This window comes from Lissotriton vulgaris, chromosome 3_1, assembly GCF_964263255.1.
Source record: "Lissotriton vulgaris chromosome 3_1, aLisVul1.2, whole genome shotgun sequence".
NCBI lineage: Eukaryota > Metazoa > Chordata > Amphibia > Caudata > Salamandridae > Lissotriton > Lissotriton vulgaris.
Window position 1 is genome coordinate 1,958,668,582 of NC_141689.1, and position 288,358 is coordinate 1,958,956,939.

Below are 288,358 nucleotides of genomic sequence, written 5' to 3' on the forward strand. Positions count from 1 at the left end.
CAAACAGACAGTGCAGCGCATTTTATCTGGAATGCAACTGTAGCTCTCACCGCAGCCAGTAACACGTGTGTTCGTAAGTATACCAAACAACAGGCATTCATTCACTCCATCCAGACGTTCAGTGCTCTGACTGAATATGCACTAATTTCCCGTTGCGCTTTGCACAAAGCAAGACTACGCCGAGCTGATAGACACAGTTTCACCTTGCACAACTAATGCCTTACTAATGTGGCACCCCAGCTGACAAACTGTGCTACTTTGGGGGAGAACTTCTAGACAGTTACATAACCTTCACTTTACACTTTTACAAACAGGCGGGAAAAATAAATGTTTTGAAAGGAAGGAGAATAGTAAAAGTTCTTTATTCCGTTCACATGCCTGAATAGTTCTTTATCACCCTAGAAAATAGGTGCAGGCGGATTTCATGTACCTGGTGCAAGAGAGGAAGGTTTATGCGTGGGCCACTCGTGAACAATATGTGTAGGCATACCTGTGTGGCTGTGTGTGAATACGGCTCCACTAGACGGTATCTTCAAGCACCTTCATGCAGTGAGCATCACGACATGCGTGTGCGCCTGTGGCGCACTGGACATGTCTGCACGCACCTTCATGCAAATTACACAATGAACACACAGAACTTTGCTTCAGCCTAAAGTTGCGTACATTGCTATTTGCACCATCTCAGTCCCTTAGCCTTCTAAAGTTGATATATTGAAAACACCACACATTTTACTAAAACATTACGTTCTTTGTATTGTTTTCATCCACACTTACAAGATCTCCAATCGTTGGATGCATCAAATTCTCTCTTTTCTTCTTAAGCACTGGTTGGGTCACAAAGCTTAAAAACAAGCCAAAAGCTCTGGCTAAGCGATTTTAAGGCAAGACATATTGGCTATGCCAATGCTTGTTTTAATTGTTGGCAGGAGGGGTGGCAGGCAGGGCAGGCATGGGGCAACACCAACAATAGAGGGTGGCAGGGAAATAAGTGCTATGATGCAGTCAGCACTGGCTGTACAGTGCTTTTCTTTGTTTATTGTCGGGTGTAAGGTAACAGTCGGAGCAGGTGAATGGCAACACAGAGGGAGGAAAGCAGGTGGGAGGAAAACACAAACAGCAGAGGGTGGGAAGAAATGGCTGGGAGCAAGCACACGGACAAGGGGTGGTCGGAAGTACGGGCAAGAGCAAGCAACAATGGAAGAAGGGGCGGGAGGAACACAGAGGGGAGAGAAGTACACAAGGGTGCCAGCCGCAAAAAACAAACTCTGGTAGAGTGCTTGAACACAAAGACAAAAGTTGTGCCTACAAAACATGAGCAGCGGAAGGACACAAGTAATGCATCTATGCTCCAGAGAGGAACAAACACACAAAGAGGAATGAAGCCTACGGTCACTAAGAAGCAGGCAAATTAGAGTGATTATTAAGCCAACCAATGGTAAGAAATAGGCGCCCTCTAAACTCACTGTTAAAAGACAAAGGGGCAGATTTATGAGGCCGTTGCGCCTCTTTGCGCCGCAATTGCGTCACTTTATTTGACGCAACTGCGGCGCAAACAATGTGCCCTATTTACAACGTGACGCATCTAGGAGATGCGTCACGTTGTAAAGCACTGCGCCATAAGGAGGCGTTCCTGCGCAGGGGGGTAAGGAGGCGTTCCTGCGCAGGGGGGGGCGTTCCTGCGCAGGAACGCCTCCTGAAAGTGGCTGAGTGAAATCCATGAGATTTCACTCAGTCACTTTCAGGGCAATGCTGTGTCAAAACCCTGCGTCTGCTTGAAGCAGGCGTAGGTCTTGACGCAGCATTGTGCACATGGTGTACCCCCGAACCTTGCTGGAGCTGCGTCGCGCTTGCGACGCAACTCCAGCAATGCGCCACATTTCCGACACAGATGCGTCACGCATCTGTGCCGTTTTTGCACCATGGTGCGCCACATTATAAATGCGGCGCAGCATGGGTGGCGGAGCTGTGGCGCATGTTAACTGGCGCATCCCTGGGGATGCGCCAGTTAACATAAATCGGCCCCAAAAGGTTTTTGAAGACGCAACATATGTCTTTTATGACAGAAGTCTCAACGCAAATAGGATGTTAATAAAGTGTTATTAACAAAACCACTAAAAAGCCCACTCGCAGTTGCTGGCAAAACAAGCAGTTGTTTTGTTCCCAACAACTCATCCACCTCGAAGTTCCATGACATCACATAAATACCTTAAGAACATTCTAACATATTACACCATAGTGCTAGCAAGTTTTAATAACTTAAAAAATGGTGCTTGCAAACTTGTCACGGGGTGCATTGCATTAAAAAGAACTAAGAACAAACTACATACATACTTACACATATACAACAATACCCTATCTAGGAGAGACCATAAATGGACTACCTCCTAAACAAGCATTGGAAATGCAATAGGTCTCGCATTAGAAAAGTTGTAGCTATTGGTCTTGTAAATGAAAAATATTTTATTTATTTGTTGGTTTTTAAAATAGCTAAATTGATAGCTTTGTCATTTACAATGCCAATAGTTATAACTTTCGCGAATGTGACACCTATATCATTTGGAATGCAACATGTTTTGTATCTACGTGACTTACATGGCAGCTCTGGTCGTTAGGCCACATCTCTAGAGAGCAGGAGAGTGCAGCAGGGGAGAGAAGCACAGCAATGCAATAGTTCTCGCATTAGGAAAGTTTGAGCTATTGGTATTGAAAAGGACACTTTTTTATTTATGTGCTTGTTTTGAAAATAGCGAAATTAATAGCTTTGTTATTTACAATGCCAATAGTTTTATCTTTCGCAAATGTGACACCTATTGTAACACAATATGTGTTGTAGCACTGAGTGGGGTGAGGGGTGTGAGGGTGTGAGGGTGAGGAGGTGTGAGGGTGAGTGGGTGTGTGAGTGTGTGAGGGTGAGTGAGGGGGTGTGAGGTTGAGGGTGTGTGAGGGTGTGAGGCTGAGTGAGGGTGAGAGGGTTGTGAGGGGGGTGAGGGTGTGAGGGTGAGTGAGGGTGTGTGAGGATGAGGGGGTGAGGATGAGTGAGGGTGTGAGGATGAGGGTGTGTGAGTGTGGGTGAGGGTGTGAGGGTTGGTGAGAGTGAGGGTTTGTGAGGGTGAGAGGATGTGAGGGTGTGTGATGGTGAGGAAGTGTGAGTGTGAGGGTGACTGAGGGTGTGTGAGGGTGAGGGGTGAGGGTAAGGGTGTGTGAGGGTGAGTGGGTCCTATGGGTCCTATGTGTGATCCTATGAATATATTGCATTTCATCAAGCCTTCTTTTTCAATTAATCACGAAACCACCTTCAAATACATGAGTTTAGGACGTACGGTAAAACCCTCTTCTGTTTCTTGCAACAGATTATAATGGTGCTCCATCTATAGTAAGAATCTAGCCCACATATAGTATACACATGACAACTGACATGCTTATTTGTTCACTGGTGGCATTTTCGTCATGACAGGGAGCAGTAACATTTCTTACTCCGTGTTTAAAAAGTGAGACTTTTAATAAACGCCCCTCAATCCAGTGAGATCATCTAAAGCACTAAAGAGAAAAGGTTTTGCGCGATAAATAACTACAGATATCTAAACATCAGAGCTTACTATGGTCTCCAGAGATTCTACTAGCTGCATGCCTCCCTCCTTTTCTCTTTCCCTCGACACCCTTAAAGCCACTACCTGAGCGCTGGACCGCGAGGCTGAGAAGCAACAGCTGAGCCACATGCCCGCCAGACATTGGCGCCATTTCCTCACAGAACCGTTGACAGCTATCGACACAACATGCGAAAATCCCACCTCAAGATGGATCACATTGCGCGTGACCTCACGAGCCCGCCCACTTCTGTGACAGTCAGAATGCGCGTGCGCCTCGACGCGTGGGGAAGTTCAGAGGGAGTCTCAAGCGACGTAAGTTGAGCCGTAGGGCGTTTCATTCCGCTTAGGGGTTATCTTTCTTAGTGGGTTACTGCTGCACGATTTAGCGTTTAAAAACGTTTTCTTTTACGGCGTGAAAGACGATAGAATAGTATGCCAACACAAGTTTCTTGAACAGAGCCATTCGGAAGGGAAGGGTAACTCGGATAACTCGTTGTTTACTGCCTTTGCTACAGTGGGTTGTTTATGTAGAGATTGTTCTCTGAAACGAATTTGGAGTTTCCACATTTCAGCTCTGCGTACAGCTTGCAATAGTTTTCATTTGATTAAGGCCGCTGCGTTTTTTTATTTTAATCTAGCATGAAACTGCCAGTCACAGCTTTCACTTCCACCAATTCAGGTATGCTGGGTTTGTACTATGCCCTCCAGGGTTCACACCCAAGAGACTTCTCCAATCAGACCTTGTGTAAGAGCGATTCTGTTGTGCAGCAGTGCAGGTGCTTCGTATTTCCCAGGAGCGGTGAGCCCTGAAGGAGAAAATATATGAACACCAGCTGCCGGAAACAAGCAGTGCCGTAAAATATATTTTTTAAAACAGTACCTTGTTCATAGAGGTGAAGAGTCCTCTGGTCAGTGACTCCGGGGAAAAGGGAGGGGGCGGAGCGGGTAAAAAAAAAAAAAACAAGACGGAGGGAAGGCAGATTCGAAATGCGACACGGCAGGCAGGGGAGGGGGCGGAGCGGGGGTGTGGGAGGAGTGCGCCTGAGGGAAAAAAATGCAAGGCAGGCGGCTGGGGGCATGTGCACGCGCTTTTAAGCTCAATGCGCATGCGCATTGAGCTTGAATTTCACGGGTACTGCAAGGAATCGCCACGATTCCTTGCAAGTTGGTTAAAGACTGTTTAAGCCCCCATAGTCTCGCAAGCTCGATGCGCATGCGCATCGACAGGCGAGACCTAAAAAAGCAAACACTGCAGTAAAAATTATATATATATTTTATAAAACCTTTCCTCTTCCTGAAATCTGAGAAGATAGCACAGCAAACCTTTCGTTGATGCATTTTCTGAAAAAAAAATATGCTTTCTTGCACAGTACTTTAATATATATATATATATATATATATATATATATATATATATATATATATATATATATATATATATATATATACCCTCTCCCCCCCAAACAAAATACATTTTGGTTATTTTTTCCAGTTCCCACAAGGAGAATTCTAGAGCGACACCGCTGAGAGAGTGGACGTTGTTACACTTAAAGTCAGTAAAGAAGCGCAGAATGTACTTCATACATGAGAGATTATGTATCCTTAAGGCTACATCTAGCAGGGGAACCGGGCTCCATCCTCGGCATCGGCTCGGCATCCTGTGATTCTGGGCAAAACCACTCAATCTACCCACGCCTACCAAAAAATGAATGTATCCTTGTGTAAAGTAACTGGTGCTCGTGTAAGGCACTCCAATACCTTCGACTATAAATCTACAAAATACATACATAAATCACAAGTTCTGCGCAGGCCGAAACACATGCGCAGTTAAAATTGCTTGGGTACCTTCGCTTCAGCCTGCTCACACTGTGTGTGCGGCCATTTTGATGAGGTAGCTTTGCTGAAATGGGAATCGCGCTAGACTCCCACCTGCACTACATGTGCCACAGCTGGTTAATAGAATGGTGTCACAGCTGGTTAGTATACGGATGAGCTCAGTGACATGCCGAATGGCTACACCCTGTTATTTACTCTTGGTGTTCGTCCACGAGAGCGATGGATTGAAGGCTGTAGATCAGAGCCCGCTGCTAAGGTTCATACAATCATAACTGAAGAATCGTGTTATCAAAACGAATATGCGCCGTTCAATTTCATTTTTAGATCTGTTGGTCGAGCACCCCCCCTGACAGCTTCCATTGACACTTTTTTTACTTTAGATTAAACAGACGGCGAGTCGCACTCTCGCCTCCTTTCTAACATGGCTGGTCTCCGCCGGCTCGAAACCACAAAATAACAACGCCAGGTTATGGTATACGTTTAACGGCCATCATGCAGTGGTAAATGTTGAACCCTGGACAGCGCTATCTCAAAGATATCTAAAACTATATTGCATAAAGGCATAGAATTGGTATACCTTTACAGAAGACGTAAAAAATATGACAACATGTAGCAATGAATCATTTTTTCCTACTTTAACTGGAACGTTTATAGGGGTCAATATTGTCTTTTGTAAAAGAAACTGAATAAAAACGTACTTGCGGGTTTTCCGAAAAGCGCTTAATCCTTCAATTTCCGTCTACTGTCTTCGGCCACAAACAGCACTTTGAAGCAAGTAATGTTGGAACTGTTAGTCCCTCTTCAGTGTCTATGTCTGGCTGGCCCGCTGCTTCCTGGTTCTCACGCTGCATTTCTATGGACACCAGTGTCTCTGTAGACGCAGTGACGTTGCTCCGAACTGAATTGTAAGCAATCTTCTCGAAAACAGAACTGCAGTGCAGCGAGAGAAGGCTGCTACGCTGCAGAACCGTTGTGCAGGCTGGCATCCCAGTCACCGCTTTCGTATGCGACTGAGTTCTGTGCTCAGCTCAGTTTGCAGATGCGCATCGGGCCGAATCAAGTTGAAATATGAATGGATTTCCTGCTTCCTTGGCTGAGGATGGCAGCGACGAGACGGAGGTGCTTGCTGCGGGTCCCGAACTACCCGCCCCTGGTCCCGGAGCGGGGCAGATTTGTTGTCTGCGGGAGGAGGGAGGAGAACGCTGCTGTCGTGTTGCAGGGAACGCAAGTTTTAGCAAGAGGATCCAGAAGAGCATGGCACAGAAGAAGGTCAAGATAGAGCTGGACAAGAGCGTGAGTGCACAGATTTACACTGCAGCTAATTGCGCAAAATCAGAGCGCTGCCACCAGACACTGACAGTGAACGTACTGGTTGTCTCGCAGTCGCCCAACACACTTCACAAGTACTACCAATGTCCACTGCAGTCTAGCCTCCTTCTTCTAAAGCCCATCTCACAAACGGTACTCTGACTACCCCAGCAACACCAACAGCGTCACTTCCATTTCTAATTCTGCAACCAAAAAGTGTTGTTCATCATACACTCTGTGCCCAAGTAACTAATACTTCCCGACTTACATACAAATGCTGGCAAACTGCATTGGTTTCTATCCCAAAGCCACCAAGTGTCGTTAACCGCACCAGCCTGTTCACAGTGCCTTTCATCCAGTTACTGACAATTTACAAGTGCCCAAGTCAGAACCAACATCTATTACCCTACCTAAAATACAAGCCTACATCTGCTAACGCTCAACCCTAAACACGCCACAACTATCAAATACTTGCCCAGCCCACAACCAACAGTATTGGGGTGACAGCAATTACAACAATCTTTGTTCCCCATCCGACAGCTGACGATCGTGCAGCAAGTAGCAAGTACTGCCCTATCGAAATCCGCCGTCAGTTCTTCAGACAAGAGTTGACCAACCTGCAAACGGCAAGTGCTGCACAACTTAAAACCATTACGTAAACACACTGCCCAAACCAAGAATATCCTACAAAACAAGCATTGGGTAACCTTCAGTCAATGCACAAACCGTAAATAGCTATTTGCCATGCTATTTGTTCTACCCAAACTCGGCACACCTCTCTGCCTGTCACTCAGTGCCTATTCCAAATGTATACTGATTAACCCACCCACTCACTACCAAGAACTGCCTAGCCCAGGGGCCAACATGGGCTGGTCGGTCACCACAGGCCTCAGAGGTTTATTTATTCGTGTGCAATAACCCTTTTATACCTTGAAATGTTTAAAAGGAAGGTGCTTCTGCCTTAAAATGTCAGCAATTCACATTATACGTTAACTCTTTTTCTCTCTGCCCTCACTCGAGGAATTTAAATTGGCCCACCCAGGCGCAGGAACAGACCCACTTTTGCATTGGCAAGTTCTAACCCAACAAGGGGGAATGGATCAATCTATCAACCCTGTGAATGTTTTAGGATACAGACAACCAAACATTACCCCTTTTTGCTCAAAAATGTACATTCTAACAGTCTATATTACAATTAACACCCAGCTAGAGCAAAGAACACTATGCCCACACAACTATACTTCTGATTTACTAGTGAAATAAAGCAAGCCACAAATTATTCAACGTGAAATTGGTATTGTACTGAACATGTATTGGTGCATATCACACTTATGGGATAGGACTCCCACACTTATGAGGAATAACTTGATTTTCATCAACAGAATTATCTCTAAAACTTTGCAGTAGTTCTTGGTAGCCCAATTACTTCATTTTGTTAGTGTGCACGCTGCGATTGGGGTTAAAAGCATTTTTTTAAACACAGGTTTCTTTATTTCAGACTTTGAATAGCAGAACAGTGTAGCCCTTTTATGCCTGAGCTCAGTGGCAGATGTATGTGTTTAGTTGTTTATATTGATTCGCTTAATTTTTTACGTATCAATGTTCGTAAGTGTTATAGTTTTGTTTTACATTTTACAAGGCGCCACATAAGGAGATGGTGAGCTCTTTCTGCCCAGGGCAGTAACAACCATCGCCTTATGCTGGAACCATATCAGGGAAACTAGTTAATTGTATGTGATACAAATATAAATACTTCAAAATAGCTATGTTTTCCTCACACGTTTTTTTCAAGTTGTGGGTCCTCTGTTAAAGGTTTTTAAAAAAAGCCCCACTCTTGTAGTAAAAAACTTCTGTACTTCTTTGCATTAATATTAGCAAAATACTCCTACTTTTTCCATATTGTTCTATACAAATCGTTTCCCGTCCTTTTGAAAGCATTGAGGAGTTCCATAGTCTTAATTCAGTGCCAGCGTAGAGTTGATTTAAACAGTTATTTCTGGCATTAGTCACCTCTTACGATAAAACCCACAATGCTTTAGCTTTTGTAGAATGTTGGCACGATCTGTTGTGAATAAAATAATTCGAAAACCACAGTTTTAAAACAGTATCTAGAGTCTAACAAACTCTCATTGAACCCTCTGTGCTTATTTTAGTGAATGTGTGTTCTCAGCTGTGCTCTGAGTATAGGGCACCCAGTGGCCAGCTCACTTCGGCACTTAAATTTTGAGCAGCCCCAAAGATCAAGACCCTGTGTTCTCTGCTCAGTTGTAAAGTATACGAAAAAGTGATGGATGGAATGCTTGAATTAATCTCAGCCACTGGTAAACTCGAGAAACATCCTCAGCCGTCATTATTTTGTACACCATGCCACCTCACTTTGGCCTAAGCCATGTGCAAATCAGCCCTGACCCTGCTCTAGTGTGAACAGTCTAGCCAGAAGTGACAGGTCCTCCCCGAACACAAGCAACCTAGTATAATGCAGACTGTTACTGGAACCAAGCTAAACCTGGCTGATGGGCCCTAACTATGGTGAAACCGGTCCTGGGTTTATTGTGTTCTGGTTCAGGAGGACTTGCCCTGGCAGTTCTGACTGGACTGTGCCCATTGGAGCTGAGTCAAAACTGATTTACATAAGGCTGCATCCAAACTGAGGTGGCATGGTGTGCAAAATAGCAATGGACTGGGATGCACCCTGAGTAATTATCGGTGTTTGATAATTCAAGCATTTCATCCATCATTCTTTTATGTACATTACATTTCCTTCTTGTTGGCAACTTTACTGTATTAAAACAAGGGTCACCAATGATGCTTTTGCCTCACAAAGCATCTCTTTCCTAGGATCTCAGACCATTGTAATATTATTCTGCTTATTCATCACCCATGTGTTCCCATGAGAAAACCTTGTAAATAATGCATTCTTGATAACATTAAGAGCTACATCTCTGATAGGCCCGATCCATTGTGGAGCAAGCTGAATTTCATGCAGTTTCTTCAAAGTTTTCACCTTTCCATCCTGGAACTTCAAATAGTTTCACCTAGACTATCATCCCATGAAAGCAGTGCAACCTGGCGAGATGTTCCAGCTTTGTCTCTGGTTCATTTTGTTACTTCCACAATAGCTATTTCGAAACCTAAGCATTTACGACCTATAAAATATCTGCATTATTAATACAGATTCATTAGTTGTAATTATCTGCTACTTAAAACGTAAGGTAGCTTTGCATCCATTCCTCCATAGATGCATGATGTTAGAAATTGGGTTACTGGTTGACTGGGGTGAAGCCCTGGTCAAGCAGCAACCACAATCCTAGTCAGGGTAAGGTACAGGCAAACCGCAAATGAACCTGTGCTCACCCTCTGGTAGCTTGGAACAGAGTAGTCAGGCTTAACCTAGAGGCAATGCCTAAAGTATCTGTGCAACACTTCAAACAGTAAATCAGTGAAAACCACACAAAAGGATCCCACACCAGGTTAAAAGAATAGAGCTTAGTTTAAAAATGATAATAATAAAAAAAAAACACCAAGACCAAAATGACAAAAATCCAATGAGTAGAACCGAAGTTATTGAATTTTATAGTTTCTATGGTGAGAAATGGTGCCAAAAAGCACAAAGCTCGCTAGGTAATATTTAGTCATCCCAGACTGGGATAAAGTCACAAGTTCAGGCAGACCGTAATGGATCGTGGGCCTGCTACAGCGGCCAAGTTAGGCCCACTGAACAGAGTGCTGTAAAATCCTGGTTCCGGAGTGTTGCGTGAATCCACTTCCATGATGTGTCAAGCAGCCGAGGCAATGCGTCAGTCTTGGTGCGTTGAGGATTCTGTTGATAGGGCTTGTGATGTGAAGTCCGATGTCAGCTATGCGTTAATACTGATGAGTGGTGAAGCTGCAATGCATGCGGAGTTTCATCGTTAAGGCTGCAGTTGACGAGAGATGCCAGTACGTGTTTTGTGAAAAGCATTGCGCTGTGCAGTTCCAAAGGCGATGCGTCGGACCCAAGATGCGGGTTGTGGCGGCGATGCAAGTCTTTTTCGACAGGTCCAATCAACTCAACGGTGGTGATAAGTCGGTTCTGCTCAGGGATGCCCCGCTCTGCTGAGGAGATATGTCTGTTCTTCTCTGGGTTGCATTGCTCAGCAGAGAAGATGTTGGTTCCACTAGAAAGCACCTCAGTCCCACTACTAAAGGTCGAGGACTAAGGTGGAACCACTTGACAGGATAGACTCACAGATGGCAGAGTCTAGGTGCAGGGTTTGGAAGTCTGTTCTGTCTCTGAGACTTCATATCAGGAGGCCATCTAACTATCCCTTGGAGACAGTCTGGGTTCAGGGATCAAGAGATGCAGGTACCAGTCCTTCTCACCCAGGCAAGAGGGCAGCAGGCAGTAGATCAGCAAAGCATTAGTCCAGCAGCACAGCAGTCCTTCCTGGTAGAGTATCCACAGGTTCAGAAGTGTACTAAAGTAGTGGTGTCTGAAGTCCAGTATTTATGCCCAGTGGTGCCTTTGAAGTGGAGGAGACTTCATAGTCATGCCTTGGAAGTGCACAGATGTCCTACCTTCCCTGTCCTGGCTCCATCCTAACTAATGAGGGTATGTAACCCTTTGTGTGGGGACGGGGCATAGCCTATTCAAGTGTGAGTGAGGCTGTGTCCAGCTTCTTCCTCCTATCCTGCTAGAGATGGCCCATTGAGTTGCACCTAACCTCCCATTGTGTATGGCTGTCAAGAAGGAATACACAAAGCTCAACTGCCCACTACATCAGTAGGTGACCTCAAACAGGTTGCAGACACCAATTGTTATCCTATAGAAGATATAGGCCTTTCAGTAGTGAAAAACAAATGTGAGAGTTTTTCATTACCATTACATGCAAAACGTAGAAGTACATGTCCTACTTTTTAAATACACTATACTCTGCCATCTGAGCTGTCCAGGCCTACCCTATATGTATTAAAAAAGAAGGTCTAAACCTGGCAAAAGGTTTCTTTTACCAAGTTGAAATGACTGTTTAAACTGCATACACAGGCTTTGCAATGGCAGGCCAGAGCTACTTAATTGGGTCGCACAAACAGTGCTGCAGGGCCATTAGTAGCATTTAATTTTCAGGCCCTGGGCATATGTAGTGCATTTTATTAGAGACGTATAAGTAACTTAAATATGCCAGTTGTGTATGAGCCAGTATTATCATGTTTACAGGAGAGAGCAAAAGCACTTTAGCACTGCTTAACAGCGGTAAAGTGCTTAGAGTCCTAAGGCAAACAAAGAAGATATCTGCAAAAGTAAGAGGTGGAATGCAAAAAGTTTGGGCATGACCCTGCAAAAAGGGCCATTTCCAACGCATTATTTTGCCTATATAACAAAAAAAAGTGGCCAACTCACAGGCTCCGACAAACTGGTAATCACTTGCACCTTCTTTCGCCAGCAGCGTCCATTCCACAAGCTAATAAAGCACCTTAGAAGCAATGTTCATTCTAAATCGAAATATTGTCTCACTAACTACCAAAAGCTATTGCACTGCTTTTCTCAAAGTTAGCAACTAATTCCTATTTTTAGGTCTTGCCTATTATATCCTGCAGGGATGAATCGGCGAGATTTATAGTAAGCGGTTAAAAAAGTCTATCAAACTGCGGATCTTGTACAGTTCATGTGAGCTATGCGCGTGCACAGAGCCAGCCACGAGACACACCACCATTTGTCTGTGCCTCGGCATCAGACTTCAAAGGCTGCTGCTCCCCCGCGTGCACATCGCACACCACCATTTGTCTGAGCCTTGGCATCAGACTTCAAAGGAATGATCTGCCGCTCCCCCGCCCCCCCGCCACAGCAATGCCGAGAGCTTGTTTTTTTTTGCATCCATTTCGCAGGGAAGCCGTGTTTTGTTCCGCGTTCTCTGCACCTTTCTCGTTTTTTTTTCTGGACGAAAATGAAAGCCTACCATGCTTGTTTACAGTAGCCTTGATCCTCAAATGCTGTTGCTGTGTTGCCATCTCTCTAGGGACACTCAGCTTGAGAAAACTCGACTTGCAAGCTGCAATGCTACATCCGCTATGCTTTGCCTCTAGACACATTGATCCCTCGCAGACTGTGCTGACTCTGCCCCTCCCGATTCTGAAACTGACCAACGCAGTCACCACGCAGTCTCTTCTCTCTGTCTTATGATGTCTGCCCTGCCACCATTTACTTCGGACCCTCATCCTCACACCTCCTAACCCTCGCACACCATCTCACTCTCACACACCCTCCCTCACACCCTCACCCCCACAACCCTCTCACCCTCACTCACTCACACCCCCACACACCCTCACACACCCCTCACCTCCTCACACACCTCCTCACCCCCTCACACACCTCCTCACCTTCACACACCCTCACTCACCCTCACAACCCTCTCACCCTCACTCACCCTCCCACACATCCTCACCCTCAGACCCCTTCACCCCCTCACCCACCTCCTCACCCTCATACTCTCAGACCCCCTCACTCAGACCCCCTCACTCTCAGACCCCATCACCCTCACACCCCATCCCCATCACCCTCACACCCCATCACCCTCACACCCCATCACCCTAACATCCCATCACCCTCACACCCACTCACCCTCACTCACCCTCTCACCCTCACTCACCCTCTCACCCTCACTCACCCTCTCACCCTCACTCGCCCTCTCACCCTCACACGCCCTCTCACCCTCACACGCCCTCTCACCCTCACACGCCCTCTCACCCTCACACGCCCTCACACACCTTCTCGCCCTCACACACCCTCTCGCCCTCACATCCGCTCACCCACCCTCTCACCCTCACCCACACTCTCACCCCCCACCCTCACACACACCCTCACCCTCACACCCCCTCACTCGCACCGTCACACCCCCTCACTCGCACCCTTTTACACCCTCACTCACCCTCACCCTCACACACCCTCTCACCCTCACACACCCTCTCGCCCCATCACCCTCACACCACCTCACCCCCCCTCACCCTCACACCACCTCCCCCTCACCCCATCCCACACACCCTCTCACCCTCACACACCCCTTCATCCTCACACGCCGTCACCCTCACCCTCACACCCACACCCTCAACCTCACAACCCCACACCCTCCCTCTTACCCCCCTCACCTCCACACCCTCGCACCCCTCACCCACCCCTCACTCACCCTCACCCCCTCACGTTCACACACCCTCAACCTCACACCCCCTCACCCTCACACCCCCTCACCCTCACACCCCCTCACCCCCCCTCAACCTCACACACAAACCCTTTCACACCTCCTCTCACACCCTCGCACCCCTTCACCCTCATACCCCCTCACCCTCACACACCCTCACTCACACACCCTCACTCACCATCACACCCCCTCACCCTATCACCCTCACACACCCTCACCCCCCCTCATCCTCACACCGCCTCACTCCACACCCTCACACCCCCTCACCCTCACACCCCCTCACCCTCACACCCTCATCCTCACCCCCTCACCCTAATCCACCCCCTCGCCCTCACCCCCCTCACACCCACTCACCCTCACACCCCCTCACCCTCACTCACCCTCACACACCCTCACACACACACTCACACCCCCCCACCAGCATAGCATAACAAAACATAGCTTAACATAACATAACAAAACAAAACATAGCCTAGCATAACAAAACAAAGCATAGCATAACAAAACACAACAAAACATAGCATAGCATAACAAAACAGCATAGCACAACAAAACATAGCACAACAAAACATAGCATAACAAAACACAACACAACATAGCATAACAAAACAAAGCTTAGCATAGCATAACAAAGCATACCATAACAAAGCATAGCATAACAAAACATAGCATAACAAAACATACCATAGCAAAGCATAGCATAATAAAACACAAAAAATAGCATAGCATAACAAAACATGGCATAGCATAACAAAGCATAGCATAGCAAAACACAACAAAACATAGCATAGCATAGCATAACAAAACACAACAAAACATAGCATAGCATAACACAACAAAACATAGTATAACAAAACAAAGCATAGGATAGCAAAACTAAACATAGCATAGCATAACAAAACATCATGAAATAACAAAACATAGCATAACATAACAAAACACATAGCCTAGCCTCTTGGGTGCTGCGCCTATTCCAACGGCCGACAGCACCACTACCTCAGGAGTGCTGCCGTCGGCCGTTGGACGTTCGAACCTCACCTGCGCAATGGAACGTTCAGCACTGGAGCTGGACGCTCCATAGCTGCTAAGAGGATAACAAAACATAGCAAAACACAACAAAACATAGCATAGCTTAACAAAACACAACAAAACATAGCGTAGCAAAACAAAACATAATAGCATAGTAAAACATAGCATACCAAACACAACAAAACATAGCATAGCATAACAAAGCATAGCAAAACAAAGCATAGCATAATAATACACAACAAAACATAGCATAACAAAACATAGCATAGCATAACAAAGCATAGCATAACAAAAGATAGCATAGTATAACAAAACACAGCACAGCATAGCATAAATAATCAAAGCATAGGATAGCAAAACATAGCATAGCAAAACAAAACAAAACATAGGATAGCAAAACATAGCATAGCATACATCATCATTCAGCACCACCACAGCATCACTTAGGGGCACCACAACATCACTATGCGCTACCACAGCATCACTGAACGCCACAGCATCACTCGTTAGTCATCACAACATACCTCAGCGCCACCACAGCACCAATCTGTGCAACCATTCAACAACACCCGGTTCAAATATGTTCTCTCAATGTTTCAAGCTTTATTACAAATGTAACAAAAAGAAGTTAATATTTCACTTCTGTTCTTGGATTTTCATCACAATAAAATACACTGAACATAATCTTCACAAAAGTTATTTACAAATCTTTAAGCTATTGCCATTATAAATTACAATAACTTTTATTTGAGTATTAATTATTGGAAAAAAATTAAAAGCCATTGTTATTTGTAATTTCAATACATATAAGTCACGTAAATACAACACATATTGCATTACAAATGCTGTTGGTGTCACATTTGCGAAAGTTATAACTATTGGCATTGTAAATGACTAAGATATTAATTTCGCTATTTTCAAAAACAAAACATAAATAAAAAATGTGTCATTTACAATACCAATAGCTCAAACTTTCCAAATGCGAGACCTATTGCATTGCAAATGCTTGTTTTATATGAAATGAAATGAGTAATGAAATGAAGGCCTGATTTTTAGGTCTCGCCTAAGCAGCGCGCATGCGCTGAATAGGATACCGTTAGCCGTCGTTCTGCGCTTTTTCGAAGCACATACTCGTGATTGTGGCGGCATCCACCTTGCGGGAGCGAGCAGGAGTGCGCCACAAGCACAAGTCTGTGCTTCGAAAAAGAGCAGACTGCGCGCGCACACACGCACGCACCACTCTCGGGCCAGCAAACACACGATTACTGTGACAAGCACGCATACAAGCACTGTAGTCAAATGCAAACATAACTTGTAATCTACAGAGTTGCTAATGGCGTTTTTCTTTATACATCGGGAGGCGGGGCTGCATACAAAATCAGTCATTTAAATTTACAGACACTGCATTTGAGTTCAATACCTACAAAACACGTTCACATTGATACATAGTCACGAGACAGTGACGTACAAAGACTTTCCAGAATCTGCTAAGTACCGGATGGGTCTGGATCTAAAAATCCATCCACCACTGTAGATGCACAACTGCTCAATGAAGCTCAACTCGCACGTAACTAGCAGTGCCTATTTGAATCATTTGGTATTTCCTAAGAATCGTGTTTTATTTATTTATCTCCTGCCTTTCGGCTGTTTTCAGAAAATAAAGCTCCGCAGGTAACCCCTGTGATAACACATTTTTCCTGTGATACCGGATATTACACAACAATCGTTACTCTTATACGCCAACCTTGAAAACAGCACATCTCAGCTGAGCGCTCACTTGTATCGGCACTTGTCCCTTGCAAAGAGTGCACTCTTCAAAAACACTGCGCATACTCCTCTCAAATTTCATTAGAGGGTGTGAGAAGTTGGCCTGGTATATAATGCTCACTAATTCTAGTGATCACTTTGTACCATGCCAAGCAACCCTTATGATGATGGTTGTAATTCAACCTTGTAGACCAGTTATCCTAGTGGTAACGTGGACAAAGCAGTCTTAGGCTAAACTCTGAAAGGCATGTGAAGCCAGCTGTTATACCATACACAACCCCCTTGAATACCAAATGAAAGGGACACCACACAGATATATATTGAAAATATATATTGATTTATTAACTATTAAAATCCCCTGGACTCTTTATGAGCACAGAAGCACAACCGTTAAATCACAAGACAGTTTAAAATACACAAAAGTTGCACAATATGGATGAGCCCTAGGGGCCACCTAAACCATATACTATGAAAGTGGTATAAGAGATACCAGGAGGAAAGTGAAGAGGCCTAGGGCCTTGGGAATCGCTGGAGCTATTCGAGACTGGCAATGACTAAGTCGGGAAAGGCCCACGGGACTCGGGTGCAGTGTTCAAAGTGCACGCACTTCTCAATACAAAGTCTATGGTGCGTAAAAAGCACAAAGTTAGAAAGTTAGGAACCTTCCGAGTGACCTACGGAGCTGAAACTTAAAACACAGGCCCTTGGGATGTGTACCAGTGCAGGAGCACCGGCGGAGCTGAGTTACCTCACCCACAGGAAGCGGGTGCACAGGGTCGAAGTTGTGTCGGGTTTCGTCACGCTGGTCGATGGTGCTTGGAGCTGAAGATGCTGCAGGCGGCTCGATGAGAAGAGTTCCGGTGGATCCAAGGGTGGATCTGAAGATGTGAAGACCTGAAAGCAGAGGGGACAGTGTTCAAAGTCACTAGCCAGTGACTACCGTGGAACCAGATTGGAACCAGGCGATGTCGGGTGCAAACAGGCGTTGTCGGGTAGCTTCTTTCTGCAGCCACGTGGATACCCGGGGTCGAGGACGTCCAGGAGTCGGTCACGAGCTGTCCCACGTAGGCTTCTCGCTGTTGGCGGTGTCGGCGACCTGATCGGAGCAAACAGGCCTTGGCAAATGCAAGCCACGCAGAAGTTGAAAGATGCTGTTCACTCGGACCAGCAAGGTCAGAGCGGGTGCTCCTTTTTACAGGAGCTTGGGTAGGTCTGGAGCAACCAGACCTGCTGTGTAAATCTTCGGGTTCGTCGCCAAGATGGCCGCTGGCCGCGTGGCTAGTGGCCGGGATGGCGCGTCGAGTGGCACAATGCAAAAGGGACCCACGCAGATCGTGGAGATGCTGGAGGGCTGATCTTCGGTGCAAGGGCTGCTCGGTGGTGGGGGTTCTCAATCCCCAAAGCACAACGTCGAGGATGCCTCAGAAGCTGCGCAGTCAGCTTTTCGAGTGTCTTTCAAGAGGTCCGGTCCCACGTCACTCGGTGCCTCCACGGGTCCCTTCTTCGCAGGGACTGTGGATCGGGCTCTGAGAGGTCTGGGAGTCTGGTTCTTGTCGGGCTCTGGGCTCGGTCTCCGGCGGGAGGCGGCGGCAAAGCAGACGTCAAGTTGCTGGTTGGTACCTGTGTTCACAGGGTGGCCACTCCTAGGCCACAAGGGAGATTCTCTTCAGTCTTCTGTGCAGCAGAATGTCGAAGTCCAGTCTTCTTCTTGTTTAAAGTTGATTTCGGGATGATCTGCTGTGCAATGGCACTGCTCCCCCTCTTATTCCCAAACTGGGGGTGGATCACCTACTAGGTCCCTCCTCTGGGAGGAACCAGGAAGGGGGGCGGTTACACCCCCTTTCCTTTGTCCAGCTCCGCGCCAGGACTGGGGCTGGAAGGCCCCAGAACCGGTTTGGACTGGCCTATGCACGGGGACACCTTGTGTGCCCCGGGCATGTCTGATTCTATTCAGCCCTGTCCTACCCAATACACAAAATCCTGTCTGGGGTGGTGCTCGCACCTCCCAAGGCAGGAAACCCTTTGTCCAGGCCACCATCTGCCGAGTTTCGGTCAGCAGCAGGAGGCCAGACTTGTGTCTGTGGTGGCAGCGTCCATTTTGTGAAGCTGAGGCTCTGTTTAACTTTAACCGGGGTTAAGGCTACACACATGTCGTGTCCCTCTAGAAGGGTGGAATGCTATCCCCGTCGCCAGAATTGGCGAGGGGATAGTATTCCAATTCGTATGACACCTTACTCGACATGTTTTGATAAAGCCAAACCAAAGATAGCATTTAACCGCGAGGTTTATAATGCACTTAAGAGTATATGGTATGGCAATATCCCGGAACAGCTTAGGGAGTTGTTCCCGACAGCTGCAGACAGGCTCAGCTCATGCTAGAGCACCATCTCACATATTTCCAAGCACTCTGCCTCCAGGATTGATGAGGCCTTCCATAGGAGTGGCTGATAGGAACATATGTGTCCAGTTTAGGGTTAGGCACAGACATACTGTACCTAAGTAAGAGGTGGTTACACCGACTTACCCCAGCTGAGTGATCAGCCAGTTGTGTCAAATATGGAGGCCAGGCCAGGGGTGGCACAATGCGTGCTGCAGCCCCTGGTAGGCCTTGGATACACCTATGCCCTGGGCACCTAGGGTGCACTATTACAGGGGCTCATAAGGTGAACCAGTTCCAATTCGTAATGCACCTAGAGTGCATTGGCAGTAATTTAGAGAGAGAACAGCAGGCTGTGGGTCTGATTAGCAGGCCCACAGCCACATTAAGTCAGAAACCAGTGAAGCAAAAAGCAAAAATTTGGGGTGACCATAGGATAGCAGACCCTACTCTCCTACATAACCCCCCCCCCCCCCCCCCAAACGCAGGGACATTAGACTAACCTTGACCAGTTGTGTCTTCATGTTCTAAGTGGAAGTACCTGGAGAGACCATCTGCGTTGCCATGGTCAGTCCCTGGGCGGTGCTCCACTGTAAAGTCCATCCCCTGTAGGGAAATGGACCACCTGAGTAGTTTGGGGTTTTCACCCTTCATCTGATTAAGCCATAGGAGGGGCTTATGGTCGGTCTGAATCTTGAAGTGAGTGCCAAATAAGTATGGTCTCAACTTCTTCAGGGCCCACACCACAGCAAAGGCCTCCCTCTCTATAGCTGACCAACGTTTCTCTCTGGGGGTCAGCCTTCTGCTAATGAAAGCAATGGGCTGGTCCTGGCCATCTACATTAAGCTGTGAAAGCACTGCTCCCACTCCCAACTCAGAAGCATCTGTTTGGACAATGAACTCTCTTGAGTAGTCAGGACTCTTCAGGATAGGTGCAGAGCACATGGCCTTCTTCAGGTCATCAAATGCCTTTTGACAGATTTCTGTCCACTGAACCTTTTTGGGCATCTTCTTGGATGTCAGATCATTAAGAGGGGTCACAATGGACCCATAGTTCTTAACAAACTTCCTGTAGTACCCAGTCAGGCCCAAGAAAGCTCTGACCTGAGTCTGGGTAGTTGGAGGGGACCAGTCCTTGATGGTCTGGATCTTACTCTCCAGTGGTTGAACTTGGCCTCCACCTACAAGGTGGCCCAGGTATACAACCTTACTCTGCCCTATCTGGAACTTTGTTGCCTTGATAGTGAGGCCTGCCTTCTGCAGAGCCTCAAGCACTTCCTTCAGGTGGACCAGGTGATCCTCCCAGGTGGAGCTAAAGACAGCAATATCGTCCAGATAAGCTGCACAAAAGTCATCCAACCCAGTGAGGACTTGATTCACCAACCTTTGGAAGGTGGCAGGTGCATTTTTCAAACCAAAGGGCATCACCACAAACTGATAATGCCCACTAGGGGTAGAAAATGCTGTCTTGGCTTTAGACTCCTCAGCTAACCTGATTTGCCAGTAGCCAGCTGTTAAGTCAAATGTGCTCAAATATTTGGCAGAAGCCAACTTGTCAATGAGCTCATCTGCCCTTGGAATAGGGTGTGCATCTGTCCTGGTGACAGCATTGAGTCCTCTGTAATCCACACAGAACCTCATCTCTCTCTTGCCATCTTTGGTGTGAGGTTTGGGGACCAGAACCACTGGGCTAGCCCAGGGGCTCTCTGAAGGCTCAATGACACCTAATTCCAGCATCTTTTGCACCTCAGTCTTTATACAGTCCCTGACGTGGTCAGGTTGCCTGTAAATTTTGCTCTTTACAGGAAGACTGTCACCAGTGTCCACCACATGTGTACACCAGTTAGTCTGACTGGGTGTCAATGAGAACATATGCCTGTATGCCTGTAGAACTTGTCTGCAGTCATGTTGCTGATGTTCAGTGAGGCTGCCACCTAAGGCCACACCATCAACTGAGCCATCCTCAGGGTTCTGAGTGAGCAGGTCTGGGAGAGGGTCACTCTCTTCCTCCTGTCCCTCATCTGTAGCCATGAGCAAGCCCATGTCTGCCCTGCTGACATATGCCTTCAATCTGTTCACATGGAGCACCCTGTGGGGGCTCCTGGGAGTTCCTAGGTCCACCAAGTAGGTAACCTCTCCCTTCTTTTCCAGAATTGTATGGGGTCCAGACCATTTGTCTTGGAGTGCTGCTGGGGCCACTGGCTCCAACACCCATACCTTCTGTCCAGGCTGAAATTCAACAAGGACAGCCTTTTGGTCATGCCAAGCTTTTTGTAATTCTTGGCTAGCCTCAAGGTTTTTGGATGCCTTTTCCATGTACTCTGCCATCCTGGAGCGGAGACCAAGTACATAGTCCACTATGTCCTGTTTAGGCTTTTTGAGAGGTAACTCCCATCCTTCCTTCACAAGACACAGAGGTCCTCTTACAGGGTGCCCAAACAACAATTCAAAGGGGCTGAAGCCAACCCCCTTTTGAGGGACCTCTCTGTAAGCGAACAAAAGGCAGGGCAGAAGGATGTCCCATCTTCGCCTGAGCTTTTCAGGTAATCCTTTAATCATGCCCTTTAGGGTCTTGTTAAATCTCTCAACAAGCCCATTGCATTGTGGGTGATAAGGAGTGGTGAACTTGTAGTTTACACCACATTCCTTCCACATAGCTGTCAAATATCCAGACATGAAGTTGGTACCTCTATCTGATATTACCTCCTTAGGAAACCCCACTCTGGAGAAAACTCCAAGTAAGGCCCTGGCCACAACAGGAGCTGTTGTGGTCCTAAGGGGAATTGCCTCTGGGTACCTGGTGGCATGATCCACTACCACCAGTATGAATCTGTGCCCAGATGCTGTAGGGGGATCCATTGGACCAACAATATCAATCCCCACTCTCTCAAAGGGAACCCCCACCACAGGTAGTGGTATCAGGGGGGCCTTTGTTGTTCCACCTGCTTTACCACTGGCTTGGCAGGTTTCACAGGAGCGACAAAACTCCTTGGTGTCTTCAGACATTTGAGGCCAGTGAAAGTGAGGGACAAGCCTGTCCCAAGTCTTGTTCTGGCCTAGGTGTCCTGCTAAAGGAATATCATGGGCCAAGGTGAGTAGGAAGCCCCTAAATTGCAGAGGTATAACCAACCTCCTGGTAGCACCAGGCTTGGGGTCTCTAGCCTCTGAATAAAGGAGTCCATCGTCCCAATATACTTTATGGGCACCTTGAGCATTCCCAGCAGCCTCAGCAGCAGCCTGCTGTCTGAGGGGTTCAAGAGAAGGACAGGTTAACTGAGCCTGCCCCAAGTCTGCCCTAGAAGGTCCCCCTGTCCCCAGAAACTCAACCTGATCAGGTTCAAGTTCTTCAGGGACAGTTCCTTCAGGGGTCTCAAGATCAGTTTCCTGTGAAGCCTGATCCTCACTTGTAGGCAGTTGGGAAGGCGCAGCCTTAACCCTCCTGTTCTTCTTCTTGGGAGGTACTTGGTCCATTGTTCCAGGATCCAAGACCTGAGGTTCAGAGAGGCACTTTTTGGCCTGTGACCTGGTCACAGCAAGGACATGTGATGATATCCCTAACATCTCTGCATGAGTCCTGTACTCAACTTCTGACCATAGAGAGTTCTCCAGGTCATTGCCCAACAAACATTCTACTGGGAGATCAGCACTAACCACAACTTTCTTTAGGCCAGTTACCCCTCCCCAGGAAAAGTTAACAAGTGCCACACTATGTGTAGTAGTGACATTGCTGGCATTGGTCACCAGGTAATCATCGCCTGGCATGTATTGTCCAGGGTCCACAAAGTTAGGTGTCACCATAGTGACACTGGCACATGTGTCCCTGTAAGCTTGAGCCACTTTGTTGTTAATCAAAGGTGTCTGTCTGTATTTGCCCAGGTTACTGGGACTTATGTCAGGGGTCAAATCTATGTCCCCTTCACAAACCAGAACAGCCTGTGTAAGAGTTCTGACTAGGTCAGAATCTCCTTCAGTTCCCAAAGTGATTCCCACTAATCCCTTGGCTTGAGGACCAGCACTGCTAACTGTACTAGTGGGTGCAGGTGCCTTAGGGGCTGCAGTGCTGGGGGCTCCACCCTTTTTACACTCACTTGTCCAGTGAGAGGTGTTCTTACAAGTTTTACACCAGGGTTTCTTCTGACCTTCTTTCTTCTTCTTCTTGGAAGTTTGGGACCCACCCTCTGTCTCAGTTTGGGGCCCTGTTGAAGACTTCTGGTCTTTAGCTTTCTGCTCCCCACCCTTCTGGTCTGTTTTCTTCTGGTCACCACCCTGGTTCTGGTTCTGGTTCTTTTGCTTAACTCGGGTTCTTACCCATTTATCTGCCCTCTTTCCCAATTCTTGGGGAGAGGTCAAATATGAGTCAACCAAATGTTGATGCAACTGCTGGTTCTGACAATTATTTAAAATTTGTTCTCTCATCAGCAAATTATACAATCCTTCATAGTCTGTAACCTTGCTTCCCAGCAACCATCCCTCCAGAGCCTTAGTGGCACACTCAACAAATTCAGACCAGTCCTGAGTCTGTGTCTTCTGGGTATCTCTGAACATTAACCTGTACTGTTCAGTGGTTAAGCCTAACCCATCAATCAGAGCACTCTTCAGGACCAGGTAGTTTCTAGAATCCCCATCACTAACTGTGAGGAGTCTGTCTCGGCCTCTACCTTCAAAGGAGAGCCACAAGATTGCTGCCCACTGCTCCTGAGGGATCTGCTGTACTCTGCAGGCTCTCTCCATTGCAGTAATCCATTTATGGATATCATCCCCAGCTTTGTAGGGGGGCACAATCTTACTCAGGTTTCTATTATCAAAAGACCTGTCTTTATCCTTGTGGATATTGCTGCCACCAGTGGGTTCTATTACCCCACTCTCTCTAGGCTGTCTTGCTCTAGCAAGTTTCTCCTTAGCCAGGGCAACCTCTAACTCTTGCCTCTGGATCCTAAGCTCAGCCTCTCTCATCTTGGCCTCATGTTCCCTTCTCTGAGGGCTAGTCATCTCCTTTCTGGAGTGACCATGAGAGCCTCTAGAGACATGGGAGGTATTGGATTCACCTGAGTGATGCCTCCTCCTCCTATGGCCCTGGTTAAGTCCACCTGGGGGTCTGAATGGGTTGTTACCTGATTCATTCCCAAGTTGACTTAAGTTAGCCTGGTTCAGTCTACTGACCAGCACCTGACTATCTCTGTCATCATCTGACTCACTGCTTTCCACCTCCTCCTCCTCTTCTTCTTCCTCTACATCTACCTGAGGAGCTCCAGTGGTGGAGGCTTCCTCATCTACCAGGATGATAGGGGCAGGGGTGTCTACAGTGTCATCCTCTGAAGGATGGCCTCCTTCAGCATCCCCTGTGGGGTTTGCTTTAGAGGTCTTTAGAGCCTCAGACTGATCCAAGAGCTCTCTTAGGTGGTCTGTAGTAGGGGAAGGCCCTGTCTTCAGACCCCTTAAGACACAAAGCTGTCTTAATTCCTTAAAGGGAAAAATAGCAAACTGGGATGGTGCCCTTGGAGGGTCACTCTCAACAGGAGTAAGTCCACTGGACCCCTCGGTTCCAGACATTGCTCTAGTGTGGGTGGATGTGTTGCAATCTACCTACACTGGTGTTTACCTACTAAACCTATCTAGTAGTTGTAGCTAGGGTGTGCTACTCCCTTTACTCTACAACAACTAAGTTCAGTAGAACTTAAGTATACTAGTCTTGTTTTATATGTACCTAGCAGGTACCTGTATGATCTTTCAAATGATAATCTCAAAGATTGTAATGGTAAAACAACAGCAAGCTCAGATCCCACCGCTGCCACCAATGTGAGAAGTTGGCCTGGTATATAATGCTCACTAATTCTAGTGATCACTTTGTACCATGCCAAGCAACCCTTATGATGATGGTTGTAATTCAACCTTGTAGACCAGTTATCCTAGTGGTAACGTGGACAAAGCAGTCTTAGGCTAAACTCTGAAAGGCATGTGAAGCCAGCTGTTATACCATACACAACCCCCTTGAATACCAAATGAAAGGGACACCACACAGATATATATTGAAAATATATATTGATTTATTAACTATTAAAATCCCCTGGACTCTTTATGAGCACAGAAGCACAAGCGTTAAATCACAAGACAGTTTAAAATACACAAAAGTTGCACAATATGGATGAGCCCTAGGGGCCACCTAAACCATATACTAAGAAAGTGGTATAAGAGATACCAGGAGGAAAGTGAAGAGGCCTAGGGCCTTGGGAATCGCTGGAGCTATTCGAGACTGGCAATGACTAAGTCGGGAAAGGCCCACGGGACTCGGGTGCAGTGTTCAAAGTGCACGCACTTCTCAATACAAAGTCTATGGTGCGTAAAAAGCACAAAGTTAGAAAGTTAGGAACCTTCCGAGTGACCTACGGAGCTGAAACTTAAAACACAGGCCCTTGGGATGTGTACCAGTGCAGGAGCACCGGCGGAGCTGAGTTACCTCACCCACAGGAAGCGGGTGCACAGGGTCGAAGTTGTGTCGGGTTTCGTCACGCTGGTCGATGGTGCTTGGAGCTGAAGATGCTGCAGGCGGCTCGATGAGAAGAGTTCCGGTGGATCCAAGGGTGGATCTGAAGATGTGAAGACCTGAAAGCAGAGGGGACAGTGTTCAAAGTCACTAGCCAGTGACTACCGTGGAACCAGATTGGAACCTGGCGATGTCGGGTGCAAACAGGCGTTGTCGGGTAGCTTCTTTCTGCAGCCACGTGGATACCCGGGGTCGAGGACGTCCAGGAGTCGGTCACGAGCTGTCCCACGTAGGCTTCTCGCTGTTGGCGGTGTCGGCGACCTGATCGGAGCAAACAGGCCTTGGCAAATGCAAGCCACGCAGAAGTTGAAAGATGCTGTTCACTCGGACCAGCAAGGTCAGAGCGGGTGCTCCTTTTTACAGGAGCTTGGGTAGGTCTGGAGCAACCAGACCTGCTGTGTAAATCTTCGGGTTCGTCGCCAAGATGGCCGCTGGCCGCGTGGCTAGTGGCCGGGATGGCGCGTCGAGTGGCACAATGCAAAAGGGACCCACGCAGATCGTGGAGATGCTGGAGGGCTGATCTTCGGTGCAAGGGCTGCTCGGTGGTGGGGGTTCTCAATCCCCAAAGCACAACGTCGAGGATGCCTCAGAAGCTGCGCAGTCAGCTTTTCGAGTGTCTTTCAAGAGGTCCGGTCCCACGTCACTCGGTGCCTCCACGGGTCCCTTCTTCGCAGGGACTGTGGATCGGGCTCTGAGAGGTCTGGGAGTCTGGTTCTTGTCGGGCTCTGGGCTCGGTCTCCGGCGGGAGGCGGCGGCAAAGCAGACGTCGAGTTGCTGGTTGGTACCTGTGTTCACAGGGTGGCCACTCCTAGGCCACAAGGGAGATTCTCTTCAGTCTTCTGTGCAGCAGAATGTCGAAGTCCAGTCTTCTTCTTGTTTAAAGTTGATTTCGGGATGATCTGCTGTGCAATGGCACTGCTCCCCCTCTTATTCCCAAACTGGGGGTGGATCACCTACTAGGTCCCTCCTCTGGGAGGAACCAGGAAGGGGGGCGGTTACACCCCCTTTCCTTTGTCCAGCTCCGCGCCAGGACTGGGGCTGGAAGGCCCCAGAACCGGTTTGGACTGGTCTATGCACGGGGACACCTTGTGTGCCCCGGGCATGTCTGATTCTATTCAGCCCTGTCCTACCCAATACACAAAATCCTGTCTGGGGTGGTGCTCGCACCTCCCAAGGCAGGAAACCCTTTGTCCAGGCCACCATCTGCCGAGTTTCGGTCAGCAGCAGGAGGCCAGACTTGTGTCTGTGGTGGCAGCGTCCATTTTGTGAAGCTGAGGCTCTGTTTAACTTTAACCGGGGTTAAGGCTACACACATGTCGTGTCCCTCTAGAAGGGTGGAATGCTATCCCCGTCGCCAGAATTGGCGAGGGGATAGTATTCCAATTCGTATGACACCTTACTCGACATGTTTTGATAAAGCCAAACCAAAGATAGCATTTAACCGCGAGGTTTATAATGCACTTAAGAGTATATGGTATGGCAATATCCCGGAACAGCTTAGGGAGTTGTTCCCGACAGCTGCAGACAGGCTCAGCTCATGCTAGAGCACCATCTCACATATTTCCAAGCACTCTGCCTCCAGGATTGATGAGGCCTTCCATAGGAGTGGCTGATAGGAACATATGTGTCCAGTTTAGGGTTAGGCACAGACATACTGTACCTAAGTAAGAGGTGGTTACACCGACTTACCCCAGCTGAGTGATCAGCCAGTTGTGTCAAATATGGAGGCCAGGCCAGGGGTGGCACAATGCGTGCTGCAGCCCCTGGTAGGCCTTGGATACACCTATGCCCTGGGCACCTAGGGTGCACTATTACAGGGGCTCATAAGGTGAACCAGTTCCAATTCGTAATGCACCTAGAGTGCATTGGCAGTAATTTAGAGAGAGAACAGCAGGCTGTGGGTCTGATTAGCAGGCCCACAGCCACATTAAGTCAGAAACCAGTGAAGCAAAAAGCAAAAATTTGGGGTGACCATAGGATAGCAGACCCTACTCTCCTACAGAGGGTACGCACATCTGTCTACCAACTGCTCCTGGGTGAAGAATGATCCAATTGAACCGATGATGGATTGGAAACCACCAGTATAGAGAATACAGGGACTTAATTTAAACCTGCGTTACTTTGGAATAAATTATGCTACAAGACCAGGAATAATAAATCACGTTGGCACTAGGTACGATCTTAGTTACAACTTACTATTTCATTCTGGAAGTCTCCAATATAGGCACGATCAAAACAAAAAACCACACAACGCGATTTCACGCAATTAAACAAGAAACACCTAAAATTGCAAGTAGTCATGCAACCCCATAATTTTGGGCCCATGCGCAAGCGCAGCGGACACAACTGAACCCGGTGGCAGAGGGCGGTTGTATGCTGTGTGTGCAGTGCGGCTGCTTTCATGCAAAACTGCATTTTTAAAATATTACTGTTTTTACCTTTCACTTGTCTTGTCTGTTCACTCCCCTAGCCTCGTTCCGACACAGCTGTGTGCCGCTTGTTTCGGAGGGCTGACGGGGTTGCGGGCACCATCTTAGGCAGTTCATTTCTGGACAGCATAGGTCAGCTCCAAGACCTACATAATTTTGGGCCCATGAGCAAGCGCAGCGGACACAACTGAACCCGGTGGCAGAGGGCGGTTATATGCTGTGCGTGCAGTGCGGCTGCTTTCATGCAAAACTGCATTTTTGTAAATATTACTGTTTTTACCTTGCACTTGTCTTGTTCGTTCGCTTCCCTAGCCTCGTTCCGACACGGCTGTGTGCCGCTTGTTTCGGAGGGCTGACGGGGTTGCGGGCACCATCTTAGGCAGCTCATTTCCAGACAGCATAGGTTAGCGCTCTAGTCTTCGCGCTCCAAGACCTACATCATTTTGGGCCCATGCGCAAGCGCAGCGGACGCGCCGGGGGTGCGCCAAAGGCAAGCCCGTCTGCGCCCGTCCGCGGCCGGCTGGGGCAAGGGGCACCCCATTATGCTTTTAAAAAAAAAAATATACCCCTGAGCAGCTCCGCTCGCTTAGTGCTTCCATCGTCACTCACACTGGCAACTTAGCCTACCCTACCACCACCCTCCCTCAAAAGGTTGCTCCTTGGGTCCGCCCCTCAACCCCTATTTCCCTTGCGTTCTCTCCTATGCCCCTCTCGTCCCCCTGCTCTGCCTCCCCTATAGCCGCTTTTCTCCTTAATACCCGGTCAGCGGTCAAACCCTCTCTCTCTCTCTCTCTCTCTCTAGCTTTTTACTTTCCTAGAAACAGTAAATCCTGATTCCCTACCTGACATTTTAGCATCTCTTCCCGGCTCGTACTATGCTGTGCGCTCCGACCGGCCTTTGGGGAAAGTCGGAGGTGGTGTTGCCTTGATTGTTCGTTCCAATCTCCATTTTCAACCCCTTTCATTCCCTCCCATCAAGGGGGTGGACTTTTTGGTTGTTCGATCCGCCTCATTTAAGGTCCCCCTCACCTATGCACCCTTTTACCGACCGCCGCAGCCAATGCCTCACTTCATTCCTGCAGTACAGGAATTGTTGGCCACCATGATAGTTAACAACTCTTCTGTTTTGGTCTTGGGTGACTTTAACTTCTGGCCTACTGACCACCACGAAGACCTCATGTCCAAGAACTTTACAGAGCTGCTCCTCAACCTTAACTTTACTTCCCACTGTCATACCCCCCCGACCACATTTTCGATCACACACTATACACATCTTTACTACAAGCGCCATCTTTCGCTATTATCTGTTGGGGGACTATAGCATCACATCTGAGAAGAGTAAATTAATAGCCTTGAAAAAGCCCTGCGGGCGAAACACGCGTCGGCTGCTGTGTTTTCTCATATGAACTTTAGATATTAAATACCAGATCTCAACCTAAAAAGATTTGTGTGGATACTCTTTTGAGAAGCTTTGGGTTTTAGAAACTTACTGGATGCTGAGACTTCATGGACTGTTCTAGAAAAACATTGACATTACTTGATTTGTTATAACTATATGGTGTGCTTGGGTGTTATGCATATATACATTTTCGATCAGGTTTGGGCAGCCAACACCCTTATTTCCCCCCCTTTAGTCTCTCCTTGTCCTTGGTCTGATCACTCATTTATCTCCTTCACCCTCGACGAGGGCCTGGCGGCGAAGTCCCCCCTTCCCAGCAACATTTGGGCTCGCAATTGGAGCCAGGTGGATTTAGCCACTCTTTGCTCCTCCCTATCAGCACTGCCGCCCGATCTTGATGGTCTTTCCCCTCATTCCCAGATTACCACTATAAACAGTTGGCTCTCTGCAGCATGCGACCAAGTTGCTCCTCTCAAACGCGTCAGAACCCGGCGCGCTCACAATGCCAATAGATGGTTTAACTTGGAGTTAAAAACAAAAAAACTTGCACTAAGGCAGGCGGAGCGCCATTGGAGGCGCAACTACTGCCCTGCACTAAAATTACAGTATTCCACCTTATTTCAGGAATATAAAAAAGCCATTCTTCACGCAAACTCTGAACACTTCTCCTCCAAGATTCTTCTGGCCGAGAACAAACCAAAGGAAATATTTACCATAGTCCATGAATTAGCTTCCTCTGACAGAGTCACCCTCAAACCAGTCCCTTCACAATTCCTCTGTAACTCTCTCAATGACTATTTCATTGAGAAAATCGCAACCATCAAGGCCAACATTTCACCTCCATCCCTTTCCTTTCAAACCCCCAATCCCTGCTCAACCCTTCTCATTTGGATCAATTTCCTCTGGTCTCTAAGGAAGCTTTTCTTACTTGCTGACAAAGATCAAATCTGGCTCCCCGGTGGACAGTTGCCCGGCTTACATAATAAAAGAAATCTTTACTGGCTGTCCACAGCCTCCCTTAACCTTTCTTAACAACTCCCTCACGCAGGGAATTGTTCCTGACCGACACAAATCAGCCAAAATAATCCCCATCCTTAAGAAGCCAGGCGCCGATCCCTCTTCCCCTTCTAATTATCGTCCCATTTCCCTTCTTCCATTCCTGGGAAAAATCTTAGAATGCCATGTTACTAAAGCCCTCAGTAACTTTATTGAAGAAAGTCGCTATCTAGCGCCCCACCAGGCTCGCTTCTGCCCGTCTCATTCCTCTGAGTCGGTCGTCCTCTCTGTTTTGGACGAGCTTAGAGGAGGCGCGGATGTCAACTCTCCCCAGGCGCTGGTCCTTCTTGATTTGTCCGCGGCCTTTGACACGGTCGACCATTCCATTCTTCTCGACCGTGTCAGAGGCGCCGGCATCGGGGGACCTGGCCTGGTGTGGATTACTTCCTTGTTAGGAAACCGCACCCAGGCGGTGGAGCTTGCAGACTTCTCAGCCCCTACACGCACGGTTCCCTGTGGAGTCCCACAGGGTTCTTCCCTTTCCCCCCTTCTTTTTAACCTTTACATCTGCCCTCTTATATCTGCCCTTCAACAGATGGATGTCTCAGTATTCAATTATGCCGACGACCTCCAGCTGATCTTTACCCTCTCTCCACTGCCCCCTTCTATACACAATTTCCAAACCATCATGACTTTCATCAGCGACTGGATGAATTGCAATCACCTCAAATTAAATCCTGACAAGACCGAACGGTTCTTACGGGTGGCAGCTCCAGTCCCTTGACCCCCACTTTTTGGCCCCCCTCTTTGGGTCCTTCACCGTCACCCTCCTCCTCAGTAAAAACCCTGGGTATTAAAGTCAATTCTGAGCTCACAATGCGCTCGCAGATCAGCTCTGTAGTCTCTGCATGCTTCTTGACACTTCGTACCATCCGCAAGATTTCTCGCTTTTTCTCTTTTGCTGCCCTTAAACTTATTCTCATGGCCATGGTCATTTCACGCCTAGACTACGGCAATGTTCTGTACTCAGGTAACCCTGCCTACGATCTTTGGCGTCTTCAGCTTATTCAAAATCAAGCTGCCCGATTGATCCACAAACTTCCCAAATTTCATCACGTCGACCCTCTGTTAAAAGCATTACACTGGCTTCCAATTGTTGAGCGCTCACATTTCAAGATGGGCTGTCTGACTTTCCAGGCCTTGGCCGGCTTTGCACCAGCCTTTATCAACTCAAAAATCAAACCATATGTCCCCTGCAGAGAGCTACGCTCTTCCTCCCAAACCTTATTGTGTGTGCCCCGCTTTAGGAAGAAGAAAACTGGGGGACTAAAGTTCTCCTTCTTGGCACCGTCTTTATGGAATGCCCTCCCCATCACTGTTAGGTCCATTCCAGTCTACTCCGACTTCCGTAAAGCTCTCAAGACTTTCCTGTTCGCCCGAGCCTTCCCATTTTAGTCTTCTTATCTGCTCATTTGGTTCATCTGTCCTCAGCGTCAAGAAACCGCATGGTGATCGAGCGCTTTGTAAATCTTTTTAACTTCAACTTCAACTTCCTGTCAGTCTGACCCTCTTCCTCCTCTCTCATCTTTTCTGCCATATATATATCTCTCCCTCTCTCACGTCTCCTTCTTTCTTGCTATCTGCCCTCTCCCATCCCTCTTTATCGCTCTCCATCTCACTCGCTCCGTTTCTATATATCCATCTCCTTACTCCATCCATTTCTAGCTTATTCTCATTTTTTCGTTCTTCCTCTTTTTCTTTCTCTCAATCTCACACTGTTTTCCGCTCGACTTTTTCTATTTCTCATCTTCCTCTGTTTCTCTCTCCATTGTCTCCTCTCCCCATCCCATTTTCTCCATCTCTGTTTATCTATCTCTCTCACTCACATCCTCTATTGGATTCTCTCCTCTGTCTGTATGTCTCTCTCACTCTCTCTCTGTCCCCCTCTCAATCTTTGTTCCTAAACTGTAAGTAAATAGGTGGCTAGCGATCTCCGGTTATGGCACATTTTGTCACACTTAGCATGACAGAAACCACTCCCATTCGGTCTATATTTTGCAGATATTTATTCCGATATAAATACATTTATGATTCAAGAGCATTTCGACATGAAGATATGCTAAATTTACACAGAGTATTAGCAATCAGTACAATGTTTTGATCTGCACAAATTTAAATAAACAGGGGAGAGGAGTTGGCCTAACGGCTAGGGCGGTTGGCATCAAATCTGGGGAACAAGGTTCGAGTCTCAACATCCTGTGATTCTGGGCAAATCACTCAATCTCCAAGTGCCTAACAAAAACAAACATTGGCATAGCAAATATGTCTCGCCTGTGGGACCATATAAGTGTTTAGCCATGCAACAGTTAATGTTGTTGCAGTAAGGATATTGTGTTGCATAACTAGATACTTTATAAGGCCCTAAAGGCGAGACCTATTGGCTATGCTAATGCTTGTTTTTAGGTTTCGACTTTTGGCGAGGGGCGAAGCCCCTCCCAGTCGAAATCTTTTGTCTTCAGTAGTGAGGTTAGAACCGCCTCTGTTTCCAATTGGCTAGCTCCATAAATGGAGGCTAGCCATTGGAAGACAGAGGCTGTCTATCACACTTTCTCAGAGAAAACGCGAGTCGGGGGCGTTTCTCGGGCTTTTTTTAAGCCCCGCCCCTTTGTCCCGGGCCGCGCTGCGATTGGCTGCCGGCCCGGGACACCCCCGTGACGTCATTCCCCGGGCCGCGCTGTGATTGGCTGCCGGCCCGGGACCTGACCTGTTTCTTCGGCAAGCCATCCACCAATTCAACATGTCCGACCTTTTCCGTTCACTTTCATTACCTCCTGTCCTCATAAGTACGACACACTACAAACTATTGGGATACGAGTATGTAAAAACCGTAATCGTTACTAGGTCATACTTATAAAAATTTGCCGCCCTCATAAAATAAAATAAAATAGCTTCCAGTATACCAAAGCAAATTTAATTGCTAATTAACTGAATAATGTCCCGTTGCAAGAAGGGCACAGCATTTGGGCTCAAAAAGCAGGCCACTCTTGTCACCTATTGACGGTCACTTGCGCGCTCTATCATTTGACGTGAATTCAGTTTTTAGCCTGCTATTGGGCACGCTCCCAGCCTCCTGCGTGCGTCTTATTTCCCTCCTAAGCACTCAGGATTGTTTTCTTAATCCTCCCCTCGCGTTGAATACGTCATACGTTCCCGGCGTGCGTGGAGGAGAGGATGGTGAGTTCTGTCGGTTGGTGCCGCGCCAGGGGTACTGCCGGGGAGGGTAGGGGGTTGCGATGGGCAGTTCAAGTCACTGGCTCGGGATACGTGGCATCACGTACATGTGCTCGGGGCTGGGGCAGGTTTGAGGGCCACCGCACAACATCCTACTGTGTTACTTTGCCGGTTACGTTATGGATAACATGGGGCGGGATTCAGGGATGCAAAGGGCTGTCATGTTGGCTAGCACGCTGTGGGTTTTGGACCGTTTAAGAGCCTCTTAGCAAGTTACAAAGGCCGTCATCGAAATACATTAGCTGTTGATTTTTTAAAAATAGGCTGAAGTAACCAATGGCATGTAGAGTATGGTATATTTGTTAGACTTTGCCACTTCAGAAACCAACCTGGGTGTCGTTGGTATTGTTTTGCTCTCTATTTACTACAGTGCTCTTTTGTACTTCCCGGAGTCTTTCATGTTTTTCAGAACTGGCAGGGAATATTAGGAACCAGAGATTTAGATTTAGTGGGCATGACGAGGTAATGGTGTGTTTCTATGCCATTAATATTTTTTCCTTTCATTCATGGAGTAATTTCTTCTCCGACATTACTCCGCTGTGTCGCTATATGGGACAATACACAGAAGTGGCCTGTCCTTTGTAGAGCGATCAGACAACCATTTTCAGAAATAGAAAGGTGCAAAATATCTACGGAGACTTCTGGATGGCTACATATTGTGCTTAATGCAGTCGGATTGGCTGTCTCCAGTCCTGCCTGTCTCCTGCTCTCTCAGTGTTTGCAGATAAGGGGTTTGGGACCCTCGGGATAAAGTGATTTTGTCCAAGATCACACACTTTCTACAAGTGCGAAAGCTTGAATTAGAACCGGTCCCATGATTGGCGGTTTAAACATTTGCTCCATAGCTGTGGTGAATCGAGCTCCTCTGGTTGAAAGAATCTTTGTGTGGTTTGAACAGGGAGTGCCATTTGTTTACCACGCGCACACATACATTTTTAATGCGACTTCCGATACGTCAACTTAACACGTGTCGTGGTTAACCGGCTGCTTCAGCCTCCAACCCCAGGCAAAGCCAGCTGGAGTAACTGTCACCGAGATGCTTCGCTTTCTCTTTCGGAAAACAGAGGGGCAACAGATGCAGAATCCTATAGTGCTTAGAGGTCGTCATAGAAGCTCTTTCGGGCTTGGGCTAGCTGCACTAGAACACAACAGTTTTTCAGGACGGCACTCTTTCCAGATGAGCGGATTGAAAAAGTGAGGTCAGATTTGGACACAGATTAATTTACAGAGACCACTTAGTGCCTCGCTGAACTTGCACGGCTGGCTTTAGCTCTACATAAAATATGCGCACATAGGCGCCCCATTAAGCCCAGTTCACTTTCTTACATTCTGATACTTGCATTTTTTCCATTATAAATACAGGAAAGAGTGACCGAAAGGGAAGGGAAAGACTGGGCGACCTCCTCGCATTTACAGGGGACAGCTCCATAGATCTGCACAGGACACAATAAGCCCCCCTCTTTATCTCCACCCATGCCCAGTGGTGTCGTCCACGGACCATTCTGCTGGCATCTGCTTAATTTAATAAACCTAATATAATAATTAAAACGCTGGGGAGATGTTCCGTTTCACAATCCCAGACCATTCTGTAGAAATAGGAACATGTAATCATTATATGCGCAGATTTGAATTTAAAAATGTAAACACAAGATTTGATGGGGGAGATGTGAGAAAGTTAAAATAGGAAAACGTTTATGTTACGTAATCAAGTCCCGCAAATTTGGCGTGTGGAGATTGTGTTCAGTGACACTAAATTGTTCCACGTTTGTGGATACATTTGTTTCCAACCAAAGGGAAACAGATAGCTGTATTAAAATCCACTTTGTTTAATAAAAAAAATGTAAAAGTTGAATCCAAATAGTCTGGTCCAATAACGTAGCGAGGCAGGGTTTGGTGATGTCAATACACCACTCGACCTGGGGGTTATAGCGCTGCTTGGCTGATCATTAGCTAGGATGCTACACGTGTAAACCTCTCCCCTGCCAGTGAAACCTGCCCGCGGCACACTGACCACACCAAAGCAAACTCAGCCTTTGATCTTTCAGAGACTCGGAACAAGGAGACATTTTGATGAAACAAGGCTTCTTCTTTGCTGAGCAGTCAGAGCACTAACCTCTTTTAGCAGGCGCTATATGAAAGCGTTGGTGTTATTACATGGCTAAGAAAATAAATACTCCTATAGTTTCATTGAGCTGTTCGGGTAATTAAACATTTATATAATTGCCCGAGTCACATCAATGAACGTGGGGCGCACACTCCCTCTCGGCATATCTGTGTATGCACTGCTTATATCTAATAATGTCTCAAATGTTGTGAAACAGTAGATATCACGTTTATCACACTTGCAACCTTCTTTGTGCCTCAGTGGTGTGTCCTCCTCATTATGGAAGCGGAGAGCCCGTGCGTTTGAGGCGATAGTCCAGAGTTTAATGGGCACACACTGTTCATCCAATGTGTTTAGCGCCAAGCATATCAGCTTGCACCGCCAGGGCGCTTCTTGACATACAGAATTGTTTGCGCTGACGCAATGATTCAGGGAGGGAACCACAGAGATGCGCGGAACACGGCCTGAAGGGGTTAAAGGGAAAGGAGTTTGGAACAGGGACCGGCAGCCTGTGGATGACAGGTTCTGTCTGCAGCTCCCGCCTCCGGCCCCAGCAACGCTCAGCAGCCTCGCCAGAGGCCCGGCCTCTGCTCGCGCCCGTCAGCAGGCCTCGGGCAAAGGTGGAGAGAACAGAGGGTCAGGGGGTGCCCCCCCCAGCAAACACACATGCACGTTCGCGTGCTGTCTATTCCCAATGCACCCCTGATGCAAGGTTTAGTGGGCTGGGACTCTGGAGTCCGGGATGCGTGGATTTAAAATTGAAATGCAAACGATTTGTTTGAAAAAGCAGGCCACGTCCTTTGATTTTCCCAATGAAAATGTTTGCATTTCAAAATGTACATGTATTGCAATTAATACCGTTCAGCTGAACACGTGTGCGTTCTCGGTCCAGGAAAGGTCAAGACAGGGGAGTGCCCCAAGGCCATGTAGAAGAGTGCTGCAGGTGCACGGTCTCTGCCAGGAGAGTTACTGCCTCTCTCTCTCTTTCTCAAAATCTCTCTGTCTCTCTCGCTATCTCTCTGAGACAATGTTGAAATGGCTAACCCTTGTGTTGAGTTTTACACAGACCGCACCACCACCGCCCCCCACCATGGCACCAAAACCAGGCTTTACCACTGGACCCAATCATAGGGGGTCCCAAACTGCGACCTGTTTAGCTGATATTTATTAGAACGGTAGTTTTGCACCCCCTGTAAATGGACATTTGACGATGCAACCTCCTGCTGCATAGGCACTCATTCTGCTGACACGATGCTCAGTCCATTCAGTGCACTGGATGGAGCCTTCCTAGTTAAGTTTCATGTAGGTTACACAAACCCACAGAATACTCTCGCTTAAAGGATGTTTGTTTCTTAAACTGTTCATTCCCGTTGGGAATGTGAATATCTCCTTCAAATTCTGCGCCTTGACCCTTCAGTCTGCACATATTTACATGTTCAGCCGCCTCATCCTCTAAAGCAGGCATCATCATGCCACACCTTGTATGGACCATTTCCAATCTGTCTTTATTTGTCTGGAGATGAGGCGTCCAAAACCAGCTATATACATAATAAGGTCTCACTAGGGTTTTCTTTAGTTTCTCAGCCCTTATTGGGTTAGACGTTCTAAAATCACCATTAATTAAAAAAGATAAATGAAAGAACACACTTGAAAAAATGTGCAGGTACCAAGTGAATGTATGCATGAATGACATGGTAAAGAATCACATTTGCGAGAGATTAAGCTAATGGCAATGTAAATGACAATGCCATTTATTTATCTGTTTTCAAAACCAACACATAAATAAAAATGTTGTCATTTACAATGCCAATGGCTCTAACTTTTCCAAAGGCGAAACCATTGCATTGTAAATGCTTGTTTCTTTTCCTCACTACATGTAAGATATAATATTTACAGTGCCTAACTATCATGGTAAGGTCGAGCCTAACAGACAACACAAAGCAGTCTGGTTGCAAAAGGTTTATTGCCAGCTTACCAAAACCCTACACTCGGTATAAAGCCCATCCATCGCGTTTCATTAGTTGGCTTTATTGTCACTCTTATTTTATTTGCTTGCTTCTTATTCAGTAGCTTGCTTTGTCAATATTGTGTTTGTCTCTCCCAAGAGCATAGCCTCATTACTTATGTCCTTCCGTTGCACTTTTCACTTTTAGAGAGTATTTTTTTATTTTTGCCTAAACACTCTGCAAGAGTCCATCAGAGTTCTGGTTGTCTCCTTCGTGTGCTTATCACCCCCGCTCGTTTCATGTTGCTTTCTGTCTCTAATATGTTTTTTATTGCTGCTCTCTTTTCTTTTTGCTTAAGCTCTCCATGAATGCATGTATTTTCCAACTGTCTCCCTTGTATGCTTCTCTTATTCCTCCCGCTTTGTGTTGCTCTTTTTCGTCCCGGTTTTCGTTTCTCTTCCTGCACTGCTCTTTACTATCAGAGTGCTTCTCCCACCCCACCCCAAGCTCTGATTTGCTCTCACTTGCTCATGTGCTTTTGTGGTAGTCTCTCCCTCTTGTGCTTTTCCACAATACTCCATCTTCCATGTTCTGCTTCTCCCTCCCACCCCGTTTTTTCGATACCCCCTTGACACCCATGGTCTGTTTTAAGGCAAGCCTACCAGACAGCACAAGCTGTCTTGTTGCAAAATATCTATTGCCATCTTACCAAGATCTTACAGCAGATTTAAAGCCTGCCCATTGCTTACCACATGCTGGCTTTAGTGTCACTTGTCTGCTTGCTTCTTATTCGATGGCTTGCCTTGCTCAGTCTGTGTTTCTCTCTCACTTGGAGGATAGCCTCTTTATTTGTGTCCACCCGCTGCCCAGGTTTACCCAAAAACGTTTTATGATTCACTTAGAGCAGCGATTCCGCTGTCTCTTCGAGACATGCAGCATTCAGTATATGTGCATTAACGCCTTAACCGCGGCGGTTTTTCTGCCGTGGTGCTGGCGTTCTGAAGAGTGGGCGGGCACCAGGGAGGTAGTGCTGCCGACGGCAGTATGCCAGGGGTTAAGCTACGCCCATGTTCTGCCGATCTTTACAAATGGCTTTTCTTCCTGTCCTTTGTAAATTATGGCTTTTGATTCATCAATAGGCTTAATTGTCCCTTCTTAGTACTTCTTTGTCTCTCTTTGTAACCTCCCATGAGGACTGGCCCTCTTACTGTGGTGTTAGGCAGTATGTTTTATTTACTATCTTTGGACTCTATTTTCTTAAAAGGCTTTCTCTCAAAGGCATGACATGCTTTCCTGCAATCTGCCACTGCTTGTTTACAATTTACTACTGACAGACGCTCCTTCCCTCTCCCCGGCTCTCTCCTCCTCCCTCCTGCTTCTTTAATCCATGTTGTCTGCTGCAAGTTTTACATTGATACCCCCACCAAGCTTTAATTAGCACCAACACCCCTCCCTCCTGTTGCTTGTTTAAATTGCCCTGCAAAAATTTGAGTTGTAAACGGAGGGTTTAGTAATGCATGATGGCAGAGAAAGATTAAACTTGGAAATAACACTTTCTTGGCAAATACATGTAGTTTCCCCCACAGTCACCCATTCTTTCTCAAAAAGGAGAGTTATGCAGCCATTCAGATGTTAAAAACAATTTCCACAAAGATGAAGGGTGACAGTTTTCAAAAAACCATATTATTTATGAAGTGCCCTCTCTCCTCCTATGTATGCAGAGACAGTTTAGCAATGCATTAAAGACAAATTGTGTCCATAACGCTCTGTCTCTGCGGGCATAGGTGAGAGGGAGGAAACGTTATAAATAATCTTGTTATGCTTATTATATGTGCAGTAACAGCCCCTTGCATCTTTCATTTACTGTCACTTAATGCAGTTTTCTGCCTTTAATGCAAAGGAAGAGTTTTTCTTTAGCACACATTTCAGTTGCTAGAACACAAAGCTTTAGAAAATGCAAATGTCACTGCTTTGTGAAAGCCAGCCTTTTGTTATTCTTGAAGTAGAGTTTATTGCTAAGTGTTCACCCTTCTAGCAAGCTTTTTAGGTTTTGCCTCGCCAAAAAGATGCGCTCTGCGCATCTTTTTCGGCGCAGGCGAAAACCTGATGAGAACTGTAGTGTGCTTTAGCTCGGCCCTCGTCATTGATTGGCTGGCTCCGTAAACGGAGCCTTGCCATTGGACGAGGGGCCTGTCCGTCAATGCCGGACCAGACACGGGGGCGTTCCCGACATTCTTTGGCTTTTGGCGACGTCACGCTACGTCAGCCAAAAGCCCTCGGGAACGCCCCCGAATCTGGTAAGGCACTAATGGCACCCCGAGCGCTCTGCCGCCTCCTACTACGGCGGCCCCCCTGATTGACGCCGCTGCCCGGGGCCGTGAATAACTTTAGGACCTCGCCGGGGCACAGGAGAGCAATAACGAAGGAGCTGCCCTCCCATTGGCTGAGGCGGTCGAGCCCCCTCAGTGCCGCCGCGCTAGGAGTGGTTCTCGAGCCGCCCACGTCATCGCTGGAGCCGCGCATCCATTGGCTACAGCCATTAGTGTAATAAAAAACACCCCGAGCGCTCTGCCGCCTCCTACTACGGCGGCCCCCCTGATTGACGCCGCTGCCCGGGGCCGTGAATAACTTTAGGACCTCGCCGGGGCACAGGAGAGCAATAACGAAGGAGCTGCCCTCCCATTGGCTGAGGCGGTCGAGCCCCCTCAGTGCCGCCGCGCTAGGAGTGGTTCTCGAGCCGCCCACGTCATCGCTGGAGCCGCGCATCCATTGGCTACAGCCATTAGTGTAATAAAAAACAGGCTGAGAATAATGAATGCGGTTCGTCCTCGGTGCTCCTGACACGACGTTGCCATCTCTGAGGTCAGGGGTCGCAGTGGCAGTACCAGGGTTTGCAGGGAGCAAGCCAGGGATCAAATCTGCGACCCCTAAATGACTTCATGGATCGAACTCTTCCCTACTCTTGCTTCTCGCTTCTCTCTCCCACCTAAGAAATGTATACTTCGCTCTTGCCTTAACCTGTCTGTCGTTCTTTCTTTCCCGAGCGCTCTGCCGCCTCCTACTACGGCGGCCCCCCTGATTGACGCCGCTGCCCGGGGCCGTGAATAACTTTAGGACCTCGCCGGGGCACAGGAGAGCAATAACGAAGGAGCTGCCCTCCCATTGGCTGAGGCGGTCGAGCCCCCTCAGTGCCGCCGCGCTAGGAGTGGTTCTCGAGCCGCCCACGTCATCGCTGGAGCCGCGCATCCATTGGCTACAGCCATTAGTGTAATAAAAAACAGGCTGAGAATAATGAATGCGGTTCGTCCTCGGTGCTCCTGACACGACGTTGCCATCTCTGAGGTCAGGGGTCGCAGTGGCAGTACCAGGGTTTGCAGGGAGCAAGCCAGGGATCAAATCTGCGACCCCTAAATGACTTCATGGATCGAACTCTTCCCTACTCTTGCTTCTCGCTTCTCTCTCCCACCCAAGAAATGTATACTTCGCTCTTGCCTTAACCTGTCTGTCGTTCTTTCTTTCTTTCGACCGCTGTTCCTGTTAGATCTACCTTCCAAGCCTTGCAGCGCCTCCTTCCCTCTTCCTTTACGCTCTCAGCCCCGCCTTGGGCTTTCTATCCCAGACCCCGGCTCCCTCTCTTCCAAGCACGATGTGTGCCGGGGGTTGTTCTCTCTTGCAAAGTTCTGTTCCCCCAGTGCCCCTCGTCTCCATTTACCAGTTACAGACCCTCTCCCGTCTCCCTCTCATCTGATTCTCTTGTCCCTTCCCTCTCTTTCCGCGTTGAACACAGCAGACCCACCTGATTGGACAAGAGATAGCCCAGCTCCACCTTTAACAGGTAGACGCTAGAACTACCGCACTACAACTCCCGGCATGCCCGCCTAATCGCTTTATAGCATGATCTGTAGTACAGGCCTTCTGGGAGATGATGTTCAGAAACGAGATACCTTTCCCTCAAGCAATTTTCAGAACAGGGGCATTGGATTACAGTCTCCCAGACAGACCTCAGTGGAAACGGTGCTATCTGAGCTTCACTCCGTTTGACGTCAAAGAGGATCTCATTGGGGACAGGGGAAACGTTCACAGGTAAGGGGGTAATGTGAGAAGAGGGTGGTCATATAGGCGAGGGGTTTTATTTTCATCCCTGCACAGTGCACGCCCTATGCTCGTGCTGTGCAAGGAAGCGATCCACCCCTTAGTCCGTTTCACAGACCTCTTTGTGTTTTAGTGTACAGTACAGGTGTGTTTATTTAAAACTAACCAGTGCTGGGAGCCGGAGCACGCGGCGCCTGGTGCTCTTGCCTAGGGTATTAATCTTCACTATCATCCAGTTGTGGTTTTTTAGCAATTACACTGTATCACGTGCAAAAAAAGTGTCTTTTGAATTACTTGTCTTTAGAAGTGCAGGAGAAAACCAGGTGGAGTATATTTTCACTTAAGTAATAGGTGCAAGCTTTCTGAAACAAACTTTTTAAAGTATGCTTTGAATTAGTTGCTAAAGGTTCCTATGTTATCTTTGTCCAAAGGAGTCATTCTTCTATTTTATCACAAGCACTTTGAAAACTGGAGCTGTTTTTGTGCTTTCTTACAATGTTAAAAGCGAAACTACAGGTCCCAGCATTCTACCAACCTTTGGCTAAAACGATCGGACTGAATGAAGGCGTCACACATGACAGATATTGGTATAGGGCAAACGTGGCATTTATGCTTTTAATAGCATATTTCAAAACAATATGTTAAAAGCTCATTCCTGATGGCACACATGAGCTGGGAAAGTTGCTGTAAAGTATTCAAGTGCCTAGAAACCCTTGTTGCACTCCATCACGCAACCTGTTCACTGTGTGCGCTGGATGGGCCACCAGGAGACATTCACGGGTGCTTTGTGTAGGGTGACCTTATTAATCTTAAAATTATTATTAGGCGCTCAAAGAACATACTTTTTCACCAGTTTCTTTTTTATTTCTGTTGTGCATTTTGATAATTACGGTAAATTCTAAAGCGTTTCTGTGTATTCGTTTTTCGGTAGGCACTGAGTGAGCCCGAGGTATAATCACTGATTCCCCGATGCCCACGCTGTGTGATCCTGGGCAAATAAATTTCCCCCATCCGTCCCCGCTTTCATCAGGGTGGCGAATGGAGTATAAAAAAAGGTGGCACTTTGGGTGCACAAGTTTTGTTTCCGTAATTCACCTGCGCTGCCGCTGCGAGGGAGGCGGGTTGGGAGCGGTCACCCCCGTGCCTGGAGTGTTGGAATGTGCGCCAAGTGCGGTTGCGTCAGCTGGGGTTCGAGCAGGAGATGAAAGCAATGCATGACTAGGGAAGGGAATGCCACGACATGATTCCAGACGGTACACTTCGTTTTTTTTCCCCACCAACAATTATTCGCAGCGAACTCCCAGCCAGCCCCCACGCTCGCTGCCTCCTTTCATCTCCTCGTTAGGTTTTGCCTCGCCAAAAAGATGCGCTCTGCGCATCTTTTTTGCGCAGCAAAAACCTAATGAGAACTGTAGTGTGGCTTTGGCTCGGCCCTCGTCATTCATTGGCTGGCTCCGTAAATGGAGCCTTGCCATTGGACGAGGGGCCTGTCCGTCAATGCCGGACCAGACACGGGGGCGTTCCCGACATTCTTTGGCTTTTGGCGACGTCACGCTACGTCAGCCAAAAGCCCTCGGGAACGCCCCCGAATCTGGTAAGGCACTAATGGCACCCCGAGCGCTCTGCCGCCTCCTACTACGGCGGCCCCCCTGATTGACGCCGCTGCCCGGGGCTGTGAATAACTTTAGGACCTCGCCGGGGCACAGGAGAGCAATAACGAAGGAGCTGCCCTCCCATTGGCTGAGGCGGTCGAGCCCCCTCAGTGCCGCCGCGCTAGGAGTGGTTCTCGAGCCGCCCACGTCATCGCTGGAGCCGCGCATCCATTGGCTACAGCCTCGAAGAAGGACCAACAGCGATCACCTTTACAGAAGGAGCGCTCCGACATCACAGTCGACCCTAGTTTCTTCTTGCTGCAATCCATAGGAGTGGATTTTTTTCTTTTTGAGGATTTCCATGAAGGAAGCATTATTTGGTAAGGAAGGGTTCACCCCTTACACAGGCGATCATCAATCACAGACCTGTTTTGCCCCGTTGGGCGAACCTCCGGATGATGTTAGTAGCAGGCTCGCCTTTAGAATGACACCTACTATGCTGACACTACATAAAATCAACCTGATGAGAAATGCCTCCAGATCCCTCATGTGAGGATTGTGCTGGAGTCAGGAAATCCCGGGTCACTGGCGCGCGACATTCGCCCCTCTGTACTCCAGCAGACAACAGCCACTGTTGCATGTGTGACCGTGTGCTGTGGTGGAGTCGAGCGTCGCAGCGAGGCTGTGGCAGGCGGCGTGTGTGACGGGGGTGTTCCTTGCCCTCAGAGTGAGCTGGCAACACAAGTGCCCCTTGTTTCCAGGCGCCATTTTGTGCTCCTGTGTCCTGGGCAGAGTGTGAGAGGTGTTATTGAAGAGGAGCCGGGCTGCTGGCGGGCCGGGGCAGCGAGGCTGCACCCACCGTGCGTGCAGCGAGGAGGGGGGCTCTGGGAACCCACCCCGGCCCACGCACACCGGCTTTTTGTGGCATTGCAGATACTTGCGGAATTCCTGGAGCAGCAGTAAACCCCGTCCCCTGCACTTCCCTTGTGCAGTTATCACTGGTCCTTTCAAAGACACTTAGGACTTCAAGGGAACGGTAACGCTTTGTCCTAATGTTCTGCTCGCCTCCCTCTGGGTGGGGCCCGGGGGCCACCAGGCCAATTAAGGAACCAATAAAATTTGAGCTCTAAAGCTGTTCTCCGTCAGGTGTGAGTGACTTACTGCAGATGTGTTTCTTTTTATATTTTTCCAGTTTTTTTGTTGTTCAGCTTGCACTGCAAAAACGTGTTGGTTTCTTAGCGCTTCATCAGTGAGGTCTGCTTGGCAGAGTGACGTAGGGGCTAGATTGTAGGCACACCGCCCCACCTTACGAGAGGTAAGTGAACAAGCATCATCAACACTGAGCGGCAATGATGAAAACGTCACAGTGTAAATAAAACCGCCTGAGTGTTTGATTCAGATGCTCTGTCCATCACGACCACCTTTTGTACCGCGTTCTGCATTTGAGGCATTTTTTTTTCTTTTTTGGGGCATTTTTCTATAGCCCAAACTCGACCCACCTGAACGTATTGGAGAGTTTTGTAATTTCAATACGCTTTACTGTTTTATTACACACAGGAGATTTAGTAATGTTACCATAATCCCAAAATGTTGAGCCGAGGCTTGAACCGGGATCCCCTACTCCAAAGTCTGCAACTTGAAGCACTGTCTTAATGAAGCCCGTATTTGACCACCTGTAGAACTAAAACGAAAGACTGGATTCAAACATTGAGCGACCAGAGGAACTTTTAACTAAGAAAGTTTAGTACACTGCACTTCGGGTTAGATAGAACTACTTCAGCATTCTGAATTAGTATGCATTTTGTTAGGATGTTCATTTTTTTTTTTTAGAATGAAGAAAACGCTGTTTAGGTATGGCCATCTGTGTAACAACCAATACTCTATCACAACATTCAGAAAAGCACTCAAGATCTGGCTCTATGACCTCCGCAGGGTCCTAGCGCCTGGCTACCCTCACGTGTGATTGGTCGCGCTCTACAAATCCTGATTGATTGGACTAATACAAGTGGGTAAAATGAAAATGTAATTTGTCTTAGTGGAGGTCGACACCTTAAGGTGTAAATCCAGATGTTCTTTTTTTTTTTAACCAATATTTTGAGAACCAGAACAAAAAAGCTGGGTTTTATATGTCTGGTCGTGGTGGCAGGAAACCGCAGCGTACTTGTCGCCTAGGCAGTGAAGTCTGGATTTATCTCGGTTGCTGAACGCTCAAATGTGGAAGAGGCTCAGTCTGCAGAGAAGAGCAGAAACCCCGTGTGAAATTGCCCCGGCGCAACGCCGTGTCATTTCTGCTGAAAACTCGTGAAAGCCGTCAAGAGTCCCCAGATAAACCCTACGTGTGCAGTAATGGGCTGGCTTCAAGTCCATATCAGATCTAACAGCCTCACAGTTATGTCCCTTAATTCCAAAAGAGTATACTTTACGTCGAGGCAAGCCAGTAGGTCGCAACGATGTGAGAACTATTGGTTTTGATCCATGTTGCACAGCAACATGACTGAAAACAAAGAAAAGAACTGCACCTTGGTTCGGCCATTGTTGACTGCTTCATAGCTTTTTAAAAACATGTATACTATTCAGCCAAGTTGGGTTGTTGTACTACATGGTTAAAAAAAAAACATGTGAGACATTTTTGCTTTGCCAATGTTTGTTTTCACATGCTGCACTAATCAGCGTAGTTAGTTGAGGCGTGTGAGTAATCGGGTTCTGACAGGTTCAGGGGCTCGGGGCCATGTCCACCCTCCTGAGTTTTGCTTCTATCTTCGTTTTCTTGAATACACGTTAAGTTACAAATTATAACTTTATAGCTAGTGCCTATTATCGCACTGAGCTACCTCACTCTGCCGCCCCTCATGCCCACACCTCGCTGCCCTTTCCATCAACCTGCACCTCTTTTGCTCAAAGAATGAGCAAGCCACGTGGCAGTGCCTGCAAAGAGGCCACGGGATCGCATGGGCTCGGCCTTGGGGGTAGATTGCTGTAAATCTTTTTGCATATCTTTGTAGGGCGGTGTCGGGTGCATCACGTCTTGTTTTCCTGCATCGAAGCCTCTGTTATTCAGTCCTTTGCCAGCGGTGCCTCGGCACCAGCTAATCAGAAGTGATCTTGTGATGTAAAGTTGTAAGTAGGCCCTCCTTCGAGGGGTGTGTCGAAAGTACTCGCCCCAGACAACAATGGGCTTATTTGACAGTGAGGGAAGGACCCCTCCCCTGTGCCGGTTGTTAGGTTAATCTGCCCCTGCCCAAGATGGCTGCACACAATGGCGGCGGCTGGGCTGTTGGTAAATGCAGATGGTGCCCGGTGGGGTGGTGCTGCTGCGCACCGGGCCAGTAGGACTGTGAACTGGAGGGGTGCTCCGGAGCGAATTGCTGCCTGGTAGGTACGTAGTGTTTAAAATTTGACCGTGAACGTTTGCGGAGGGGCATTCCTTGTGTACGGCGGCCGTCGGCTCCTGTCTGGAGGCCTGGTGTGCACAGTGAGGGAGGGTCGCCGTGTCCTTGACCCTCCCTGTGCCTGGCTACCGTTTGCCCCTCCCTCGGCTGATGTGCCCCGAAGCCGCTCCATCTGCTGCCGGAGCCCCCAGTGTCTGATGCGCTTATCCGTCTGGTACTCTTCCCCCCCCCCCTCCCTCCCAGCCTAGTCTGTTATCGTTTCCCCCATGCGTGTGGTAGCTCGGCCTGTCCCTCATGGGGTTTCCTCCATTCCCTGGTGGTTCGGACCCTCTCTCTCTTCTCTGTTTCCTCCATGCCCATGGTGGCTGGAGCTTCCCTCTCCTGTGGTTTCCTCCATGCTTGTGGGGTCTTGGACTCCCCTCTCTCCTGTGGTTTTATCAATGTGAGTGATGGCTGGGACTGTTCCTCCTCCCCCCACATCTCCTGTGGTTTCCTCTATGTAATGGCTCGAGCTACCCTCCTTCCTTTGGTTTCTTGTGGTTGCCGGTGCTCCCCTTGGGTTTCCTCAATCGGTGAGGTGGCTGGGACTCCCTCTCTTGTTGCTTCCTCTATGCGTGTGGTGGTTGGGACTCCCGTCAGTTCTAGTGTTTACTCCAGACGTGTGGTACCTCACACCCTAGATCTAGCCGGTGTTAGAGTTTTTGGCTTCGCAGTACAAAATGCAGGTTGTGTGGCTACCATTCTGAGAATCTGAGATGCAGTGAGTACAGACATCGGTCAGGTGGAGAGAGTGTAATGTGCAATGAGTGAACCCTCCAAGGTTGCATTGCTTGCATGCATTTGTCTAATGTGTGAACCTGAGGTGAAGTGAGTGTCACTCTTGGGAGCAGTGAGTGTGAATCTGAGGGGTGGTGAGTGTGACTCTGAGGTCCAGTGAGTGTGACTCTTAATCGCACTGAATGTGAATTTGATGGGCAGTGAGTGTGACCCTGAGGTGGAGTGAGTGTCACTCTTAGGAGCAGTGAGTGTAAATCTGAGGGACGGTGAGTGTGAATCTGATGGGCAGTGAATGTGAATTTTTGGGGCAATGAGAGTAAATCAGAGGGACAGTGAGTGTGACTCTGAAGAGTGTGATTCTGAGGTAGAGTGAGTGTAAATATGAGGAGCAGTGAGTGTGACTCTGTTCATGTTTTATTTGTTCATGTTTTATGATTGCCAACCCTTTAAGCTTGGTAATCACTCTTGTTTGACACCGAGCTGCCCTGAAAAGTGTGATGCACACATTTGTAATATTGCTGCACTTCTTGAGAGAATGTTTTTGCAAAAGTAAACCTTCTTTTCTACCTACGGCGTTTATCCTATTGGGATTTCTGCAGAGAGGTGGGTTTGATCCCAAATGCAGCTACATTTCAAGTATTGAAGACTCGTTACTTATTTTTCACTGAGGCACTCATTTCTTTTTAGTTGGAAGGGGAATGCTTAGCCAATATGTCTTGGTCTGAGGATGACGACAAATGTGGTATTTTGTGCAGTCAAATGCAGGGACTGGGCAAGTATTGCGGTCTATCCGGGGTGCTTGTGACTGCTATAATTTTACAATAAGTAAGAATCTTTCTGTGGGCTTGGACATAACTAACATTATGCCCGAAGAGGGGCTGATTTTGTTACCCATTTTTTTGTTGGACTTTTTTTTATAGCCCCATGCATTAAAATCAAGTAGATGAACTTGTGTGTCTTCTGTTGATGCAGCTAAAAGTGGACAAAATTCTCAGCTATATTTTTGGTATATAGCGCGGATGCTACCCGAAGGTGTCGGAGCGCGTCACAATAGGAAGAGTAATGATACATGAGGAGAAAATTACAAGAGAAAAAATACGAAAGAAAACGATAAGTTACATGAGGCAAAAGTGACAATTGTGAGCACACAAAATACAAGAGGTAGCAAACGGTACATTACAGGAGGAAAAAGTGACGTGTTCAAGTTACAAAGGCGTACAAAGTACAAGTAGAGGTATAATACTGCAATAAATGGCAGACACTCAAGCACAAGAAGAAACGTAACGTAGGCAATGGTGGCACTTTGGCAAGTATCTAAAGCAAACAAAATGAGGTCTCGGGAACGCTCCTACCCCCAGGGAAAGGAGAAGGAGGGCGTTGGATGAGGCCGGGGGAGGAGGGGGGGGGACATTCCAACACCCCCCCCCCCCCGAAAAAAGGAGTGTAGTTCCAGGACGGTGATACTCGCCACATCTAATGCAGACAGGAACCAAAAATAAACTGCGGGCACTTATAATGTCCCTAGCATCTTCAGGGATGACGGCAGACTATATAATACAATATATCCAATGCCGAATATGTTCATACTGCAGAGGGCCACGGAGGTGCTTCGGTACAAGCGATTCCTATTCCCAGTCACGTTTTACACATAATTCAAAGAAGTTAGAAAAGACCATTTGTCAAAAGCAATACCAAAAGCTCAAACTTTAACAAAGGCAAAACCATTGCATTGTAAATGCTTGTTTATGGGTGCTCCAGGAAGAAGACCGCTCTGATAAGATAAGGATCAGCAACCAAAGGCTATGTCTGTTTTCAAGAAACATATGCTGCTTTCCTAATACTATAATATGATACAGTGTGGATATTTTGTCAAATCATCCATTTCTTTATATATTTTTTAACAAATATTGACGAGATAATTCCAACACTAATTCCAACACTACTAGCCTATCATAAAAAATATTTGTGCTATCTTCCAAGGGTTTTTAGGTTTTGCCTGGCGTTCACTGCGCAAGCAGTGTCGCGCAGGCGAATTTCTTTGTTCTTCAATACGGGGCTTTAACCCGCCTCTCTCTTCCATTGGCTAGATCCATAAATGGAGGCTAGCCATTGGAAGAGAGATATGTCAATAAATCTCGAAGCAGATTCGTGGGCGTTCCGCTGTTATTTTTAAGCATTCCTTGCATGTCTGTGCTGGGATGGACGTGTCCGCTCTTCCCCGCAGCCCCGCAACCCCCCCTGACGGTTCTTTAATGACAAGAAAGGCTGTGGAGAGATCTGTAAAAGAAACAATTAGCCGAAGAGTAGGGGAGTGAGGCGCAGAGGGAACCTCTCTCTTCTAGCTCCCACAGTTAGCTCCCCACCTCGCATGGCCTGTGCTGCTTCTTCTGTGACGTCTGTTCCAGGGCCATGCAAGGACCTCAAGACGGAATTATTTATTTATTTTGAGCTAGGAACTGCCAGATCCCCCTCTCTCCGCTGCGCCCGTTGGTTTGGCCAGAGTCCCTGGCTCATTGTGCTGTAGCCTCCCTCACGCCTGTTCCAAGATGGCGTCGGGGAGCCGCCGAGTGTGATAGGCGTTTAGGGGAGGGAGGAGGACAGCGAGTAGGAGGAGTGTGAGGTAGGGAAGTCTCCCCGCCCCAGTGTAGGAGAGCGCGCAGGCCGCCCCCTCCCCCCGTGTAAGTTGTGATACGGAATACGCTCTGGTAATATTTGATGTTTACGGGGAAGCAGTCATCGGCTGGGCAAACAGCAGACGCCTCTGGCATCATCTCGGTGACACGACTCAGTGAGTTCAGAGACGGATGTCTGATGACCAGTCCTGGCGTCCAAACTTCGGAGCCTCTGAGGTACCTTACACTGGGTAATATTATTAACACCTATGATTTTCAATGCGCATGCGCAGAGAAGGCCGCGGCGCGGTTTTAAACACTTATGAAAAACAAATTCTTGCTATTTGACCGTGGTTGTCATCCGTAAATGTCTGGCGCTGCTGTCATCTCTTAGCCACAGCAATACAATGCTGCCGTCTGGCTCCTGTCGGACGGTGAGTGCTGCTCATCCTAGCCATGCCGAGAGCACAGCCTCCAGGTCTGTCTCTTCTGCCCCCCCACCCACGCACACACACACCGAAGTCTGCACCATAAACTTTACCATCTTTACAGCCCTCCCTCGCCCACTGTGGGCGAGATCTCGCGCCCCCAGGTCATGAAATAACACACCCAGGGTTATTAAGGCGCCACCTTACCCCACAACTCCTATTTAGGATTTACAGGACGACTGACGCGCCGCCTTGTTTCCATTTATGGCTGTTGCCATCAGGACCAATCTCGTCAATCCGCCCCCATCACTGGTCTCTGGCTACGGTCAGCCCACTTCACCTGCGGTCCGGAAACCGCCTCTTGGGGTTCAGTCCCGGACCCGCTGTACACGTCTCAATGCTGCTGCGTCTCCCGGTACCTGAGCCACCGAGGGCAGTCCGTCACGTGCGCAGGTCTCCCCGAACCCTACCTTAACAGTCTCTGTCTTTAGCATACCTTGTCCAGACCTCCGGTCCCTAGACGAGCCCAGGATCGTGAATATTTCTTAGCTATGTTCAGTCATTTTGGCATGCACGTTAATTCACTTTTGCCGTAATCCGATTTTAATCTCGTTTAATGACATACACATCTCCTTAAATGTGTGCCAAAAATATGAGAACACTCGAGGTTCATTCCCTACCAAGAATTAATTGCCGAAATAATAACGTGAATCAACATAGTTATTGCAACAGGGGTTTTCCATTCTGTAGCAGCATAAAAGCAATCATTATTATTGCACAGCCACAAACGCTCAGTTTATGGCCATCGGGAGAAGTGACTGCCGGTTACTCTGGCTTTCGTGAGTAGCGCAGGACACCAGGGCAGCCCTAGAAAAGAACGGACGTGAACAACAGTGATGGTTGGGACACTTCAGTTCATCCTAGCCACTGTTAATTACCTGGGGTCGCACCACAGTCCTTCGCTTTTTTAGGGCAAAGGCTGGCGTTCACTCCCCCCCCCCCCCCATACATTTCCTCACCCTCTGAGCAGGGGTCATCCAATGATTGAGAAGAGGTATCGTGGGGAAGCCATACTTATAAAAATGTCTCTTGCTGCCTCACTCCACATTGTGAAGTATTAATGATATCCACCCTCAAAAATATAAAAATGATACATCACATCCTACTGCAACCCCCCCACTCCCATCCTCCATCAGCATTCTTCCACTCATAAAATAAGAAATACTATCTATTGGCCTAACAGCCACCCCAACTCTCCAGGCCTCACTAAGAAAGGTCTCCTGCCTTCCCACTTTAACTTTTCTCCTCCTCGCTATGACTTCCATAGACTTCCCAGGGGTATTCCTGCAAATCTTTGGGCCTTTTACTCCAAATTTGACAGAAAAGCTACAGGAGCAGATTTTGACTTCCAGAGCTTTGGCAATGTGAATTCAATTCCGAGAGAGTAGGAACATCATCACCTACATTCACAAGCACTTCCATCAGGCTGGGCAAGGGAAGGGAAGGATTTAGGAGACACTGCTGCATGCCTCTGTTGCCTGCTTGTGATCGGGTTTTGTGTGCCTCTGTTGCCTGCTTGTGATCGGGTTTTGTGTGCCTCTGTTGCCTGCTTGTGGTGCGGTTTTGTGTGCCTCTGTTGCCTGCTTGTGATCCGGTTTTGTAAGCCTCTGTTGCCTGCTTGTGATCCGGTTTTGTGTGCCTCTGTTGCCTGCTTGTGACCCGGTTTTGTGTGCCTCTGTTGCCTGCTTGTGACCCGGTTTTGTGTGCCTCGGTTGCCTGCTTGTGCCTCTGTTGCCTGCCTGTGATCCGGTTTTGTGTGGCTGTGTGTGTGTGTGTGTGTGTGTGTGTGTGCAAATGCAATAGGTGTTGCATTTGCGAGAGATTAGGCTATTGGCTTTGTAAATGACAATGCCATTTATTTATCTGTTTTCAAAGCCAACACATAAATAAAAATGTTGTCATTTACAATGCCAATAGCTCTAACTTTTGCAAAGGCGAGACCGTTGCATTGTAAATGCTTGTTTTCTGTAATATGGGGTAGTGTACTGCTTTTGTAAAAATGTTCCTTTTTTTTCTAAAGTGTCTACAATATAATTGAGAATTCAAGGGAACTCAAGACCTGTAAACAGGGCATAGTAGATGTAACCAATACATCTGGTCTATTTTATAAAAGGACTCCTTTACTGGAATTAAAAAAAAAAAAAAAAAACAATTCTGCCAGGAACTATAAACAGTGCAGCTTTCTTTCTAGAAGTTGTACAAATGTTAACACTGTTTTCCTGAAGCTTTTGCGTGATGTTTTAGACATTTATAAAGGAAAGGCTTTTTTTTATGTACTCAGTCAGCACTGCTGTAGATAGACAAGCATTCAGTGCCAGTTACATCAAAGCAATGCTACACAATTCCACAACACACAATTCAAAGCCACACAATTCCACACAACATAATTACAGTCCACATAATACCACTCCACCTAATTGCATGCTATTCAATACCACATAAATACACTCCACATACATCCACTCTGACACATAACATTCCACATAAATACACTCCAAACCATGCCACATAATTTCATTCAACATATTTTCCCTCAACACCACACTGTTCCATGCCACACTCTTCAACTCCACACAAATCCATTCAACACTACATAATTCAACTCCAAACCACATTATTCCACTCCACAGCACAATTCCACTACACATCACATATATTACATTTAGAACACAGAATTCAACATCAGACTACAAAATTGAACAGCACACCCCATAATTAAACTCCACTACATAACAATCCACAACACAAAATGCCATTTCAATACAGTCAAAAATACCAAATTACTATTCACATAATACAACTGCACACCATGCCACATAATTCCACTACACCAATTCACGCCACACAACAATGCCATAGCTAACAATTCCAATTCAACTCACATATGTCCACTTCACACCACATACATCCACTCTAGTCCATAACACATACGTAAGATATTTACATTTACAACACCATTACCTCTAACTTTCTTTTTTTAACACCCAAACACACAGATCTGAAGCTTAGCTATTAACTATTTATTCTTTTTCGTCACAAAAACGCGACGCTATCCACACAGTTCCACGCCACACAATTCAACTCCACACATTTCCATTGCACACCACATAATTTAACACCAGACCACATTATTCCACTCCTAAACACCATTCCACTACAATTCAACACAATTGCACAACAAACCACATGTATACAGTCTACATCACACAATTTCACATCATGCCACAAAATTCAACAGCCCACCACATAAATAAACTCCCCTGCATACCACCCCACAACACAAAATACCATTCCAAATAATCACACTCCATAACACAGAATTCCACTCCACATGAATCCAGTACACTAAATACCACATAATTACTATCCACTTAATTCCACAGTACACCATGCCCCATAATTCTACTACACAAATCCTAGCCACACCACACAATTAATCCAATACAACCCATATAATTCCTCTACACACCACATACATACACTCCATAACACATAGGTAAAAGACATTGCCATTTACAATGCCAATAGCTCTAACTCAAACTAATGCAAACCTGATTGATTGCTTTTTTTGTTAAAATAGATCCCAGCCGTAGCATAAGTAAGGGTGCAGTACCATATATAGCTAACAAAGTTCCTTTACAACTCCATAAAGACACCTAGTAACAGCCTGTGTTGTTGTACCCTTTTCTTGCTTCGTGGATTTTCTTTTATTACTTATGCTACTGCTGAGATATTTTTTAACAAAATAAAAACTAACAAACATTACCTCCTCGTCCTGTCTTCCTCGCCACAGTAATTACCCATGAGCCTCCGGCTCCACACAGAACTCCAAGTACAAAAACAGCGCTCTAGTCTCCCTCTCCCTCCTCCAAGATGGCCCCCAGTGGCTCCAGCCAATCCCATAAAGGGACACAGAAGCACCAACACAACCTGTTCTTTTTTTCTGCACTTCTCCGAGTGCTGTGTTCCCTGCTGGTCAGGTGAGTGTTTGTTGTTGTTTCTTGAAGGCTGGGGTCTTGCTTGAGCAGCCCCTTTTTGGCCTTGGGTATTTCGGTGGGGAATGTGATATCGTTTTTATTGTTTCTGAATCGCTATGTTTCATTTTGTGAATTTTACATGCTTTTATTCCCCATTCGTTTGCCTCCGCGCTCCGTGTCCTGCTGTAGCGGACCTTGGGGGCGTTTGTTTGTTTGTGCTCGGTCGCTTTGGACCTCGCGCTTTGTAGGGGCTCCTGTGGTCCTGCTGAGCGGGACCGTTTTCGGGACTGCTCTTTCCCGGCGCGTCATGCTGAGCTAACTTGGCGCGGCCTGGTGCGGTGACGGTTCCTCTTCCCCTCCGCTTTCTTTATGACACGTCTGTGTGTTGTTGCTTGTCGATGGGCGAGATGTGCTCAGACGTGTGTTTTGGCTAAAAACAATTAATTAGGCGGAGCGCGCCGGTTTGCATGCGCTCTTATTCTATTGGGGGCGTGTGTTATGGTGATTGGGACGGTTGCCTAGCGACCTAGGGTCCTTTTTAGGTCTCGCCTGTCGATGCGCATGCGCATCGAGCAAGCGAGACTATAGCGAGTTATCCACTCTTTATCCACACTGCAAGGAATCGTGGCGATTCCTTGCAGTGCACGATAAATTTAAGGTCAATGCGCATGCGCATTAAGCTTATGCGCATGCGCATTGACCTTAAAAGTCACATGCGCGTGCACGTCCGTCGTGTTTTACCCCCTCCGCCCCCTCCCGCCGTGTCGCATTTCTCCTCCCCCTCCCCTCTCTTCCTTCCGTCTTCCTGCCGTGTCACCTCTCCCCTCTCCGCCCCCTCCCCTGCCCGCCCCCTCCCGCCGTGTCGCATTTCTCCTCCCCCTCCCCTCTCTTCCTTCCGTCTTCCTGCCGTGTCGCACCTCGCCTGCACGTTTTCGGCAAGGAACTTTGCCAGCGCTTGTTTTTAACGATACTGAGGTACGTCACTAATAGGTATGGCTTTTTGACTGATTCATAAAAAGCCTTCTCACGTCACTGCTGCACATTCAGCTTCGCCTCTAAGCAGATATGACAAAGGCATAGATTAATGCCGTCTGGTCTGTCAGGGGATTATACTGGAATCAAACGGAGGGGCCCCTCTGCACTACTGAATTCAGCTCCACACTGCACAGCAAACGGCACACAATGTTCAGAGCTAGAGAAGAGAGCGCTAAACTGTAGAATGAATAAAGGAAAACTAACCTAGGCATGCACGGGCTCTCACCAACCGTTTAACGAGAGATCAAATATGCAGAAATAGCTTCTCGGATCCGCAATGATTTCCTAGGCGCCCCCTGGCACGGCATCCGTAAACTCAGTAATTCTCTCTTCCCATTAACGGCAGTAATGGAGTCCCTCCTGAGGGCAGTGTGCACCTGGTCCCACACATTTTAGAATTCGTATTTTAATATTGTAGTCCGACTCCCCAACAAGGGGCACACGAGCACAACGAGCGCACATTAACACTGTAAAACTGGAGGAACACCGAGAGGGCTAGTAAACATTTGAAACATTACACATTCTCACCCTCTCCTGATATGTGCGCAGACAGGCATACCCAACCCTTTGCATCAAGCCGCACTAATCTGACAACAACTGCTGTGAAGGTTGCAAAGCTGTGCCCTTCTCCAGTAACATGCCATTTTCAGTCCGGTTCTGAGAATTAGTTGTGTTAGTCCTCCAGAAGTAAGCCTTTAGCAGAAGGTGGGAACAGTGATACCTCAGAACAGGAACGTGCCCTGCCATCCTCCAATAGTAACCAATATACAAAATGTCCCCCACTCTCCATGTTACTCCTCATCTCAATGAAAATCTACACGTGTCTCTCTGAGCACCTACACACAATCAACATCATGGTTCACTTGCTAAGAAGATTATAATTCAATACATAAAAAATGTACAATACCATATGAATTTTACGTAGGCTTGATAAATCAGAAGTGATCTAACTGACCGAGTGTTTCGTGACAGATACTTCTGCAACACCCCCTCACCTGCTCCCTCTCCATTTTTCACCAGCTCTGCCACTTCTCCTGCCAAAAATGCAACATTAAATCACAAAGCCCTTCTTGGTATAGCACACCCTGCTCTTTGATTTATTATGCACTGTAAATCAGATTGGTTTAGGTACTGTCTGCAATCAGTAGGAGCCATGTAGAACTAACTACAGAACATAAAACACTGGCACACCATTCTGAATCAGCGACATAGAAAGATAAGTAGGAAACCACAATGTTGAGCCGGAAGCCGTGTCGCACCTCGCCTGCACGTTTTCGGCAAGGAACTTTGCCAGCGCTTGTTTTTAACGATACTGAGGTACGTCACTAATAGGTATGGCTTTTTGACTGATTCATAAAAAGCCTTCTCACGTCACTGCTGCACATTCAGCTTCGCCTCTAAGCAGATATGACAAAGGCATAGATTAATGCCGTCTGGTCTGTCAGGGGATTATACTGGAATCAAACGGAGGGGCCCCTCTGCACTACTGAATTCAGCTCCACACTGCACAGCAAACGGCACACAATGTTCAGAGCTAGAGAAGAGAGCGCTAAACTGTAGAATGAATAAAGGAAAACTAACCTAGGCATGCACGGGCTCTCACCAACCGTTTAACGAGAGATCAAATATGCAGAAATAGCTTCTCGGATCCGCAATGATTTCCTAGGCGCCCCCTGGCACGGCATCCGTAAACTCAGTAATTCTCTCTTCCCATTAACGGCAGTAATGGAGTCCCTCCTGAGGGCAGTGTGCACCTGGTCCCACACATTTTAGAATTCGTATTTTAATATTGTAGTCCGACTCCCCAACAAGGGGCACACGAGCACAACGAGCGCACATTAACACTGTAAAACTGGAGGAACACCGAGAGGGCTAGTAAACATTTGAAACATTACACATTCTCACCCTCTCCTGATATGTGCGCAGACAGGCATACCCAACCCTTTGCATCAAGCCGCACTAATCTGACAACAACTGCTGTGAAGGTTGCAAAGCTGTGCCCTTCTCCAGTAACATGCCATTTTCAGTCCGGTTCTGAGAATTAGTTGTGTTAGTCCTCCAGAAGTAAGCCTTTAGCAGAAGGTGGGAACAGTGATACCTCAGAACAGGAACGTGCCCTGCCATCCTCCAATAGTAACCAATATACAAAATGTCCCCCACTCTCCATGTTACTCCTCATCTCAATGAAAATCTACACGTGTCTCTCTGAGCACCTACACACAATCAACATCATGGTTCACTTGCTAAGAAGATTATAATTCAATACATAAAAAATGTACAATACCATATGAATTTTACGTAGGCTTGATAAATCAGAAGTGATCTAACTGACCGAGTGTTTCGTGACAGATACTTCTGCAACACCCCCTCACCTGCTCCCTCTCCATTTTTCACCAGCTCTGCCACTTCTCCTGCCAAAAATGCAACATTAAATCACAAAGCCCTTCTTGGTATAGCACACCCTGCTCTTTGATTTATTATGCACTGTAAATCAGATTGGTTTAGGTACTGTCTGCAATCAGTAGGAGCCATGTAGAACTAACTACAGAACATAAAACACTGGCACACCATTCTGAATCAGCGACATAGAAAGATAAGTAGGAAACCACAATGTTGAGCCGGAAATACAGCACGGCCAATAAGTTACCAACCCAAGTCCTCAAAAGTCTACTCTCCTAGCTAACAACAGTTTTCATCAAAATCACCCAGTTCTGCTGCCAACACATCCATCTACTGACTACTGTTCCACCCTCCAATGATCAGTTTAGAATTTGTTTTATTAGCTTTACCCTTTCCCATGATTTTTCCGCTCCTAATTTCTGAACCTAAAAAAAAAACAAAGCATGTATAAAACTCTTGACAAAAAATAAAAACATTCAGCACAGAAAGATTGGGGGAGGCTTCAACAAATATATTTGTTAAGAGTATGGGTTCCTCTTTGAAGCACGTATCTATTTCTCCCTGTTAAACTACAGTTACATTCTTATAAAATAAAAACAGATGTGAAATATTTTAAGATTTGGACAGGGAATCTCCTCAGTGTTTTCAGAGGTCACGTCCTTTGCAAAGAACCTCTGCAAGAGCTCAAGATACAAAATGGAGCATCATTAGGTTATACAGGCTGTGTTTGTCCAAGTGAAAAAGATTCACAGCCAAAGCATGTTCTTTTTTCAAATGCAGATTTCTGCTTTATTCCTCAAAACGCGGAGAGAAATTTACTATAAAGAAAATTCGATCCTCAGCAGAAAATAAATTATGACTAGGTTTGTAAAGCTCTTATTCAACATCTTTAGCCGTGCCCTCATTCATCCCCCACGCTGCATGCCCGTGCACCATCACCGTTTATTTACCCTGGCAGCCTCACTAATGCAGGTAAGTCTGCATTACATGGAACCTCAGCTGGTTCAACAAAAGAATGGCTTTCTAGTTTTGTGTACACATAAAAAAGCACAACAAATTGGTCCCTGTGTCAATGTCGGCTTACTCATAGCTTCACTCTGTACCACACAGCAGTAGGGGACTTGTCACAGCTTCCTATCCACTATTTAAGACTGAATTACTGTAGAAAAGGTATGTGTTATTATGATGTCGTGGTTCACTATAGAAAAAGGGCATGTTTCTGCAATATATTTTAGGCACTGGCAGAATTGCTGATGAGCCCCTTATGATTCGCATACTGCTTGCTCTAGCCCCCCTCCCCCCCCCCCCACTTCCTTTATGCAGCTCAGCACTTCACGTGAGCTAACATGGGCACACATGAAACACAGAAATGCAGTGTTATTGTAAGAGAAAGTGTGAGTGTGTGTTTGTTGTAAAGACTATGTCCCCACATGGATAAACCTATGCCGGACAGACCATCCAATCAGTGGTTATCTGTGCCAGATGTGTATTGCAGGACAAAGGCTTCTTCGGGCTGTGCAGTTTTCCCTGGACCTCTAACGCGCAAAGCGATCCGAGGAGTCTGGTAGAACCAGTACTTTAGTTGAGCAGCTGCTCGCATGTACTGAAAGGGAGAGTACCTGCACTTCTCAGCAGGGATGCAATACTTTTAGTATGAGAGTACCAGTGCTTCTCAGTAGCAAACAGGTACTCTGGGACAGTGAGCACCTACACTTTTAGATTTCCATTTCAAGCATTTGGTAGAACAATTAAGCCTAAAATGACCAGAAGGCTCCATTTTACCAAGCCATCACTTACTCATGCTTAGGTTCAGTGATATTTGTAACAACGATGACAACACCAAGGTGGGGGCATCATGTATTTGGTCAGGTTACATTCTACATTTCCACCAATCTTCGGACACAAGCCACGCCTTGCTAGTGGCAGGTGGGCTGGGTGATGCCTCAAAGATGGACGTCTTGCCTGACAAAGGCATCACTTATGTTGCATTTGTCACAATTGGAGGTCCTGGCTAAGTCCCTGGTGCTCCTCAGAAGCCGAACTCTAAACCGCGAACACAAAGGTCACTCATACGCACTGCCGCCAATGCTCTCGATATGAGTGCTGCTGTGAAAGATTATCAGCTGTATCCAGGAGACATGGGATAGTTTGGCGTGGGTGGTACTCTGTTGCCTGTAGTACAGCATGCAGGCAAAATACTAGTTAGCGGGCCACTCAAAGATGGCCGCTCCTTCAAACCTAGGGTACGGAGTCACCCTTGATATGAGGTGGACTTCCGGTCTCTATTCTTTGTTCTAAAGATGACAACAAGTCCATCTTCACTGTTGAAGGCAATGGGCTCAATTTGCACAACAATAGCAAATTTACTCATATAGCCTTGCAACCAATTTAGTAGTATATTTAAAGTTTATTTGGAATTCTCAAACAAATCCAGGAGTACGCTTTGGAAGCTGTGACAGTTGCAGCTTTCCTAGAGTACTCGTATTATTTGTGTACATTCATGCATGTGCCAGTATTTAACAAAATGTACTTTCTGTGCTGACTTTTTATTTTAATGTTTAAAGAGTGGATAAGCCCCCATAGCCTCACCCTCACTCACCCTCACTCACCCTCAACCCCTCACACTCACTCACCCTCGCCCTCACTCACCCTCAACTCCTCACCCTCACTCACCCTCAAACTCTCACCCTCACCCTCACTCATCCTCACACTTACTCACCATCACTCACCCTCACCCTCACTCACCCTAACTCACCCTCAACACATCACCCTCACTCACCCTCACCCACCCTCAACACCTCACACGCAACTACTCACTCACCCTCACTCATCCTCACTCAACAACACTCAACTTCACTCACTCTCAACGCCTCACCCAACACCTCACCTTCAATCACCATCGACATCTCACCCTCACTCACCCACAAAAAATCAGCCACAACACCTCACCCTCAATCACTCACCCTCAAACATTCACCCACACTCACCCTCCCTCACCCTCAATTCCTCACCCACACCCTCAACACTTCACCCTAAACACATCACTCATCCTCAACGCCTCCCCCTCCCCCTCACTCACACTCACCCTCACTCACACTCAACACCTCACCATCACTAACACTCAACACCTCACCCTCACTAACTCTCAATACCACAATCACACTTCCCCTCACTCACACTCAATACCTCACCCTCACTAACACTAAAACACTCAATCACCCTCACTCTTACTCTCACTCACACTCTACACCTCAGCCTCACGCTCAACAACACACCCTCAACACCTCACCCTCACACCCTCAACACCTCACCCCCTCAACTTCACTCGCCCTCACCCTCAAACACTCACCCTCAACACCTCACACCCTCACCCTCAAATCCTCACCCTCAACACCTGAACCTCACTCACTCTCCACACCTCACCCTCACTCACTCACCCTCAACACCTCACCCTCACTCACTCACACTCAATCACCCTCAACACCCTACCCTCAACACCCTACCCTCAACACCCTACCCTCAACACCTCACCCTCAACACCTCACCCTCAACACCTCACCCTCAACACCTCACCCTCAACACCTCACCCTCAACGCCTCACCCTCAACACCTCACCCTCACTCACTCTGACTCACCCTCACTCACTCACACTCAGTCACCCTCACTCACCCTCGACCCCTCACTCACCCTCACTCATCCTCACTCATCCTCAACACCTCACCCTCACCCTCATCCACCCTCATCCACCCTCAACCCCTCACCCTAACTCACAATAACACTCTCTCACCCTCACCCTCAACTCCTCACTCACCCCCACCCTCACTCACCCTCAACACCTCACCCTCACACAGTGCAATAGGTCTCGCAGGATTTTTAGTTAAAGCTTTTACATTTGCTTATTGCTTTTTTGATTTGTAATTCTTTTGCATTGCCTACAAAAAAATAAAATGCAAAAGATTTACAACAAAAAACCTATAAACAATTCTAAAAGCACTAACTCTAATGCTGCGAGACCTATTGCATTTCTAATGCTTGTTTACCGAGCGTGTAGTTTTCACTTTTGCCTGTGTTTGTTCGAGTGGACATGGGGCGTGATGCTTCTGCCGTGCCTGTTCCTGGCTCCTTCTCAGTGGGTTCTCCTTCTGGGCTGGCGTTTCCCTTTATGGGGTTGTTGCAGCGCATGTTTACATTTGCTGTGGCTGCTGCTTTACGGTATCAGGGGCCGGTTCCTGCGGTGCAGTGGGCCTGTGTTGATGACGCTTTGTGCATGGGGCCGTTCTTGCGTTGGTCCTTGGGCACTTTCACGAGCATTTGGTGTTTTCCTGTATCTATGTCACCTCTTGCTGATGTTTATTCTTTCCGTGTCAGCGCCCTGAGCCTGGCTCATTGCCCCTACATTCTTCAGTTTTGAGGGTTCTGGAGTTTGTGTGGTTGGTTGTGTACTTGGTTCCTTTCCGTGTTTTTTGTGTGAAGGAAACCCCTGCAGGATTTGCTGTGTACTGCCCCTCCTCGTTGGGGGTTGATTCCTTGATGGTCAGCATGTCTTCTCAAGGGACTGTTGTTTCAGTGGTTTCTTCTGCTGTCCCGGTTACCCGTAAAGTGGATAGTGCAGTGATGCGCACTTTTGAGGCTATGAATTTTTCTGTCACGGCTGCTGCCTGTTCGTCTTGCACGATCCAGTCTTTGCTAATGGATTTTCAATCTTTGGCTGTATGTTGGGTCAGGGGGAGGATGCTTCTTCTGATCTGGAAATGCTGGAGCGGCATGTACGCCTGATGTCTGATGTTCCCTTTGATTCATTGGGGGCGGGCGGTTTCGGCAGCTGGGCCATCTGTCGCTACCAGGCGTCAGTTGTAGACTCGTTCCTGGAAGGCTGACGCTGCGCAGTGGTGTCTCCTGGTGATGATCCCTTTTTTGGGTGTTCTTTTGCTTGGTCCTCCTTTGAATGACATGGTGATTACTACTGTGTTGGGCCGTAAGCTCATTGCTCCTGAGCGTACTGGTTACTTCCGTGCCTTTGTTTCCCGGCATGCTTTTGGTCGTTCTAGGAGGGGACATGCTGGGCTTACAAGTCATGTCTGGTTCGATCCTGGTATTGGTCCAGTTGGGGGTCGCCTCACTTGATTCGTGGGCTCTTGGCATTTGCTGTGTCGGTCCTATGGGTTCTTCAAGTGGTTTCAGAGGGTGTACTTCTTGGGTTTACCCGGACTCCCCCAGGCTGTTTCAGGTCTGCGCCTTGTCCCTGGGCCCCTCTAAGGTGGTTGATGCTTTGGAAGGCATTTGTTTTCCTGATGACCAGTCGTGCGGTGATTCCTGTGCCCTGCGATCTGTTCAGGTTGGGCGTGTATTCCTTACTATTTTTTTGTGTACAAACGCACCGGGTATCTTCATCCTGTGATGGGCCTGTTGTAGGTCGGGGCTTTCGTCCCGCGCCAGTATTTAGTTATGGTTTCACTCCAGTTGATCCTTCCTCTGGTGTCTCAGGGTGTTTCCTGCAGTCTTTGGTCTTGAGAGATGCTTGTATACATGTGCCTGTTTCTTCCCGTCTCTCAGCGGTTTCTCCGGTTTGCGTCCTGGGTCGTCATTACCGGTTCCTGGTATTGCCTTTTGGTTTCTGCTCTTCTCCCGGGTCCTTTACTATGGGTCTGGCTCCTCTTGTTGGACTCTTGCAGGGGGGGGGGGGGGGGGGCATTTGTGTGTATTCCTTCTCTGGACGACACTTTCATTTCTGCTTCTTCCTTTCTGTGGCAGAGTTTCATGTCCGGGGTGTGTTCCATGTCCTGGGGCATCACAGTTTCCTCGTGAATGTGTCGGAGTCCTTCCTGGTTCCTACACGGGGATTGGCTTTCGTTGGGGTTCTGTTCAAGACTCATTTGGGGTTGGTGTCCCAAATCCCTCCCCGGGTTCTGTCCCTGATGTCTGATGTTAATCCCCTGTTGTTGGGGGCATTCTCGTCCTGTACACCTGTGGTTTGGGATTCAAGGTGTGATATCGGCCTCTTTATTAACGATGCCTTGGGCTCGCCTCCACGTGTACCCGGTGGTGTTGCCACATTTTGTCGCGTCAGGTCCCCTGTTCCCTCGTTATGGGTGTTTTGGTTCATATGTCGGTGGTTGTTCGGGTGGTCCTGAGTTGGTGGTTGGCCGAGGCTCATCTGTCCGGGGGCCACCCCTTTCTGGTTATTCCCACCCGCGTGGTCACTACCGATGCCCGCCTGCTGGGTTGGGGTGCTGATCTGGGGGATTCAGCGACTCTGGGGGTTTGGCCTCTGTCGGTGTTGTCGTGTTCCTCCATATGCGTGGTGCTGAGGGCCGTCCTTTTTGGTCTGCTGGATTCTCGGATCTTCTTCGGGGTATCCATGTGCTTGTCCGGACGGACAGTCCGGTGGTGAGGTCTTATGCGGACCGTCGAGGGGGATGCAGGGTTCATTCCCTCAGTTGCCTCAGCCGTCTGTTTTGTTGTTGGGCGGAGGTGAACCTGGCGTCCCTGTCTGCCGTTTACCCGCCGGATCCAGCGACCACTGTGACAGATGTTCTGTACCTGGTGTTACCTTCCATGGAGTCTTTGTCCCTCACACATTTGATGTTCATGGGGTGGCGGAGGTTGTTTGGGTCTCCGATTGTGGACCTCTTTGCTTCCCGGGCTGTTGCCTGAATCCGCTGCTTTTGCATGATTATGCCTTGCGTGGATGCTTGGTTGGAGGACGCTCTGTCGTTCCTTCGGCCACGGGCCTGTTGTATGCCTTTCCCCCTGTTCCCCCTGTTTCCGGCGGTCTTGCAATAGATCTAGAGGAAGGGATCCTTTATACTTCTGATTGCTCCGGATTGGATCCGTCGCACTTGATATCCCCTACTGTTGGGATTGGCTGTGTCTCCGGGGTGGGTCTTCCCATTCGTGCCTTACCCTCTGTTGGGTCCTCTTCGTCCTCTGCCTATGTTACGTTCCATGGGTCTGCGGGCCTGGCTCTTGTGTGGGATTCTCTGCGGCATGGTGGTTGTTCTAGGTCTGTGGCTGGCGTCATTCAGCAATATCGGAGGCCTTCTACTCTGAAGTCCTACGCTAAGCATTGGGATTTCTTTGCCTCTCGAGGTGTGTGTCGCTGGCTGTCGTTGGCTTCCTTGGAACCTGGTCGGATTCTGTGAATTTAATTCATGGTTTCCTTTTGGGATTGGCCGTTTCCACTCTCAGGGCTCATTGGGCCGCCGTTCGGGCATTTCATGTCCTGCCTTTGGTTCGAGTTTATCCTTTGCTGGCTCGGCTTTTTTAGTCGTTTTCGTTGCCACGTCCCCGTCCTTTCTTGTGTTCTCATCCTTGGGACCTTACTCTGGTATTGCGTTCCTGGCTGTCGGCTCCTTCGAGCCTTTGGTGTCGGTGGGCCTGATGTTCTTGGCAGTCGTTGTGGTGTTTATTGTGGCTATTACTTCTGCCAGGCGTATTGGTGTGCTGGGTGCCTTCCTACGGTCTGCTCCAGTTTGGGCATTTTGTCTGATCGTGCAGTCTTGCGCCCTCATCCTACGTTTATTCCTGGGGTGGATTCTTCTTTTCACCGTTCGGCTGCAGTGGTTCTTCCATTTTTTCGTCCTGACCCTTCCTCGGCTGCGGATTACCTTCTCCGCCTGTTGGATGTGCGTCATGCATTGTTGGTTTATTCTCATGCACTCATTACTTTTGTAAGGTTGACTTTTTGTTTGTCAATTTTTGGTTTGTCTCGTCAGGGCCTGCAGCCCTCACTGTCCACTGTCAGGCATTGGATTGTGGAGACCATACGGTTGGCTTCGGTTCTGTTGCTGTTCTTCCCCCTCTTACTGTTCAGGGTCGGTCCACAGGATCTGTTTCTGTGTCGTGGGCCGCTTTTGGGGGGTGTCCATGGAGGTTGTTTGCTGGGCGGCTGGTTGGTCGTCCCCGCATACTTTCGGGTCCCATTTTCGACTTCGGCTTGGGGTGGGGTTTCTGTTTCCTTTGCCTCCTCTGTCCTGTCGGCTGGGATTCCTTGAGGTGTATATTTCTGTGGAATATTTGTACCTCTTGCGTTTGGATATGTTCTCTACATGGTTTCTGTAGGGTGTTTTCCTTGCATGAAGCTGATTGCTTTGGTATCGGCTCATGTGTAATTACTGTGGCGAGGAAGACAGGACGAGGAGGTAATGCCCCGGTTACTTACCGGTAATCTTCATTACTCCGAGTCCATGTCTTCCTCGCCACAGTATAGTTTCCCTTCCTTCCCGGCCCTGGTGGTGGCTTCATGTCTGCGGCTTGGTTCTTCAGGTCGTGTTGGTGCTTCTGTGTCCCTTTATGGGATTGGCTGGAGCCACTGGGGGCCATCTTGGAGGAGGGCGAGGGAGACTAGAGCGCTGTTTTTGTACTTGGAGTTCTGTGTGGAGCCGGAGGCTCATGGGTAATTACTGTGGCGAGGAAGACATGGACTCGGAGTAATGAAGATTACCGGTAAGTAACCGGGGCATTATCATTTGCAACTCGAATAGCTGAAAACTTTCAGTGAGGCGAGACCTATTGCGTTGCAAATGCTTGTTTCTTTTTGCTTCAACATTCCTTAAGAATATATATGTTTTGCATCTGTCGCCCTCATGTGCTTGCCTTCCTCCACTTCTGGCTCCCTGATGCTCCAAGCCGGCCTCTAGGTGGTGTTACCCGTATCTGAAGAGGCAGTTCAATGCGTGCGGTTTTTTATTTTCTTTCTTTTTTCGATTTTTTTTATTGTCATTGCCAGTTCAAAATGAGTACCTCTTTGGCCCCACACATGAAGGGGGCTTGTTAATTCAGTCAGCATACTTTCATTGTATGCAGTGTCTACATTCATTATCTTATTTTACATTCCTTTTTTGTGCCTGGTTAACAGTAAATACCTCTTCAATGCAACCCTGCTTGGTGAAGCTGATGTTAATAGTGCAGCTTGGCCGTCCCTCCACCCAGGCGCTTGAAGAGAGCCCCATGACTCTCGAGTAGGATAAAGAGCCACTTGCCCACCTTTACATTTTTCTTTTGGTATCTGCAAGGAACCACCTCATTTGCTGTTTGTCATATGTGCACATTTTAAAGCTGAGTGAAAACGGGCTACAGTTGGCAAGCTTTCATAAAAATGAAATTCATGATGACTGAATACACACTTTGGAGTCTATTCACAATGACAATTTTATACTTGAGTACATCTTAATGTGTAAATGTACTCTTATACTTTTTAGTAAAAGTACAACTTTTGCATATTCACTGTTTCCAAGTGTAAATTAACTACCGAACGCGATCCGACCGTAAAAAGTATACGTGTTTTCTGACCGACTCGTACAGCTGTACGAGCGAGCAAGTACGATGCGAGAAATGCAAAATCGCCGACCGAATCGTTTCTGGGTCCGAACCGCTCTGTACGTCCCATCCATAAGCAAACCGTGCTGTGCAATGGAGACGATTTTTGACCGAGCCAGTACGATGCACGATTCGGACAGCCGGATCAAGTCGGAGACTCCAACACGTAAACTCTCAGGCAAGCGGACTTCGGGGGTCTGCACCGGACCCCCCTCCCCTTCACCCGTAGTCATACGAGTCGATCGCAGGGGGCCTACACATGCCTGTATGGTGCGGGTGTCACAGACGCGGCTCCACTACAGGGGGGCACCCTTGTGGCAACGTACCTTTTTCGTGAATGGGAGCCTATGGACATGTCGTACAACAGGATCCCCTTGAGTCAGTGGGGCTCAGAGCGTCCCTTGTCCGTCAGCCCTTGTTCGCATCGTACTCGGGCGCTCGGAGCCCTGGAGCACGAGTTGATCGGAAAGCCCTCCGGATCCGAGTCGGACTGAGCCTTCTCCTGCGAGATCGGGATTGGCTCCTAAGTGTAGACTTGCATGTCTCCAACTCCTGAACCAGGGGGGTGGAGTTACATTTACTAGTGTAAACAGGGCCCAGGAGTAACTCCAGCACCACACATGCCAACCTCTGGTACTACAAAACCCCTCAATAGAAAACATTTGAGTCCCAGACCTAAACTATAACCCTATAAGAAATAAGTAAAAACAAATTAATTAATTTCCACTTTTTAAAAATAAATATATGTTTAGATTAATATAAAAAAAATTATAAATCCAATTTTTGGGGGACTGAAACATTATATCATGACTCCAGTGATTCAGTACTTACATTCATTTCGCAGTAAGACATTGTTTAGTAACCATTCCCCAACCCCCCCCCCCTCCCAAACGCTACTCCTATTTACCTGGATCCTCATTTCAATTGTGGCCGATCATCATACCTTGAAGCAATGGTCCAGATATTACCTCCAAATCCCAGGTCAACAATAGCCCCTTTGATCTGCCCGCCCATGACTGCGATCCTAACCTGTTTCCCCCTGGTGTCCTCCCTACCCCTATTTGTTGTGGATTGAAGCTGAACTGGGATTCTGGGATGGTCACCCCCCCTCTCTGTCCTCCCTACGGCCCTCTACCATGCAACTGGTCATTTATAAATAAAAAAAAATTATAATAAAATATTTTGCAAGCTTTTTAAATTGAAAAATACGGGTAACAATTTTTAAATAATTAAATTTACATTAATTCAGTTTCTTGCTTCTTTGTCGTTTTTCGTGCATAATAGGTAAAATGATTGCATTTACTTAAGTGGGATTTTAAAAAATAAATCTTTAAAATAATTTCAACTAAATGTAAAATATTAAATTATATATATATATATATATATATATATATATATATATATATATATATATATATATATATATATATATATATATATATAATATATATTTCTAAATTCATTTTATAGCATAGAGTCCTACTACTAACTTTTCACATTTAGGCTGAGAATTCCACCACTTAGAGGAGATCTTTCTGTGGTAATATATATATAAAATATTAAAGTTTATTAAATGTGAAAAATAGTAAAAAATATGTTTCTGCTAAATATCATTTTACATTTGATATATTATTTCAAGGTAAAGAATGAAATTAGTAATTCCATTTTGCATTAAATATTTAATTAATTTACATGTTTTTAATTCAATTTCTTAAGCGACTTACTAAAACAAATCCCACCTAAACTAAATTGTTTATATATATTCTTATGTATTAAAAATGACAAGTTATGTATAGAAGAATCACTCATAGGTTTGTGAATTGCATGTTGTAGAAAGTAAATAATTCTGCTGTAATACTACTTTTACGTACTAGGCAATGCAGGTTGTGGATCGTGTCCATTAGTTTCACAAGCATGCTCTAAAGTGGTTCATAAGGCGATGGGGAATGGACTAACTCTACTGTACCTGGTCTTGTATTTTTTTACAAAATTACTTATTACACCTTTTATTGTTTAGAAATCTATAAGACACTAGAATTTTTTTTAACTCAAAACTGTATAGTGGGAATTTGATAGGGACAATAATTGGTTTCCTATTTTTCATTACAGTGCAGCAAAAAAAAAGGTGTAACACCTCTGTCAGCTGGGCAATGCCACCCATAATGCTGTGAAACGTAACTCTGTTACAAACTACCACTAGTTTCTAAGAGCATGAAGATTGCAGCCTGCATGCTCCAGCAACAAGTAGCTACATTTTAATATTTAAATTTTAGTTCGAAGTGCGCAAAAAGAGGCATCAAGAAAGTTTGTTTTCCCTACCCTACTATAAACTACCTGGCTTCAAAAGCATTTTAATGCATGGTTAAATTCTAGTTCCTTGATGCTTGTGATCCCTTTGTGAATGTGAAGGATTTAGATTGAAAAGTCAGAGAAATCATACCACATCTCTGGGACGGGAAACTGCCACTACACTGCGGCCGTTTCCACGCATAACCATAAGCACGCATGCATTACAAAGCATGCATGGTTACAACGAAAAACCTTTACCACGCATCAGGGGTGTGGAATTTATTAAAATATCTGCTTGTCCATGGGGCAGGTTGCTTCATAAATCAACTTGTCCTGTAATAAAATCCACTTGTCCCTTTGATGCCAAATTATGGCAGCAATCTCATAAGAGCTCTTATATAGCCTCTCTGCCAGGGCATATCTCATAGTAGTGTTTGAATACTAATAATCATTTTATGTTGCCACTTTTCCGCAGCTCCACATACTGGGACTGAAGATAGTGGTAAGCAGTAGTTCCAGGCTTGGAATGCCCAATTGAGTCTGTGCAAACCTACTAACTTGCATGTTTTAGGGTTTTCAACAAATCTTCTCTAATCTTTCCCATACTGAGAAATGTTGGAAAATGACTCCTGAGAGTGGCATACGTAAACCTTCTTTCAGAATTGGGGAAAAAGTAGTTGGCGGGAAAATGAACTATCAAACATCCAGGTTTTCACATGAGCAAATGTACACATGCATGTTTGCTCATGCTAAAATGCAGTTCACAAATATTTTGTAGGAGTACAATTTCTTGCCCTGCTAATGTAAATTCTTGTGAATTCATGAAAGCCATATACCAAAGGTGCTCTTTTGAGACTTTCTTTAATAATCGGGCCCCTAATTTGGTCTGGTGTTAACCATGACCTTTTGTTTTTATTAAGATACTCTCTCTGAATCGGCTGGCTTCACTGTGAGTGACCGTATTCTGCTCTTTCACAAGGAGCATATCGGTACACAAAGTAGTTTTGTTCAGTACCAGAAACTAATGTGGCAGTGTGTGCTCTTGGAGACCCAAAACATTTTTTGCATTTGCCAATGTTTGTTATAATGGTGAGGGCCCAGCAGCTCTCACATCAATAAGGTTTTACAAAAGTCATGCCAAAACAAGTCACCATTACCAAAACTAAAAAGCTGACCACCAATGTCAGACCTACTGGCTTTGCCAAGGCCTGTTTATTTTTGTTCCCCATAATCTTATCGAAACGGATTACACAAATTTTCCAATATCAATATTTTTGGGAAATACTCCCATGCATCAATACATTTTACTAAATGATGCTGCAAAGAAATGGTACCTGAAATTTTACAGTAGTTTAGCAAAATGTTATTTCCCTACTTTAATTTTTTTGAAATATTTTATATTGAAAGCAAAGAAACATTAATCTTGATTTAAAGCTTCTGCAAATATATGCATCTAATCAGAGAACATTTTTTTCTTATTTGTTTAATACATTTTATTGAAATTGTAAAGGTAAATGTCATACATGAAAGCAACAAACAGTACATATCCACAGATATAGCGTGACGTAAAACATGTTAAGTTGCACGTGTTGTTCCCATTTACAAACCAATTCCAGTCCAGAGTATGTTTCTAAGTACAACACGGCTGTCTAGTAGTTCTGCAGATGCTGACCTCGTTGGAGGCATTGGCAGCATATCCTCCCTGAACAGTGAGATCACAAACAAAAAGAAAAGACAACCCAAATAAGAAAAGAAAAAACTCAAAAACAGTCCGCTATCTCATCTCGCCTCATCAGTAGCAGTAAGGATGTTTCATGTGCTCTTCCAGTGTTAAAATATAAACCATATCACTCCAGTATCTCATCAGGAGGTGCCCATCCCCTGTCCCTCCCTTGCAGATTCCGCCCCCTCCCTTACCATATCAATCCGTACTCTCATCAGAATGGGCCAGCAGGTATTTCCGCAGCGGTTCCCAGATGTCTCTTAGTCTGGACCTTACAGGCAATTCCTCCGCATAGACACCCAGACTATCCCTGCAGTACACCAAATCAGCCAGCCAATCCTTCAGACCTGGATGTCTACCCTTCTCCCACGCCATCGCTGCCCTTCTAGCCGCCATGAGCAGCGCCAACCTCACTAGTTTGCCACCCGCGCCTTTAATGTGTGGGACACCGCATAGGAGGCACACCAGTGGCGTACAGGGGACATCCACACCAACCATTTCGCTCACGCAACTCACTACTGCCTTCCAGAAGGCAGCCACCGGCTGACAATTCCAAGCCAGATGCAGAAAATCCGCGTCGTCTTGACTGCATCTCTCACACCTTGCTATGTCTCGCACGCCATACTTGTATAGCCGGGCTGGCGTGTAGTACACTTACGATTCATCTTTAATCAGCGCATACAATTTTGACAATAGGTGTTTGTTGTTAGATACGGTGAGGACCATCTGCAGTGACCTCAGAGCTGGGGGCTCCTCCGGGAAGGTAGTGTAATGTTCTCTGGCTGCACCCCTCAGTCTATGTACCGCGAACCTCAACATGACTGTCTGATTCACAACATGTCCAAGGTCACCTTGATCTAGGAAGGTGCCGTCCGGATCTAATCAGAGAGCATTCTGTGTGCATCATGCATAGCCTCATGTTGCTAAACTTTGAAACCGTGTGTACACATTTTCATACTGGAACTACTGTCAGTAGTGCAGTCAGAACGTACATTTACTTAGAGCGCTCTCCCTAATAATAAAGGCTTTCAAATAATGAACCATGAATACAAGTTTGAACAGCATTAACACATGCACACAAATATTAACTAAACTACAGGCAGTACCCTTCCCTGATCCTTAATGTGGTACTGCAAACTGGCAGCCAAAGGGTTTGTGCTGCAGGGGGGTTGGGCCTACTTGTGCCAAGGACAAAATACACATTACAACTTGTTGCCCTTGACCCCAAACAATATGTCCTGGGCGTCGGGCTATAGGAATTCCACATCCCTGCATGCATACATTTACTACGAAATACGTATTGAGGGCATGTGTGCTAAAGTACAAAAAAAAAGGGGCCGGCTTGGGGTGGTCTCTCCCCCCCACAAAAAAGGTGTTGGTTTAAAAAAGAAAAGGGGCTTGGGGGGGATGGGGGGGGGGGGGGGGGGCAAGGCAGCAAGAGACGGCCGAAGTAAATTCTGTAATTAAGGAGACATCGTTGGATACAAGTTTAAATTGGTCTACCAACCCTGCAGAGACGAGCCCCCAGTAAGCTGTTCCAACTGAGAGTTTGGCTCAAGAGGCACCCAGTACAGTAGGCAAGGTAACGTCTAAGAAAATCAGTTGAGCCTAATAATGGGGGACTAAATCAAGAACTGGCAGGCTCCTTGTTAAGTCCAGATTTGGAAAAGGCGATGCTTTGCAATGATTCAGCCCTAAGCACAGGCTTACCCTCGGAAGGGAGAGCCCATGGTAGACCCATCAGCTCGGATCTCAACATGAATGACTGCTTTTTTCATTATCAGATGGAGCTGACGGCTCGGAATCAGTTACTGACTCCAGTGAAAGTGATAGTGTGCCCAAGGATCAGGCGGGTGGCTCTACCCCATCTACTTCTCGGAAAGTAGTAAAAACATGAGCGGCAAGCTTTGGGCGTGGGGAAAGGCCCTACATGGGATTACTCACCAACTGATAAGCTGGTGGGGGCAGCGGTTGGTAATGGTCAAGAGGCTCCATGCTCTTGTCTCCCCCCTTACTTGACTCGATTTACCAGTGCATCATGTCTCATAGAGTAGAGATCCGCTTGAGTGTTCGAAGATCACAAGCTGTGATCCGCAAGGGGCGGTTCGGAGAGTGGCCAAATCATGTAGTGCTATATGGGAGTGCTTTACGGATATTGAGACCAGAGTCACTGCTCTTTAGCTTAACGTGGTGGGAGCCTGTCTCTGATAAAGGGCAGGACCACAATGCTCAAGTCTTAGACCTTCAGTGGAAATTGGAAAAACAGGAGAACCGACAAAGAGGTAACAGCTTACAGGTGCTTGGTGTGCCAGAAGGAAAAGAGGGATCAGACACCCAGGTTTTTATGGTAGACCTGTTTCGTCCTGCATTTCCTGAGCTTGAGGACTGAAACTGGGCCGAGGAGGTACAGGGGTCATCGGGTCCCTTTTGTACAGAAACAGCCGGCAAGGAAGGACAGGAAACCACACGCTATACAAGTGTATCTAGGGAATTTTCTCCTGAGGCAGGCAATATTTGAAAAAGCCAAGCCGAGGCCAAACGCCCCACAGGGGATTGCTCCTTCTTTGTTCGGCATGACTTGCCATATAAGGGTGGAGCAGAGATGACGTTTGCGACACCTTATTTAACCTTTTCAAGACAAAGGGGTTATTGCTTTCCTGTTGAACTCGGCACGTTTGAAAGTGATTTGGGCGACAGGACACCGTTTTTTTAGGTCTGATATCAAAGCCAAAGAATTTATGCAGGAAATGAGTAAATGAGCATGCAGGTTCTGGAGGGTGGTCTCTTAATTGTTCAGATTTCCGGGAAGGAAGGCGTAGTGGAAGAGTTTCTCGTTATTTGGATTGTGTATGTTTTAAAATCTTTCATCCTTCTCTTTTCCTTGTTTGTTTGGTTTTTCATTATATACTATTTGGAATTATAGTATTACGATGTATTGTCGGTGGTTCCATGGTGGGCCGGAGACTGTGTTTCTCATCATCACAGACCAATGGATGGTCTGTTAGCTACTTATGGGCGCAGGGGTGTGGTAGGCTGGAGGGTGTTGGGAGGGTGGTTGGGAGGGGGGTTTTGGGTGCAGGGGGGAACATAGTGGGACTATAAAAAAAGTTAACATTCAAAAATTGAGCAAATTGCGAAACGGGCAAAGAGGGATTTTCAAGTTTTTTTTTTTTTTTACATTTAGATGGTACAGGTTGGATGTAGCGGCAAGGCCTTGTATCCCAAATGGGTAAATTAACTATTTGCTCTGTTATTGTATTGGGTCTAAATGATAAAGTTAAGCGGCAGCAAGTGGCTGAAATTTTAAGGTCAAATTAGCTTCTTGGCCATCTCTTTAAATTATATGTGAAGGCCTAAATATACATCTCGAGGTGGGAAGAAATGGAAGACCAAATATCAGGGGAGGAAACCGCGGGTTTACCAGGCTTTAGCGTCACTCATGGAGAGCCATAGCCTGGTGGATACTCCGAGAGCCCCGGATCCTGGATTTACGTACTTTTCTGCACCACATAGCAAAATGGTCCAGTAAGATTATTTCTTGGATCAGACAGATTATTGAGTAGTGTTAATATTAGCAAATTACTGGGAGTGTTTTCTGACCACAACCCCTTAATACTGGAAATTGAAGGACAGGGTTGTATTAAAATGCAAGCAAAATGGTCTTTTGATAAAAAACTGCTTCTGAATAGTTCTTTTATCAAACTAATTAGGGAGTCGGTGGTAGAATATTTCGATTTAAATAGCTATAATGCTTGTAGGGGAGTGGTTTGAGATTCTTTCAAGGCAGAACTTAGAGGGTAGGTCATTATTTTTTTGTGTCTAGAAAGAAGGAAGTAGAACGTGAAATCAGAGGGCTGTAAAGTAAGCTAGGAACGCTGGAAGAATGTCACACAAAGCAGATTTCGCTGGAGAAAGGGCACATAATATTCGAAATCAAGGCAGTCAAAGCTGAGATAAGCAGCTATTTTCTTAAGATGGTGGTGGAGTGCCACCATGTTTACAACAAGCATTTGCAATGCAATAGGTCTCGCATTTACATGAGTTTGAGCTATTGGCATTGTAAATGACAACGCCTTTTATTTATGTTTTGGTTTTTAGAACCTAAGTCTAAGGCATTGTCATTTACAATGCCAATAGGTTATACTCTTGCTAATGCGAGACCTATTGTGCTGAACTACAGTACGCGGGGTGGGGAGAACTAAATCGATGCTGCTTTAGATGCACTCTAGGTGTTGGAAACAGATGATACTACAAACTTTTTCTGGGCAGTGTCGACATCTGGTGAAGCAATGGAGAGAGGGAGTAATAAAAGCATCACCTCTATGGAAAAGAGTAAAGCGGAGCACGAAAAGCATACGAGAGACAGAAGCACACAAGGGAGCAACAGAGGCCGGGGGGGGGGGGGGGTCAGGTATTTAGCAGGGTGAGAGGCACACGAGCCACAAGAAAGAATGAGCAACGTGGTGGCGCCCCCGAGCAACATGGTGGCGCCCCCGAGCAACGTGGTGGCGCCCCCGAGCAACGTGGGGGCGCCCCCGAGCAACGTGGCGGCGCCCCCAAGTGATGTGGTGGCGCCCCTGAGTGGTGCCCCTGAGTGATGTGGTGGTGCCCCTGATGTTTTTGAGCTGTATTGTCTACATGGCTCCTCCTGTTTTTGAGCTGTAGTGTCTAGAGCTCATTCAATATATTGGGGATTTTCTGACTGAAGATGTTCACCATAAGCGCCATAGTTTGAGCCAAACAGACAACAAGCATTTGCAATGCAATAGGTTCCACATTCGTGAAAGCTAGAGCTCTTGGTGTTAAAAATGGCAATGTTTTTTACTTTTGTTTTTTATATGTTGTGAAATGATGATATTTGCACAGCGCTATTGTTATTCATATGACGTCATTGCACTGGAGAACCTGAAAATTGGAAATATGTTATAAGGGAGGGGAGACAAGAGAAATATGCTGGTTGGGGTAAAAAGTAACAACAATGGAATTCTATTCTCCTGAAGCCACAAGTTTTTAAAGAGGACTATGTATTTTATAAACAAGCCACATAATATACAACCTCCTGTATAACCTTAGAGTGCAACAACAAACACATTGCAGTTTAAACAAAGGAAAAATATAAAGCATAACACATGGTGCTGGACACTGGCATTTTCTCTCCAAAGTTTAATATATCACTGTACAGTTGGTGACTGTTGAATTTAAGTATTAAAGTGGTACTATTGAGGTTAATATTTTCCGCAGCCCGATAGATGTTGTCACATTTTATTGTTTTTAGTAAAGCACTTTAAGCAATCCCCTGGGCATTTTATGTGAATTTAAAAAAATTCAAAATAAACATAGATGCACAGATAGACACACATAAATGTGCAAGCACAGATACAAAGAAACACATATACACAGCCACAAACACACACATAGACAGGTACACATTTGGAAACAGCCACCTGCAGCTGCATACACAGATCGATGCATCCTTATAAGCATACATACATATAGTCATGCACACATGCACATGAAGGTACGGAACATATAAGCATAGACACTCATGCACACATAGATATGCACATAAGGAAGCATGCACATACATACTACATACAGACACTCACGCGCACATAAACATGCACATTGCACATAAGGAAGCATGCACATACATACACCGCATTACCAAGAGGTGATATATTTACAAAGTGACACATGCATGCACATATATACAGGCACGCACGCACACACACACAGGCATTCCTAAATACCTACTCATATGTGCAAACTTAGACACACATGCATGCATGCACGCATATAAATGCACACACTCTGTCTTTTGTCTCCCCATGCTTGAATTACACGAACAGTTAAACTGTTAGTAGTGCAGAACTGAACTGAACCGCACCTTCTAGGGAAAACGTCACTTCCAGGGCTGTTAATGTGACTTGACTCCTGTAATTAGTGTTTTCCAATTAAAGAGTTGAGCCAGGGGCCAGCCCCAGCGGGGTTCGCAGTGAGGTAGACAATTTGTTATAGTGGGTTAACTGGGTGCTGGGAGGGGTGGCGTCACTTACAATTGAGGGGAGTAGGTATGAGGTGTTGCTGCATGGCTCTTTTACGGCAGCACCGAATAAGTAATTCCAACTGGTGCAGTGTGCTATCTATTTAGGCAAGTGCTTCAGCGCCCCACATGGGGTAGTAAGCGCTATGTAGTCCCTAGATTAAATCACTAAGTCACCTTGCTGAAAAAATGGAATGGCTGAAGGAAAGAGAACAGACAGCCGTTGGAGAGAGATACAATTTGGAGAGAGAGGGGGAAACATAGAGAAAACAGGAGGCAAGGAGAGGGACTAGAGAACATAGAGATGAAAAGAAGAGGAGAAGTGTGTAGAAAAGCGAGACACGACGGAGACTGCGGATCTGGGAGTAGCCCACGATGGAGACTGCGGATCTGGGGGTAGCCCCCACAAACTACTTACTGCGGCAGCTGGCTAGGTGGATCGAGGTGACAAAGCCCCTGTCCCACATCCCTATGCCTAGAAACCCTCACCTGAGTTTGCCGTTTCTGCTTCCGATGAGGGCCTCTTTTTGTACGCTCAGAGGCTGCGCCGGAAAACAGGGAAAGAGTATACTTGATGTGCAGCCCAGGCCACCGCCACACTGTGGAGGCCACAGCCCGGGCAGAGTGAACCACAGAGGTGGCAAGTGAAAGCCCAGGGGAGCAAGGGCATGGGGGTAGCACCAACGTGGAAGGGGGCTGGGAAAGGGTGACAAGGGTAAACCTTCTGCCTAGGAAAAGTGAGAGCAGCAGCAAAAATTGAAACAAGACTGTTGTTTTTTTAAAATATAAATGTGGGCGCCATACACCTGTAGCAGCTGCGCTCTGACTGCAGGAGGTGACCAAACCTAAGCAAGTACTGCAGCCGCCAGCTTCGAGCGGAGCTTGGAACAGAGCATTTACTTTTATCACTAAGGAATCGGATGGCATTAACTAATTGAGAAAATTAGTAAGAATGATGGAAATAGTGAATGTATTTGTGAAAGCGCACCCTGGACAAAGTACCAAGAGCTGGTGGCAGCCATAGTAAATTGAGAGGGTGCCGTGGAGAAGGAAACATTTATACCTAAAATGAAAGCGCGCCATGTATGAACAAACAAAAGCAGGCGGCAGCTATACTAAAGAGAACGCATGACGTGCCACACACTGGTATGAAACTATATGAAAGGCGCATAGTAATGCGGGCTGCGCAACTCTTACTGCGTTCACTCGTGGTGCCTTGGCGGGGCTTGCTGGGCCTGCTTGTGTGCTTCCCAGAGAGACAGGAGATTGGGAAACGCGCGCGCGCGGCCGGCGCCGATCGCTTTCCAGAGCGTGCACGTGACATCTCCTGTCTCCTGGGAAGCAGACCCGGCAACAATAGTATCGCGCCTGCGCGATGGCATATGGCTTCGCCATATGCATCGCAGGCGCGAGACCTAAAAATGTGTTGTGTATGACGTGTCAGTAGGTAAAATTCTAGCGTTGCGGTCAAGACAAAGGGAAAATAGAAATCATGTTGAGAAATTAAAAATAACGGTTGATCGTATGTCACCGAAGCTAGGGATATAATAAATTTTTTTGAAGATTTCTATAAAGCACTATATCTGGGAGACATACGTGACTCCAGCCTGGGGGGAGAAGATGGGATCGTGGAAGGGTACTACCATTGAGGACCTGATGTCTGTAGGGAATTAGGGGAGGATATCACCTTGGAAGAAGTAATCTTTGCACTACGTTCAATGGCTGCAGGGAAGGCGGCCGGGCCAAATAGGATCCCTCTTGAGCTGAATAGGGTTTTACAGGTAGAAATACCTCAATTTGTTAGATTTGTTTTTAGATGTTCAACATAGTGAAGAATCCCCTGCATCTTGGCATGGCCTGGATTTTATTGTCTTTCCAAAAAAGGGGAAGCCCGTGGATATTCCAGCCTCGTATCCACCTATATTCTTGATGAACTCCGATGCCAAATTCTACTCCAAAATGTTAGCCCTGTGTTTAGGGGAAATCATAGCAAACCTGGTCATGCCAGGGCAACATGGATTCGTTCCGGGCGAGGAACAACGGATCATATCAGACAAGTGGTAACTTTATTTGATTTTTGTTGAAACTAGAGGTGATCGGATGGCTTTGATCCAACGTAGAGAAAGCATTTGATAGTTTCATGGGGGCTATCTGGGGAGTTATGGAGTGGAAAGGATTTTGTCCACGCTTTATTAAATCTGTAAAAGCTTTATATACGACCCCCTATGCTAGGCTGCAAATAATGGGTCGAGAGTCAAGGAGAATTGAAATCACAAGGGGGACTATGCAGGGATGCCTTCTCCCCAATTCTGTTTCCCCTCAATATAGCCCCTTTTATAGTACCAGTTGCTAAAAGTCAAGGTATAAAGCTGGTTAGTATTAAAGGATACAACAATAAGGTATTGGCATATGCAGGTGACATTTCAGTGATTACAGTTGATCCTGAGAAAGATATATAGCAGCGATAAGAGCAAATTGTAGGGGAGTTCGGGAGGAAATCTGATTATTTGCTGAGGAACAAAAAAACGCATAATCTGTACAGACAATATCATATTCAAACATGTTCGCCATACGGAAGCAGCAATTTATCTTGGGATTAAGATCAATCCGAATGTATCTACTATTTATCGTATCAATCTAGAGCCATTGAGTGGCAAAGTGGACACAGATTTGAATTATATTAATAGGCTGCACTTATCCATTATTGGCAGGTGCAATGTATTAAAAATGTTAGTATTGCCTAAGGTGCTCTATTTATTTTGCTCTATCCCTCTCGAGGTGGATGGCCCGTTACTTAAGAAATTCGGAGCCATGTGTTCTCATTTTATATGGAACTATCAGAAGGTTAGGAGATTTCTTACGCTTTTAATCCTTTCACAGGAACGGGGAGAGTGGGCAGCTCCTAGCTTCTTAGTGTTTCATTGGGAAGCTCTTCTCCGACAAATGAGGGTATTGTTCACCGAAGGGAGTTGGACCTGGCGGGATCAGCAGAATGGTGTAATTCAACCTACCATCTATGAATTACCACTCGGTAAAGCAGCTTGGGGGTGTCTTCTTCCCCAAGTAGAGCAGAATTATTTTTTTTAAGTACGGTTCAAGACGGTGACTGCTGCCTAGAGGCTGTGCAAGAAGCTTCGAAAGTCGACGAAGATCAGGGATGGGCAAACAATGGGAACAATCTGGTCTTATCAAGATCAGGGATCTCTACACCATTGATCACGTATTCATTTATGGAGCTCCAACAGGTTTTTGGGTTAGTTGATGGGTCTTTCTTTAATTTTGTACAAGTGAGATAAAATTTAAGACCAGGTAAGGACAGCGAGATCTCTTTAGAAAGGCTACTCATTTTGGAGACTTTAAGAAATTCAGATCGTAGGATTGGAAAAATATATATTCTTTTGAGGGACACTACCCCAGATGACTTGGAGAAGATGGAATCAAACTGGATGAGTAGATTAGGGGAAGGGGAATTGTACATGTCTATAGGGTTGGGCGCCCAGGTCTTTCTCTCATTGAGTTTGAAATCTTGGCACTGTAAAACAATTTTTAACTTGTATTATACCCCTGCAAGGCCATTTGGATGGGGTTTGAGGGAGAACGATAAGTGTAGTAGGTGTGGCGAAGGCCCCGCAGATTTGATTCATATGTTTTATGGGTGGGTGAAGCTACTGCCGTTAAAACAAGGCATTGAACTATATTCGAAAAAGCTGTTTGGGAGGGAAATAAGTATAAGCCCATCATTGCTGCCTTTGGGGTACGACAGCAGAATGCATAATGGTTTGACCAAGACCTGTTTTTTTTATGTGTGTCAATAGCCCGATTGTTAATTATTACAGTTAAGAAAAGTGCAGAGCTTCCCAGGTTTCATGCCTGGTTTGGTCGATTAATGGGTATCTACAATGGGGAAAGGTCATTGTATAACTGGGTAGGGGAGCCAGGAAGCGTGGTAAAACAGTATGGTGCTCTGTGATTAACTGGGTGACGGGTTCACTTGGTAGTATTGATTGGCAAGACTACGGTAGATAATGGGGGAGGTTTAGGCCTGCTTTTGATGACTGTATACTATAATAAATTTCTTTGATGTTTGACATATTTGGGTGGTGGGGGGGTCTTGTTCGGTCGAGGACCGGAAATGCTGGCTTGCCAGCATTTCCGGGAGGAGATCGTATGATACTTAGTAGGGATCTGGAACCCGCCTCCCTCGGCCGTCTCACCTCAATTGGCTGGCTTCCTAAAAGGAGGCCAGCCATTGGAGGAGAGAGCCGTCCCTCCAAATAAGCTCCGTCTTTTTCGGATTCGGGGGCGTGATTTTTTGCATTCTTTAGCCCTGTGACGTCGTCTGTCACTCAGGGCGCAAAAAACACGCCCCCGAATCGGAAAATGGCGGCGCTTTTCTTTAGGCCATTTCTCGGCAACAGCCGCCCCAAGAAGTCGCAGCCTCCTCCACCTGGTATCTTGGAGAAGAAGCACGTCCCCAGCCGAAGCCCAGCAGCCCTGCCCGTGGCAGGGAGGAACCGCCGCCTCTCTGAACAGCCGGTGAGTGCCGTCTTCCCCCCCCCACCTTCCCTCTGCCCGCAGCTCTCCTTCGTCTCTCGTCGCACCCCCCCCCCCGCCCCCCTTCGTCTGCGGAGTGCTGTGCAGGAACTCGCCTTTCTACAGTCGAGAAGTCTCTTGCCCCTGGTCACCTCATTGTGAGTGCCGTCACTGGTGCAAGGCACCACGGAACCTACTACTCCCAGAACCCGGGGCAGAGCAAGGCCAGTCAAGAAAAAGACAAACCGAGCCAGGAGAAGTCCGGCCAGCGACGTCACCAGCTGGCAAGGCTATGGCGCCGGGTGAACATGGCTGCGAGAGATCAGGGGCATTGGGAGACACAAGCTAAACTCCGCAGGGCTGCAACAGAATGGACGTGAGTCACACACCCAGTTTCTGCCCCAGAGCACGGGGACCCGTCCAGAAGGGCGAATTTCCCGCTGGAGAGGCGGCCGGCACCGCACCCCCTTTGTAAACCGCAAAGAAGGCTGGGAGGACTTACCCGGCATACGGAAAAAGAATGCAGCCCGGATCCAAACCTCCGTATAGGAGTTGGGTTATAGCACGAGGAGCAGCAGGACAAAGAGATCAGCTATGGCGCCAAGAACAGCTGGCTGCCCTTTCACGCTTTACTTTTCCTTCCGACGGCGATGGTCGAGTGGCGCGGGGAGGGGAGGCAGCGCGACCTGGAGCCTCCACCCCGCCTGTGCTACAGGTCAAACAGCGATCCCACCCTAGGGAACAAGCACGCTGGCAGCAGCACCAAGGCAAGGTACCCAGGAACCAGCGCAACTGAAGCAGCATGAGGGGCGGCCGGGCCGGGGAACCGGAATCTCTTGGAGGGACCCCCCGCCCACCTTTGAGGGTCCCGGCCTCCCACCGTGCCCCCGCCATTCCAGGCATACCTCAGGAGGGTAACGAGGGGCAGGGTAGCGGGGAGCACCTTGAACCGTTGCAAGCAGCCGTCTACACTCCGCATCAGCAGGCTGGGCAAAGCTCACACCAGGAGGTGGCGAAAGGGAAGGATCCGAGAGATGTAGGAGTCATGCGGTGGTCGGAGCGGGCGGCTGTGCCCCCGAGAAGCCAACGTCCAATGCGGGCGGCGGGAAACCCCCCCACGCCAGGACGGACATCAGAAGGAGGTAAGAAGCGAATAGGGAGCGTGCGGCAGCCACGTACACCGACCAGGGAGTTCGAAGGGTCACTAGGGGTGAGGGCAGGCAGGGGTGTGTGGCCACACGCTACCCCATCCCCGGGTAAGTGGAGCGGCAGTAATATAGGATTCCTTGGTGAGGTCTTTTATTCATGGTGGTTCATAAGAATCTAGGAACGTGTCTAGAGAGTTCCATAGTGTCCTGGCTGACGGTTTCCATGGGAGTTTTGTAACGCTATGTTGTCAGCCCCTCTGAGGTGGATGGTGCAGTTTAACCAGCTAACAAAATAAAAAATTGTTTTGAGCTAAAACTGATCCAAAATTAATAAATATGTGGTGACAAGCGTGTGTGCAATGGAAAGCCCTCCTCAAATGTTAACTAGTAATCTTTTCGTTGCTTATTTCTGTATTTGGTTGTCAAACTGGTGCTCGTGAGGTAAAATATTTGGCCAAACAGCATTACCATGTGTCAAAATTACAAAATAATTAAGTAAATACCATCAACAAATTATGCTGCATAATTTTTCCTTTTCTTGTTGCATAATTTAGTCAAACCTGCCGAATAATGTATTACTCCTCTGCCGCATAATTTCAGTGGCCCTGCTTGCCGGTTTCATTCTTGGGCAGGGCCACTCAGCCGTTCATCCTTCTTAAGCTGATAACTAAGTACCACCGGGCAGATACAACACTAAAGCATCAACATGCGTAGTCCATATTCTCACACTCTGCCAGAAAGATAATATTCACGTGTATAATAAGTATAACTACCTAAGTGCCATTTTAGGCCCAGGTCACGGGAGACGGAGTCTCGCCCTATTATTTATTGTCTGAGCTCCGCCTCAAGTCCTTGCCTTTGAATACTTGCATTGTCTCGGTCTTCAGCCCAACAGGAAAAGCAGGACCTGCACCTGTGTCATACAGCTAAACAAGCATCCTCGTGACAGACAGGCGGAAGTTACAAGCGCCAAAGCAGTGTCCTGATGCGCGAGGGATGGCATTCCAGACAGAGCCCTCGTGCGTTTTACTCGCTGTAACATTAAAGGAGCCCATAGAAAAGGGGATTGGGATATATAACACAAGCGCAGGGAGGCACATTTTCCGCATATTCACTGAGTGATGCCAAAATGCTTGCTGAGTTGGCGATTGTCTAGACTGCCGAGGGTTGATCCCCCTTTAACACGCCCTCTTTCTTCCCATTCCTGTATCTTTGTCTCGTTTGCAAGTTCCCTTTCATTCCTGCATTTTTCTTTTGGCTCAGTTCTCCTATCTGTTTTCTATCCTTCGTCCTCCGTGTTTTGCTTCTCTCTCTCTTGCTCTGGGTACATACAGTCTGATGAGGAAAAATAAGAGACACCCAAAAAGTGTTCCCGTGCATCCACCTGCAACCGCCGGCACAAATTAAGCACGGATACTCTCAACTGGTACACGTGAGAAACAGGCTCAGGCCCGTGTTCTGTGGATCATGGAAGGGAAAGCGGGTTACCTATCTGGCCGCTATACTTTCCAGGAGGAAAACAAATAGTACAGAAGTGAAATGTTAGGCTTGTGCTAAATTGAAATTACGCGCTCCTAATACCAGTCATTTGGGGAATTTCGTGGTATGCTTGTTACATGGAGTTTCCAAAACGATGCCATTACGCCACGTCCTGTAATTACGCGCCATTCCGCGCAAAGTCAAAGTCAAAGTTTTTTTATTTGCTTTGGTACAACTGAGGACCACAAATTTAAAAACAGTTTACAAAATATAAGCATAATCAATATAGTTTTAGAAAAGATTTTAAAAATTTATAAAAATTATAGCAAACCCATTCGTCGGTCGGTCGAGGCGTTAATTCAGAGTAGGGAGTGCAGGGTGCAGAGCTGTGAGTGCAGGGTGCAGAGCTGTGAGTGCGCGCAGGTGCAGAGCTGTGAGTGTGTGCAGAGCTGTGAGTGTGTGCAGAGTGGTGTGTGCAGAGTGGTGTGTGCAGAGTGGTGTGTGCAGAGTGGTGTGTGCAGAGCTGTGAGTGCAGGTGCAGAGTGGTGTGTGCAGAGCTGTGAGTGCAGGTGCAAAATGGTGTGTGCTGTTGAGTGCAGAGCTGTGAGTGCAGGTGCAGAGTGGTGTGTGCAGAGCTGTGAGTGTGTGCAGAGTGGTGTGTGCAGCGTGGTGTGTGCTGTTGAGTGCAGAGTTGTGAGCGCAGGTGCAGAGTGGTGTGTGCTGTTGAGTGCAGAGTTGTGAGCGCAGGTGCAGAGTGGTGTGTGCTGTTGAGTGCAGAGCTGTGAGCGCAGGTGCAGAGTGGTGTGTGCTGTTGAGTGCAGAGTTGTGAGCGCAGGTGCAGAGTGGTGTGTGCTGTTGAGTGCAGAGTTGTGAGCGCAGGTGCAGAGTGGTGTGTGCTGTTGAGTGCAGAGTTGTGAGCGCAGGTGCAGAGTGGTGTGTGCTGTTGAGTGCAGAGCTGTGAGCGCAGGTGCAGAGCGGTGAGTGCAGGTGCAGAGCGGTGAGTGCAGGTGCAGAGCGGTGAGTGCTGTTGAGTGCAGAGCTGTGAGTGCAGGTGCAGAGTGGTGTGTGCTGTTGAGTGCAGAGCTGTGAATGCAGGTGCAGAGTGCTGTGTATTGGCAATGTAAATGACAATGCCATTTATTTATGATTTAAAGAAAAAAAAAGAAATGTCATGAGCAATGCCAATAGCTCTACCTTTAATGATGCCGAGACCATTGCATTGTAAATGCTTGTTTTGTTTGTTATTCTTTCTGGGTCTCTCTTTTCTTTTCTCCTTTGCCTAGCTGTTAATAAGATGTTAGTTTTATGGCGATCTGATATCAATGTAATATAGATTATGCTCTGCTCTTTGTGGGGGAGGGAGGGTGGAGGGAAGAAAAGTCAAAGAAAGAAGCCATGAAATTAAAGTAAAACCCAAAGTGCAACTTTCATTCTAGTCCTCCTCCCTCACTTCATTGGACAGTTACTTTTGTTAAAGCTGTAATTTGTGTTGCTATTTTAAACAACAAGGGGACCCCAATTGGTATCAGCGAGGGACCTCGGGGAGCTTAATCTTATAAACACAACAGTGGTCCCTGGCAGGGAGAAGAATGCTGATTGAAAATGAATATAGACCCAGTCAGTTCTATATTATTGAAGACATACCCAGCCGGGCAGAGGTCTTCAAGGTTTATATTTAAATCAAAATATACAAAACAAAATAACACCTTCAACAATTCACGTGCGTGGGGCACAAGCCTGTACCCAACCACGACCGTGCACAGACAAGGACATACACAAAGGGCTTGCAAGGCAAAATCAACAGTCTCTGTAGGGTTCCAATATTGGACAGAGAATTACATGTGGGTACCATTACATAGTTTTGTATTGTAAATTTCACAGGTATATGGTACACAGTGGGTCGACGACGTTTCGGACCCCCTTGCTAAATGATGGGGTCCATCATCAGGACAAAGCAGTGGTTGCCTTTTTTAGTTACTAGCCTCTTTAGCCTAAGGGGAGGACAAAAAAGTACATTAAATTTACTCACATGCATCATGAGGGTGACATGGTTATAGATCTGTATCCTGGTGGAAACAGCGAGTGACTTATTGGGTGTTTGACAAGCATGTGACTGGGTGCGGTTGCACATGCTGTAGGTGACAGTTTAGGTGCTAAGGTGTAGGTGGTTCACAGAGCTAAGTGTCAGGGTGAAGAGCGGCGCAGTGATACTGGAATTATCAGGTGGAGTAGATACTATAGTGGTTGTTGGTGCTGGGGTACATTAAATTGCATCGTGATCAGGTGAAAAACGGCGCAATGGGTTTGGAATAAAGTGGAAAAAGCCAACGAATCGTATACAATATCTCATAGTCAGGTTAAGAATACATTGACATCTTAATCAAGTGAATAAACGGCGCAGTGGTGAGGGGTGTGGAAAAGAATACATCAATGATGGGCGCTTACCAGAACAGCAGTGTGCAGGCTCATATAAGAGCGTGCAGGCGATGGGAACAGTAGGATACTCTATTCCAGGGTTTTAGATTTATCTAAGGGAGAAAGGGATTGTGCATCGGTTAAACCGGGAACAATCGGTTGATCAATACTGGGATTTGTGAAGTCTTGAACAGGATTCGGGCAAGGCAAGAGACAGCCTTTTGATTAGTGGGCTTACCGGTAATTCAGTTTACGAGGGTCCAGGGCGGGAGAGGTTAGTATCTCGTGTCCGCGTTTGCCTGTGCACAAAATAGCGTATTAGAGCAGGCATCTTAGGGAATTGGTCAAAGCGCATTTCAGAAGGACCACGGGGGTGCTAATCAGGGAGGGTGGGCTTACCAGTAAATTAGTTTCCGAGGGTCCAATGGCGGGAGATGGATGGTATCTCGGATCCGCTCGTGCCTGTTTGTAAAATAACGTATTAAGGAAGGAATCTCAAGGGATCGGTCAGAGGCGCATTTCTGAAGGACCGAGGCGGGGCTTACCTTAAAAACCGGATAATACCGGGAGCGCCGTGTCGCGCTTGGGTCCTGGAACCAGGGGGGCCTGCCGGAAAAGAGGGAATTATCAGGGGGGCACTTGGGCAGGGCTACAATGATAACAAGGTGAGCGAGGGAGGAGTAAAGAGCTTACCGGATCAGTCGGCGAGGCGTGCTTTCCTGGTTCAACGGGTCAAATGATAACAACACTTTTATTGTGCTCAGCTATTGGCTGACAAGGGGCCATAAGCATCGTGTTGGTTGTTTCACACGGCCTCTCTTGGGGGGTTCTTGCTGGCCTCTGGCTAAAAAATGATTTTGATGTCTTTGCGGTCCACCACTTGTGCCTTCCCCGCCGTCTGAGTTATCTGAAGAGTCGGCTGAGGAGTCTGTGAACCCTACAACGGTATTTCTCCTATTATAGCGACCCCAAGGCCTGGGTGTAAATTGGGTTGTGGACCGCAAAGACATCAAAATCATTTTTTAGCCAGAGGCCAGCAAGAACCCCACAAGAGAGGCCGTGTGAAACAACCAACACGATGGCAAAATCCTCCGGGAGAACGACAGACCCGGAACAGATTCTACCAATGGTGACAGAGGCTGTAAACACAGAACTTACTATTCCTCTGTTTAATCTTTCAAGCCATATATTATCTTCTCATGAAATTTCTGTCCTTAGTAAGGGCTTATCGTTTGTCCCTACTACCTACCCAAATTTCCTTGACCTACAGTCTGAACTTATGACATTTTTCAGGAAAATTAGGCTGCGCGCCTTCTTTGAGCTCAACCCAACTGACCCAAAACCAGTGTCTACACCATTTAGACCACCCTCCAAATTCTCACCCATGGCTGGCATGATTCCCAAGGAAATCCTAACATTTGAGAAGGTGATTCTCAAAGAAACTGCCGATCTGGCAAAATCTCACATTTTTGTACCATATAACATCTCTACAGAAGAGAAATCAGCCATTTCTACCCTTAAGAATAATTCCAGTCTAATCATTAAGCCAGCCGATAAGGGTGGAGGAATTGTATTGCAAGACATTGATAACTATAAAAGTGAGTTACTCCGTCAAGTATCCAATACAGATCACTACTGTAGACTTTCCACGAACCCCACCAAAGAAATCCAAGCCCTAATCAGAACCATTACTACTGAGGCTATGGATAATGGATACTTGAGTAAACATGAATATGACTTCCTGAACACTCCAAATCCCAGAACACCGGTAATTTACACTTTGCCCAAAGTGCACAAGAGCCTTGACCAACCGCCAGGCCGCCCCATTGTGTTGGGGTGTGGCTCGGTTCTGGAACCCTTGGGCCATTATGTGAATTTCTTTTTAAAGGACTTTGTACCAACAACCCGATGTTATATAAAAGACAGTACTCACATGATCAACCTTGTTGAAAACTTTCCATTTAACCCTAATACTGAGACTCTATGTACTTTGGATGTTGAATCATTGTACACTAACATTCCCCAAAGAGAATCCCTGTATGTAATGGAAACCATTCTTGACCAAAGAACCCGTCCCCATAGGGTCCCCACACTTTTCATAATCCAGCTTCTCGAAATCTGCCTTACACAAAACTTTTTTGTGTATGATAACCAATATTTTCAGCAGGTTCGCGGAACCTCCATGGGAGCCATTTTTGCTCCAACGTTGGCTATCCTTTACATGGACTGGTTGGAGTGTAATACGATTCTTGTTGATAGCAACCCATTCCAACAGGGCATCCTAACGTGGAGACGCTATATAGACGATATCTTCATGATATGGGGTAATGACATCAACGCCTTCCCAGCCCTACTACATTGGCTGAACAACAATTGCAGTGGCCTAACATTCACATTAACTCACAGCAAGACCTCTATTCCTTTTTTGGACCTGACTATCCAACATGAAAATGGTCCACTCTATACTTCTCTATATCATAAACCCACTGAGAAAAATACGCTCTTAAGCTATGATAGTTGCCACCCTAGGGCCTTAAAAGATAGCTTGCCCTACTCACAATTCCTTCGGTTGCGAAGGAACAATTTCCATAAAAAGGATTTTTTCCATGAAGCTGGTCTCTTAGCCACCAAATTGAGTCAAAGAGGTTATCCTCGCTGCCTCATAAAAAACTCCATGAAGCGAGCGTGGTACTGTCCACGGGAGACCCTTCTGACAAACAGACCGAAACCCACTTCGAACAAATTGGTGTGTGTCACAACTTTCTCCAGCGTGTCCAATAAAGTCACGAAAAGTATTAAACAAAACTGGCACATCCTGAATTCAGGCCAACTTAACTGGGAACGCCCATTGTTCGCTTTTAAAAAAAACAAAAATATCAAAGACCACTTAGTAAGGGCTGCATTACCATCCCCTACCCCACTCAAAAGAACGATCAATGACCATTGGACCACAACACCCCTTAGAGGCCATGCGAAATGTGGAACGTGTGTGGTATGCGAATACACTATTGAGAGTAAAGAATTTGTTTATAAGGAATCGAAAAATGTTTTGAAGACTTTCACAAACTGCAATAGTTGTAACGTTGTATATGCGATTTTATGTCCATGTGACCTACTGTATGTTGGTCAAACCAAGCAAAAGGTTAAGTTGCGGATTTCCCAGCACAGAAGCAGAATACGATGCAAGACTCCCAACGCTCCGTTGGTTGAACATTTCATTTCCAAAGAACACACGGAAAACGACATTCGCTGGACCATTATAAACCAAGTGACACTACCACCAAGAGGAGGCGATTTGAGTCTCCTTCTCAACAGAGAGGAACTGAAATGGATAATAAGGACAGGTAGCCTGAATTCTGGTCTTAACCAGCAAGAGGACTGGACTACACTTATCTGACCTATTACTCCTATTGCAAAGACTTAAGTTTATGATCTTCAAGCACCTTGGCCTTCGCAGTTATTGCTATGTATAATCAATGCACTTCAACTTTAATTTTAATTTTAATACTGCTTGTGTAATATTTCACACTTGTTTACTTCACAAATGTCTCTGCGCCGCATCCTTTTCCCTTGTGGTTTGTCTATCTGTACACAACCCTCACCTCCCTCACCCAAAATGGCCGCCAGCATCGCCCTCCCTTTATGTCTAATACCCTCATCGCAAATGACCGAGAGCATCGTCCTTCCTCTATGCTTATGGCCCCTTGTCAGCCAATAGCTGAGCACAATAAAAGTGTTGTTCTCATTTGACCCGTTGAACCAGGAAAGCACGCCTCGCCGACTGATCCGGTAAGCTCTTTACTCCTCCCTCGCTCACCTTGTTATCATTGTAGCCCTGCCCAAGTGCCCCCCCCTGATAATTCCCTCTTTTCCGGCAGGCCCCCCTGGTTCCAGGACCCAAGCGCGACACGGCGCTCCCGGTATTATCCGGTTTTTAAGGTAAGCCCCGCCTCGGTCCTTCAGAAATGCGCCTCTGACCGATCCCTTGAGATTCCTTCCTTAATACGTTATTTTACAAACAGGCACGAGCGGATCCGAGATACCATCCATCTCCCGCCATTGGACCCTCGGAAACTAATTTACTGGTAAGCCCACCCTCCCTGATTAGCACCCCCGTGGTCCTTCTGAAATGCGCTTTGACCAATTCCCTAAGATGCCTGCTCTAATATGCTATTTTGTGCACAGGCAAACGCGGACACGAGATACTAACCTCTCCCGCCCTGGACCCTCGTAAACTGAATTACCGGTAAGCCCACTAATCAAAAGGCTGTCTCTTGCCTTGCCCGAATCCTGTTCAAGACTTCACAAATCCCGGTATTGATCAACCGATTGTTCCCGGTTTAACCGATGCACAATCCCTTTCTCCCTTAGATAAATCTAAAACCCCGGAATAGAGTATCCTACTGTTCCCATCGCCTGCACGCTCTTATATGAGCCTGCACACTGCTGTTCTGGTGAGCGCCCATCATTGATGTATTCTTTTCCACACCCCTCACCACTGCGCCGTTTATTCACTTGATTAAGATGTCAATGTATTCTTAACCTGACTATGAGATATTGTATACGATTCGTTGGCTTTTTCCACTTTATTCCAAACCCATTGCGCCGTTTTTCACCTGATCACGATGCAATTTAATGTACCCCAGCACCAACAACCACTATAGTATCTACTCCACCTGATAATTCCAGTATCACTGCGCCGCTCTTCACCCTGACACTTAGCTCTGTGAACCACCTACACCTTAGCACCTAAACTGTCACCTACAGCATGTGCAACCGCACCCAGTCACATGCTTGTCAAACACCCAATAAGTCACTCGCTGTTTCCACCAGGATACAGATCTATAACCATGTCACCCTCATGATGCATGTGAGTAAATTTAATGTACTTTTTTGTCCTCCCCTTAGGCTAAAGAGGCTAGTAACTAAAAAAGGCAACCACTGCTTTGTCCTGATGATGGACCCCATCATTTAGCAAGGGGGTCCGAAACGTCGTCGACCCACTGTGTACCATATACCTGTGAAATTTACAATACAAAACTATGTAATGGTACCCACATGTAATTCTCTGTCCAAAATTGGAACCCTACAGAGACTGTTGATTTTGCCTTGCAAGCCCTTTGTGTATGTCCTTGTCTGTGCACGGTCGTGGTTGGGTACAGGCTTGTGCCCCACGCACGTGAATTGTTGAAGGTGTTATTTTGTTTTGTATATTTTGATTTAAATATAAACCTTGAAGACCTCTGCCCGGCTGGGTATGTCTTCAATAATATAGAACTGACTGGGTCTATATTCATTTTCAATCAGCATTCTTCTCCCTGCCAGGGACCACTGTTGTAGTAATTTGTGTTGCTGGAATTGGAATCGAGATAAACAATGTGCCGAATACGGTCCTAGGACAGAAGCAGAAAATGGACATCCCAGTAATATATTCCTTGTAGAATACAATGTTGTGCCAGTAGTTAACACATCTGAATACCGTCTACTATATGGCAGCAAAGACTTAAAAGAAGCAGTATTAAATGATCATTTGCGATGTCTTTGAATTAAGCTGCATACTTGGATGTTGGACATGGAGGTCGGTATGCTGTACCATGTTGATTAGCAACATTATAGTGGTGTACAATATGCAGTGTGAAACTTGACTCTTAGTTAGATAAATATAGATAGTTAGATATGTTTATTTATCAAAAAGAGGGTATGGAAGATTACAGAGACATTCTCTGTAACGTACTACCCCAAATGAGACCTCTTAACCCTAAAGTGATCTGTTGCTAACTTTACAGACAAACATTGGTAAGGCCAGCAGCTTATCACTCACGTTAAAAAATGAAGACCTTTTTGGTATTGTCAATGTTTGTTTTAAGTTTGCTCTTTTGTGTTAATTCTTTCTTTAAAAAAAAATATATATATTACTGATCTAAGAAGCGTGCATCATCTTGGATCGGTAAATAAAATATTAGAGCCAATGGCACCCAAGTGTATACATGTCAATGGATTGCCGTAGCGGTCATCATTGTTTTCTTTTTTTCAGGTTGAGCCTAAGCAGCGCATGCGCTGCTGCGAGGCATGCTGTATCTGGAAATGGACTTTTAAACAGGCTCAGCGCATATCGTTGTCTCTTTCCTCTGCCTCTACAATTTCCTTTGTTATTGTTGGTCAATAGCATACATTTGTCCTGCCGTTGGGCTGCTTTTTTCCACCCTGGAGACTGTCCCTCCTACATGGATCCTTTCACTATGGGCCATATGTTTTGCTTTAGTGCACTACTGTCTCTTTTGGCTCTCTCCTCGCTGCTTCTCACAGTCTCCACCCCCATGCTCCCTGTTTACTTAGGCCTCAGAGCCTGTCCCAGAACAACACCTCCTGCCCCTCACAGCTTGTTTTTTAGGTTTCGCCTATTATCATTCGCTTGCGAATGTAATAGGCAAAAATTCAAGTGCTCAATCGACTCGTCAAACCACTGCGGTTTTTCCACAGTGCATGTGAGTCACGTGACCACAAAAGCGGGTCACGTGACCACACAAGCAGGCGCATCTCCCTAATCCGCCTGCCACACTTCTCCTCCCCTCGCTCGCATTCCCGCCCCTCCACCAGGCTCTCCCGCCCCCATCCGGCTTCCCTCCGCGCATCTACCAGCATTGCGAGGCCATTTCTGATAAAGCCAGTGCTTTATCTCATCACTTTTACTCATTTTGCTCTAGCTCTCTTCAACTGTTTTTCATCACATCTCTTTCACCCCTTTTTTTCTTTTTGCTCTAGCTCTCTTCAGCTGTTTTTCATCACATCTTTCACCCCGTTTTTTTCTTTTAGCTCTTTTCACTCATTTTGCTCTTTCCCCCAATTTTCTGCCCATTCTGCACTTTTCTTAAGCTTTTTACTGTTTTCATCTGTTTTTTCTCATCTTTGTGTACTCTCGCCCCCCACCCCCCCAACCATTCCTGCGGCTCCTTTTCCCAGCTCCTCAACGGCTTTTTCTCTACCAGATCTTCCGCTCAACCCTGTCCCTTCCCCCTCCCAGGACCTACTTAATGGTAGCAGCTGCGCAACGCCAGTGAGCAGGCGCCTCGTCCTCGGCCTCCCCTCTGCCCCCGCACATACCTGTTGACCTGTCCTCTGAATAGTCTAAGACCCTTCTGGATCCAGCTCTGCTACTTCAAGGCTCCTGCCTCGTCTTCTTCGGCTCCCTCTCATGCTCTCTCACACTTGCTTCTTCTCTCACTATTTTCCTCTCTTTTGTCCTGTTTGCTGCTTTTTCCTTTTTGGAAAGCAGTGCATTCTGAGAACCACCAAACCTTCTAGAAGGCTCTCTAACGCACCTCTTTCTCAAACATTGATACGGTAATTGGTCCTTCTTGAACTTCTTTGGCAATTTCCTTTTTGAACATTATTCATTGCTTGGTGGAGCCCGTCGTACAAAGCGCTACGCAAAAATGAATCGTGATAACTTTCTTCGAAGCGCTGCACGGTCATTCCAGACTGGGAAGGTCGACCGAAGAAGCAGGAACAGTGAACACGGGCAACTTCGGTTGTCAAACCATTTCGCCAAGGTTTAGATTAATGGAGTTCTGGTAACAGTGCGTGCAAAAATTACCCAATACTGCCTGCCGGGCTCATAAATTCTCCTCCCCTCGCTCGCATTCCGCCCCCCCCACCAGGCTCTCCCGCCCCCATCCGGCTTCACTCCGTGCATTTGCCAGCAGTGCGAGGCCATTTCTGATGAAGCCAGTGCTTTATCTCATCACTTTTACTCATTTTGCTCTAGCTCTCTTCAGCTGTTTTTCATCACATCTCTTTCACCCCGTTTTTTTCTTTTAGCTCTTTCTCCCAATTTTCTGCCCATTCTGCACTTTTCTTAAGCTTTTTACTGTTTTCATCTGTTTTTTCTCATCTTTGCGCTATGCAAAAATGAATCGTGATAACTTTCTTCGAAGCGCTGCACGGTCATTCGAGACTGGGAAGGTCGACCGAAGGAGCAGGAACAGTGAACACGGGCAACTTCGGTTGTCAAAACACTTCGCCACGGTTTAGATTAATGGAGTTCTGGTAACAGTGCGTGCAAAAATTACCCAATACTGCCTGCCGGGCTCATAAATAATAACTTTAAGGCCACGCCAAATATACCCTTTAACAAGCACTGGCGTTGCCAATAGGTTTCGCATTTGGAAAGTTGGAGCTAATGGTTTTGTAAATGACATTTTATATTTATATATCGTTATTGGCATTGTCAAAAACAATATATAAATATAAAATGTCATTTACAAAACCAATAGCTCCAACTTTCCAAATGCGAAACCTATTGGCAACGCCAGTGCTTGTTATTCAGGACAGCTGCACTTCTCTCCTCTCCGCGGGCTGTTGTGCCTTGGTGTTGCTCCACCACACACACACTCACTTGTGAAGTCTTGTCTTTATTTATTTATTTTGCAGCTTTATATACCGTGAACTCTATTGTTAGTCATTGGAGTGCTTTACATGAGCACCAGTTCCTTTACACAAGATCACATTAATTTTTGGTAGGTGCAGAGCGATTACGTTGAGCTGATGCCGGGACTCTAACCTGGTTCCCCAGCTCCATGGTCGACAGCTCTGAACTTTAGGCCACATCCTCTCATTGTCTCTGACTGAGGCAGACAAGGACACACAAACGCGCCCGCCCGCATGCACATATAGACGCTGTGCCTCAGGCAGACCTAATCTCAGTGGTGCATGACCTATTTACGGTTTGGGACTTGCCCTGGTGCTCCAGGCTGAACATGTGTCCGGGCGGGATCCACGCCCTGTGGATTACAGTTAGCTGGACATGGCATGATTAACAAACCTGCTGCACATGCACTGAGGTACTGCCCTAGGCTTAAGCGTGGCACCTCACACCCAGCTTCGATGCACAGCCCTTTGGTTGTAAAACGTGATTCAAGATTTGCACCCCACATGCCTTTTAAAAACATATGTGTATTTTCAATTATTGACAAGCCACTAAAAGGAGGTTTATTGTATCACTTTGACAAACGTATTCTTGAAATGTTAACTTTTTCCTAAAAGCAAATGTTTACATATCGTCTCAACGGACACTGAGCTGTAGCAGAACTTTTATCAATTGACTGTTTTCTAACACACTGGAACTATTGTGGGTTCTGTTTCTCACAATTACACAAGTGCATGTAGACGTGTTCTTAGGGTAGTGCAACCAGATGTAAGGCCATGGACTCCACAGACCACATTCCTAATTGGCCAGCCCTTCTCTTACTTTAAACATTGGCCCCAAATTACCATAAAATTGTTAAAAATATACAGATATACAACTCTGTCTCTGTTAAATCCCCTCTTTCTTCATGCTGAAGCAGAGCAATGAAACACTGCAACGTATTTGGAGCACTCTAAATAACCTCTTGCGGTAAACCCAAACTCTTCCTTGTAGGACTATCTATAAACCCTTAACCTACAAACGTATCATTTTACGGGACCATCCGGAAGTACATTAAGTATCGTCTAGGTATTAGGTGCTCTAAAATGCTAATATGCAAAAGAATGAAACCTCCTTGACATGCAGGATATAAACATACATACTGAATTAATCAAAAGGGAATGGACACTGGTGTCTACTAAACCTTTGGTTAGTCTTTGAAAACCCTCATAGACAGCCTGATTTAGTCGATGCAGTGTATCTTTTATCCGCCCCGTCAGGCGTCATGGCATATTCATAGGGTAGTCCAATAACGTGCGGTATGCCTGCATCACCCGAGGCTACATCTGGTCCAGGTAGAAGTGTCCAGAAATAATAAAAGGGAAAAATATAAAAACAGTGTGTCACCAAAAAAGAATTTTTAATGAAAAGGTTGGCACTGTTGTTAAAAAATTCGATATATATGTAATCGGGCAACTAGATTACCATATATCTCTCTATATATATATATATGGATGCGTCAACATGGTGCAGCTCTATGAGCCCAGCCGGGTCTGTAGAGCTTTTGTCAGGACAAAAAGACAAAAATACATACACAGAAGGTACTTACACAACTTGTGTAGGTTCCTATAGCTATTATGGAATTTCTTATACAGTCACCTATAATGTGGGAACACAAACCAATACACTATATTATGGTATGTTAAATGCGGTGAGTAGGCATATGCTCGACATTAATAACACCAACGCAGTGATTTGTAGTCTAACTACAGAAGTCTGTCACTACAGGGACCCTGCACTCTTAGCATTCCACTCCTACCCCACCAATAAGCACGAATTGCACAAGTAGCCTCCTCTCTGTGTTTAGAGACTTGAAACCTGTTTTCCCCTGCATTCCTTACTTCTCACTATTAATGTATCTACAATTAGGTGCATACCTTTTACTAGTAATTCTAGTCTGTGTGCTGTAAGACAAGTATTATGCCTACTCACCGCATTTAACATACCATAATATAGTGTATTGGTTTGTGTTCCCACATTATAGGTGACTGTATAATAAATTCCATAATAGCTATAGGAACCTACACAAGTTGTGTAAGTACCTTCTGTGTATGTATTTTTGTCTTTTTGTCCTGACGAAAGCTCTACAGACCCGGCTAGGCTCATAGAGCTGAAACCTGGTGACGCATCCATATATATATATATATATATATAGATATATGGTAATCTAGTTGCCCGATTACATATATATCGAATTTTTTAACAACTGTGCCAACCTTTTCATTAAAAATTCTTTTTTGGTGACATACTGTTTTTATATTTTTCCCTTTCCTATTATTTCTGGACACTTCTACCTGGACCAGATGTAGCCTCGGGTGAGGCAGGCATACCGCACGTTATTTGACTACCCTATGAATATGCCATGACGCCTGACGGGGCGGATAAAAGATACACCGCATCGACTAAATCAGGCTGTCTATGAGGGTTTTCAAAGACTAACCGAAGGTTTAGTAGACACCAGTGTCCATTCCCTTTTGATTAATTCAGTATCTAACTAGGGGAACTGAATGGACCTTGAATCCTCTTCCCTCCTTTTTGATAGAAATATAAACATACATATACATGGGTACTGATAACAAGCATGGCCCACCCAGCTCAGCTAGTCTGGCCATTTCTTCATTATATCTTCCCGTAAACCCATGCTAACAATTCTGGTTTCGCTTACTTGCCCTAGCTTTCTCTTCCCCATGTTCTTTTCTTTTTTTGTTTTCCTATTTTACCACTTGTTACGCCTTCATTGCAGAATGTGTAAAGACACTGTTATAGCAGCTGGGCATTGTTCGTGCTGGCTATGGAAGGGCACAGGTTTCCAATTTACCGAAGAGCTGAGGGCAGCAGCTCGTATTATATGCAGTAGACCAAAGATAAGCAAAAGCAGTGTAGGCCCTACCGTTGCACAAGTGTATCGTTCTAAATATCTACAGAGATCCCAACCTCTACTTTTTATGGCCCCACTGCCTAGAAGCCACACTTGTCAATTTACACCACAATTCGAAAAGGTGCGTCCACTAGATTGTTTTGTTTCCGCCCCAAATTAAGGCAATCCAATGTTAACAAATATAACAATGATGAACAAGAAGTGAGATTCAGCTGTCCGGAGTCTTAAGAATGCATCCAGTATCCAAATTTTTATTGAGTTTTCAATACATGACATTTTGCAGTCAGCCCAGCCAATTCATTTCATCCTCTATGGACTTCATCAGGTCTGTAAATCAAATTAAAAGTATATATATCAATAATATATAATGCCTTTTTGACATTATTACAAAAACATGTATACATATCTATAACATCCCCCAAAGTCCCTTTCGCACCCCAAGACTCCACACACAATAATTAACTTATCTTTTGAACAGAGAAACAATTTTTTATTTTCCATTTTTGTCCTAATTAATGCAATGTGTACACAGCTATACACACCACAGTTCCATGGCACCTGGAAAATGTTTTAAATTCTCTTCGCTGGTGTTTGAATATCCTTTGCTCATATGTAACTTCAGCTGTTTGTACTAGTTTATTTCATGTTTATTATATTCAGTGGCTTTTATGTTATCTTTGCGTGCTTTGAATGTCTTCAAGTATTTTCTTTAATTAACTACATGTGATCAGTAAACGCCTACTACATTTATATAACTGCATTTTTTGTATTTTTTATTTAAGGCAAAGCATCTTTACATTTGTGATTTTCACAAAAATCTAATCCAGACTCTTCGTAATAGAAGGAAAAGAAAAGGCAGTGATGATGAAGAAATTGACTCCCCTCTACATGACATTGACACACCAGAGGTACAACAACTACTTTTAAGTTGTAGCTATCAATAATCTTGCAGCACTAGTTTTCTATTCATATTGTATGTCTTACGATTTAGGCAAACAAAATACATTTGGCTGCATTGTGATATAAATATAATATGGTGTATGGAGTTAAGCCTGAGATTAGTTTCAGATAAGACTAACTTACTCTTTTCATATTGTGTGCAGGGCTGGCCACTTATTAGACAGGCAGAAATTGAGTGTCTTTAATGTTCTGTTGCAGGGAGAAAACTGACACCACCTCTAATTTTGCTCTAGGTGTCGTTCACTGTTCTACAAATTGTTTCTTAGTGGACCCTCAATCTCTCAGTGGACTACTCCCATTTCTCCTTTGTTTTGCCTCTGTGTACTCTACTCTTACCTGCCTAACTGTGATGCAAAGCAGCACTTAACCTGAATCTCCATATATCATTGCATCACATTTCCTATGCAATTATGATTACTGAGAAGAGGCACTATACCACCCACTATACTCCTTTCCACCTCAGTGTACTACCTTCAACACCAATCCACCTCACCATGCTCCAGGGCCAATGCCCACTTCACCTTAGCCTTATTCATGGAAAATGCATGGCGATAATGGGGAAAGTCAAGCCCTAGAACTGGTGTAAATTTGAGTAATGGTAGACAGCTGATGAGCAAGGCTACTGCACGACTCATCAGTGTGAGATAACAGGTGGACAGGTAGGGTGCAGCACAGTTGTGCATGCATACATCAGTGGACTGCCACCTGACCTTGGTTGATGGTGAGATTTAGACCAGTTGCTGACCTGCTGAGACCAAGTACCTACTTGCATGCTCCCGCTTGGCATTTGAGGTTGTTTGACCAGGAACAGGCCCTACAGCCTCAGATTGAATTAGTGACCAAGTCAGGTCTTTTCACCTTTGCCTTACATTAGCATCACTCACTGGATAGATCTTCCCATAAAAATGCACATTGTAGGCTGGAATGTTGAGATTTGTAATGAGGAACCAAGCTGGAGTCTGATGTTTATCCCAAAAAGATGCTTCCAAAATCAAGTGGTAACAAACCACCAGAAAGCATCTAATTTGGGAAAAAATGGCACATGGGTAAAAGAGAGACAGCTGTTACTCTTTAGAGACAGAACAAGTGAGGAGGAATCGCCTCAACGGAAACCTTGCTTCATGTGTGATTTGGTGAGAGTAAGTAAATCATATAAAAAGTACATATTCTCTTAGAGGCAACAGCCCAGGCAATAATATAGAGACAGCCAGTTTATTGCTAATAGGTTACTGTAGAGCTCTCAAATACTTCACAGTACATGAATGCTATAGAAACAGTTTCATAAATAAATAGAATAAACATACAGACCGAGTAACAATATACCTTCATTCTTACAGTGATGATGGGACCATGAATGAGACTAGACAGATGCTTTGTCCCTCTCCCAGCATATTTGGGGCTTTGGATCGGTTTTACACCAGTTGGGAAGGATGGAGAGCAAGATTGGCAGAGTAAGGAAGAATTTTAGTTTTCTTGGTTCTCCCTTCTTGAGCACTCCCCCAAAGCCATGCCATCATTAAACACCAAACACCATTAATACAAATTCTGCTTCCTGGTTCACCCCTCGTCTAAAAGACTTACAAGGCCAATGAAAGAAATTGGGAAGAATATGGAGAAAGAACTATAAATCAGAAGAACTTTGTCTTTCAAAGCAGCGCTTAGAGTATACCATCAACACATTAAAATGGAAAAGATAGTATACTATTCTAACCTAATCAATCAGGCAGAAGCAAATCAGAAAACCATGTTTAATATCACGAAATCGTACACAGATCCAAAAATTCTAGAACGGGAAATTTAGCTTTACAGGGATTATGTGCCCAAATTGCCGAATTCTTTGAAAATAAAATCCTACACCTAAAAAAAGACTACACAGAAATAATCCCCTCGGCCAGCGAGGCACAAACTCCAGAAACTAGAACGGAATTCACCTGCTTCAAGGAGATCAGTCTTTAACAGTCTAGACAAGCCATTCTCTCTTGTAAGTCAGGTTCATCCTTTGATCCCTGCCCCCCAAAAGGTTTGCATGCTCTTGTGGACATTATAAATCCAACTATTAATTACATAATTAATTACTCCTTCATGTTGTCGAGCATACCGGACAACTGGAAGATTGTGGCTGTAAAACCACTACAAAAGAAGAAAATTCCGGACCCTATCACCCTCTCCAATTTCAGACCTATCTTGATGCTACCATGTCTGAGCAAAATAGCAGAGAAAGTAGCAAATAGACAACTTAATGACTTTTTGCAGCAAGAAAATATCTTACACCTCAAACAATCAGGTTTTAGATCTGGCCATTCAACAGAATTGGTGCTGCTTCACACAACTGAAACCCTAAAGTTCGCCCTACATCAGGGCAAACATGCGGTACTGATTCTGTTAGGCTTATCGGTCACTTTTGATAGGGTCTCTCATCATATTCTGAGATATAGGCTTGCAAATAGTGGCATTACCAAAAAGGCGCTGGCCTGGCTATCATCTTTTCTAGAAAACAGGCGTAATATAGTAACACTGGGTAGTTACAAATCCGCAGAAAAACAGTTGTCATCAGGGTCCCTCAGGGCTTGTCCCTGAGCCCAACCTTGTTCAATATTTATATGGCACTGCTGCTTACCTTGGTGGACACCTTTGACATCAAATCCATTGCATGCGTGGATGATACATAGCTAATTCTTACCCTCGATAAAAACTCCACTTTGGCTGCAGAGAAATTTCATCACTGTGTAACTGCAGTCATGGACTGAATGAAACTCAGCCATCTCAAATGTAGAAGTCAAAAAACGGAAATCATGTTGTTTGGAAAATCTAATTTTTTCACGCCCAAACAATGGTGGCCACCAAATATGGCTCCACCTCCAAACACAGTAGACACTGTGAGGAATTTAGGGATCAAGTTTGATCCCACATTATCCTTTTTTTTGTTGTTGTGAAAAATATGTTTATTGCGGAAAACATAGAAGACATGATCAGGTATAACCTCTCAGAAGCACTGAGAGGTGAAATTAGCCACATGCAACATTCAGCATAGTACACAGCCACGTGGCCCACATCCCGGAGGCCGGGCGGCGTAAAGGTGGTAAATGCCACAGATATAATCATAGTCGTTTGCATACAGTACACGTGCATCTCCAGTATCTGCCGGTTTTCAAGTTTTCCCCTACTACGTCCTCCACGGAGCCCTACTCCCATCCTTATGGATAGATAAACTTTTCAATAAAAACACAGTCTAACACAGAACAACAAACAAACCCCCCCATACGTGGCATCAGTAATAGAGTACGTGCAAAAGTCAGGTTATCTACTCAAGGCCCGATAAGGTGCAGACATCACATTTAGAAGCAACCCTCTGGGAATCAAGACAAATCACAGGGTTATATGATCGGGAACTTGAGCGCGCGCCCAGCAGGGCATTACTCCGAAACAGGGCCCTCCATCTCGCTTCCCACCACATCCTCCTCGGATCCAGACCCCTCAGGGGTGAACAATTCGGCACTAGTGGCATCCGAGTCATCATCGGGCAACCCCTCTGCACACATCATCCTCCAAGCTAGTAAGTCTTCCTGAAGCCTTACAACGCGGCGCGTGCGCTGCATATGTGTCTCCTCAGCCAGGGACCGCTCTAACATCCCTAAGCCACAGGGAGACCTCAGGGCCCTCTGCCCCATCCAAGTAATAGCCACACGCCGCCTTGCCAACACCAGTAACCGCTGTAGGAACTTGTAAGACAAATTCCTCTTTTTGGGCTTAGGCACCAGGGCCAAGAGACAATGAAGCGGATCCAGGGCAATCCAGAGGCTCGTAACACGGCCAATATGGTCCACCACCTCACTCCAAAAGCTACCGACCTGCGGGCACTCCCAAGCCAAATGGAAGAATCCAGCTCTCTCCGCCCCACACCTAGGACAGTTGTCCCGCCTATCCGCCGAGATGCGATTCAGGGGACCGGGGTCATGTAGGTGCGATGCACAAAATTAAAGTGGATCAACTTGAACCGTGCATTACACAAGACTTTCCGGGTCAGGAGCCCAATACGTTTGCGCTGTCACGGCTCCAGAGCCATCCCCAGGTCCGCCGCCCAGGACGGCACGATCGGCGGGGCCGAATCCTGTCGCATGGCTGAGTACAATAAAGAGATCAGCCGCTTTCCTCTACCACACGAAAGGAGGATGTTGAGGGTGTGAGTCAGTGGAGACGCCTCTGGGAACTGAGGCCAGGTCGTCCTTGCCACCTCCTGGAGTCCCCTGTAGTGCAGGTATTGTCCCCTGCTCAGGTCAAAGGCTTCCGTGGCACGCTCAAAAGACACGAAGGAGTCATCCTGATAGAGGTCTGCCAGAGTCTCACATCCGCCGTCCCGCCATTCCCGCCTAGACACATTCTCCTCCATCCGCAGCACCGGGGCCAAGATCCACACCGGCAGCTCCCTATGAAAGGGGGCCCGCCGCAAAACTTTCTTCACAAATCGCTGCCAGACTCCTGCTGCTTGATGCACCACATAGGGCAGGGCCTCGTCTGCTCCCGTTCCCTGCATCAAAGCCACCCGTAAAGCCATCTCGTCCGCTCTTCCCGCTAGTAGCTGCAGCTCCCAGTTATTCGTATCCGCGAACCACCTCGCAGCCGGCAGGAGCTGTGCCGCATAATAATAGAGGTCAAACCTCTGGGCCTCCAGGCCTCCCTCCTCCCAACTCCGGACCACAGTATGCAGGGGAACTCTACTACGCCCGCCCGCCCAGAGTAGAGATGTGAGCAGCGAGTTGAGCGTGCGAAAAATTCGCGGGGGGAGCGGGTATAGGGTATTTTGCAGGACGTACAACATTCTAGGCAACATTACCATCTTAGCAACCGCTAACCGCCCCATAAGGGAGAGAGGAAGCGTATTCCAGAAGGACACAGACTGGTGCAGGGAGCGGAGCGCCCGTTCAGCGTTGCGGGCCAGCAGGTGTTCGTCCGACGAAGCCACTTGAATGCCCAGATATCGGAATGCCTCCAGCTCCGATCCCACATTATCTTTACACAAGCAAGCTCTTGCCGTGGCAGGTTTGTGTTTCCACACAATAAAGATCCTGAGAAAATTCTTTGATCTACTCCCTGTGAGCGCTACAAAGACAGTCGCCGTTGCATTGGTCCTGTCTCGTCTGGACTTCTGCAACAGCCTGTATGCAGGAGCGAAAAAGACTGTTTTGAAAAGATTACAGGTGGTCCAAAACGCTGCAGCAAGGTTAGTACTCACGCTACCTAAGAGTTCTTCTTCAGCTGCAGCACTCAAAACCCTGCACTGGCTACTGATTCACAAAAGGATTCTTTTCAAAATTCTAATAATCAACTACAAGGTACCAGGGCAACGGGACCAAAATACCTAAGGTCCAGAATCAGTCCCTAAACCACCCAACGCCTTCTGTGATCATCTTCGGGAAATTTCTTGGCACCTACTACCGGTCGTCTGAAATCTAGAGGGGGGGAAGGCAATGGCCATCCTGGGTCCGAAAGCCTGGAATACCTTGCCCTCCCAGTTGAGACTGGCACAATCTGAACCTATATTAAAAAAACTGCTAAAAACCCGGATCTTTGCTGCCCCAGACCACACTGTGCTATCTCTCATTTGACACATATTTCAGGTCTCAGCCTAACCTCTCACTACCACAGATCCCACAGGTCTGTTCCGCTAGCGCCAAGATGCTCCTTGGAGTGAAAGCAGTGCTTTACCAATATACCCATTCATTCACATGCTATGGTGCAGTCTTGGGTATAAAAATATATATATGAACAGTGCTGGGATGGCTGATTATGTACTTGTATGGGATCGGTCTGGTGTGGGTCCAATGGAAAATCCTTCAAGTGTAGACAGTCATTTTTAGAAATCTTTGCCGGCCTTGCCTGTAGCATTGCCATTTCCGATCCGTTTTCAAGGCATAAAACCCAGAACTAAGAATATTTCCAAAAGCAGTGAAGTTCAGTTATCCTATTTACATAACTTTGGTGTACTCCATGTTAAGAAGAGCCTGTGCGAATGCAAATTGTTTATACATCTAGAAGTAAATGTCCATAAAAGGCAAGCCACCTTGTGCCATTATGATTTTAATGTACGTTCTGTTATTGGGGTAGCTGTATTTTTATTCCTTGTTCTTTTCAGTCACAAGAATATATATATTTTTTAATTCATTGTGAAAAAAACAGAGGTTACAGGGATGTTGTAGTTCAGCTCAGGTTTCACTCAAACAAAACCAGTGAAATTCAGCAGTTAGTTCGCTGAGCTAACTATAACTTATGCCCCCGCAATGCACTGCTTGTGACCTCACATATTACATCACTCATCACTGATGAAATCTCAAATGACATCACTGATCACATTATTTACAGAACCACTCGCACACCCACTGACACTTAAGTGAGAATTTCAGTGACAACGTAATGTTTCAAACGTACAGATACACTGAAATTCACCAGTTATAGTTACCTCCAGTAACTATAACTCGTGCCTTAGGTAACTATAACTTGTGCCCCCACCATTGCACAGTTCTATCATCCATAATTTCATTGCAAATGTTGTACTAATTTTAACAATGATGTCATAGATGTCATGAGTGATGTAATTTGTGGAGTAATTAGCAGTACATTGCAAGGGCTCAAGTTATCTATAGTGATATAATGTGATAGTTAGCAAGGGTCGGAGGTAACTATAACTGGTGAATTTGATTGGTTTTGTGCTTTTAAACCGTTATGTTGGGACTGAAATTCTCCCTTAACTATAACGTTATTTTAACCTTTATTTTTTTTCAATGGATTTCTAGTTTTTTTAACATAAAGTAATATTTTATTGACCTATATAACAACCCCAAGCCATGCATGAGCTTTGGCTGTATGCTGCCTGGGTGTTGGTCGTAGGGCCTGGCCTCCAGCCAAGCCCTGTTTTGAACCCACTGCAGGCAGCCAACCGCACGCCGCAGCCAGGCACTGTGCGTCCACCCCATTAGCACAGCCCACCTACCCAGCCACTTTGGGCCCCAGGGGTCCTCATCCCCCGCGATCCCTTTGAACAGTATTTTCAAAGGGTACGGGGCGCGTTACTTCACGTTATGCACCACAAGTGGTCCTTGGGACCCACGACCACCTGGGATCTTTGGGAGAGAGGGGGGCTCTCAGCCCCCTCCATGAGCCAAATCGTGCCTCTTCACCCGAGGTAATTATTTGTATATCATGGAGGGGGTGCACAATCTCCCAGGGACCCCATCCCCTGGGCTGAATTTCAATAAATTAGGGAGGGGTCTGCACAGCCCCCTCCCGAGCCTGAATTGGCATTGGGCTGAATTCCATTTAAAAAGAGGAGAGGGGCTGCTTAGCCCCCTCCCCGAGCTTTAATAGGTCCCCTCGTATCCCACCCCTGGGTCCGAATGCCAAAAACAAGGGGAAGGGGATCCTCCCAGGGCACTCACTAAGCAGTAATCTGGGGGCCACAGGGGAAGCCCAGGGCCCATACAGCCCCGGCTGGGTCCTTACATACTGTGGAAGCCGGTATTGCTCCCACCCAGCTGTAGCAGCTGCTTATGCTTATCCTGCCATGCTCAAGCAACATGTGTTCCTCTATCAGCAAGATCGTGGACTAGGACATAAACGTCTTCTCCCACTCTGTGGGAGCAATTTTAAATCTCCCAAGTGAGAGCAGACATCACTTTCTTTGCCACACTCCTGCCGCAGGGAAGGCATGTTTGCTCACCCCATCCTTATGGGAGAGTTAAAAATGCTCTTGCCAGCGGGACAAACATATGTTTTCTCGCCAGCGCTGAATCCAGCAGAGAAACTACTGTTTCCTGGGGATAGGCTCCAAAAGACACAGTTTGTGAGCTGGCCCGAGGGATGGGATACCCAGGGCCTTGGGTCCGCAGAGCCTTAAGCAGCTGAGGATGGTGAGGCGGGGGGGGGCCTCATCCCCTTTTAAATGGCATGTTCTCCTGGGGGTCCATTGGTCTTTTAAGGCTGGGGTAGAGGGGGCGTGCAGCCCATCTACCATTTTAATTTGGAATTTTGCAAAGGGGTGGGGGGGATGTCGTCACCTGGCCTCAAAGAAGTTTGGGGATACACGCCCCCCCCTGTATTATATATACCTTTCCCGCCCTAGCCCACCTTGGGTTATTTTTTTCAAATGTGATTAAGCCTGTGCCGTGTCCTAATATGGCTGCTTTGTAGATGTGGTGGCAGCCAATCAGATCTCAACATGTAATCAGTCAGCGTTTCAGTGTCATATATACAACGTTTTTGATCATTAATTCCTCAAAAACTACTGAACGGATTTGCAGCATATCACAAAAGGCTCTCTTTCTGGACCAAGATCTAGCTTTCTTCCAAATTTAGTGCAAATCTGTTCAGCTGTTTGGGCTGTAGATGTGTCTACATTTCCTAGTTAAAACAAGCATTTACAATGCAATGGTTTTGCCTTTGTTAAAGTTAGAGCTATTGGCATTGCTCTTGACATTATTTTTATTTATGTTTTTTTAAACATAAATAAATGGCATTGTCATTTACAATGCCACTAGCTTTATCTCTCGCAAATGACACACACAAACACACACAGAGCCCCCCCCACACACACACAGCCCCCCACACACACAGCCACACAGAGCCTCCCACACACACAGGCACACAAAGCCCCCCACACACACACAGCCACACAAAGCTTCCTACACACACAGCCACACAGAGCCCTCCACACACACCCACACAGCACAAGCAGGCAACAGGGGCACACGGAGGCACAAGCAGGCAACAGGGGCACACGGAGGCACAAGCAGGCAACGGGGGCACACGGAGGCACAAGCAGGCAACGGGGGCACACGGAGGCACAAGCAGGCAACAGGGGCACACGGAGGCACAAGCAGGCAACAGGGGCACACGGAGGCACAAGCAGGCAACAGGGGCACACGGAGGCACAAGCAGGCAACAGGGGCACACGGAGGCACAAGCAGGCAACAGGGGCACACGGAGGCACAAGCAGGCAACAGGGGCACACGGAGGCACAAGCAGGCAACAGGGGCACACGGAGGCACAAGCAGGCAACAAGGGCACGAAAACTGAGGCAAAAGCAGGCAACAGGGGCACAGGCTGGGAGAGGGCAGGCTGGGAGAGGGCAGGCTGGGAGAGGGCAGGTTGGGAGAGGGCAGGTTGGGAGAGGGCAGGTTGGGAGAGGGCAGGTTGGGAGAGGGCAGGTTGGGAGAGGGCAGGTTGGGAGAGGGCAGGTTGGGAGAGGGCAGGTTGGGAGAGGGCAGGTTGGGAGAGGGCAGGTTGGGAGAGGGCAGGTTGGGAGAGGACAGGTTGGGAGAGGACAGGCTGGAAGTGGACAGGCTGGGAGAGGACAGGCTGGGAAAGGGCAGGCTGGGAAAGGGCAGGGAGGGGACAGGCTGCTTATATTGATTTTCTGCCACTTTGGTGACCTGCAGATCCACCCCAAGTGTGGCCCCCTGCAGAATTGCATTAGTTAGAGCCACAAGGCTGAAGAGAGAAAAAAAAAGGAGGGGGTTTGTTGCGGGGCTTAAGCTGTGTGCTGCTGGGCGCCGAACCCCCTGCCTGACGTGCTGGGGGGGGGGGGTAGATATGCAGGGAGGGAGAGAGATCGATAGATACATTTATCTGCTTAAACTGCCTTTTTATATATGTTTTACTATAATAATGCCAACATTTTCACAATCTTTCTCACTCTATCTTGTTCATCTGCGTGCTTCATGGTTGCCATGCCTCACAAGTGTAGCCCATAGTTAGTCTATTATGTATTATTAAATGATTACTGGGACACTGCTCGGACGCCCGGATGAGTTATCAAGGGAAGTAGCATAGACAGTGAGGTCAACAGAGCATTGGCAGGTTTAATAAAACAGACCTTTTTGCCGAATGCTGCATACTGTTTAAACTGGTCATGTAAAGCAAGGATGGTTCATTAATAATGTTGTTTTCCTTATCAGTTATAAAAAGGGCCTCTTTGATGCGCAGACAGCATTAGCAAAGTCAAAATAGACTCTCAAAGAAGAGTGCTTTGAAAAGAAGTCTAAAGATACCGTAAGTGGTTAAAAGACCTGCCGCATAAAATATTGAACAGTAGGTACTTGTGACAGAGGGCCAGTAATTCAATTGGATCTTTAAAAAAAAGCATGTGCTTGCAAATATTTATTTGTGAACAAAAAAAACTAAATCCAGCAGCAGGTTACAATGACTACGAAGTAAAATAATGAGCATACGAGGATGATTAGTACTAGCTCTTTATGATAGTCTAAGGAATCCAAACACTACGTAAAAAACAAAAAGTAAATCAGAAAGTATATTAGCAAATTAAATGTTGCAGTGTCACCTAATATCACATCAAAGGGACTGCGTGAAACCCCATTACCCAGACCTAAACAGGATAATGTAAACATCCACGAAATGGCATTGATGCCTTGATAAACAGCCCATTAAAGCAAGGGCAAACTGTGAAAAACATGAAAGCCAATGGTTTAAAAGGGCTCACTCAGAGCGCATCCTCTCCCTGCAAATCTATTGCGCTTTTTTTGAAGAACTGATGATTGCAGCCAAAGGTAAAAAGAACAGCGGGAGAGGGGGTGCGGGGGCGGGAACGGACACACGGGGAGTGGGAGGGGGGTACGGGGGCGGGAACGGACACACGGGTAGCGGGAGGGAGCCTCCCCTAGCCCCAAATAAAACAAAGCGACTCACCTGCACTTCCTCTGAAGCTTGGCAGAAGCACACCATCGGACAGACACTGGGGCGCCATGACAGCGGGAGGGGACTCACTGGTCTCTCCAGTGTTCTGCTGGTTCTCCTCCGGTTGGCGTCGGGCGAGGCTCCTCCTCTCCGGGGCCTCGCCGAAGACGGGGCGGCGGCTGCGGGCTCCTTCTCACGGCCCGAGCAGGAAGGCGGGTGCTGTCAATGGCGGACCAGATTCGGGGGCGTTCCCTTGAATTGGCTTTCGGCTGACGTAGCGTGACGTAGCCAAAAGCCAAAAATTCTCGGGAACACCCCCGAATGTGGTCCGGCATTGACGGACAGGCCCATCTTCCAATGGCTAGCCTCCATTTATGGAGCTAGCCAATGGAAGACGGGGGCCGTTCCTGTCTCCCCTACTATAATCATTATGTTTTCGCCTGCGCGAAAAAGATGCGCAGAGCGCATCTTTCGCCAGGCAAAACCTAAAAAGAGACCCTCACATGACACTGTCTTGAACGTACATCATTTAATTGACCATAATTGGCCACCATTCAGACCTACTACAAACCTGTAAACGGCCAGATTTCCGAAGATAATTGACAAATATCAGCTTGGTGCACAGGGCACAAGTCCTATAGAGAGAAGCGGGGGACTAACCAAGTTAGGCTGTATGCACGTGACGTCATGGCGTGTGACATCACAGTGTGTGACGTCACTGCAGGTGACATCGCACATGGCATCACAGGTCGTGACATCACAAACCATGACCTCACAAAGAGTGACATAACAAGAAATTAAATCAGATCTTAAGACCTGACACATATGCTTAGCAGGTTTATAATGAGCACATTTGAGTGCATGACAATATTTAACAAATGAGATCTTGCGAGGGCGGGGTGGGGGGGGATGTTGCCAAAAAAGTGGCACAACATCTGGGCCTCAACTTATTCATTAACTTTTTTTAAACCCTGCCATAAAGAAATTGGCTACAGGGAGAAACGTGGCATTCAATCTGTTTAAAAAGTCTGCATTTTTAAATATCTTCTGGGATTAAGGTACCTGCTGCAGAGATCTTTGGGTGTCAACTAAATCTAAAGGAAAAATAATAATGGTAAGTTAACTCTGGAGGTTAACGTAGTTGCGGGGGAGACCTGGGTTTTCTCTAGTCCCAGTTTTGAAGCAAAGTAGCAGTAAGAGTTACTATGTCTCCTGATTACAAATGTTTTTACGCAAATATTTAAGGGGTTCCCTTATTACAAATGTATCTTACACAAATACTGTCTTATGTTTTGACTGACGCGAGGGTTTGTGTGCGTGTGCGTGCGTGTGCGTGTGTGTCAGTCAGGCAACTGTATAATATGGCCCAATACCGACATCATGGGGGTCTGGTAACATCACAAGCCACGATCCCAATTTATTTTCAAATGTCACCACCGAGATGGAAATATAAGACCACATTGCACATTACATTTTCACAGTAGTTGACTTGAGAACGCTGCTTTCAGTGAGGTGCAACTAGCATTGGAACTGCTTGGAATACGAATGGTTAGGTTTACCTTTTAAAAATACATTGTTGATAAAACAATGTCCAATGGTGAGAGCCAATGAATGTATGCAAATCAGTAGCTGCAGCTTTTACCAAAGAAGTAGGGATTTATCACATTTGTAACATAATTTGCCACGGAAAAAATGTGTTTGTAACTCAAATGTATAAAAATTATACCGCTAGAATATATGGCCCATAATGTGCCTTTTTTAACATAATTTACACAAGCTTGCTGCATAACTTAGATAACCTTGCTCTGTATTCCTATTAGCGCCGACAGTGGGAAAGGTCTGCGACAGGTTTTGGGCTGTCATTATGATGATAGAACCCGTATTTCATAGGAAATCGTGAAATATTTCCCTATTTTCTACGAAACATGTGTTTGTGCGATAATATACCAAAATGTGTATTTGTGCAATAAAAATACCAAAACGTAATTTAGTTGGTCAACAGTAACACATTTTTATTAATATGAATTAATTTTTATATGATGTGGTTTTGAGCGCCCTTGATTTACCTTCCCTAGTGGCCCTACATATATGCTTCAGGGGCCCCAGCCTGACTTGGTGCTACCTGTTTCGGCTCTACGGTCCTTTGAGGGCCGCCCGCCTGTCGTGGCGCTACCTGCCCCGGCTCTACGGACCCTTCTGGGGCCCCAGCCTGACGTGGCGCTGGCTGTCCCAGCTCTACGGACCCTTCTGGGGCCCCAGCCTGACGAGGCGCTGGCTGTTCCGGCTCTATGGTACTTTCAGAGGTCCCAGCCTGAAGTGGTGCTACCTGTTTCGGCTCTACGGTCCTTTCAGGGGCCCCAGCCTGACGTGGCGCTGGCTGTCCCGGCTCTCTACGGTCCTTTGAGGGGCCCCAGCCTGACGTGGCGCTACCTGCCCCAACCCTTTCAGGGCAGCAGCCTGAGGTGGCGCTGACTTCTCAGCGCTACATATCCTGTCAGGCCACCTGCCTGGCATGGGACTGGCTGAGCACTGTGTGGCGCTCGGTACCTTTGGGAGGTCCCGGCCTAACATTAGACTGACTCCAACCCAGCTCTCCCGACCTTTCAGAAAGAACTGTACCCCAGCACAGAACCCCTTTCAGAGGCACCGGCATGGATTGGCGCTGACACTTCTTTCATTATGCAGCCTTCTCCCAGCACTGCCGTTCCGGCGCACTGGCCTGCAGAAGTGTCACATCTGTGTTATCACCCTCGTCAATAGTGCTGGTTCGATCGTTTTCAGCAGGATGAACGCTGAGCCGGCCACCCCAGACGCGGTGCTAGCCTCGCCATTCTCCCAGAACCAGACGTTTGCCTGCAAATGCTTCATTATCCGATTCCCCTGCCCTGCTCTCCGTAGTTACTGGGACGAGGAATGCTGGATGCGGGGGCAAGGCGCCACTCTATCAGCCAGCCCAATGTGCTAATTCGATTGGCCTCAGAATGATGAATGGCGAAACCAGCAAGACACAGGACCGCTTGTGTCATACTGTGCCGAGGTCTCGGATGTCATGAGACCCAGTTAGTTATAAGCAGGCCACTGAAAATATGGGATTGCACGGCTGTGGCGTCTTTCTCATACTTGTATATTTGCCGCATTTGCCACACAATCCATCGCCTGCTGCATAATCTGCGGATTTGAAAAACAAAAATCGATCTCAAGCGTTACTGAAAATGCAGCGACACGTCACATGTGTCGCCGCAACGTGGAAGGCCCCATGCAAAGCTTGCTGTCACCTGTCTGCTGCTTCTTGCTGCCTCGGGTGCCAAACTGGCACTAATGAGGTGCAAACAATACCAAGGCACTATAAAAATGACAAAATAATAAAGTAATACTTCCACAAATTGTGCCATATTGCGCTGCATAATTTACTCAGATCTGCTGCATAATGTTTGCCTCTCCCCTACCACATAATGCCAGTGGCCCTGGTTATAAGTGACTAATAATGCGCAACCCTGCTTGCCTAGTACACCAGACGCCAGACACCACGCGTGCACGTTACTGACTGCCCAGCCCCAGCCCTACTGTCCTTGCTGATGCAGGAAGACATGTGACTGACCCAGCCCCAGCCTTACCGTCCTTTCTGCATCTCAGAGTCCAGATTTAAATGTGTCCTGTCGACCCCAGTCCTACCGGCCTCTCGGAGGCGCTAGATGTACATGTGACTGACTCCTCCCCGGCCCCACAGCCAGGGCTTACCTTGTTAATGAAGGAGACAAACTGGTTGTTGAGGCCTTTCAGCTGCTCCTTCTCACGGCCCCGAGCAGGAAGGCGGGTGCCGGCAATGCCGGACCAGATTCGGGGGCGTTCCCGAGAACCGGCTTTCGGCTGACGTAGCCAAAAGCCAAAAAATCTCGGGAACGCCCCCGAATCTGGTCCGGGATTGACGGACAGAGCCAACTCCCAATGGTTAGCCTCCATTTATGGAGCTAGCCAATGGGAGGAGGGGGCTGTTACCCGACTCCACACACAGATCATAAGATTTTTCCTAGCGCATGCGTACTTCGTACGCATGCATTTGCTAGGCAAAACCTAAAAAATTGGATGGGGTAAAAGCGTTTTGGGGCCATCCTTTTTCTTGGCCTTTGGTTGGCGGAGGTCCCCTGGTGATGGAGGCCCCGAGTTGATGAATCACCACAAAACTTTCCAGGAAAGAACAAATATGTTTTTGGGGGGGGGAAGCTTTGTGAAGATTCATCAAAACGGCGCCAAAGATATAAGCAAAAACAACAATGCATTTTCTATGGAAACACAATCCTACCCAGTGGCAGACACAGTTAATATTGTTGCTGAAAAGTATATGTGCTGGAATATTTTCGAGCCTTCATAATTTGAAGCTTGCTTTACAAAATCTGTCATGCTCATTCTTGATCTGTAGGATAGAAAGTAGGCATCTGAGGAAGAATGTAGAATTCATAATTGGTTGTAGAGTTTGACCTTTGCTGTGATGAATGGTGGACCGGGTGATGAAGGGGATGCAGGCAGCATCTTTTGAAATGTAAGGCAAGAGAGGTGTGACTGCTTCTATTAATCCCATACAGGAGTCTCGCAGTACTATTTTGGAATTGCTGGAGAATTTGAATGAGATAGGATGAAGCTTTAGGTAGGTTTGTTTGCTATAATGTAGTCTGGATTAGATCAGAACATTAACCGTCTTTGAAAAAGTTATATTTTTGATTAACAAGTAAGCAAACACATAACTGCAAAATCACAATCAGGCCTGTACATTTGATGGTTGGTGGGTGAAATATGGTGGCATTAATTTAGATAATATATATAGCAAACAATGTCCCACTAGGTAACAGTAGCAAAGACAGTTTAGAAAAATGCATACAATATGTATTACAAGGAAGGAAAGCAAGGAAAGCAAGGAGTCTCAGTACATTTTGTGAAAAGGTTATTAATCACCAGTTTACATGAAAATGGGAAGCACAGTTAGGTAGCAGCACTGTACATGAAAACATTCATGGAGCTACCCAATGAGCACTTGGTGACAACGTGATAACAAAGTGAAGGTGACGACGCAAGTGAACGTGGTGAACAGCGTGGTCGGCGCAAAGTGATAAAAAGCAATGACACATAGGCTCTACATTGAGTGTATAGAATTAAAATGTCCAAATTCGGCACAGTTCTGAGCCTATTGGTAGTGCGCCGTAGATCGCGCTGTGTTTGTCGACGGCGTTTCGATCCTCTGTGAATCGGGATCCTCTTCAGGACAGGGTTGCCGTTGATTTGAAGTGCTGCAAGGGGAAAGAATCGAGTTCAGGAGATCGGGCATGAGGGGCGGATGGCTTAAATAAGGGTACGACTGTGAGCCGGCTGATCGGGCAGTTCCCGTTGAAAGAGAGCCAGATTAATCAAAGGATCTAACAGTGTTGGGGTACATGCATTTATTGGTACGTGAGTAGGGCGGTAGGTCTAGGGTGGGGGTAGGGACAGGGGAGACATGTGAACGAAATGGCATACCTTAGGTCCGGGAACGCTGACAGGAAGGGGAAGTCAGTCGTCCAGCGGTGGTGGGCCCAGGCGATCAAGGATGAAGCAGTGATCCTGGGCTGGGGGGTCAGGTCTCGGTGGATCAAGCCCGCGAGGCACCTAGAAAAGGGATCTAGGTTAGGATGGTATTATTCGGCAAGAATCCTCCGGGGTATCGGGGGATCAGCAGGTGGTGGGGGGATTTACCTGAGTCAATCTGGTGCTGGAGCCGAATGAATCCAAGGCGATGGTTTAATTTAGATAAAGCAGTATAGACGTCCCTACATTTCGGGGTCTCGTTTGTAATTTCATTAGAAGTATTGCATTGCAATGAACACATTTATACATGGAACGTCAGACTCTGCCCATGCCCTATTATCAGGGAAACACTAGTAAACACACACTGGTTTCATGGAGGGTAACGTGTTCCAGATATAGCAAAGGCATGCTAGGGTGCTCTTTCTACTCTTTATTGTGTACGTCATGTGTTTGTAGTGGAGCAGAGCTACTATGCTCGGTTGCTGAAGGTGATACTATCATAGATACATAGATGCTATCTATGTTTTTTTATCTGACATTTTCTCTTACACTGAATTCCAAAGGAAGATCATTGAAACCAAGGGGAATTAATTGAATCTGTCCCCAATCCAAACCATTTATTTATTGTACAGTTTGTAGCCAAATGTACCCCTTTAGGGGATGGGGAAAAAAAATATAGATTTTTGAAAATATTATATTTGTAGCATATGTGGCTGTAGATACATATGCTCTGCACAGTGGCGTAGTTACAATTGTTGCAGCCGGTGCAATGCACCAGGGCCCGGAGGTCAGATGGACCAGTCTACCTTGAACACAGTGCTATTGGCGCACAACACCAGCAACAGATTGGACAGTCAGGCACTGCCTAAGGGGTTGCCTAACTGGACTAGTCCGTGGGCTGTTTTTCATGTCTCCGCTGTAGACTGCCCATGCGTTGTCTTGAAAAAAACATGTTGCATTTACTTTGTGGGCTTCAGCCTGTCCATAGGCTTTCCATTTGATGGCTCCATTGTCGCTGCCTTAATCTTTCTGCCCATTTGTCCCTGGCATGCATGTGTCAGGCCTCTTCCTGTGATTAGCCCTCCCAGAGAGCAGGTACCAATAACTACTATCCATCCACTCCTCTCATTTAATTACCATTTAAGGAACTTCTTTTCTCTTTGTTTAAGATCCCACCTCAGTAGTGGTCGTATTTTCACTTGCGGCTTTTCTGTAAACAGGCCTGTAAATCATGTTCTTAGCTCGTTTCTGGTCTCGTCCCCCAATCACCCTCTTCCCACTATCTCTTTCTCCATCCACAGCCCTGTGTCTGCTTGCCCTGTGCTTCTCCGACCATTGTGAAATTGCTGTCCCCACTCCGCATTGTTTCTAATCCCGTCCCCTAATAACTCTCCTCATGCTGTCGCTGGCTCACTCCCGTTCTCGTGTGACTTCTTGCTCTGTGCTTCTCTGACCATAATGGAGCAGGCCTGTAAATCATGTTCCATTGTTGTTTTTCAAGCCACATGTTTTTCAATTACCAGGAGAGCATTCGCATGGCGATAGCGAGAAAGTCAGCAATCCCATATCAGGCTTGCTGGTTACTAATAAAATAGGCTGCGTGAAGGGCTTGTTTTAATTCACTGAATAGTCACTGTAAAGTGCCACAAGCCACCAGTTGCACTTCTAGGCACTGGAATGCATCTGTATAGTAAGCTTTTTGTGGTTTGCAATACAACATCAATTTCAGTAACTTCCCAAGGAAAACTCCCCCCACCCGCAGGTCCCTTCCCCTCCGACCCTAGAACCCCTCCCCCTCCCTCCCCTTGTCCAGTACTCATGTCTTCGCCCGGAAGACTGTGTTTCCATGTTGGTGAGATCAGGTCAGTATCGTGAGTCTCACAGGTCTGTGGCTGCTGACGGGGTAAGGCGCAGTAGTCTGAGGTAACGTGGGCATGTAATTTCTGTGAATTCGGTAAGCAGCAGGGATTGGAATGGCTGCCAGAGTTCTTCAAATTGGTCTTTATCCCCAGCCAGGGTGAGGGACAGCTTCTCCATGCCCAACACGTGCCACAGCCTGTGGAGCCAACCAGTGGTAGAGGGGACCGTGGCTGTGCGCAAATTTATGAGAATGTTTTGCAGCGCTGACCCCAGTGCAAGGGCTGTTTGGCATCCCCTGCGAGAACGTAGAGGATACGTCAACGCATTCGGGAGTCCCAGGAGGACGTATGCGGGGAGGCGTGGTATGGTAGTTTTGAAATGAGTGTCCACTTCATCAAGTATGTGCGTCTAATAAGATTGGAGGTGAGGGCATTCCCATAGCAAGTGTACTAGTTTGCCGGTTCGGTCGCAGCCTCACCAGCAGAGCTTGTCCTTGGAGTGGTCCATCTCATGCAACCGTTCCGGAGTGTAGTACCAGTATGTAGAGATTTTCGTGAGGGTTTCAGTGAGCCCCATGTGGTACGCAGAATGACGTGCTCAGTAGGAGATCCCACCCCATTCTTTGTGGCTGAGAGCCCTGCCCAGCTCCCTCTCCCAGCGCTTCCGGCCCAGGTTGTGAACATGTGTGGGTGGTGTTTGGATCATTTTATAAATGTCAGAGATAATTTTGACATCGGACGTGCGTGTTAACAGCCACCGCTCATACGGTGTGAGGCTCCTGTGTGCGGTCTCCCGCACCTGCGGCTGGAGCGCCCAATGCCTCATCTGGAGGTAGCGCATGCTTCTGGATTCGGGGAAGCCGTATTCCTGCTTGAAGAGTGGAAAGGGGAGCACTCCGTCCGGGCCGTATACGTGATATAGGATCCGGCAACCCGCCGGGCGCCAATGTGCAAGAGCCCCTTTCTCCGTACCTGGGGTGAAGTCTGGATTGTCCACCAGTGGCGATAGTGGGGAGGGAAACGTGGTCAGCTCCTGAGAGTTGCTGGTTGTATCCCAGACCTCCAACGGGACCAGAGTTACATGGGACGCGTAAAGGTTTGCGGGCCTGTATGGCTTCAGGAGGAAGGGTATTTCTTGTAGGGGACGTCCCGCCACCGCCTGGTCCTGGAAGAGCCAGTGCTTCTCGGACTCCCACCGACTCCATTCGACCAAGTAACGAAGTTGTGCCGCCTGGTAATATTTATGCAGATCTGGGATGCCTAGCCCTCCGGCTTCTGGTGCCATCATAGCGATCGCCCTCTTCAGCCGTGGCTTCCGACCCTGCCAGATAAACTGGGCCAATTCCGCCTGTGTCTTTCTAATCCATCCCGTGGGTGGTCATAGTGGTAAAGCTCGGAAGAGATAGAGGGCCTTTGGTAAGATGGTCATTTTGATTTCGGTTTCATTCGGCCACTGAATGGGGAGGAGTCCCCTCAGGTAGGCCCTGTGGAGGCGGAGAGAGACAAGTCCAGTGCTGTGGACTTGTCCGCGTTAATTTTAAATCCTGCCACCACCGCAAAAGCGTCGAGTTCGGCGATGCAGGCCGGCAGCGCGGTGCGAGGATGCTCTAGTGAGATCAGTATATCATTAGCATACAGACTGATGGTATGCACGTCACCGCCAAACTTTATGCCGGTGGCTCCCCGATTTTGTCTTATTCTTTGAGTGAGTGGTTCCATGTATAAGGCGAAGAGCAGGGGAGACAACGGGCACCCCTGCCTCGTCCCTCTTTCAATCTCAAAACTGGTCGAGCTATAGCCATTAACCCGCACTACTGCGGTGGGGGACTTGTAACAATTAAAGATCAGGGTACAGAACTTTTCCCCGATCCCGACCTTGGCCAGAACTAGTTCTAGATAGGGCCAGTGTACGCGGTCGAACGCTTTCTCGGCATCGACTGCCAACATCATTCGTTCCGCCGGTATACGTGAGGCTTTTTCGATCAAGTGAACCACCCGCTTGGTGTTGTCAACTGTCTGCCGTTCGGGAATAAAACCGGCTTGATCCTGGTCGATGAGGCCCGGGAGATAAGGGCCTAGCCGAGCCGCTAGGATGCCGGTATAAAGTTTAAGGTCGACGTTAGGGAGTGATATAGGCCTGTAGGCACCGCCTTTAGTTCTGCCTTTTCCCGGCTTTGGGATGACCGAAAGGGATGCCCGGAGGAGATCCGATGGGATAGCTCCAGGCTCCGCAAAGGTGTTAAAGAGGCGGGTGAGGAGTGGGGCTAGCGTGGTGCAAAAGGTTTTTATAAAAAATGGCGGAAAAGCAGTCCTGCCTTGCGCTTTCCCTGTCTTGAGCCGGGCGATAGCGGCAACCACCTCCTCAATTCGGATCTCCCTCTCTAGATACTCTGTTTGTACCGGGGCAAGGGAAGGGAGCTCAACAGTGTCTAAATAACGTGCAGCTGCAATTACGTTCGGGGGCTGCCAGAGTACAGATCAGCATAGAAATTGCAGAAGGTCTCCGCCATCTGCACGTCTCCCAGTGCTGTGGAGCCGTCCGGCCGGGATATCTCTTTATTATTCCGTTGTTGCTGTGCTACCCGCAGCCGGTTGGCTCGCAAGCGACTGCACCTGTCTCCCCCGTGTAATAGGTGTGTTTAAGGCGCAACGCAGCGTATTCAGCGCGGTCCATTTCTAGCGCCGATTGAAGCTGCCGCGCCACCTTGAGTTGTTTCCATATTCGGGGGGCCCTGTCCGTTGGTGCATTTGTTCCAATTTGTGCACCCTTTGAGTGAGCTTGACCCGTTTAATTTGCCTAGCCCGGTTCTCAGCGGAGGAGAGGGCGATAAACTCCCCCCGAAGCACTGCCTTCAAGGCGGCCCACTGAGTCGCGAGGGTGGTGTCTGCATTGGCATTGTGGGTCAGGTAGTCTTTAATAGCGGTCTGTATGTGTGTGACCACATCTTTCCTATGTAGTAGGGCGTCACAAAGTCTCCACACCCTGGGTGGATGTGATGTAGGTGGCAGGGTCAGTGTAGTGGTGACCGGGGCGTGATCCGATAGTGAAATGACCCCAATATCCGTGGATGTTGCAAGGGCGCACACTGGACTTGTGGCTAATAAATAGTCCAGTCGTACGTATGTTTTGTGCGCGTTGGAACAGTAGGAATATACCTGCTCCCGTGGGTGGATAAGTCGTATAGGTCGAGTTCCGTCAGTCTTTCTATGCAAGTGGGAGAGAGTGTCCCTGCCTGGTAGGAGCGTTGTCCTGACCTGTCCAGGACTGTGTCGAAAACCATGTTCATGTCCCCTCCCAATATGATATGTCTATCCAATGTGGCTGTGATGTCAGTGAGAGGTGAGTGGAGAAATCGGTCCTGGCCCTCCTTAGGGCAGTACAAGGAGACAATCGTGAACGTGAGGCCGCCTAAGGCGACTCGGTATGCCAGTAGCCTACCCTGCAATTCTGCACTCTTATGGAGGACTTCCCCTTTGAAGTGACGCGCCACCAGGATTGCTACTCCTGTAGTTTTAGTTTGGTTAGATGAGAAGTATTGACCAGGAAATTTGCAAGAGCGGAGTCTGTGGCAGTCTCGGGCCAGCAGGTGTGTCTCTAGGAGCAGACAGACGTCTGCTTGCGTGCTTTCTAGGTAGGACAGGACCAACCTTCTCTTAACTGGGTTGTTAAGACCCCGTACATTAAGGGTCAATATCTTTAGGGTGGTGGGTGTCATGGTGTATGAGTCATTGAAGCTCGGCAGTGGCGTCGGTCAGTTTACCTCTGATATGTAAGGGGGCGGAAAGTACCCAGGTGGCGCCCATCGGTGTGGGCGGAAATGAGACCTTGAGCGAAAAGACGAAGAAAGGAGAGCATTGGACACCCTACCCTCCCTACTCGTTCCCCCCCCTCCTGTCCCCTACCCCCACTTCCCCCCTCAAACTCCCGGCTGCGTCTCCCCCCTCCCTTTGCCCGCCCCTCCCGCCAATTCCCCTGTCCTCTTCCCCAACTTGCCCTATCCCACCCCCCCCACCTTCCCCCCTCTAGTCCCCAACTCAAAGTCCCAGCAGAACAACATTGTCCAAGTCCTGTTCGGCCACGTCACAGGGCAGTGGTAGAGTACTTACAGGGACGTGCAGCTAGGTCGCCTCCCACCGCTCCCCCCACCTCCACCCGGACATTGCATTAACAAAGCTGAAGTGTTCTCCCCCCTTCGAGACGTTCATTCTGCGGATGCAGTGTCCCTGGTCACTTCATGGATGGCATTATCCATCTCCTTTTTAATGGTCTGTGCGTCCGGCTTCAGGGACGCTGGCGATGACAGACGTCGGGGGACCCGCTGCCACCCATCGCCGGGGGCCTCCGAGAAGCTTTCGTCGGCGTGGTATTGTCTGTCTGGTCAATGCCCAGCAAGGCACATGTCTCTTGAAGGGATCATAGTTGTCACAGTGCGCCGTCCCACTTAAAGATGATGCGAAATGGGTGCCCCCATGCGTAGGGAACGTCTTTGCTCCTCAAAAAGTCTGTGGCAACTTTGAAAGATTTGCGTTTCTGGAGCGTGATTGATGATAAGTCTTGAAAAAGTGCCAACGGGCGGTCACAGAATCTCAGGGGGTTGTTGTTTCCTGGCTTCCTTAAGAATTCGTACTTTGAGGGGAAAATCTGGCAGGAAGGCCAAGATGTCAGGAGGGGGGCCGACGCTCGGCGCGGCATCCCCACTCTGTACGCTCTGTCAATTCTGATTTGGAAGTCTTCCGATTCCCCAAGAATCTCTCGGAAGAGGGCCTGCAGGTAGCCCGTGATGTCAGGCCCCTCGTCTTTCGATGGTACCCCCCTGATCCGTATGTTGTTCCGCCTTGACCTGTTCTCCAGGTCCTCAGCGTGGGCCTGGAGGTCAACGTGCTGCTCCTTCAAGCGCACCACCTCCTGTTGTAGCTGTTCCACTTCCTCACTGCGAGCTTGGTCCGCTTCTTCGACCGCGCCCACCCGCTCCCCCAAGCCGTCCACCTCCCTTCAGATCTCGCGAACTTCACCAGCTACTTCTTGTTTAAAGGTGTGGAAGTCCTCCCAGAGGGAATTAAAGATGCTTTCGAGAAAGGATTTGGTTATGGGCACTTCCCCTTCGGTTGAGTCAGAGGCCTGTTTAGGAGCGGTCGGTGATGTCTGACCCTTATCTCCCTTTGGTTGACTTTTGCTGAGCATCTCAGGGAGAGTGCGTTCTCCTTTCTTACGGAGGCCCGCCATTGGGCGTTGTTCGTGAGGCGCCGCTCTGTAGTGGCGTTGGTGCCTCAAGCGGGTTTTTGTGCGCTGCCACCGCCGGTATCTACCACCACTGATGCGCTCCGGTGGTGAGTCTTCTCTGCTAGTGGTGTTTGAGGCGAGCAGATGAGTCTCAGTGACTTTTGGCGCTGGTCTCAAACCGTGAGGGGCCCCGCACGGGGAGACTCGACGGGGGCGCCCCTCCGCAGCCTTGCACCCTCCGCCCGGGTGCAGTGATTACCCCCAGAAGGGCAGGGGCCAGCCTCCGGCTGCGAGACGGGCCCTCTCTCTTGATGTTGCCCCCCCTTGTCGCTCCTCACCTCTCGAGTTGTGGCCAGTTTATGGCGTGCAAATCCCTGCGTGTCCGGTTGAGGCCTTCGTAGTTGTGTTGTCGCTCAGTGGGGGCTCCGCGGAAGCTCAGCAGCTGGGGGGCGCGAAGACCAGGCCCCGCGGTGGACACTGCTGCTGCAGGCGTTGGCCGTGCCCGCAGCCCCAGGCTCAGTATGTGCAGGCCTCTAGTGCGTCTCTACTGGCGGCTTCCAATACATCCGGTGCGAGGCCTCCGCAGCTGTCTCTGTACCTGGCTGAGGCCCCGGGGTGGGTGATTGCTGTGGGGTCTCGGTCTGGTGGTAGCTGCAGTGCACAGGGCCCCCGTCAGTACGTTGTGTGCGTGCCGGCGGTTCCGCCCGGCGCGGACCGATTCCTCTCCCGGCGCCTCGGTCCTGCGTCCTGGACTCGGAGGGCCGCGCTGCCTCCGGGCCGCGTCTGGCTCCCGTCCTCGATTGTTGTTCCTCCTGGGTGGCAGGGGTCACCGAGCTTCGCCGAAGGTCTCTGCGGCCGGGCTCAGACTGCGGCACCCCACTGCGCCCGTCCCGGGGAGTCCGCGGCAGCTTCGAAGGCTCGGATCGGCGCGGGCCCTCCCCTGGCAAAGTCCGGGAGCCTGGCAGCAGGTCGTGGTCTCGGGGCTGGGAAATGCTGTGGGGCGGTGTCTCGTGTGCTCAGTGCTGTGTGCCAAGCCCCCGCCGGCGCGCTGTGTGCTCACCGATGAAGCTGTTTGGTGTGGGCCGGCCTACTTCTCTGTCGTCCTAGGCCGCGACCCCGGCCTCGATTTGGAGGTCCGGCGTCAGAGTTCCACATTGCCTCCAGGCCGTTTTGCACGCCTGTTGTGGGTGTCGCTAATCTGGGGTGGCACAGACCACCGAGGTCCGCGCGAGGGTCAGCTTTACCAGCAAAGGCTCAGGTCGGCCACTCAAAGCCTGTCTCGTGGCTTTCGGGCACCAGGGCCTCAGGCACTCAGTCTCCCTCCTCAAATGGCGCCACACGCAAATCGCTCCCACCTTTTGGATTACTGCCGCCTTCGGTCCTCAGACAACCTGGGGGTTCTCTATTAGTTCCCCACCCCTGCTATATCGTATCGGGGGGAGAAACAATGCTTTAGACGGTCCGGGCTTGGCTGTATCGAGGACCCCCTGGGATCTGCGTCCGCTCACTCCGCCATCTTGGCCACGCCCCTCAAGTCAGATCTTTTACACATGAACTGAGAAACATTACTGCCACCGCTATGATGACACTTCCAGTAGTGAACTAAGAGAAATGTCCGGGGTTATGACAGATCTCTTATGTGTGGCCTACATTCTTCTTATAGATCAGCAATATTATAGGCTAGTGACTCAAAGGCAGTGTATTTTGTGCAGCCCAGATCCTAGACTCATATATTTGAAGGTGCTCTGACCTCTTATAAACCACTGTGAGCAAATATAAAGAGGCATGGTATTCGCCTAGCATTACACAATTTTGTCAGCAGGTAAGCTGGGGTTATCCAGTTACACCGTGGAATTCAGTTAGTGGATGGGTATCTTCTTCTGACTTCAAATATTAATATTTTGAATGTAATTCTTGAAGGATTTGAATTGAGGTGAGTGACAGTATTAACATTTTATTTTTAGCAGTTTCACATTAGACAAATCTTGCCCAAGGGCATAAGTGTGCTCCACCAGGTCCAGCAAGTGCAGTGGCACCAAGAACCAGAGGTTTGAGGGACCCACCAAATCCTGATGATTGCCATTCTTTCACGACTCATTTCCTTCCTCGCACTAGGGCCCATGGCACGCTGATTGGGCGTACTCCTGCCATCTAGTATTGGGCTTGGGCATTTGCAACTTGTTTATCTTCGAGTCATGAGGTATTGTGGCTGCTTGTCTCCGTGGCACTGGTCATGTTCATTGGCTCCATTGTTAGATTGTATCTTTCTGCCATCAGGCGTGGACGGGTTTTGCTGAAGCACTGGTTTAGGGCACCTTTTTTGCACCTAACCACCACAGAGATAAATTGGGTTATTGAAAAAAAATAGATTCTACTCCGTCCATACTACAATATCAGTTATTCTACATTCATTTGTAGGAGCTCACAGCATGGAAAAGGAACTGGTTGTCAAAGAGGAAGAAAAGGAGGGTTGCCTGCTTGTATCCAGCCTGCATTATGTCCCCTCAGGAGAGTTTGACCTCAAGATTGATGAGAACAAGTGAAAAGAACAGCCGCTGACGTCCCTTGGGAGTGTCCTAGTCATCTAAATCTGGAAGGACATCGAGTTCAAGCGCAAAGAACACCCCAAGGGCTGTGAGTATCCAGGCCCATAATTCCCAGATATATCCCACGCTCTCTGGGGGGTTGGCCGAGCATCCTCGTGGCTACATAACACACATGTCTTGGTGCCTGTAACCAGTTGATTCCGGTCGACACCGACAAATGGCTTTGGAACTGAGAAAGGACAAATCTAATCCCTGCCAAAAGACCAAGCACTGCACCGAGAAATAACCCTCTAAGCTGAAGACTCCAGGTTAAAGTCCCTCTGTGCCAACACAGCCTTCTGTATCTCAATCTTTGGTGCCGATATCTCTGGCACTGAAGGACAAGCCACACGTGAAAGAAACAACTGGTTCCAAGGAACCGTCTTGTTCGAACAGCAAACCTACCCTGAAAGTAACATCAAAGGTAACTGCTTAGGAACCGGATGGTACATTTCTCGATGTTACAGCAAGTCCTGTACATAGGTCTAAGACAACTGTTATTAACCCTAGACTGGAAAACTCACCACCTGGAGATCTCTTCCATGTTTCTACCAAAGAAGAAACTTGTGGCAAACAATGGCGCCATTCCATTCCTACCATCCCAGACACATCCACCACACCAATCAATCAATCAATACATTTATAGAGCGTGCTACTCACCCGCAAGGGTCTCAAGGCGCTGAGGGGAGAGGGGCGGGCTGCTACTGCTCGAATAGCCAGGTCTTGAGGTGTTTCCTAAAGCTGAGATGGTCCTTGGTTAGTCGTAGGTGTGCGGGGAGGGAGTTTCAGGTCTTGGAGGCCAGGTAGGAGAACTATCTTCCTCCGGTGGGGGCTCTGCGAATCCGTGGGACGGTTGCGAGGGCGAGGTTGGCGGAGCGGAGCTGGCGGGTAGGAGTGTAGAACAAGAGGCGGTTGTTGAGGTATTCGGGCCCCATGTCGTGGAGCGCTTTGTGTGCGTAGGTGAGAAGTCTGAACGTAATCCTCTTGCTGACGGGGAGCCAGTGCAGGTTTCTCAGATGGGCAGATATGTGGCTGTGGCGAGGAATGTCGAGGACGAGTCGTGCAGAGGCGTTCTGTATGCGCTGAAGACGTTTCTAGAGTTTGGCTGTGGTTCCTGCGTATTCTGGTCAGGTTAGTGCGTGTGGGCTGACGAAGTAGGCGATGGTTTCACTGAATTGTGTGCGCGGGCCCAGGGGTCTGTAGATGAGGGTTCCCCTGAGTGTGGTTTTGGGGTCGGTGTGGATCTGGAAGTGTAGGTGTTCGGCGGTGGAGAGTGTGTCTTCGGCATTGGTCGTGACGCTGATGGTGTTCCTGTAGATGATGGCGATTCCTACTCCGGTTTTGTTGACGCGGTCCTTCCGGGTGATCTTGTAGCCGTCCGGGATGGCTATGGCAATGTCGGGGGCCAAGGAGGCGTTCATCCAGGTTTCCGTGAGGACGGCAACGTCCGGTGCTGTTGTGTCGAGGAGGTCCCAGAGTTCGATGGCGTGCTTGTGGATTGGGCGGGTGTTGAGGAGGATGCACTTAAGGTGGTTGTTGTTGATATTAAGTCCAGCGGGCAGGGTGCAGGTTCGGAGGCAGGTGAATTTGCAGGCTAGGCAGGTGAAGGGTCCGTGGGTGCGCTTCGGGGTGGCTTGGTAGCAGGCTGGTGGTCGTCCGGTGTTGAGTGCGGCGGTGTCGTATCTCAGTCGGGTGTCATGGTTCCGGCGGGGGCCAGGGGTTCTGGCGCTGGGCGCGGTCAAGGCGCAGACGGGCTTGCCTTTGGCGCGCCTTCAGCCTGGCGTCCTCCATAAGAGGCGAAGTGGAAGAGTGGAGCAGCTGGGAGGCAGGAGCGGGGCGGCCAATGGGCGAGGGCACGGGACACAAAAGGCACAAGGGGGCTGGGCCGCAGGGGAGGAGCGGCGAGAAGTGGGGAGTAGGGGGGCACAGAGGGCAGGGCGCAAAAAGGAATGCCTAAGTGCAGAAAACCAAAAATAAAAAATACAAATGCCAAGTTAGGAGAAAAACAGATTAGCAGTACAGTGGAAGCGCAACACAGTCGCCAGGGGCACACCAGCAGCGAACCCTCGGCAGCGGCAGCGGTGGGGCAGAGACACTGGCACAACAGGAGGAGCCGTGCGGCGTGGGGAGCGACCTGGGGTCAGGTCACACTCACTGCCGCGCAGCGACCTCCATAAGAGGCCAAGTGGGAGGGAGGAGCAGCTGGGAGGCGGGAGCGGGGCGGCCAATGGGCGAGGGCACAGAAGGCAAAAGGGGGCGGGCCGCAGGGGAGCAGCGGCGGGGAGTTGGGGGGGCACAGAGGGCAGGGGCGCAAAAAGGAACGCCTAAGAGCAGAAAACCAAAAATACAAATGTCAAGTTAGGAGAAAAACCGATTAGCAGTACAGTGGAAGCGCCACACAGTCACCAGGAGCACACCAGCGGCGAACCCTCGGCAGTGGCAGCAGTGGGGCAGAGACACAGGCACAACAGGAGGAGCCGTGCGGCGTGGGGAGCGACCTGGTGTCAGGTCACACTCACTACCGCGTGGTGACCTCCATAAGAGGGCAAGTGGGAGGGAGGAGCAGCTGGGAGGCGGGAGCTTGGCGGCCAATGGGCGAGGGCACGGGACACAAAAGGCAAAAGGGAGCGGGCTGCAGGGGAGCAGCGGCAGGAAGCGAGGGGCACAGAGGGGAGGGGCACAAAAAGGAACGCCTAAGAGCAGAAAACCAAAAATACAAAACTACAAATGCCAAGTTAGGAGAAAAACAGATTAGCAATACAGTGGAAGCGCAACACAGTCACCAGGGGCACACCAGCGGCGAACCCGCGGCAGCAGTGGGGCAGAGACATGGGCACAACAGGAGGAGCCATGCGCCGTGGGGACCTGGGGTCAGGACACCATTCTCCAGTCCATTCACCACCACCAAAGTCTCCCTCCAGGTCTACACACTCTGTCAGACACAGATAATACAAACCCATACTCTCCTACAGAGGACTTCAGGAAGCCTATGTGTCTCCTCTAAAGTCCTGACAACCCTAGGGAGGACTATGATGTTGACCCCCAGGACAACCTGTACCATTTACTCCAGCCCGCCTGATGCCACAAGATACCATAATGTCATCGAGCAGCTGGCAGCAAATCATTAGGTAGATATGCATGTGACACCTGGGTATCATGACTTTTTGGTAGAGACTTTATCCAAGATAGTTGTTTCAGTACTTACCTATGATAAAAGCTATGCTCATACCATCTGCTGAGATTTTCAAAGACTCAGTAAAAGCTAGGGTACTTACTCCCTGCTTGAAAGCAAGTATAAACCATCCTCTCAGAGCCACTGTACATACATAGACACCCTTCCCCTGACTCATTAGTCGTTGCTACTGTTAGTAAGTAGACTGTAGCACATGAAGCAGGAGATGCTCTGGCTCTTGATGAAGAAAGTAAATACACTGATGCTGCAGAGAAATGGGTGGATTTTGGGAATGCCAATAACTGGTGGATTGCTAACTCAGTGGGGTTACTCTGCTGGTACAACAGGGCCCACTTAGCTGAGATTGAGGTTCTCCTACAACATCTTTCAGACGAATACGAAAAGAGTGTTGAGGAATTGATGGGTGAGGGCAAACGTGTATCAAATATCACCATTAAGTGTGCGCTAGATGCTACTCCGCAAGTGGTATGAACTTAGCTGTCATGCATGGCTGTGCAGTTCAGGGTTCAAATGTTATTTATTTATTTATGCAATTTATTAAGCGCACAAATACCCTTGGGTGTCTTGGCGCTGCAGACTGTTAAATATGGGACAGAGTGGGTGCCGGTATGTTATTGGTTGAACAACCAGGTTTTGAGTTGTTTACGGAATGCAAGGAGAGAGGGGGTGGTCTTTATGTAAAGAGGAAGTGTATTCCCAAGTCTGGCGGTGGCGACTGTGAAACTTCTGTCGCCCCAAGATGATTTTTTTTGTTCTGGGCACATTTATCAGGTTTGCCACTGAGGAGCGTAGGGGTCTGGTTGGCTTGTAAGGGCATAGCGTTTTTTTAGAAATTCAGGTTCTGTGTTGTTTACTGCCTTATAGGCAGTACATAGAGCCTTGAACTTTGTACGGCTTCTGATGGGCAGCCAGTGGAGCTTACGTATTAGATTGGATGTGGGGTTAAATATGGGGGTGCTGGTCAAGATCCTTGCCGCTGCATTTTGCACCATTTTCAGTTTGTTTAGAAGTTTTTCCTGGATGTTAAGGAATAAACCATTTCAATAGTCTACCCTGGACATGACTAGTGTGCTCATGAGAGTTCTGCCGTCACTTGATTGTAGGTAGGGTAGAAGTTTCTTTATCATTTTAATGGTGTAAAAGGCCGAAGAGACAACGTTGTTGGCGTGTTGTAAGAATGTTAGTTTGTCGTCAAAGATGATACCAACATTTCTGACTTTTGTTACGGGGGATGGAGGTGGACCCAACTCTGTTGGCCACTAGGATGGGGACCAGCTGGGGGAGAAGTTGCCAAAGATCATCACCTCCGTTTTCTGGGAGTTCAGTTTAAGGCAATTGTTTGCCATCCATGCGCTTATTGCGAGCATTCCCTTTTGGAAGTTTGCCACAACTTTTTCTCCATCATTGTGGATCTCTAGTAATAGCTGTGTGTCATCGTGTATGTGGTCAGTCGCATGCCATGAGACTTGATGACCCTCGCCAAGTCGGACACATATATGTTAAATAAGGTTGGACTTAGCAAGGATCCTTGTGGAACCCCGCAAGGAAAGGTGAAGGAGGGGGATTTGAACTTGCCTAGGTTGCTGATTGGGAACGATTAGAGAGGAAGGAATTAAGGAGGGTTTTGGCTTTATTTTTAATGCCTATGGCAGAGACATGGTCGATGAGTGTGGTATGATCGACAGTATCAAATGCTGCTGAAAGGTCCTGCAGCACCAAAGCTGCGGCTCCTCCCTGATCGAGTATCATTCTGATCTCGTGTGAGGCCTTGTTAAGGGCTGTTTCGGTGCCATGGCCCTTCCCGAAGCCAAATTGCCTGTCGTCTAAGAGGTTGTTCTCATTAATGAAGTGTGACAACTGAGTACTTTGGCTAGGCAAGGAAGGCAGGCGATAGGTCTGTAGTTTTTCTTTTCTGAGGGGTCAAGATTATGTTACTTAACATTCCATTTGGTGGTGAGCATTTATTCATCCCACAGGTCAACAAAGGCTATGGGAGTGTTGCTGATCGCAACTCCATGTCAGTCCTTTTATAAGCAGCAAGGAAGGGGTAGCGCCAGAGCGCCCACCTCCAAGCAGGGACAGGCTTGCCAAAGGCTGCAACAAGCATATTTCCAGCAAGGTTATAGCGGTTACAGTAGAGGAGCCTATAAAGGCAACAGAGCCCTGGGAAGGGGTAGAAGTATGCCTGCAAAGGGTGCCTCACCCAGAAGACAGTTAATCCCCTCACTTTTCCCCCACCTCCGATCACTCAACATCTATCGGGAGCAGACTTCCAGGGTTATTGGCAGAGTGAGAGGGCATCACTTATGACTAATGGGTGCTCTCCTTCATTGAGCATAATTACTGTCTCAAACTCACAGCAATTTCACCAGACATGCCTCCATGCATGCATGCCCTCAGCACTTAAAATTCTAACGGAAGAGGTAAAAGTGCTCTTTGCAAAGGGGGCTATCAAGCCAGTTTCAAAGGAACTCCAAGAAGGAGGGGTGCACTCCCTTTTCTTTTTTTATTACGAAAACAATGGCAAATTCAGGCTAATCTTACACCTCAGACCTCCCAACGATACATCCTTTTGGAACATTGTCATATGGTCACACCTCAGGATGTCATACCACTTACAGGAAGTCAACTTCATGGCGGCTCTCAACTTAAAGGATGCATACTTCCACATTCCCATCCAAGCTCATCACTGCCACTATCTGAGGTTTGTGGTAAGAGCACACCATTATCAATTCAATGTTTTACCACTTGGGGTCACAGCAGATACAGATCTATTCACAAGATGCCCAGCAGTAGTAGCCACCCATCAAAGGAGACAACGCATGCATGTTTCCCTTACAGAGGCAAGTGGCTGATAAAGAGTTCAGACAAGCCCAGGTGTGTAAAAGATACACAAGCGCCATGATCAGTCTTCTTCACAGATTAGGATTTACAATAAGCGTGACCAGATTCTACTGGGAATAACTTCACGTTGAACACTATCCCTGAGTGAATCTCAGTTCAGTCCTCGCCAAAGCCTACCCCAATCCACATAGGGCTCCGAACTTCCAGACCCAACTGACTCTTTCTCAGACACATCTTCATCTGCCATTCAATACCTCAATGCGGCTCCTAGGTGTGATGGCGTCCTATAAAGCCGTTGTCCCACATACCAGAATGCTTATGCACTCATTACAGGAGTGTTTGGGTCACAGGGGTCACAAGCGGAGCACAGTTTAAGGCAGTTTACAATATCTAGTGTTGATTTAGCCCAGGATATATATCAGTCTCTCAGTGGTGGAAAAGGGCAGTTGTTGACTGTTGAAGGGCCGGCCATTTATGGACCCTACAACGCAAGTGACCATCACTACAAACGCATCACTTACAGGTTTGGGGTAAACATGATGGACATGACAGTACAGGGATTGTGGACGGCTCAGCAAAAGAGCTGAATCTCAGCTTATTAGAACAACTAGCAATAAAACTGGTGCTGAAATCTTTTATCGAGGATATTCAGTACAAAGTAGTCCTCATAAGGAGAGATAACATAACACGCATGTATTACCTACAGAGACACTCACTCTCTCCAACTGTGTCAGTTAGTACAGAGCATAAGGAATTGGGCAATTCACTGGCATACTGCTTCGCAGAGTACCTCTCTGGGTGTACAACAACTTTGCCGACCTCCTAAGTAGAATGCAGCAAAACGTCCCAGAGTGTGAATTCAGCTGACCAGTTCTACTTCAAAACTTCCAACTTTGGGGAACACCAAACAAAAAATCTCTTTGCCACTCCACAGAACACAATATCCAAAACCTAGCCTCCGGGTTTTATCATCCACAGTCCAGGGGCAATGTAGAATGGATGAATTGGTCATAGATCTTTACCTGAGCTTTTCCACCTCTCCCCCTATTACCATATGTGGTGAGGAAACTCAGGCATACATTGCTCACCTTGACTCGGATAGTTCACGCAAGGGCTAGACAGTCATGGCACGCAACCCTACTAGAGCTATCTGTAGTTACTAACGAGAAATCCCCAACAGGCAGGACCTTCTCACACAGAAACAAGACAGAGTTAGTCAACCAAATCTCAGACAGCTTAGTCTAGCTGTTTTGGTCCTAGAGTTTGGTTACTAAAAATTTCCATTGGAATGTACGGACATGCTAAGTAAGGTGCTGTCACCTACACTAGTGTATGTTATTGGGCTAAGTGGAAGAGATGTGTCCACTACAGTAGTACCCAGCACATTGATCCCCCTGAAGCCTTCAGTAGAAACCCTTATATACTACTTCCTCCTATTACAACAAAAGGCAGGATTAGCTTTCACGTCTATATGACTTCACTTAGCAGCTATTGCTGCATATTTCCAGAACAGGATAAAACAATCACTTTTCAAAATCCCTGTTGTTAACCTGTAGTGTAGTTCCTAGTTTCCCACTAGGCCCTGCGCATTGGAATAACATAAACAGTAGTATCGACGTGGAACTGCGGATATTCCAGGCCTCCACTGACTATGCTAAACTTAATTGGGTTGTGTTACCAACTAGCTCAGAGGTCACTGGAAACTTTCTTCTCTGCATAGGAAGTGATCAGCTTCCTTGGCACAGACAAGAAGGGATTCAGCTTTCCAACAACCGTGCAACATGACAACTTTGCTCCTCAGATCAAGAGTCGATCTCTAGGGTCGTGTGAAACAATAGACATAGATTTCACTCAGTCAGTCTAGTGCAGTTTACTTTCACAGTATGTAGAGAATAGAGAGACGGGCGTTTATCAATAAAGGGTTAACATTTATTGAACAGTCTTTCTTCTCGTACAAGAGAAATGTATTGCCACAATTGCAATAACTGTTATTATGAAAAGTACGTACAGTAAGATAAGTATTGCGAAATAGAACTGTAAAAGCATTGATATGGTTTCTTAGCCATACAATGGTTTAAAAGTAATAAAACATATATACAGTCATATATACATTAGGCTAACATACTCAACTGGTGCTTCTAACTAAGCCTACCCCAGTGTGCCTGACCTAAGCCTAACACGTGAAAGGGGGAGTAAGTAAGTAGCTTAAGTTAAGTTGGTTTTGCCAAGGTTTGTTTCAAGAATTCTCGTCTAAGGGTTTAGTCAACACCATACCTCTGAATAGAATGATGGAGGATTGGTATCTCCTTCAGGGGTCTCTCTCGATATCCCAGTCACCCGCGAGGGTAAACTGGAAGCGCCGGGACTGGATTTCTCTGCACGAGAAATGCAGCGGCTTCTCTCTTCAGCGCGTCGAGGAAGGAGGTGTGAAAGCGTCCGCGGGCAGCTGGGCTGGATGTCTTCGCAGAGGACGGCTGTTTCAGCTCCTTAAGCGTACTGTACCATGGTTCGCGCTGTAGCGGCGATAATGGTACTCAGCAGCTTCACCACCACAGGATAGCAGGCTGCAGCGACAGAGTGCTAGTTTTTACCAACACAGGGTCATGCAGGCAGCTGGCATCAGCAACAGGTTCGCTCATTGCTTAAGGCAACGTTGGTAATATTTATACCTGACAGGTGCCGGGTTTGACGCAAGTTTGCTGGACATAAGACGTCAATTAAAGATGTCACTAGGAAGTGACAGTTATCAGTTGCTCATTAGAGTTCCATTACTAATCAAAACATAGCAAGCGGGGATTTCCAGGTTTGCTAAGTTTTTATCTTGTTGAAGAACTCGGAGTGTTATCTAGGAATATCAGATAGTGACTGCTGCTCTGTCATTGCACTAATTGGTCGCAAAGGAAGTAGCAGAGAGTCATGCTGGAATGTGGCTCTGTTCGTGTGAGGCCAGAGATGACTTTTCAGAAAATCGCACTTGAACGGTTATGCCAATATAGGGAATAAATGGATTTATAGCCGAATAGGGGCATAAGGTCACAGTATCGATCAGGAACCTAGATAAGCACGCAACACCCACTCCACGTTTTCATGTCCATCAAAATTACTAAAACTAAAGCAATTAGATGTATGTGTAACATTGCCCACCCCAAAATACATAAATGCATTCGAAATAGGCGTACTTGTAATACATGGAATTTAGGTACTGTACGTTTTTTTAAAGCATAGTAATCATTCAAAAGGTATTGCATATGAAATCAATGAACGATTATGCAAAAAGAATTACACATGAAGTATCTCTGACAGAAGAAATGCGAGATAAATCATCACATAAAAATGCATAGTAATAACATGTGTGCTAGAGGCTGGTGTTATGATGTTATGTCTCTAGATGTGCTTAGAAATAGAAGTGTGAAGCTTCTGTTCTCTAAGAATAGTTTTTACGTTAAGCAAAGAATTGTTCGTGCCAAAAAGAGAGGGTCAATATTTTTAAAAAATTGTCCAATTCAAAGAAAATAGATTTCCAAAGCTCCTGGCAGTTTTTGTTGATCAAAACTGAAGGCCGAATTCAGAGTTCATGGGAACGCTGTGTGTCGGAAAGCTTCTCAAAAGTTATTGTTTCTCTATGGGTGAGAACATCGTATCAGACAGGCTCGCAAAGAATTGGTCTACAAAATCAGGTGATAGTTCAACCAAATTAGATAGCGCTGTAACTTGGCAGGTGTGAGAATGATTGCTGTCATCGAAGGCAGGACCAGCAATGCTCACAGAACGTTGTACCTGGATGATGTTGCTTTTGTCACTCGCTCCACTGTTACCACTTGGCTGTAGTACAGGAGTCTCCACGAATGCCGTCATCAGGATTGGTAGCCGCTGGGGACAACACAATGCGTGAGCCGTTATTGGACTGAGCAAAGTATCGACGTCCATTGGTACTGCTGATGGAAGTGAAAGACAGATGTCCAACACGCATTCCTCGCCGCAAAGCATACACCGTAGCACAGGTAAAATGCAATTTTGCCATATCGGTCTGAATGAAAGGAACCAGGTCATGTTTAGATCTCTCAGCCTGGCCAATCCGAGGACGTTAGTTATCCTGTCCCTGTAGCGCATTGCTAGGATTGTCTCTTCCATTCCCATGGGAGCTATGTCTGAGCCGAGGCTTGCCATAACGTAGCAGGATGGTCAAAAATAGAATCCCTGCGATGAGTCCCAAAAATAGTGGAATGCCGCCAAAGATGGAGTGCACAAAATTAGGAAAGATTCCCAAAATTGCCTGGAAGGGTGTCAGCAGTCCCGTAAAGACTGTCTTAAATATGCCTGGGATGCTTGTTGCACTAGACATGTTAAGGAGTTGGCTGAACATTTCTACGAAATGCACGGGGCAATTTGTTGATAAAAGGTCATGGACTTCAGTAGCCGTCCTTGCGACTAGAAGATCATACGTCTCTTTAGATGACGTTATAGGCACTGTTGTCTGTAAAAGCACAGATTTCATTTTGCTTAATGTATCAATTCGTATAGAATAGAGATTCAGACGAGGCCAGAGAGGAGTCACTATGTCTGGAGGCCCGCTCGGAAACAATGCTTGCATACAGCATTTGACCATGGACGTTACTTGTACTAGATAACTTATTCCGGGCGCGAGGCCACAGCACCTGTGATCCGTTCTAAGAATGTAACTCCCGTTTGCGAGTTGCATAAAGAAGGGCTCTATCTGAGTTGCAGGTGTGACTAGCTGGTGGCATGAGAGGTTGTTTGAATTTCCATCACATGCTCCGTGTAAATTAATACCCTGACACAAAAGTATACCGCTTAGTGAGTGTTTACAGTTGTCACCACTAAGAAATACATTTTTGTCGCTGTCACTATAGCAAGAATGAGTGTATGGTAATTTCCATTCGGATTTTACATATCCCTTACCCAATTGTTCATATTGGCCAGCAGGTATGTACTCAAGGCATTTATGAAATCGGAAAGTTGTTATCGGAATTGTGATAATTCCGTGTATTATCCATTCAATGACAGGGCTCTCTGACATTGTCAATGGTAATCTCTCGAGTTTCTCGATGCTCAAGATTGTATAGTCTGCTCCTTTCTGTGCCAAACTGATCTGTTTATCAGTAAGGTTAAAAATGGAAAATAATGACGTTGTGTTGATTAAACGCCAAGGCACATAGCCTGAACGAAGATTTTGCAGCGTCCAGCCTAGTTCTATAATAGAGCGTAATTGAGACTGGCCATGTTGTAACATTAGCAAATCTCTGTCTATCACATCAAAGGCAGAGGATACAATATTGTCCAAAGAATATATTCTGGAAGACAGAGTCATTAACCCATTGTCTACCACAGAAAGTGATTTCTCCAAATTAATACGATCAATTTCTCATATTTTTTCAGCAGTTTCAATTTGCTTTACTTTCCAAGCCTCGTTGTAAGCAGCATAGATGCTGGTCGCTATGAAACGCTTTTGACGCTGTTTGCGTGGTCCAAGAATGAAATCGCGCAAATCAGCACCATCTTTTAGCAAAGACAAGTGTTGCTTAATTTCAGCCAGTGTGGACGTAGCTAGCCATTCTAGGCAGAGTTTCCCTACACTGTATGTTGTTATAATCCCTGGATGTTGTCTCTGGGAGTATCTAGGGTCTAATCTGGTCATTTTTAAACCCTGTGTTTTATTCAGGAACCTATCTTGACAGCTATTTGTGTCTGTAGGCCAGATTAACCACTTTTTCCAATCAGGATGTGTTCTGTTGAAATTTAAAATTTGTGACACGTCTAACTCAATATCAGCTGTTGCATTTTCAGGTTTTGGCTTTGGTATAGACGGTGTTTTCATTTCTTTGATCTTAGCTAGGCCAAGACAAGATGTTTGGTGTACAGTGTCATTTAAAAATAACATTTGTTCTGGTATCATGCAGGTTCTAAACAGTGCTTTTATGCCTTGCACTTGCCAATCTTTTGTACCCCAAATTGTTTTCGTTTCAATATTATTTTTCCAATAATCAAAACCAAATGTCATCATTTTGTCATAAAATGCTTCTGAATATATCAATTTAGAATTTGTCAGCATTGTTTTCATTCCTGTTTTATCTAACAGTTTGTAATAAAACGTTTCTGCATCACTGGTGTTAAACCCTGAGAAGTATTTGAATTTCTCAAAAAATGCTTTAGAACTGCTTTTAGGTGGTGTAGCACAATGTTCCCATTGATTATACATAAAAACATTTCTAGGCTGTGCAGATTTATGCAAGTAATGATCCCCATAGTGGGTGTAACAGAATAACTGCTCATAACTAGATGAACCTTGTAAATAATCATGATCTGTGAATCTAGCTGACATTACTAAATCAGACATCATGTCATTAATACTGTTAAAGTCCCAATCATCAGAGAATGTACTAGGTGTCACAAAGTCACTTAAGGAAACCTTTAGTTGATGAGGATACTTCAGGATTTCGACCGGACCATAGATCTCATAGTCTGTTTTCTCCCATACTACCCCACCAGGTATTGGAATTGCTGTGACATTTACTGTTGACAGTTCTCTTTTCTTCACGTGGGATGATCTGTGTGGTTTCAGGACTAGGTTGATGTTCTGACTTGCTGTGTCCATTGTAATATATTTTCCTTCAATGAATTTTCCCAAACACAGTACCATGATGAGCCAAAGCAGGAGGAAAAATATACCTAGACCAAACCAGAACTCTAGCCAAGGGGAAACAAGGTAGATTTCCTTCAGTTGATGAAAGAGTTCCGTTGCTTTTTCTTTAAAAGACTTTTTTGTTTCTGGCATCACTTCGGGGTCGTTTAAATCTTCAGAGAAGTTGTCGAAGTTGATGAAATAACCAGAGGCAGTTCTGTCAATTGATGGGATTGTTCTTTCAATCTGTCTCTCGGTAGCACTTTCTGATGCCACATCATTGTAGACTGGTGTTGTTTCTTGACGAACTGTTTCAATCTGTGTTTCAAGAGGCACGAGTTCCATGGCATTATTGCATAGTCCTTCATTGTGCACTGCAGGCTGATCGAATGTGATTAGTCTTTCAGTTTGAACCTCTTGGATTGTTGCAAGTTTGGGTATTCTGTTGTTTCTTGGGAGTCCACTGGGCCTACTGTTGATTATAGGCCACATGCTTGTGGTTTTACCAGGTCGATGGACACGACTCTGTTCTCCTTTTTACCAGCAAGGGGCGGTAGCACAACTGATCTTGTTCCGGTGACTGCTAAGACAGGTACTGCTTTTCTGTAAGAAGGCCCAAATTCCTTCTTAACCGCGATCTTTTCTCTGACTAGATCCCCAATCTTTGGAATCCAGACAAGCCTTGCTGGGGCTGTTGCGGGTGGTGCCTCGTCAGTGGTACTTGGCTGTTGCTTTAACTTTATGTTGCTTAATGATTTTCTTGTTTCATTCAGTTCCTGTAAAACAGCCAAACGGTCTTTTACTTCAAACTGCGTTTTTTCTTCTTGTACCACTGACATCTGACTATCGAGGTCCTGAACGTTCATTCTTATTCCGAACAATAGTTCGTATGGGCTGAAACCTTTTAGAGAATTTCTTGGCATGTTGTTAAGACTAGTCTGGACACTTATTAAATGTTTGACCCACCCAGCGCCTGAACCTAATACCTTCGCTGTTATAGATTGCTTTATGTCACGGTTTTTTCTTTCTACCACACTATTCCCTTCGGGATGCGACGGACAAGAATACCGCAACCCAATTCCCATGCTGGCCATGGCCTCCTTATAGGCTCGAGAGCTGAAAGCAGGACCCTGGTCAGAATGGAACGTGGTAATTGCGTATGTGCCGATAAAGACTCGCAAATCTTTTATAACCGTTCTAGCGTCAGCCGAGCGCTGGGGCCACATCCATATGAACCTCGTACAGGAATCCACTGCTACCATGATATATCTGTAGTTACCGTCCCTTTGTAGGGGACCACAGTGGTCCAGGTAAACGCATGCAAATGGTTTATCCGAGATGAGAAGGGGTGTCTGCGCTGGTCGTTTCACTGTTGATACTTTTATCCTTTGGCATATGTCGCATTCTAATACATACTTTTTAGTTTGTATTCTCAAGCGAGGCCACCAATATCTTTGTTTTAATAGTGATATTGTTGCAGAAACGCCAGCGTGTGCAGAGGCAAGCCCTTCGTGTGCCGCTTTAATTAGTCCTAGTCTGTGTTCCTTGTTTGGAATTACTCTATCCCCCACTCCAGGGATTTGAGCAAAAGGAACATTATTTGTATCCGTTAAGTACAAGTACTTTTCAGGAAAGCCTTTCGGGAGTGTTTTCTTATCGTTTTTTACTGACGCACTGACAGCTTGTAGAATATCGCTGTCTATTTTTATTTGTGACCGAGTTATCGCAGCTACGGAAGCCGTTTGCACAGCTGCCTTCGCGGCTTCATCAGCCAATGAATTCCCTGCAACGTGAACGCCATCACGTTGAAGACTCTGTGCGTGAATCACGTGAGTCTTTTGTAGTTCTTTACTTAAAAGAGCTACCTCGTTCCCAAAGCATTTTATGCTTTATTGTGCCACCTTTTGCATCTTTGAAACCATTTTCCACCCAATTCTGCAAGTATTCATTATAAGATTGTACGCAATAAAAGAATCGCACACTATTAGTGTGGGGAATTCGCGATCGGCATTTTCTAGCGCCATCTTAAATGCTACTAATTCAGCTTGTTGAGCCGAGCAATCTCCTAGAGATTGTGTTTTAGTGACCAATGGTCTAAATTTTCCTTTGTGCCAGCGACCTTTAACAATCGCGCACGCAGCACTGTAAGCTTGCTTACCCCCAACTGCGGGTTGTGCTGATCCGTCAGTATATATAATACTTCCGTATTCTTCGAGAGGCAGGATTTCAATTGGCAGAGGACATTCATATTCATATTGTAAAAATTCCTGTGTTTTTAAGTTAGGATCAAATTCGTAAACTACGTCTGTTGCAGCAAGAGAATTAACCCACTGAATCCATCTTGGATGCAAAGCTTTAGCATTAGGAATGCTTGCTTTAGTTACCGCTTCTAAAGCCGGAATTGGTGTTACGATTATTATTCGTTTACCTTGTGCTAGGGGCCTTTCTTTCGCTACAGCAGTCTGAACCGCAGTTAGAATTTTCTCAGTTGAACTGAATTTTATTTCAGCCCTTGTGTACAAATGTGATTTGTAAGCTATTGGTACCTTTTCTCCCTCATTAGAGGTTAGGTATGTGAATCCGCATCTTCCTGGGATGACTCGGATTACAAGATCACGTGTGTTGTCACGTGTATCTAATTTAGTTTTTGCTAACATGTCTGTTTGCAGTGATCTCAAAATTTCTGTGTGTTTTTGAGTCCAATTGATTTGTTTTAAATCAGGTTTTATTAGTTCGTAGAGAGGTTTAACCCTCTCTGCGTAATTTAGTATGTAAGTTCTTCCGAAATTCAGAAAACATAGTATGGATTGTAAATTCTTCAGCGTTTTTGGAGCTTGGAGTACAGCGCACTTCTCTAAGAAGTTGTCCGCTAGGCTTTTCCCTTCACTTGATAATTCGTACCCTAAGAATAGTACTGTCAGATGGGCAATTCGGGACTTTTTAAAGTTGAATTTGTAACCCTCTGCTGCGAACCCAAGTATAATGGTGTTCACTCTTTTCAAGTGAGTATCCAAGTCGTCGTCTGTGAGATAAATATCATCTACGTAAGATAATGCTTCATCATCATAGATTTGTAGTAACTCTGTTACCCTAGCTGAGAATAGTCCTGGGCTGTTCTTGAACCCCTGTGGGAGTCGACAGAATTTTTTCTGTGACCCAAATGCGGAGAAAGCGGTCAAGTATCTGCTTTCTGGTGCAATGTTTTGACAAAAGAAACCATTAGAAATGTCTAATGTCGTTTTATATTTTTTCCTAACTATGTTATTCATTAGGGCTGCACTATGCGAGTTTTGTACTGCAAAAGTTTTGCAACATGTATTAAGATGTCTGTAGTCCAAAACTAGACGATATGAATTGTCTGGCTTGGAGACAGGAAACAAAGGATTGTTCATTTGAGAGGTGCATGTTTCAATCACCCCCTGGTACTCAAGTTGATCTAAGATCTCCCTGACCTGTTTTTTAGCTTCTTGCTTTATGGGATACTGCCGTTGGGCAGTTGGTTCACTTTTTAGTTGGATTTTGTGAGGAGGTGAATCCTCATCCCATCCTACATGATTTTTATATAATGCAGGTGCCTGGGCCACTGCCCATTTCCTTGCATATGTATATTTTTTGTGAATCGGTATGTGATTCGAGAAGGCAGGCATAATCACTTCTTCGCCACGAGGGCACTCCCTGACAAACTCTGGGGGCCAATCTTTTTCAGCTAACAGAATATCATAGCCTTTTGAGAGCTTATCCCAAAATAGACCCAAATTTTCCTAGTCTTATCACCCTCCATACGCAATGTTATTTCGTATATTTTATGGGGCTCGCTAAGTCTGGCGTCGGCAGTTTCAACCTGAATGAATTCATTCGTGTCCACTGTCTCCAGATGACTCATCAAGATCTTGCGCGCTATACTGATTTCTGCTGCACTGTCCAACATTGTCAATGCCCACTCCCCGTTTTTCAACTGTGTCCTCAGTATTCTCGGCATGGTTGATTACTCTAATACTGGCTACCTTCTTTTTCTGAAATTGAGATTTCTTATTTTGAGCAGGTTCCTTGTCTTTGAACTTGGTGTGCTCTCCTGGGTCTGACCGTCCTCTTCTTTCCGAATTCTGTGGAAAAGATCGAGAGGGACGTGTATCAATACTTTGATATCTATCAGGTTTTTTTTATATTATCCCTATTTCTAAGGTTATATCTTTTCTCAGAGGGCTCCCGCTGGGGAGACTGGCGTTCTCGAGTCGGAGTTCTTTCCCTCCGTCGAGGAGACCTTCCTCTGGACTGGAAAACTTTTTCCTTGGGAGTGGATTGTTTATTTCCATCCCAGCTCTTTTTAGGAGTGTTTAAATTATTTTTAATAAATAATTTTTCAGGATTTTCGAGCAGTTGGAGCTTAACTGGTTTCCCACCCAAGCTGTCTCTACCTAATTCTTCATAGCATTTTTCTATGATTTTTGCAAGCTCAACAGGATCTTTTATATCTGTTTCCCTCAACTTCTGGCGAATCGCCACAGATGCTGCTTCTCCCTTTACGTTGGCTAATAATATAGCCGTGACCTGTTTGAAATCTTTCAGTAATTTCATACCTAGATTTAAAGCGGGCTCTGGACCGAATTCATTTTGAATCTGTTTTAGCACTTCTGGTATTACCGCCATAGACGGAACACCGTGTGTTTTTGTGTAAATGGAAGCAAAGACTGTACCCCAAGTGTCACAGTCCTCCACGTGTGGTGCGATTCCCATAGGAAGGCAGATGGTCAAGATTCTGTGTTTCTCAATAGGGGTAGTATCAGGAAATACTGCCTCTATTTGAGTGATTTTCTGGGCTAACCAGAAAGGAATTTGTTCCCGTTTTACGGGTGTTTTACCAAGACATGACTGTATGTTCTGTGGTGTAATTTTATTTGTGTTCCCCTGGTGAGGGGTCAGCTGTGGTGTATTAACAGCTGGCTGGACTGTTGCAGTCCGTATTACATATTGGACTAATTGCCTATGTATTTTTATTAATGTGTTTAGCTGTGCTAACAGCTCTTCTCTAGACATTCTTGCAATGTCAGGATGTGGTGTGTAGCTGGCTAGAACCGGCCACGTGGCTCCTGGTCTAGCTAGTGGACCGAGCCTAGTTATGTGATCATTGTGTTTTAGGGCGCCATTAAACCAGAGCAGGTGCTCTTGAAATTTAAGTGGGATTTCAACCTCCTCGAAAGGAGCGTACTCTCCCGGAGGTTCCTCTATTTTGTAATAGTGAAACTCTTGTGTTATAGCGTTTACCGCTGGAAAGTTTATCCATGAATAGAATACCTCTGTCTGCCGATACTCGTGAGCCTCTATCACGAAAATTACTGTACCACCTTGAGGTGTCAGTCCGTTTTCTATAAGTTTTAAAGTTATAGATCTTCTTAACTGGACCGGGATGATAATAGCACCCGGGTCTGTGTATTCAGGACCTTGCTGAGTCGCATCTACTGCGGCCCCAGGGGCTCCGTTTTCTCCTGGCATTGTAAAAAATGCGAGGTTTGCAGAGTAGGTCTCCAAGGAGACAAAGATTAGATGCACAATATTTTGGAACACTGTATCCTTCAACGTTGAATAAACCAGAGCTTTACATAGGAATCTCTTCCTACTAAGGTCGGGCGGATTTTAACCTTTCACCCACTCCAGACGTCTATTGGAGTATTTACGGGAGAAAGGGGTGTGAAATATGCACGACTGAGTTACTCTACAAGTCTTGCGCTAGTTTATCGCCTTACCAAACGTTAGGGCGCCATGTAGTGTAGTTCCTAGTTTCTCACTAGGCCCTGCGCATTGGAATAACATAAACAGTAGTATCGACGTGGAACTGCGGATATTCCAGGCCTCCACTGACTATGCTAAACTTAATTGGGTTGTGTTACCAACTAGCTCAGAGGTCACTGGAAACTTTCTTCTCTGCATAGGAAGTGATCAGCTTCCTTGGCACAGACAAGAAGGGATTCAGCTTTCCAACAACCGTGCAACATGACAACTTTGCTCCTCAGATCAAGAGTCGATCTCTAGGGTCGTGTGAAACAATAGACATAGATTTCACTCAGTCAGTCTAGTGCAGTTTACTTTCACAGTATGTAGAGAATAGAGAGACGGGCGTTTATCAATAAAGGGTTAACATTTATTGAACAGTCTTTCTTCTCGTACAAGAGAAATGTGTTGCCACAATTGCAATAACTGTTATTATGAAAAGTACGTACAGTAAGATAGGTATTGCGAAATAGAACTGTAAAAGAATTGATATGGTTTCTTAGCCATACAATGGTTTAAAAGTAATAAAACATATATACAGTCATATATACATTAGGCTAACATACTCAACTGGTGCTTCTAACTAAGCCTACCCCAGTGTGCCTGACCTAAGCCTAACACGTGAAAGGGGGAGTAAGTAAGTAGCTTAAGTTAAGTTGGTTTTGCCAAGGTTTGTTTCAAGAATTCTCGTCTAAGGGTTTAGTCAACACCATACCTCTGAATAGAATGATGGAGGATTGGTATCTCCTTCAGGGGTCTCTCTCGATATCCCAGTCACCCGCGAGGGTAAACTGGAAGCGCCGGGACTGGATTTCTCTGCACGAGAAATGCAGCGGCTTCTCTCTTCAGCGCGTCGAGGAAGGAGGGGTGAAAGCGTCCGCGGGCAGCTGGGCTGGATGTCTTCGCAGAGGACGTCTGTTTCAGCTCCTTAAGCGTACTGTACCATAGTTCGCGCTGTAGCGGCGATAATGGTAATCAGCAGCTTCACCACCACAGGATAGCAGGCTGCAGCGACAGAGTGCTAGTTTTTACCAACACAGGGTCATGCAGGCAGCTGGCATCAGCAACAGGTTCGCTCATTGCTTAAGGCAACGTTGGTAATATTTATACCTGACAGGTGCCGGGTTTGACGCAAGTTTGCTGGACATAAGACGTCAATTAAAGATGTCACTAGGAAGTGACAGTTATCAGTTGCTCATTAGAGTTCCATTACTAATCAAAACATAGCAAGCGGGGATTTCCAGGTTTGCTAAGTTTTTATCTTGTTGAAGAACTCGGAGTGTTAGCTAGGAATATCAGATAGTGACTGCTGCTCTGTCATTGCACTAATTGGTCGCAAAGGAAGTAGCAGAGAGTCATGCTGGAATGTGGCTCTGTTCGTGTGAGGCCAGAGATGACTTTTCAGAAAATCGCACTTGAACGGTTATGCCAATATAGGGAATAAATGGATTTATAGCCGAATAGGGGCATAAGGTCACAGTATCGATCAGGAACCTAGATAAGCACGCAACAAACCCCTTGCCCGCTGGCCAAATTTTCGCGCTGTGTGGGCGAAATAGAGAGTGGGCGGAGTTTGGACGGCCCCCGGCCGTCGTTAGCACACACCCATTGTGACGCATGGCAGCCGGGGCTGTCCTTAGCACCAAAGGGGTTAAAACACCCATGGAGGATTTAAAGAGGATAATACCGCCAAAGTTAGCACCTGCTCTAGTCTTGACTCTTAATATGCTATTAACCAGGCTTGTGGGCCCTCCTTCTGAAATTTTACTCTCAAGCTCACTTCAGTTTCTTTCAAGGAAAATTATTTTCTTCATAGCAATTACTTCATTAAGTATCGTCAGTGAAATACATGCTCTGACTCTAGATGAATTTTTCTTTCAGGTACCCCCAGATAAGGCAGTCCTTCGCATCAACCCTAAATTCTTGCCAAAAGTAGTGTCCCCTTCACCTAAATCAAACGTTTCAGTTAAACATTTTTCTTTCCCAATCCAGACTCTGTAACACAGAGCTCTATTACTTTGACAGAACGAAATTCTTCTGTAATATACAAAAATTGTTTGTTGCCTTCTGAAAATCAAGGAAGGGACAAGTAATATCTAAGTCAGGTATCACTTGATGGATAGTTAAATGCATCCATACATGTTACATTATGACAAGAAGGACATTACCAGTTCCTCCAAGTCCACTCTCCACTAGGAAGAATGATGCATTTATGGCTTTTCTGGGTAATATTCCCACAGTTAATATCTGTAAAACTTCTACATGTTCAACTCTACACACATTAACTAAACACAACTGTGTGGACGTCCTAGCATGCCAACAGACAAACATTGGACAGAGACCGTACTCAAAACTTTATTTCAAGCATCTGCAATATCCAATGGCTAGTCACTGCTAGAGAACTGCTTTACAGTCTATGGAGAGTATGTGTATCTACAACCACACATGCTATAAATGTATTATGTGACTCACCCTATAAGCATCTGCAAATATCATATAGTGCTGTAGATTCACATGAGCCCATCCACTTTTCTTGGAATATATATATATATATATATATATATTAATAATATATATATATATATATATATATATATATATATATTCTACAGTTTTTCTTTCTCTGCACTTACAATGCATGGTCATCATTATGTACTATCTCTAGCTCCACTAACACATGCACCTGCTGTGCGGCAAACAATCTTAGTAAAGCTGATGACCATGTGCATTTCCATGGAAAGGAGTAGTCACATTGTGACTCAAAAGATGTTTTCGAAAAAAAACAAGTTGCAAATGTCCGAGCGCAACACTAGATAGCTGGAGTATGCAGCGCATGTGACTCTACAGAACTACATGCTGCGAATAGATGCTTACAGGGTAAGTAACATAATCCGTCAGTCATCTAATGTCACTATTTTGATCCCTTGGGTCTACTAGAAGCATAGAGTGGCTGCAATATATCTAGCCAGCTTCAGTAACTCAAGATATATTATTCAATTTAGTGCCCTGTTGACAATATAATGCATTCGATCCCTCTCATTCAAATAAAATAGGTAGGATCTATTTCTTCTTAGGTAAAATTACTAGTTTTCACTCTCAGCTCAACCTCCTCATTCTTCCTACACAGCAAGATAGCCAAACTGTCATCTTCACTCTTTTAAAAAGATCAACGTCTTACTCTCCCACTTGAGAACTGCAGCACACTTGCCAATGCCATGTAGCAAGTCCTCTTTCACCCCTGAAAGCAGAGATCAATCCTATGGCTAGACTGCCAGCTTTCATATAGAAATATGGCTACATCTCACCCATAATAATGAACCTGAATTGGTTGTTACCCAGAATTAAATTCAAGATTGGGTGCCTGGCATAAAATGTAGTTCCCTCCAAGAATTACCGCTACCTTTTCCATACCTGCTCAACATGTAAGGAGGCCGAAGGCTACCATGAAGCAATGATTCCAATTACCTGGAAGTTCTCATGTTCAAATCTACCCAAGCACCACATCGGACTTTCACAGGGGTGGCAACATTGTGTTGAAACATACTTCAACCTGATTTAAGGATGCATTCCACTCCGTGCCTTCAGGAAATAATTAAAAACTCAAATCTTTTGCTTGTTCTAGAACTAGTCTGGCCTTTAGGAGACGTATAGGTACTTTAGGTAGATAGATGAAAACATTACTCTCCCTCATTGTTGAGATGAAAGGGGACTTGTGGAGAGGGAATGGAGAAGTGGCCTGGAGTAGGTTTTGGAAATCGGATGAATAAGCCCGTCCCATTTCCAGATCACTTCGTAGGGTTGTGTCTAGAAAAGGAAGGAGGGTGGCAGGGAGGATGAGAGGCAACTTCTAATAACTAGATTGGCGTGCTCAAACTTCAGCAGAAAAAGCCCCAACTGTGTTTTTGCACCTGCAACGGCAACATTTTGGGCTAGGGAATCTTCTTCCTTCCACTCTGCATCCATAGCCCTGAAAACGCTGTTCTTGAAATGTACTGATCACATGACTTTGAGGTGTCTGCATCTTCTTGGCCATGGCAGGAGAGATTGTTGAATTAGTTACTCCGGCAGATTGAGAAGAACCGTTATTCCTGCCATTACTGAAGTGCCCCAATCTCTGCCCTCTCACCATTGTCCTCTTTCCACACCCATCCACAAACGTATTGATGAAGGATATTGCCATGCTAAGGTGCAATAGAACAGATCACTAAGGAGGGCTTGTGTCCTTTTCTAAATCTGTGAGTCCTCAGCAGATTCCAGAGGAAAGAGAAATTCAAGATGTGCACATTAGAGCAAGTACTCATTGCTCTTCCGATGCGGGACTTGTTGAGTCGCCTTGACCTTCAGGTTGCCTCTTTCTGTATTCCAATCGCTCCTTTCCGACTGTATTGAAGGATCTATGGGATGCCAGCATTTCCAGTTAGCAGTCCTTCTCTTTAGCCAAGTAAAGATTCAAGAGTTTTTGCACACGCAATATCAGTGGGACAGTGTCTGTGTCTTCTTATCCCAACAATGGGTTGGTTTAAGCAGTAGCCGCCCCATAATTTAATACAATAGTAATCCTGCAGTTCCAACCAAGTTGCACAAGCTTAGTTGTTCTTGAAATCTAATGAGATTTATTTTGATTCCCTTCCAACTGACTCATGGAAAAATGCTTGCTTAAAGCATTTCCACATATTGATAGAAATAGCATTCAGTCAAAGTTGGAAGCCAACTCAACTTAAATAGTCTACTGGCCTCTCAGATGTTCCTAGTGCCTTAGGCATTTTTTTGCAACGAACTTTGCACCTTCAGTGGAACCAGCATAATGGCAGTGTGAAGAACAGTGTTTGATTTGCCAATTTTCATTCAAGTCTTACAATTGTGGATTTCCCCTGCACATTCTTTGAATGGCAAACTTTTTCAGGTGCCAAGGCCACAGCAGGCAGTGGCGGGTCAGTCTACTTGGGGCATCTGACATTCAATTCCTCAAAGTCCTCCGCAGGAGGAAGTTCTCCTCATTTACTTCCTAAAGCTGAACATGATCATTAGACTTCCTCCTTATCTGAAGGAAAGTGATTACAGATTAAGCATGGGCGAATTTTGCGGATCTCGCGTTTGCGGATTTTGCGGATTTGCGAACTCGCAATCCGCAAAATCCGCGAATTCTCGCGAATTTGCGGATTTTTTTTTTATGTTCGCACGGGTTTCTGCAAGTTCGCGAGGGTTTTGTACAATTTCGCAAATTGCGAAATTGTACAAAACGCGTGCGAACTTGCAGCAACCCGTGCGAACACGAAGAGAAAGAAGCTCCTGGTCACAGGAACAGCACGGGGATTGCGCTCATGAAAGTCAAGGATGCAAAGGCCTCTACCCAGCATCACAGCTGATTTTCCACGGTAGATTTGGGAAGAGGCACACCTGTCCAGCCTCGAAGACGCTCATGATTGTTTTTGGGCTAATGAATGAGTCACTGAATTTGAGCATTAACTAGTTCGAGCGACCATGATTTGCGGATTTTGTGGTGTGGGGGGGGTGCTTCCATGCGAGTTCACATGCCTCTTGTATGTATAAAAGGTCAGAGAAAGATCGGTTCAGCAGATGAAGAAAAAGAAGCTCCTGGTCACAGGAACAGCACGGGTATTGCGCTCGTGAAAGTCAAGGATGCAAAGGCCTCTATCCAGCATCACAGCTGATTTTCCGCGGTACATTTGGGAAGAGGCACATGATTGTTTTTGGGCTAATGAATGAGTCACTGAATTTGAGCATTAACTAGTTCGAGCGACCATGTGTGTGTTACTATGCAATCGCCCTGAAGGGCGCAGGGGTCCCTTGAGTGACCTGTAAGGCTGTGCTGCCCTGTAACTATTTTACAATGGCGCCAGCAAGCTGCCAGCGCCGTTGTAAAATAGTTACAAAGTTAGCTTGCACAGGAAGCACCTGCTTCGTTTAATCTAGTGGTTCCTGTGCAAGCTAACTTTGTAACTATTTTACAACGGCGCTGGCAGCTTGCTGGCGCCATTGTAAAATAGTTAAATGAGTGTGGGTTCAACTTTTGAACCCGTTACGTTCGTGGATTTTTTTTTTGCGGATTTTGCGGGAAATCCGCAAAATTCGCGGATTGCGGATTTCCCGAAAATCCGCAAAATCCGCAAGCGTAACGGATTTCACGCTCATGCTTATTACAGATCCTTACGTGCAATGCAATTGTCATGTTTATTTGAACAAGCAGGGAGGAGCAGGTTCCAAGCCACTTTGAGACAAGACAGTGGAGTTCTGGCATTGGATCAATGCAAGGAAACTGGACTGTCTTCAACTCGTCTAGTAGAGAAAGAGGATACAACTGAGACGCAGATGGCATCTCGGGCAAGAGATAATAGATTTGATCCTCTAAGCTTGGGTATTCCAGAGATTGATCCTTATTTTGCCACCAACGAGAACAGAAAATGTCCCCCCTCTTTCATTATTGGAGAATCTGACTTGGAGAATCACTGTCTTATTCCCTGTCTCTTCAATAGCCATTTGACCTGCATTGTGAGTTTCTATGCATATCACTTACACAGAAGGTGCTTTAGAAAATTCACACCAAAAAGCCACAGATAAGAAAAAAAAACATTATCACAGTCTGAATCTTGGCAATGTTAACCCACTCGGCCAGGTTGTAGGTCATAGCCAGGTTATGGGGCATCGTAGGCATCAATTAAATGCTGTCAGCTTAGGCATTGTCCCGGTCCTCCGCTCCATCATTGGAGTCACTCTCCACTTGTAGATAATCTCTTGCAGCCTCAGGTTTTAATAGCATGCAGGTATTTTCCTTGCATTAGAGTAGAATGGGTCATTTCTGGAAACCTGTAGCTTTGTGAGATAGTTGGACTTCGTGTTTACTTGCCATTGTTCTAATTATTAAATCTAGTCTGGGATTTATTAACTCTACCAAAACATCCTGATCCTGCTAGATTCAGTTTCATTTGTCAAGGGTTCAGTTTGTTTTCCAGATGTAAACGTATGTCTCGGCTCAGCTGCCTCACCACAACTCCAGACTGTTTTCTCCCCATTTGTTAGCTGGTGATCCAACCCTAGTATGTTGTGCTCTTTGGTAATGAAACAACCTTTCATTACCTTCATTGATGCCTCTACGGAGACATGTTGGCCTTACTCCTGTGTGTTGTGCCTATAGTTTTTGTAACATTGATAGGATCAGTGATTTCCCTTGTGTGAGTGTCACCTTATTTCCTGGAGGTCCAGAGTTGCATTTCATTTGTTTACGGTCTCCTATGAGACTGAGTAAAATGAATCGCCGTTTGCCTTGCTTTATGCAGAATTAGGCTGGGGACACCCTCATGTGATCACTTTTGCTGTATTGTTTCGGTGGCAGACTTTCATTCAGTTGGAGATGTGACCTGATATGCCATCTGTCTCTTTCTTCCAACCAATGCTTGTGGCGTTTCCCTCCTCATTTCACGACACAGCAGCTGCTTCTCTCTATTCTGAATCGCTCAGAATCTTACTTTCCCATCAGGTGGGTTCACGTTTGGCTTTCAAGACTTGCTATACATTTCTTGGTCTCTTAAACGTGTTGGGCTCACGGCCTGGAGATGACATCTTCCATAATGCAAGCTGCTGAACGTTGCCAAATGTAGGGGCACACACATTCAATAATTTCCTGATCCACTCCAGGGTATTCCACCTTCTATACAGGCAGTACCTCACCCTTCTGATAACAGGAGGCTGTCTTGTGAATCGAGCTGTGAAGGAGCTTTACAAGAAAGCAGCTGTGAAGGAGCGAACCAGACTCTGCTCACAGCTAAAGATATTTGTTCTCGCTAAGCCAGAAGTATGACAGCTACTTCAGCCCCTTGTTACAGAAAGTCACTATTCAACCAGTTTGAGGCACTGCTAACTGGTGTTGTGTACACTCCTTTCACAAGCACTACTGCCTTCATGCAGTTGTTTAATCTTTATCTCAGTTTAGGAGAGTAGCCAGAGTTAGGGAAAGGTAAGTATATAAAGATGTTCCTATGGGCCTTTTGATTGTTTTAATATCTGTTATGCATATGCATATGTCTGGACTATGCTTGTACATAACATTACTTTGCATAGATGGTAATTCAGCCATAGTTTTCTGCAGAAGACTCAGCAAAATAATATAATTGAGCAGTATATTTTTCGAAATTTGGCAAGCCTAAGAGTAAGCCTGAAGGTGACCTTGTTGCACGTGATTGGCTAGCCAAGTGTCCATAACACATTCAGGCTATTTTGTCTTTCATTTAAATGAGACCGGTAACCCCAAAGACTTCTTTCTCCGCGATTCCACAATGCAGGGAACCTTCAATGCACAGATACATAAAAAGTGCTCTCCCTTTCATAGGAGCAACCTGGACCCTCAGCTCATGCGATTGTCCTAGGGTATGCAGTGTCTGGTTTTACTTTAGACAGGCAAAAGTTTGCCCTCGTTCGCTTACGTCACAGTTACATTACCCCCCTTACAAGAAAAACAAACTGCCTAGCACCTATAGTATCTCAAAGAACCATCTATCTTTTCTCTCCACAGTTGAGTGAAATATCATCTTTTAGAGCAGTTTGTTGTGGCTCCAATCGTCAGTATGTTGTGGGAGATTTGCACCTTTTTGGTGAGCTCCATTTGGTGAGCAGATTTTGAAAATGTTTGGTATTGATAGGTTAAGAGGTTGCTGCCTACCACCGAATGACCAGAGCATCATATCAGAATTTCTCTTAAGCTCACACAAACTAGTTCTGGGTACGAGGACATTCTAAATCCAGGCAAATCCCATAGTTTCTTTGCATCTCCACACAGAGGAGGCCAAAGTAATTAACACATGGGACCATCATTCCCAGTGATTTGTTTCTGTGTGAGTCATTTGAAAAAAGAGAAGCTGTTTTTGCAGTTTTGTGAGAAACTAATATTTTCTGCTTGCTTTTGTATCTAGTCAATCAGGGTGAAGTAGTTTTGCCTCAAGACCAAGATATCTGTAGATGGCAAGCTTAGAAAAATCGTTGAAATAAATTGTTACTGGACTTGAAAGTCTAGCATCTTTACGTATCTACTTGACTTTAAACAAATGTAGAGTAGCCCTGAATTTTACATTGTTTTTGTCATTAAAATAGAAGCAGCAGTGTGCAGAGAACAACTGCCAGTTCAATTAATTTTAACCTGTTGAGGCTTGTCAATAATCGGACATTCATTTCCAGCCACACATAACTTACAACAGTGACTTAGTATCCCTACTTTATACGGTGGGGCCAACACCAAATCACAAAACTATTTGTATTGAAAACTGCATATCGGCGGTCAGAGTATATTGTGCAGCCCAGTTAATTTCAACAACTCCGCAGCATTGAAGATAGCGCCCCATCGAACCCCATTCTCTTTAACAATTGATGACCAGGCCTATACCACACAGCAGCGATGTCACATAATGTTGCCTACATTTTGATTAATTGGAAAGCCATTGACCCCATCATTACCAGTATTTGGCTTTGCAACCCATCCATTTGTATACCATTTTTTCAGCTGCTGCACAAAAAGTCCATCTCCTTGTTCCGTTTGTGGGGAATGGGTGAGCGGAACCAATCTTGTCACCACAATCGGGCTCTCTTAGTTACTGTCAAGCGCATAACCACCATTATGTTTTGTGTCCTTGTGTTAGCTCATCCTTCAATAATCCTTAGCAGTGCAAATCTAAGGCCAGGCTTTAGTGGAGTGCCTATGTCAGTGATTTGTGTATTCTCCGCCAGTATCTTCTGAAGGCACAAATCACTTTTAATTCCAATTCTTTGTGAACCCCTAGTCTGATTCTTTCTCACATCTCAGACTTGTTTCTGAGTGCACCAGATGTCAAAGCTGCTTTGAAAAAAGACCTCCGTGCCTAATAATTTGGTTAAAAAACGCTATAAAATATGAGTGTGAGTATGGGTCATAATGCTTAGCCGGCAACACCTATCGACAGTAATGTTATAATATTTTTAGAGGTGTATCTTATCACGAAATGGTAATAGGACCTTTTGGGTTGCCTTATTGATACTCCTTTTAAATCTCCCATCTAATAATAACCAATATATAGCCTAAAGTTTAGAATCACAGACAAATAAGCTAGAGCAATAGTTTAGAATGTAAAATTTCCTAGCTTTTGTGAAGGAACATTTCAATTCTGTTAACGACACACAGATGAGGTAAGGACATGGAGATGAGGATTATGCATTCATTTATTGCCCAGCAGTCCAACCAATAAACGTTACATGTAATAATATAAGCTCTATACATTCTTAGAATCCTTGTAAACAGTAGTGTCATCAACATCTTGCCAGTCCAAAAAAAAAACAATCCCCAATAAAAGTACCCCTTCTTTTTTCATATCTCAGCTTTGGCAATAATCTCTTCTAATGTTGCTGAGAATTATGTATATGAGAGAACAAGAATTCGAGACTCCACTCTTAAACATCTTTCCAGTTACCCCAAACAATCCAGAATTATCAACATTGGTTCATTGCAAAACGACCCAGATAACTATTACGCTTGAACTGTAAAAACGTATCCAATACTACTTTGAAGTGCTCCCTGTTCTTAGTGGCAGTAGATCTTTCTGCGAGCTATGTGGGGTAATCCTCGCCTCCATGTCCTTATAAAATTTCTGAGCTTTCATTAAGGAAAGTTTTTTAATTCTTTTATCATGTCTTGAGGCTCAAATTATACAAGTTTAAAACTTGCTGACTAGCAGCGATACCACCCATCTGGCTTAAAGCAGAACTTACTTAAAGGAGAGCATGAGGACCAGTCTGCTACGTTGAAAATATTTTCAAAGTGCCCCTCCCAAAGAAAGCACTTTCTATGACATGTTCCATCTTGCCAAATGTGCTTTATGTTAATGCCAGTCTCTCTCATGACTAAAAAGACCCACCTTGCTATTGTGGGGCATCACACAGATTTAGAAGGTTTCTTGATTGCATTTAATAGTTGTCTAGTGCCTGGATGTCTTAACTTTTTTCTCATGGCCCATACCTATTCTAAATTGCTCATTTTGGGTGATTTTAATCTATGGCTGGATGGAAATTTGGATTCAGGATATAATAACCTCATTCAGTCCTGTGGTAGCCTGAATCTATATCAGTGGGTTACAGAGGCTACCCATGTGGGGGGGGGGAGGGGGGGGGGGGGGGGGAATATACTGGATTTGTTTTTTTCCAAGGAACGAGCCTTGAAAGTTCTCCCGGTCGGCAGGTCTGACCACTATCTGGTCAAGTTTCGTGCTGATATTCCCAGGAGGATGCGGTCAGGTACGAGGGGGACAAGGAATTTCAGGAGCAGAGACTGGAAGGGACTCCTTAAGGGAAAGACCGCATCATCCCCTATCTTCTCATTTGGAGAAGATTTTAACAATGAGAAGAATGTGGAAGATAACTATGCAACATTTTGTGATCAGATTAAGTCAAGGCTTGATCAGGCCGCGCCTATGAAAAGTTGTACGCTGACTGGTAGATCCTCAGCTTGTTGGTACAATGAACATCTTAAATCTCTTAAATTGATTTGTAGACCGGCTGAGAGGAAATGGAGGCAGCAATACTCTGACGAGGACAAATCTGCCTGGAAATTCACAATAGTGAATTATAGGAGGGGAATCGGCCTGGCGAAATCTGAATACTTTGCGGGCATCATCCTGAAGTCTAAGAACTGTACTAGAAGTATTTTTAAAATAGTGAAGGATATTACTATTCCTGAGTGTGTGCAAACTAAGATCGTGCCTACTCAGGCTCTTTCTGATGGTCTGGCGGCTTTTTTGAGGGAGAAAATCAATAAGATCAGTGCTGGACTGTCAGTGGACAATACTACCGAAAAGGAGGTTTCTAATTGCAGAATGGACAGGTTGAGGACTGGGGCTGAGACTGCTGTTTTGACTTCTTTGAACCATTTTGGGCACCCACGGAGGAGATTTTAACCGAATCGCCTTGGGTGTGTTATCTGGCTCCCCTCTAGACCCTCTCCCACATAAAATCTAGAAGGAACTGGGTTCTAAACTTTTCCCCGCTCTCCGGCAGATTTGTAATAGCTCCTTTACTTCAGGATCTGTACCAGCTTGTTGGAAACAGGCTGTTGTTACTCCACTTTTGAAAAAAGTGACACTTGATCCCACCTGTGCAAGTAACTACAGACCTATTTCTCTTTTACCCTATCCGGTTAAGATCATTGAGCGAAAAGTCAGCAGGACTTTGTCTCAGTTCCTTGAGTCAAACACCAGGCTAGATGGCGTGCAATTTGGTTTTCGTCCTGGACATGGAACTGAGACTGCACTGGTGACCGTGTTGGATGATCTCCGATTGCAAGCGGACAGTGGAAATTCTGGCATTCTTATTTTGCTTGACCTGTTCTCCACTTTTGACAAAGTTAACCATGGAATCCTGCTGACCAGACCCAGAGAGACTGGAGTTTCAGGCACGGCCCTCAACTGCTTCCGGTCTTACCTATCTGACAGAGGTCAGGCGGTCTCGCTCCCTCCATTTCAATCCGAGTTCTCCGAAGTTCACCATGGTGTCCCTCAAGGATCGGCAATCAGTCCGATATTGTTTAATATCTATATGAAACCATTGATAGATATTATAAATACTCTTGGTGTAAAATTGGTGAACTATGATCATGATATGCAGCTTTTCTTCTCCATGGAGGGCAGCTAGTCCATATCCCTGGAGACTTTCCGTGCTTGTATGCAGGATACTGCACGCTGGTTAAAGGCAAACTCCCTACAATTCAATTCGGATAAGACTGAAGTCTTATATTGTGCTGCTGGGAAAGTCCCCTCCCTATTTCCTGACCAGTTTGGGCCTCCGTCAACAACCCCCGCCCCTGCTCCCGCTAAGTCAGTACGTAATTTGGGAGTTCTGCGTGATGCTAATCTGAATTAAGAAGGACAGGTAAATAAAGTGGTGGGGAGTCGCTTTTCTCTCATTAGAGTACTGAGGAAGATCCTCCCGCTGCTGCCCGTCACGGCCAGAGCCCTGGTAGTTGGAAGCATTATCTTAAGTAGGCTAGATTATTGCAATGCCCTACTATTGGAGTTTCCAATGTTCTTGATTGAATGTCTTCAAAGAGTGCAAACCTTCGCGGCCAAACTGGCCTTGATGAAGCCACGTCGCTCGCCGGGTTCTTTGGCCCTTGCAGAGCTGCACTGGCTGCCAATACTACAAAGAATTCAGTTTAAATCCCTTTTTATAGTTTTCAAAAGCCCTTCATGGTTCAGGGTCTAAGCCCCTACAGGAGAAATTCACCTGCTACATTCAAACGAGGTGTCTACGCTCATCTTTTGCCCACCTGATGCGTGTTTCTAGATTCCACAGAGTGAAGTCAGGCGAAGAGCGTTCAGCACTTCCGCCGCAAGGCTCTGGAATAAACTTCCATTAGAAATTAGACAGTCTCAGGACCTCCTGCACTTCAGGAAGGTAAACTTGTCTGTTTCCCAGATTTTAGTCCTGCGGTTGGGAGAACGCTCATGCAAATCCACCTATTTCCATCTGGGGGTGTTGATGTCACGTATGCTAGCGCTAAGGTACCCGTTGGGTGAAAGTTGCGCTCTACAAATTCGCTACACAATACAATGTCCTCTTAGAACCTTAAACATTTCACCACATGTTTTGGATTATCAAGAAAAGTCAGACAATGGGCTGTTTTGGTATTACATTGGGTTCTTCGTTTTTCTTCACACAGGAAAGGTAACCCCTTCTGCTGCAAACGTCCTAGCTGATATGTCTAATGTCCCTACATCGAAGACTCTTTTACAGGAGATAAGGCATACCAACATTGCTAACTTAACCAATTTATATTCAGAAAGGAAATTTCAGGTATCAGGCCAAGACTTCAGGAGGTGTCATACGAAATTCATGTCCTTGAGGTGTGTGTATTTCTGTCCTGGGGGAACCGACAGGCTGACTTGACCTGAATAGTCTAACTGTTCACTTTCAGGTAGTCCACCAAGAAATAGCTGATCTACAGGCATTGATGGTTTTATAATCCAAGTCTTTGCTGGCCAAATCGAACAGGAAATTTAAGATGTTCACTACATTTGGACCCTCAGGATCCAGATTCCTTCCCAGCCAACAGCATGACCATCTGCCCCATGCTGCACCTATGCTTTTATCAGTGGCCTCAGACAATCCCTATTTGATGTGGGTTGAAACCTGCTTTAAAAGTCCCAGGAGGTCCCATCGACTCTGGTAATTTTCCATGCCATCATCCAAAGTGAGCCTTCCAGAATCAAAGGCAGTGACCTAATAGGACATCTTTCAGGAGGTCTGAAGCTGGGGAAAAAGGACTAGAAAATGAGAGGAAATTTTCAGAAGAACGGGACCCCACACTTCCGACCTCCATACCGGCGCCATCAGAATCAAGCTAACTTTCTATCTTCCAACTTGAGTCGTAAGTCTCTTGATCATAGAGAAGGAGGGGAATGTGCCTAAAAATTGGACTCCAGTCCTAGTAAAATAACTTTTAGCCTCACCCAAAGTAACTCTAACTGGAAAAAACATGGAAAGCCATGGAAGTTGATAGTCGAGGCAAAAAGATGTACCTGGCATGGAGCCCACTTGTCCATTATCTATGGAAACGCTCTGGGTCCAATCTCCACTCTCTGAAGTCCTACAGTTTCTTGAGTTCCAGCCTTCTACTAGATTTGGTCTTCCTGGGAGATACTCTGATGTGAATGACATTTTCTGTCCCAGACAGAAGTGTGAAAACTATTTGACCAGCTCCACCAAGGCCCTCAACGTTGTCCCTTCTCACCTGTTGATGTAACATACTGTCAATATATTGTCCATCTTTAACAGAATGCAACAAGAGACCTTGTCCTTTGTGAGGAATTTCAAAATAAAGTATCCCGCAAGTAGCTCAAGAAAGTTTATGTGCATAGTTTGTTCCTGCTCTAACCATGATACTCCTATGGTTATAGTCCCACAGCAGGCTCCCCCAACCTAAAGGACTTGCATCAATTTCTAGGATAAGGTCTGATGCGGATCCAAAAATGGCAATGCCATTCCAGGCCTGTATATGATCCAGCCACCCCTGAAACTCTATCCTGGCTTCTTCTATCAGATCTACTTCCTCTGCATATGATAGATCTTTTCTGAGGTGCGCTTCTTTGGGCCTCTACAGTGCCTGATAATTGATAGGTCTCGAGAATATGGATGTATCAATGAGGCTAAATAGACTTAGCAATCTGGCAAGAAGTCTCAGCAAGACATGCCTCCTTTGTTGTGTCCTCCTCCGTTCCTTCCTTCCTTATGATTGCCATCTTCCTTTGCAGAAGCCTTAGATTTTGCTGGGTCGAATCTATCAAAAAGCCTACAAAGACTGCTGTTTGGGTTGGGATATTGTAATGTAATGATGTCTTGTAAAGCGCATGAATCACCCCACATGGGGTATCTCCGCGCTGTAGACCGCTGGGGAACCCGTCCTGGCTTTCCCTGTGAGATGGTCCCTGCTGGGTATCTCCAAGGTGAAACCAGGCATCCCTGGCGTATGTGGGGGCCGTTGTGGAGATGAGGCAAGCTAATGCCCAGAGTTGCAGAGTGTGATCCCTGGTTAGAGTAGGCACCGAGGCGAGAATTATCAGGTCCGCTGACCCTGGTCCACGACCCTGCCGCGTCGGGAATTTAACCCTGGTCCCGGGCCGTCCTCTGCTTCCGGGTCTGCCACCTCTAACCAGTGAGCCACACCACTCCACAATTTTCTCTGACCTTTCCACACCAATCCACATACTCTCTGACCTTTCCTCGTTGATAACACATCTAAGTCCCTTCAGAAAGTACACTGTTTTGTCCAATTCTTTATATGCCAGTAGGAAAATGTCTCGATAGTCTATAAACCTGATGCCACTGGATCTTGGAAGGCCTGTGGCTGGTTTCAACACCTTGGTGAACCACCATGAGTGCAAAAAGGCCTGAAGGTTAGAGCCCTGAACTTAAGCTTCTATTGTTTCCAGTTGAATTAGAGGAACCGCCTATGGGAAGCAAGGATTGGGATTGTGAAGTATGTAACCTTCAATTCCAATCAGTTATCAGACAGCAAAATGTCTATCAGAAGTTGCATCCCTTCTATTTTGAAGTGGCGATAAACTAGCCAGATTTTGAATCTGTTTGAATCTGCACATCTCCTGCCCCGTAGGCTGGCAGCGCGCACTTTCAGTTTCCCTCCCCCGTCGGCTCCGCGGAGCCAGCTTGTTTAGTTAAGTAGTATCAAGATTTAAAGTTTGTGAAACGCAAAGGAGTGAGTGATGATCTACAGATGTTTACATGTGATTTGTAATGTTCCCCTATAAGAAGCAAGAGCCTGGCAAAATAGCAGATAGAAAAAGCAACAGAGATAGTGAGACTCCCACTAGATGATGCTAACCTATTAAGCCTGGGAATAGTTGTTGTTTAACTTCAGAGCTCAGCGCAGCGCTTTCTCTATAGTCTAGTAACAACCATGAGAGGGACACATTCCTTTCAAAAAGTAGATTGTTGCTGAAGTTTTCAGCACCTGGGAATGGAAAATTGTATTTCTTTGGCAGATTCTAAACAGCGGGTAGTTAAGTTGAAAGCGTTGCTCCATTTCTGTTTTTAAAACTGGTCCGTTGGCGAGCATGATACTCTGAAGGACCTACTCGGATCCATGTTAATTCAACTACATTAATTACTGTGCGTCCCGTGAGAGCAGCTGTTCACTGCGTTGCCAGTTTTTCGCGTATAAAGCGCGGATTTGCTTTGCCTGTTTTACATCGTAAGTGCGAAATAAGAACATGGTTAAAGACAACATTTGCCATTTCCAGGACAAATAAATAAAATATGCTATCGCTGTTACATCACAATCACGCTTCATCTCCTTGCTTATGAGGAGTGCCTGCACTTACAAGAATATGTGTGATTTGGAGCTCCTCTGCTGAATGGAATTGACATAACATTCTATCTGAAACCAGGTAATCATCTGCAAGTCCTGTTCATCTCCCATAATATCTTAACATTTGTGAAGAAAGACTGTCAATCCTCACCCCACCCCCCTCCATGGTGTGCATGCCGACCATGAAGGATTCAAATATTCATATGAAAAGTGTGCTAAAGAAATCTCTATGTTGGATGAAAGACTTTGCACAACAATTATGCGTATCATCGTTCTGTAGGTGACATAATTGTAATGGTGGGACCCTAGTTGCTCTTTAGGTCTCGCGACCTATCAATGCGCGCAAGCGCATTGAGCAGAGCGAGAATTCAAGTGCTCAAAATGCTTGTGAAACCAAGGGTTTCGTTTGTGCGGTTTTCTTTGAGTTCACGTGAATCACGTGACCAAACAAGCACGCGCATCAGCCTCCCTCCCTCCCTCGTAATTGCATTTTTTTCACGGCCGCACAGCACATCAAAGGGCTTCTCCCAGCGTCTGCTGTGCGGCTTCTCCTCCCCTAATTATTCATGGCTGGCCGGTGGCCGGCCGTACTTTCAGTTTCCCTGCCGCTCTTTTTTGCACACTCAACTTTCAACATTATCAGCAACACAGGCGCCATGCTTAATAATTCAACAGGCGCCCGCATGACTTGATGACATGCCCGCATGACTTGATGACATTGCAATCCTTGTTATTGTGTACACTTATTACTAACGTGCATGTACTGTCCAAATCTGTTAATTTATGAGAATTTAGCGGTCTCTTTTTTTTTTTCTCTTTCTGTTGTGCTTTTTTGATGATTGTAATTATCGGCGCAGCGTCTGTGTCGTGCTTCATGTCAAATCAGGGCCACGGACTTCAGTTATTAGTCGCACCGTTGGTGTCCGAATTTCATCTGACGGTGAAACAAAGAGGGCGGGTTTCCTGGGGGGTTTGCGGCAGAGGGCCTGTGTTCCGTTGGATAAGGGGCACCACCAGCTAGATAAATGGGCCATTTTAAGCACAGCCCTAAATGAAACTCCTTACTAATCCGAACATAATGTTTGATACTTTATGTAGCAATTAATCCGCGAAGCCAGGGGGGCGTCAATAACATACGTTACTATTACCCGCGATAGTACTCATTTTATTGACCTCGGAAGGAGACAGTTTGAGTCGGTTGGCAGCTCTGACCGTTAAGCCACATGTCCCCCAGCTGTGCCACTCCCTCTACACTCTTCACTCCTGGCCATTAGTAATTATCAACACTTGCCCTACATCTCCACTCTTCATTTCCAGAGGCATCCCCTACTCCTCCCTCTTACATCACCCGTCCTTACTAGAAGCTTCATCCCCAATCCCTCCCCCCACACATGAGAACACGATCCTCATTGTTACGTACTGTAGCACTCCCTACACACTGTCTCCTCGACATCACATCCTTACTTACAGCTGCACCGCTCCCCTGGTACATCTCCTATCTCATCGCCCCTCTGGGCCCACTCCCTTACAGCTGTTGAGTCGTCACTACTCATCTTCTCTCCAATTCACCACGCATGCGCATAACTCACGGTTTGCCAGTGTGCCTTTTACTAACTGTACCAGGATTTACACCTCCTAGCATCTCCTAATGCAAACATCCTTAAAGACATTACTGCAGTCTGCATTTACTCACATCGTGTGCACTACAAACACGACCGTCTAAATTAATCCCCCAAATTAAGAACAGACAGATTTTCACTCTCCTTACAATTCAATTTTTCAATTCATTACATAAGCCATCTGCTTCAAAAGACATATCGACCCGCACCCTAATAATACTGGCCCCCTGAGGCTCCTCTTGCAAGAACTTAAAAGCACCCCCACCTTCGTCCACCGAAGAGAATAGCTCATGTACGTGTGCAAAAGGAACACGGAGATGTGAACTACAAGGAGTTCACTTTCTTGTAAGATTTCGTTAACATTATTTAAAGGAAAGACGGACCCCCGGTCTAATTGCATGTTTACATAAATGTCCATAACTCAATAACACTGATTAAACAAAATATATACAGTTAAAACATGTAAAAGCAGCAATCAAACTCTCTCAAGCCCCAAAAAAACCATACTCGCACATATACATATATATTGTTACACACTGTCACCACATCATCACTCAGGGACACCACCACACTACTCAGGGACACCACCACACTACTCAGGGACACCACCACACCACTCAGGGACACCACCACACCACTCGGGGACACCACCACACCACTCGGGGACACCACCACACCACTCGGGGACACCACCACACCACTCAGGGACACCACCACACCACTCAGGGACACCACCACACCACTCAGGGACACCACCACACCACTCAGGGACACCACCACACCACTCAGGGACACCACCACACCACTCGGGGACACCACCACACCACTCGGGGACACCACCACACCACTCAGGGACACCACCACACCACTCAGGGACACCACCACACTACTCAGGGACACCACCACACTACTCTGGGACACCACCACACTACTCTGGGACACCACCACATGTATGTATGTATTTTTGCTTATATAGCGCACAGCTACCCACTCACGGACACTACCACATCACTCTGGGACACCACCACATCACTCTGGGACACCACCACATCACTCTGGGACACCACCACATCACTCTGGGACTCCACCACATCACTCTAATACACCACCACATCACTCAGCACCATAACAGCATCACTCAGCACCACAACAGCACTGTCCTTGCTGGCTAACAACAAGCATTCCCATAGCCAATAGGACTCGCATTAGGAAAGTGTAAGCTATTGGCTTTGTAAATAACAATGCTATTAATTTATATATTTTCAGTGCCAACACATATTAAAAAAATAATTGTCATTTACAATACCAATAGCCCACACTTTCCTAATGCGAGACCTATTGGCAACGCCAGTGCTTGTTGTGTGTTGAAGCTGTTTTGTATCCAAGAGTGCCGTCATGTCTTCAGGATTGTTCAGACGGTGGCTGATGAGTAAAATGTTGACTAGGGCAGTGGTACTAAGCTCATTATTGGTTTGTGGGTCAGGCAGTCCCCCTTTTCTGTTGCTTTTTATGCAGTCTTTAGCTGAACTGCTGCCTGAACCAATTCAGTACGTAGCTATATGGCAGCTGAGCTGTCACCCTCACTCCATATGCAGATCAAGTGTAATTTTTGGGGGGAAAAGCAGCTTTACCTGCATTAAGAGTGACAAACTCTCCACCCACCGGTCTGGGATAATCCCCACCCACCTCCCAAGATCCTTAGTGGCTTCAGCTTATTGTCTAAAACTGCCCATCAGCTTCAACCATGAGCAGAAAAGGTAAGGACCTGAATGGAAAGAGCTGAAGCTTTTTTTCATGAAAATGTCCCCTTCTTCCAAGGCCGGAGTGGGAATCTGAGCCTGGAGCAGAGAACTGCCTTCATGGGTTGGATGCTGGCCAAGTGTAATGTACGATCAGGTGAAGAACCTATGTGGCTTTGCTAATTATATGTATATGTGAGCATTCCCATGTTCATGTAAATGTATGTGTGTCTCTGCCCATATGTTAGTGAATAGAGTGTGTTTGAGTGTATGATGTTTCTGTGTTTGTGAGGGAATTTTGTATAGTATAATAGTGGCCTTGATAAATAATGGTGGCTTTGGAATAAAACAGCTCACCCTTGACACATTGTGGGTATTATTGACATAATGTTGGGAGTCAATACACAATGGAGCACATACGAGGCATACTAGTGCCTTATTTTGATACCCAATGCAATTTGGGCATGTTTTTCATACCCATAGCTATCCTAGCCACACATCCTTGATGAATTGTGGTTTTAATTGGGGTGATCATTGTATAATGCTGTTTCTGCTCTAATGCGGCCCATCAATGACTTTGTGGCATTACTGTGGCAGTACTGTCATAATTGTGACTAGCCATGGCTTAAAGGCTACACGGACATAAAGGTTCATATTGTCTTGACTTATTTGTGAGCCTCTCGGGAATAGTAGTGACCTGGGCACAATCATATAATTCCTGAAATGATTCTGTGTAGTCTTGGCATAATGGTGGTGTGATTCCCTCTCATATAAGGAACTTCTTTTCTATTTCATGATGGGCATCAACGTGTTGGCCAGTTGTACATGATTGTGCTTGATGAAAAGAACAAGCTAGTGTTTGTGGACAAATATGCAAATGAAAACCTAGTTTTCGAAACACAATTGGTGTTGTGTTTATGCAAATCACAAGATTTTATCTCTAAATATATGATATCAAATATTAAAAATAAGACTGGCTTGTTGATTGATGTTCAGGAACCAAGTGACTTTGTCTTAATTGTACCTAAAGCTGGCTTGTGAGGTCTTATTTGGGAAGGTTAGTTTTGATAATGTTTCTTTTGTCTCCCAGGGCACTCGTTTGGCTGTTTCATAACCCTTATGGAGGTATTTGATCATCTGTATTTAGAAATGTTGTGTATATCTATCATTGTTGCTGTCAGAGGTCAGAGCTTATAAGGTTGGTGTAACATGCCTCATGTCTGATTCCTTTAGGTCTCAAAGATGAGCGGTAGCACCGATGTAGGAGTTTGTAAGGGTTGTCTAGTGCTGCTATTTATGTCCTGTGAATATAAGATGTGCATATTGTTGGATTTTTACACCTTTTTCCTTCCAAGGAGATTCTCAGGCATGAACATATGATGTTGGAGACCCTTGAAACTAGCTTAGGTGGAAAAATGACAGGAAGCGGAAATAAGAGAATCAGATGTGCTGTATGCATTTTTTAAGTAATAGGTTATGGGAAATGGCAAATCTAATTTGTAAACCGCCTGTACTAGCTATATCTCCGACTTGTGTTTAGGGAAATTGCGCTGAAAAAGTTCAGTTCTGCCTTAATTTTTCACAGTTTTTGGGGTCATGTATACTCCAGCAGTAAGGCTTGGCTGGCACACCATTAGAGTATAGAAATATTTTAGTAGTGATCACTTAAATCATTTGAATTTTGTCAATTTATTTTAGAAAAACTTATTTCTCTGAATGAGGTACCACATAAAAAATGTCCATATTACCTACTACTTTTGGATGAAGTTATCTCTCTCATTTTGTGTGTTTAAAAGCAGTTATTTATTCCATTATTCTCTGATAGTTCAGCAACTGCCATTATGTGAGAAAATGTATTTATGTAAGAAGTAGATGGGGGATTGGCGGGTGGTAGTTGATGGTTGAAGTGCCAGTTGGATTTATGTTGCCATTGCCAAGCCAAATCATTATTGGAATATTCAAAATGATAGAATATGGAATCTTATCCTCGTGCTTGTTGTAGCTATAACACTTAGAATAAACTCTTAAGTCTCACTTAATTCCATCTCAGTACATTTAGAATAAACTCTTAAGTCCCACTTAATTCCATCTCAGTACATTTTTGGGACTTTACTCATAACAACATTAAAAAAAAGTGAAGGTTTGTGTTCAAAGAACATTATTCAGAAATACTGAATATTAGACTTCTGTGTCCATTGAATTCATAAAGCCACCTGAAAGAATAGAGTCTTGTGGAAGATTGTTAAATGTATCAATGTTATAGCTGAGAAAGAAACTTGCTTTTGAGTTCTGAATGTAACTAAAACCTTTGTGGCTTTATTTTGCTAATTAAATCCTGTTGAGGTGCAACATAGTCTCTTGTCTGCACCTTCACCAAAAACAGTTATGTGCATTCGGAAACTAAGTCACTTCAGACTTCTGCTCCACTATACCTCTTGGGTATTGTATTTTAGCATCAAATGAATGCTTGCTGGATACACTATATGAGTTTGTTAAGATATGCGTAATGTAAGCAGTCAAGATGAATGATGTGCAACGTAAATATGTCTTTCTGCATTCTGATTAACAATGGAGAAGTCCAGTGTGTTTCTGTTGAACAGTATTTTTTGTGTGCCCGTTGTTTTAGGTTGACTTATTTCAATTACAAGTGAACACACTGAGAAGATACAAAAGACATTTCAAGTTGCAAGCCAGACCAGGGCTGAACAAAGCGCAGCTTGTTGAAGTAAGTTTAATTTTACAAAAAAAATCTGATTTATTGAAAATGTCTATTAGTTATGAAGGACTCAAACCCTCTAGCAGCTAGCTAATATTTTCCAATTTGAAAGAGGAACACACATTTCAAAGAATTCACATTCTTTCTCTAGAAGCCATTCGAGTGACATTTCTTACCAACTGGTTTATATTTATTGGACTGATGATGTTACTAGTTGAAATTAATGATGGCTGGTGAAACGAATGTCGTGTTATAATGAATATGGCATGCATTGATGTAAACAACATGTTGAAGTTAATGACATGAAATTAATGCATACTGAAATTAATGATGCGCTTAAAATAATATGTTAAACATTGCAATGGATGACACACTTTGAAATTGATGACACGTTGAAATAAATTCGTCCATGTCTAAATGAAGCACATGTATGGAAGTAAACTCATTGAAATTAATCGGAAACCATGTGAGATAAACTTGATGTGCTGTGAAAGAAGGAAAGAGCACATTGAATTAAATATGATCTATATTTAATCAAATGACATGAAATGCTTTAAAATAATTTGTGCTGAAATTAATGTTACATGCACTCTAATGAGTATGAGCTGAAACTAATATACCAAACATTGATAAGACCATAGAACCGTTTTAAAGGACTATAGCAAACTTTGATAATATAAGGTCTGATATCTTCCAAAATGCACATGAACACACAGCATATAAGGAGCTTGTAGCACAAGAACATGCATAATGAGGAGCCTGGGTCACAGTTAATATGGGCCTTGGCATACAGACTTCGAGAGTTGAGCTTGAGGCACTTGCAGAGTGAGAGCCTTGGCCACACGGGCTAGCCCAATGAGCAAACTTTGATGTGTGAATATGCAGTGTGACTGTCGTGTAGTTCCTAATAATACATACGATCTGTGCGGTTAGACAACATAAACTAAGGGATTGGTGTCCAGAATGTTTCCAGACACCCCCAAATGATATGTTAGCCTTTAGACCAGCTAGTTCACAGAGCCACCATGAGCCCCCTAACCTTATAAAGGAGCAAATAGTTTCTGGCAAATATCGAACATGACACCCCTTGATCCTCCAGGGATCGTGGACAGTGTAGTACTTTTTGCTCAGTCAAACATACTCATTTAATCTCAGAGAGATACACAGATTAAACCATGTGGACGTTTTCAATAAGCATTTATTAAACCAGCGTCATTCTAGTATAAACATGTTTGCTGCGACAATCATTTGACAGAAACAGATGTATAAGATTACAAGCAAAAATCAAAATAGGGAGGGAAGAGGTAGTGCTTAAAAAGCGCTGGGGTGGATACACCGTCCTCCAGTCAATGGTATATTTAAACAACAAGATCCACCTCTAAAAGGTTTTCCTGTGAGCCAAGATATGACAGGCATACACAGTATTTGTTAAAATACCCCTCACACACCAAAAGGTCCCTTGGTGTCATGCTTCATCATCGGGGTCTTCCCGCCCCTCTGCGGGACGGGGCGTGCTACGAATAGCGACTACGCTGGAGCACTCAGATATTGTAAGTGCTATGTGAGGTGTATTGTTGTGAGTGTAAGTGTAAGTAGGGTCAAAAAGTGATAGGAAAAGTGAGGTTAAAAGAATACCTGGCCTTTTGAAAACAAAAAATTATTTATTACTCATAGGCTGGTATCGTTAAAAATTGGTGTGGCGGAGAAAAACACAGCTTGTCAATGAGCTAGTTCTCCTGATGGTGTCAACATGTTGGTCTGCAAGATAAAATTAGAGCACGTAAATATTTCATGCGCGCTTCCCAATGCGCATTTATGTAAGTCACCTGTGGAGAGAAAAGTATGGTGACATAGAAGGTGACTTTGCAATTATAGCGCGTCTCAATAATAAAGACACACTAAGGTGTTGTGACCTGTGAAAAGAAATACACTGCAGGACATAACAAACATATAACACTAAAAACACACACTCTATGTCGTGAAGATCTGTACTCAACAGTGATGGGCTGAAAAAAGGAAGGAGCAAAACCAATGTACATGGTAGTATATGTCCAATACATACTGAAATAAGTTGGAGACAATGCCCCATGAGCCGATCAGGAATGAGGGGTAAATGAAACTTCCATCTGTTGGTAAAGAGGGAACAGAAGGGGTATTCCAAGATTCAGTACCTTCCTGTTATACTGATGGTTAAAGATTCTCTCCACCCTAAAGCGGCTCTGCCGTACTCACTCCACCTCGAATTCTCCTCGCATCCTCACTCGTCCGCGGCTTCCGTGATGTGAGCCGGTGGAGCGGAGGATGGCTCTTTATTCTCGATTTCATTGAGTAATGGACAACACCTGTGTTGGCTTGGGTGTGGTTATTAGGCCTGTGGGAACTAGAGCGGCACCACGTGTATAATCACGCCACGTAGTGGTGGCCATCTTGGAACGGTATATAGTGGTGGCAAATAGTGGGGGCCATTTTGGAACGGTGTTAATGCTGTGAGATAGCGAAATTCATGAGCGCCATGTTTGGGAGAACTGGCGATTTTGTTAGAGAAAGGGATGATATTGTAAATCCCGAACCTTTTGACAGATTTGAATGGATTCTGGATGAATATTGTTAGATAATGGCTGTATTACTCACACAAGGGATTATTTAACGGGGTCACAAAATGTCTTTATTGTGTGCATGCGCCGGGCGGTGCATGCGTGGTTGCTGAGGATTATTTATCTTGATCGAGGTTTAAACATACACTTCTAAAGGAATATATATATTGCGAATATGTCTAAAAGACGATTTTTACTAAATACAGACATTCCGCATGCAGTGTTCCATGTGGCATGCAGGCATACATCCTTTTCGAAGTTTTTTTGTGCAGAGAGGTTGTATGAGGAAGAGGGTGAAGCTTAAGTTCGTCTATAGCATGCAGAATAATGCAAAATAATGCAGTTGTAAAGAGGTTATAAAAGGCCTGGAGGAGCATTACTGGCACAATTGGGACCAGGGTATATCATCGTTCAGCCCTGTAAGGTGTGTTCCTAAGCGAAACACCCAACGTTGTTCTTTTTCTAAGAGGTTTTTTTCAGATTTTATGGGTTCAATCACTGTCCAGTGAAGGTCCTGGGTGCTGTGGCCCATGGTTAAGTAATGGGTCGCCATCTTGGTTGTTGTCCTTTTGCAACGTATGTTGCTCTGGTGTTCCCCCTATGCGTATTTTTACTGGTCTTGAAGTCATTCCAATATACTCTTTAGCGCACGGGCAGGTGACCAGGTAGACAACATTGCGACTGTTGCAGTTTGTGAATGCCTGCATGCCACATGGAACACTGCATGCGGAATGTCTGTATTTAGTATCTGTCAAAAGGTTCGGGATTTACAATATCATCCCTTTCTCTAACAAAATCGCCAGTTCTCCCAACATGGCGCTCATGAATTTCGCAAACTCACAGCATTACCACCGTTCCCAAAATGGCCTCCACTATTTGCCAAGACTATATACCATTCCAAGATGGCCACCACTACTTGGCGTGATTATACAGCGTGGTGCCGCTCTAGTTCCCACGGGCCTAATAACCACACTCAAGCCAACACAGGTGTTGTGCATTACTCAATCAAATCGAGTATAAAGAGACATCCCCCACTCCACGGGCTCACATCACGGAAGCCGCGGACGAGGGAGGATGCGAGGTGAACTCGAGGTTGAGTGAGTATGGCATAGCCGCTTTAGGGTGGAGAGAATCTTTGACCATCAGTAAAACAGGAGGGTACTGAATCTTTGAATACCCCTTCTGTTCCCTCTTTACCAACAGATGGAAGTTTCATTTACCCCTCATTCCTGATCGGCTCATGGGGCTTTGTCTGTAACTTATTTCAGTATGTATTGGACATATACTACCATGCAGATTGGTTTTGCTCCTTTCTTTTTTCAGCCCATCACTGTTGAGTACAGATCTTCACGACATAGAGTGTGTGTTTTTAGTGTTATATGTTTGTTATGTCCTGTAGTGTCTTTCTTTTCACAGGTCACAGCACCTTAGTGTGTCTTTATTATTGAGACGGGCTATAATTGCAAAGTCACCTTATATGTCACCATACTTTTCTCTCCACAGGTGACTTATATAAATGCGCATTGGGAAGCGCGCATGAAATATTTACGTGCTCTAATTTTATCTTGCAGGCCCACGCATCAGTATTACTGTTTGGGCTCTATAACCTGTAAATTAATCGCATACCTCATAGGTATTACAATATCCGTTTCACCTGTATATACACATAACACACATTGATGGCAACATTAGTGAGTGATAGAGGGATCTGATCCCGTCCTGACGAAGAGGCAGGCAGCCTCGAAACATGTTGACACCATCAGGAGACCTAGCTCATTGACAAGCTGTGTTTTTCTCCGCCACACCAATTTTTAACGATACCAACCTATGAGTAATAAAGACTTTTTTGTTTTCAAAAGGCCAGGTATTCTTTTAACCTCACTTTTCCTATCACTTTTGACGCTACTTACACTCACAACAATACACCTCACATAGCACTTACAATATCTGAGTGCTCCAGCGAAGTCGCTAGTCGTAGCACGCCCGTCACGCAGCAGGGCGGGAAGACCCCGATGATGAAGCATGACACCAAGGGACCTTTTGGTGTGTGAGGGGTATTTTAACAAATACTGTGTATGCCTGTCATATCTTGGCTCACAGGAAAACCATTTAGAGGTGTATCTTGTTGTTTAAATATAAGATTACAAGCACCAACAGAGTAAATAAAACGTAGGTTCTACTGTGGTGCTAAAACAGTGACTATATGCAGGCATATAGATACATGACATTAATCAAGTGTACCTCTAAGATGCAAACACTTCCTATGTGTACCTAGAATGTATGTGGGTGTAAAGCCAAGAATCCTCTAAGAAAGAGCCAACCTCATTATCTGATGGGACAGAATGAAGGACCCCGTCTTGGTCTCGAGTTGGACACCCCGTAAGGGATGTGAGACCACTGCGTGTTGTAGCTTCTTCATTCTGGTACCTCGGTGTCTAATGTCCGCATGAAGCTTCTCTGCCTATCTAGTGTTGGTATGGGTCTTTTATACCATAAAGATAGCCTGGGGGTCCCTTACATAATCGATGTGTTGTAAGTGCGATTATGCAAATGAGCCTAGAACAATAAATGCAATTATGCAAAATAGTTCTTTCGCCCTAGGATGAGATGACCATGACATTTTACACAGAATATGTTCATGCTGTTACATACGTCATGTGCAGGAACTTTTCTAAGTATCCTCATGCACAATAAATGCGGCTAGTTTCCAAGAAACTGATCGACATTTATTAATCACAGAACTGGCTAAAAGGTCAGTGTTTTGCAGAGCAAGGTAGGGCAAATGTAGGTAAAAGGTCGTGTAGCTACCTAGGCCTAGATTGGGGTACATTTAGACACGTAATACCCACTGCTCATCTGAAGGACAGTAAAGTCAACTAACACTAAGATGGGCCTGTCTAAAAAGCATAAAAACCAATGTAAAAACATCTAAAGATGGGGTATATGAAAAAATGATGTTAATTTTTTTTTTTAAACTCTAGAAGTCCTCTAAATAGTCGATATACTGTTAGACCAACTGAGCACATCGAAAGCAATGTTTTAGTGTAGTTCCTATATTCCCAATAGGCTATGCGCATTGGAATAATGTACACTATAGATTTGACATAGGACTGAGGTCATATGTCTTTATCGAGTATATTAAACTTAATTGTGTGTGTGCCTGCTAACTCAGAGAGAAAATTACAAAAAACAATTTGATGGACAGAATGTAGATCAATGTCTTACATTCACCCCAGTACAAGGATCTGGGCCTAAATCCATCGTTTTTTGCACTCCACACCACCCTGGGTCAGATAATGGCATTATGCAAATCAGCTCTGACCCTGTGCCCCATGGGAACAGTCCAGTCCGAACTACAACAGCCATATCTTTCCCAGACCGGAATCAAGCATCCGAGGACCGGACCGGTTTCGAGGTAACACCTCTCATCAGCCCGGCTAGCTTGACTCCAGTGGTGTGGAGGCTCTGGGACCCACGTCTGAGCTACCCCAGTACACTCAGGGAGAAAATTACAAAAAACAATTTGATGGACAGAATGTAGATCAATGTCTTACATTCACCCCAGTACAAGGATCTGGGCCTAAATCCATCGTTTTTTGCACTCCACACCACCCTGGGTCAGATAATGGCATTATGCAAATCAGCTCTGACCCTGTGCCCCATGGGAACAGTCCAGTCCGAACTACAACAGCCATATCTTTCCCAGACCGGAATCAAGCATCCGAGGACCGGACCGGTTTCGAGGTAACACCTCTCATCAGCCCGGCTAGCTTGACTCCAGTGGTGTGGAGGCTCTGGGACCCACGTCTGAGCTACCCCAGTACACTCAGGGAGAAAATTACAAAAAACAATTTGATGGACAGAATGTAGATCAATGTCTTACATTCACCCCAGTACAAGGATCTGGGCCTAAATCCATCGTTTTTTGCACTCCACACCACCCTGGGTCAGATAATGGCATTATGCAAATCAGCTCTGACCCTGTGCCCCATGGGAACAGTCCAGTCCGAACTACAACAGCCATATCTTTCCCAGACCGGAATCAAGCATCCGAGGACCGGACCGGTTTCGAGGTAACACCTCTCATCAGCCCGGCTAGCTTGACTCCAGTGGTGTGGAGGCTCTGGGACCCACGTCTGAGCTACCCCAGTACACTCAGGGAGAAAATTACAAAAAACAATTTGATGGACAGAATGTAGATCAATGTCTTACATTCACCCCAGTACAAGGATCTGGGCCTAAATCCATCGTTTTTTGCACTCCACACCACCCTGGGTCAGATAATGGCATTATGCAAATCAGCTCTGACCCTGTGCCCCATGGGAACAGTCCAGTCCGAACTACAACAGCCATATCTTTCCCAGACCGGAATCAAGCATCCGAGGACCGGACCGGTTTCGAGGTAACACCTCTCATCAGCCCGGCTAGCTTGACTCCAGTGGTGTGGAGGCTCTGGGACCCACGTCTGAGCTACCCCAGTACACTCAGGGAGAAAATTACAAAAAACAATTTGATGGACAGAATGTAGATCAATGTCTTACATTCACCCCAGTACAAGGATCTGGGCCTAAATCCATCGTTTTTTGCACTCCACACCACCCTGGGTCAGATAATGGCATTATGCAAATCAGCTCTGACCCTGTGCCCCATGGGAACAGTCCAGTCCGAACTACAACAGCCATATCTTTCCCAGACCGGAATCAAGCATCCGAGGACCGGACCGGTTTCGAGGTAACACCTCTCATCAGCCCGGCTAGCTTGACTCCAGTGGTGTGGAGGCTCTGGGACCCACGTCTGAGCTACCCCAGTACACTCAGGGAGAAAATTACAAAAAACAATTTGATGGACAGAATGTAGATCAATGTCTTACATTCACCCCAGTACAAGGATCTGGGCCTAAATCCATCGTTTTTTGCACTCCACACCACCCTGGGTCAGATAATGGCATTATGCAAATCAGCTCTGACCCTGTGCCCCATGGGAACAGTCCAGTCCGAACTACAACAGCCATATCTTTCCCAGACCGGAATCAAGCATCCGAGGACCGGACCGGTTTCGAGGTAACACCTCTCATCAGCCCGGCTAGCTTGACTCCAGTGGTGTGGAGGCTCTGGGACCCACGTCTGAGCTACCCCAGTACACTCAGGGAGAAAATTACAAAAAACAATTTGATGGACAGAATGTAGATCAATGTCTTACATTCACCCCAGTACAAGGATCTGGGCCTAAATCCATCGTTTTTTGCACTCCACACCACCCTGGGTCAGATAATGGCATTATGCAAATCAGCTCTGACCCTGTGCCCCATGGGAACAGTCCAGTCCGAACTACAACAGCCATATCTTTCCCAGACCGGAATCAAGCATCCGAGGGCCGGACCGGTTTCGAGGTAACACCTCTCATCAGCCCGGCTAGCTTGACTCCAGTGGTGTGGAGGCTCTGGGACCCACGTCTGAGCTACCCCAGTACACTCAGGGAGAAAATTACAAAAAACAATTTGATGGACAGAATGTATATCAATGTCTTACATTCACCCCAGTACAAGGATCTGGGCCTAAATCCATCGTTTTTTGCACTCCACACCACCCTGGGTCAGATAATGGCATTATGCAAATCAGCTCTGACCCTGTGCCCCATGGGAACAGTCCAGTCCGAACTACAACAGCCATATCTTTCCCAGACCGGAATCAAGCATCCGAGGACCGGACCGGTTTCGAGGTAACACCTCATCAGCCCGGCTAGCTTGACTCCAGTGGTGTGGAGGCTCTGGGACCCACGTCTGAGCTACCCCAGTACACTCAGGGAGAAAATTACAAAAAACAATTTGATGGACAGAATGTAGATCAATGTCTTACATTCACCCCAGTACAAGGATCTGGGCCTAAATCCATCGTTTTTTGCACTCCACACCACCCTGGGTCAGATAATGGCATTATGCAAATCAGCTCTGACCCTGTGCCCCATGGGAACAGTCCAGTCCGAACTACAACAGCCATATCTTTCCCAGACCGGAATCAAGCATCCGAGGACCGGACCGGTTTCGAGGTAACACCTCTCATCAGCCCGGCTAGCTTGACTCCAGTGGTGTGGAGGCTCTGGGACCCACGTCTGAGCTACCCCAGTACACTCAGGGAGAAAATTACAAAAAACAATTTGATGGACAGAATGTAGATCAATGTCTTACATTCACCCCAGTACAAGGATCTGGGCCTAAATCCATCGTTTTTTGCACTCCACACCACCCTGGGTCAGATAATGGCATTATGCAAATCAGCTCTGACCCTGTGCCCCATGGGAACAGTCCAGTCCGAACTACAACAGCCATATCTTTCCCAGACCGGAATCAAGCATCCGAGGACCGGACCGGTTTCGAGGTAACACCTCTCATCAGCCCGGCTAGCTTGACTCCAGTGGTGTGGAGGCTCTGGGACCCACGTCTGAGCTACCCCAGTACACTCAGGGAGAAAATTACAAAAAACAATTTGATGGACAGAATGTAGATCAATGTCTTACATTCACCCCAGTACAAGGATCTGGGCCTAAATCCATCGTTTTTTGCACTCCACACCACCCTGGGTCAGATAATGGCATTATGCAAATCAGCTCTGACCCTGTGCCCCATGGGAACAGTCCAGTCCGAACTACAACAGCCATATCTTTCCCAGACCGGAATCAAGCATCCGAGGACCGGACCGGTTTCGAGGTAATCCCTCTCATCAGCCCGGCTAGCTTGACTCCAGTGGTGTGGAGGCTCTGGGACCCACGTCTGAGCTACCTCAGTACACTCAGGGAGAAAATTACAAAAAACAATTTGATGGACAGAATGTAGATCAATGTCTTACATTCACCCCAGTACAAGGATCTGGGCCTAAATCCATCGTTTTTTGCACTCCACACCACCCTGGGTCAGATAATGGCATTATGCAAATCAGCTCTGACCCTGTGCCCCATGGGAACAGTCCAGTCCGAACTACAACAGCCATATCTTTCCCAGACCGGAATCAAGCATCCGAGGACCGGACCGGTTTCGAGGTAACACCTCTCATCAGCCCGGCTAGCTTGACTCCAGTGGTGTGGAGGCTCTGGGACCCACGTCTGAGCTACCCCAGTACACTCAGGGAGAAAATTACAAAAAACAATTTGATGGACAGAATGTATATCAATGTCTTACATTCACCCCAGTACAAGGATCTGGGCCTAAATCCATCGTTTTTTGCACTCCACACCACCCTGGGTCAGATAATGGCATTATGCAAATCAGCTCTGACCCTGTGCCCCATGGGAACAGTCCAGTCCGAACTACAACAGCCATATCTTTCCCAGACTGGAATCAAGCATCCGAGGACCGGACCGGTTTCGAGGTAACACCTCTCATCAGCCCGGCTAGCTTGACTCCAGTGGTGTGGAGGCTCTGGGACCCACGTCTGAGCTACCCCAGTACACTCAGGGAGAAAATTACAAAAAACAATTTGATGGACAGAATGTAGATCAATGTCTTACATTCACCCCAGTACAAGGATCTGGGCCTAAATCCATCGTTTTTTGCACTCCACACCACCCTGGGTCAGATAATGGCATTATGCAAATCAGCTCTGACCCTGTGCCCCATGGGAACAGTCCAGTCCGAACTACAACAGCCATATCTTTCCCAGACCGGAATCAAGCATCCGAGGACCGGACCGGTTTCGAGGTAACACCTCTCATCAGCCCGGCTAGCTTGACTCCAGTGGTGTGGAGGCTCTGGGACCCACGTCTGAGCTACCCCAGTACACTCAGGGAGAAAATTACAAAAAACAATTTGATGGACAGAATGTAGATCAATGTCTTACATTCACCCCAGTACAAGGATCTGGGCCTAAATCCATCGTTTTTTGCACTCCACACCACCCTGGGTCAGATAATGGCATTATGCAAATCAGCTCTGACCCTGTGCCCCATGGGAACAGTCCAGTCCGAACTACAACAGCCATATCTTTCCCAGACCGGAATCAAGCATCCGAGGACCGGACCGGTTTCGAGGTAACACCTCTCATCAGCCCGGCTAGCTTGACTCCAGTGGTGTGGAGGCTCTGGGACCCACGTCTGAGCTACCCCAGTACACTCAGGGAGAAAATTACAAAAAACAATTTGATGGACAGAATGTAGATCAATGTCTTACATTCACCCCAGTACAAGGATCTGGGCCTAAATCCATCGTTTTTTGCACTCCACACCACCCTGGGTCAGATAATGGCATTATGCAAATCAGCTCTGACCCTGTGCCCCATGGGAACAGTCCAGTCCGAACTACAACAGCCATATCTTTCCCAGACCGGAATCAAGCATCCGAGGACCGGACCGGTTTCGAGGTAACACCTCTCATCAGCCCGGCTAGCTTGACTCCAGTGGTGTGGAGGCTCTGGGACCCACGTCTGAGCTACCCCAGTACACTCAGGGAGAAAATTACAAAAAACAATTTGATGGACAGAATGTAGATCAATGTCTTACATTCACCCCAGTACAAGGATCTGGGCCTAAATCCATCGTTTTTTGCACTCCACACCACCCTGGGTCAGATAATGGCATTATGCAAATCAGGTCTGACCCCGTGCCCCATGGGAACAGTCCAGTCCGAACTACAACAGCCATATCTTTCCCAGACCGGAATCAAGCATCCGAGGACCGGACCGGTTTCGAGGTAACACCTCTCATCAGCCCGGCTAGCTTGACTCCAGTGGTGTGGAGGCTCTGGGACCCACGTCTGAGCTACCCCAGTACACTCAGGGAGAAAATTACAAAAAACAATTTGATGGACAGAATGTAGATCAATGTCTTACATTCACCCCAGTACAAGGATCTGGGCCTAAATCCATCGTTTTTTGCACTCCACACCACCCTGGGTCAGATAATGGCATTATGCAAATCAGCTCTGACCCTGTGCCCCATGGGAACAGTCCAGTCCGAACTACAACAGCCATATCTTTCCCAGACCGGAATCAAGCATCCGAGGACCGGACCGGTTTCGAGGTAACACCTCTCATCAGCCCGGCTAGCTTGACTCCAGTGGTGTGGAGGCTCTGGGACCCACGTCTGAGCTACCCCAGTACACTCAGGGAGAAAATTACAAAAAACAATTTGATGGACAGAATGTAGATCAATGTCTTACATTCACCCCAGTACAAGGATCTGGGCCTAAATCCATCGTTTTTTGCACTCCACACCACCCTGGGTCAGATAATGGCATTATGCAAATCAGCTCTGACCCTGTGCCCCATGGGAACAGTCCAGTCCGAACTACAACAGCCATATCTTTCCCAGACCGGAATCAAGCATCCGAGGACCGGACCGGTTTCGAGGTAACACCTCTCATCAGCCCGGCTAGCTTGACTCCAGTGGTGTGGAGGCTCTGGGACCCACGTCTGAGCTACCCCAGTACACTCAGGGAGAAAATTACAAAAAACAATTTGATGGACAGAATGTAGATCAATGTCTTACATTCACCCCAGTACAAGGATCTGGGCCTAAATCCATCGTTTTTTGCACTCCACACCACCCTGGGTCAGATAATGGCATTATGCAAATCAGCTCTGACCCTGTGCCCCATGGGAACAGTCCAGTCCGAACTACAACAGCCATATCTTTCCCAGACCGGAATCAAGCATCCGAGGAACCGGACCGGTTTCGAGGTAACACCTCTCATCAGCCCGGCTAGCTTGACTCCAGTGGTGTGGAGGCTCTGGGACCCACGTCTGAGCTACCCCAGTACACTCAGGGAGACTGGACTGGACTGTTCCCATGGGGCAACAGGGTCAGAGCTGATTTGCATATCGCCATTGTCTAACCCAGGGTGGTGTGGAGTGCAAAAAAACGATGGATTTGGGCCCAGATCTTTTGACTGGGGGAATGTGTGACATTGATCCACATTCGGTCCATCACTTGTTGTTTTTGCTAACTCAGAGGTCACTAGAAACTTTCTCGAATAAACAAGAAGGGATTGGTTTCTGACAACCGCATAAACATGACAACTTTGTTTCCCCTAGAATCGAAACGATATCTTCAGAGTCGTGGAAACAATAGATAACTAGTTCACTCAGCCAATCGTGCATGCTTCGTTTTTAAAAATAGAGAGACTGGCATTTCAATAAAAGGGTTTATTGAACAGTCTTATTTCTCATGCAAGAGCTATGAACTGCTACAATCGTTAGACAGAATGCAAAGTATAATGCGTACAGCATGAACAGTAATATAAAATAATACTGTAATAGCATTGTCTCTTGCTATGGCACATATAAAAATACATACATAAGTAACACAGGCTAAAATACTCAACTGGTGCTTCTAAAATACGCCTACCCCAGTGTACCTAACCTAGGTCTAGCACGAGGGAAGAAGTAGGTGCTGTCTTTAGCATGGGTTTAGTTTTGCCAAGAATTGACAAAGGTTTCTCTAGGTTCTAATCAGCTCCATACCTTAGAATGAGAGAGGTTGGTATCTCTTTCTCGGGACTCGATTTCCCAACACCCCGCAAGGGGAGTCAGAAACGCTGGAGCTGGATTCTCGGCAGGAGGATGACAGCTTCTTGTCAGTGCGTCAGCTGGAGAGTTGGCTTCCTTCGACACTTGCTGTAGCGAGCTGCGTCGTGGAAGTAGGTAGTCGAACTGCACCGAACCACATCCTGCTTTGCCATAGCAAGTGAAGGTATATTTATACCTTGAAGGTGTTTAGGAATGCCAGCATTCACGTTAAGTCTAGCATATGAACGTCATGAATGAACCCCTAAGGAATAGATGTTCATGCATAATAAATGAGTTCTTGGAGAAATCAATATCCAAGAAAGGGGAAGTCCCTAACAACTTATGAGTCTGGTTTTCCTAGAACTAGTTGTGACCTAGATGAATGGATGGGAGTAGCCATGCTTGTATTTGGGTAGCATGGGCTATGCCTAAATAAGGACTGGATTTCTATGCCTATATAAGGGCAATGTGAATTATACCTAAATAAGGGCATGAATCAGGAAATTCATTTGGAATCCAAATCAACATACAACAATGTGATCAGTGACAGCAGGAGAAAGATAAAACAATACAATGTTTTCAAATTCCGATTTGGCTTGTTGTGGAAAGACCGAATTGTTCCCATAAAAACGAAGAGCCAAATACTTATGTGTGCTTTGTGGGAGACGCAACATCACTGTTGCTTGCATTCGCAGACAAGGGTCCCAGTAACACCTCTTGTATTAGTCAATGGAGGAAGGTGATCATCTTCAGTTCCCGCAGCTGCTGCTGAGGAAACACTCGAAACCTGTGTGCTGGTTGTAGAGCTGGTGTCCATTCCGACAGGAGCTGAAGCATCCTGTGAAGGCTCTACTAAGACTGCTGTCATCAACATGGGAATACTCTGAGGACACTGTAATACATGGGCCTTTAAGGTGTCCAGTAGTACGTCTACATCCGGTGGCACAACTGATGGAAGGGTCAGACATATGTCCAACATGCAAACAATTTACAAGAGAGGTCTTGGATACATTACCACACCTATTATTACAATGGGAAACTTTTTTTTGTGTGGCGCAAAGATCAAAGGAAACAAGACCCCATAGTTTCTTAACCGTGAATAAAATTCCCATAAACAATTTGCCAAGATTTGATCAGCACACACTAACTCATGAAGTCATTTCATTTCAGAAGCTTTTATTAGATTTGAAAATACAAATCATACAAGCGACATTAAAAATACAACACCATATATATACAAATAATACTCAATATTCACATTAATAGTGCGAAAAAAGATAAAATAAGAAACATATACATCAGTTGTTGGGCAGCAGTTAGTAATTTAAAAATAGAAGCGATATAGGGATATATACAGATGTGTACAGACAGGAAATCAGTATATTTAACACACAAATGGAGTTTTCTGGCAGCTGTACATTGAAACAAGCAAAATCCGGACCGCTCAAAAGGGCATAAAAAAGTAAATTTTTGGGGTGTAAAGAGGGACCTTACAATACATACTGTGGACATAAAACATGAGTAACCATTCCATATTTGCAACTAATAAAAACTTTTATGTACAGACAGGAATGTATAAAATAATAGCAGCACTATACATTTCCTGGCAGCTGTACATCTCAAAAGAGTGTAAAACTAATGTAGTACAATTAATAAAAACTTTTATGTACAGACAGGTAAGTATAAAGGGGTTACAGCACTATACTTTTCCTGGCAGCTGTACATTTCAAGATATAGGTAGCCACAAAAAAGCAAATATCCACATTCTCCATTGAGGATAATAATATTAATGCGGTCTTTGTGGTTCGAGTGTTATATTTTATAAAAATAGGCTTAAGGTATTTTAACCTAAGAAAATGATAAAATTTACAAAAAAGTAAAAAGTGGCAACAACTCTGGCGTGAAATATTGTCACACGGGCAGGGAGTCTCTGATCTGACTTTCTGGGTTGGGAACGCAACAAGGTGGTGTGCGATACCCAATCTAACACGGGTTAGTACAAATTGGTGAGATGGACGGGTCACGTTCACAAGGTAAGATTGTAGCCCCGGAGTTAAATTCAGGTCTTTATAAAACTTCACGGTGGCTAGCTTACCATGCACTTTGTCTCGCTCAACCTTTTTAAAGTTTAAAAACGTTAACTTGATTTCTTTTTTGGAAATGGCAGCAGCCTGCTCTGGATCAAGAAAAACATCGATGTCAAATAGAAGGTTATACCAGAAATGAATGTATCTCATCCACTGTATACGTAATGAGTGGTCAAGACCTATACAATCAAGAATAATCTCTTGAGTGAATCGAGTCTCTGGCTTAGCCCAAATAGAACGCCACAATAAGAGTGGCCGAACGGCTGCTAAGTCAGATATAAACTCGATCCCTACCTCATCATGGATCAGTTGTACAGAGGCGGAGGGAGGAACACATAACAATCTCTTTAAAAATTAATTTTCATCAACTTGGAGCGAAGGGCCTTCACTATGGCCCCATACACCTGCCCCGTACAGTGCAGAAGAGACACAGCGAACGTTATATATGTTAATCATATCTGGGATACTTCTAGAGCCAAGTTTAGAGGCAAATCGGAATATGCTGCTAGTGTCCGCAACATTTTCAGTCTGATGTTGTCAAATTCAGAAATCCAAGACCCACTGTTGTTATACGTGATTCCCAGGTAACAGAAAGTTTTGACGTGTGTCATTTTATCTTTGTCCAGGAAAAAGCTATGCTTCGTCTTATTTGCAGCCTGCCCGCAAGCCATAACATACGTCTTGGATTTGTTCACACAGAGCCTCCTGTTTTGAATGAACAACATAAAACTATCAATTAGGCGTTGGAGGCCAATCTGTGTGCGGGATAAAAGAACAGCGTCGTCCGCATAAAGTAAAAGTGGGATAGGTTTTCCTCCAATCAAAGGGGCATCTGCGGGGATATCAACCAGGATACGGTCAACGCCATTAATAAAAAGGGAAAATAAAAGAGGAGCCAAAACGCATCCCTGGCGAATTCCCCGTGAAACTTTGAAAAATGGTGTACATTCGCCTAGGGTGCCATAACGGACCTTACATGAGAGTTTTTCATAAAGCCTGGCTAAAAAGTGGACTATTTCCTTCGGTGCCCCAGATTCAAGCAAAACCTCCCAAAGAATAGCATGGTTAACTAAATCAAACGCGCTGCTCAAATCAGCAAAACATAAAAAGAGGTTGCCTTTTTTGGCCACAGTATATTTATTAATAATAAGGTCCAAATTAACACATTGTTCCAGGGTGCCCATACCTTTACGGAACCCATATTGAACTTTAGTTAAAATATTCGAATCAGTTGCCCAGGTTTCTAACCTTTTAAGCAAAATCCGACTCATAACCTTTACTGAGGCATCCAGCAAGGAAATCGGACGGTAGTTGGAGGCCTCAGATTTGCTGCCTTTCTTGAATAGGGGAATTATAACTGATTGGCCCCAAGAAGGGGGAAAATTATCTTCTGCTGCGCAATTAAAGATCCTCGCCAGGATGGGGACCCACAGATGAGGTTCGGCTTTTAGCAAGTCGATCGGGACCCCATCCGGGCCTGGAGCTTTTCCTCCTTTACTGTTGGAGAGCCCATCATAGACTTCCTCCAACGTTACTCCCAAAGGTAGGGGTATCCAAGGTGTAGCCTCGATAGTTAGTACCTTGAGGGGTATCCCTTCCGGGTTGAAGATGTTGGAAAAGTGGGTAATCCAGTCATTGCATGCGATATAGGAAGTTAGTTCCGGGATGTTGTCATTATTGAGAAAGGGACTGTTAATTGTTTCCCAATATAATTTGCAGTTTTTGGTCTCTGATGCTTCCTTTAACTTGCCCCATGCCTCACACTGTAGGAGCTTTTTCCTGTTGGTGATTGCCATTTTATAATTGGCCCTAAGAAGTTTTATTCCATCCCTGTCTCGTGGTTTGGTACCCAATGCCTTCTTTAATTCCCGAAGGGCAAACATGCAAGGTTAATCAAACCACCCCTGCTTTACACCTCGGGCGGATGAAGGTGCCCTAGTGAAAATACCTTCAATAGTAGTATTGATATTGATAAAATGTAACAATAGGGACTCGGGGTTAATTACATTGCTTAAACAATAACTTATTTGGGATTTACAGCTAGTTATAACCTCCTTCTGTTTGGCCTTTGAATTTGTTCCAGACCATCTGATCCTTAGACCATTTGGTCTGATGGGTACTAGGTCAGTAGAGCACTTTTCTCCTAACTCTGGTGATGATGTACCATGACCCAGGAGTGTAATACAAATACTATTGTGGTCACTGAGACGTTCTTCTTTAATATATAAGTTAGAGAAGTCTCCAGTGCTGGACAGCAAGATATGATCTATAAATGTCCCAGCATCCCTTCCTGTAAAGGTAGGACATGTGACTGCCTGTGTGTTTCTATTACAGTTTAACAGGTACAGGTCTAGCTTAGTTAACATTTTGTTAAGTAATGTGCCATAATGACAGTGTGGGAAGTGGAGGAATTCCTCCCTCTCTCCCGGTCCCCCCCATTGATTAGACATTGCTACTCCTAGACCACAGGGATTCCCATTAGACAAATGGCATGGCTGTAGGTTAAAGTCCCCTGCCCATATAACCTCTGCCTTTCTATTCGAAATGCCCATGACCCTTACAATTTCCTTTTCAAGGGGGTATAAAATGTTCCCTCTGGAGGCATCGAAGATATTGTTATAGAAATTAACTATAACCAGATCGATCCCCTTACTGCACTTAACCCTCACTACCTGGCTGTGGGTTCCCACAGTCGTACTACTTCTAACTATACAGTTATTCAACCTGTTGGACAGGAGCAGCAGAAGACCCCCCTTAGCCCTACCTGAGCTGGATTTGGTAGCTTTAAGGCAATGGGATATGTAACCTTCAATATTAATTTGTTCCTGGCACCAGGTTTCCTGGAGGAGGATTATATCAAATCCTTCCCCAATAAACCTGGTCCAAAAGGGTGAGTCTAGTTTCCCTGCAATACCAGCGATGTTCCAGGAGATAAGGGTAAGACCGGCTGACTTGATGGTGTCATGGATGGCAGCCCCCGGCTGGGTAACACAGGGTATAGTTGAACTAATTTCTTGGGTGCGGGCAACTGAGCCTGGTCTAGGAGCGTCAATGGGTGTACTCGCATCAGGACTAATACAATGGGTACCTTTAAAGCGGGGAGTGTTTGAAATGTTACTAGAAGCGGTATAAAATGTAGATTGTTCGTTGGGGCTTCCCTCTTTTACCGTATCATATCGTCTGCCCACCCGTTCAACAGCGGGTACACAGTCCGACATACGGGGTGCCGTAACTTTATCATAGGCAGATACCTTGGTGGCAAGCTCGCTAGAGGGTAGTGGGGCACTACGCCAGTCGACCATCTCCAGACAGTCAAATCTGTCGCTTTTATGGATACCTTGCCATTCATTCCCCATATGTTGGCCTTTGTTGGGATACCAGGGACGGGGTAGCCAATCCCTATTCCTGCTCTTTTGTGTCACCCAGGGGCCTCCAAAATTCCAGGGTTGTTCTTGGGGGATAACCCAATTGGGGGCTAATATTGGAGCATGAAAATTAAATACTGGTGGATAGAAAAAGGAGAGCTGCTGAGTGTCGATTCCCCCTTTCTTCTCCAACTCTGGCCAAGAACAAATATGATTCACCGAGGATGCGTCTTCGCAGGTAACAATGACGCAATCCCCCTGAATACTCTTGGGAGTCGCCGCCACCCATGGAACCCTACGGACAGAAGATATTCTACAGGTATTGGTAGGCTGTGGTGGCCTGTTGATGCTAAGCCATTGAAGGATTTTGTTCAAAAGGGACCAGGATCGTTCATCAGTACCCACTGGAAGTTCCGGGACTCCCGTTAGGATTACCGTGAATGGTGTGACCTCTGGTGGAAGATGAACTGGGCGTTTAGGCCTGGGCCCCCTCTTAGCATCCATATGATGTGATTTTTGAGTGACCGGGGGTTTATCTTGAGGTGGCTGCAGTGACCCCTGTGCAGTGGTGGTATTAGCAGCAGGGGGTAAAACTGCAGGAGACAGTTGAATAGGGTTTTGTTGACTAGTTGGATGTAGCTGCGATACAGGTTGTGATATAGATTTGGCATTGGATTTGGCTGATACACTCTTGTTTGCAGCAGGTAGAGAGGTAGTTAAAAGCTCTTTGGTTTTTACCTGTACTTTAGGTGTGACCGGCGGTCTGGGTGGATTAGTCGGTGTGGTCCCTGAATTGGTGGTAATAGGTCCCCCTCCAGTTTTAGTGATACCCGCCCTGGTCTGGTTAGGTAGTTTGGTGAGGAGTATGGCAAGTTGCTTTTCTATTGCCATGATACTCTTCTCCAAGGGTTGGAGGTGGATTTTAAGTAGGTCCCTGAAAGTAGCAAGGAGTTGTGATGTGTCACTGTCCGGCGGGTTATGGCCGCCTTCTTGGACATTGACCAATGTGGGACATTGTAGACTAGATGGATCTGATGTAACAGAAGTTTTGCTAGAAGAGGCATTTTTGGATAGTGCGACAGTTGGCCCTTTCTTTTTGCTGGTAGTATGGGAATTTGGTTTAGTATTCCCCTTTTTGTGCTGTACGGGCTGCTTTGGAACGGCGCCTTCCCTGACCCCCCTAAGCTTGTTAGTTTGTGCAGGGTCCTGAACCGGATCTTCAGAAAGAATATGCTCAAGGTCAGGGGTTGTCTCAAGATTCTCCGTTAAATCCGATTCCAGTGACAGATTAGTAGCTGATAAATCCACCGCACTAGGGATGGAATGAACTTGTGCTATGGTGCCAGATTGTATTAGGATTGGGATTGAGGTAACTGATGGCAATGGGGTTAAGGCAGTTGCTAAGGGACCCAATGAGGATCTCCGGGCAATCGCAAGGTCCTGGGAGACCCTACGTTCTAGAACAGCAATGTTCTGGTTAATAGCCTCAGTTGTTTTAGAAATAAATAGATCGATAGGACCTGTGAATGAGGCAGCTTTAAGGGCTGTTCTACTTCTTAAACCCCTAGTCATGGTTATAGCAATTTATGATCTCACAGTAGGTTAAACAAATGTCCAATGTCAATGAGTGGAAAATCAGTACCTTTAGGCAGTGTCCGTATGAAAGTGATAAGGGGGGTGGCCCAGCCCAGCCTGGTTCAGTCTGGAACGGGCTGAAACGGGCCCGCCCTTGGCCCGGGCTTCGCCCGGCGTCCCGCGAGACGGGGGTGACTGGTAATTTATGCGCCTCCTGGCGCGCAATTGACGCGGGTTGCGTCCCGAAGGCTCTTGGGAAGTGTAGTTTTAGCCACCCCGCGCTCCCCTCGGCGGCCTCGCCCCGAGGTGGAACAGGGGTCGGGCGGCGGGAGGCGGGTGGACAAGAGACACAGCAGGGTAAGAAGCAGGCTTCAGAATCAGCCAAAGGGTCCTGGCAGCAGCGGATCTCCTCACAGTAAGTCCCCCACTCGACCGGGGTGACTGGTAATTTCACAAGAAAATTATATTCGTAGACAGTTACAGACCTTGATAATATGGTAGATCATTACAAACCTTGATAATATGGACAGAGAAGAGCTGGAGGAGGAACGATTGATGCCATGACCCCATCGAATAGATGCAGTGGCGGACATTGGCAAAAAAAACTTGATCAATATAAAATCCGACTTTTCAATAATTGGAAACCATTGGAATTTTCCATTTTTAGGTCTCGGACTCGAAGGCTGCACTTGCGCAGTCTCGCTCCGAGACTTTGTCTACAGTATGAGGGCTTGGACCCGCCCCTCTTCTCCATTGGCTGGCTTCCTAAACGAAGGCCAGCCATTGGAGGAGAGGGGCGTCACTCCGTTGAAGACAGGATTCGGGTGGGTGTTTTTTGGGTTCTTTCTCTCCCTCACGTCATCGTTGCAAAACACGCCCCCATCACGCTGCCTGCATGCCCAAGTCGGCACCAAATAAACACTGCCATTGATGTTCCTTATTAACCAATCAGAGGGCAGATTGGTGCGTACAGGCAGCATGAGCAGACAACAGGCGATATGGATACAGGTGCCACCCCGCTCACGGGACCTCCCCCTCCCTCCCTCAGTGGGGGCTGCTCGGCCGACCCTCGGCCATGACTCTCTTCTGCATGGAGGAAACGCGCTTGGGACGGCGGGCCCCTGGAGGCCGTCGGAGCCTGCCGCAGTCCGAAATCTAACTTGACACTTGACTCGGGCAGTTGCGCAGGGCAGCCCTATCGGTAGGCCGTATTAGATCTGTAAATACCCCAGTTCCTGTCTGTCGCTCTCATTCGCTCGGTGCGGCAGCAACAGGGCGGAGCGGCTGGGTCTCGTCAAATTAGTTACCCCCTCCCCCCCCACATACAAAGACACCATTAGATTGACCCCCTCTTTCCCCCTGGATCCGCACCCTACTCGCACCAAGGTACGGGGGCTCCGAGGCCTGTGCAGCTTTTGTGCTAGTGTAGGGGAACGGGTGTTTGTTTCACTTTCTGATGTCTGGGGCGGGTCATGTGCTGCAGGCGGCCGAGCCCCCTCTTGGTACGTCACTGTGCCCCCGCAGAAGGGCCTGACCTCTGTTTCCTAATCCCCTGTCCCTGTGCAGTCCCTGGCTGATGTGACGTCACGGGCCTTGTCTTTTGTTTATGGTTTGCAGACGTTGCTGGGTATGGTGTCATACGCTTCCCTGGTCTGTGTGCATGCTGGGAATTCGCTGAGAGGGCTGCAGCTGCGCTCTTGGGTTGTGGAAGGTGACGGTAGCCACGATGTGACGTCACGGCCTGAGTTCAATGTATGCCGAGAGCGTACAGTGCGACGTCATCCATTCAGTCCGTTCTTTATGGGGTGACATTTAGAAGACGTTCTACTCGAATCTGTGCGGTGCACGAGCCTTGTGTTTTTTCTGCCCTATATGTGTTGTTCCTAGCAAGTAGGTATGACGTGACAGGCATTCAATCCTACCTTTTTACATAGTGGAAAGGGGAGTGTTGCCTTTTAAGTTGTCAGCACTCGGTGCAGGAGTACGCTATGTATAGTTAACGTGTCTGGCATTCAAAACGCTGCTTTTCTGTATGGGCACTACATGTGGTTTGGAGTTTGCCTTTCAAACTTTCGCAGATCTGTTTCAATACTTTAAAGCCTAGCAGGTATTTTCAATAACATGGCACAAACCGAGCATAGTGGAGCCTAATGGCGTGCTACGGTAGATCTGCAGGTTTGTGATGCAACATCTAGTTAAAATGTTTACTATGTTTTGTAGCCGCATTGAATTTAGTGTCATTGTCCTAACAATATATGCAGTTTTCTCGTCTAGTACATAGAACGTCTCCCCCCCCCCCCCTTCACAGGGGGCGCAATGCAATGCAAGCTCCTGTCAAAACTCTATTCCCTGTTTGTGATCGTTTTTTAGTGCCTCTGTTCCCTGCTTGTGATCGTGTTTTCTGTGCCTCTGTTCCCTGCTTGTGATTGTTTTTTTAGTGCCTCTGTTCCCTGCTTGTGATCGTGTTTTCTGTGCCTCTGTTCCCTGCTTGTGATCGTTTTTTTAGTGCCTCTATTCCCTGCTTGTGATAGTTATTTCTTGCCTCTGTTCCCTGGGGTGTTACTGGGCAGAGTTGGCCGTGTGGCTGACCCGGACTGTGTGTGTGTGTGTGTCTTTGGCTGTGTGTGGGTGGCTGTGCGTGGGTAGCTGTGTGTGTTGGGCTCTGTGTGGTTGGCTGTGTGTGTGTGTGTGTTGTTTTGAGCTCTGTGTGTGTTGAGCTCTGTGTGTGTGTGTTGAGCTCTGTGTGTGTGTGTGTTGAGCTCTGTGTGTGTGTGTGTGTTGAGCTCTGTGTGTGTTGAGCTCTGAGTGTGTGTGTGATGGGCTCTGTGTGTGTGTGTGTGTGTTGGGCTCTGTGTGTGTGTGTGTGTGTTGGGCTCTGTGTGTGTGTTTGTGTTGGTCTCTGTGTGTGCGTGTGTGTGTGTTGGGCTCTGTGTGTGTGTGTGTGGCTCTTTGTCCTCTAATACTCTCTACTACTCTCTAATGCTCACTTATTGCCATTATAAATGACAATACCATTTTTTTTTTTTTTTTTTTTTTTAAATGAAAAAAATGTCATTTGCAATGCCAATAGCTTTAACTTTAACAAAGCCGAGACCATTGCATTGTAAATGCTTGTTACTTCAGAAGGAAACTACTTGCCTTAAATAAAAACTCTGGAGCTTATACATTGGTGCATATGAAAGACACTTGTTTGATCCCTGAAGAAGTCCTATAAAAGGACGAAACTCATTGACTACCCTGTGGAGATATAACAAATAAAGGATCTTTTAAAAATTCCATCGTAACTGTTTACAAATATAATTTTCTTGTGATTTTGACTTCATGAGGTAGTGTGTGCTGATCAAATCTTGGCAAAATATGTCCTACATGCATTCGTATCCGCAGAATAGGCTGCGGAGCACAAGCCAGATGCAGTCAACCCAGTCTAATCTAAACATTAGGAGCCAGTGCTCGCTATGCCTCCAAAGCCATGGTGTGCCCAGATGGAGTACTATGTGTTCACGGCAACGTCGCACAAGGAGTACCTTTTCCATCTCTGGTGGAACTAAGCCGTCCATTGCCTAGCAGGAGAATTAAAAACAGGATACCCTTTACAAGTAGTAGGAAGCCCTCCAAAATCGCTTTCCTTTACGGAGTGTATAACTGCTGAAATAACTCAGAAGATTGTCTGAAAGGTGCTCAATAGTCCAGAACATTTGGCCTTAAATAAGTGCACGATTCCCCTTGTATCAGACATTTTAGAGATATGATGTACCATTTCCCTGAAATCGACTGGTAAGTTCGTTCGGATTAGTGCCTGTAGCTCAGCTGAAGACCTTGCAGCCTGGATATCAAAAGTCTCTCGGACTGAGGTTAAGGCCACATCCTTCTGTAAACGTACAGCTTTCAGTCTGCTCAGTGAATCAAACTGTATAAAGGAAACATTCAACGAAGGTCATAGCGTTGCCGCACTAACTGTGTGGGTTGGTGGAAAGACAAATTGCATACAACAAGTAACCCTGGAACTTACTGTGACAAGATATGTGATGCCTGGTACCATCCCACAGCAACCTTGACCATTCAGCATCAAATAGCTTTCATTCGAAAGCAGCTTGAACATCGAATGAATCAGGGCAGCTAAGAAACCCTTCAAGTGACATAAGTTGGCAACCGAAGCATTACAGGTTCCGTGAAGCAAAATATAATCGCAAACTAGAGACCCACTTAAAGCAGTTTCACAGTCTGAACCGCTGAGAGAAACTATAGTGTCCCCATTCCTGCAACTAAATCTGTACGGTAATTCCCAGTATTCGTGCTTAAATCCGTCCCCCTCCCCCCAATATGCTTCATAGCTTTTTACTTGCTGGTACTGTAGACAGTATTTGAATGGGAATGACGTGACTGGCAGTGAAATATAGCCATGGATTAACCATTCTGTGGAATGTGACTGAGCCTCGTGAAAAGTAATTGGTCCAAGTTTTTTAATGTGTAGCATTGTATATTTTGCATCTCTTCGTGCCATTAACATCTGTCTTTCTGTTAGATTGTATGCCAAAAAATAGAGTCATGCTTTTGATGTAGTGCCGGGCATGTGGCCAGAACGCATTGATTGCAGCGTGCAGCTCAATATTACGGTTTCAGGACCAGGTTCACATGTTGTTGTACTGTGAAGCGTTCTGAGAGGTAATTTCCATTCAGGTGCAGAAAAAAGATAGAAATCACTCCTATCTAGAGGACTAGGAACAGTAGAACAATTGCAATCCAGAGCTCTATCCAGGGAAAAACAAGGTAAGTCTTTTTCAGCCAAGGTAGAACTCACAAATTCGTTGTTTGTGGAAAGCAGGCGGTGGTGGTAACTCTGGTTCACTGAGATCCAGTGAGAAATTATCAAAATCAATGAAGTAGCCAGACGCAGTTTGATCTACCTTTGGTAGCTCAGCAGGTTTTGTAGAACTGGCAGATGTCTCAGTTTGAGACATATTCACATAGATGTTGGTGTTAGGCTGAGATCCGTTTGTCATTTGTAGATTGAAGTCGTTCAGTTTCAACAGATACAAACTCCATTCCGTGGTTGATAACTCCTTCACTTCATGGAGTAGAATATTCAAATATTATTAGTCTTTCTGTCTGAACTTCCTATATGGTAGTGAGAGGAGATCTGGTGCTACCCAGGAGCCCACGCACCCTACTATTGCGCATTGGCCACATAGTAAGGTTTGATCAGATCAATTGAGACAAATCTTCTTTTTTGCTGGCCAGAGCTGGAAGAAGTACTGTTCTTGTTCCTTCAACAGCCAGGATAGGTACAGGCGCTCTGAAAGATGGCCCAAATTCTTTTTTGTCTACAATTTTTTCTCTGACCGGGTCCCCAATATTCGGGACCCAGGCAGGTCTTGCCGGTACAGCTTTCACTTCTCCAGCGGCGGTGTGTTTTCTTGGACTTTGCTTTTTAATGCTGAAATTCATTGAGTTCCGGTGAAATAGCCAAATGATCATTGATGTCAAATGGTTTTTCTTCCGCCACTGTGCTGCCACAGTGGAGGTCAGGTACCCACAGTCTAATCCCGAACAGGACTTCATATGGAGAGTACGGCCCGCACTAGGGAACTTCTTGCATGTTGTTAAGTGCCCTCCGGACCCCATATATGTGATTGACCCAGCTGCCAATCGAGCCCAATACCATATCTGTTAAGGATTGCTTTAAGTACTGGTTTTTCCTCTCCACAATTGAATTTCCCTCATGATATTATGGGGAGGACCACACCCAAACTTCCCATGGCTTCTTTGTAAGCTAAACTCAGGGCCACGGACAGAATGTAATGTGCCAACTGTGTATTTCTCTATGAAGACTTATACATCCTTTATAACAGATTGGGCGTCAGCCAAGCGCTGAGGCCAAACGCACAGGAATTTAGAGCATGAATCCACTGCCGCCAGCATGTACCTGTAAGCCCCATCAGATTGTAGGGGGCCACACTGATCCAAACAGACACATGCGAGAGGTCTGTCTGATATCAGTAATGGTAGGTATTCTTCAGGTGTCTCATCTGGAATGTAAGTATCAAACACATGCATGTGTGCGTGCTTCTGCAGGTGGGAATTTAAATCAAGAATAGAATACCTCTGTCCTGAATGCCTTGTGTGCCTCAATCACGAAGGTTATCGCCACACCTATTGGTGGGACATCATAATCGACTAATTTCAAAGTAAGTGCATGTCTGCTATTTTCTGAAATGTTAAGCGCACCTTCCTGCTCGGCTTCCTCTGCACTAGCACAACTCGTACCAGCGTCTCCAGTCCGACATTATGGGAGGAATTATTCAAGAAAAAGAGATAAAGTTTTGCACATTGTAGGGAACTATAATCCTTCAAGCTTGAACAAACCTACAGCCTCCAAATCCACCGCAGCAGAGTAGGTTTATCCTATGTATTCATAGGATATACCTACTCCGCTACGGTGGATTCTTTCCCTTCCCACTCCAGATGTCTCTTGGTGTATGCGAGTAGGGGTCTCTGAGAAAGCACGACAGAACTACTCAGATTTGACCGTTCAATAAGAACCAAACCAACGTTGACGGCGCCATGTAGTGTAGATACTAATAAATCATGGGGCCTGCGCGTTTAAACAACATAAACTAAGGGATTGGTGTCCAGACTGTTTCCAGACACCCCCAAAGGATATGTCAGCCTTTAGCCTAGCTAGTTCACAGTGCCACCATAAGCCCCCTAACCGTACCAAGAAGCAAATAGTTTCTGGCAACTATTGAACATGACAACCCTTGATCCTTCAGGGATCGTGGAAACAGTGTAGTACTTTTTCGCTCAGTCAAACAAGCTCACTTAGTCTAAGAGAAACACAGAATAAATGATGTGGACGTTTTGAATAAGCATTTATTAAACCAGAGCCATTCTAGTATAAAAAATGTTTGCTGCAACAATCATTAGACGGAAACTGATGTATAAGATTACAAGTACCAACAGAGTAAATAAAAGGTAGAGTTCTACCATGATGCTAAAACAGTGAATATATGCAGGCATATAGATACATGACAGTAATCAAGTGTACTTCTAAGATGCAAGCCCTACCTATGTGTACCTATCGTGTAAAGCCACGAATATCCTAGGAAAGAGCCAACCCCATTAACTGATGGGAGTGTACGATGGACCCCATCTTGGTCTCAAGTTGGACATCCCGTAAGGGATGTCAGACCGATGCGTGTTGTAGCTTCTGCAGGCCGGGACCTCAGCGTCTAGTGTCAGTGTGAAGCTTCTCTTCTGCCTATCTAGTGTTGGTATGGGTCATCTGAAAGAGACACGTTAGTGATAGATTTTCTACATTAGAATAGTAAAGTTTTTCGTCAGCAGAACCCCTGCGCGTCAGAAGATGGCGTTGTGCGGGCTGGACTGTTCCTATGAGGCACAGGGTCAGACTGATTTGCATATGGCCATGTCTGAACTGGGGTGGTGTGGAGTGCAAAAAACGATGGATTTAGGCCCAGATCTCTGTACTGGGGTGAATGTATGACATTGTTCTGCATTCTGTCCATCAACTGTGGTTTTTGCATTTGACACCCCGAGTGGGATGGGTATGCTCAGACGCGAGTCCCATGCACTCCACACCACTGGATTCAAGCAATCCGGGCTGAAGACGGCTGGAATGCCAGAAACCGGTCCTCGGAAGCTTGTTTCCGGTCCAGGGAAGGCATGGCTTGGCAGTTCGGGCTGAACTGTTCCCATGAGGCACAGGGTCAGACTAATTTGCATATGGCCATGTCTGAACTGGGGTGGTGTGGAGTGCAAAAAAACGATGGATTTAGGCCCAGATCTCTGTACTGGGGTGAATGTATGACATTGTTCTGCATTCTGTCCATCAACTGTGGTTTTTGCAGTTGTGCGGACCGCGGTTGTCGTTGGCGAGGTTTGCGCCGAAGTGACGTCAGGGAGACTACTTGGGGGCCACGCATGCGCGCTGATGTCAGTTCTTTCTTTTACGCGCCAGCAAGCGCAAATCCGGTTAAAGCATGTACCCTAGTCACTTTTTGACTAACTTTTTTGAGACTTTTTTCTCTACTTCTTTGAGTCTTTGACTCCTGGTGCCACGTAGGGATACCTGGCATCTGTCTCTACTGTCTGGAGCGCGACTATGACTCCCGGTCATGTTCCGACTGTCTGGCCATGGCTCCGAAGGCTTTGTGGGAGCGGTCCCGAAAGCTGCTGGAGGCCTGGCAGTCGTCTCCGGGCTGTTCGATGTCCAGGGGTCGCTCGAGGGACTCACTGCAGAGCCATCACCATCGCTCCTCGAGGTCAAAGTCTTCACACTCGGAATCTGGTAAGAGACTTCATAAGAAAAAGTCTCCGGATGCGGACGAGGGGGCCAGGGGTTCTTCTCCCTCGACTCCGTTGGAGCCTGAGAGTCCAGTGGCCTATCCACCTTATCCGGATCCGTCGGCGACTCCGGCCCAGGTGCAAGAATTTCTTGCTGCCATGGACCGCCTTTACAAGCCTCAGGCTCCCACGGGCGCGCCATCGGGCCCTGAGTGCCCTTCCTTGCGCCGCAGGGTCCTCCGCCTGACAATTTTGCTCGGGGTTGGGACCCTAATTGGGACATGGAGCCGGATCAGCGCCATTCCCTGCGCCGCTGGACCATTTTTATTCCGCTGTCTCCCCCGCCCCAGCAGCCTGTGCCTCGGGCGGTGGAGAAGGGGTACGACTGGGAGGGTTCTGAGGACTCTATTGCATGGCAGTGCGAGTCTGAACAGGAGTGGGCGGAGGAATCGGAGGATGCAGGTGGCCTTGACCTCTCCTCTGAGCCTGGTTTTCTCTCTCCTCCTGCTGTCCCGGAGGAGGGCACCACATATACTGTGGTGCTCTGTATAGCAGCTGAGGCCCTTGACCTTTATCTGCCTACAGTCACTCTCAAGACCAACCTCCTCACAGAAGTGCTTATGCCGGCTGCAAGCTCTATGGAGCCTCTGCTTCTGTTCAATGAGGCGTTAACGGATGTTTTGATGGGCACCTGGTCTAGACCAGCCACAGGCGTTCCTCTGGATAAGAACATGGCCAGGCGGCATCGCCCAGCACCGGGTGACCCTGCCTTTTTAACGAACCACCCAACTCCAGAGAGCCTGGTCATTCAGGCCTCCACTTCCCAAAGGGCAATTCCCTACTGCCCCGCCGGATACGAAATCAAAGAAGCTGGAGCAGTTTCGCAGGAAATTGTTTTCCTCTGCCAGCCTGGGGCTGCGGTCGGTGAACACTGCATGCCTCTTGGGCTGCTACTCTCATGCTGTGTGGGACACGGTGGCGCAGACGCTGCCCTTGTATCCGAAGGAGGTTCGGGCAGTACTTTCTCAAGCTGTTGCTGAGGGGAAAGATGCTGCAAAGTTCGCCGACTGGTGTGGGCTGGACACCGCGGATTCTCTGGGTAGGGCGATCTCCACAACAGTGGCCCTCCGTCGCCACGCCTGGCTGCGGTCCACAGGGTTTTCAGAGGATGTTCAGAACTCCCTCATGGACATGCCCTTTGATGGTACACACCTGTTTGGCGATAAGGCAGACAGTGTGCTGGAGCGTTTTAAGGACTCTCGGCTACGGCCAAGTCCATGGGTCTCTCCGCCACGCGCCCGGCCACGTCTGCTGTTCGTTCCTTTCGTGGCCACGGAGGGGGCGCCCTAACACGTTCGTTTTGCCAGAAGCCTGCGCAGAACCAACCTCAGCAACGACGTGGTGGCTGCCATGGCGGCACAGGGGGCCAGCATGCCTGTCAGTTCACCTCCGCTCCGGTGCACCCCACGCCTGTGGGTGGCAGGATTCAAGATCACCTCCACCACTGGCGTTCTGTCCCCTTAGACAGGTGGGTGCTGCAAATCGTCCGAAGGGGCTACTCCCTCCCCTTCGAGTCTGCTCCCCTCGCCACCTCAGTTCCACCCCGTGTCAGGGGATTACTTTGTGCTTCTCCAATAGGAAGTCACGGCCCTCTTGGCCAAGGGGGCCATCAAACGCATTCCTGGGCCAGAAGTAGGACGTAGTTATTATTCCGACTACTTTCTGGTCCCCAAAAAGGAGAAAGGTGGTCTGCGCCCCAGCTTGGACCTCAGGAACGTCAATCGTTTCCTCCGGAAGGAGAAGTTCAAGATGTTGACTCTGGCTCAGGTCTTGGCTGCCCTCGACCCTGGAGCCTGGATGGTAGCGTTGGACTTGCAGGACGCATATTTTCATATCCCCGTCCTGCCGGCCCACCGGCAAGCCAAGAGCATTTTCAGTTTGCCGTGCTCCCCTTCAGCCTTACCAGCGCCCCTCGGGTGTTCATGAAAGTGATGGCAGTGGTTGCAGCTCATCTTCATCGAAGTGGTTCTGGATTCAACGCAGTTTCGGGTTTATCCTCCCGAGCAGCCAGTCCAGGATATTCAGGCTATGATTCCAATCTTTCAGCCTCTATCCCGGGTTTCAGTCAGGATGATCCTCCGGCTCCTGGGCCTGATGTCCTCCCGCATCCTGCTGGTGCAACATGCCAGATGGCATAGGTAGGCTCTGCAGTGGGAACTGACGTTCCAGTGAGCACAGCATCAGCGCTGCCTGTCCGATCATGTCCAGATCTCGGTGGGCACTGCACGACAATTGCAGTGGTGGCTCACGAATTGCGATTGGGTCAATGGCAGATCCCTCTCCCTTCCCCAACTGGAGCCCACATTGGATGACTGATGCGTCCCTGCTGGGATGGGGCGGCCACTTGGGAAAGGCGGAGATCAGAGACCTCTGGTCTCCGGCGGAGTCCTGGCTCCATATCAACCTTTTGGAGCTTCAGGCTATCTGACTTGCACTGAAAGCATTCCTTCCCTCTTTCCGGGGAAGTGTAGTGCCGGTGTTCATGGACAACACCTCCGCCATGTGGTATTGCAACAAACAGGGTGGGGTGGTCAGGAGGCTCTGCGCCTCTGGACAAGACCTTGGTGGTTCAACACCTCGCAGGTTCTCTGAACGCCAGGGCGGACGCACTCAGGCGCTGGTGCATGATGGATCACAATGTGGCTCTGAACTCGGACGTTGCCCAAGGTCTCTTTCTGCAGTGGGGATTGCCTTGGTTAGATCTATTCGCCACCGAAGCGTACATGCGATGTCATCAGTTCTGCGCGTTGGAATTTCCAATGCGGCACTCGCTCGGCGGGCCAATTTTCGTCAAGAGTGGAGCTGCGGTCTGTTGTACGCTTTTCCACCTATACCACTTCTGCCCAGAGTGCTGAAGAAGCATCGGCGCGACTGGGCACAAGTTATCCTTGTGGCTCCAGATTGGGCACGAAGATACTGGTATCCAGAGCTACTCAGCATGGCTATAGATCCCCTGATCCGACTGCCTCTTCAGGAGGATCTTCTGTCGCAGCAGCAGGGGACGGTCCTCCACCCAAACCTGTCCAGCCTCCACCTCCATGCGTGGAGATTGAGTGGCGACAGTTGACAGCTTTCGATCTTTCTCCCAAAGTCTGGGATATCATTCTGGCAGCCAGGCGTCCCTCCACTAAAACGGTATATGCCTGCAGGTGTAACAAATTTGTGGCATGGTGCACAGTAAAGGCTATGGATCCCCTCTCTGACCCTCTTTCTGAGGTTCTTCTGTTCCTTCTCTCTTTTGCCCAGCAGGGCTCTGCTCTGGGCACTATTAAGGGCTACCTCTGCCATTTCTGCCTTCTTGAGGCTTCCTGATCAGCCTTCTCTTTTCAAGTCCCCTGTTGTAAATAGATTCTTGAAACGCATCATGCACATGTTTCCTCCTGTTCCTTTCGTGATGCCTCAGTAGGACTTGAACCTGGTTCTCACCTATTTGATGTGCGCTCCTTTCGAGCCACTTCACAATTGCCCTCTTCGTCTTCTGACTCTCAAGACTGTGATCCTGGTTGCCATCACCTCTGCCAGGAGAGTAAGTGAGCTCCAGACTCTATCTTCTAAGCCTCCTTTCCTTTCTGTCCATCCGGACAAAGTTGTCTTGAAAACTCGTCTTTCTTTCCTGCCCAAAGTGGTTACAGCCTTTCATATTGGGCAGTCCATCACCTTGCCCACCTTCTTTTCCCCTCCGCATCCCTCAAAGGAGGAAGAGAGGCTCCACCGTCTGGACCTAAAACGTGCGCTCTCCTTTTATCTAGACCGCACACGCCAGTTCCGGGTGGATGACCAGCTCTGTGTTGGTTACGTGGCTGCGAAGAAGGGACGTGCGGTGCACAAGCGGACCATCTCTCGGTGAGTCGTGTTGTGCATCAAGGTCTGTTACTCCTTGACGAAGAAGGAGCATCCTGTTGGGCTGAGGGCCCATTCCACTCGGGCCACGGCTGCTACTACTGCCCTGGGTCGGGGAGTCCCCTTGCAGGACACCTGTCAGGCAGCTAGTGGGCGTCGCTGCACACCTTTGCTAGACACTACTGCCTGGACAGCCAAGTCCGGAGAGATGGCTTTTTCGGGCGTTCCGTTCTTCAGGACTTTCTGGTGTGATCTTGGTTTGCAGGCCCACCTCCGGGGTTGGTATTGCTGGGGTATCTATTCTAAGGTAAGGAATCTAACACTAACCTGTTTCTTTCAGATGCACAAGTTACTTACCTTCGGTAATAATATATCTGTAAGAAACAGTAGTTAGTGTTAGATTCCTTACCGCCCCACCGATCCTCCCTGTTCTGCGAACCGATATCTAGGGTTAAGGACATCTCCTTTCAGGGCCCTAGTTTCATGGCACCAGTGTCGGTCCCTGGCATGGCTATGCGTTCTTGGTGCAGAAAGCTATGTACAAGAACTGACGTCAACGCGCGAGGGCGGCGTCTAAGTACTCCAACGACGTCATCCTGGCGTTCACGACGCCGACGCCGATGGCGGACGCGGAGCCGCAGACGCCTACCGCCGCAGGGGTACTACTACGCAAAACTTTTCGGATCCAGTCTGACGCCTGGGGATATTCTAAGGTAAGGAATCTAACACTATTTCTTACAGATATATCGTTACTAAAGGTAAGTAACTTGTGCATCTGTAAGAGACATTAGTTAGTGATAGATTCCATACCGCCACACCCATCCTCCCCGTTCTGCGAACTAATTTCTAGGGTTAAGGTCCTCCCTTTCAGGGCCCTAGTTTCATGGCACCAGTGTTCATATTCTTGCATGGCTCTGCGTCCCTGGCGCGGAAAGTTGTGTACAAAACCGACGTCCGCGCGCATGGGTGGTGCCTAAGTAGTCTCTGTGACGTCATCTCAGAGCATATGATGCCAGCGATGGCCACGGAGCCGCACAACGCCACCTTCTGACACGCAGGGGTACTGCTGACAAAAAACGTTCTGGATCCAGTCTGATAGCCTGGGGTACATTACATAACCGATCTGTTGTAAGTACGATTATGGAAATTAGCCTAGAACAATACCTGCGATTACGCAAAGCAGTTCTTTCGCCTTAGGATGAAGATGACCATGACATTTTGCACAAAATATGTTCATACTGTTACGTACGTCATGTGCAGGGACTTGTATAAGAATAAGGGAAGGTTCCAAGAAACTGATCGACCCTTATTCAGCACATAACTGGGTAAAAGGTCCAAGCTAAAACCGTTATACAGAGCAAGGTAGGACAAATGTAGGTAAAGGTTGTGTAGCTATCTAGGCCTAGATTGGAGTACATTGTGGCACATAACATGATGATAATAGTGTGAGGCGATTGAATGCATGAAGCGTGAGGAATTTGAGAGATATGTAAAGAAGCTAAGAGTGTGACGATCTGGATAACGTAGCCTCTGAGGTAATACAGGCATATACACCTTAAGTTTTTAATGCTTGTGGTACATGTACCTGCTGTGTGGGGAACTTGAGACAGGGCACCTAGCTTAAGGCTTTTGTGGCCTGGATCCCATAAGCAAGTTGCCTGCAGTAGTTTGGGCTCTACTTGGGGCACATTGGCAGGCAGTGTGGACACAGAGACATGCCTACTTGAAGCTCCTTGTAATTCAATAAGGGTTGCTTGGGCTCATGGACCTTCTAATATAGGGCCTGGACACGTACCAACAGTCCTGAGCATCAGCCCTGCCAAGTACCACGCATCAGGCGTTAAACAGATTTTGGTGTGAGGGTCCGTATCACCGCACCTAAATGCAAAGTTACACATTTATATCATCACCTGAAGTTGCTGACAAACTGAGACGGGAACGCCGCTTTTAGCACTCATTGAGCAAAGCCCAAACCACGTGCTGCTCTGGCAGCTGCATAGTGTGCGACAGACTGCACTACATTGTGCAGTGGAAGTGCACTGCTCTACTCCAGTGTTGAGATGAATTGTAAACAAATAACTAATCTGCCAGGAGGTGTTAACGGTCACGCCGGCTAGGCTGGGCTCAGCTGTGCTGTCACTGGCTCCAGCACCGCTGTGGCATTCACAACATTGTCCACTTTCCATTTGCCGCTGAGACAGAAGAATTTTTGCAGCCCGCCGCTGCTTGCACCGCCACATGATGCCCTGTGACCGGACCAGGCTGCTGGAGACTCCTGGTTAGGCCGTGGGGCTCACAGTTACACTCAGTCTAGGGTCTGCAGACTCCTACTGGCCGCTCAAGTTAGTGTGTGTATACATAAATACTGACATGTTGATTAAAGAACGTTACTAATTGAATTTTAGCAGCCTGCAACTCAGAACTGCTCATGTCCTCGGGCTCCGGCAGGCTGTTTTAGGCAGCTTTGGGCATGATACTGAATGCCGCCAGAATTGAAGATTCCTGTCTCCTGAGTCACTGTCACCACAGACTTGACCCATTTTCTGTCCAAATCTATAAATTGTGTTTTTGACACTTGAGTGTGTCAACATAAGCTACTTTCAGTTTAGCTGATCTCGGGACGTGACCTGTGGCTTGCTGCAAATATTTTTTCTTTAATTCATGCTCTTACAATCAGACAGCAGATCCTTACTCAGTGAGGCCTTTATTTTACCATAGAACTCTTACACAGCATCAGGCCTACAACCCGTTGGGCCGGCCGCATCTTTTTCAGGTATGCTTACCAGATCAGAAGTACACAGCCCATGTGCCGACATCCCGGGGGTACGGCGGCGTCATATGTCTGTAGGTGCAGTCAGTTCTTATTTCTTATACAGAGTTTCATAGGTCTGTTTTTATTTTTTACAATGTAAACAAGTTTAACAAGAAGTTACCACATTCGGTCATAGGTCCTAAAAGTGACAGGTGTATTTCCCCCAATCCGGTTTACCTTGCTCGAGCGACTACCATATGGTAGCAGTGCCGAGACCTTCTAGTTTGTCATTGCCATACTCTTTCACCATCGTGCAGGTCCGTTTATCAATCAGGATTCATAAATTATCATTCATCGCATCCACCCTCTTCTCCCCTTCTTATCCTACCCCTGGTAAATCCCTGGTTCCTTCCACATTCCCCTCAATGTCATGTTCCTACGTCCTTGTCCCCCTCTTCATCTGATGTCAATGCGTCATCTTCCTCCAGTGGTTCGCATATGTCTCCCCTGTATACGTTCCAATGAGTCCACAACTTATTCCATTTTCGTGGGCATGCTCTGGTGGTGTATACTGTCCTCTCTATTATCATGACCTTGTCCATATTTGTGCACCATTGTGACAATGTGGGGGCATCTACCGCTCCCCATTTTTGTGCTATATCGCGTTTTGCTATTATCATGCCTATCGCGGCCCATTGCTGACCGTACCTGGAAAGATCGTTGAGTCCCCATATATTTAGCAAGCATTTCCGAGGTTCAGGGACCAAGGATACCCCCAATGTTTGTGACATAGTACGCATTATTTGCCTCCAAAATTCCTGTATTCGAGGGCATTCCCAGATTGTGTGAAGTAGTGTTCCCACCTCTCCGCATCCACGAAGGCAATGTTGTGCCCTCTGTATTGTGTGGAGCATCTTCCTCGTGTAATACACCCTGTGTAGAATTTTAAGCTGAACAAGCCTCAATTTGGACGAAATGCCCACCTCTTTAGGTGATGCCAGCGCTTCATTCCATTCGGACTCGTCCATTTCTCCTATGTCCTCCCCCCACTTGTCTCTTAGTTTTACTGTCGGGTCCGGTAAATTATTCAGTAATTTACGATAAGTGAGTGACGTTGCCCTGTCTGGCATGTAATCTGTAAGAAGACGATCTTCCAGGGGAGATGCTTCTGGGAGTGATGTGTCACGCGGAATGGCTGTTAATAGAGCGTGTCGCACTTGTACATAGCGGTATAGTTCCGTTTGTCTCAACTCATACCGTTGTCTCAGTTGGTCAAAGGGTACTACCGTGTCCTTTTCCCACAGATCACCTATTGTGGAAATTCCAATGTTATCCCAGAGCGTGAACCCCTACTGTGCCTCAGATTGCCCAGTGCCCTCACGTCCCACAATGGGGTGAGTTTAGTGAGTTCCCTTTCCATCCTAGTTTTGTCTGCGCTGTGTGCCATAGTGATACGGTAAGTTTTGTTGGTCCCGTGAGTGTGCGTACTTTCCGTCTATCATAGAGGGGCGCTAGCATGCTGTTCATTTATTTATTTATAATTACATTTGTTAAGCGCGCAGCTACCCGGAGGTTTCCCGGCGCTAAGGCAGACTGAACGGTATAGAGCAGGGGTCTCCAACCGGTCGATCGCGAGCTACCAGTAGCTCGCTGAACCCCCTTGAGTAGCTCGCGCCTTGCATTTAAATTTGTAGCCTGTTAGTGTCATTTATTATTCATGGGCCTTTTTTTACAGCCGTTGCCTGCCCTCACCAAACCCAACTGCTCAGATTGGCCTAACTGAGCTTAGTTGGGGCGGGGCAAGCCAAACATGATGACGCTATTGCTGATCTCCGCCTCCAGTGCACGCTACCGGCCTTTCACAGCCAGGCACCGCGCTCTTGATCCGATTCCAGCACGACGTGTGCTGGTGCGAAGCTGCAGGTCCTGGAAAACCTTGCTAGCATGCAGGTGGTGCAAGCAGTATTGAACTGCTACGAACCCGCACCATCTGCTTTTTCAGCTCGAGCCAAGGTCCGAAGGGAGCTGCATGCTGATAGCTGGAGGCAGCAGAGATGAAGGGCGGCCCTGGCTTCCAGTCGATGGTGCTGTATAACACCCGGAAGGGCCTCTGGGGGACAGTGACCCAGAGGAGGGTCTCGAAGGCCGTGCTCCCTGCTCCAGTGACCTCGGAGGCAGTACAGGGGGGAAGGCGAGCCCGGGCTCAGGGCTGCCCGAGCTTCAGAGGAGGTGGACAGCAGAGGCTTCTTCCGGCCTGTCTGAGGCGGTGCACCGAGGAAGAGCAGGCGGCCCTCAGGCCAGGCTCTGCCCGGGCTCTAGAGGGGGGGTGCTGTAGAGATAGAGGCCAGTGCAGGTCCAGCAGGGTTACTCCGCACTCTGGGGCAGTGACACCGAGGGATGCCGGGCGGCCTTCAGCTCAGGCTCTGCCCGGGCTCCAGAGGAGGCGCCCTGGGTAGATAGCCCGAGCCAGTCCAGTGGGGTAACTCTGCCGTCTAAGCCTCTGAGGTAGTGGCCCTAGAGTAGAAAATGAGGCCTCGGCCTCTGCGCTGGCTCCAGAAGAGGCGGACTGTGGACTGCCAGGCCCACGCCTTACTATTGTGGCCTCGGAGGCAGCCACGTGATAAAATAAGCGGCCGCGGACTCGGCTCTGTCTGGGCCTCAGAGGCAGACCCATCAGGACAGAGGCCTTTAACTGCCGGGCCGGAGGGGGGCAGATGTGAGCGTTGTGATCGCCTGAGGCTGTGAATGCAGTGAATACTCCCTGGGGTACCCGCCCCAAAGGCTGCTGAGATGGAGTCACCCCAAGTCTAGGCCCTGCTCCGATTCACCCCATGTCTAGGCCCAGCCCCGGTTCACCCCAAGCCTGCCGGCTATTCTGAGCCTGCCAGTGAGGGGGGCTGGTAACTGCGTGAGCAATATTTACCTTAAACTAAACCCACCCTCAAAAGATTGGCCGATTATTGCCTAAACAGCGGCGTCACTAGGGGGGTGCGGGGGGTGCGGACCGCACCGGGTGACACCCCATCTGGGGGTGACACCAATCTAGTAGTTATTTAGCCTAGCCAGGCCACGCACGCACCGCACCTCACCTCACCAGACCAGATCATGTTCATGTTGTGATGACGATCGTCACTGGTGTCTGGTGGTGCGATGCGGATGCGCGCGGCGGACCCACTGGACAAGCTGGCTGGCAGAACTGAATTGAGAGGAGAGACTGCTGCACTTCGTCAAAGTTGACATTTTAAGGAACGATGCAGTACTTTACCTTGGAGTTACCAAACACTGCTCATGGCGCATTTATTTCCGATACCAGGCAGGCAGGTTCATTTTTTGTACTCCTAGGCTAGCTGAGGTCATATTTGTATAATAGCCATTTAGATGAGGAAGCTGGGTGAAGAAACAAGTGAAACAGAAACAATTACATTGCAAATGCACAACACATCAGCTAAGGAGCAAGCTGATCTGTGTGATTGTTGTGAAAAACATTTATTGTAAACTGTGAAAATAGGTCACGAATCGATGGCTTTGAAAAAAGCTTCATGACGTGTCTCTGAATGAAATCTGAAGCCCTAGGTAGTTGAAGTTTGCGGTTTGATTATCTAGCAAGCATGAGTAGCCTCTAGAAATCTTTGTTCCACCCGTTCTTTACCTTCACGATTCGAATTTGCGATGCAGCACGCCAGCTACTCGAATCCTTTCTACTAGTACTACCCAGCAGTTTGGGTCCCAGGGCCGTCAATCTTAGCGCTACCAATGACGGCTCTGGGACAGCCCCCGCGCGCACCTGCTGCACTGACGCGTCACGGCGGTCACGCGCCCGCCAGGGAGAGTGCGTGCGGGGTGCGTCCGACGTCGTGAGAATAAAGAATTAATACCGATGACGACAGAGACCACCGGCACTATCTTTTGATGATATCGCGATTCGCGAGCGCCGTCTTGGTCTCTCATCAGTCCCCCCTTCAAATTTGGAACGGTGAGAGAAAGAATATAATTTATTAATTTATATATAAATACTGCATGAACTAAGTTAAAAATGTGGCAGTGCAGCGGCACACAAATGAACTGATTCAGTACATGCTTTCAGTTTTTTTTACTGGCACAAGCAAAAACACTGCCCTCTTCTCTGATGCTAACCTAGTGTTTTGAGGCTCAGACCAATAAGATGCCCTTGCCCTTTAGCCCTGGAAAGAGCTTGTGCACGTGCACAGAGGATATTGCTGTAGAACAAATACATGGTAACATAGCTGGGCCTTAAAGCTTGCCTTTCTTCCTTCCAATTGGGCAGTGACAGTCACGATAGGCCTGGGCCCGGGTCCCCCCACCACACCTCATGTGATGTGACCCCTGCTGTACCCTGCCAGCCGGTCAGAACCTGTTAATACCAAACACCAGGAGCGGGGGTGGTTATTTAGACAGACTGTGTTCTGTCTGGATGTGTACAGTGGGCGTTTTGTTTCACAAAAGGTGTAACCCATGCTCCTTCTAGCACAATAGGAATGTAGGCACATCTCATGGTGTGCCCAATGGGGGTGATGCTCTACAGAAAGACTATCAGATTTTGTGCACTTGAACCTCTTCAGATTAACACAGTGGGTGTGTGTGGACAAATCTACCTGGCTGGGTGGGAATATAACGATGCTCTCCAGTTGACATAAAGGGCACCTTGGCAGATCTTTCTAGTGAGTGTTACCGGGGACTGCGCAGTAATGCCATTTTGTTTGCTTTGATACTTGCGCAAGTGCCACCATTGCCTACAAACGTAACGTTTGTTCTTGTGCTCGAGTGTCTACCATATATTGCGGAGGTCCATGCGGTAAGTCGTGAAGGGGTGACACCATGAGTTACCCGCACCGGGTGACACCAACCCTAGTGACGCCACTGTGCCTAAATATGTTAAACATAATCTGTTTCAGAGCGCTCCAAGTTTTGGCAGATGAGGAATGCAAGGCAATAGGCGTTAAACTGTTTTGCCACAGATCACAAGATTTTGGGAAAGCGGTAAAGCTGGGAGCAGACCCGAGTATCTTGGTTCTAAAGACCAACAACAGCCACTAGAATACGTGTGCTCCAGTCAGTAATTAAACAGCAGGTGTCTGAGTGGAACCCGGATCTTCTATGCGCTTAAGTGGTGGTGTGGCCTATGGGCCAGAGAGTGGTTGTGCGGTAGTTGTGCCCTGCAGTGTGTGTGATAGGGGGTCCCCAGGTCGCGCAGTCTGTCTGGTTCTACTTTGCATCCTGGCAGAGAGGGAGCACAGCTGCTTCCTCGGACACCAAGGAGGAGCTCTCCCTGGCAGGCCAGTGCCTGCAGGTCTCATCATAGGGGCAGGACACATGGCGTATAGCGCGGTGCGATTGATGGGCCCGCTGACAAAAGACACTGTCCGGAGTGGCGAGCAGGGGCAGTGAAGCGGTGGGTAGTGCGAGTGGTGAAGGGGTCTAAATACCAGCCGGGGGGAGGGAGAGAACTAAGACGAATGAGAAGGGTGGTCGAGGCAGGTTGGGCTGCGTGGAAGTTAGAGAAGGAGGTAGCTGTAAGAAGGGAGGGCGGAGGAGGAAGAAAGGCAGATGAGTGAGAGACACGCGAGGAGCAGATCAATCGGCAATCATTATACCTCTTAATGCGCTGTTCTCCAGACTGGAGCTGTGATGTGGGCCTTCTGTACTGTAAACATAAACGCTGATATGCCACGGGTCTTGTTTATAGCGAAGTCTGAGCCTGCCTTGTCCCATCTGCTCCCGAACTATCTATGCTAAATAAATTGTTGCTAATGCTAACTACTTATCTGGGCATTTAAGAGTGAAAGAGGCCCACAGGATGCCTTCAGCAACATTGCCTGACAGTTTGGAAGCAGCTAAAAAACAAGCATTTGCAATGCAATAGGTCTCGCATTATTTAAGTTTGAGCTATTAGCATTGTAAATGGCAATTGTTTTTTGCTTTATGCTATAGTTTTTTTTTTTACATAAAAAGCTTCATATAAAATATGTTTTATTAAAGTTATTTATGCAGTATCTAAATTTTGTTTGCATAAAACAGTATAATACTATCTTAGTAAAAAAGTCAAATATTTTAATGGAAATTCACCACATGTTCATTTATGTGTTGGTTTTGAAAATAGCTAAATTAATAGCTTTGTCATTTACAATGCCAATAGTTATAACTTTCGCAAATGTGACACTTATAGCATTTGTCATGCAACATTTGTATTTACGTGACTTAGATGTATTGATATTACAAATAACAATGGCTTTTAATTTTTTTTAATACTTAATAAAAGTGATTGTAATTTATAATGGCAATAGCTTAAACTTTTGTAAATAACTTTTGTGAAGATTATATTCAGTGTATTTTATTGTAACAAAATCCAAGAACAGAAGTGAAATATTAACATCTTTTTGTGACATTTGTAATAAAGCTTGAAACATTGAGAGAACATATTTGTGCTGTGGTGGTGCTGAGTGATGCAGTGGTGGTGCTGTGGTGGTTCTGAGTGATAATGTGGTGGTGCTGAGTGACTGTACTCACTGTCACTCTGCACTCACTGTCACTCTGCACTCACTGTCACTCTGCACTCACTGTCACTCTGCACTCACTGTCACTCTGCACTCACTGTCACTCTGCACTCACTGTCACTCTGCACTCACTGTCACTCTGCACTCACTGTCACTCTGCACTCACTGTCACTCTGCACTCACTGTCACTCTGCACTCACTGTCACTCTGCACTCACTGTCACTCTGCACTCACTGTCACTCTGCACTCACTGTCACTCTGCACTCACTGTCACTCCGCACTCACTGTCACTCCGCACTCACTGTCACTCTGCACTCACTGTCACTCTGCACTCACTGTCACTCTGCACTCACTGTCACTCTGCACGCACTCTGCACGCACTGTCACTCTGCACGCACTGTCACTCTGCACTCACTGTCACTCTGCACTCACTGTCACTCTGCACTCACTGTCACTCTGCACTCACTGTCACTCTGCACTCACTCTGAAATCACTGTCACTCTGCACTCACTCTGCACTCACTGTCACTCTGCACTCACTCTGCACTCACTGTCACTGCACTCATTCTGCACTCACTGTCACTCTGCACTCACTGTCACTCTGCACTCACTCTGCACTCACTGTCACTCCGAACTCACTGTCACTCTGCACTCACTGTCACTCTGCACTCACTGTCACTCTGCACTCACTGTCACTCTGCACGCACTCTGCACTCACTGTCACTCTGCACTCACTGTCACTCTGCACTCACTGTCACTCTGCACTCACTGTCACTCTGCACTCACTGTCACTCTGCACTCACTGTCACTCTGCACTCACTCTGCACTCACTGTCACTCTGCACTCACTGTCACTCTGCACTCACTCTGCACTCACTGTCACTCTGCACTCACTCTGCACTCACTGTCACTCTGCACTCACTGTCACTCTGCACTCACTGTCACTCTGCACTCACTCTGAAATCACTGTCACTCTGCACTCACTCTGCACTCACTGTCACTCTGCACTCACTCTGCACTCACTGTCACTGCACTCATTCTGCACTCACTGTCACTCCGCACTCACTGTCACTCCGCACTCACTGTCACTCTGCACTCACTGTCACTCCGCACTCACTGTCACTCCGCACTCACTGTCACTCCGCACTCACTGTCACTCCGCACTCACTGTCACTCCGCACTCACTGTCACTCCGCACTCACTGTCACTCTGCACTCACTGTCACTCTGCACGCACTGTCACTCTGCACGCACTGTCACTCTGCATGCACTCTGCACTCACTGTTTCTGCACGCACTCTGCACTCACTGTCACTCTGCACTCACTGTCACTCTGCACTCACTGTCACTCTGCACTCACTGTCACTCTGCACTCACTGTCACTCTGCACTCACTGTCACTCTGCACTCACTGTTTCTGCACGCACTCTGCACTCACTGTCACTCTGCACTCACTGTCACTCTGCACTCACTGTCACTCTGCACTCACTGTCACTCTGCACTCACTGTCACTCTGCACTCACTGTCACTCTGCACTCACTCTGAAATCACTGTCACTCTGCACTCACTCTGAAATCACTGTCACTCTGCACTCACTCTGCACTCACTGTCACTCTGCACTCACTGTCACTGCACTCATTCTGCACTCACTGTCACTCTGCACTCACTCTGCACTCACTGTCACTCTGCACGCACTCTGCACTCACTGTCACTCTGCACGCACTGTCACTCTGCACTCACTGTCACTCTGCACTCACTGTCACTCTGCACTCACTGTCACTCTGCACTCACTGTCACTCTGCACTCACTGTCACTCTGCACTCACTGTCACTCTGCACTCACTGTCACTCTGCACTCACTGTCACTCTGCACTCACTGTCACTCTGCACTCACTGTCACTCTGCACTCACTGTCACTCTGCACTCACTGTCACTCTGCACTCACTGTCACTCTGCACTCACTGTCACTCCGCACTCACTGTCACTCCGCACTCACTGTCACTCTGCACTCACTGTCACTCTGCACTCACTGTCACTCTGCACGCACTGTCACTCTGCACGCACTCTGCACGCACTGTCACTCTGCACGCACTGTCACTCTGCACTCACTGTCACTCTGCACTCACTGTCACTCTGCACTCACTGTCACTCTGCACTCACTGTCACTCTGCACTCACTGTCACTCTGCACTCACTCTGCACTCACTGTCACTCTGCACTCACTCTGCACTCACTGTCACTCTGCACTCACTGTCACTCTGCACTCACTCTGAAATCACTGTCACTCTGCACTCACTCTGCACTCACTGTCACTCTGCACTCACTCTGCACTCACTGTCACTGCACTCATTCTGCACTCACTGTCACTCTGCACTCACTGTCACTCTGCACTCACTCTGCACTCACTGTCACTCCGAACTCACTGTCACTCCGAACTCACTGTCACTCTGCACTCACTGTCACTCTGCACTCACTGTCACTCTGCACTCACTGTCACTCTGCACGCACTCTGCACGCACTGTCACTCTGCACTCACTGTCACTCTGCACTCACTGTCACTCTGCACTCACTGTCACTCTGCACTCACTGTCACTCTGCACTCACTCTGCACTCACTGTCACTCTGCACTCACTGTCACTCTGCACTCACTCTGCACTCACTGTCACTCTGCACTCACTGTCACTCTGCACTCACTGTCACTCTGCACTCACTCTGCACTCACTGTCACTCTGCACTCACTGTCACTCTGCACTCACTGTCACTCTGCACTCACTCTCCACTCACTGTCACTGCACTCATTCTGCACTCACTGTCACTCCGCACTCACTGTCACTCCGCACTCACTGTCACTCCGCACTCACTGTCACTCCGCACTCACTGTCACTCCGCACTCACTGTCACTCCGCACTCACTGTCACTCCGCACTCACTGTCACTCCGCACTCACTGTCACTCTGCACGCACTGTCACTCTGCATGCACTCTGCACTCACTGTTTCTGCACGCACTCTGCACTCACTGTCACTCTGCACTCACTGTCACTCTGCACTCACTGTCACTCTGCACTCACTGTCACTCTGCACTCACTGTCACTCTGCACTCACTGTCACTCTGCACTCACTGTCACTCTGCACTCACTCTGAAATCACTGTCACTCTGCACTCACTCTGAAATCACTGTCACTCTGCACTCACTCTGCACTCACTGTCACTCTGCACTCACTGTCACTGCACTCATTCTGCACTCACTGTCACTCTGCACTCACTCTGCACTCACTGTCACTCTGCACGCACTCTGCACTCACTGTCACTCTGCACGCACTGTCACTCTGCACTCACTGTCACTCTGCACTCACTGTCACTCTGCACTCACTGTCACTCTGCACTCACTGTCACTCTGCACTCACTGTCACTCTGCACTCACTGTCACTCTGCACTCACTGTCACTCTGCACTCACTGTCACTCTGCACTCACTGTCACTCTGCACGCACTGTCACTCTGCACGCACTGTCACTCTGCACTCACTGTCACTCTGCACTCACTGTCACTCTGCACGCACTCTGCACTCACTGTCACTCTGCACTCACTGTCACTCCGCACTCACTGTCACTCTGCACTCACTGTCACTCCGCACTCACTGTCACTCTGCACGCACAGTATCGGGCTTGTCTGGTTCTGCACCCACCTCAGGGTTCCGGGTGGGGCGATCGTGCCACCCCCCTCGTCGTATCCAGGTGTCTTTCTTCCCTGTGCTCAGTCTTCAGTCGCTCCGAAGCCCGTCCCTTGGAGCTATCCCAGGCGGGTCTCTGCCAGCAGGGGCGTGTTGTGCGTTTGCAAGTGGTCTATCTCCGTGTGGCCCTTGAGGTCAGGGTTGGCTGAGGTGGCTATCTCATCCCTTCTCCTTCCGCCCGGTTCGTGAATATGGTCCGGCCCTCTCCCGTGTAGCGCTTGTCCTCTCACAATGACCCCTGGTGCAGGGGGGGGTGTGGGGGGGGGGCACTATCTCTTCTTCCAGTTCCTAGTATCCCCACTGCTGCTTCAGGGCCTTCTTCCCCGTTCGGCTGTGTGCCTTGTCACGTAGGGGGAGGGGGGGCAATGTCCGAAGTCTCACCCCCTGCCGCTCTCGTGATCGTTCTGCTCTCCCTTCCCTGCGTGGCCCCGATTCCTTGCTAGTGTCGTCCCTGGCGGGGTCAGCCTCCGCTGCTGGTGCCTCCCGTAGTCTGTCGCCTGCCCCCGTGTCTCGTGTGTCCTCCCCACCGGCCGTTCCACAGGCGGGAATGTGTGTATGGGGGGTGGGGAGAGGGCACCTCCGTCGATGCGGGTGGCACTAATGGGAATTCGGGGGTATGCACCGGACCGGTAGGCCACTGGCGCAAGGCCTCCCCCCAAGCGGTCCCTTCCTCCGCTTTTGACTCCTGGGCTCACCTCCGTTGTAGGCGTTCAATCTCGCCTGCGGGAACGGACCAGCTCCGCCGATCCAAGCGCCCGCGGTTTTCGTCGTTGGAGGGGGAGGGGTGCGGGGGGGGAGGTGAAGGGATCCCCCCGCTCTCCGCTCCCGGGTAGCACCTCCACCAAGCGCCGTGCCTCGCGGGTGGGACCCGTTCCGCTTCTCCCTCGGTCTCCGCGTCTGTGGTCCGGAACCTCACTCAAACGGCCGCCATCTTGGTAAAGGCGGCCGGAATTCAGTCCGGAGCTGCTGCTACTTCGCGGACGCCTCTCTCCGCACCTGAATGAGGCCCGGGCTCGGTCTGTCGCGCCGCGATTCCGGCTCCGCCACAGCAATCAGGCCGCCTCACAGGGCAGGTTCGCTTCGCCACTACGGTTGCTCAGCCCCTGGCCTGCGACCAGGAAGTCAGGCAGGCCGGGCGGGACAACCGGAAGTAGGAGGGCGGGAGCCTACCCCGCCTCCCACGGAAGAGCCGCGATTGTTTGGCGCACCGGAGCAGGCAGGAGCCTACCCTGCGCCCCGGTGCCGAAGAAGGGAAGAAGAGTCTTGCTGCCGGTGGGAGCCGCTGCACTGAGGATGCCGGTGAGTGGGGCGTCGCCTTGTTGGGGGGGGGCGGGGGGCATCTGTGTGCGCGCGCGCGGCGGCGGACTGTGTATGTGTGTGAGCGTGCATGTGTGTGTGTATGTGTATGTGTCCTGGAGTCTGTGTGTATGCGTGTGTATGCGTGTGTGTGACGGGGGGGGGGGTTGCCTGTCTGGGTGCCTGCGTGTCTGTGTAAGTGTAAATGCGTGTGCGTGTGTGTGGAGCCGAGAGGAGAGGGGCTGGTGTGTGTGGAGGGGTCTCTGTGTATGCGTGTAGGTGACGGGGGTGTGCCTGTGTATGCGTGTGTATGTGCGCATGCGTGAGTGCTGTGTATGCGTGTGGCTGTGATGTGCGCATGCGTGAATGTTGACGCGCGTGCACGCAGCTCAATCCACGCTCGTCACAGTTTTGTGTCCCTCATTCCCCCGTGTCAGCCGACTATAAGTCTCCGCCCTGGACGCATCCTTCGGATGCGAATTCCAGGGCGAGACCTAATGACGACTAACAGACACAATCGAGAATGTATTTTTTTGCTTTCCAGCTCTGAGTTTTATATCGGGAGAAGCAGGGTGTTGCCAAGTTTCAGTTTCCTTTACCAAAGGCACAACATTAAAAAAATTCCCCCATCTGCACTCCTAAAAAGAATATAAGTTGTTCCACTCTTCAGAGCTTTGAATTTCTGATCCAGTTTTAACTCTTTCAATCCCCTCTTTGGACAAGCCATTGACAGCATAGGCACGCTCGTCAAAATTATAAATGTGATTATATTTAATATTCAGGGATAGTGGTGTGTGTTTTACATGCTTAACACAGCAGCAGCTCACTAACGTTACTGCAAATAATCTCTATGACACCATCACATTTCTAATATATGATGTCCTTTTTCGATCTGTTCTAAATGAAACATTTTTAAGGATGTTGCATGAAACCTAATGCAACATTTCTCTGCAAATACTCTGTAATAGACTCACATATCAGCCACATTCAAAATAAATTAAAGGAAAATGATATATAAATCAATCAGTTTAAAAATTATTAAAGGTCATCCGGGCAAGGCTCTCTGCAGAACAACGTTGGCTACAACTCTAGCTGTATCGGGGTACCTGAATGGGTGGAGCTCTGAGCCAAAGCCCAATTTGTCCATGCCTGGCTTAAAACGTCTGTTCCCAGTGCATGTGGCAATCAACACCAACCCTGCAGCAGTTTCTTTGGGTAGCACAGTTCCGGATCATGGACAGATCTGGAGTATTCCAAATAAAACCCTTAATGAATAACACTAGTTAAAAATTATTTGAACCTGAACCAGGGTGGGACATTTTAAAACTGTAATAAAAAAAAGTATGTGGTGAAGGGGAAATAATTGAGGTTGTTCACAATAAAATGAGTCTCTTTTTTAAAATCTAGTGACTGCCCATCTAAGCTAGACTTCAATAATTCACATTTGGTATGGAAGATATGTTGAGGTTTAACTTTTGCAGTGCGTGAACAATTATAACCAAAGCAGGTCATAGGCTTGTATCTTGCAGTATTTTGTTACACTTTCCAGGAATGCTTCCAAGCAAGACAAGCTTTTGCTTAAGGTAGCACAACCTGCAGCTGTCTGTACCTTCAAAAGAGGTAGAGTGCCCCCTTTTGTTCAAACCACCTTATGGGCTTGGAAGAAATTAGGCTTAAAGTCAATGAAACTGGGCGTGGGAGGGGTCTCTCGAAAAAATGTGCGAGTTTCCTAGCGTTCAGTAGCTCACTACAATTTTCACTGCTCAGAAGTAGCTTTCACTACAGAAAAGGTTGGAGACCCCTGGTATAGAGGATGGGGAGGGACAACAGAACAGAAGTCTAGGTGTTGAAAAGCCAAGTTTTATTTCCTTTACGGAATGTCAAAAAGCATAACTCAGAACGCAAAGATTGGGGTAGAGAGTTCCATAAGGAAGGTGCCAGCAGGGAAAACGAACGTCCTCCCATTTTGGCTCTGTTGACGCGAGGAGTCCTGCACTTGTTCTGAGTGGACGACCTAAGTGTGCGAGGGGGAATGTATTGCTGTACCAGAGCAGAAAGATAGTGAGGGGCTTTTCCAGTCATGATCTTGTGCATGTAGCAAAGAGCTTTGAATTTAATTCTGCTCTCGATTCGCAACCAATGCAATTTACGCATATGCTGTGGGACCAAGGATCTAGCAGGCAGGTGACAGATAAGGCGAACTGCCATGTTCTGAACCACCTGGTACTTCCTGGTTACCTCCTTGTTGGCACCCAGGAGTAGGATGTTCCCATAGTCCAGGCGAGAGGTGACAAGAGCCTGGACTACGGTCCTCAGGGTATCAGCCGGCAGCATCCACGTGATTTTCCTCAGCCACCTGATGATGGTGGTACAGGTGGCAGAGACTTTCACCACGTGTTGTTTGAAGGATAGTTGGTTATCGAGGAGGACCCCAAGATTGCGAGCTGACCCGGTTGGAATAGGTAGGGGGCCCATCTCCGATGGCCAATGTTGCGGGCCCCAAAGCGAGGTGTCTGAGCCAAACAAGAGCAGTTCTGTTTTGTCCCCGTTTAATTTTAATTTGTGTTTCAGCATCCAATCAGATATTTGTTTCTGCCCGGATTGAAGAGAAGAGGAGGAAAGGTTTTTATTGGTAGAAAGTGAGTAGATGACTTGAGTGTCATCAGCATAGGAATAAATTGTGAGACCGGCCTGTTCCGCCAGAAAAGCAAGAGGTCTCACATACAGGTTAAAGAAAAGGGGGCTAAGGATAGACCCTTGGGGAACACCGTGAGTGGAGGGGAGAATGGACGAGACAGAAGAGGAAGAGAAGACTTGGAACGTGCGGTCAGAAAGGAAGTTAGCAATCCAGGCCAGGGCGGAGCCACCGACACCAACAGCCTTCAGGGAGGACAACAAGATGGAATGGGAGACGGTGTCAAATGCGGCACTCAAATCAAGCAAGATGAGTGCCACAGTCTCCCCATTGTCCACCTGGCGTCTGATGGTCTCCGACACACCAAGGAGCGTGGTTTCCGTGGAGAAGCCAGCCCTGAAACCGGATTGAGAACCATGAAGAAGATTAGAAGTTTCAACATAGGAATTGCGCCCTATCCGCCCTGTAAGCCGGGTCTTCCTGCGGTGTATGAAGCCAATGGTTAATGGGCTTCAGTTGGGCGGCCCAGTAATACAACTGCAGATTCGGTAGCGCGATCCCGCCATCGTACCATCCCCTGTGCAGTTTCGCTTGTGCAATGCGTGCCAGACGATTGTTCCACATGAGGCCGGCCACCAACGCAGATACCCGCCTAAAATATCCCGGTGTTACAGGGTACGGCATATTTTCTAGGATATACAAAAACCGGGGCAAGGACATCATCTTATAAAGTGCTGCCCTTCCTAACTGTGTCAGCGGCAGCGCTGCCCAAAATGTAACATCCTATTTCAGTCGTTCTAGTGGTGGTGCCAGGTTTTTCTGGAAAAACTCGTTTGCATCTTTAGTGACATGAACCCCCAGATATCGAAATGAGGACCCTGCCATCCTGAGGGGGCAGTCCTCGCATAGTGTGGGAGCCGGGCCGTGTAGGACATATATCTCCGATTTCGCCCAGTTGAGAGTGTACCCTGATATTCTACCCTGTTCATCGCACAGCACCAGTAGCGCTGGTATACTGCTCTCTGGTTCCGACAGATACACTAGCATATCGTCCGCGTATAGTGACACGCGGTCCTCCCATCCTTCTACCCAGGTGATCCCTTTCAATAACAGGGTGGAGCGTATCAAAGTCGCCAATGGCTCCAACGCAATCGCAAAGAGCAGCGGCGACAGCGGGCAACCCTGTCGGGTCCCTCGCTTTAGCTGGAATGGTCGAGAAAGATGCCCATTTGCCACCACCTGTGCTACAGATTTGGTGTACAGTAGCCGGATCCATGCGATGAACTTTGGGCCAAATCCCATGCGTGTCAGGACCTCGAATAGGTAGTGCCACTCCACCATATCGAACGCCATCTTGGCGTCAAGGGCCAGTATGACCGCCGGGCCCTGCAGTGAGGTTGCCCTAGTCAACACTCCATGTGCCCTACGCAGGTTGAGGGCAGTATTTCTGTGAGGCATGAAACTTGATTGATCGGGGTGTATAAGTTGTGGAAGGTGTGCTATCAGCCGGGTGGCAAGAAGCTTAGCCAAGACTTTAACCTCTGCGTTTAGAAGTGAGATGGGGCGATATGATGTACACTCGTCCGGTGGTTTTCCGGGCTTAGGGATCGCAGCAATAGTTGCCGTCCGCTGGTCTAACGGGAGTTCGGTCCTGTCCAGACTGTCTGCATACATAGCCAGCAAGGGCCCACTAAGTCTCTCCGACGCGGCCTGGTACCATTCTATCGTAATACCATTTGGTCCAGATGCCTTACCCGGTTTTAGTGCGTGTATTGCTCTTTGTATTTCCTCCTCCGCTAGGTCCACCTCCAGGTCCGCGGCCGCCTCCGGTGTCAGTGTCTGAATGGGGATGTGACCCAGGGAGGCACGTGCCATCTCTGCCGACACTTCAGTAGTCGGAGTGTACACTCCCTGAAATTATTCTGCTAAGATTTCAACTATCTCCTCAGGGCTTGTGTGTTCTATCCCTCGCCCATCACAAATCCGCTGTATACCCTTGGTACTACCTCCCCTCCTGTCTAGCCAGGCCAATATTTCCCCTGCCTTGTCTCCTGTGTCGTAGATTCTGTGTGCCGTCTCTGTTATCTGATGGACTGACTGCTGCCTCACGTGTTCCCTATACTGTTGTTGCCGTAGGACCATGTCGTGGGCCGTGTCAGGTGTAGGGTTTGTCTCATGTGCCTCCATTGCGGCATGTAGGGCCAGCTTCAGCCCCGCCAGTTCGCTCTGCCACTCCCTTTTGTGTCTCGTTATGGACGCTATCGCCTGTCCCCGCAGCACCGTCATATATGCCTCCCACAAGAGAGCGGAGGATTGCACTGACCCAGAGTTCTCTGCAAAGTAATGGGAAGTCTCCAGTTTAAGTGCCTTTCTCACCTTGGGAATTTTAAGGTATGTGGCATGTATTGGGTAAATTCTTTTACGTGATTTTTCTTGCGTGGAGATCTTGAGCCTGACTGGTGAGTGATCTGTTATTCCCCTGGGGTGTATGTCAACGGTATCTACATGTTGTAGCCCGCCACTCAGCGCTAAGAAGTAGTCTATCCGCGATAAGCTACTGTGCACCGTGAAGTGATATGTGTATTGCCTCGCAGTAGGATGTGCATGCCTCCAAATGTCAACTAAGCCCATCGGAGTCAGAAATCTCTGAAACCGGGAGGGGCCTTCATTCTGAGGCATCTCCGGGAATCTATCTAACCGGGTGTCCACCGTGGCATTGAAATCTCCTCCCAATATTATGTCCCCTTCGGGTAGTTCCAGTAAAAATTCCCCAAGGGCAGGCAACATTACCGAGTGCAGCGCCGGGGGGATGTACACTGACACCACATTCAGGAGCCTCCCTTCCCATTGCCCCTGGAGTGCTGCGAAGCACCCCTGTGCGTCAATTTTAGTGCTGATTACAATAAACTGTGTAGACTTTTTAATTAATATTCCTGTGCCCCTTGAACCTGTGGTAAACTCCGAATGCACCGCCATTCTGTATCCTTTTCTGTCTAGGGCCTTTGTCGTCCCCCCTGTGAGGTGTGTTTCCTGGAGAAGCACCAAAGTCGGTCCCTGTCTTTTTACTGCGTGCATCACCAATCCCCTCTTTATCTTATCTCCCAAGCCCCGTACATTCCACGTCATAAGCCGGAGAGAGTCTACCCGCGAGCTCCCCAATCTCCCTTCAGGTGTGTATGTGTGACAGTCGTGTATCGTCGAACCGGCGTCGAAAGTAGCTAAAACTGGGTCTTAATCTCAGGGTGTACCTGCCTTTAGTGTGTCTCATGTAGCACATTGTCAACAGTTCAGTATACGACCTTACATGTGTAGCTTCAAAAACTTTCAAACAAACCCCCCCCACTGCCCCCCTCCCTGCCTCCCTGCTTAACGGGCTTTTAACTGCCCGCCTCCCCAACATAGCAGAGTGCTTTACCCAACCCTTCAACAGTTTACTTGCACGCTGGGGTGGAGAGTCCTCCGGAGCAGGCGGCCACCCTGCTCTCCTCCGTGCTTCCCAGGCTAGTGTCCAAGAGCGCCCATCCAGTAGTGGTCCTGCAGCGGATAAAACTTCAAGTAACACCGGGATCTTAGGATTCTACACCCCCTTCCGCTCCCGTGGAGCCCTGCGTCGGTGATCTAGGCAGTCCGCTTCTTTCTGACCTCTGCGATCTCGCCTGGCTGTCCTCTCGATGATCTTGTGTGTTGTCGCGTGGGTGCCGGGATTGCCCTGTAGTTCTCCAGCCCTCCAGCCAGTTTTGTGCCGCTTCCGGTGTGTCAAAGAACCAGACCTTGTTTTCCGCCACCACCCACAGCCGCGCCGGGAACATCATAGAGTAGGACAATTCTTTTGTTCGCAGCGCCCTTTTAACTTCCAGGAAAGTTCTCCTCCGCCGCGCTACATCTGCTGTGTAGTCCGGGAAGAAGGCAAGCGTAGAATTTTGGATTTGGACGGCTGGAGACACCCTCGCCGCCTGCAGAATTGCGTCACGGTCACGGAAATTAAAGAGTCTCGCAAGGATCGGTCTCGGTGGGTCTCCTGGTTTTGGTTGTCCTCCGGGCACTCTATGGACCCGTTCCACTGAGAAAAAGTGTGAAAGTCCCTTGGGTTTGAGATGCGCCTTAATCAGTTCTTCTACGTAGAGGTCCATGGCACCTTTGCCTTCTGACTCCGGAACTCCCAATATTCGGACGTTTGTTCCTCCTCGAGCGTCCTTCCTGATCGTCCAACTTGTCTCTTAAGGATTTGTTTTCTGCCACCATCTTTTCCATCGCCACCTGCAGATCCGACACGTCTTCCACCAGGGACTTCGTCACCACTTCCACTTACTTTACTCGTTCATTCATTTTCTGAAAGTCTGCTCTGATCAGAGTGACCTCTGTGGCTGTGGTTCCCACTGTAGCTTGAACTTGAGCCAGGGCACGCATGACATCTTCCAGCGTCGCTTTTTTCACTCCTTCTCCTTCTGGCGTCTTCCCCGGCGTAGTTCGAAGTTCCGTCTGGGGATGATTGTTTCTTTCATAAGCAAACTTGTCGAGCTTGGCCTGCGTTGAATTATGTTTAGAGCCCCTGCCCGCCATGGTTCCCCCTGGGCCTGCCTCGATCTTGTGCAGTGCGTTTCCCGTTTCCCTAGGGTCTCCTTGCGGCCCACCTACTCTCCTCTCTGACCGCAACCTCCGGGTCGTCTGATAGCCTCCTGTAGCCAGCGCCAGACGTGGTGCGTTCAGGCTCTGTGCGATCTTGTCAGTCCCTACAGGGAACGTTCCACAAGACTAGGTGTACGCAGGCGGCTGTGACGTTCAATCCACTTTTCTCCCCTTCGGAGTCTTGTGCGGGGGAGAGGTTTGAGGGTGAGGGGGGTGAGGTGCGGCACCAGTGTCCTTAAGATCTTGTAATGTGCGGTGGTCAGGCTTATTCTCCCGTTATAACGTCGTCTGCGGCCTCAGGTGTCACGCTCAACGCCCTCCTCTGCCTTTGTCTTAACTCCCACCTCCTCACAGTGCGGCGTAGTTTCAGACGGGTGGCTTTAGATCCACAGTGCTGGCCTTCGATAGCCCTTTGTTATTGCCTCCCCAATTGCCAGACCGTTGTCGGGTGCGAATGTGTGCCTCCTCTGTTTTCGACACTTTCTCGCTCCCGTCCAACACAGTTACGGCTGGGGTTGGTCGTATGATTATCCCCCTGCGCCGGCAAGCCGGGCGCGGGGCGTCCCCCCAGATTTCGCCGGTACCTTGTGTGCAGCTGTTTTCCCTCGTCCACCGCTACCAGGGCGTCACCGGCCTCCTATTGTCCTTTCTCGCGTCTGTCCTCCCGGGGTTTCTTGCGGGGGACGGAGCAGCCACTTTCCCGCTCCCTCTTATGGCTGTACGATCTTCCGCTGGGCTCTCTCCTGCATTCGGCGTGCGCTGCGCAGCTCCTCTTCTGCGGCCCCTGTGCCTTCTTGCCACTCCGCCACCTCTGCGCTTCCTACTGGACCCCCGCCAATGTCTGCCACCACCAGTGGGCTGCTGCCCGGCTGTTCGATATGTTCACTGCCCTCCGAAATTGGTTTAATGTGCAGTTTCACTTTCCGCGCTAACTTCCGGCGCCGATGTCCCGCCTCGCCGCTACTTCCGCCCGGTCTGCTCCTGCAGTAGAGCCCGGTGTCTGCGGCTGCTGGCCGGCCTTTCCTCTCAGAGCTCCACTTTTACTATTCCCGGTGTCCTACGGCTTCCAGACTTTCTCCGTTGGGCAACGCTCGGTCCTTCACCCGGGTCGCCCCGTCGGAGTGAACTTTCGCCGGATAATTTTACAGGACTTACGTGGGACGCCGCCTCACTCCTGGAGCTCCTCCGTTAAGTGGCCGCCATGCTCGGCAGCTAGCCACGCCCCCCGCTTCTGCTGTTTTTAGCCTCTTATTCCACTTGTGCAAATGCTGGTTTGTGGATTCAGATCATCCCCTAATCTCTCATAGTGCTTGAGTGCACAGGCCATATGTGGCTGCCTTTGCTATTTTCTCCCACACACAAGCTTCTGGTAGCACACACTGCAGCCCTTTACAGTCACTCCTCCTTTTCATATCAAGCATCTCCTCTTTTACGAACTCCTATTTCATGTTTTAAAAGGCACAATTCTGTTCATGCTAGACATAGCACTCCTAAATTAATACAATGAGCAGTCAAACAAAGAGGAGAATTTGATTTTGACCCACATAATCTATGCATAGCATTTTAAGTGACCTGTTTTTGTTTTGGACAAATATGACCTTTAAACGTAGGCCCCTGTTATCATAAAAGGTGTAGTTAAACTGGCTTGAGAAACGCCACAGCAAGTACAGTATAAGGCTACAAGGCCTAAAAAAACAACAGAAACTACTTGTTTGGTTTACAAAAATTCAACAGAGGGACAAATAGTGGCTTCATATATATTCACTCTTGGGCAAGCGCAATCAGGCTGTCCTTTGGTGATATATAAAAAAATGTTGCAGGAAACCACTAGAAATAACGCAATCAATGAGCCCCAATGGTCAGAATATATTAAAAAAATCTGTATGTTGCAGAAACATCAAGTGTGTCAAATAAAGCATGTGCCTTAGATGATTCTTCTGACAAGGAATTAACGTTTACGAACAACACAAGCCAGAGAATTCTGTGCAAATTGAGAGCGACAGGCGCACCTGGCCCAAATGGGATTCCCTTTCAAGTCCTCAAATATGACATCGATCTGTGGTCTGTAATACTCCTCCCCTTGTACCACACATGCTTACTGACCAATCAGGTACCAGAAAGCTGGAGGGGCTATATTTGGCCTCCCAGTATTCAAGAAAGGTGATAGGCAGAATCTAGCCAACTACTGCCTAATCGCCCTTCTCGAATTAAAGCCGAAGCATACGCATCCCCCCTTTTAAAAGATCGGGAGTGCTGGGTGGTGGCTAAAGAGATAGTGCCTTTCTGTCAAACTGGCTGTAGGTCTAATTCTTCAACTTCAAAGTTACACTCTCCTATCTAATACACAAGCGACCAGTCAGAAGTCATCTCCACTCTACGCATGTTTTGTCGTCTACTTGGCTGCCTTTGACTCTGTGAAGAGGCAACTTATGGAGGAAACTTCAACTCTGGGGCATCCCAAACAAACTACTCAGCGCGATATGTTTGTACTCTTCTACATGCGTGTGTGGGTCAAGCAGTCCCAGATGGTTATAATGAGGAAAATACCCATGGTCAACCGATTGAAGCAAGGCTACTTTGCTCCTTTGTTATTCAGACTGTATATCCCAGACATGTCAGCGGCCCTAAAACATGCAAACTTAATCCCGCCAAAAATAGTAGCTGTCAAGATCACCACATTGCAATACGCAGATGACACCGTTCTGTTGGTCCACTCTAAAATAGGGATTCAGAGAGCTCTAAATACCTTCCGCAAGTATTATGAGGCAAACAAAATAAGGGCAAGCGAGTTGAAAACAAAAGTTATAACCCTTGGTAGGACAACTAAGATCTCAAACTATTGCTAGAAAATGGGCCCTTAAAAATTACTAAGGCGAAATCTGATAACCACCTGGGTGTATGACTCTTCGCAAATGTTTTAACCAAAATCCCCCTGAGCCACCTCAAAGAAAAGGCTGCATTCATCATCACCAGACTGACAGCTTAGCACTGTGCTAGAGAGCCCATCTTCAGTTCCAATACAAAGAGTATTGAGGGGCACCCACCTAGCAGCAGTCACCTATGTCCATGAAGCATTCCTGGGTAAACTCATAAAATCACGTTACTGCTCCACCTTAGAGTACAAGATGGTCTTCTGGCTACCGCAAGATATAAGGGGTTGCCTGATCAGAATGGAATTAGGCATAGAGAGCAAAGTATGGGTCAATATGGGCGCTTTCTTAAAATACTACAACAGTTGCATTACGACTGCGCCCAACACCTTGAAATCTGTTCTCCGGCACATATCTAAAAGCAAGCGTAGCACTTGGTCAATTTACCTAAAACACCCTGCCGATATTGCTCCCACACACAACATTTAAGACTTTTCTGAAAAAGGGTTAACTCCTCACTGCTTTAATCCCTTCTCTTAAGTTAGAACAGTGAAAAGTTGGGGTTTGAATCGATCAATGGCTGTTGATATGCTACCTCTCTGAGGCTACCAAGCACCTGAATAGTTGAATGGCGAATGAAAATGCTTCTTCCCTCTGGTCTCTAGATCCCAGGGGAAGAGAAAGTGGTATGCATTTTGGGTTCTCCTGACTCCCTTGAGTTAGTGGATGCTTGTGGGCGACAGGAAAGGTCAATCACTGCTGACATTGGTTCGGACCCATGTGGTCAAGGGCTGCTACAATACGTTTGACAGTGCCAGAGGGTAAAGAGTGCAGCCTTTGGGGTGGGGTAGGAGGGGAGTCGGAGGAGAAAAAAGGGATATGGCAGAGGCATAACTTAGACAGTGAGATTCAGGGGGTGTGAATCTCACATTTTCCAACTGACAAAATGCTGGGCCACAGAGATCAGGGTTGAGATGACCATGGTTCAGGATGGAGTATTCCTGTCAGGAGAAGGTTCAGTACTGCATTACGTGGGCATCTGTCTACAGTGACAGTGGACAAAAAACCATAGTTTGAAATGCTACCCAGAGCAATTGCTACTAGTTAGACCAGTAATTCCCAAACTGTGGGTCAGGAGCAGTTTTTTGGTGCACCGTGAAAGTACAAGCAATAAATAAAGATGTCTTTAAATTCAGTATTTACCTTGTCTCATTTGCTGCACTTAAGTGACAGAGGTCAAACATGGAGATTGATGTTTACAAACCTCTCTCACGTAGCAGTCAGAGAACGTAAAGTCAATTATATGACAGTTGTGCTGGGGTACAGAGGAAAAGGAAGGCTATATGATGTAATTTTTTGTAACATACAACAAAATGTTAATACCTGTAAATGACCTGTACACATTCAGCAGTTCAGAAAGTGAAAAAGGATAAACCAAGCAAATTGTTTGTAATTCTAGTTTGATGGAGGCAAAGATTTTAATTGTATCAAAACAAATCTAAATACTTTTTCTTGGTGATGCACATATGATCGTCACTGAAACCGATTTCCACACATTATCACATGTGCAGTATAATTTTATCAGTAAAGCTATATGTCTGTGCACAATTTGTGGCCATTTCAAAGGAAACGTGCTGTCTAAATGTTAGTGCACTACCACATGATTGATTCTTTAGTTACATTTAAACATTTCCTGCTTCGTGTCCATTAAAACTAGGTGAGTCGTGAAAATTTGTTCTGCTAAAAAGTTGATCCTGGTCACAAAGGTTTGGGAAGCAGTGGGTTAGACTACTGACGAGCATTAATCTAATTACCTTTTGGGTGTTTTATAGCCAGTTGTATGCCTGGTATACTGAGATTGGCGCATCTTTCCAATCCTACTTCTGTAATGTTTGCGAATTCCAAAAAGTAGTAAATTTGTATGGATTCAAGGAGTACTTCCATGGGTGCAGATTTACTACTTTTTTTGGTAAACCAGTCACTATATATATTTAAGTTTCGATTCCAAAAATGTAACAAGTTAAAAGCTGTTAGGGTAATGAGAATAATGAGGAAAACCGACACAGACCTAGCAGCTCAGAGTCAGGGCCCCCAAAGCCAACTACCAAGCAAAGAATGCATTAGGGCAGTGTTACACCCAAGATGTGAAAGCATTAGTACATCAGGTATTCTGCTTAGACAATTTTTAAAAGTGATAGTTTTTAAACATGAACTTAGAAACATTAATGACTCATCCGGAACAACAACGACATTAGTGAAATAAAAGGTAGGTCAGTAGTCATGTAAATCCTATACATTGCCTAAATTCTTGTTATTGATGGGAAAACATTATAGTATATTATATCTAACATGGGAGGTGCATGTACAGCCCACGTTCTGAACCCAAGTATTTAAAAGTGCTCACATAAAGGAGGCTCTGTGAAATAATATGTTTACCTACGATTACACAATTGGAACAAACAGGGAAGGCGGTATTGATTCCAGGTTATCTAATTTCACATTTTGAAATTCAACCACCAGATGTATGGTTGTCGCTCCTCTCTTTCCTGTTTTACTTCCAAGGTCATGGTTTCGGTTCCTGTTCTTGGCCAACAACAAGAAATACCGACACCAACATAGCAATCCCGACTCGGGCCCCTGACCCAGCTCTTAAGCCAAGAATTCATTTATTTGGTGGGTGCCACACCCCAAAAATCCCCCTGAATCTATGACTCGAGGATATGGCCTAGGGCGGCATCATGGCGTTTTTTTAGGTCTCGCTTGAGCGCTGTCTCGGCGAGACCTTTAGTAACTGGGTATTCAAAGTGCTACCCAAAGGCTTTTTCCGGCCACCAGAGAGCAGTTACGCACACATGAATGTGCACAGGCCATCTGGCTTTCTGTAATGGCTCATTAAACCTTACAGCGCGTTAATCCCCTCCCCTACCCCCTCCCTTCTCCCACTCCCTCCTCGTCTGCTTCTCTTATTACAAGCTTCCCACTCGCATGGCAAATGCTTGTTTAACTAAGAATTCAGAGGTATGAATGCTAATTTATTTGTCCACCAGATAGCAGACCAACGTAAGCAATGCTCATATTAAATTTTTTTTGTCAACACAATGTCCTGCATGAGTTGCCAACAAAATCTTCATTTTCGTACCATTTTTGCACGTGGGAATAAGCCATGCTTTAGAGGTGATTCTCAGAGTACCTCATGATGCCCTTGCCGCGACAAAGTTAAATAAAGTTTGAAAAAGGTACTTAAATAACCTTCAGAAAATGCTGGGTTCCTTTCGTGGCAAAAGGATGCTTATCTGTGTTCTAACAGATTGGTCCATACAGTTTGACATCGACTCCTGAACAATCAAGGTATATGTTACAAAGCATTTGAATTCTATTACTGTGGCAACTCAAAAACAAATTCTCGCAGTTTGAGCATTATTCGCTTGTTGTAGGTTTGGAAAGGAGTCAGGCAGCGGGCCAATTCTTTTTTTATAAATTCCTCCACTGGCTCAATTTACTTTTCAGAAAATATGGTTCCCATGGCCGCCCACAAGCTCCTCTGCACATTTCTTTTTTTAATGATGATTATTATTTTTGTCCCCCGGCCTGCTGCATGCCCACATCACTTCCTTGTAATGTGGCCATGAATTGGGCTCTCGGAGGCGTGCAGACCCACTTGCTGCTTACTGTGAAAGCAGATTGGTAATGCTTTTCCGAAGCACCATTTCAGAGCCCAAACAGGGAGCTTGACACCTCAAAGGAGATTAACTCCAGGTGAGGCACAGAGGCAGCCAGATCCATCACTCACTACAGCAGCCGAGCTGGGCACTGCGTGGGGACCCCGATTACTACTTTTCCCTTCGCCCTCCCAGATTGCATATTTTACAAATGCCCAGGCATGGTGGTGAGCTGGGCCAGTGGGCATAGGCTGGGGCTTTAGGCACAGGAGGCGGCGCCGAGGCAATTCCCCTGCTTCCTAGGGGCAGCCTCCTCTCTTCAATGTACCTCCGCATCCGCGACTGCTCCAGGCAGGAAGACGGGAAGTAAATAAACAAACGCCGCTCCTGTCTGCTGTTCCTAATTTTATTCAGCCATGCAGTCAGTGCTGGGCAAATAAAAGGAGGGCATCGCTATCTATGATTTTCGAAGACATTTTATGTAAACACCACATGCGTTTTGCGAAACTGCAAATTTAGCATTTTCATTTTTTGTTTTTGCATATCTCTAAATCGTGAAATCCTAGAGGGCCTGGTCCAGGAGAGCATTACAGTCTCTGCCTGTTTTGATTGGATGAGTTGATTCATACCACTTGCGTCAGACCCCGCATTCTGGTACATGGCCGACTATTTTGTCTCCCTATGTATGTTCCTGTCCCCCCGCGCCCTTTCCATCCACAATCTCTTTTTTTAAAATACGAGGCCACCCAGTGCCCTCTTGTCTCCACAGACCCCTCACACTTCAAGCACCACCCGTTTCAAAATTGGTCATCTTGGCCATCTTGAAATGGTTCTTAGACCATTCCAAGATGGCCGTCAAAGTCTGTGCGCGGTGGAAGCCACTTTGGAAAAGTTTAACTCTATTAGCGACTCCCATGGACCTGAGAAACTTGAGCTTTTAGATATTAGATGCCCTTATTTATTTATTTAATGTGATTTTATATAACGCAAACAATACCCAAAGGTGTCCGAGTACTTTACTAAAGGACTAGTTACATTACATAAGGACTTCAGAGTACATAAATTACATAAAAGATACAAACAGAAAAACTCAAAATTCACATAAGAATGGTAGTAAGTACAAAAGTCTACTACAGATACTAGTGGTTAGAGTGACATATATACAAATTAAAAATTCACTCAAGGTTAAATTTTTATGAAAGTTGAAGGTTAGGGTTGGACGTATATAAAATACATATTTACACAGCATTATCTTCTCGCCATTGACTTAACTCCTGGAGAGATACAATGCTGTGTTTTGGCATTCTGGAGGAGAACGAAATCTACCAAAAGCAGCTCCGCGCCAGACCTCCCCAATACCTACACCAGTGCTGGATCATCGAATTAAAACATTTTACCTGGGGCAACCCGCTGCGGGCCCTTTGCAATCTAGAGACTATTAGCAAATTCCCAAAGGCGAGGAAGAGATATAGGCAGACCCTTCAGGATTTCGCGATTTCGCGGTTTGCCGCGAAATCGGCACTTTTGTTAAAATGCAGCGATTTTTACAAAAATGCAGCGAAATCGGCACTTTTGTAAAAATGCGTGATTTTTACAAAAGTACCCACGAAATCGGCACTTAAATGTCTTCGCTTTCTCTAGGAAAAGCGTTTTCCTCATTTTAGAAATTCACCAAAAAATTGTTTCACTACAATATCGGAGCAAGAGCGTACAGCATCATAGACCCCCAAAAAACCAAAGAGTTACTTTAGCAGCACCTGCACTGTGCATCAGGAAAGCTACTTCCCTAAACATTTTTAAACCGGAACTCAAATGTTTTCTAGAAAGAAAGTAAATGTTATTTTACGTGAACTAAGAAGGCTCCACTTACCAATCAAGCTCAGCACATAGCGAAAACTTACAGACTTGCTCTTCTTCCTCCCATGTATCCTATGTATGGAATGGGCATTTTTTATTTCCGCTTTTGTAAGGGCTACCAAAGGCGCTGTAATTCTGAATGTGTTTGTGAAATTCCAGTCCCATGTGATGACACTTGCTATTTTGTCATCAGACCCGAACTGCCCATTTTTCCACCGGGCGTTTCCCCGGCAGGCTAGAGCCATTGGAGGCCAGTTGTTATGGCAGGGGGCTATGTGGGCGCCTCGGCCACTTACTCCTGTTTTCACAGGTAATTGCAGCAGGCACAGGTGGCCTTCAGGACAGAGAGAGAGAGAGAGGACAGAGAGCGAGAAGAGAGAGAAAGAGATAGATAGAAAGAGAGGGAGATGAGAGGTGAGAGGTGAAGAGAGCCAAGCTAGGATTTGCCAGGACTGATTTTGGCTTTTAGTCCATCCGTGTTTTTGACCAATTCATCACTTTGGGCTACATGTATGAATAGTGGAAATAGTGATTGCCTAATTGCGATTTTCTGTGAATTGCAATTAGGTAATCACTATTCCTAATGTGTGAAACTTCATGAGTTTCATTTAGCAATTCACAGTGTGCTGCAAATTGATCTACCTGATGAATTCTAATGAGATAGGTTGCAATTTGCAACACACTGGGAATCACTAAAATCACAGGGATGGTGGCCTGCTTGGGTTAGCAGACCACCATATCCGTGATAGCTTTTAAAAAGCAATTTTTTTGTATGCAGCTCAATCTCCTTATAGGAAAAAGGGTTGCATTTTAAAAAGCAAAACTAAAAGTTTTGTTTTCATTTTTTAAGAGCAGGCAGTGGTTCGTGGGTCCACTGCCTGCTCTGAATTTTTTTTTTAACTACCATTCCCAAAGAGGAAGGTGTCCCTAGGGGACACCTTCTCATTTGCGAATGGGTTATACCCTACTTGAAGTAGATGGTAGAATGCAAATTTTTTAGGACAGCATTTCAGTTCAAAACATTCTTACACACCCAGCCTCAAGTTTACCTGACTGCAAGTGCAGCCAAGCACATCTTCCCAGTGAACTCTTCTCCAAGTGCATCCAGTCCAGAGTACCCTGAACCACAAGTGATACCAACCCAAGCACATCCAACTCCCAAGTGTACCCAACCACAAGCACTCTCAATTGCATACTCAGAGGGAACCCAACATAAAAGCATCTAGTGCCGAAAACCCTTAAGCTCAAGTGCATTCAATCACAAGTCCATCCAACTATCACAGACCTAAATGCATCCAACCACAGTCAAACCCAAGAGCACCGAACCCAAGTTCCCCCAACCGAAAAGTGCATACAATCTCAAGATCACCAAACCCCAAGTGCACCCAGACAAAAAAGCACACATCTCAGAGGGAACCCAGCATCAAACACATCGAGCCACAAGCACACCTTCCTCAGGCACACTCAACTCCCAGGACATGCCCAGTGTGCGGCGGGCCCCAAAAATCTAATGCCCCCGAGGCCCGCCGCACACTGGGCATTCGGCTGGCCCAACAACCATTTTCTTTTAAATGCCAGGAGGGGCCCGCCGCGTGCCCAGTGTGCGGCGGGCTCCGGAGGCATAAATTGCAAAATAAACTGCCGCAAAATGCAGCTAAATTTCCATATTTGTGCCGCTAAATTTCCATATTTGTGCCGCTAAATTTGCTAATCCATGCCTCTATATCCTGGGGGGTCTGTATAGGTGCCAAAGATCACGCAGCACGTCAAGCGATTGAGCCAAGATTTCACCTCGAGGCTTCTTGCATTCAAAGTTCCTGGCTCATCCCAGGTACACACAGTGTGCACAGAAGCTTTGATGGCCAGGAATAATGGATAACAAATCAACAAAAGACAAGACCTTTGAAATTAAAGCTGCTTTTACTGACAATCCTTCGGCGTCCTGATCTAGATAATGACAAGTTTCAGCTCCGCAGCCTGCAGCAAAAACGCATATTCATCACTTCCTTGAAATTTGCCCATAAAACAGATTCTCAGAGGTGCGCAGACCCATTTGCTGATTACTGTGAAAGTAGATTGGGAAAGTGCTTTTCTGACGTACTGTTTAAGAGCCCAAACATGGAGCATGACTCCTCGTCGGAGATTAACTCCAGGTGAGGCACAGAGGCAGCCACATTTATCACTCACTACAGCAGTTTGTCTACTGCAGTGGTTCTCAACATTTGCACTTCTGGAGACCCCAATTAATCATTACTGGAACCCGGAGACTCACACCTCCCCAATCATTATTGGAATCCTAGGACCCCCCACTAAGAAATGGCTGCTAGTCGATGGGCACAGCCTAAGTATAATAGATGCTTTGAACGCAAGATAATATACAAACAGTACAGAAAAAAACATTCACACAAATTACACAAATGATGACACATTCTATTTAATTGCTCACTTTGCCACTAGATTCAAGATAGCCTGGCTGATGAGGGTTCTGAGGGTTATGAACCTGAAACCGGTCCCAGGAAGCTTGTTTCCGGTCCAGGGAAGTCATGGCTGGGCAGTTAGGGCTGGACTGTTCCCATGAGGCACAGGGTCAGTCTGATTTGCATATGGCCATGTCTGAACTGGGATGGCGGAGTGAGCTAAAGAATGGTGATGCATTAAACCCAGATCAGTTGACTGGGGGCGAGTGTTTGACTTGCTCAAACGCTCCATCCATCATCCCCTTTTGTATCGCTACATTCTATTCACTTCTCAAACACACACAAATAAAACAAGCATTTGCATAGCCAATAGGTCTCTCCTTTGGGACCTTATGTTTAGCCATGCAACAGTTGATGTTGCTGGATCAAGGATATTGTGCTGCATAATTAAATACTTATAAGGTCCCAAAAGCGAGACCTATCGGCTATACCAATGCTTGTTTTAGTATAGTTTTTGGTTGTATAGAAAGCCTCTTGCCAAAGGAGATAGGTGAAATTGGCTATACGCCATGTATTCTTTCTTTCCATTCAAATATGTAATGGAAAGAGGTGGGGGTTGGGCATTAGGGAGGTTAAAGAGGGTTGCAGGATGTCTAGTATGTTTCACCCACACTTGTGCCACGGGGTAGTGCGGGAGATGAAGAATGGGAGTGAAAAATGTGGGGGAGGCCAAAAAGAAGCAGGAAGGTGACAGGACATCATTTTTTTCTTACTATGTATTCGCTGCTCACACACCCCTATCCAACCCCCTCCCCCCAGACCCTTTTCCTCTTGGATAACAAATCCATGGGATACCCTTACGGTTGCTAATTAAGGGGTAAGTAACCCTTAAAAAGTGCGCACAACATAAAATAGTAAGTGTGATATGAATAGTTAACTTGGTGTTTTTCATCTTTGTGTTTCAAATAACAACTTAGTTAGTCCAGTGGAGCTTCACTCTGATGTAATTTGGAAGCTCCTGTTTGAAATTAGCCGTTATTGGTGCTTGATCCTTCTATAGTTGTGTGTGTTCTTTGCATAACTACTGTACAGCATGAGTCCCTGGATGGGCTTACTCACACTTCATGCAAACACAACAGGTGATGGACCGAATGTGGATCAATGTCACACACTCACCCCAGTCCAAAGATCTGGGCCCAAATACATAGTTTTTTTGCACTCCACACCACCCTGGGTTAGACAATGGCGATATGCAAATCAGCTCTGACCCTGTGCCCCATGGCAACAGTCCAGTCCGAACTACAAAAGCCATGTCCTTCCCAGAACGGAATCAAGCATCGGAGGACCGGACCGGTTTCGAGGTAACACCTCTCATCAGCCCGGCTAGTGCTGGGGATGCCCAGACGTGGGTCCCAGGCACTCCACACCCCTGGAGTCAAGCTAGCCGGGCTGATGAGAGGTGTTACCTCGAAACCGGTCCGGTCCTCGGATGCTTGATTCCGTTCTGGGAAGGACATGGCTTTTGTAGTTCGGACTGGACTGTTCCCATGGGGCACAGGGTCAGAGCTGATTTGCATATCGCCAATGTCTAACCCAGGGTGGTGTGGAGTGCAAAAAAACGATGGATTTGGGCCCAGATCTTTGGACTGGGGTGAGTGTGTGACATTGATCCACATTCGGTCCATCACCTGTTGCGTTTACTCACACTTCATAACAAGCATTGTCAAAGCCATTATATCTGGCCTACAAAAATGTAATTTTTAGGATGTGTTTTGCTAACATACAATATGCAAATACATTTTGCCAAAAATATAAAAAATATTGGAGACCCCCAGCAAGCCAAGTGCACCAGACCTGGTACTGAAGGCCACTTCTTTCATAGTAGATAGCTCTTGTGGCTAGTGAAAATTAAATTATTAACAGTGTAAGACAGTAAATGGATTAAGGTCCAATGCTGAAAGCTGTGATATGTGGAAGCAAAATGTGAATTACTCTTGAACATACCACTGGGTGAAGAGTGTTGATTGAAAGCCCCTCTACGGCTGTATAATGTATGCATAATTATTTTTAGGGGAAAACATTTTTTGTAGTCTGGCACACAACTGCAGATGTCTGTAGGCCAGGCCTAAAAAAATAATGATAACCGTCCTTTGCACATGTTCACCATGCTCTCACGTTATGTTTTTCCCGCTTTAGGTGACTGTATTGTGTCTGCTGACATTTGGGGCTGGCAATGACAATTGTTTTTTCTTCGTGTTTTTTAGTGAAGTGTTCTCTTGATTATAATGATTTATTTCCATATATACTGAATAACACAATCTTTACTTATTGATCCTTGTTTTTAGATAATTGGATGCCATTTTAGGTCGATTCCAGTGAATGAGAAGGATACCTTGACCTATTTCATCTGCTCGGTGAAGAATGAAAAGCATAAACCAGATCAGAAGTCTGACGGCTGTATTCACTGATTTCGTGTTATAGGCATTCTTAAAGACTTTTCGTGGTCCATACGATCGTCAGTATTTTGCTTTTGCAGGCTTGCTGCTCTGCTTTACTACTTTAGCTCCAGGAACACAAAAATAAACTACACGGGCGGTCTACACTAGGCCTCAGTGGGACACAGTATATATTTTGTAATCCTATTATCGATGTGATTGATAGCTGTCCTTTCTTTATTGATTGCTTGTTTGGCTGACGGTTGATTGTTTGAAATGAAAATTCCTCTTTCAGATTTGTTTAGCAGCCTAATTTATCATACTTCACAGAATGTTATGATTTGTTATTTGTCTTTTAAACTGGAATTGGACATTTTAATGTATGAAAAATACTGATAAACGGATGTTTTTCTTGTAGGTTCATTTAATATTCAAAACATTTGGAGCTATACATATTTGCTGTTTATTTTAAATGTGAAATAAAGTATTATTGCACTTAATATCAACACGAGATCGAGTGTGCGCGTAAACACGATTTCCAACGCGGAAAGCACTGCCATCTACTGGACAATGTACGAATGTTTTGGCAAAACACTATAGCAGTGCGCTCTTCACAATTTATTGTTTCTGCCTTAAGGGGATGCTAGGTCCCATTTTGTTGCACTGAAGACAATCGCTTTTTAAATTTGCTCTTTGAGACGGCTTTAGTTGTTTCCCCCGCTGTTTTAAATATATATATATATATATATATATATATATATATATATATATATATATATATATATATATCTAGGCTCACTGCTCCAAATTTCGGGGCACTCTTGCAGCGGGTGCTAGTGTAAGCGCGTCAGAGCTTCGCGCTTAGAATATGAAAGCTCTCTCCCTCCCGGTCCCGGGTGGAAATAAAGACAGCACACACGGGAATTCTCGTAGGTAGCAACTTTACTCGCACAGACGCGTTTCGGAAGCCACGCTTCCTTCCTCAATGTTTGTTACACCGCAATGCGCGATCTGGCGCCATTTTATTTCAAAATAACAAACAACTCATGTTGGTAAGCATAGAGGGGGGACTGACGCGTGAGCGCCATCTTGCTAGTGCATGTAATTCTTACAGTAGCATGACTGAGATTAAATAACACACGGCGAGATCACAGTCCATTGCCCACCGTACCAAGGAGAGGGTTACCTGCCGATCCACAGCAATATCACGTTGTAAATTCCTCGTTGTAAATATATGAGGTTTTTTAAATAATGTTTTATCGACATGAGTAATCACGAAATGAATGTGTTATTTAATCTCAGTCATGCTACTGTAAGAATTACATGCACTAGCAAGATGGCGCTAACGCGTCAGTCCCCTCTCTATGCTTACCAACATGAGTTGTTTGTTATTTTGAAATAAAATGGCGCCAGATCGCGCATTGCGGTGTAACAAACATTGAGGAAGGAAGCGTGGCTTCCGAAACGCGTCTGTGCGAGTAAAGTTGCTACCTACGAGAATTCCCGTGTGTGCTGTCTTTATTTCCACCCGGGACCGGGAGGGAGAGAGCTTTCATATATATATATCTATATATATATATCTATATATATATATATAGATATATATATATATCTCTTTTTACAAATGAATAGACGGGCTTTTGGTCAGCAGACTTCCGCTATAGCTTTGTTACTTTAACATTGACGTCTCGCTTCCACTCTCCCCAGCATACAGCATGGGGCAGGCAGTGGGACTGTCCACTTTACCCTCTGGCTCCCTTCACTCTGAGTGACTGCATAAAGCCTGCGCACAGTGTTCACATTCACCTAAAAATAGTTCATTTCCCTTCAGTGCTAAACATGGTGCCAAGGATGTTAATAGAGGCTATTTGTATCTGACTTTGGGTGCCTAGTAGGTGGCGATATATTTCTGTCTCCTTTTTAAAGTTCTAAATTGAGCGCTTGCTTAGCAGGTGATATGCTTATCTCCTTCAGAAATAATAATATTAGTAAAATATATGGCACAACTGAAAGGCTTTTACATTTAAGAAAAACTCACTACTAAAACAGCCACCATAGCAAATAGTTTTGAATATGTTAATAGAAGCATATGGCAGCCACATTTAGGTGGCCCTAGGTTTTCCTTTTTTACTGTTTTATGGCAGATTCGTGCAATTGAAAAAAATGAAATTAACCATTGTACCAGCTTGCTAAGGCCATAGATATTGAGGTTGTGGGATACGATCTGCTCAAAAGTTAGGTTCCAGCAGCCCAGCCTGCTCTCTCGGGATTCGAAGAGTGTGATTTTATTTTGAATCTTACTGCAAAAACCAGTTGCCCTTTTCATCCTTCCTTCTATGGTGTTTCAACTTGCGGTTTATTTTCCTTGCTTTCCAGTACGCATGGAGGAGCGAACACCTAAAGTTTAAATGAAACCAACCATCATTAATCAGCCCAGTCTTTCTTTGTACCCAGATCGCAATGGTTTGCACTAAGACGTATCCCAACACCGAAGATGGCTCTGTAAAGGACCTTTGCAATTTCTTTTGAATAGAAGTGTTATCCCTGCGACTGTGAGGGGCAGGCTCTTGCTCTCACTAGGACAATGACTTGCTACGAAGTAAAGTTCAAGCTTTGGAAGTAGGCCAATCGAAATGTAATTTACGCTTGTGAAGTCAGCAAATTTTGTTTTGTGTGAAATTCCCGAAATTTAATATCGTGCAAATCAAGTCATTTGGTCAACGGAGTCTGGTTCGAGCAGTAAATGTATCGTTCTCCTGCTATTTATTTTGAGTGACTTTTTAGGAGCATTATACCCTGGGGTGAACATGTCACTCAAGTTACCGCAAACCATATTTGACCGCATTCGCTTAGTTTCACTACATTTTTGTGATTTATTTTCAAGATTTCATTAGAAAATGGTGTTTCTGCACACCCCGAATTTGAAAAAGCATGCGGTTAGACTGGATAAAGAGCAAATAATAGCACCATGGTCTAAATGTAGCTCGACATGTAAAAAGAGTGCTTTTCCTTCAAATGTGCAAGCATTTGGGCCTGAGCCTAGGATGTGGTGTGCCAGCGCTCATCATGCTAGTAAATTGGTATCAACACCCCAGGACTGGTAACATTTTAGGCAGGCAGTTATTTAGTAGTGGATCTCTTCTGAGGTTCATCGTTCAGATACCATATGATATGAATCTTGAACCCTACATTTTTCTGCGTTATTGCTTCTTCGTTAATACCCTGACATTCAGTTGCTACATATGAAAAATGTAGTGTTTTTGACATTTGACCGTGTACACCGTTTAAGAATAGGTCAGATTGCCTTTTTTGGCCGTTCCTCGGTCTGCTGCTATTAAAAGTTTTTTTTAAGTGGATTAGTGTCAGTGAGTCCCCTGTGGCCCTCTTCTAGGTGAGAATTTAGCGAAATTATTCAGCACGATTGAAATATGGCAATATCAGATGAAGGGTCTGCTTGTCTCTTTTTGCTAGTGTAGACTCTCCTGTTTTGATGAGCACAGTGAATTAAATCTTCACCCATGACCCCCCCTCCAATGAAGAGTTGAAAGTGCCTTTAGTACTTCTACTGATGAGCTACCAGAGTGCCTGCTGCAGCTTCCTCCTATGCTGCCTTTCTTCTCTCCCCAGAGCCCTGCATTGTATAGATGTCCACGTTTCTGACCCCGAGAAAGTGTTCTTCAAAGAAGGGCAACTTTCAATATACGTCAAACTCAAAAAGGATAAGGACTGCCTCCACCTAAAGTATAGAAAGCATCAACAAAAGATCGGTATTTTGGCTTTGTTTATTACAGCATAACCTATTAGAAATTATCCCCTACTGTACTACAACACCTAGTTGCTCACCAGTCCTGCCTGGGGAAAGCCCAGCTTGTGTTCATTGAGGGCGAACTAGTTTCAGAGCCTCCGCTAACGGACATTTATGTGACTTTGTTCACCCTCCATCAGCTGTAGTAGCCATAGTCAGGATAGTAATGGGGCGGGAGGGGGCTAAATTGCCAGAATTGAGCAGAGCCAGAGAAATAGATGGAAAACAATAATGCTGGCATAGGATCCCGAGGAGAGGTCTGTGAACACCCTTTAATTTTTTTTTATTTAGCTACAGAAAATGTCCTTAAACAATGTAAGTTTGAGCAGTGACCATCAAGTGCCTCACTTCGTTACTCAAGTTGGCTGATTGTGACCAGGAGAAGGTGAGATCTTGGGGTGTCTACAGCAGTGTACGCACCTCTGGAATACTTCCTCAAGAAACTGCTTTCCCGCCATGCTTACCTTGATGGGAGACCATGGAAAGGGAGATTCTCTAAATTCTTCAAGTTAGTCGGTGGTTTTTGACCAACTCCAATTGGCACATTTCCTGGTGCTGGGTCCTGCCCGATTTAACTCTCGGAGTGCTGGCTAGATTGCCGATTTCCTACTTTCTGTCCCTGTGATGAGAGAATAGGTTTGTGCTGCAGTGGTTGCCTAAGGCTTCTTTACAGGTTACGAGCATGTGCTCCACAATCCTCCTTATATTACAGTCTCTGGACGCAAATCATGCCATCTCCTGCCACTGCCCAGGCTGACGGATTCTCTCCAACACGGTTCTCCTGCAAGAGGTTGCCATCTGTATTCTTTCTCACTGCTGGGGTATTGCTGTGCATATTTATTGCAAGCTTAGATGGATCAGGGGGCCATGCAGCTATACTTTTATTTCTAGTAGGACTTTAAACTCCTCGATGCTGACCACTTACAACATCAAAGCCTTCCCAATGGATTTCTATCTACAGTGATCATTCTGTACTCTTACACATGGAGGGAAGGCCTGTTGTGCTGTAATCTGCAGAAGCCAGATCGATTCTGCATATGGTTGCCTCTGATTTACTACTTTATTTTGCCACACTATTCCCACTTTCATGTCGGTGTCCCCCCAGCGATGAAAACTGAAGGAGTGACTCTCTTGCGATTTGATGCTTTGCATTTGCCCCGTGACTGTTTGCTGGCTGTTTGCTTAAGTGTATATCCCTCAGCTGACAAATGTATGGCTCTACCCAAAACGTTCTTTTTCAGTCTGTTGGCCTCGTTATGTCTAGGAGGTGCCCTTTTTATATACGAGGACATCATTTTGTCCAGGATGGCGACCACTGCCTGTGCGTGATGATTGCAAATAAAAAATTCCATTTGTTTTCAAAGTATGTTGGCTATACTGTTTCATGTCTCTTGTTTAAAATTATGAAATAAAGGAAATATGTTTAAAGGTGGTTTCGGAAGATCTGATTTATGTGGGAAGAAACAAGGGTGCTATTCAGTTTATAAAAAAACTCAATGCATCAAACTAATTTGTTCATTTGACAGTAGCAAGGGTTCCAGCTTATAAGTGGTACTCTCGTAGAGCATCACGTCACCCTTTATTATCTGTAGAACAGTAAGTACCACTTCTACAGCCATCATCTAATTATAGAGTAGTTGTATTCTGAAGGATTTCTGCATGCATGTGGGTTTGATCCAGCGGGCCACCAACCTGCGGACATCAATAACTAAATACTCATCTGGGCCCATAAACACATACACACAATATAGGCTAGTGAGCACCGCTGGGGATCCATTCTAGGGCTTAATTTGAATATTCGTTGCTTATCAGTTCTTGTATCTATTAATAATACGAAGCCCTTACTATGACTAATGGATCTATTTTAGTTGGTTTGATTTGCTGATCAAGACATAGGTCCCATTTACCTGGTTTCTTATTGAATAACCACAGACTCGGGAACATTTTAAATATTTATCTAAATGAATCATAATGAGCAAAACATATTACAGTGTTAACTCCATTTTTCAGAGGAAAGTAGAATCTGTCTTTCCAATTAATTGAAACATTCACAATAACAAGTGCCTCAGGAAAAAGAGGACAGAGAGAAAGCACTTAGACACAATACACAGATTTATATTAAACTAGGATGGTGCGAAAACCAGACCACACTAACCAAAAGTTAAGGGCCCCTTAAATAGATTCAGATGACAGGTTCTCTAGGACAGGATAGAATAGGACAGGACAGATGACCTCTTCTGCGTTTCACCCCTCTCTGATACTAACTTCCTCCTCGGTTCTTCTGTGACCTTCTTCGAAAACCTACTGCCTCCTTGATTCTTCCGCAATCATCTTCTAATTCTATTACCTCCTTGATTCTTCCGCAATTTTCTTCTAATTCTAATTTTCTCGTAAAATTCTAAGTCTGCTTCATCAGGTATTCAATTAGCATTCTGACAGCATCTCTGTCTCTCAGCGTTCTGTTAGCCACTGACCTAAATAAACGAACTAACTACCCCAATTATACTTTCTTAATGGCATGTTCCACCCCCGAATGTTTCAACCTTATAAAATTCCTAATTCTGATTGGACAAGTCGAGGGGATGATCATCACACCATGCTGAGTGTTATACTTTTTCTTAAGAGCATTATCTTATGTTCCTGCCCATTAATTTGTTTCTCCCAAGCTTTAGTTCCCACCCATGTTCATAACGTATCAATAACAATGTATATAATTTTCACAGTTGTCCATTGAATCTTCAGGATGTTCGGCTGGTTCCCAGGACATGTAGAAAGAGTGACCTTGGCCGGGTCCCAAGACTTGAGCTCATTGCTCCCGAGTTGTATCTACAGCTCATGCTCCCCTCTCACGTCGTTTTCAGACCCTTGCAATTCACGGAGGCACAAATACGTACTAACAGAGAGGTCAAAAAGACAAAGTATTAGAATCATATAAAATGATTTCACTGTATACCACCTATCTCTATATCTCTACTCTAATCCCATTTACTTATGACTTTTTATGTATTAGCATTTAGTATATAACACAGTTTAGTGTCAGCAAAGCAGATGCTTAGCACGTGAGTCCTCAAGTGGCCATTTTAGTTCCTATTGCGCAGAAGCAAAGTTTTCCCTCCAAGCGTTAAGACTTCATGCAGCTGACGCATGTGCAGTTTATTTTTCTGCGTTTAGCAGCCATCTTTAGTTGCACTTGGGTTACTTGTTAGTAAAACGCATAGGCAAGCTTCCCCCTTTTCTAGAAAATGTAAAATGTTGTGTAAAATTAGTATTACAAATGTTATTAATACTTTATTACGAGATTATATGAGAGGATCACATCCGGGCAAGTCTCTTATTCACAAGTCCTTGCTCCATCAATCCCCTCTCTGATGGCATTTATGCCATCAACAACTACCCATGCCCAAATTAAATGCCAACTTTAGCACATCTCAATTTCCTTCTCCACCTTTTAAATTTCCCCTTCATCTTTTTCTTTCATGTTTTTCATTTTCTTGCATAGTTCTCCTTTTAATTCCTCAAGCCTAATTTCTTCATATGTTCTTTTCTTTCCCTGCTTATTCACTTCATACTTTCTTCTTTTCTTAGAACATTTGCTCCAGATCATTATTATTAACCCTATCATAGTTAGTCCCAGTACAGGTAGTATTACTTGAGCTTTAAACCCTTTACTAAGATTAGCACCCCACGATCCTATTGATGTTAGACTATTTGTTAATTTCTTCCACACACTGTCAACTTTGAGTGGTTTCAAATCCTCTTCCAATTTTGTAATATTTGTAATGTATTTTCCAATTTCTACACTTTTGTCAGGTATGTAGGTACAAAAATGTTGCACTTTCAGCTTTTTACAGATTCCACCCTCTTTTGCCAATAATATATCAAGGGCAAGTCGATTCTGAAAAACCATCGTTCTGATCGCAACCATTTTGGTATTGATTATCAAGAAACCTCCAGCAGTTTCAGTTGATAAACGATCAACTACTGAATTACTCCCACTAAAGGTATCAATGCACTGAATATATTTCCTACTATTTCTGCAAAACTAGCTCTCTTATTACGGATTAGTTCATTATTGTTTTTTATTGCTTCCTGTGATTCTTTTCACATGATAGACTTTTGGAAATACTATTCCAAAGTAACAACTTCGATACCATCTTGCAGGTAGCTTAAAGTAAGCTTTGTTCCCACATATATAATAAATTCCACAGGAAATACTGGATCAGTTCCCCCTTTTAGTCCCCATCCTCAAATAACCAAGAAGTTATGTTCACATTCACTGGAACCAATAAGTACATTATTATAGTCAGTCTTTAACCTATGAAGGTAGATTTTCCCTTTCTTTTCAAAATCTAGGACCATTGCAGCTTGAGTCTTGCCAGATGTATAAATCCTTTCTTCCCCTGCCCATGGTGGAATATGATTTTTCTGTATGTTAGCTTTCTTGTGGAAATCCTGTATCCTTCTTCTACTAAATTCAAAAATATCTTTTCTTCTTCTTTTAGTGAACATGCTAAATTATGCTTGTGAGCTTTTGCTATATTTATTGTATGCTGAGCTAGGAAAAATTCACCCATATACTGTGCTGCTAGACTACTAAGTACTGGATTCATATTCCTTCGAACAGGAACTTCTGAAAATATCACGTCTAAGTTGAATATTAATACTGCAAATTGCCTGTTTTATAGAATATACTTGTTAGTACACTACATGAAATGCCATATGTAAGCTGTAAATGATGATATGTGACACCTTCTGCTACCGAAGCTGGTAATTTTATACATACATTCCAGTCACTAATCTCCATAGTATCTACATATTCAAACAATAACCTGGTGAAAACATTCGTCAGTCAGTCAGAAAACATTTTAATCTGTGTTATTATCTGTTACTGTGTGATGTATTTCTAACTCATCTGATGTTCCTAGTTCCACTCCCTTTTTGTTGGCTAACTTTCCATTTATGTTAGTACTATTTCTCTTTTCTATACTCATCAAATATGGTATTGCTATAGTTAAACCTAACCACACCATAATCACTTATAAAATACTACATATACATATTCTACAACATTTCTTTAAACAAATTCGTTTTGGTCTTTCAGCAACTCAATAGCCATTTTAATAAGATTTCTCTTTATTTTATTCTATTCCAGAAATGTTTAAAGTTGCTGTGCTTTGTTTCAAGGGGTCTCACTTCTTCGTTAATTGGATCTGCAATTATTTCCTCATTACTTTCTTCATTTAAATCTAAATTCTCAAGTTCTTCAAGAATCACATAGGTCCATTCAGGGCCTTTGAATTTGTTATTCAATATTTTTAATCTTTGACTCCTTCGTCTGTGTTTTTCGTTTACCTGTCTTGACTGACTAGTGACTTCATTTACCTGGTCAGGTTCTTCATTTATTGTCTTTAGATGATACCTTAATCTTTCGACATATTTAGGCCAATTATTACCTTTTCGAACCTTTTTGGGTTGCACTGAACTTTCACCTTCTTCGTCACTCTCGAGTATTCTTTTATTTATGTTATGTTGTGGCACAATTTGACATTCTTAGTCTTCTGAGTCCCTCTCTAACTGACCTAGTTCAGGGCTTCTTAGAGTGATACCATTCACCTGAACATGTTCTGCTTCTCCTATCTGATCCTGTTCAGGGTTTACTCTAATTTGCTCTTCTTCCTGAACTTGTTCTTCTTTTCCTAGCTGGTTCTGCTCAGGTCTTATTGCACTTGACTTGTTTGCAGCCTGAATGTGTTCTTCTACACCTATCTGCCCCTCCTCAGGTTTGTGAAAAACTTGGTTCACCTCTGCCTGAGTGTATTTTTCTTTCCTTGTCTGTTCCTGCTCAGGGACTCCCAACAATCTCAAATTCTATTTCCTAAGCTTGTTCTTCTAAACCTGTCTGGTCCTCACTATTTTCCTGCTTCTCTTGTTTTTATATTTACATCAGCTATGTCAACCACTGGTATCCAATCCTCCTGACTAGCGCTTGGTTGTTCTTGATCAGCTACTTCAGAGTCTGTTATTCCTGGCTCTTTAGCTACACAACCTTCTGCACCCTCAACTTCAATGTCTTGTTGAGGATCTTCCTTATCAGGGACTGCTACTGCTACTCTTTTGATATGACTGACGTGAATCCAGTTAGGCAAACCTGCACATTTCACTGCTGTTGTTGTAACTAGTATCACCTGCTTTGAGGATACTCCACCTGGGTGCTGGACACGTCTCTGGTGTGATTCTTCACCACCGCACAATCTCGAGGATTTAGATCATGTGCTTGATCCGGCTGCCTGGCCTCTGTGTCTTCTCCAACCTGTTGAGAGACAGAACGCACTAGGTCAGCCAATGGTATACAAATAGTCTTATACTAGATAATCAGTTATACTTAAAAGTCTGTGTCCACGAGGATTTCATGGGGACTCAACCCTGTATTTATGTCTGTCCTATCAGAACAAGAGGCAAGCATCCTGCCAACACAGTGATATAGATGTGCACACCTCTGCCAATCTTGATTTTATTGTGCCATTCAGTTGTTCCACCACCCCAGAAGCCTGTGGGCGGTAAGCACAGTGCAGCTTTTGTTCAATTTTAAATGCTTCACAGATCAATCGAATAATTTCACTATTAAATTGAGATCCTCTATCTGATTCCACAGTTACTGGAAAACCAAAACGCGTTATCCCCTCCCTCAACAATAATTTGGCAACTGTTATACTGTCATTTCTTCTAGTAGGATAAGCTTCCACCTATCGTGAGAACAAACATACTATGACAAAGATGTATTTCAGTTCCCTACATGGTGGTAACTGAATAAAATCAACCTGCAACCTCACAAATGGTCCTTCTGCCCTTTCAATTCTTCCCCAACTGACCATTGTCTTCCTACCTGGATTACTCTGTTGACAAATTAAGCATCTCTTGCAAAGGCTCTCTGCGACAGTCCTAAATTTTGGGTTAAACCAGTCCTGTCTAAATAGTCTGATCATGACATATCTACCTATGTGTGCATCTCCATGGTACATTTTTTGCTAGTTGTGAGAGTAAAAAGTCTGGCATGACCGGCCTACCATCTGGATAAATCCAGACACCATCTTCTTCTCTTCTTTGACATCCTATTTTAATCCAACCTCGTTTTCACTTACTTCTCCTCATCTTGTAAATGTCTTACTTCATCCCATGTTTCTATGGCTGAGATAAGCATAAGTTGGCATCTGATTCTAGTGGTTTAAATTTTCTTGTTCACATGCCTTTTTAGTTTTGGCACAGTACTGAGCAACTTGGTCAGATAGCGATTACCAGCAGTCACATAGTCATTTCCAGACTGATGTGCAGTACATTTGACCACAGCCACTTCTTTTGGCAAATGTATTGCTTTTAAAAGGTCTTTTACACATTGTCCATTTTTGATAGGGGTTCCTGAAGAAGTCATGAAATCCCTTTGCATCTAAAATTGGCCAAGGTCATGCACAACCCCGTAACCATACTGGCTATCAGTATAAATGGTTACTCTCCAAATATTCCCAATTTTGCAGTCTTTAATTAAAAGCAAGCAATTCAGTTATTTGTGCAGACTTGACTCCTGGTAAATAGGATGCTTCTACTATTCCAGCCAATGTACAAACAGCATAAGCAGCACTCAAACCTCCTTCCTCGTGCCTCATGCACGAGCCATCAACAAATAGCTCATTTTCGAAATCGTTCAGGGGCTCTTCCTGTATGTCTGGGCGAGGTTTGGTACAGTATTCAGTAACATCTAGGCAGTCATGTTCAACATCATCCCTCAATTCTTCTCCATACACATCAGGTAATAAAATAGCTGGGTTTAGAACTGTACACCTGATTACGTTCACATTTTCTGCTCCTAAAATAATTCTTTCATATTTTGTCATTCTGCTTGCAGTAAGGTATTGAGTTCTTGTTCTGGTCAAGAGAATTTCCACTGAATGAGGGACATAAACATTTACAGGATGTCCCATCACAATAGATTCACTCTGTTCAAGACTTGTGCAAGCAGCAGTCACTGCTTTCAAAGAACCAGGTAATGCAGAAGCTACAGGGTCCAAAGTAGCAGAAAAAATAAGCCACTGGACGTCGCATGAAACCATGTCTCTGGATTAGCACTGATAAGGCACAATTATCTCTTTCACAACAAAAGAATGCACATTATTTAGTATAATCTGGCATTCCTAGAGCAGGGGCTTAACACAGACAATTTCTTAATTTCACAAAAGTCTCCATGCTTTCATCATCCCATTCTATAGGGTCTTTCGCTCGTTCACTTGTATCAGTGTTTTGGCCAAAAAGGAAAAACCTACAAACCATTGCCTACAATATCCTACAACACCAAGAAACATTCTGATTTCTTTCAGGGTCTAGGGTAACTGCATTTGTTTTATTATTTTAATTCTCTCATGTGTCACTTTCCTCACTCCTTTTTCTAATTGATGTCCCAAATAAGAATTGCAGTTTTTCTGGTGACACCTTGTGCCCTCCATCAGCCAAATGGTTCAACAAAGCAATTGAATCAAGGACACTATCTTCTCGTGTTTTTGATGCAACAAGCAAATCATCTAGACACTTTTTCAAAATCTGATAAAAAAATTGAAGGGCTTTCTGTGTACCCTTGAGGAACTCGATTCCACACATAAATACGATTTTCAAATTTAACAAGAAGAGATACTGGTTGTCTGGGTGCAACGAAATAGAGAAAAGTGCATTAAACAAATCAGTTACTGTGAACCATCCTGCATTCCGTGGTATTTGATACAAAATTACTGTGGGTTCGGTACTATAGGACAACAAGGTACCACAATTTTATTTATTTTATTTATTTATTTCCAGTTAGGTTTCTTAATGCCAATTATAGGTGAGTTACAAGGTCTGCTCATTATTTCTTTTAAAATGCCTTGTTGAATCATTCGTTCTATTTCTGCTATGACACCAGATTTGATTTCTGGACTCATTTTATACGGCCTCGTGTTTGAGTAGACAGCGCCTTCTTTTACAGTCATTTTTACAGGGTCTACATTTGCCATTAACCCTACTTCTTTTCCAGTAAAATACCACACTTCTGAGTTTATTGTCCATTTTAATTAATCCGGTAAGTCATCCTTTGTCATCATGGAATACAACTCATCTACCTCAGTTCCTTGGTTTGCTAGCATTCTTTTATAAACACTATCTTCATCATGTGTCTGAATTGCTACACCATCCGGTGTACAATAATTTGGACAATTTATCTTGCATAGTAAATCTCTGCCTACCAAATTTACGGGGCTAGAATCACAAACTACAAATTTGTGCATTTCTCAAAAATTGCCAATGCATACCTCCATGGGTTCAGTGAATGGAGTTCTGATCTGACTATTTGAAACACCAACTACTTGGATTGCCTCACCCGAGAGGGGTAGGTTTGGGATATCTCCTGTTGGCACAGTAGAACGGGTATCATCAGTGTCCAATAAAAAGGTTATATCTTTTCCTTCTACTTTCCCGTCAATATATGGACCTGACTGATCTACTGGTAAGGATGCACCAAGTACAGACTCCACTCCCACCCACCCACCCCCCTCAGGCACCGTCATTGTTCATCCTCCGATGAACTACTGTTCTGTAAAAGAAATTGTGAAGTTACTGAATTTAGCTTACCACTTTCTCCTGGATATCCGGCGTCCACACTGTACTTTACTCTGTTCACAAAATTTTGCATAGGGGCAGGTGGTAACTGACTCTGTGGGTCTACAACCAGTTGCAGTTTACTCAATATCATCTCATTCTGCGTCTGTGGATTGAAATTTTGCTTTGGGCCATTATTAGTTTGAATATTTGCCCCAATTTTCCGCACCCATGACAAGGAAATGTCTTATTTGCTTCTTCTCTGGTTATTTTCCCTCTTGGTTTTTCCTCCATTATTTTCATTTTGTTCTGATCCTCTATTTTGATTATTTAATTTAATTTCTTGTTGTTCAGCCAACTTTACTTGTGCCCACATTACTTTTTCTTCTAACTTTTTTCGTATATTTTCTTTCTCATGTTCACAGTATTGTGCATACTTCAAGACCTCATCTACAGGTTTCCCTTACCAACACAACATATGAGTTTGGATCATCTGACAAATTTCTGGTCTCAATCCATATACAAACCGATACACAAAATGTCCCGTACCTTTGTCACCAATATTCTCAAATCCACTATACTGCTTGAACACCTGTAGTAGACGTTCATAGTAAGCATGTACAGTCTAATTTATTTCCTGTGAGTTTCTATCTATTTTTATCCAATCTGTCTCCTTTGGGGGAATTTCCCTTTTTCAAGAAAGTAATCACCTGGTAATATTTCTTTATTACTTCGTCTGAAGGTGCACCTGTTTTCTCATCTCTTGGGTACTCATCACTGGGCCAATCAACTGTGAATTAACCTCTGTCCTTATATCTGCGGGTACCACTATGTCAAACAGACCGTCCAAATCTTTCAACAAAACTTTAGAAACTTTCATTAACCTTTCAAATTGCCTTTACCATTCAGCTGGCTTCTCTCTTAATTTTGGGAAATCATTAGTAAATGATAAAATATCCTGCCTGGTCCATGGAACATGTACATATTATCCTCCTGTTACTTCTCTCATGGGACACAGCATTTCTACCTTTTTAGGTTCTCTTAATAAATATTCCGATGCAGTCCTGTTTGCCTGGGCTTCCTCCTTTTTCTTTGTCCACCTTGTTTTCCATCTGTCTAATTCTCCCCATTTCTGTAATATTGTCATTAAGTCTTTAATCTGTAATTTTCTTTCCGACACATTCATATTTTCTAAATCTTTTTTTTTTTTAATTTCAAAGAAGTTTTTATTGGTTGTTTCAGCATCAACATACAATGAGTAGATCCAGTAGCATAATTAGAGTCAGAAATTCACGGGCGAAAATTACAGTACGCTACTTTACATCAATAGGAAAATGTCAATACAAAAGTACATAGCTGATATCTTGTCGAAAGTAGCAGAGCATATAAATCTTTGTCAGTAAACTCTGCTCTGTAGGGTTTCTGCAATACTTTTTATCTCCCTATTTCAATTCCCATTTCAGAAGCAAGCTCTGTCAATTTCTCATGAAATATTACATTTCTGGTTATGCTCCTACATATGAACAATAATTCTTCTTCACTGTAAGTATTTAGCCTGTCTATTCCCACATTTCCAGCTATCATTTCTTTCAATTCTATCTTTAATTTATATATATCCAAAATCTTTGGTTGTGGAACTGGTATCTCCTTTGTACAGCTAGGAGTAACTTTTTATGGGGGTTTCATTTATCTGTTCTCTTATTGACAAATCCATTAGTGAAATTACTGATTCACATTCACTAGCTTGATCCTCAATTATCATGTTCTCTTTTCTAGGTTCTATTGTAGGTGTGGCCATAACTGGAGGGTTTGGACAACTTCCTTTATCCTCATACAGCGGAACAACAGGTCCTATAGTCACTGGTCTAGTTAATGCTTCAGGTTGTAAACTCAATTGAGTTATTTTCTGTATTAGTTCATCTCTATTTTTATTTATCGCTTCTCTTTCCCTTTCATGTAATATTCTTTCATTTAATGAATCATGCAAAATTTGAGGAACTAACAGAATTTCTAAGACAGGAGCACTTGGTATATTTCTATTGGGTCAACCCTGATATAGTGGAGGATTCTTTGTTAGAATATCTTCCATAAACTCGTCTTCTGACTCTCCACAATTTGTCATATGCTTGGTTTTTCTTGTACATTTGCCTCCAGTCTGCTCTCTGCCATTAATACAGGATACAGTCCTTCTGAAACCATTGCCTGTCTCCATTGTTTCATCTGATCTTCGCGTGATGTATGCATCGTTTTAGGATAAAATCCTCTTTGACCCCTGGTACGTCTAGACCTATCTCAATCAAAGTCCTCCATTTTCCATTCTTCCAAAGCTTCATGCTGAGTTAATCTAGGTCTGGGCTCTAACTCATTCATTCTATTTCCTAAATTCTGAAGAATCTTTCCATTAAATGTACCATTTTCTGGGAAAGCCAATATTCCATCACATTTTGTATATTCAATCCAGTTTTCTAACCATACACATGTATGATAACCCTTTTCCATCATCATAAATGAGGCAGGAGTTTTTGGGAGTGGGATGAGAATTCCTTCCCTAGTCTTAATGGGTTTATCTTTCTTGAATTAATTTTTGATTCTCTGCACGAATTACATATTTTCCTTTTCTCTCCGTACATTTTATAAGTTATTCTTCTTATGAATTCTTGTCTAGCAAAACCTGAATATCTCCTATCGAGGCGATTCCCTATTAAAGTTGGGTCTTATTTCCACATACGAACTCCGTTATCTATTACTACCACCGCTTCTATTTTGTCAAATAATTTGTCTTTTGTTTACACTATGGTCTCTCCAATCTTATTGCCGCTTCATTCTTCCATTCAATCAAGCTCAATTATACAAAATTCTTTTATCCAATCCTAGCACGGCTCTATTGTGTTGTCAGTATTCACTCCTCACTATTGACCCCTCCTTTACAATCCTCTAACTTTCACGCCTGCTGTTTCGGCCAATCCCAGCGTGGCACTCTATGACGTCAGCGCAATTACTGACCCTCCCTTTACAATTCCTTGTCTTTGTCACACACCCGCTGCGTCAACCAATCCCAGCGGGGCATTCTGTGACGTCCGCACAGCTCCGGCAGCTGACGCTCCCCACACAAGGTAATACTTACTTTCTTTTAACCTTTCACCAAAATTCCTTTAATAACATATAAACATTCGCTACTCGGTCGATTTCATAAACCAAAAGATTAATTGGTTCTTTCCCTACAAGTAAAACTTTCCGCTAACTCCTCATACACTGCGAGTAAAACCTTTCGGTTTACCCTTCACTCAAGCTTGGTCAAACCTGTTACTCTTCCAGTGTTACCCTTTCTAGGTGATCTAACACCAAAAATTTCACCAGCCAACTCATTGCTTAACAATCACTCTCACCTACTCACAACTTAATTTTTAAAACCGACTAGTTACCTCACTGCAGTGTGATTTCCATTCATCACCCACTAAACCCTTCCTGGGAATTTCCAGACAACGTAAAACAATATACAGACGGGTTTTGTTAATACATAAATCTATATCCAATAATCACCAAACTAATGAATACTATTTCCTCCCGGAGACGCTGCTGCATAAAATCCACTCAGATCTTCGGGCCTTTCTCTGGCTAGGTAAACAACCTAGAATAGCATTGACCACTCTCCAAAGGCGCCAATATAGCGGAGGAATCTCACTCCCGACCCTAGAAGCCTACTACTGGGCGGAACACATGACCCCTATTAATGAATGGCTACATACACAGGCAGACCACCCCACATATGCCGTAGAACAACATAAACTGTCCTCGCACAATTTAATGCATTACTTATACGGAGGCTCCGCACGAAAGCCACTGCTTCCAGCAACTCTTATTACATTACGTGCATGGAACAAGGCCACAAAACGTACACGCTGGGATAAGACACCCACCCGGCAGACGCCACTATGGCATTGCACCTGGCTAACTGAACTTCATAAACTTGAGGGATTTAAACGGTGGTACGACATCGGAATCTCCACTATTGGGGATGTGACCGCTAAGGGGGAATTGAAATCCTTTCAGGTTCTGAAGGCAGAGTTCGGGCTCCAACACTCACAGCTCTTCAAATATACCCAGCTGCGCCATGCCTGGAGAGCACAAAACATACACTTGTCAGGGCTTCCAGAATATGCACCATTGGAGGGTAGGCTTTTACAAGAACAGATTCAGGGGAAGGCGGTCTCACTCACCTACAAAACCTTAACCAACAATATGCTAGGGGATATGGCGAAACTTAGAAATACTTGGGAGGGTGAGGTGGGAGCACTTGATGACCTAGATTGCGACATAGTGTTAATGCATCCCAGAGAGGTGCAGATTAAGTCTAGGCTCCGCCTCATTCAATACAACGTGCTACACAGAACCTATTATGACAGGGTGCGACTCCATAAAATGGGGAAAATAGAGGACACTAGATGCCTTCGATGCCACAGAGAAGGCGGAGATTTTTGTCACATACTATGGACATGTGGGGTGATTCAAACCTACTGGAATCACATCTTTATGGCATTGAGGGAGATATTAGAGGTTCCACTTGCACAGGAGCCCAAGTTGGCTTTACTGGGGATGACTAACGACGTGGACCTACCGCGCCCTCTCCTAATTTTCCTGGTTCTAGCCTTAGTGGTGGCCAAAAGAGACATAGCGAGACACATGGGGTCACCGACTCCCCCGGAATTGGAGGAGTGGAGAAGAGGGCTGGACCTCTACATGGCTGCCGAGAAAGTAACCTATAAATCTAGAGGGTGCCCTAGGAAGTTTTGAAAGGTTTGGTCCAGGTGGAGACACTATCATGGTCTGGAGGGGGTGTTGGGAGAGAGCTGAGCTCCTTACTAGTCTACAAGTCCACACGGGCACTGGAGGGAGGGCCTGGGAAGGGGCGCTGATAGATACCTGTTCATCGGATAGATTTACGTTGCACCTGTATGATATGAAACGTAACAGCAAAGTACGATTGTGTGGGGGCAGGAGTGGGTGTAGGGGGATAAATGTTGCTAATTACATGACTGTACTGTTGAGTTTCTCTACGCCCCTCCTCCAGATTTCCCCGTTCTCGCCACAGCAAATCTCACAGGTGGTTTAATACCTCCCTGAAATCCCAGCAGCTTAAACTGCGTCAGATGGAACGCAGGTGGAGATGTTTCTACTCACCGCTCGATAGAGAAGCATACGTCGAGGCACGCAAAATATACAAAAGCGCAATCACAGCAGCGAAATCCTCATACTTCTCCGAAAGAATTTCCGCTGCCCCGAACAAGTCTAAGGAAATATTTGGAATCATGGGCGAGCTGACGTCTGACGCCAGAACCCTCCCTTCCCAGGTCCCCACTCAACAATCTTGTGATGCTTTAAACAGCTTTTTTACTGAAAAGATCATTAGGATCAAGAACACTATCCCCCCTGCCCCTCCTGCCGCCTCACCTGCCCCCTCCCTTGGAAACCCATGTTCACTATCACACTTTCCCCTCCTTGATTCTCCCTCCCTTTCCAAACTTGCCTCTCGAGTCAAATCCAGCTCCCCTAACGACTGCTGCCCTCCTTCCGTCTTTAGGGATATCTGCCTGGCTCTGCCGAACTGCATCTTGCCACTTTTAAACACCTCTCTTGAGGCCGGCACGGTACCTACCTCCTTTAAGGAGGCTGCCTTGGTACCATTGTTGAAAAAACCCGGAGCTGATCTGGAGGACCTTGCCAACTATCGGCCTATTTCTCTCCTGCCTTATCTTTCCAAAATCTTGGAGGCACATGTCACCAGTTGCCTCTCTCAGTTCGTCGAGTGCTCCGGCTACCTTGAACCCAATCAAGCCGGTTTCAGACCTGCCCACTCTACCGAGGCTGTGATCTTAGCGGTCATGGACTCTCTCAGGAGCAACGCCGATAATGGGTCTCCTCAGGCTCTGGTCCTATTAGATCTGTCGGCAGCGTTCGACACGGTGGACCATAACATCCTTCTCCACCGTGTTGAGCAAGCCGGCATCCGGGGCCAAGCCCTGGCCTGGATCAAATCTTTTTTGACAGGTAGAACCCAGGCTGTTCACCTGGGTCCTTTCACGGCTACTAGGGAACCTTTCATCTGCGGAGTGCCTCAGGGTTCCTCTCCGTCTCCCCTGCTTTTTAATCTTTATCTTCGCCCGCTCATCCACTCTTGGAAGAGTTGGGACATTACCGTCTTCAATTACGCAGATGACCTGCAAATCATCTTCCCTCTTAACACTCCTAACGCAGCTCTCGATTGTCAGGCAGTCATGCTACATATCCAGCAATGGATGAACCTCAATCAGCTCAAGCTGAACCCAAGGAAGACGGAGCTAATTCTTCCGGGCAACAGTTCCACCTACTGGGGCCCACAGTTCTGGTCTGCAGAGTTGAGATCCCCGCCCACCCCGGCTAAGTCAGCAAAGAGCCTGGGGATCATCATAGATACAGAGCTCTCCCTCAAGCCTCAGGTTGGTGCAGTCGTATTATCCTGCAAGTTTCAGCTTCGGAGAATTAGGAAAGTTTCCCACCTCCTCTCGCCTGAGGCCCTGATACAAGTCCTGATTGCCCTAGTGCTCTCTCGCCTGGATTTTTCCAACTCCTTGTATCATGGCCTACTGAAATATCTGCTCCACAGGCTGCAAGTTGTGCAGAACCAGGCGGCCAGACTGGCCTGCAAAATCCCGAAGTGGCAGTCCGCAAAACCACTGCTCCGCAAACTCCACTGGTTGCCGGTTGAACAGAGAGCCGCATTCAAGATCGCCTGCCTGACTTACAAAGCTGTGACTGGTACTTCTCCCGCTTTTCTCAGATCCCTAGTGACTCCTTACCGTCCTGCACGTAACCTACGGTCCTCTCATCGTCAACTCTTGTCTGTTCTTCCAATCAAACTTAAAAAATACGGTGGCTGCAGATTTGCTCATCTGGCTCCCAAACTATGGAACCAGTTACCGTTACCGCTTAAATCTTCCAATTCCCTGCTGGAATTCAGAAAACTCCTGAAAACCAATCTCTTTACACAGTCTGACTAGCTCCCCTCTTCTACATCCCTCAGCACCACCCAGCGCCAGGAAACTTACGGTGACAGAGCGCTTTATAAAATTCCCTTAAGATAAGATAAGATAAGAGTTATGAACAAAATGCAAATAAAAATATTATAAAAAAATAATAATAATAATCACCAAACTAATCCTTAAAACCAATACCTCTGCTACCAGCAAACTGATCCAGCGTGCTACCAACCTGCGGATATCTATCACTAAATACTCATCTGGGCCCATAAACACACTCACACAATAAAGGCTAGTGAGCACCGCTGGGGACCAATTTTAGGGCTAAATTTGTATGTTCGTTGCTTATCAGTTTTTGTATCTAAATAATACGAAACCCTTTTTATGACTAATGGATCTATTTTAGTTGATTTGATTTAATGATCAAGACATAGGTCTCATTTAACAGATTTCTTATTGAATAACCACAGACTCAGGAAAAGTTTAAATGTTTATCTAAATGAATCATTAAGAGAAAAACATATTACAGTGTTAACTCCATTTTTCAGAGCAAAGTAGTCTCTAATTAATTGAAACATTCACAATAACAAGTGCTTCAGGAAAAAGAGGACAGAGAGAGAAAGCACATGGACACAATACACAGATTTACATTTGCCTAGGGTGGTGCAAAAACAAGACCTCACTAACCAAATGTTAAGGGCCCCTTCAAGAGATTCAGATGACAGGTTCTTCAGGACAGGATAGGACAGGACAGAGGACCTCTTCTGGATTTGACGCCTGCGTCTCACCCCTCTCTGCTACTAACTCCTCGATTGTTCCGCAATCTTCTTCTAATTTTATTACCTCCTCGATTCTTCTGCAATCTTCTAATTCTAATGTGCTCGTTAAATTCTACGTTTGATTCATCAGGTATTCAGCTAGCATTCGGACAGCATCTCTGTCTCTCAGCATTGTGGCAGCGACTGACTTAACTAAACTAACTACCCCAATTATACTTTCTTAATGGCATGTTCCACCCCAAATGTTTCAATCTTATAAAAGTCCTAATTCTGATTAGACAAGTCGAGGGGATGATCATCACACCATGCATAGTTCTATACTTTTTCTTAAGAGCATTGTCTTATGTTTCCGCCCATTAATACATTTCTCTCAAGCTCTATTTCCCACCCATGTTCATAATGTATTAATAACAATGTATATAATTTTCACAGTTGTCCACTGAATCTTCAGGATGTTTGGCTGGGTCCCAGGACATGTAGAAAGAGTGTCCTTGGCCGGGTCCCAAGACTTGAACTCATTGCTCCGGAGTTGTCTCTACAGCACATGCTCCCATCTCATGTGGTTTTCAGACCCTTGCAATTCATGGAGGTCCAAATACGAACTAACAGAGAGATCAAAAACACAAGGTATTGGATTCAAATAAAATGATTTCACTGTATACCACCTATCTCTACTCTAATCCCATTTACTTATAATGACTTTTTGTGCATTAGAATTTTGTATATAACACAGTTTAGTTTCAGCAAAGCAGATGCTTAGCACATGAGTCCTCAAGTGGCCATTTTAGTTCCTATTGCGCAGAAGCAAAGTTTTCCCTCCAAGTGTTCAAACGTCATGCAGCTGACGCGTGCCCAGTTTATTTTCCCACGTTTAGCAGCCATCTTTAGTTGCACTCTGGTTACTTGTTAGTAAAACACATAGACAAGCTTTCCCCTTTTCTAGAAAATGTAAAATGTTGTGTAAAATTAGTATTACAAACGTTATTAATACTTTATTACAAGATTATATGAGAGGATCACATCCGAGCAAGTCTCTTATTCACGAGTCCTTGCTCCATCATGTTCGATAACAAGACTCTCAGAGAATTGTGTTTATAATTGTCCCGCCATTGTGACCGAAAATGGACACCAGCTATATAGGAATCACTTGCAAAATCCTTGTTAGTGACTTCATTAGACTGCCTGAAGGCACTTGGCTCATATTGACATTGAGGGGACCTTTTGTGCTGAGGTAGTTTCCTAAACTCAAAAAGTATGTGTTGTATACTCTGAAAGTACGACAGGAATGAGCATGAGGAACAAACCCCATGCACTTCTACTATCTCCTTCCCTCTTATGTTATTTTGTAGTACTTTGAACTAGCCTTTGAATGCACACAAACTACGCAACTACATTGCTGTCTCTCCTGTTGTGTACTTCTTCCCCTGCCCTACATATTACCCCCATGTTGCTTCCCACCTCAGTGTTGTTTCCTCCCCACCTCATGTCCTCTGTGTTTATTTAGCTCCACTGCTTCCCCTGCACCTGGGACTTCTTTTTTATTTTATTTACTAATCTAACACTGAACTGGGTTTCAGCTCTTATATCAGTATCCAGTTATCATACTAGAGCTGTGCTTTTGGCACCTTCCTGAGTACAGTGGCTCTGTAAAGTGGCAGGACCTCTATTGTACTCCAGAGGATATTTCCCCTTTTAGACTGAATTGTGCATTTTTGGATGAAAGGCATGAAACTTAGCAGAAGTGTTGTGTGTATCCAGGAAGTAATTTTGAGCATTGTAAGCTCTACCAACAAAACCACAAGGCACCAAATTTGAAACTATCAGCCAAAATTCGGTTTTCACTCATAATTCTTAAACGGATGAAAGGATTTCGTATTAATTTTTTGTAAATAAAAGTTTGTTCAGCAGTCCATTCTCTACAAAAAAAAATTCAAGAACAGCATTTTTACTGGATTATTGTTTTTTTCTATTAAATGCATAATAGCTTTGAAAACTATGGACAGGCCACACCTTAAGCCCATTATGTTGCTGCTAAGTCAGCAAAATGACACATTGTGTTACCATCAAAGACATTTCTAATTGTTTGTAAAGTATCAAATTAAACTGCATTTTGAAATGAAAATTAATTTTACTATGGAAAATTGAATGTACTTCCCTCATTTTTGTACGTTGGTTCAGTAAACTTTTTTGTATCAAGTAAAGGCAGATTGGATTTAGAAACTTTTTACTAACTGACATTTTGTTCTCAAGTTTTTTAAAATTGTGTCTTTGTAATTGCCGATTGAATTGTATTGAGTAGTGCGAAAAGTGCAGTGCATAGTTGCTTCTTTAAGAGCGAAATTCGAGCCCCTGTTGTCAGTCGAGTCCAAGTGCTCCAAGAGTCACATTTTGATGTGAAGCCCTCCAAGAATAACGACAAAATGAATCCCTGGCCAATTCCATTATATTTCATAAATTTGTAGAGTGGCTGATCCCAGGTATTTGTCCTGAATTTAAAATAGTCTTTCATTCCAAATTTACATTCATGGAATGATGTCGCATAGCAACTCACTTACAGTAATTCGTAAAATAAGTGGAGGAGAGCAGGTTTCATGGTTAGTGTGAGTGATTTTATGTCAGGACAGGAGGCTACCATTATGCATGACCTTGTATTCACCACTTCTGATGCAGCACTTGAAAGCTTCCAATAGAACAGTATGAAGTCATAAAAACACTAGAATATTCAAAATGTTAAAACTCCTCAACATTCCAGCCTCATCCCCTTTTGTTTGCAGCTTCTGAGCAGATAAGTATATTGATATTTCTTATAAGTCTGTAAGTTAACTGTATTAAAAGGATTGTCCATTTGAAGAGTTATCAAATGATTTAAAAGATAGGTTTTTGGTAGGTATTCTTAGAGTAGATATGTTTGTAACAATTTTCAAATTTGAGGTATTTTACTCAATTTACGGGTAGATTTTATTAGGTTGAAAAGTTTGTAGAGTGGCTGATGAAAGGTATTTTTCCTGAATTCAAAAGAGCTCTTACATTCCAAATAACATTCATGGAATGATGTAGCATAGCAACTGTAGCAACTGACTTGCAGTAATTCATAAAATAAGTGGAGGAGAACAGGTTTCATGGTTAGTATGAGTGATTTCCCTTTATTCTGATCAGAGGGGGAAGCAGTCTAACTTGCAAGAATATTTGCCTTGGCATCACTTTGTTTCTTTGCAAGCTGTGAAGAAACATATATGCATTAAGTATGCTCATCAACAACGAATTATTCTGCCTATTATTCTGAAGCACGTTCAGGATCAGGAGTTTTTGAGGAGAGCCTTTCTTCTTGGTAACAGGAACCAGAGACAGTAATAAATAGATTGTTGGAAATTTCATCACCTTGGAAGAACGCATTTTCATGACTTGACAGTTTTTTACTCAGATTGCTACATGAAGAAAAATCCACTTCCATTGGATCATTGGGCTATGGTCTTCTGATTTTTAAATAAACACAATAAAGAAAAATCCTTTTAAGAAATCAACATCAGGGATCTGGACATCTTCTTGTGTGCTCACTGCTTCTGATTGGTTGTTTCAATTGTTTAATAGTGCTGAACCCTTTTGTGTGTAATGTTGGTATATGATTGTATTCCTAGTTAAGGAGCATAGAGGGGAGTGTTCCTTGGTTCTTTGCACTATCACAATACACACTATCACAATACATAGAGACCCTTTTCATTTGTCAGGTGCTGACTTTTATAGCCTCTACCCTCAATTCGATTGAATTAATTATTCTGAAGCATGTTCAGGATCAGGAGTTTTTGAGGAGAGCCTTTCTTCTTGGTAACAGGAACCAGAGACCGTAATTAATAGATTGTTGGAAATCTCATCACCTTGGAAGAACGCATTTTCATGCCTGGACTGTTTTGTTTCTCAGAATGCTGGATGAAGAAAAATTCAGTTCCATGGGATCATTCCATGGAATGAGGATGTGAAGAATTTTAGCAACAGTAGAGGTTGCAAGGCCAGTAAGTTTTACTTTTGGAAGGGCTGTCCAGGTCCCTTGTTCAGCTGGGAAGCTTAAGATACAGCTGTATGTACCTGATATGCGGCAACGAAATGGGAAGTCCACAGAGTTCTTAGATCTTGCTATTGAGTAGCTTTAGGAGTCTAAAATAATGGAAATTATGTATTTTGGGCTTGCATGTGTTTTATACATTTAGAACACTGACACTACTCCAGGGTATTGAGAGTAATTAGTTGTGCTATGTTAGGACATAGTTGTGATTCATAAATTCCCTTGCTTTGTGTTGTTGAACCATACATTATCATGGATGTTAGGAGCAAGTGTGCAAAGAATAGAATTTCTTGGCATTATTCTTTGAGTAATTTAGAAAAAGGGTGGCTGTCTTGTACAATATTCTGGCATAATATTGCTGTTGCTTGTGCCAAGACGACTGTCATCAAGTGCACTGTTTTGATTCCGAGGCTGTCTGACTTCCTTGTTTACAACACATCCCTTCCTTCTGTATACACTGCAAGTTCAAGGTAATTAGGGTGACTTTTTTGTTTTAATCTTGTGTAATGAAAGTTGGGGGGGATTTCCTGCTAGCTACTCAATTCTTGTACAGTGGAGCCACTAAGTTTACAAAGCTTAAAAACTGACATTTTCTTTGATTCTAGAGTAGATTGAACACTATGAGCTCTGCAAATGTGTTCCTGAATATCAAATACTGTAAAACACCCTTGTAGTCTCTGGCCTGCTTGGTATTTTAAAGTACAAGTGTATGCAGGGAAGTCTGTATCCCAAGAAAGCATGCCTTCTACTTAGCTTGGCAGTTTGCCTTCATCTTGCAGATTCAGGGCACGCTTTTAAAGTTGTTGGAAGATAATTCTTTTTCATTTCGGACTTTATCACGGAAGAAGCATTTCTGTTTGAACTTAATAAAACTGGAAGCATCTTTCCCCCCTCATAAACCGACTTGTAGAACGGCTGTCAAAGTCACTTTCTAATACATGTGCATTATTAGACTCAGTAGGATCCTCATGCTTATTTTTCTTCCTCCAGCGCTCAGTGGTGTGGTCCGCTTTCTTCTGATTGTAGTGCAAATTGCAGTTTCTGTGTAACTTGTCTTTAAACGGGAGGGTGTGGCTTTAATTCCATTGGCATTATTCAATGGATCTAAGTGTTATACTTAACTTTGGTGCTTTCCCTGCTACTCAGCTGGTGTGGCTCTTGGAATGCCTGATGTCATAGTAGAATCCTGTGTGTCTGGCCTGTGTGGAGTGGCAGTTGATGGCAGGTAGGCTGAGTGGCAGGGAGGCCACTCCTGGTGGGGTTTATTTCTATTCATCTTAACTTATGTGCTTAAACCTGAACTTGTAACTAAGCCTAATTAAACATATGTGAAACAACTAGAAAGCCAACACTACACATCTTCCCCTTTTACACATTTAACAATTGCAATCAAAAACTAAGATATCTGAAAGAAACAGGTTAGTATTAGATTCCTTACCTTAGAATATCCCCAGGCGTCAGTCTGGACCCGGAAACTTTTGCGTAGCAGTACCCCTGCGCGTCGGTAGGCGTCGTCTGCAGGCGTCCCCTGCGGCTCCGCTTCCGTCGTTGGCGTCGTGCGCCGTGATGACGTCGCTGGAGTATATAGACGCCGCCTTCGCGCGCTGACGTCATTTCTTCTTTTTTCCACGCCAGTTAGCGCAGATCCGAGAAGAGCAGTACTCCGGTCTTTGACCAAAGTTTGTTGATCTTTTTGATAATCTTCTTACGGTGCCGGTAGGATGCCCGGTTTTAAGAACTGTGATGACTGCGACCGCACAATGTCGGTCACGGACCATCACCGACTTTGCCTCCGGTGCCAGGGCCCCGACCACGACGTGGACGCCTGTGTCGATTGCCGGGCCTTGACGAGTAAAGCTAGGCGGCAGCTGTCCCGCAAGCTACTCGAGCTGCGGGTGTCTGCCCCGCATCAGGAGAGGTCCCGGTCCGGCAGGAGGTCAAGGAGCGGTCGAGGGAGCGGTCGCGGAGCCGTCACGAACGCTCCGGAAGTCGTCACCATTCCTCTGGTTCCTCAGGTAGGAAACACAAGAAGTCGGGGCGTCGTCATCGTACCCCCGACTCCCCCCGACGCTCACGCGATGCGGCCGGGGGTTCGGGTGGCCCCACCCCCGCGGCTCCGCATGAGCCGCCGGCGCGGCCTGCTCCATACCCTACGGTCCTTGGGCAAGGCGCGACGCCCGAGGAGATAGAAGAGTTCCTCATGGCCATGAGGAAGCTGTCTCCTCCGACGGGGCCTACGGCGCCTTCGGGCCCTGTGGCCCCATCCAAGGGCCCTAGTGGGTCGGGTGCTCCTGCCTCGACGCCGCCGGGTGCTCCGGCCCCGGCGCCGCTGACGGCTCCGGTCCCGGCACCGCAGGAGCCTTCAGGATCGACGCCGCCTGGCCAACCGACCTCCCCGGCGCCGCTTCCATCGGGGCTACCCCCGACGCCGTCCCCGCGCGATGCCGGTCCTCCGGCGCCGGCTTCGGGCGGCGCTGCCCCCAGTTCGCACCGCCCCCATACCCTCTCCGACTCCGGTCCCGGAGCCGAACCGGCGTCGCCCGACGCCGATGGGGTCTGTGAACCCCGAGGAGCCGGTCTACCTTGTTGATCCCGAATATGATGAGGAGGTAGATTGCGGAGAGGAGTGGGAGGGGTCTGAGGACCCTCTGACACCTGAGTGTCAGTACAATGTGGACTGGACAGGTGACTTGGGTGACACCAGTGGTCTAGATGACTCCCCTAACCCTGGCTTTGTCTCGCCTCCTACCGTGGCTACGGAGGAGGGGGCTGCTTATTCAGTGGTGTTGATGAGGGCTGCCAAGGCCTTAAACCTTGAGCTCCCCATCGCGGCCGTGAGGACTAACATCCTCACTGAGGTCCTCAAACCGCAGTCATGCCCACAGGAGCCACTGCTGCCGTTCAACGAGGCCTTGTCTGACGTTCTTTTGGGCACGTGGTCCAGGCTCGCTTCAGGTTCGCCTGTTGATAGGAACGTGGCCAGACGCCACCGTCCGTGTACGGATGACCCCAAGTTCCTGTCCACCCATCCCACCCCTGAGATTCTGGTGATCCAGGCCTCAACTTCCCAGACCGCATTCCCGTCGGCCCCGCCCGACCGGGAATCTAAGAGGTACGACCAGTATGGAAAAAAGGTCTTCTCGTCCCTGAGTCTGGGACTGCAGTCTTGCAACACCGCATGCCTCTTTGGCCGCTACACCCACTCTCTGTGGGATACGGTCGCGGACCTGCTGCCGGAATGCCTGCCGGAGGTACGGGCTAAGCTCGGCAAGGCTATGATTGAAGGCCGAGACGCAGCGAAATACTCCATCAGGTGTGGTCTTGATACGACCGACTCGCTGGGCAGAGCGATGTCCACAACGGTGGCGATTCGTCACTATGCCTGGCTGAGATCCGCCAACTTCTCGGCAGATCTCCAGAATGCTTTGATGGACATGCCGTTTGATGGCAGTCGCCTGTTTGGCGACAAAGCGGACCACGCGCTGGAGCGCTTCAAGGACTCCAGGGTCACGGCCAAGTCCTTGGGTCTCTCGACCCAGCGCCAGCGAACGGGTTCGTTTCGCTCCTTTCGTGGCCAAGGAAGGGGCGGTCCCACATGTGCTGCCAGCCACGCGCCACAATAAACTTATCAACGCGGTGGCGGCAGTGGAAACCGCCGTGGTGGCGGTCGGGGACAACGGCGAGGTCAGACCACACCTCCCCCCGCAGCATCCTCCACTAAATCCTCCTAATACGTGCTTTCAGGCCCATGTGACGCCGGTGGGTGGCAGGGTTCGCCATCACCACTCCCACTGGCGCACAATAACATCGGACAGGTGGGTGCTGCAGATCGTCCGAAGGGGCTACTCCCTCACCTTCGAGACCACTCCTCCAGTCATGCCACCGCAGAACCACCGTGTGTCGGGGGACCACTTGGCACTTCTGAAGGAGGAAGTTACGGCCCTCTTGGCCAAGGGGGCCATCGAGCGTGTTCCTGGGCCAGAAGTAGGGCGTGGTTGCTATTCCCACTACTTTCTGATACCCAAGAAGGACAAAGGGGGCCTACGTCCTATCTTGGACCTAAGGAACGTCAACGGCTTCCTCCGGAAGGAGAAGTTCAAGATGTTGACATTAGCTCAGGTCTTGGCTGCTCTAGACCCGCAAGACTGGATGGTAGCGTTGGACTTGCAGGATGCATATTTTCACATCCCCGTCCTGCCGGCCCACCGGCGTTATCTGCGGTTCACGGTAGGCCAAGAGCACTTTCAGTTTATCGTGCTCCCCTTCGGCCTTACCAGCGCCCCACGGGTGTTCACAAAGGTGATGGCGGTGGTCGCAGCCCATCTGCGCAGATTAGGGGTTTCAGTCTTCCCCTATCTAGACGACTGGTTGTTGAAGGCGAGCTCGCCCCAGACAGTCGTCCACCACCTTCAGATGACGGCAGACCTCCTGCACGAGCTGGGGTTTTCCATCAATGTGCCGAAATCACACCTGTGTCCCTCTCAAAAGCTCCTTTTCATCGGAGCGTTTCTTGACTCGGCGCAATTTTGGGTTTATCCTCCGGAACGGCGAGTCCAGGATATACAGGCTTTGATTCCCATCTTCCAGCCGTTATCCCGGGTTTCGGTCAGGTTGACGCTGCGGCTGCTGGGGCTGATGGCTTCCTGCATCCTTCTGGTGCATCACGCCCGGTGGCGGATGCGGGCTCTGCAGTGGGACCTGAAGTTTCAGTGGGCCCAGCATCAGGGCAACTTGTCCGACCATGTCTTGTTCTCAGAGGGCACTGCAAGACAACTGCAGTGGTGGCTTACGGACCGTGATTGGGTCAGAGGCAGATCCCTCTCCCTTCCCCAACCGGAGCACGTTGTTGTGACGGACGCGTCCCTACGGGGCTGGGGAGGCCACTTGGGAGAGGCGGAGATCAGAGGCATCTGGTCTCCGGCGGAGTCCCGGCTCCATATAAACTTGTTGGAGCTACGGGCGATTCGTCTGGCACTGAAGGCATTCCTCCCCTTTGTCAGCGGGAGGGTGGTGGAGGTGTTCACGGACAACACCACCGCCATGTGGTACTGCAACACACAGGGTGGGGTGGGGCCGTGGACCCTTTGCCAGGAGGCTCTGCGCCTCTGGCAGTGGCTGGAACATCAGGATGTGACCCTGGTGGTTCAACACCTGGCGGGCTCTCTGAACGCCAGGGCGGACGGACTCAGCCGTCGGTGCTCGATGGATCACGAATGGCGTCTGAACTCGAACGTGGTGCAAGGCCTCTTTCTGCGATGGGGAGAGCCTTGGTTAGATCTATTCACCACAGAAGAGAACGCGCAATGTCATCAGTTCTGCGCATTGAGTTTCCAAGACGGCACTCGCACGGCGACGCCTTTCGGCTCGAGTGGAGTTGCGGTCTGTTATACTCCTTTCCGCCTATACCACTTCTGCCCAGAGTGCTGAAGAAGATCAGGCGCGACCGCGCCCAAGTCATCCTTGTGGCTCCGGACTGGGCTCGAAGGTACTGGTATCCTGAGCTACTCAGCATGTCAGTCGGTCCCCCGATCCGCCTGCCCCTTCAGGAGGACTTTCTGTTGCAGCAGCAGGGGACGGTCCTCCACCCGAACCTGTCCAGCCTCCACCTCCATGCGTGGAGATTGAGCGGCGACAGTTGAGGCCATTTGACTTGCCTCCTGAAGTCTGTGATGTGATTCTGGCAGCCAGGCGTTCCTCCACAAAGTCGATATACGCCTGTCGGTGGAACAAGTTTGTGGCATGGTGCACAGCAAAGGCTGTGGATCCTCTCTCTGCCCCTCTTTCTGAGGTTCTTCTCTTCCTTCTTTCTCTTGCCCAGCAGGGCTCTGCTCTGGGCACTATCAAGGGCTACCTTTCTGCCCTTTCAGCCTTTCTGAGGCTGCCTGATCAACCTTCTTTGTTCAAGTCCCCCATTGTAACGAGGTTCTTGAAAGGCATCACACACATGTATCCACCTGTTCCGTTTGTGATGCCTCAGTGGGACTTGAACCTGGTTCTAACCTTCTTGATGTGTGCTCCCTTTGAGCCACTTCATTCCTGTCCTCTCCGTCTCCTGACTTTAAAGACGGCTTTCCTGGTTGCCATCACCTCTGCCAGGAGGGTGAGTTAGCTCCAGGCTCTTTCTGTCAAACCTCCTTTCTTGTCCATTCATCCCGACAAGGTGGTTTTACGAACTAGACCTTCTTTCCTGTCCAAAGTAGTCTCTGCTTTCCACATCGGGCAGTCCATCACCTTACCCTCCTTCTTCCCGCCTCCGCATCCTTCAAAGGATGAAGAGCGGCTCCATCGTCTGGACCCAAAACGTGCGCTTTCATTTTATATGGATCGCACACGCCAGTTCCGGGTGGATGACCAACTGTTTGTTGTCTACGTGGGTGCGAAGAAAGGACGGGCGGTACATAAACGGACAATCTCTCGGTGGGTCGTTCTGTGCATCAAAGCGTGCTACTCTTTGGCTCGGAAGGAGCCTCCTGTTGGGCTGAGGGCCCATTCCACTCGGGCCTCGGCGGCTACTACTGTCCTGGGCCGGGAAGTCCCCTTGCAGGACATTTGCCAGGCGGCTACGTGGGCCTCCCTGCACACTTTTGCGAGGCACTACTGCCTGGACAGTCAAGTTCAGAGGGATGGCTTCTTTGGCCGTTCTGTCCTCCAGGACTTTCTGGTGTAAGATGGTATTGGTTCGCAGACCCACCACCGGGGTTGGTATTGCTGGGGTATCTATTCTAAGGTAAGGAATCTAATACTAACCTGTTTCTTTCAGATGAAAAAGTTACTTACCTTCGGTAACGATATATCTGTAAGAAACAGTAGTTAGTATTAGATTCCTTACCATCCCGCCCATCCTCCCCGTTCTGCGAACTGATACCTAGGGTTAGGGACATCCCTTTCAGGGCCCTAGTTTCAAAAAATGGCACCAGTGTTGGTTCTCACATGGCTCTGCGTGTTCTGGCGCGGTAAAGCTGTGTGCAAAGAACTGACGTCAGCGCGTGGAGGCGGCGTCTATATACTCCAGCGACGTCATCACAACGCCAACGACGGACGCGGAGCCGCAGGGGACGCCTGCAGATGACACCTACTGACGCGCAGGGGTACTGCTACGCAAAAGTTTCTGGATCCAGACTGACGCCTGGGGATATTCTAAGGTAAGGAATCTAATACGAACTACTGTTTCTTACAGATATATCGTTACCGAAGGTAAGTAACTTGTTCGTTAAAGAGCAATTACACATAATAATAGGATACAGAAAGGAGGTACGTAGACATAGGAGAAGAAGATAATTAAGTAACAATGAAGAAAAAGAGAAGGCGAATTATAAGAAAAGAAAATTACAGTAACATCTAAGAGGTGAAAAATCAAGCAAGATGAAAACCAAGAAGAATCAACAAAGAAAAATCAAGCAAGGATTAGAAGCAAGAAGAATCAACAGAGAAAATCAAACAAGAAAAGAATGGAAATACAAAAGACAACACATCTTCTCCCTAAAGGAAAAGAATAAAACGATAATAAGAATATGGACACCGAACACAAAATTCACGGAATCAGCAAACACATCAATTGGCCAGACTGGCGAAATTGTGAAACAATGAACCGAGTAGTGAAAGGTAGAACCAAGTAAAGCACAAATATGAGAAAGTTAAAATAAGAAAAATGCTCTTACATGAAAACAATTCGAAATCCCAGAATCATAGGAAGAAAGGTCAACATTAAGATCCAACAAGAGCATGAACAGAAGAAAGGTTGGCAGCAAGAATTATTAATTCTGAATGAAACGTGTAAAAACAGTTATAAACTGGCATAATAAACATAAAACAGAGCTACTCGCATATAACACTGAGGAAAAGTATCCAGAAAAAATAATAGATAGTGAAAAACTGGCATAATAATCTCTCAACAATATCACATGCATATAACCCTGAAGAAAAATTGCCAGAATTAATTCTGAAAGAAACCTGTAAAAACAGGGGAAAACTGGCATAGTAATCACATAACAGAATTACGTGCATGAAACACTAAAATTAAGTTTCACTTTCTTCAAGCAACTTCTTAGCAAGCTGGCACGTTATTAATCCCCACCAGTGACCATTCCACTCTACTGGTCGTCCTCATCCCGACCCGACATGCCAGTCCCTGCTACAATTCTTGTTACCTACATTATATTACTATAAGTAATTTGGCATTTATGTTCCTGCGTTTTAAGTTCAAAGTGCCTGCCAACAATTCATTGATTTTCATGCGCTTTAAATTCAAAGTGACTGTGTATTCTGATCTGCGTATCTACAGCCAAGAGTATTTACAGCTCTGGTACTTCACTGCCTTCGATTCCCGACATCTGCCTCAATTTTGAGGATTTCATGAAATGTCCTGTGATCTAAACGAGCAGTTTCAAGGATCGTTTACAATCTATTACTGCCATCTACTGGATGCAGGTTTCCTGTTGTGTGTATGTGTATCTTTCCTGTTGTGTGTGTGTGTGTTTTTTTTTTCAGGTCCTTGTTTGTGCTTTGGTGAGGTCAGGGTGGTAGTGTATGTGTCCTGAGGTAATTTATTAGTTTCTGGGTGGTTTGTGGCAATACACTTTATTTTAGGGTGGTGAGTGCCCTACAGTAGTGAGTTGGTGGGGTGGAGAGTTTACCAGTGCTGTGTATTTTGGCGTGGTAAGTGCCTCATTTATTTGTGCAGTAGTTGGTGTTGACTGCAGTAGTGTGGTTTATTTCTTCACAAATTTTGGGTGGTTAGTGCCCTGCCGTGGTGAGTTTGTGGGGTGGTTAATACCCCAGTAATTGTTTTTAGGGTGGATAGTGCCCTACGGTCGGTTAGCATGGTGTGTGCCTTGTGTGTTTTTGGCTCATGTGTTTTGGGGTGGTGAGCGGCTGTCTGTCCCTTGCGCAATTTGTATAAGGTCATGGTTTTCGGGTGGTGAGTGCCCTATAGGGTGGTTAGTGCCCTATGTTGTTTCTCTGGGGTGGTAAGTGCCCTATAGTGGTCACTTGTGGGGTGGTGAGTGCCCTGTGCAGTTGTATTTGGGTGGTGAGTGCCCTATATGTTGTTTAAGGTGCTGTGACTTGCGTGTTGTTGGTCTAGGGTGGTGAGTGCTCTATAGGGTGGTCAATGCCCTATGTTGTTTGTCTAGGGTGGTGAGTGCCCTATAGTGGTCAGTTTTGGGGTGGTGAGTGCCCCGTGCAGTTGTATTAGGGTGGTGAGTGCCCTATATGTTGTTTAAGGTGGTGTGTGTTCTATGTTGTCCGTCTATGGTGGTGAGTGCCCTATAGTGGTCAGTTTTCGGGTGGTGAGTGCCCCGTGCATTCATGCACTAATGCTTATATAACAAGTGTTATTTATGCATGTTTTAATTTTTTTTTTCCTGAGAGAGGGGGGTGGGCAATGTAAATGTTAAGTTTGGAAATGCATTGCTCATCTTTGGAGTTGATGTTTATCTTTTAATGTGCAGTGTAATGATTTCTTTTACAATGCATTGTATTTGCAACGTAAATGCTTTCTTTTACAATGCATTGTATTTGTAACACTAATGCTTTCTTTTCAGAATACATTGTATATCTTCTTTGTATGTTTTTTGATTTTTGTTCACATTTCATCCTTCACTTGAGAATTGTCTTTTCCCTAAGGAAGGGGGATATGTTATACTTAGCTTTGGTGCTTTCCCTGCTACTCAGCTGGTGTGGCTCTTGGAATGCCTGAAGTCATAGTAGAATCCTGTGTGGCTGGCCTGTGTGGAGTGGCAGTTGATGGCAGGCAGGCTGAGTGGCAGGGAGGCCACTCCTGGTGGGGTTTATTTCTATCCATCTTAACTTATGTGCCTAAACCTGAACTTGTAACTAAGCCTAATTAAACCTACGTGATATTTATACCTGGCTTATGGACTTTCTTTAATTACAACACTAAGGTCCCTATATTTTTCAAATACGTGTCTTACATCTTAAAAGACCTGAAGATTTTTCTTTATAGTTTCATATCTTGCTGGGGTGCTCCTACTAGCATAATCACGAGACATGAGAATGTCTCAGTTTTTGTTTTTGACTGAAAATACATTTTTCCAAGCCCGTAGCTGACCTTCCTTGGGGGCGGGACACATTTTCACCATCCTATACCTTGAATCTTCTCTTCATATTTCCTTCCCCTGCAGTCGTTTGCTAATTGACAAACACTTTTTGGTCAAAACAATTCCACTGTTCTGGAACCTGAAGTCTTTGAGTCTTGTTCAACTTTTACCAAAACATAACCATTGTTACCACTTGCATATGCAGCAGCTGTTAAAGAGGCACCCAAATTGAGAGATCTATGTCCTCAATCGCCAATATCCTTGTGTATAAGCATTTCGACCTTCAGTGGTGTAACTGAGCCACAAATGGTGGTCACTGTCAGGTGTTTTTCTTAATTTCGAAAATTACACTCATGCGAGGCAACGATTTGCTCTTATTGGTATTTTAGCATGATTTTGAGATAGAATGGTGGTTTGTAAGGAAATGATTTTACGATTTTCTAGAGAATTGGCTGTTGAATACACTTAAAAAATGTGAAATCTGTCATCTGTTCAGAAGATATGATTAAAAAAATAATTTTGTAGCTACTTTCCAGTATGGCTGTCCATAATGTGTAGAGCCAGTACCTAGAGCACTTAAAATTACAGTTTGGGTATAAACAACTTAAATGCTTTTACCTAAACAAAATGCACACCGTTAGATATTTCCTCTGGACTAGATGCCACACATGGGAATGGAATACGTTGGCATTCTTGATTTATGCCTCGTACTCCGGTTTGAAAAAAGTTTCAGGGAATTTATAGGAGTGAATAATTCATTTTTATGTCCCTTTTGTAGGCGTGTGGTAGAAAGGAATTACCATTTGTGAAGATCCATATGTATGATGTACTTTACATAGTTTGTTAAACCAGCCTTTTTTCATCAATAGTTTCAGCCACTTGATTGAGTTTGGTATAACTATAGTTAGTTTGACATACCAGGAATAATTATAGTTTCAAGGAAATGTAAAGGCATAACACCACTGCAAGTAAACTTAAAAACTCAAGTTCCGGCGTGGCGTTGTTGTGAATAGCAGATTAATAATCTTGCCTTTAATATTTGTTTGGTGCGGTCTGTGGTAGAGTGCATTCTGAAAGTATTGGGACATGAAATGTGTGATGTTGCTGAGAATTTTAGTTTGAAATGTCTGAGGTAAGAGTTTTGGACTGCTACCCTGCATGGATGGAGGTAGAGAGAAGTCGTTAGTGGTAGACTCTTCTGACCTGGGAGAGGAATTGTCCTATTTTGCTCCTGTTGTGTACTAAACTTACAACAATAGAACAAGGCGTTGACAAGACTGTGTCTGTTATCTTCCGCTACTTACACGAGTGACAAGTAGGAGGTGCAACATCTATTGAATGCGATGCAAGGAACCTCTGTTTGTGATAACCCAATCTCAGGCACCAAGTCTGTGGTGCTGGTTCTGCGACTTGTGCTTGCAGTGACTTACGGTGCTTGCATATGTGGAGTGGTCCAATTTTTGAAAAACAGGGGACCCCTACAAATACTAAGTTTGCTAGTCGTAGGGAACGAGTAAACAATTGTGGAAAGGAGTATCGTCGTTACGCGGGGCCATATCGAACTGGAGAAATAAAGAATAAAGAAATCGGATGGTCCCAACTAATATTTTGCAGAATCTGAAATAAAAGATTGCACCCAGTGAACTAATACAGATGGCGATTTGAAATAAATAATTCGAGCCTACAAGATACAGCCATATAGCCTACCTTAGTTATGTTCGGCTGAACATATGACATTCAAGCTAAGTACCTGACCTGTTCCGTGCCAGAATACCATCCAGAATTTATCTAATTGAAATCCATCGATCCCATTTGGACACGGAAAACTAAATAAGAGTCCGTCAGACTAAAAATCTATTCAAAGTCCAAGCATATTGTTCCGATTGGAAGATATAGAGCATGGTAAAACAGGAGTCTTAACAAAATCTCGTATATTAATACTCTTAAAATTTTCGTTGCACATTACACACTGTCATGTTTGTGCTTCACGAATTACGGTCAACTGACGAAGGCCACAGGCCGAAACGCGCGGAGTCCTTTATTCCACCGCATTGCCTACCTCAAGTTTGTGCTCTATTTCATCGTGTTGCCTACCTCAGTTTTCCATCGGCCGAAATTTATGTCTGTTTTGATTTTCTCACCTATGTATGTGTCATGTAATCATATGGAATTTATACAATAGACTATTGTTTGTACAACTAATACCTTCTTAAAAAAAATTGTAAGAAAAGAGAAAAAAACTATTTTTATACAACAATGAATATATATAATAAACAAAAATAAGAAAAAAATATGTTGGTTTGTTTACTAATAATCAAAAGTCGCATGTTAAATCATAAATATTGATTCAGTAAAAGGGCAGTTGTCTAATAATTGTTTGCTATTGAGAGTTTTGCTCTCTCTTTCCACAATATGTGGAGTGGTCCCCCATACTGTATCCTGTGGTGGAGACTTGCAGCTGTGTGGTCTGTGCTGTGTTGTGTTTGTCCTGCGTGGGCTTTGCAAGGAGCAGCCGAGGATGGAATAAAACATCGTCGGAACTGCAAACAGACGTGTGCCAGAAGGCCAGCAGGGTGAAGATGGGGTGAGTAAAGAGCACCCAAAGCATAATTCAGCCAGCACGTCGTTGACAAATGTTTGTGGAATCGAGTAAGAGTCTACTTTATTCAGGAGCACGACATTATATATATCTATCACCTTCACAGACGGCAGCAGCAGTTGCTGCTAGAATTATCCACCCCTTACATTCCACCAGTAGGTCACATGCAACCCAAGCAATAACATTCCATTATAAACACAACACATACCCCTTTCGCAATAAACTAAATAGTGGGTAGATAAGATAAATAACTATATAACGAGAGCAACATAATGTATGTGGCACGGAAGGTTTGAGTGACGCCATGGAATCACACCTAAACCTTCACATCACTACTTCATTATTTCGGTTTACATACTGTCACATTGTGAGCATTCCAAACACCACCATCTCCCAAATCATCAGGATTTCCTAACACCCTGACATTAACTAGAGAAAGAGAGCAACATAATTGGCACGGACTGTTTGGGTGACGTGACACTATGTAAAATGCAATAGCACCTGCACCTTCGCCTCTCCACTTACTTTTTTCAGATGACTTAATGCCACCTTGTGAGCTTTCCAAATACTATCATCTATAAAAACAACAGGCTTTCCAAACTCCCGTACAAAGTTTTAGGTCTCAACCACTTGGATTCCCTTTTCCAGGGAAGATTGGCTCGTTTAGTTCCTACTCAGTGATCCGTTTTGAATCTGCTTGCTCTACAATTAGTTCTTTCCTTATGTCTAGAACAATATCTCTTAGATGCTGCAGCCTCTCATCTAACGCGTACAAATCCTATTCATTCAAGTTCGCTGAGACACTATGTGGTGTTGTCCTATTATTTCAAACATTTTATAAATTTGATCCTTTTAATTCAACCAACTCTACACAATCGACTGAATACTGTCTCTCGGCACCCCGCTGAACAGTTCAAACAAGCCATTTTCTCTTGGGTGAAATAGTGCAGTCCGATGGTGCCTGGTGGTGTGAAGGGATTTGTGGGTCATTATCTGTCACTATTTCTTCAGACTGCCCTTCCCTAGCAAAACCACTGCAGAGGAACTCCTTAACAGACACCAAATGTTTGCTGTTCACAGATCTGACCATGGGCAATTTTGGAAACGTAATCTGCCATTATGAATGCTTACCACTCACACATTGACTAGCAAATGGTCCAAACTTTTCCAAACCAACCTTTTGCCAGGCCCTTCCAGAATATTGACTTAATATAACAAGCCTCTTTTGTGATTTATGGGTCACATTGCCCATGGTAGAAGACCGGCAATTACGGACATACCTTTTGGTCAGTTGGTCTATACACCATCACTAGAAACTACATTGTTCCTTCTGTTTTATGGTAGATACGAGCCTCATGCATCAATTCTTTATAACCCTCCACTCAACATCTCTAGAACCGGTAGTTTGTCACCACAGTCAACTTCCCCCAAACAGACTTTAAATTATTTAGGAGATCCGCTTTGTCTCGCCTTAGCCACCCATTGCATTACCGTCTTTAACCTTCCTCAAATACCACATCCTCACTGACATTTTTCATCCATTCCACCTTGCGTGTAGCCCTTTGGCATATGCATTCTCATTCACAACCAACCAGTTGCCTTTTTCTGCATTATTTTTTTCCTCCCTGACAGGCAAACAAAATAAGCAATCTGTGTTGATGTTTTTATTACCAGAAACGTATTTCAAGTATGAAGGAGAACTCATGCAAATTATGTGGCCAATTGAATAACTTGGGCTTAGCTTTCCCACCTCCCTTCATGTAGAATTTGTGACAATGATGGCGCGATCATTACCATAAAAGGGATCAATGTTAAAGTTTACAATGCCCAATGATAAAGCATGTCACCAACAAGGTTGGTGAGTGAGGGCTTTTTTCCTAAACACAATGTGTTTTCTCCTCATAACATACAAACAACATATACCAGGGGGCGTGAACTGGCTCCAATACTTTTCCTCCCTCTCCCCTTGTTACTTACCAACAGTTTACAATGCACCATTTGATCTCTTTAAAAAAATTCATAATAAGTTTCTTCCACAAATTTAATATGTTTTCTAAGTAAGTTTTCCTAAGTAATACTCAAAACAAATGTTTTTTTTTTCTGAAAAATGCTTGACAAATTTGGGGTAATATTCTGCAGTGACAAAAAGCAAACATAATTGTTTTTTATTTGTAGGTGATGGTGCCTGCTCAATGGCCCTCACTAACTTCAACTTTAGCCTCACTCCATCTCCAGATAGAGTGTGGCCCAAATAATTCACTTTGCTGACAGCAAATTGGCATTTAGCTATACAAACAATTAACCCCTCTCTACTCAATATTTTCAACGCAAACTTCAACACCTGGTCATGCTCTTCACGACCATTACCCTACACTGAAGTATTGTCTTGGAGCTACCTTACATTGTCCACCTTTTCAAATAGCTTTTGCATTAACCTCTGAAAAACAGCAGAGGAAGATGCAAGACTCAAAGGCAATCTTTTTAATCTGAACTTCTTTCTAGAGTGAGGAATGACGTTAGGTGACAAGAAGTTTCTTGTAATTTAATTTGATGTTACATGTTTGATTAGTTCAATGTTGTGAATAGTTTCCCCCTTTCACAGTTGGCAGCATCCTATTAATATTCGTCAGAGGCTGTAGATCTACCCACGTAATTTGGTTGAGGTTGCACATATAGACACACATATGAACGCTTATGTCCTCTTTTAATGGCTGACCCATTTAGCTGACTCATTACTGCCACAGTCACTTAATTAGTTCTTTTCATCCCTAAGTGCTGGCCTCCTGGCTAACAGGACTTTCCTCACTTTGGGCTTGCACTGGATATTCCCTCTTTCAAATTGATTTTGTGGCATACCCCATGTACATTTTCAAAAAGAGAGAGTTTCCCAGAGAACCAGAAAGGACTGGGTATACACCAGTGAAAAAGAGAGAATTCCTTTCTGTGTTATTGACTTTCGATTTATGACCTTAGGGCCTAGACACTAGTTTGACTTTTAGTGTTCCGTAGTGACACAGATTATTATATCTACACAAGACTGGAGTTGCTTTTGTCTCTCAAAATTTATTTTTGATTATATTAAAAACATATGAATTCATTTATTCCATAACATTTTAAAACATATCCACAAGAAATGATTATCTAATACATACAATAATCACTATAGTTGTTTTGAATCGAATTACAGATAATCAATACAAAATAATATTCACCCATTAAAAAATTCATAACATGACAACAATATAAAAACAGAAGAAAGTCCTTTGTTGACGCGTTTCGGTGTTTAAAGCTGTTTTGACACCTTCAGGACAGACTTTGATATAAAAACCATAATTCTTCATTCTAAAAACAAATACATACAATTAGTGTCATGTATTTTGGTGAGAGCAAGATGCATTTCCCTAATGTGCATGGTTGCCCACGTGTCACTATATTTGAGGAAGGGAGATATTCTTACTTTCTTATTATGGATCTTTGTATGATTTAAGATTCCACACCCTTGAAGATTAAACGTCAATGGTTCCTCTTCATGGGTAGTAATAATATGTGTATTTCTCAATTACTCTAAGTAGAGAAAATACACTAATTAGATGTATGTTTCAGATAAAATTCAAACCACAAATATAGGCTATTAACTCTTACACTTACTTAAAGCGGGGAGAATCATATCTTTTGTGTCAAATTCAATTCTTGCAATTTTGAATCTGTTCCGGGTCACTTCTAGTCAGTTACTTAGATTTAACCTAGAAAAAGAACATTTGTATTGGTATATCGCTGTGTCCTGTAGTTTAAATATGTCTCTATTGTGGACATAAAACACAGAGAGTCTCGGAAAAAACTTCTGGAAACTCCACATGTTCATTTCAGCCTTGCCATAATCTGTCCATAAAACGTGTTCAAATGCAGGAAGACCAAATGATGGAAAGAATGAAGAACAGTGTCATCCATTGTTTTTTTGCTCACCATGCCATTCCAGAATGAACCCACCCATATGCAAATCAGTCTTGACCTTGTGGCCAATGGGAACAGTCCAGGCCGAACTGCCAGGCCAGGTCCTCCCTGGACTGGAAACAAGTATCCTAGGACCAGTTCTGGGGTTTTGCCCCTCATCAGCCAGGATAGCTTGACTCCAGTGGCATGGAGAGCACAGGACCCAAATCTGGGCATACCCGTCCCACTCGGGATGACAAATGCAAAAAGAACAAATGATGGACAGAATGCAGAACAGTGTCATACATTCTCCCCAGTACAGAGATCTGGGCCTAAATCCATTGTTTTTTTGCTCACCATGCCATTCCAGTTTGAACCCAGCCATTCGCAAATTCGTCTTGGCCGTGTGCCCTATGGGAACAGTCCAGCCCGAACTGCCAGGCCAAGGTCCTCCCTGGACTGGAAACAAGCATCCAAGGAATGGTTTCAGGGTTTCACCCCTCACCAGCCAAGATAGCTTGACTCCAGTGGCATGGAGAGCACATGTTCAGGTTGATTTGGCTCACATAATACCCAAGCATTCAGTTCACCCCACCCAATAAAATTGTACCCTGAGTGACCACATATGTAGTACCTTAGTTTTCTGTTATTTAAACTCTATTTCAGTCTTGAAACTCCTAATCACTGGCAATTTTGTGCCACAGTACCCTACAATATTCACCTCAACATCTTACAATTCAAGACTGGAGAGTTTACCAAACTTTTCACAGTCCATATTAATGTAGGACATACAAAAATAGATCCACACATCAACAACAACACACAGGACACGTATTTCACACCTAAGACAATATAAATGACTAATATTATGTACACAGTGATTCACATCTTCAAAGCAATCCACAAGTACCTCATCTTCTTTACTTGTCCCTTTGTCTTTTTCACATGTCGCACTAAAATGTTTTTCTTTCTTTATTAGCAAACCTACAGATTCTTGACAATTGCCGTATAGTCTTCCATATAACCTCTGACATTCAAAGCTGGACAAATACTGGTGTTAGCAACATGTTTTATGTTTCCACAGTGATAACTCTTTACCTCTTTAGTGTGGTGCCCTCATCATTTGCATTATACTTTCCTTGTTCACCTTGATAGACACTGCTTTCTCTGCTTTACAATACCCTGTCCATCTGACTTCGTCTTAGTACCTTGGACTACATAATAGATTGAGTATGTATTTCCTTTGTCCTTATGATGAAGCACTTCCATAAACTTTAACATACTTTCAATTCTTTTAGCGATCAGGATCACCCTGTGCAAAGACGATTTTTTAACATTCAAAATTTTCTCTTGAATTTTCATGTTACCAGTTTTATTTACCAACCGCTTCATTATAACGTCTGAAAAAGTTAGATTATTTGGGGAGGGGTGACTACCCACTTCAAGCAATAATCACAACCCATGTCAGGGTGAACCCTCAAAGACACTAAACTAGTTTGAGCTCTGTCCGATGGTACCTATGGCGCACAGCAGACAGGCTTAATTTTGGGCAATGTGTATTTATGCAGTACCAAAACAGTGATAAAGGCAAAATAAAAAGCAATAAAAATCCCAAACCGAATGAGGAAAAATGAAGTAAAATTTAATAAACAAAATGGCTCCACAATCACAAAAATCTAATCAGGGGAACTGGAGATATGAATCTTTAAAGCTTTAAGTAGGAATAGTTTCAAGTAGCATATATTGTCAATGATAGTCAGTGGTCGTGGTAGACGAGGATGTAGGCACAATGTGGCACTGATCTCGATGGCGCGAGGGTGTGATACACCAACCAGGTTAATCCTGGTCAAAGATTTTACCTTCTAACTTTAGTTCCCAATCGACCACAGTAGAAGCACTTGGAGACTCACAGGGGATCATGCGGAGGCCACAGCAGTACCCAGTGCAGGTCCAGTTGCCACCGATCAGCTTTGCAGTTGCAGGAAAGTCAACCTATCTTCTTGCATCCCTGTAGCTCAAACAGGAGCTCAGTCGTTTGACCCTTGGAGTCCCCTTCTTTACCCCAGGTACAAGAGAGAGCAGGGCAGTTCTCCAGGGCTCCTCTCAGGTCACAGACAGCAGGATCAGTACTTTTCTGTTCTTCTTCTGGTCCAGTAGTGTTCTCAAGTGGGCGCCTGAAGATGCCACATTTATACCTGACACAAGATATTGGTTGGGAATGTTTTCCGGGTACATCCTAACCAATTTGGTAAAACTTCTTGGGCCCAACCTTATGATCTTTGGGCACTTTTAAGATAGCAAAAGTCTTTGGCCATACTCAGCTTGAGCTCTGAGGGCTGGGGATTTGTGTGTGGAGTGTACTACAACAGTCTTAATGTCCACCCATATCTAACACTAAAATCAAGTTTGAAGGAGTCACTGTACCAGCAATAGACCTAGTGACAGAAGTCTGGTAGAAGAAAAGTAGGATTTTCCACCAACCTGACAGTGAATACACAATAATTATTTTGGTATCCTGTTTCCCTTCATTTTAAGTGCACCTCAATTCTTATGTGCAAAACACAGAGACCGAAGTCTGGTAGAACAAAAGCTGAATTTTCAGCAAACCGACAGTGAATGAACAAAAATTAATTTTGGCATCCTGTGTCCTTTCCGTTCAAGTGCATGAAGTGTGCTCCCAGTGTTCTATGTAACCAAGCAGACCTGTCAAACATGATTTGACATTCAATTTAATTCAGTAATCTTTATTCGGATACAAAGATCCATAAAAGCACAATTCAATCACCACCAACAGAAATACAACTCCTTTAAAAATTCTCATATAGATTCATATTTAAAATATTATTTAGATCCGCGGTGCCTAAGGCTAGCAAGAACACATAAATTTGATAAGAAAAATTACAACTATATACAATATGTAAAAAAGCATAATATACAACCACACTACCATATTAGCAATTTGCAAGTAAACAAACCAATAAAATGTATATTTAAAAACAATTAGACTGGCATGTAGAAGCTACATCATATTATAATAAAGTACAATTAGATGTGAGGAATATTAACAGCGTAGTACAAATGTAATTGATTATGGTTAAGCTTCCATGCCTGCGCAAAAGTTAAAAAGGGTTGGACATGCATTTAGCAGCATCCTGTTTCCTTTCCGTTCAAGTGCATGAAGTGTGCTCCTAGTGTTCTATGTTCTGAGGAGTTATCTCTGCCTATTCAGATCATCCAATTTCTTTTGAGAAGTACTTCACACCTCTTCACATATAATTGCTGGCTGACAGAAGTGTAAGAGCAAATTAAAATGTAGCCTCCAGGAACCTCAGGCATGGAAAAGGTAACTTTCCTAAATCTTATTTTTCTTAATTTTTATTGAAAATCCAACTGTACCATTTAATTGGATTTTTCATAACTATTAAAAATAGTTCTTTATTTTTCGAGCCAGTCCCATTCCTGAGATACAGTATTAGGATATTTTTATTTGTTTTTTTTTTACATAAGACAAGTATGCCTCTCTCAGAGAAAAATTACTTTTGGGCGCTAGTCACTGTAAGATCTTCTTAACATTACATTTACACATGTCCCATGTTTAAATACCATGCACCCTGCCTTGTGGGCGATACAGAAAAGTTGGATTTCCTTCAATTTTTTCCGAATCTGTAAATCTATATGCTGATACTCATATATGCAATATAGTCACATACTGCAGAATTGTATCCACTGGATGTTGTCCACATGAGAAAATCTATGACGTCCCACTACCACCACATTTATGTCTGCCTTATCATTTTTTCCCAAACATCCTCATAGCTCTGGTGAATGTCTCATCTTTTCAATTTGCATTTAGGTAAACGCACTTCCACTTAAATTGCTCTGAGGTAAGTCTTGAAAGCATCCTTCCAAACCTCTCAAAACATTATTGGATCTCCAGAAGATGAAAGAAAGGTTTGAGGAGGTACAACAGATTTGATTCTAATTACATGGAGGAATGTTCAAAATATTCCTAATAATAAACTAACACAAAGTGGTCACTGATGTCACACATGGCTCCAAAGTTGCAGCTCTAGCCCGCTTTTTTTTCAATACTAATGGATAGGCCACATTAATACAGTTAGTATGGATGTACTCGATTGCAAATGCTTTTCACATTTTCCACACCTCCAATATTCTAGTTCTTATTCTCCTCCGTAAATGTTATATTTGTTGGCATTCACTCTAGATACACATTCAAAGCGTAATATGTTTAATAACTGTGGCATCCGCTATGTCCCAAGATTTGGCTGCTGTAACCTCAGTGGCATGCAGCATTTCACTGTGCTGCCACCACATTCCAAGACTCTTGCCGCATGCTGAATCAGACATGTGAGATGCCACTGTGTCATCACCTAGAACGTTAGGTGGCCTGCCTACTGGAACACAGCGCTCAATGATGTAAACATCAGACTTGTTAATTAAGGCGTGGATGTTCGGTATTTCTCGACCGCTGGTTCTTTAATTCGCATGCAGACTGCATTATTTCCACAGGTGATATGCACAACGTGGGTTAAGGCACTGGACAGAGCAACCATCGCTGCTGATAAAAATGATTTATGCCTTGAGATGTTCCCAAAGGTTGGCATTATTCAGAAGCACAACTTAAATAAACCCAGCGTCTTCCCAGCTAGCAGCAACTGTTGTCAGAATTCTCCACCTTTCACCATTCCACCAGTATGTCAGATGAAACCCAAACAATAGCACAATAGCATTCCATTATAAACCTCAAGAATCCCGTATTAGTGGTATAATCCAAGTACAGATATGGTTGGAACAAAGGACAGACTTCTGTGATAATGCTAAAGAATATGATCTGCCTGGTAGGTGGCAACTGACAATTCACTGAAGCTTTATGGTGAGGTGCCAGTTAAAGTTAATGTTAAGTTGTATTTATAAAGCGCTAATCACCAAAGGTCTCTAAGCACTACGTCGTAGATCAGACAGACCATGATTCTTTCGCGTGGCTGAACTCAACATGGAGCAGAGCAAGCATGGCCAAACGCTTCTGTGAACAGCATCGTCTTGAGTTTCTTTCGGAACGGAAGCAATCTAGCTTCCTTGCGCATACCATCTGGTAGCTGGTTCCAAATCTGGGGGATGGAGACTGAAAAGGCCCGCCCTCCAAAGGTGGCTCTAATAAAGAGAGGGCAGGTAAAGAGACTAGCCTGTGATGAGCAAAGATGACGTCCAGGCTCATAGGGCTTCAAGCGATCTTTGATGTATTTGGCTGCATCACCATACAGGCGTTTATGTGCGATGCACAGACTCTTGAAGCTTACCCTTTGTTTAATAGGTAACCAGTGCTACTGATGCAGCAGAGGGACGGCATGCACCCTTCGGGGCAGTTTATAAATCAGCCTTGCTGCATCATTCATGACCACTTGGAGTTTCCCCGGGAGAGTACCAGGGAGACCAAAACCATAATCGAGACGGAATAAAATTAATGCAGTGACCACCAAGTTCATGGTAGCGGGAGACATCAAGATTGATAGTTTCCGGAGTTGTCGCATCATCCCGATGCAGCTTCCCACTACAGCAGACACCTGGGTCTTTAGAGTCAGTCCTGTGTCTAGCCTTATGCCCAAACTCTTTACGGCTGGCATAGGAGTTGGAGTAGTACCCTGCTCTTGAGGTCAGAAAAGGTTGGACCAGGGACAAGCTCCTGATTAGAGAACCAGGACTTCGGTTTTGTCCGGATTCACCTTCAAAGAGTTAGCGTCATCCAGTTCATGGTGTACTGAAGGATATTCTGGAAGTTACACTGTGACTCAGGGGAGTTATTGAAACGCACAATTAACTGGGTATCGTCCGCATAGTTGAGCACCTGACAATCTGCTTTTGCTAAGGCCTCAATCAGGGGTTGAAGGTAAATGTTAACAAGCATTTACAACGCAACGGTCTCTCCTTTGAAAAAGTTAGAGCTATTGGCATTGTAAATGACCACATTTTTATTTATGCGTTGGTTTTGAAAACAGATAAACAAATGGCATTGTCATTTACAATGGCAATAGCTTAATCTCTCACACATGCTACACACAAACACACAGAGCCACACCCACACAGACACGCACACACAAAGCCCCACACACACACAGAGCCCCACACAGACACACAGAGCCCCACACACACAGAGAGCCACACGCACAGAGCCACACACACACATAGAGCCAAACACACACACACACACACACAGAGCCACACACACAGAGCCACACACACACACAGCCACACACACACAGCCACACACACACACACACACACAGAGCCACACACACACACAGACACACACACACAGAGCCACACACACACACAGCCACACACATACAGAGAGCCACACACACACACACACACAGAGCCCCCCCCACACACACACACACACAGCCCCACACACACAGAGCCCCACACACACACAGAGCCCCACACACACACAGAGCCCCACACACACACAGAGCCCCACACACAGAGCCCCACACACAGAGAGCCACACACACACACACTGAGCCACACACACACAGAGCCACACACACACACAGAGCCACACACACTCAGAGCCACACACACAGAACCCCCACACACAGAGCCCCCAGACACACAGAGCGTCCCCCACACACAGAGCCCCCAACACACACAGAGCCCCCCCCCACACACACACACAGCCCCCCCCCCACACACAAAGCCCCCCACATACACAGAGCCACACACACACACAGAGACACACACACAGAGAGAGCCACACACACAGTCTGGAATTGAAATGTTGGAAAGGGACACGACGAGAATGGCATAACATTAGAGAAGATTGAAGTCAAAGGATGTAGGAGAACAAAGTGGAGAATAGACATTAGCAGAGGTTGATGTATTCAAGACATGCATACAGTGAGGCAGGTCATAGGATTGTACTATAAACAATGCAGGCAATAGTGTATGAATAGGGGAGGCGATAAGCAGAAAGAAAAGAAATGAAAAGGAGAACTTTTAAACAGATACTCCAAGGACGAAATGCGGCACACATGGAATTTGGCAACATCAAGCAAACAGAGTAAGGAAGAGCATGCAGCACGTGCCTAATTCAAACACAACCCAATTCAACACTTTGAATTTGGAAACCAGGAAAAATCAATTACTAGGGCGCTCAACACGTTCAGGCTAAGTACACCCAACCCGATTCAAAGCAATAAATCAGACCCTCAGTTTAAATGAAAAATAATTGTCATGAAATTAATCCCAACTTATTACTGATATCGCATCCCATGCAAAGTAGCAGCAAGAAACTAGGAGCTGGTGGCACAATTAATAGAGTATAAAAGTGCCATCCCACTTTAGGCTTTTTAATGAGTCAGCAAGGTATTGACAAGAGTGCAAGCAAATGCAAATCAGGAATAGGGCAGCCATGATGAAATAAAATTAATGTGACCAAACATCCAGTAGCAATGATATCGGAACGTGAAAATATCAAGAACTTAATTAACCAAAGCATCGTCAGAACATTGTTTGTATGTATCTAATACTCATTTCATATCATTCGACACTCACATGCACTAGAGGACAAACAACCCTTGGCATTATATATACAAATTGGGTACATTGCCAAAAGCACTGCAATAATGAATGAAACATTTTCCTATGGAAGTCTGTGAATTAGAATGAACATGCCACGGTGTCTATTACAAGGCTGCACTGATTTGGCCGAGCAGTGGCAGAAATGAAAACACATTATGTCGGATCAAATGGAGGCGTTATTGAAATACCGATTCGCGTTAATAAGCCGCGTTTTAAAATGAGCCAAGGAAACGCTGCCACACTAAATGGTACTGGCTTTTATTTATTTTTTTATCACATTAATCTAATGCATTAAAAATGTTAATACCCACGTATTTTGGAATAAGGACTCTGAGTGGATAATACATATACCCATCCATGTATTGTTACTATGATTGCAGTTACAGCTTACAGGTGTGAGGTCAGTATTCCTGCAGATATAGGTTCGGGGAGCAGTGGGCCTTGGGAGGGAGGAGGAGCCATTGCCCAGGGGGAGAGGGTGGGTGAGATGTATGGGGCAGCTAGTGGGGTGTGCTGATGGGGCTGGTGGTACTGGGAGCACGGCACACAGGGAGGAGGGCGCTGCGCGGATCACAGTGCCATCGGATGGGCGGGGGGGGTTTGTCGCCTTACACAGGCACAAGGGAGGGTTGTCAGTCCGCTGCCCTAGAGGTGATTACTGGTTTGGCTCCAACCCACGCGCATAGGGAGAGGATTCAGGGAGCGGCTGGTGTCCTTATGTAGCGATTCGAGGCCCAGTCTTCATGCCCTCTGCCTTTCATCCTTCTGGGGCCAGTGAGATTTGTTGCAGTTCCTTGTCAACCGCGGTGCCTACGGGCGCTCGGGAGACCTTGACCAGGGGTGAAGCACTGTCTGGGGAGGAATGAAGGGGTGTTATTGCGGTGAGAAGTGCGGGGAGGGCTAAGGGTTGTTTGCGCGGGTCACCTTCCAAAGTAGCAGGGCATGGAACGAGGCGGGGGTGGAGGCAGTTCCTCTGAGCGGATGGTGTGAGGTGAGGGGCGGTGTGGGTTGGGTTGATGGAACAGCATGTAAGTACTGCTAAACAGGAAAAGTGTAGGTGAGATGCGTGCTGCAGCCTGAGCCCGCAGGTGGTTTGCGGCCAGGCTGTCAGTATTAACGGGCACGCAGGGATGTGGGGCGGAGTTTTGAGTGTAAAGAGTGGTATACAATTACAATAGGGTGTGACTACACCCAATGTTTAGCCCAGGTACCACCTTGCGGACCTAGCAGCAGTGCGCCTGGAGGACTGCATTGCCCCCAGCTCAATGGTTCATATGGCAGCAGGAGTGGAGCAATGTCCGGGAGGGTAGGTTAATGATGTGTGAAGATGGAAGGGTTGAAGTGTTTTGTCTGGGGCTGTCTCAATGGTTGTTAGAAAATTGCAATTCGTGAGTGGCAGGCTAAGCTCGGAGGGCGGACAGGATCACAGGAGGTGCAAGTTAGTCTATGGTGCCCGCTAGGCAACCGTAGACTATAGTGGGGACCATAGGGGAAGCGATGTGGCCTATGCACAGAGCTGCCGACTTGGGAGTGGCTCAACATCCCGTGATCCTGCGCAGATGATTTACTCTTCTCGGAGTACCACAAACCAGGTATTTGGCATGGGGTGATGCACTGAGTATCAGGAAGAAGGTTTCAATGCGGAGTCGGGTTACAGGGTAGACCAAGGCGCGTGAGGGGAGCATGCGAGCGGCGGGGGCCTGCTGCGGAGCATCAGCTTAGGAGTTTTATATTTAGTGATTGTACGCAAGAGGGAAAGGTTTTGGGTAAGTCAATAGCAGTACATGACTGGGTATGAGGGGGCTCTAGGCTCAGAGCTGTTGACTTTGGAGCGAGGGAATCACATTTTAAACTCAGTGTGGCTCAACATCCTGTGATCCTGGACTGATAAGTAGTCTCCCAGAGTACCGACGAAGAGGAATTTGGCCTGGGGTGACGCATCGGGGGGAGGGTGAGGGGCATAAAAACGCTTCAATTTCAGAGGCAGGTTGGAGGGAGACAAAGCGCTGGAGTGTGAGCGGAGAGAGTGGAGGGGCATGGGAGGCCTCGTTTCCGTGGCTTAAGGAAGGTCAGCAAAGGGTCTAATTACAAGGTTAAGGCAGGGAACCAGGCTGCGCATGAGGAGGTTCTTGCAGATAAGAATGGAGAGGGTCGGTCGGGTTACAGTACATTGGGTGTACCCCCACATGGGGGGTGGGGCGGTGTTGCGCGCCTACCCTCCACCCCCCATGTCACGTGACCGGGGTCTGCTGGAGCAGGTAGGAGCCCTTTAAACTCAGTAGGTTCATTAGCTGGATTCCTGCTGGGTGAGTCACCGTTGAGGGGGCGGGTCCTTAAGGAGGATGAGATCTGCGGGGAGGGGAGAGAGATGTACGTGAGAGAGAGAGAAGGCACATGAGGCAGAGAGACACCAATCACACGCAGTCGATGAATCCTGATGAGTGGCGCTTGGTTTCCAAGGCGCTTCTTGCGGCAGAGCAGCTCTGCAGGGGCCCCTGGCCCGGGCTTTCCTGCCGCCTCGAGGCCCGGGACAGAGACTCACTCCCTCCTGCCTGCAGTGAATGAAAACCTCTCCCTCGGAGAAGGGTGAAAACTGCACGTGTGTGCGCGCGCCCCACGGCCAGCCATAAGAAAGGCGTTGACTTTAGAAACTCTTCCCCGTAGAAGAGGGTGTGTAGTGAAGTTGTCCTTGTAAACCGCATTCCTTCTAAGATCCCTTAAAAGCCCCGGCTGTCGAGATCACACGTGTCCAGGAGGTCTCCGGGTCACCAGTGAATCAGTGCGCGTGCAGCAGCGCACTCTGCGTAACTCTGTGCACTATCTTCAATCAGCGTAAAGCAGCTCAGGGAGTGAATGTGCCCGCTGCAGAGCACTGTCCATAAACTGAACCCCCAGATTTCTAATCAGTGCACTCATGAGTTTATTAGAGGTCTTTGTATCTCACACGGTGGGCCGGGCGCGTGGCTCAGTCGTGATAAAATGGCGCCTTGTCTTATGCACCAGCTACAATAATCTGTAAGGCAAACGTCTGAACACCTGTAGGAATGAGCTCAACTTTATTATACATTTCATAACATGGTTTGCGCTCACCATTTGTCTCTAAGCCCCGTCCTTTTCAGATTGGGGGGCGTGTTTCTGACATTCTTTCTAGGCTGTAAACAACAGTCAAAAACACACCCCCAGTCTGAAAAGGACAGGAATTACAGACAAATGGTTCTTCTTTCTATCTAAGCCCCGTCCTTTTCAGACTGGGGTGGGCGTGTTTTTGACTGAGAACGTCACTAGGTAGAAACAATGTCAAAAACACGCCCCCCAATCCGAAAAGGATGGGGCTTAGAGCGAAAAAATGTTGTCACTGGGACCTCTTCTCCAATGGCTGGCCGCCGTTTAGGAGGCCAGGCAATGGAGAAGAGGGGCAGGGTTAACCTCGCTACTCAGACATTAAATCTCGCTAGCTTGAGTGCGCACATGTTCGCCCGTCGCCACGCGAGACCTAAAAAGCAGGGGGGGGGACAATGCTGAACCCTGCGGAACCCCCCAGCGAAAAACACCCTGCCTAGACATGTGGTCTCCTAATTGGACCTTCTGATATCGATCCTCCAAAAAGGAGGTGATCCACTGGAGGACCATTCTAGTGACTCCAGCCGCCGGATACTAGTGAGTAACTGCCCATGATTCACCGTATCAAAGGCGGATTAATGCTGAGGGGATCTTCTTGTCAGCTATAAGACGCAGATCATCCAGTACTGAGAGCATCACTAACTCGGTGCTGTTGGGAACCCTAAATCCGTCTTGACGATTATGTAGCAATTGATGTTGTTCAACATAGGAAGAGAGAATTCTAAGTTCTACTAACAAGGTGGTGGCAGCTCCTTGGGTGTTTGTTCTAAAGAGCTTGTGCAGATTGCGAGGGGCTCCTCCTCTGCACGCTGTTAAGCACTTTTATATTGCTGTTTTTATAATCGCATTTAGCACTACTGCATTTTAGCTGTGGACGCAATTGATCTAATAATTGTTCCTTAAACATTTTAAATTTAGCTCCATTACTGTGTCTGTACCCCTAGCCCCGTTCCATCGCGGCTTCGTGCCGTTTGTGTGGAGGGCAGGGTGAACTTCATTATTTCAGAGCCGGCTCCCCGAGCAGAACGGAGTTAGCGTTCCAGCTGGGGGCGGGGTTTAGATTATAAGATCAAGCGTGACTGGGAGCTCTGGCAACTAACAAGGTGGTGGCAGCTCCTTGGGTGTTTGTTCTAAAGAGCTCGTGCAGATTGCGAGGGGCTCCTCCTCTGCACGCTGTTAAGCACTTTTATATCGCTGTTTTTATAATCGCATTTAGCACTACTACATTTTAGCTGTGGACGCAATTGATCTAATAATTGTTCCTTAAACATTTTAAATTTACCTCCATTACTGTGTCTGTACCCCTAGCCCCGTTCCATCGCGGCTTCGTGCCGTTTGTGTGGAGGGCAGGGTGAGCTTCATTATTTCAGAGCCGGCTCCCCGAGCAGAACGGAGTTAGCGTTCCAGCTGGGGGAGGGGCTTAGAATATAAAATGGCCACCCGGAAGCGCAGCGGTCGAGCGCAGCGGGAGCGCCGACACCGCGCCGAAGCCGCGCCAAAGGGGTGTCAGTCATGGCCAGTCCGCGCAGGGACCGCACTGAGCGCCACATCCCCTGATCCTTGTAATTCCTACCACACATCGAAGGTAATTATTTACTCTAGAGCACAGCTTCTGAGCATAGGTAATACACTCAACTACAAACGATGCTCTCATTTTAATGCAGACTCTTTGCGTAACTTACCTACTAACCCATGTCCGAACTGCGCTTTTAAAACAACTCCACCTCACTCAAATTTAGGAGCCCCCTCGATCCCTAAAATCGCAGAAAAACACATAAACTGTGCCCTTATAAATGCCAGCTCCCTCGTAAAACATAGGGAAGAGGTGGCCGAACTTATAGCTAACCAAAACCTATACATTCTGTTCATTACAGAGACCTGGGCAGATTTAGCATCTGGCCCAGATTTCAACACAGCCACTCCGGATGGCTATTATGTGACCCGATTAGATAGATCCTCTGGAAAAAGAGGAGGAGGTCTAGCTATTATACATCGCGCCAACTTAGCTTTAAAAACCGAACCATTGA

The 288,358-nt window shown here is 46.2% G+C and overlaps 1 protein-coding gene across 1 annotated transcript; it reads left to right on the forward strand.

Annotated features, from left to right (window-relative positions):
* The first annotated feature begins 6,267 nt into the window (after window positions 1-6,267).
* SAP30 (Sin3A associated protein 30) lies at window positions 6,268-234,489 on the forward strand. Its single transcript, XM_086962437.1, has 4 exons — window positions 6,268-6,716; window positions 99,214-99,339; window positions 166,572-166,670; window positions 233,670-234,489. The coding sequence occupies exons 1-4, from the start codon at window positions 6,492-6,494 to the stop codon at window positions 233,790-233,792; spliced, it is 573 nt and encodes a 190-aa protein (XP_086818563.1). The 5' UTR covers window positions 6,268-6,491; the 3' UTR covers window positions 233,793-234,489.
* The last annotated feature ends 53,869 nt before the right edge of the window (window positions 234,490-288,358 follow it).

Excerpts from the sequence above, each read along its gene's own strand:
- SAP30 (XM_086962437.1), top strand. The coding sequence starts at position 6,492 with ATGAATGGATTTCCTGCTTCCTTGGCTGAGGATGGCAGCGACGAGACG. Across the intron at positions 99,340-166,571 it reads ATGACATTGACACACCAGAG|GTTGACTTATTTCAATTACA; the intron begins GTACAACAACTA and ends CCGTTGTTTTAG. Across the intron at positions 166,671-233,669 it reads ACAAAGCGCAGCTTGTTGAA|ATAATTGGATGCCATTTTAG; the intron begins GTAAGTTTAATT and ends CCTTGTTTTTAG.